The following is a 237,859-nucleotide window of genomic DNA, read 5'->3' as shown; positions in this document are numbered from 1 at the left end:
GGTCATTTCCTCTGTTCTCCGAGCAGGATCATCTGAGGTGTCCTGCACAGTAGTTCTCATCTACGAAAGGACTTCCTTACAGGCTTACCTTGGTCTAAATCAGCTTCTAACAAAATTTCCAGTTTTAGAAAAAAGCAATTTGGGAGTTCCCACTGTGGCTCAGTGGTAACGAGGTAACGAACCCAACTAGTATCTACAAGGACTGAGGTTCGATCCCTGGCCTTGCTCAGTGGGTTAAGGATCCAGCGTTCCTGTGAGCTGTGGTGTAGGTCGCAGGTGCGTCTCGGATTTGACCCCTAGCCTGGGAACCTGCATTTGCCGCAAGTTTGGCCCTAAAAAGCAAAAAAGAAAAAAAAGAAATGAGCAATTTGGGTAGTAATTCATTTCATAGGCTCCAGCACGTCTAATGCACAAATTCATGTCATAGACACTCAAAGATACGGCTCGAGGCCAGTTGACCACGGGATTGGCCACCGACTTAATCCCTTTCTAACCCATGTTTTCAACTCCACTTATTGGGAAAATAGGATTTGCTCTACTGAAAAGGAAACTTGACTGGAAGTGGCTCTCCCCACGAGCTCCACCTGGGAGCTTAGCTTCGGAGGGGACAGAGTGGCTGGAAAGAAGAAATGATGTGCCCTGGGCTCGGGGGGCCTGGAACAGGTGTCATTTGAAGTTTTAGATGGGTGTGGGCAGAAGGACCCACCCACGGGCATGCTTCACGGAAGGGCGTGCTCCCCTCAGACTGATGCTTCAAAAGGACTCACCTGAAGCTTACAGGTAACGCCTTTTCAACAACGAGATGGCTGTAACTCCGTTTCACAACAGGCAATCCTTTGGTCTTCAGACCTACTCATAAAATGTCACCTTCAGTTTATTTGGCACAGGTCACATGTTTTCCTTTTTCTTTCTTCTTATTTACCTTAATTAGAAATAGGTAAATTCATCTCACTTCAGAGGGGAAAAAAAGCAGAAAAATAGAGGGGTCTGCCTTGCGAGGTGGAGAGGGGCTGCCTGTGTGCCCTGACCTTCCATTAGGGTGACTACTAGAAGCTCATGAACTTTCTTTTGCCCATGACGTGTCTTTATTTAGTACCTGAGAAGCTGTTTCCGCTGTGCAGTGAATCAACCATGGAAGGGGTCCAGCTCTCCCCATCTCGCAGAGCTGTTTGGCCTTGTAGTTTATGTAAGGCTTAATGCTCATCTACTGCACTAGCTCGGGTACTTCTTTTTCAACCTATTAAACTGCCAAACATTTAGGAGTTCCCGTCGTGGCTCGGCAGAAGTGACTCTGACTAGTATCCATGAGGACGCAGGTTCGATCCCTGGTCCCGCTCAGTGGGTTAAGGATCTGGCGTTGCCGTGAGCTGTGGTGTAGGTCGCAGATGCGGCTCAGATCCTGTGTGGCTGTGGCGCAGGCTGGGGGCTACAGCTCCGAGTTGACCTCTAGCCTGGGAACATCCATATGCTGCAGATGTGGACCTAAAAAGACCCCAAAAAAAGAAAAAGTAAATTGTCAAATTTTTAAATGGTCCCTAATCACACTCACCAAGGCCATCTGTAATCCAGTGATTAATCCTATGATTAAAATAGTTGATAGCAGTGCTTGAACATTAGGTTTCTCCAAAAGTGTAAGTACTACTAAACATCTAAAAACAAGAGGAAGATCACCCTAAAACATCCAAAAGAAAGAAGAGATATTATGGGAAGATATCTTTTGGGAAGATATCTTTCAAAGCAATATTTTTTTTCTCTTTTTTGTCTTTTCTAGGGCTGCCCCTGAGGCATGTGGAGGTTCCCAGGGTAGGGGTCTAATTGGAGCTGTAGCCACCGGCCTACACCACAGCCACAGCAACGCAGGATCTGAGCCGTGTCTGCGACCTACACCACAGCTCACGGCAACGCCAGATCCTTAACCCACTGAGCAAGGCCAGGGATCGAACCCGAAACCTCATGGTTCTTAGTTGGATTCGTTAATCACTGAGCCACACGGGAATTCCTCAAGGCAATGTTTTTTTATGAAGACGGAAACTATGAGAGTGTTCAAACATGAGGCACAACCAAAGGCAAAAGAAGCAAAGCAAAGGGACTGATGATGGTTAGTTTACGCTAGGTGCATCTGACCATGGTGTCCATTGAGCTCCCCTGGCCCTGGGGTGTGGATGTGCTATTGTGTGCAATTGGCCGACACATTATTTCAGCAAAATTATGGCTATTCTACGTGTCCTTATTTCTCCCAGCTCACCAAAGAACTTTCTAGGATGCAAAAAATTACCTTACCATGAATCTTATACTCCCAAAATGGTGTAACCGCGTTAGCTGTATGGAGACTGTATGCTGGGAAAATTTTAAACTTCCGTCTGCCTTGCACACTGTCTCCACTCCTTGGGATTCTTGCCCATCACAGGCGCCATCTCTTGCATCTTAATGTCACGGTGTCCGCACAGCACACGCCCTCCACGGGCCCAGCTCCAGGACCCAGTCTCAGAACTGCTTGCCAGCTGATGAGAAACTCTGGATCATTTTGCAATAACTTCTGAAATTTACATGCTTTTTTGAACTCTCATACACACCTTTCCCAATCATTTCTTTGAAGAGGCTCATGGATCAAGTTGCCGGGGCAGGAAAATGAAATCTTGCTTTTACCTTCTGTGTTTGGGTTGGGTTGGTTGTTTATAGCTGACTCAGTGCTTCAAAAGGTCTGTTTACCAGGATTTGATTAATTTTACACATGTGAATCTACTTCATGACTTGTTGCTGAAACTCAGGGGAGGCTCTTCAGTATAATTTTTATGGTATAAAAAGTTAGCCTTAAAGGAAAACACATTTTGGGTTTAACCACCATTATCCACTTTTTCTGTTACATTAAAAAAGTGTTGGGTGTTCCTGTCATGGCGCAGTGGAAATGAATCTGACTAGGAACCGTGAAGTTGTGGATTCAATCCTTGGCCTCGCTCAGCGGGTTAAGGGTCCGGCGTTGCCATGAACTGTGGTGTAGATGGCAGGCATGGCTCGGATCCTGCATTGCTGTGGCTCTGGAGTAGGCCAGCAGCCGTAGCTCCGATTGGACTCCTAGCCTGGGAACTTCCATGTGCTGCAGGGGTGGCCCTAAAAATAAAAAAAATTAAAAAAAAAAGTATTTCAGTGAAGTTGTACAGAGTTAGAAGGGATAAAATAGCATCCTTTTGTGAGGTTTTAATGACATCTTTTTAAAAATTTCTAAATTTATTTTTTGCCTTTTAGGGCCACACTGTCAGCATATGGAGGTTCCCAGGCTGGGGTCAAATCGGAGCTACAGCTGCTGGCCTACACCACAGCTCACAGCAACGCTGGATCCTTAACCCACTAATCGAGGCTGGGGATCGAACCTGCAACCTCATGGTTCCTAGTCGGATTCATTTCCACTGGGCCACAACGGGAACTCCTAATGACATCGTCTAACCAAAAAACAGCCTGTTAACAGTTCAGCCATAGAAGAAATCTAAGCAGTTAGGGAGTCTCCTTTGTTCCAGGCCAGGCTGCGCTGTAATCTTGAATGCTCAGATTCAAGATCTGAACCCAACATCAGCTTTGAGGAGCGCTGGGATGGCTTCAGCCTCTGCCTTCTCACGGCTGTGCAGGGACCAGGTTGACCTCAGGGTCATCCTCCCAGGAGGGTGTGGACACTCTGAGGTTGACCTCTCCCCACAGGCCTTGCTGATGTTCTGAGTGGCCTTTAGTCCTAACCTGAGCCACCTCTAAGGATCAGGGTTTAGGCTAAAAGATCTGATAGCTCAGAAATAAGCAAAATGGATAAAGGATACCAAAATGAACTATGTGAAGAAATCTCACTGAAAGTGTTTGAGTCCCTTGGTTTGCATGTGAAGGAGTAATTCTACTTCAGGAACAGGTTGTCTTCCTGGTTTATTACTAACCCACTTATGGCCTTGATATACTCGTGATTTTAATAAGGGGAAACAAGTAAAATAGGTGTAAAGATTCTCGTTGTACATTAACTCTGTAAAATCAGCTATTGAGCTGTTTTTTTCCTTTTGGCCACACCCATGACATGCAGAAGTTCCCCGGGACAGGGATCAAACCTGAGCCTCAGCAGCAACCTGAGCCATGGCAGTGATGCTGGATCCTTAACCTGCTGAGCCACAAGGGAACTCCTGTTTTTCTCTTAAATTAACAATGTCTTCTAAATAATTAAAATCATCCACCTCCTCACACTAATAACAAATCAAGGAAGGGATTTTCCAAGCTCCCTCTTCTTCATCCATTCATATCAGTTATATATGTTGTTTGTACAAAATACGGGTCTGTGGAATGTTTTCAAGTATATTTACTCTTTATTGCATTCCTTCATTTGTATTAAACAATATAATTATATTTTTCAATATAGTTTTGGACAAAACACAGAGACATAAACCTCATTTAACAGGAGACATAAGTTAATACAATGTGTGCTGCTTTCATGGGAAGAGAAAAGAGGCAAGCTCTAAAACAGGTAAGGGAATCCAGGCTACTGGCCACCAGGAATCACAGAATTTCACAATACAATCCACTTAAAAAAAAAAAAAAAAGCCACAAAATAAGCTTGGGATGAAAATCCAAAGAAGAAAGTAGATGTGACATACAAGTCTACCAAAAATATACAGATAGCAAGATCTGGAGATAGTTCACCTTCTACATGGGGACAGATGGCAGAGCGATACCCAAGCACACGGGCAACGAGCCTTACGGTAGCGTTAGGTACCTTCAGGTGGCTTCTGATTGCTTGTCCCTGAATTTTAAGCAGCAATGGGGAGAGAGTGGCATGTTCCACAATTCTCATCACCACACACAACGGCGACCTGATTAAACTTCTTCAAAGGCAGCTGTAAGACAAACCGCCGTTCTCTTTCCCTCGGGAAGAGGTGCGTGGAGGGAGAGGAATGCGCTTAGTGTGCTGGAATGGATGGGGAAGGACTGAGGGCAGAGGGCTAGAAAGCGGTGTTTTATTTAGATGCTAGAGAGCACAGATAACTTAAAGGAAGGCTACACAGTAAGTGGTTGGGCTAAGGAAAACAAAAGCGATGCTGAATAAGCCTTTGACATACACTAAGGGATTGCCCCATTTAGAGTTGGACACTAATTAGTGCTGCGAGGGCGGCAACTTACTTGGGTGACTCCTTTCTGTTTAGGGGTGTCTGCTTTTTCCATACGGAGCTTTCACACGTTTCTGACATCTACCAAGTGGTAATGATGAGCACATCTCCTACCACAGAGCCAACCACTTACACTAAGGGAACGTCACAGCCAACACAGAAATAATGCGACTTTCTATTAAGAAAGATTTTCTGCTTGTAACATGGGAAACATCTCTGAAAATGAGTGAGAACAGCATCTTAGAGATCCAGCCAAAGCCCTGTTTTTTCAGGCAAAGATAACCAGCTTCCTGGGAGAACATTTAACCAAATATCCAGTTGCCTTAGCGCAAGCACGGGGGAGGGGGAGTGGTAAGATAATCCCCTTGGACCCATACCTCTGTTCACCGCTCCTGGTTTACAGGCAGAAAGTCTTCCTTCCAACAGGCCAACTGTTGTTTTGCAACATTGTCACGTTTGCTGAGCTTCTGGGTGGTGGCGGCGGGGGCAGGGAGCTGAGAGCGTGTAGTGTTCACCAGTACAGTATGCTCCTACGTTTAAAGACTGAGGAAGGAAGAGCCAGCTTGCAGGGAAAGGTAAGCGCGGCATCCTAAGGCCAAGTTATACCTTCCACAAAATAGCGGAACATCTCAATAAGCACAAGGAAGGGAGTTTTATTGCACGAATCATGCAGAGTGAGCATGTGGTGAAGGTGGGGAACATTTCACTTTGTCCAGTATCTTGAGGAAGTTGAGCGAAGATCCCAGGCCATCTTCACCTTGGTCACTTCTCTTGGTCACTTTGCGTTGGAAAATAGTTCATTTTCAAAGTCCAGGGGGCTACTGAAAAAAATACCCAGAACACACACAAAAAAACAGATGAGGGTCTGCAAAAAGCTGTTGGTCACAAAAAAACACTAAAAAGCTTCTTAATGGCTTTTCTACATTTTTCTCTATGCATTTGCTATTAGATGTGCATTTCACAAAAGAAAAATGGTCACAGCTCCATGCATTTAAAAGCAGGTTCCAATAAATATGTACCATTGAGCTTTTTCCTGCACTGTGACAAGGCAGTTTTGCGAAGCAGGACAGGGAGAGCAAACCAACAGTACAACCCATTTCCTTGCTTGGTCTCTCAGACCTACAACACAGCGAAGAATTCTAATAAATGCAAACAAAGTTGTCCAAGAGAGGTTGCGAATTCAAATTCATGTGTACTTTATAGCACCTCTTAGAACAGGTGCTTGGACCTGAAAGGTCCGTAAGTCTGGCAGCTGGTTTTAAATGTTTATGTACTTACGCTCCTTCTTCTCTTAAGAGGGCCAAGAATTTTCTCACACGGTATTCAGGGTCCATCTAAATACATCAGAAGAAATAAAAAGGTTGGGTTAATGGTGCCCTCCAACTATGCGCTTACTTCCTGCCAAGAAAATGACTGGTTTCCTCCCCCGCTAGTGCTCTGCTGAGTCACAGAAATGCGTGGCCTGCTCCCTGACCAGTGTTCTGATAAACAGCCAAGCAGACAAGGTCACTCGAGGCGAGTGAGTGGGGTTTCCTCGCGGAGAGCATTGTGGTTCCCAACGACTCAGCTGGTCAGTGCTCCCAAGCGTGAGACCAGAGGGGGCCATTCCTGGGGGCGCAAATGACGCCCAAGTCACAGGACTCAGCGAAGGCATAAAAAGTGAGACCAAAACTGAAGAAACCAATTGATGTTGATTCAACTAAAAATAGCTTATTAATGCTATATGTGACACTTCTGGTTTTTTTGGCATTGGTCTCCCTTGCATAGTTTGTTCTTTGCAATTAATGAAAAAAAATGTGCTGAAACCAGAAAAAATGAACAGTGGGGCTGATTCCTCCGCCACGCTCTCTGGATAATCCGGTCTCCTGTGACTGAGAACGGCATCATGAGTCCCTGAAAAGATTGGGAAGTTAGTTCTGATTCAGGCTGTGGGTTCAGTTGTTATTATTAATTATTCAATTTCATTCCATTTTCATATTTCTACTAATTTGTGTAATTCTATTTTATTCTCATTGGCCACCAGAGAGATGAAATTATGTAAAAAAAATGATCATTAAAAACATCTTTAATTCCTTAAGTTTATTTTTTATTGTAAGAAACACACCTAACTTTTAAAAAATGTTCCAGGGCAGGAGTCTGTTTCCCAAGAGGGAACTCCCTGCCCTCCAGGAATACCTTTCAAATGCTCAGCGCAGCTGCGGGTAAACGTGCAATTCGATTCCCCCCTCCAACCACTTTTTAAAAAAGATTTCTTCTCTTTTATCCCAGAAAAACTTCGAACAGAAGTTTCAAATGTATCAAAGTTAAGAGGTCAGACTACAAAGGACTAAGAAAAAGTGTGAATAGTTAACAAGTGAAACATTTTTCCTTTTGGGGAATAGAATTACATATGAATCAATTGTCAAGTTCTTAAAAAAAAAAAAAGACCTGGCTGGAGCTCCGCTGTAGTCCGTACTTGCAGGTCTCTGCCCATTAACTCTATTTAATATGTGTGAGCAACGACTTACTGACTTGCCTGTAGCTATGGAATTAAAAGTCAAGAGAAAGGGAGGAAAAAAGTAATCTAGATAAATGACTTTATTCCCTCAGGTGACATCCAGTCAGAGCAGATCCTCGGCGCTGTGCAAGTTTTAACAGAATTGTGTATAGTGAACAGAGCGGTAACATGACTTATATTCTGCTCAACTACATGCCGCTTCACTTAGGCTCAGTCTCTCTAAGGCAGATCTAAAGAGAATTCACTCGGCTGCACGAAATCCGTTTGACATGAAGAGCTTCAAACTCGGAGGCCTATGAAGTGTCAGCCGCTGAGATGCGGCCTGAGTGCCCCGCTCTCACTTTCCACCCTCATCCACGGGAGGCATTCACGCCGCCCCTGACCTGCAGGCATCAGAGGAGGAGGAAGGGGTATGGATTGAGGAGAAAACCCCACATGGTGTCTTCCATGCAATTATTGAAAAAGAAACTGTGCTGAAACTTAAAAAATGAAGAGTAGACGCTGACTTATTTGACAGATTTATCTTTTCCAAGGAAAGAGCTAATACATCTGTATATGCACCATTTCCAAGCATAAGCCTAAGCAAAGTGAGGCGTCTGTAACTTTAATTTACTACATAATGAAACATAAGTAAATCGGCTTAAAACAGTCCAGGTGAAAGTTCAATAAATTAAACTTTAGGTATCTGAAAGCCACAATGTCATTTTAAAATAAATTTACCAGCAAGATTAAAAAGGATGCATTTCATGATTCCAAATTGTTATTGGTCCAAGAGCCTATTTCAGAAGTAAGTGAAACTCCAGTTTCACCTCTGCCACCCGCAAGTCACACTGATTGAACGGCAGGACTGAGCAGAAATACATAACCCTCAGAAGGCAGCCAGTCTGTCCGCCTAGGACCTGGGAGAGATGCATTCAACACAAGTTTACTGTGTGCCCTCCTCTGTGTCCAGCTCTGTTCGAGGGGCTGTAGATTCAATAGTGAGTGAGAGCCAAGGTCCCCGAACTCACAGAGCTTGGAAGGGATGCCGTTATTATCTAGCAAGTCTGTCAGGTAAGGACAAAAGACAAGGTGGGCACAGGGAGGGGTAAAGTTGCAAAAAGAAGAAAGCTAAGTTGCCAGAGGATGTGAGAAAGTCCCAAAGCAGCTTCATCTGTTTTTGCCCAGGCAGTAGCCTGGGGCTTAGTTTTCTATGTGATCCTGGACAATTCAACCCCGCAGCAGTCTGCCTGAAATTACGAGGAACCCAGCCAGGGGAAAACATACAGAGCCCAAGTCTAATCCATACAACTCACTTCCCCTGGCCCTTGAGGCCGTCTCCAGGGCCCTTCTGGTGTCTGTGCAGTAGCTTCCTGACCTCTGATGGACAACGCCATCCCCTCTCCTTCGACAACTGGCAGTGACCTTGGATAACTCACTGACAACCTGTGGGACACTCAATAACCTCCCTTCTAAAATGAGAGGCAGCAGAACAATTGTTCTTTCAAGTCTTTCCTAGTTTTAGGATCTAGTGCTACCTACACTGAAACTTAGAGTAACTTTATCTTTTATTTTTTTATTTTTTATTTTTTAATTTTTTTGCCATTTCTTGGGCCGCTCCCGCGGCATATGGAGGTTCCCAGGCTAGGGGTCTAATCGGAGCTGTAGCCACCAGCCTACGCCAGAGCCACAGCAATGCAGGATCCAAGCCGCGTCTGCAACCTACACCACAGCTCATGGCAACACCGGATCGTTAACCCACTGAGCAAGGCCAGGGATCGAACCTGCAACCTCATGGTTACTAGTCGGATTCGTTAACCACTGCACCATGACGGGAACTCCTATCTTTTATTTTTGAATTTTAAGAAGTGGGAAAGCAAGGCACCAACAGGTTACTGTTTGATCTCAGAAGTGGGCTCCTAACACTGACTTGAGTTTGGAAATAACATAAAGGAATTATAACTTAATTAAAACCTTCGTGAGAGGAAATGATAAAACCTCTCTGCATATATCCTGAAGCTTCTATGTCTGAGCCACATGGCGAAGGCAGCATCTTACCTGCAGGGACATCTCGATCAACATTAGTAACTTCTTGATTCCGATCCAGACCTTCTTCCCTTTGACTTGCTGTGCAATTGTTGTACGTTCCTTATCCTTGAAGTTGCCCAACAGCTACGTGAACAATAAAAAACAAAGAATGAAAGCACCTCTATGAGTGCCTCAATGGCAGTAGTTAATTCTCATACTTACCCTTGAAAGAGGAGTGCTAAGAACTACCTGACTGGTTCAAGCTGATAGAATTCTCTCAGAACTTTATTTATTTATTTTTGTCTTTTGTCTTTTGTTGTTGTTGTTGTTGCTATTTCTTCTTTATTTATTTATTTATTTTTGTCTTTTGTCTTTTGTTGTTGTTGTTGTTGTTCTTGTTCTTGTTGTTGTTGTATGCTCCCGAGGCATATGGAGGTTCCCAGGCTAGGGGTCGAATCGGAGCTGTAGCCACCAGCCTACGCCAGAGCCACAGCAACGCGGGATCCGAGCCGCGTCTGCAACCTACACCACAGCTCATGGCAACGCCGGATCGTTAACCCACTGAGCAAGGGCAGGGACCGAACCCGCAACCTCATGGTTCCTAGTCGGATTCGTTAACCACTGCGCCACGATGGGAACTCCTCTCTCAGAACTTTAAAATCCAACCTGACTTTTCTGAGTCCATTAGGTACATTTCTGAAAATGAAAACTGGTATCCTAAGCCCTGTTTTCTTATGGACCGTCATTATAATTTAGAGACATATTTGCTGGGGGAAAAAGAGCTCCAATCCTTAATAAATATCAGTTAAAATTTTTAACATTCCTTTCTAGGAATAATCTGTATGTGTCAAAGCAGAATAAATTTAATTTCTCTTACTCAACTCCAGCACAAAAACTGCACAAATAGGTAACCCAGAGATATATATCATATGGATTCTCTTCCTTTCTCTCTCTCTCTTTGCTTTTCAGGGCCATACTCATGGCATATGAAAGTTCCCAGGCTACAGGTGGAATTGCAGCTGCAGCTGCTGGCCTACACCACAGCAACACATGATCCAAGCAGCATCTGTGACCTACACCATAGCTCATGGCAACACTGGATCCTTAAGCCACTGAGTGAGACCACGGATCGAACCCATGTCCTCTGGATACTAGTCAGATTCGTTTCCACTGTGCCACGAAGGGAACACTCGATAATTTGCCTCATTGGGTGTTTGCCCCAACGGTATAGGTCTTGAGGATCTTAAGTAGTTCCTGAATCTACCACAGCTGAATAGTCACTGGATGTTTGCTAACAGATCTGATCAAGTCATTTGTGCACACTGATATTAATGGAAAGTTTAATAAAGGACTTCTTAAAAAAAAATTTAAAGACTCATTCTCAAAAAATGTGAGAAATCATTTCCATGTCATGAACTTGTTAATAAAGGTCTTTTTAAGAAGTTTCTAAGGTTTTAATTGTTATTCCAATGTATTAAACACAAGTAAATGGGCTGAAAGCTAGTCTGAATAACTGAATTTTCCATATATTGATTACTTGACTCCCCTTCCTCTATTTCACATTTCTGGTTCATGTCATCTATACATTACTCAGGCTGGGCATGAGACTATTCATTCCTGGCAGTTTGTACGCTGCTGAAACTGAGGAATGAGAAATTACTTCCCTCTCACATTTACTTCTTCTAATTCCTGAAAATGATTCTGGAGGTACACCCTCGGTTCCATGTTCTAGGTTAACACAGAAACTGAACACCAGGTGCTCAGTTTGAACACCTTAGCACTGATTCCAGCCTCAACTCCTTTCTTTAAACAGTGTGCAATCCACTGACTCATCCTCACCTCCAAAGCCTCTAGCAGCTGCTCTCCCGTGGCGATGTTGGGCACGTGGATGGTGGTGCTGAAAGCGTTAAGCATCTCCATCTCCTGAAGGACATCTTTGCGGCTAGTGGTCCCGATGATAAGAAGCTTGCGGCCCTGATCATGGGGAGGAAATGTGTTAAAACACACAGGAGAAGACTGGTTAGGAAACTAGAGTAAACCTGAACAAGAGTCATTTATTTAATTGCAGAAATGTGAATGATTACGCAAGAGAAGGAAAAAATTCAGAATTTTGCTCTGGGAAATCTAAAAGTATCAACAACGTGACTCAGAAAGAGCATCGCTTTCTTCAGAACTTGGTCCAGAAAGAGGCAACTGCTCTTACTCCTCATTCATATCAATAAAATAATGGATGAGTAAACCAGGAAGACACACAAACCAGATAGAAAGATACCTTAGCATATGTTTGTAATTCATGTTTCACAGCGAATACGGTATATGTATGGTTGGAAAAAAAAATGAATGAATGGAAAATCCACGCCACCCACTTAGCAAGGCTTTATGCTTTTTAGAAGGATTAGGGTAATAATAATATATTTATGCAACAGTTAACTGTGAGAGGCATGGTGCTAAGTGCTTTACAAAATTGTCTCATTTAATATTTTAAAATTGCATTTTAATTTTTAACCCCCAAATAGTCAAGAAATGTTTAAAAACTACACCTGGCTTAGGCCACCATTCCTGCTTCCCTCTCTGAGAGGGAACCATTTTCACCTCTTAGTTTTTCTTCTTGTATTTACTTCCTGATCTTTAAATAACAAGGTTATAGTATTCTATGTAGATTTTTCTTTTCAGTTTAAATGTTATTTCCTGAATTCCTGTTATGGAAGATGGAGATTTGATATTAATTTTGCACTTATCCCCCATCTCCAATATGTCCCTTTTCATGTCCATCCAATATAGTTATTTCACAGTCTTTGGTTAAATTAATTAATTTTCTGCTTTCTAGGGCTACACCTGCGGCCTATGGAGGTTCCCAGGCTAGGGGTCTAATCAGAGCTACAGCCATGGCAACGTGGGTTCCGAACCGTGTCTGTGACCTACACCACAGCTCACAGCAATGTCCAATCCTTAACCCACTGAACGAGGCCAGGGATCGAACCCCCAACCTCATGGTTCCTAGTGGGATTTGTTTCCGCTGAGCCACGATGGGAACTCCCTGGTTAAATTTATATGTAGTATTTATGATGATAATATAAATATGACTTATGGCCAAGCCATGTAGTGTACTATTAAATTCCCTTTCTTGGGCAACACTTTGTTTTTATTAGAGTTAAGAATTGCCATTTCCCCCTTTGCTTAGTTTACTAGGTGCCTATCACAATTTTATCCCCAAATAAATGCAGCCATAATATCCTTTTAATACGTTCTAACATGTTAGGGGATTTTAAAGTTTTGGGTGTTTTTTCTTGAAGACAGCCTCCTCTTGGAGGCCTCTGTTCTCCAGGCCTGGTGCACAGCTGTTACTCTAGAACTTTCCTCTCCTCTCTTACATACCCTTTATCTTAGCCTTCCTTTTTTTTTTTTTTTTTCCCCCACTTATCCCCTCTTTTCTGGGGTACATATACTTCAAAAGCTTCCTGAGGAAGGGTGTATGGCAGGTAAAATTAAGACCTTACATGTCTGGACATGCCTTTATCCCACCTTTAATACTGTATATTCCCTTTATGCTGGATAGTTTGGCTTGGGATAGAGAATAGGTAAGAAATAATTGTCCTCTCAGAATGTTCAAGGGCATATTCTATTGTCTTTTAATTTTCAGTGCTGCTGACTAGAAGACTGATACTATTCTGATTTTCTGACTCATTGTTTCTAACTTTGAAAAAAGATTTAATTTAAAAGAATCTTTTCTTTATCCCCATGTTCTATAATTTCAGTTATGAACCTTGAGCTAAGTCTTTGTTTACTACTTTTCTGGTACTAGATGGATCCTTTCTAAACTGGAAACTCCAGGAAGTTCCCACTGTGGCTCAGCGGGTTAAGAGCCCAACACAGTGTCCATGAGAATGTGGGTTCCAGCCCTGGCCTCACTCAGTGGGTTAAGGATCTGGGGTTGTTGCAAGCTACAGTGTAGGTTGCAGATGCAGCTCAGATCTGGGATTGCTGTGGCTGGCAGCTGCAGCTCTGATTTGACCCCTAGCCTGGGAAATTTCATATGCTGCAGGTATGGCACTAAAGAGAAAGGAAAAAAAAAAAAAAAGAGCAAAAACAAAAAACCCCTGGAAACTCCAGTTGTTTAGTTCTAGGAAATATCTTGGATTACTTTTTGAAATTTCATTTAGTCCCCATAGCCCTGAACACCCCTTAGTTGGATACAGTTCTACTAAGATTTTGCTTCTGTGTTTTCTAATATAAAATTTGGGTCAGTTTCAACTTTATCTTCCAAATTGTTTATTAACCCCTTTCCATAATTTATTTCTAAGAGCTCTTTTTTGTTAATTACATCCTATATCTATTTCATGAACACTACCTTATGGTAAATCTCTGTGAATACTATATGTTCTATTTTATTTTTTTAGGGTTGCACCTGCAGCATGTGGAGGTTCTCAGGCAGGGGTCTAATTGGAGCTACAGCTGCCGGCCTACACCAGAGCCACAGCCACGTGGGATCTGAGCCACATCTTCGACCTACATCCCAGCTCATGGCAATGCCGATCCTTAACCTCTGAGTGAGGCCAGGGATCCACATTCAAGTCAGGTTTGTTAACTACTGAGCCACAATGGGAACTCCAATACTATGTATTAAAAAAAAAAAAAATGTTTTCTTCTTTTCTTTGCTTTGTCTTTGTTTCCTCTGAGTCCCTTTGCCTTTGTTCACTGGTGGTTTTCCTCCACCAATGCCTGGTGATTATTGGATGACTATTCATGTTTAGGAGTTGAACTAATGACTGGAAGCTGAGTCTGAGGGCGTCAAGACAGGATGACCAGATAAGACTTGGCTGATTACTAGGGGTCCCTTAAAGGTCAGGGTGTGTACATTCTTCCCAGAGAAGAGTCTTCCAGTCTCCTTCCTGAGGCTGTACAGTCTCATTTCCAGCATACTACATGGGAGTTGATGGGGGAAGAGGTCTGGGTACCTCCTCACTCAATATGGAAACTTCCACTTATTCCTATTTGCAGTGTGGCACCTCTTCAGATCAATCTCTCATTTAGTGTCCATTATAATCCTGAGAATTACGTATCAGTATTATTTCTATTTTACTGATGAAGCTATTAAGTGTCACAGATTTAACTAATTTGTTCAAGGTCTAATAACTAATAAATGATGGGGGCAGGGATGGAAATCAGACCCAGAATCCAAAATTATGTACTGCCTTTTGGAGTTCCTGTCATGGCTCAGTGGTTGACAAAGTGGACTAGTATCTATGAAGATGCGAGTTCGATCCCTGGCCTTGCTCAGTGGGTTAAGGATCTGGCATTGCCGTGAGCTGTGGTGTAGGTCGCAGACATGGCTCGAATCCCGCATTGCTGTGGCTGTGGCGTAGGCCAGCAGCTGTAGCTCTGACTCAACCCCTAGCCTGGGAACTTTCATATGCCACGGATGCGGCCCTAAAAACGACAGAAGACAAAAAAAAATTATTATTGTATACTGCCTTTTTCATGAAGAAAAACAAAATTTTAAAATGTTTACTTGAAAATGTAAGAGGAATGAATTTTAAACTATGTCACTAGACTTATGATACATACTCATTCCACACCTAAGCCTTTAATATAATCCTTCAATCTATTCACAGATCTTAGAAACTCAGGACATTAAAATACATGAGGAAACAAAAAATTATTATGTGAAATTAAATGCAGGAAAAGATTTCAAGAAATTGAAGATCAGATCCAACACAATTTCTATTTGGGTTTGGTAAATGTCAAACCACTACTGTGAGGAAGGCATGCTGGCCTTTCTCAGTCTTCCTCGTTGTTTTTGTCCATCTATTCTGCCAAGAATGGATGATGCGCCAACATAAATGGATGATGCTACCAAAGAAACAAAGCGGAGGCCTCCTGGTATAGTTAGTAACTGGCAGAGCAAATGCCTGTGTGAAGGCTATGAGACAGAGGTTTACCTATGAAGTATGTAGACTAAAGGTAATTATTATTCAAGAAATTGACTAGCAAAAAAATCAAAGACATTTGTCCGCAGACCTTTACCAAGCTCCTCGGTGAATATGGAGCAGACCTTGTATGCAGAGGGAGAGGGCAGAAGAGATGAGTGCAGTCCGGTGTGGAAGGTGGAGGCACTGCACGCAGGGTGTCACGGCAGAGGGCAGAAACAGCTTCTCCGGAGGAGCAAGACCCGACTGAGTCTTGAGGAGTGAGGAGGTTGATTAGGAGATGAAGGGGCGGGACATTCCAAGCCAGAAGGAGCCGAAATAGATAAACCCCAAACAACGAGGAAGACTGGGGTGGTGGGGTGATTACAAACACGTAAAGACACATAATAAACAGTCACAGAAAAGTGGTGCTTTGACACTCAAGCTATTTTCCAACACGAAATTCTAGCTGTGAACCTAGGAACACATCCCTGAAGCCTCGGAGATGCCAAAAGCCACGCAGACGGAGATGTCTTCATTACAATGAAAGGTAATGGCTACTCCGCTTTTTCCCTCGGGTGGGTTTTCAATGTTCCACGGTCCCTAATTCACACTCCCTCGTCGCGCCCCTCGCTTCCGGAGGGCACTGGCTCTTACTCATCCCAGAAAGCTGGAACGGCCGCTTTCCTAGTGATCCTTTCTTACGTTACCACTGGCTCGGCTCCTCAGAGTGTTGAAAGACTGGGAAATGTAGAGCCACTTCTAATGGAGACGCTAATTTATGTTTTGCTTTTCTTCTTGTTTAACGAGACTGCAGACGCTGTGGAGAGGTCATGACCCAGGCAGGTTCAGGCCTTGACGTGTAAGCCTCTTCTTTAAGAAAAGACCAAAAAACATTACCAAATAATTAAATGGCGCTGGGTCATTCTGTATATTAATTAGTGGTAATACTTGGGAGGAAGCGTTCATGGAAAACCAACTCTCAGTATATTAATATATCACATTGGAGAACATTTTGGAGAAAAAGCTGCCAGCAGCATGAAATGGGAAGGCCAGCTTTCAAAATAAAAGTAGAGGCGTTCCTGCCGTGGCTCAGAGGTAATAAAGCTGACTAGAATCCATGAGGATGCAGGTTCGATCCCTGACCTTCGATCCCTCAGTGGGTTAAGGATCCGGTGTTGCTGTGAGCTGTGGTGTAAGTCACAGGCGCGGCTGGGACCCAGCATTGCTGTGGCTGTGGTGTAGACCAGCAGCTGCAGCTCCCATTCGACCCCTAGCTTGGGAACTTCAGTATACCTCGGGTGCAGCCCTAAAATAAATAAGTAAAAAAATAAAAGTAGAGCTCCATCCAAGAGGGGAATGGAACGGCTACTATCCTGAGTATGTTGTGCCAAAACATGCCCCTTGATGGAAAGGAAAAAAAAAAAAAAAAAAAAGGCAGAGTGGTAACTTTACTTGGAAAAAAATTGTTCCCAGCAGACTCTTTACTAAGATTTTCTAGTCCTGATGCAATAAAGAAAAGGCCTAAATAAAATGACTATCTGCCAATCGGATTATGATAAACATTGTTCCAAGGTTAAGTAAGTATTAGTTAACTAATTCTCAGTACCATAAGAAACAACTCAGGTGAAAACATTACCATGAAAAAGGCAGGGCTCAGTCAGGTGTTGATCCTTCAAAAAAACACTTCTTTACATGATGAAGAATGAACCAAGTACTAAGCAGTATCTAAGCCTTTTGCCACACAAAGGACTAACCAGATAATCCACACCCTTTCATAGGTCCTGTCCATTCATTGGTCCTAATAAACTGATTTGTAACAAAAGTTCATGTGGAAGAAAGCTTCCCCCCCTTAAATAAAAACGCCACCAGTATAATAATGCAGTGAAATGGAAGGACTGATTTTAACCTGCTAACGAAAGTAAAGTCAGTTATGCAGTAGAGAAAGGCCAATTCTTTCCATATCACTGAATATCCATATTCAATGCTAAGCAAGTGGCAATACATCCCTGGGAAGAAGAATGGACTGTGAACAATTGGAAACCCTGATATGGATTAAGAAGTAAGTTTAAAAGTGTAACTCACAACTGCTGTGTGCTGGGGGCCTTAAACTTTATTTTCTGATTGTTAGAATTGGAGGCTTTTGTAAACGAAATTGAAAGTTTTCAGAATTTAGAATTTATAAGCCCCATTAAGCAAAAGATCAAGTAATTAGCTGATCAGACCACTAACATGTATGGACTCTGCTCAGGTATTTATGGAATTAATGAGACTTGATTTGTGCCTCCAAAGTGAGTACAATTTAGCTGGGGAGAGCAAATAAATATTTAGGGACCGCTACCAAGAAACACGCCGGCAAATACAAACAATGGCTGAGGGGACACTGCCTGCGGAGGCAGCTTCATCAGCATGGGGCCATCTAGGAAGACTCCTGTGGTACAGGAGAGACGCTGACAAAGAGGAGGCCCTGGAAGAGAAGGGACGGGTCCCCTACCTCCTAATTCCTCTGTGGGTGGTAGAAGCAGCAGAGCTAAAGCACTCAGGGCTGAAAATTAAATCTTTTCAGAGAGATGGGGAGTATGCAGCCCATAAAAGCAAGACTCAGAATGCTAAACTAAGGAAGGAGATTTAGTATAAAAAGCAACAGGAAACTAAAGACGGTGCTGGAGGAGGAAGGACATGATGAAGAGAAAGATGATCCTGGCAGCCTCATGCTGGGCGGTCCAGCGCCCAAGAGAAAGTTGCTGCTGGAAAGACGCGGTCTCAGGGTGAGCGCGCCCAGCGAGGATCTGCACTTCTTTGCTGCCCACGCTGTCCTTTTAAGTGCAAGCCCCAGGTGGGCAGAAAGCAAGAGAGGAGAGGCAAGTCCCCTAATGGACAGGTGGCTTTTGGTGCCACAGAGAAAGCACAGGCTCCATCATTCATAGCTGGGTGGTTTGGGCTCCATTACTGAACTTTCCAGCACCAGTCTCCTCCTCAACCATAACAATGGGATTCAAAATCCTACCCACCTGTCAGAATAGAGCAGGAGATGAAGAATGCTGGGGAGGAGAGAGCCTTTGCCGTCGCTGTTGGAGGAGGCAGGAATGAAGGAAGTGAGAGCCTTGAGAGGAACCTGAAAAACCGTGCGGCCTGGGATGTCAGGAATGCATGGCATCAGGTCGGGCACCTGAGAACTCCTCTCTTCCCAGCAATGCAGGGCCCTGGCAGCCAATGGGTACAGATGGCGCTTTCTCCCAGAGGCCCAGACTCCCTCTGCCACAGTGCTAGAAGACGAGAGCGCCAATCTGCAGCTTCACCAGGCCTTCGGCGAGGCCTGAAACTAACGATCACACACCCCTCGGAAGGAGCCAGGCGAGAGTGGGGGGCCTCGGCAAGAGGCGGGGGCCTTGGAGCAAGAAAGCAGCTCAGGGCTGAGGGTGCAAAGCTTTCCTGGTCAGAGGTGCTTCAGACCATCCTTGATCTTAGCTTCATCTTTGAAAGGGGAGTAGTAACGGCTCATAGACCTTGTACAACTTTGCCACTGCATTTATTTGCAAGTCTGAATCCTATTTCTAGTCTATCAACTCCCTGGGGGCAGAGCCCATGTTTTCTTCATCTCTGTCCCTGCAGTTCTTAGCACAGCACGCCTGGCGCACAGCAGATCCCTCCCTCTGCCTGGAATGTTCTTCCCTTGTAGATCTGCATGGTTCTCTGCCTCGGTCAGGGCTTTGCTTGAGTGTCGCCTTTCCCACCAGAGCTACTCCCACCCATGTTTAAAACTGCAACACCCCCTCCTCATCTCCCTTATCCTGCTCTTCCCCCCAGAGTATGGACTACCTTTCAACATATTATGTCTTTTTTTTTTTTTTTTTGCCATTTCTAGGGCCGCTTCTGCGACATATGGAGGTTCCCAGGCTAGGGGTCTAATTGGAGCTGTAGCCGCCGGCCTACACCAGAGCCACAGCAACGCTGGATCCGAGCCACGTCTGCAACATATACCACAGCTCACAACAACACTGGATCCTTAACCCACTGAGCAAGGCCAGGGATCGAACCCGCAACCTCATGGTTCCTAGTCGGATTCATTAACCACTGAGCCACGACGGGAACGTCCCTTTCAACACATTACATACTTGCCTCATAGTCTTTTTTCTTTTTTTTCTTTAGGGCCACACCTGTGGCATATGGAAGTTCCAAGGTTAGGGGGCAAATGGGAGCTGCAGCTGTCAGCCCACATCACAACAACCCCAGATCCGAGCTGCCTCTGGAACCTACATTGCAGCATGTGACAACCGCCAGATCCTTAACCCACTGAGTGAGGCCAGGGATCGAACCTGCATCCTCATGGATGCTAGTTGGATTCTTAACCTGCTGAGCCACAACGGGAACTCCTCATTTACAGTCTTTATTTATTTATTCTATTTACTGCTGGTCTTCCCTTAAGAGTACAGGCCTTGGGTCTGGTTTTATTGATGTATCCAGGGCTAGCATAATGCCTTGAACACAGTAAGAAGTTAATACATTTGTGTTGAAGGAATGAATGCATAGTGATCTCGGCTATGTGGGTTTCAAGGGCAGCAGATCACCCCTTCCATGTTACATTTTCTCTTCTGGCCCTGGAAACATGCACATGAGACCAAACGTTCATCTACAGTTTCAGAGAATCTGTACCTCTGAGCCCCAAGTGCTGAATGTTAAGATAACAAGTCGATAAGGCTTAAAGTCAATCTAGAATGAATAGTATGTATGATTCGTTTACTATATAAGAGACAAAGGCTGTCCTCTTTCTTTTAGCTAGTCAATCACTAAGCTATTCATAACTATTCATAATAGAGACTTCTCTAACAGAGAAGATTCATTAGAAGCCATTAATTTAAGCTAGAGAGATAAGTATTATAAGCATCTCCTACGATGCTTGGTTTCCCCAAACCAAGGGAAAAATTTGACTCCTGTTAAAAACAACCAGGAGTCTGGACAGTGAAAGGAGAAAGATGGGATCTCTGCAAATGCTGCATGCATTTCTGATTTCTTATGCTCAAATGTCTGTGACTTCTTCTTTTTTTTTTTTTGTAGTTAAATGTTTAAGTTGAATACCAAAGGAAGGATGTTTCAAATAAATCATGCTACAACGAGGCAGACAACTACACTTTAACTCTCCATTAGATTTTACCCTGAAGCAAATTCTTAGTCTCCCGTCTTTGTAACCATCCTCCTGGTGCTGCAAGTAGGGCAGAGGACAGTAAGGAGGGGAATTCATGATGCAGAAACTTCGCCCCCAATAATTTTGTTTTTTTTGTCTTTTTGCTATTTCTTGGGCCGCTCCCGCGGCATATGGAGGTTCCCAGGCTAGGGGTCCAATTGAAGCTGTAGCCACCAGCCTACGCCAGAGCCACAGCAACGCGGGGATCCGAGCCGCGTCTGCAACCTACACCACAGCTCATGGCAACGCCAGATCGTTAACCCACTGAGCAAGGGCAGGGACCAAACCCGCAACCTCATGGTTCCTAGTCGGATTCGTTAACCACTGCGCCACGACGGGAACTCCCGCCCCCAATAATTTTAAGAAATTACTATAGGCAAGAGCAGACCACTCTGGGATATTAAAGAACACGTGAGTACCAGTTTATGAAAAAGACACAGAATCATCAGATTTTTCTCCTCAGAGTAGCTCTGAAAGCTTACCTAGTTCTCTCCTTCTCCACCCCCCTCCTGCTATTTTGTAGGTGAGAAACCAGGGTGAGCTCTTGCATCCAGGCAGGGAGCTGAAACTAGAGTTCAGGCCTCACTGACATTTCTACTATGCTTTGCTGTCCATTCTAAGTCATGTAATTTTTTTTAATTAAGTAATTTATTTTTATTTATTTATTTTTTGTCTTTTTGCCATTTCTTGGGCCGCTCCCTCGGCATATGGAGGTTCCCAGGCTAGGGGTCTAATCGGAGCCATAGCCACCAGCCTACGCCAGAGCCACAGCAGTGCGGGATCCGAGCCGCATCTGCGACCTACACCACAGCTCATGGCAACGCCAGATCTTTAACCCACTGAGCAAGAGCAGGGATCGAACCCGCAACCTCATGGTTCCTAGTCGGATTCGTTAACCACTGCGCCACCACGGGAACTCCATAAGTCATGTAATTTTTAACTTAGATCAGCCATGGCTGATCTCTTAATTATGAACTGGGTAGATATATCACATAGAAATTATGACCTTTGAGTTCTTAGGAGAAAAAGGTTAAATAAATTAAGAAAATGAAGATGTACTGATTGTGCCACAGTATTCTTAGCGCCCAAAGATTTTGCAGGTGCTCTCTCATTAGAAACTTAACCAAGATCAGCAAATCCAAACTCCTTGGCCTGGGACTCCCAGGAGATTTTCCCTACTTCCCTCAGCTTATAGCTTGATTATTTTAATGACCCCGTGGCTCTAATCAGGTCAATTTCTTCTTTCTCATTTGATTTCTACCTGTACGACTTTTATCCAGAGCATTCCTCTTTATTAAAATGTTTTCCAGAGTTTCCTACCAATTTGCAATTGTCTCATATGTTCAAGACATTTCAAAACGTGCCTTCTCACCCCATTCTGCCCTCATTTGACCCCACATGACCCAGTTTATTCCTTGAGGTGCCAACCTCTCAGAACATGGATTCAATGTGCCCAGTTAAAACACTTCACTTATCTGGAGGCCAATTTGCTGGACAATTTCAACTATCCAGAGCATAGCCAAGAACCAAGAAACACGCGAAAATTCTCTGACTTCTAAAATTCTCTAACTTCTAGAAGAAACCAAATAAATGCGGCTCAAATGACTTTCCTCACAGGGAGGGCCAACTTATCCATTAGGCACAGTGGGCGCAGAGGCCAGGGCCACAAAAACATTCTAATTTCTTCTAAAGTCTTTGGGAGTTCTGTGGCTCAGCAGGCTAAGGATCTGGCATTGCCACTGCAGCAGCTTGGGTCACTGCTGTGGTGGGGGTTTGATCCGTGGCCTGGGAACTTCCACATGCCATAGGCATGGCCAAAAACAATCAGAAAAAGAAAAGAAGTTTCAGGCTGAAGAAAATATTTTATTTTTTTATTTTTATTTTTTATTTTTTTGGTCTTTTTGCCTTTTCTAGGGCCGCTCCCGTGGCATATGGAGGTTCCCAGGCTAGGGGTCGAATTGGAGCCACAGCTGCCAGCCTACACCAGAGCCATAGCAACACCAGATCTGAGTTGCATCTGCCACCTACATCACAGTTCATGGCAACGCCAGACCCTTAACCCACTGAGCAAGGCCAGGGATTGAACCTGCAACCTCATGGTTCCTAGTCAGATGCGTTAACCACTGCGCCACGACGGGAACTCCCTGAAGAAAATATTTTAAGTACCAAGGTTAGAAAATAAAATTTTTAACTTTTTATGGCGAAAAAGACCCACCAATGTCATAATGTGGTCCTGCTCAGAGGAAAATGCCTCATCAGGGCCTAGTTATTCTTACTTTATAGATAACTCAGGAGGTCTGATGGTTGCCTGTTTTATTCCTTAGTTCACAGCTGACAAGAGGCAGCAAATTAGAAGAGGGGGACTGTCAGAGGCAGACAGGCTGGCACAACTCACCTGGATTCTGCAAGTAGAAGCTGATAGCAAAAACCATTAAAAACGAGAAAAAGCACCAAAAAACCCTCAAAAAACAGGGCCCACTGGGCCTACTTAATGACCGCCAGGGCTGAGTCCTCTACATTCCAATAGTTCCTGCATAATCGCCGTGTGATTATGGTTGTAATGATGATCCTGACTCATTACCACAGTGCTTTTCATACTTTGTTTCAGACACCAAAGATGTATGTAGCGTTTTTCCCTCTTTAAAAAGGCTAAAGTATAACAATTGATATTTAAAGACGTTAAGCTTCACTCATTTGGAAAAAATGCAGCCTTCGATTTCTTAGGAATTCCTATTCCTCCCTCCAGTGAAAGTGCACATGCCGTATGAAGCCTAAGATGAGCGACTGTACACAGAACGTATCCTTAAATTCCCAGGTATCGGTTCCTATGTACATAATAAGCATGTTCTAATTGTGGTGCAGGCATATCTTTCACCATCTCTCCCCGCTGCTGCAGAGCTGGAACTCATCAGAGGACAATGGTCCTGACGACGCTCCCTTTTGCTCATCTTTCCAGACCAAGAACTACTACTTGTGAAATATCTGCAGATTTTTCTCAGGTAAAATGGACCATACTTTCCTCTATATTCCACTGGAACTCACATAACTTATAAAACCTAACTACATATATCATTGTCTCTACACACCTTTCTCCCTCTCTAGAAAGAGACACCAACTAGCCTGCATATAAATGAGAAAAAAAAAAAAAAAAAAAGCCCTCCTAGGTGGATGAATCAGAAAAAAGTAGTCTTCTGGGTCTATGTAGCCACCCTTGTCCCCATTCCCTAAAGCTCCAGCACTTCATATGAGTGAAAAGGGACCCCTTTCCCTCTTTCTCAGGGCTAGGGTTGCCAGATAAAGCCCTGAGTGTAAGTATGTCCCAAATAGTGCATGGGATATACTTACACTAAAAGAGTATTTGAAATCTTTCTGAAATGCAAATTTACCTAGGCATCCTATATGCTTATCTACTAAATCTGGCAACCCTACTGAGCTGGGCAGTTTCACACACTAGGGTTCTCACCTCATAGGATAAGCAGAGTGTGGGCCGGATGTTAACCCCCACTTGCTACTTGACCTTGGGCATAGCTTGTGCCAAAACTGTACAACTGGATAGGCAGTCCTGGATTATGAGCTTTTTGAGGACAAGTACCATGTATTATTCATCTTTGTTATTGCCATCACGTAGAACAAAGTTTATTAACTGTACATCCTAATAAAAGCATATATTCCTTTTTTTTTTTTTGTCTTTTTGCTATTTCTTGGGCCGCTCCCACGGCATATGGAGATTCCCAAGCTAGGGGTTGAATAGGAGCCGTAGCCACTGGCCTATGCCAGAGCCACAGCAACGTGGGATCCGAACCGCGTCTGCAACCTACACCACAGCTCACTGAGCAAGGGCGGGATTGAACCCAAAACCTCATGGTTCCTAGTGGGATTCGTTAACCACTGCGCCACGACGGGAACTCCCTAAAAGCGTATATTCCTTAAAGAAATACCTCAAACTTATATTATTATTTCCAAGGAGATACCTTTGGATAGAAAAGTAACTTCCCATCTCCCTCCATGAAGCTTAATACAACTGTCACCACCTATCTTGGTCAATCTTGGCCACACTGGCATCATTCTACCATCCTAAGTCCAGCCTGGAAGCACAGCACTGAGCTGAAGGCCAGGTGCATGTCTGAGGACAACTCAGAGGGTCAGGAGGCATTTACAAGCTTTTCCTCTCAGGACCGCAGGGTGTTTTACACACCAGACCTTAAATTAAATCAGTCTTAGACAAAATAAGCTTAGATACAAAGGTAGATTCATTTACCTGTTGGGCAAGCAGGAAATTAATTGCAAAGAACTGGAATTTTGACAGTTATACTGCTGAGTTAAAAATGAAAACAGTACATACGGTAAGTTTTAAGTTTTTCCTGATTATAAATAAATGCTTGCTACAAGAAATAATGAAGAAAAACCCAGCTATAATCATACTGTCTAAGATAGTTGACATTAAGATGGAGAAATAAAAGAACTTCCTTTTACTTTTGTTTTTAATTTCACTCTTTAAAAAAAATCATTTTTTGGTACATTTTAAAATAAACATCAACTTATGGACTAATAGGAAGTTCCCACTGTGGCTCAGTGGGTCAAGAACCCGACTAGTATCCATAAGGATGCAGGTTCCGATCCCTGGCCTTGATTTAGTGGGTTCAAGAGCCGGCATGGCCACCAGCTGCCACATGTGTGGCTTGGATCTGGCACTGCTGTGGCTGTGGTGTAAGCAGGTGCAGCTCCGATTCAACCCCTGGCCTGGGAACATCCATATGCCGAGGGTGCGGCCCTAAAACAAAAACAAAACCAAAAAATGCTTATAGAATAATAAATGCATTAAAATACTGGGAAGATGAGCTCAAATTTTTTCTTTTTTTTCCCAAAACATCTGGAGGCCACAGGTATAAGGGGAACCACAGAAAACAATCTTGGGAGTTCCCATTGTGGCTCGGCAGAAACAAATCTGACTGCTATCCATGAGGATGCAGGTTTGATCCCTGGCCTCACTCAGTGGGTTAAGGATCCGGCGTTGCAGTGAGCTGTGGTACGGGTCACAGATGCAGCTCGGATCTGGCATTGCTGTGGCTGTGGCATAGGCTGGCAGCTATAGCTCTGATTCGACCCCAAGCCTGGGAACTTCCATATGCTGTGGGTGAAGACAAAAAAGACCAAAAAAAATTTTTTTTGGGGGGGAGCATAAATCCTCCAGTTCTTTTTTCTTTCTAACTGAAATCACACTTGGAAGGATTAAGTGGAAGGTGATTTGATAGTGATGCAGGCAGTTTCTGACACAGGCTGAGTTTATACAGAGAACAGGTCACTAGCTGGATGGCCCCAGAGCTTTTCATCTCACTGCTCTCACTGGTGCTTCTCCCTGTCCTTCCGTCCCATTATTCCTCCTTATTCTGGGAACTGGCACCCTTCTTCCACTTGCTCCAGGGCTGGCCCAGGCAGGGTCTGTAGGAGCAAGACTGCGGGCAGCTGGAGGGGAGGGAAGGGAAGCTGCTTTGCCCTTTCTTGCTGACATTTCTAGGGCTGGTTTCTTCTTCAGCAGCTGCCTGAGTCTAGCTCTTTTGATAAAGGTTGGTTACTCTGTTGATTTTATACATTTTTGTGTGTGTGAAGAAAGACAGAGTCAAGAGTTTTCTTTAAAGTGAATAAGAAACTAACAATTGAGTTGTGATTTGCAATTTACAAAGAATTATAATCAACATTTATCTTATTTCTCACAACGTAAATATTAGTTAAATATTACTGCTGTTCCTGTTTCACAAATGAGAAAATTGAGGCTCAGAAGTTAAATGACTAGATTCGAATCTAAGTCTCCTAACTCCTGGGCTCTTATTTACACTGCCAATGCCAGTTCTATGTGTAGTTAAGACCCATCATCTTCGAGATGTCCACTCAACAGATATTATCATCTGCATGTTCTAAATAGGTCTGGAAAGAGAAAGAGAGAAAGGGCAGGAAGGAGAGAGGGAAAGGAAGGAAGGAAGGAAGAAAGGGAGGGAGAGAGGGAGGGAGGAAGGAAAGAAGGGAAGGAGGGAAAGGAAGGAAGGAAGATGGGGCGGGAGGGAAGGTTGGTCTAGGCAGATTATCTGGAACTTTCCTTGCGAAAGGCCCTCTTTCCATTCTCCAAAGCGGGAGGTTAAGCAGGACTGTCAAGACGAAAACATGGTTACAGACCAAGTTGTGACTTAAAAAGATGATGGCCTTCTTCCTTCTACATTCCAGTAACTATCAGGACAATTGAGGGACTGTTCTGGACCCTTTGTTGGCTCAAGTTCCCCTTGTTAGGTCTTCTTACCCAATGGTTGTTATGCCACAAAGCATAAGCCCCTAGGAATCTCCAACCATCTGTGTCTTTGTTTTGGGGACAGGAAGGTAGGACAGAAGCTGTGAAATGCTACTCTGTTCCACCTTAATTTAGAAAAAAAAGAGGCACTTTGGTCACAAGCAATGGGTGGCTACAGGAAGAAGGAAGCAGGTGGTCCAATGCCTGGAGGCTAAGGACAAGTGTAACGGGTAGTGTCCTCGGGGTCTCACAATGGCCAGAAGCCCCAGCCCTCTCTCTACTCCTCACGTTGCTGAACTCTGAAATTCCTGTCTCTACTTCATTCCCCCTTTTACAACGGGAGCTCCAACCCCATACCAGAGTATTTGTCTTTGGATTTAGGAAGCGTCTATATTTCAGGGAATGGGAGATGAAGAATCAGGATGTCCCTATTTCTTTCCCCACGACTGCAAATGAGGGAAGTTGTACCTGGACCTTCCAACTTGGACCTCTGAACGCACTTTCTGTGGAAATTTGCCATATACAGTACTTACATTCTCTAGTTTTCCTATCTTACAGGCTAAAAAGGTTCTGTGGACTATCTAAAGGCACCTCTTTTCTTAAAAACAACAACTGTGATTTCCCATTTCTAGTTCTGTACAACAGACTTAATAAAATACTAACCCTCTAAGAACTTTGAAACAGTAATAAAAAGGAAGAAATAGAATCTTAGATGTCAATCTCTAGGCTCCAAGCAATGGGAACAATCAAATCACACAGGACAAATGTTCACCATTTTTTTAGGATAGGACTCTATAAACTGATTTTTAAAAAAAATTTATTTTATTTTTTTGTCTTTTTAGGGCCGCACCTGTGGCATATGGAGGTTCCCAAGCTAGGGGTCTAATCGGAGCAGTCTACGCCAGAGCCATAGCAATGCCAGATTCAAGCCACGTCCGCAATCTACACCACAGCTCACGGCAATGCTAGATCCTTAACCCACTGAGCGAGGCCAGGGATTGAACCCACAACCTCATGGTTCCTAGTGAGATTCGTTTCCGCTGCGCCACAATGGGAACTCCCGGATTTTTTTTTTTTTTTAATAAAATGATTCTTTACAAATGACATTCTCTGTGGACAACAGCATACTCCTACTTTTCAGTAACTATGCTTTTCACTGTAAGGCATTAATACCTTCTATCTGTGCAGTCCACAGGCTTACAGAGAGCTTAGGTTAGCTGGCTGTCAACGGGGTAGTAAGGCAGGAGGAATTATCTCCATTTTACAGATGAAGAAATAGGCACAAAGGTATTAAGGGACTAGTTTAAGGCTATAAAGCCAGAAGATGTCTCAGCTAACAAGGCTCTAACTCAGGTTTTCTGCCTCCAAGTCCAATACACTGAGTAAACGGTATAGACAGGATACTCATAACTGGATTCCCAGCCTCATGGACACTACTGCGATGGTGTAATCAAGATTTCTCCAATGCTGACGTCATGTCATGGTAATATTTTTAAGGCAGTGAGAGAATATTTTGTCTCAGCGCCATTAGCATTTCTCTATGCTTAAAGTTTAGATATTTAATTCTGAGTTATCTGAAAATGACATGTGTATATGTATATATAATCCATGTTATAATTTTTGTATTAATTAATATGCATTATTGATGTGCTCTACCAAAAAAAAAGTCACCACAAAAACATGGTTTTATTTAGCAGATACTTTAGCAATATTTTATAAAAGGACCTATCAAATTTCTTTCACCGTTTTTTTTTTCCACGTATTTGAAACTATCCTACACACACACACATTCAACTTACGTAGAACTTTCTGAGATAATCTATGAAGAAAAGTATACTTCTAGAGGATTTTGTAAAATATAGTGGCCATCTAATATCACTGACTTAATAAATGGGAAAACTGGGCTATAAACTGCCAATCATCACACAAATTTCAATAAAGAAGTCTAATGCAAAAATCACAACATCAGTGATTACAATGAATGTGTCTGGCAAAATGACTACACCTCTTTCCTAAAGTGGTTATATATCTTATTGAGTCATATTGTAGTCATTAGCCAGAGTTAATTTTGAACAGATAGACAGAGAGATATTCATGTTTAGGCCTGCATGATTTGGAGTCTCTTCTATTATCTGCTCATTTCGCCAAAACAACCTAAAGCCGGAAGAGTTGCTTAATATCCCCAAGAGTTCTCAATAACATATCTCAAGTAAGACTGCGCTGAGATGTCATACAAGGATTATAGAAAAAGCAATCTTGGAGTTGCCGTTGTGGCGCAGTGGAAACAAATCCAACCAGTATCCAGGAGGATGTGGGTTTGATCCCTAGCCTCGCTCAGTGGGTTAAGGATCTGGCGTTGCTGTGAGCTGCGGTGCAGGTAGCAGATGTGGCTCAGATCTCACACTGCTGTGGCTGTGGTGTAGGTGGGCAGCTGTAGCTACGATTTGACCCCAGCCTGGGAACTTCCATATGCCTCGGGTTCGGCCCTAAAAAAAAGAAAAAGCAATCTTGAAACCCATGGAGAAATAAAAATGTCTAAGTTCCAATAAAGAGTTTACTAAAAGTCTTATTGGTTCACATGTTACACATCTTTTTCACTCTAAGTCCTACTTCTTTTTTATCAGGTAATGTTCCTAAGAGCCAGAGCAGCGAGGACATTGTTTTTTTTAACCAACTTTATTTTTAGCTAAAACTCTAACAACTGTTAGATCAGAGTTCTATCTTAGTAATATTGCTATGAATCTGGAGCGATATTCTTTTGTAATAGTTTATAGTTTCCCAAGAGTTTTCCAAGTGGTATGCTATGAATAAATGATAAGTTTTCCAAGATACTAGTTCTCGTCAGCCCTTGGGAAGGCTGGGTGGCACTGGTGTGGCTGCACCTCTGGCCAGCTGTGAATGGCCTCATTCATTTACCCAAGTACATCATCAGATGTTATTTTCTAAATGCCATGACAGGAAAAAGGCTGGGAAGCACTGAAGTGAAAAAGGAGTAGTTCTCCCTAAGTTACAAGATTTTTCTGGTACATATGGATGACATGGTCTTCCAAGCCGGTTCCCCAGAGTGTCAGGTAAACCTAGCATGAAAGCAGTCAGGTGAATGGCTTAACTACTCTCACACTTGAGGAAACTGGGAGTTTCTTTTCAGGCACTTTGTCTCCCCTCCCAAAAAAACCCAAAAACCAAAAAACAAAAAACAGACGGTGCCAGAAGAGACTTATGAGGAAAATAAGAAAGCAACTGGTGCTGCAGGTTGCAGGAAGATTTACCTGGCCTCCCTGCTTCCCTACTGCCTCCTCCTTGACATGAAGACTAAGGCTTTCATCCTCCTGATCCTGAAAAGCACATTCCCCTCGACTTCCATAAATCTGCACAACTTGAAAAGAGCCCCAGTGTCATCAAGTAAAAGAGATGGCTTCAGGAATCTCACTGGAAGGAGGGGTGCCTTCAAGCCTCTCACTGCTAAGCCGGACATTTCCTAACACTGGACAAATTGTACGTCCAGCTCAGGGAGGGTGAACTGCAGTGGTCTTTTACCCTCCAAGCCAATTGTTAGCTTTTCACAGGAATCAGCAGGGAAGCACATGTGAAACCTCTGTGGTGACGGCAAGCACCCCCATGCCTTGTGTGACTCTGCATGTAGATGAAGCAGGCTGGGAGCTTGCTAAGCTACTGCTGCTGAGTTCTCAGAGCAGCCCTTTTCTCCGGCGTGGCTCCCTGCTGGGACAGCCCTTTTCAATTTTTCTATCCCCCCTCGATCTCTTCTCCCGCAGAACACAGGGAAACTTGATTGAAATAAAGACCTAGGGAACATGTTTTATTTTCTCCTGTTCAATCCATTTTAGAAAAGCTTTTAATTGGTTTTAAAAAGATGCTAAACAAAATGTGATGATGTTTTTCAGTCTTCATGAACTACGGATACCACTTTTTATACTTTCAAAGGGCTAATAAATCAATCATGAAATTAACTCTCAGCTAAATTTAAAGCAAATCCACTGAATACAGGGTTCATTAAAAATCTATGCATTTACTTAGAAAAATTTAAAATTCAAAGAAAATTATCCTAGTGACTGAAATCTGACTTGCATTTTTAGTCCTACACTGAAAATCCAAGACCAAAGCAATCACAAAGGGAAAAAAGGAAGGCCTGTGAACCAGTTTTAATAAGCCAATTTACAATGAGGGAGGGAAACGGAGGAGGGGGAGAAGGAGAAAAGAGAAGATCTTGATACCTAACAACATGGTGTCCCTGAAGGGCTTCTTCTACTGAAGCATGTACACACATGCACACGCAGTTTTTCTAGGTGAAGGCTGAATTACAACAAATGCGAAACTAAGGATTCTGTGACTGATATGATTACTGCATTGCACGCATGTACAGTTCCTCTGTTTAAAGAAAAATACCTACACCATTGCTGTCTTCCTGACAGCGATAACCTTACAGCGTTCCACCAGTTTATGCGTCTCTACCACATTCATATACCTTTAATATTTAATTGAAAACATCTGAAAAAATCTACACGCTAATGGTTTGGTAAAGTGAATGCTTCTACTTTAGAATGACAAAACAGCCATGATATTGGATCAGCCTGAAAAATTTCCCCTTATTTTCCTGAGAGAACTTTTAAAAGCAAGGTGGTAAAGAGAAAGCACATTTTTATTGTGGTAACTATATGCCAATTAGAAATACTTTAAACATTAATTTCTTCTGCCACTCACTCACTTATATAGCAGGTTATGTAGCAGTCCCGGTCAGAGTACCAAATTCTGATTAATAACAGGCTGGTAGTCTCTGAAAAGAGAATCCCTGCCATCTCCAATCAGTAAGGCGGCCAGATGTTTTACTTCTTACATATTCCTCCATCCTTCCTTTCCAATACTTAGAGAAATTTGCTCCACATCCCTTTTTAATGATCCAACTCCCATTTCTAAGATTTTTTTCCCCAAGCTGGGCCACGTACCTTGTGTGCTCACTCCTTACATCTAGCTCGATTATAGACTCCTCCTTTCATCATTTAAGTAGCTTCCAAAACTATCGATCTAGCTGTCTTTCTGTTTATTTTTGGCAACACTTTATTAAGACATAATTCACATAACACACAGTTCACTGATTTAAAATGTACAGCTGAATGGTTTTTAGTAGACTGCAACCACCACCACGATCAATTTTAGAACATATCCATCATCCCCAAAGAAACTGGCAGTAGGCACTTCTCATTCTCCCTTTCGACCCCTCCAGTCCTAGGCAACCACTGATCTGCTTTCTGTCTCTATAAATTTGCCAGTTCTGGATATTTCATATAAATGGAATCGTATGTAATATATGATAGGTAGTCTTTCGTGACTGGCTCCTTTTACACAGCATGTGTTCAAGGTTCATTCATGTTATGGCATGTATTAGCACTTCATTTCTTTTCTCTTTTTTTGGCTGTGCTTGCACATGTGTATATTAATTTATTTATTGAGGTTATTTACTTTTATTTCAACAGCTTGAGATATATCTATCTACATATTTATTGAAGGAATCAGAAAAGGAAAATTATAGTCATTTCCCTAATTTCAGCTTTAATATAAGCTAAAACTCCAATGCCTAGGAATGATAGTTCATGGAAAAATAATTATAAAATATCCTTTCACAGTGCTTATGTGTAGTAAATTTTCAAGGTTTAGGTTATGTTCCTTTTCACTAGTCTAGGAAAAGAAAAAAAAAACTCCTAGAAAATCCTGACCTCCTAAAAATTCTTTACCTTCAAACACACATATAATTTTAGCTGTTGAATTAAAAATTAGATTCACCAGCTTAACATTAAATATTTTCCATATAGCTGAGTTTACATCTCTAATTTCAAATATGAGATTCCCATACAGACATTAAGATGTTTTTTAAGTTAGTGCTTCACTCCTTTGTATCTGCCTTTGATTGGCATTTCTTCAAGGGAATAGAACACAGAACCAATCAAGAGAATTTGTGTCTTGTGTCATAGCCAAACATGCTCTGGCAGCCTCTACATAATTAGTATTTTTAACCAACCCTCATAGGTTAGTTTAGATGTGTTATCAAAATCACCAGTCACCAACAACCACATCAGTAAAGATGTAACCACACGAACCAAGATACTAGATATAAAAACTCACTCTTCAAAAGTGCCAAATGACACAAGAAAAATAACTTAAGCTCATGTGTAAAAATTAAAAACAAAACAAAATTCCCTATAGGACATAAATTTCCCCAAATACAATTCTTAGGAAAACCTAAGAACAATAAATGAAACAAATGGAGACATGTTTAATCCTTTCCACATTAATATCATATATTAATTTAATATCTCTTATGAGAGATGGAAGTGGGGTAGGGGTGTGTAATATGGTGGTGAAGTTATAAAACAACAAAAGAGAATACTAATTGAAACTGGGATTTTGAGATCCTCAGAAAAGGAACGAAAAACTTCTCTGATTACTTTTAAGAAAATCATTTACCTTAAGACAGAAGGCCTGATCAGATGACCTTTCAAAATCCCTTCAACATGAGAGTTTTACATGCTTATTCAGAGAGTGTACCAATGTATAATTTACTGGAAAAACTCTGTGAAAATGTTCCTTATATTATTTTTACCTGAGGAGGTGCTTTTTTCAGTAACACAAGAAGAGCCTGCAATACCAGATTAGAAAATCGAGGGCCAATAGGGACATAATCTGGAAGAGAAGCATTGTTATTGTTTAGAAATTCAACATATATGTGCACATATTCCAAACATTCAGATTTTTCTGCATCAACAGTCCTAAATAACAGTCATGCAATTAATGCTCAAGAAAAAATATCACCAGGAGTTCCCTGGTGGCCTAGTGGTTAAGGATTCAGTGTTGTCACTGCTGTGGCTCAGGTTCGATCCCTGGCCTGGGAACTTCCGAATGCCATGGGCATGGCCCAAAAAAATAAAAATAAACTTTTTTTTTTTTTTTTTAAAGAAACATCCTTGAACTGAATCTCAGCCGCAGCTGAGACCTATGCCACAGAGGAGGCAATGCTGGATCCTTTTAACCCACGGTGCTGGGCTGGGGAGTGAACCTACATTTCTACAGCAACCCAAGCTGCTGCAGTCGGATTCTTAACCCCCTGGGCCACAGTGGGAATTTCAAACACACATTTTAAAAAAGAAAAAGATCTTCAATAACTTAAATGCTTAAAATGATACATAAAGTGCTTCAACTATCCATTTTGAGTTCATGGAGACATCTTGGTCTGATATTCAGAGACAGTTTTTTTGTTTTTTTTTTTTTTAAGGGGGGAATACATCTCCAGGTGTACTTACTAAATATTTCCAAGAAATTACTACAAACCGTGGCAATACAGTAAGTGCACAGGTAACAAAATATGATACTAGACAATGGGCAGAGGCAAGTAATGATAATGTAAGGAAGGTGCTTCAATATAACTGAAATGATGGTAAAGCCACTAAGACTGGTCCTCAGAAGGTAAAGAACAGTGAACTTCTCAAAGAACTTTCTACTTGTTAAACTTCAACCAATCCTTCAAGATTCAACACAGTTGACACCTGCTTAGCCTTCTCTGCATGTTCCATATGCATCCTTGCTCTGTGCGTAGAGCTGCTGTCAAGGCAATTGCCTTCTGAAGTCAAAAACGATCCTTCCCTTTTCTGAATATCTAGAACACATGGCACATTCTACTTTGTATTAATTTTTGTCAATGTATGTGATAATGACGGCATCTTACTACTTATTTTTCTGAGCCGCTAGTAATTCTAGCACAGTGGTAAGGGGTCAGCAAATGCTTAATGAATAAATGAACAAACAAGTAAAGATAATAACTATTCACACAAGTGAAAATATACGCAGAGGGCACACATTCCTGACATAGCAGTGTTGCTATGACCACACATCTCAATTGTGTTTAGATAAAGGAATTTACACAGAGCTATGAGTATGTGCCTAAAAGCTTTTAAAGAAATAATCCCATAAACTGAGCTAAAATGTATCAAAAATAGCACACCAAAAACTCAGGTCACTAGATAAAACTATCAATTTAAGAAGAACTTACAGATATACCTGCTTTGCTTTATAACAAACAGTGTCTTAGGAAGGAGGAAATAAATAAATAAAGGAGGATGTAAAGCCAACGTCTGAAAATCATGGGAAAAATATAGCAAGAATAGTTAACGTGGAATCATTACTAGAGCATTCTGGACCCCTTAGAAGGGGTTAGTTGATCAAGTGTTGGCAGTATTTTCTGACGTTTATTAAGTTAGCAGATGAGGTCTATTTCAATCCAGTTGATTACAATACCTTGAGCCATTGTTACAAAGAATTTATTCCAGATTTATTTTGGGGGGGGGGCGATGAAATAAAATGTAAGTGTAACGACACTGTTCTGGCATCTACTTGTAGAATCTATCTTACAAGCTGAGTATACGAACTGTCTTCATCCTTGCTGTCTGCAGGAGTACACTTAAACTTAGGAGATGTTTAACAGACGTTTTTAAAAATTACTTTAGAGCACTTTTAACTTTCAGAATGTTTGCAACAACATTTACCTCATTTTTGTCTTTACAATTACTTTGTGGGATAAGTAAGGAAGAAAATACAGTCTCTGTTTTATATGAGCAGAAACTGAGGTACAGAAAGTTTAACTTTTGCTCCAGGTGCTACAGGCAGTCTGTAGATTTTACCCACTCCTAAATCCTTCTTTCTTTCATTCTATCAAAGTTTACAAGTAGAAGCTCTGTAGAGGTAGTTCAGAGATATTTTATCTATATAGCAAATATATCCATTAAAGAAAATCATTAACCATTTATTATGGGCAGGGAACTCTGTGGAAGATACAAAATAACGTAAGACAGGGCCCTTGTAGGAAAGATGTTTATAACCTAGTTATGGTCATAAGATGGATATAAATGTATTTATACATTTATACATGTATTTATAAATACCATCGTTGACTTCAGATATAAGGTTTTTCTACTGCCTTACTGTTTATAAACACCTGTATTTTTCTCTTATGACACATTAGCTGTAATGTGACAAGGACGGAACCAATGGCAAAAGTTATGACTCACCAAGCAGCCTCTCAATGTCATCCACAACTACACAACTGAGCTGGGATTTGTATGCATCATCAAAGATCTAGAAGAAAGCAAAATCATTTATTATCTTACTGCCCACCATAATTACAGTTTCCAAGAAGAAAAATTTAGTTAATGCTGACCAACCAACGCTCAAATAAAAGATAGTAAAACACAAATTATTTCAGAGTACACAAAATTAGAATTTGATATTAGGATTTCAGAATGTAGAGAGTGCTTTCACAATTTAAAAATGAGTCAAATGAGGCTCAAAGCGGTTAAATGACGTGCCCAAGACGTCACAGTTGGATCATGGCTGAGCAAGGAGCAGGGGAATGCTGTTTGCAGCTCCAAGAGCTGGAAGTGTCACTTTGGCGCATGCTGAGGAATAGCAGGAATTAATCAACTGACAAATCCATCAAGTTTATCATAATGGTCTCTCCCGTCTATGTCAGGAGCATGTCTTCAGTGCTGTGACTCAAGAGCTAGAGAGAGCCACAAGTGTCGTGTGGAATGAAACTGAATATCTGAAATGGAATATCGTCTGATTATAAGAATTGTGGCCTTGTCAAACAGGAATAACACTGAAAACACAGAATTCTGTCAACTCAGATCAAACCATAACAGCCAAAGTGTTTACAAAAGAATTAAAGTAAGGTATAAAGGATTAGATAGATGTATCTTTAGAACTAGACAAAAGATAAGAGCACCTTAAGATAGCAAAGAAATGCAAATTCCTTTGTGTTGAAAGGCTAGGTTTTAAATTATATAATTCCAAAATACTGAATTTTGATTTTGTTGACCTCCCAATTAGATACACAATTAGATATTTTCTATGTTCAAAAAGTCATTCTCAAAGGTGAACAATAAAAAAAAGGCGAAACAAAACAGCAACTCATGCTGACAATCTAGATGGTAAGTTCTTCCCCCAAACACTGTCTATTAAGGTAGGAACCGTCTTCCTTAGTATTCGGTTTTCAGGGTCTGCTGCCTTACTGGTGCTTAATAAATATTTGCTGTATGCATGAACGAATGCCTCTAATTGCTTTCCTTTGCACCTCCCAATTGTGTCAAAAATCTCACCTACCCTTTCATCTTTGGCTGTCTCCTCGCTGGATTGTGAGGTAGATAAAAACTTTATTCATGTTCTCCCCGGTACCCAGCATAGATGAGTATTTAGTAATAATATTTGCTCAATGGATTCAATGGTTGAAACAACACAAGTTCTAATTCCATTTGGCCATAAGTCACTTGTCTCTCTTCTTCAGTATAGCATTTTACATATTGATTATATATTATGGATGCACTGTATTCTTCCCTATATTATACTAGATTGTAAGCCCTTTGAAGGCAAGTACTACTGAATTCATTTCTGCATGCTCATATCACTTAATATGATGCTTTATCAGAAAGTAATCAGCAAATACATACTGAAGGAATAAATTTAAATTTACACATTAAATTCAAGTAGAAATATCACGTAAGCAGCAGATGATGCAGTCAGGACACGGAGATCATCCTCAGGGGATGATTGCTGAAAATGAGACGGATGAGATTTTCAAGGAAAAATGGTATAAACGGAAGAATAAAGGGCTGAGGACTGAATCTTGGAGTGTTGTCCTATTCATTCATTCAGCAAGTATTTTCAATTCCTGTTATGTGTCAAGCACTAATGAAGGCAATGGAGCCAGTAATGAATTAATAAGCCACAGCAACTATAATAAAGCCTGACACTTTTGTGTTTGAGGAAACACAACATGATGTGGTGTTGACAGCGAGGCAGCTGTGGTAGTCACTGGAGATCCCATACACATCCTGGTTCTCTCTCCGGCACACAGTAGGACTATAGCTCCTTACCCTCTCTTAAGTTAGCAATGATTATGGAGTTTTCTTTGGTTAGTGAAATATGAGTGGGAATATATCACTTTCTGAAAGGAGTGCTGGATTCACCATACGTCCTCTACCCTGCCTTGGCTGTCATGGAATCACATGTGAGATGTAGCCTCTATTCCCTATTAGCTTGAGTCTCAGGGGAAACTGCAGCAGAGTCTGCCCTCTGAATCATGACGGACATGTAATGCGAGCAAGAAATAAACTTTGCTGTACTGAGCCCCTGAGACTTTTGGAGCTGTTCATTATTGCAGCATAACTTAGCCTATCATGCCCGATATAAGAGCGTATGAAGTCAACGATGGTCGCCTAAATTTAGGAAGTGACATTCAAGCTGAGACCTGACGGATGAACAATTCAGTAGAAAACAGCTGGGAGCAACTCAGTAGAAAACTGCTTTTTCTAAGCAGACTGGTTATTAGGAGGCACAAAGATGAGAAAATTCAGGAGCGCTGCAGGAACTAACATACAGTCAGTAAGAATAAAATGAAGAGGTGTCAGTGCCGGTGCTATGTGTGCAGGGGGTGGTAGGTGAGAGATGAAGCGGAAGAGAAATGGAAGAGACAATGGAAAAGTTGAGAAGCAGTTCCACTGTGGGTTCCTTGCTATTTTTTGAGGACTGGACCAATACAGTAGCCAGTGTATTATCTTACAAACGGAGGTGATTTCAAGGAGTCACTGAAAACAATGCTTTGCTCCTTAAAACATTTGTTAAGAATTCTACCAAAGGCTCTGGTGTGAGCATAGGATTCTGTCAGGCTGTAATGTTGTGGATTAGAGCCACATGGGCCCAGGACATCATGGACTGGCTACTTAGAGTAGTTCTACATTTTTCCCGAATCAGTCTTTCTTCCTTTCTCAAAGCTTGTAGAGCTTACTGGGCTATAACTTCACTTGGGACATTGCTGAGGTCTAAACTGATGATAAATTTGTTTGTAATCTCACCAACTTATCTCGGATACTGTGATTCACAAGGCATTACAAATCACTTCACAGCTGGCCGCATGGCCTACCTATAACATTTTAGAAGAAAAATACCTACAGCAGCCATTTAAAGCAGTTTTTTTTTTTTTTTAATAGACAGCTCTTAATGTACTCATTACTACCACAGGGAGAGGAGCACTCACAGCTAACTCTCTTAACAACATACTAACCATGACAAAGGCTATGCTATTCCAGTTGTAACTTGACCAGTTTCAGTTGACTCTGCTATAATTTAAATACACACACACCTTTCACTCCTTACACACACATTCTTTTCCATATGTAGTCACTAGTGTAATATAAGGTCATCACTCTTCCCCCGAATCCATGCTTTCTGCCTAGTCTCCTCAGCCTCTTTCATTCTAAATAAGGAGATATTCAGATTCGACTGGCAAGTGTATGCGATTAGCTGTCAGACTAAAATCTAAGTGAGATATTTACATACTGAGCTAGGAAGTTCTACCATAACTTTAGGTAGATAAACCCAAAAAGGAGGAGAGGTACTAGAAGGAAAGAGGCAGAAAAAGTAAAACTATACAAACTGCCCCAGCTAGAATACAACAACTCAAGTGTCAAACTTGCCATTAGCAACAGCACACAGCAAATATGCAGTGCCTGCTCCAGACCAAATGCCAAAGCAACATTTAGCTAGGTGGGCTGAAGCTGGGGCTCATGGTGGTATCTCACAGACTCTTTAAAAAATTAACTTAGGAGTTTCTTTTGTGCTGCAGCGAAAACAAATCCGACTAGGAACCATGAGATTGCAGGTTCGATCCCTGGCCTTGTTCAGTGGGTTAAGGATCCAGCATTGGCGTGAGCTGTGGTGTAGGTCACAGATGTGGCTCAGATCTGGTGTTGCTGTGGCTGTGGCACAGGGCAGTAGCTGTAGTTCCGATTTGACCCCTGGCCTGGAAACCCCCATATACTGTGGGTGTAGCCCTAAAAAGTAAAAAAAAAAAAAAAAAAAAATTAACTTAAATTCTGATCCTTTCATTTAGTGAGACTGAAGTATAATTGATGCTCAAGTCTTTTCTTGCTGGAGAGGTTATCAGTAGGGGATCACAGAAGTTACCACACGAACTAGGATCCCTGAAAGGGGGGAGCTGTTAATAATCACGCTGGGACAACAGGTAAAAACCATGGCTGCACAGGGCAAAGTGAAATGTATGGTCATCCAGGTTCTATCAGGGTATTTCCTGTAGAGCAGGTAAAATTATCAGAATACACACACATATTCTTAGAGTCAGGTGAGAAGTCTGAAAGAGAAGGCTAAAGGAAAAGACTGGGAAAAATGGAAGAAAGAGTGTGGAAAAGAGCGACAGCAAATAAAAAAAAAAAAAAGAGTGACATCAAATAAATAAATAAATAAATCAAAGAGTGACATCAGGGGAAAAAATGAGAAGCCCATCCTAGAAGATAGACTTGCCTGGTCCATTTCTACCTGTGGACATTATGAGAACTGGTGCCTCCCCTCTTATGTGCAAAGGCAGGTAGTGGGTCATCAGAGACCCATCAGGCTCAAGGGGAGCCTGGGCTTGAGGCAGGGGGCATGCCAGATGCACGGTGAAAAGAGGTGTGGCGTTCCAGCCTCGGGAAGCTTAGGGGCAGGCTGACTGTGGTCCTCAAGGACTCCGCAAGCTCTCAAGGCACAGAGCCCGCTTCTGGGCTGGAGACCACCTGTGTGGAGAGGTGGGGTGGCAGCTGCAGACTCTGGAGCCTACATGAATACACGTGGGTACAGGCCAGCATTAGCTCCACGTTAATCCCAGCCTTTCAGAATCACAAACCACAGCAACGTGTGTTCTAAGTAGATCCTGTCCTCCATTTTCTAGCACCTCTTTAGTGCTATGAGATAAGTGAAGCAGAATTCTCTGGTTCTTTTGGGGCTGAAAGAGTTCATCTCTGTTCTGAAGGGGCTGGCATGAGGTACCTAGTTAGTAGGAATCTGATGACAAGAGGAATGTGATGACTTAGAAAATCCCTAATGTAGTTAATCTGTCAGCAATTAGTTGAAAGCATACTCTAATCATATTTGGTAGCATATAAAAACGTAAATGAACAAATTCAAGTTGGTGCTATCAGTAATAATCTCGAGTTTCTAAAAATAGCTTGGGAGTAGACCAAGCCAACATTAGCCGTCTTCTAGTGAAACTGCCTCGGGAAGTGGACCTCAACTTTTGGCAAAACCCTAAAGCTTCCTGGAATGACCTTAATATCCCTTATTTGTTCTCCCTACTTTTCAGGAAAAATTCTTACATTTTCATGTAACATGAGCCACAGAATGGGGTATTTTTAATAATATAAAAAATCTCAAAAGTCTAAAAGTTCTACTAAAGATCTGCACCATTCTCCTTTGTGTGCCAAACAGATACAAATGTCAAAAGATAAAGTGTATTAAATAAAAACAAGTGCTCACCCCCCCACCCCCGGCCCCAGCAGTACAGGGGCTTGTGGTCACTTCCGGGGTGTCCACTTTTCTCAGTTAATAAATGCACCATCTTCAACAAATCAACTACATGATATATTAGGATGTTAACCAAAAACATCCAAATTCTGTTGCTTAGTAACTGCTGTCAAAAGATCCAATTTCCAGCTCTGCTCTTTGTATGGACTAAACCATGAAAAGAGGAGGATTAGGCACCATGATTCTGTTCTGTGCAGACTACAATTTGCAGTGGGATTTACAGGAGGATATTCAAAGAAGATTATTTCTTTCTTGCAAAGCTAGTGGAAAGGAAAATTTCTTCCATTAATTTTCAGTCCTTTAAAAACTATATTATATTATTAATGGGTGTATTTTTATAAATCATTGATATTTTTACTTAATTTTGTTCAAACAAGGTCGTTGCATCAGATTGTTCTATTTCATCTCTGTACTGACTGTATACTCAGAAAGCACCAAGACAAGGTAATTAGTTAAAATCGAATTCTACTGCTTTGTTCTTTTGTTCATTTAATTCCATTAATAGAAATAGTGAAATAGTTTTTTTTTTAAACCTATCGATGCAAAAATAGATAAAGGAATTAAAATTTTCAAATAGGATAAAGTCAGGGTTACAAAAAATAAAATGGGGGAGAAGAGGAAGCTCTGTGGATATTCAAATATCTTAATGGAACACATGGTATGCCTCCCAGAATGTAAGAATAATACCTCATACAGACTTTGGTGGTGTTGAGGAGTTTATCTATGGAGAAAGGATTTATTGAACAAATTAAGAGAAGTACAAAGTAAATTTTAAATTAATTGAATAAACTACTTTCATATATATTAGCATTATCTCTATGTGAATAAGAGGCAACAGCTTAATTATAATTAAATCTCAGATACTTATTAAAGCAAGCCTATGTCTCTCTCTACTGACAAAAACTCTTCTCTCTTGGTTTAAGTAATAAAATGGTATATAAAGATATTTTATGAAATTAACTATTCAGACCACCTTTCTTTTACCAAAATTTAATGTTATAATATTTCTGAGTTCCACAAACTACTGCCATTTCAAAGTATTTTGAAAAATCTTTAAACCTGAGCATTTAGTTATTAAAATGTAGCTGAAGGAGTTCCCATCGTGGTGCAGTGGTTAACGAATCCGACTAGGAACCACGAGGTTGCGGGTTCGGTCCCTGCCCTTGCTCAGTGGGTTAACGATCTGGCGTTGCAGTGAGCTGTGGTGTAGGTCGCAGACTCGGCTCAGATCCAGCGTTGCTGTGGCTCTGGCGTAGGCTGGCAGCTACAGCTCCGATTCGACCCCTAGCCCGGGAACCTCCATATGCCGCGGGAGCGGCCCAAGAAATGGCAAAAAGACAAAAAAAAAAAAGTAGCTGAAGAAGGAGTTTCTGTTGTGGCTCAGTGGTTAACAAACCTGACTGGTATCCATGAGGACTCAGGTTTGATCCCTGGCCTGGCTCAGTGGATTAAGGATCTGGCGTTGCTGTGAGCTGTGGTGTAGGTGGCAGACATGGCTCGGATCCAGTGCGGCTGTGGCTGTGGTGTAGGCCGGCGGCTACAGCTCCGATTGGACCCCTAGCCTGGGAACCTCCATATGCTGCAAGTGCGGCCTTAAAAAAAAAAAAAAAAATGCAGCTGAAGAAATAATTAAATGCCCATCTTTTACCTACCAAGTTTGCAAAAAATATTTTTTTTTTGTCTTTTTGCCATTTCTTGGGCCGCTCCCGCGGCATACGGAGGTTCCCGGGCTAGGGGTTGAATCGGAGCTGTAGCTGCCAGCCTACACCAGAGCCACAGCAATGCAGGATCCGAGCCACGTCTGCGACCTACACCACAGCTCAGGGCAACGCCGGAACCTTGACCCACCGAGCAAGGGCAGGGATCGAACCTGCAACCTCATGGTTCCTAGTCGGATTCATTAACCACTGTGCCACGACGGGAACTCCTACAAAAAATATCTTAACAACATCAAGTGTGGGTGAGAGTCCAAGGAAGCAGTCCTATATAATGGGACTGCAAGTGTAAACTGGCACAACTTTTCATATTTATAATTTTTTTTTCTTTTTCAGCTGCACACATGGTATATGGAAGTTCTTGGGCCAGGGATCAAACAAGATGGATCATTAGCCCACTGTGCCACAGTGGGGACGCCTCTAAAAGATTTTTAAACCATTAATATTTGTACCTTAGCAATCTCAGTTCTGGGAATTTATCCTAAGGGAATAATTAGAAATGTATGTACAATAATAATGATCGGTAAAAATAACCACTATACATTATTGAGCACATATTATATCCCAAGATTTATTGTACATAAATCACCATCTCATTTAATTGGTATTAATACATATATATATTTTGTCTTTTTGCCATTTCTTGGGCTGCTCTCGTGGCATATGGAGGTTCCCAAGCTAGGGGTCTAATCAGAGCTGTAGCCACTGCACACCACAGCCACAGCAACGCGGGATCTGCAACCTACACCACAGCTCACGGCAACACCAGATCCTTAACCCACTGAGCCAGGCCAGGGATCGAACCTACAACCTCATGGTTCCTAGTCGGATTCGTTAACCACTGCGCCACGACGGGAACTCCGGTATTAACATTCTTTTCATTTTATAGATGAGAAAACAGAGGCTTACAAGTTAAGGGATTCAAATTCAGATCTTTTTGAAAGTCAAGTCCAAATTCTCAGTAATTCGTGATGCTACTTTAAGAAAAACATAATAAGAAAATGGCGGCAGTAATTGGCAGTTCTGCTGAATATTGTTTATAATTGTGAAAAAAAAAACTGGAAACAACCTAAATGTTCAATAAAAAGAGAATGTTGAAATGGATATTATACAGCTATTACTTTAACATAATATTGAGATACATTTTAATGACAATGAAAAATTTTCATAATATATTAAGTGAAAAAAGCAGGTTTAAAGGAGTATGTCCATTGTGATCCTCAATACATAACGTGTGTATGTGTGTCTGAGTCGAGAAGAACACTGAAGGACAAATACGGACTTTCTTCTGTGTTCTTTTCTGCATTTTCTAAGTAATTTTTGAAATTAGGAAAAGCTACATTTTGAGGGTGGGAGGGAAGAACTCAAAGAAATGTCTTTTCCAAAATAATAAAAAAATTATAAATTACTTGTTCATTGGGGAAAAAAAAAAATCCTCCCACCCTCACACTAAACAACAAACAAACAAACAAAACCAAGAAGTGGGAAGTTCCTGTTGTGGCTCAGTGGTAGCAAGGAGTATCCATGTGGATTCGGGTCCAGTCTCTGGCCTTGTTCATGAGGATTCGGGTCCAGTCTCTGGCCTTGTTCAGGAGGTTAAGGATCCTGTGTTGCCACGAGCTGTGGTGTAGGTCATAGATGCAGCTCGGATCCTGTGTTACTGCGGCTATGGTGTAGGCCAGCAACTGTATCTCCAATTTGACCTCTAGCCTGGGAACTTCCATATGCTGCAGGTGCCGCCCTAAAAACAAACAAACAAACGAAGGGAAGAGAATAATGGTGGGAGGTAGACTAGAACCACTAAAGAATGACATTTATATTTCATTTTCAAAAGCAAACTGAGAGTTAGCACCTTTAGATGGGTTTGAGCCCTCAGGCTTTTGTCAAGCTATCATTAGGCAACAATGTGAAAACTATTTGCAGGGAAAGATTTTGCAGTATTTCTAATATATTTCTAAGACAACCTGTGCTTCATTCTTTGTTCTGTTCTATAGTCACAGGGAATAATATTTTTCCCCGAGGAAAACTTAAAAAGTCTTATTACGAATTTATTATGCTGCTGAAGCAGAAATAATTTTTGTAACTTTAAGGGTGCATGGATGATCCAGACAGTGATTCATGAATCCAACTAATTTTAAGTAAGCTTGTTGTAGACACTTATTTTTATATTCCTTAGCCTTCCACTCATCTAAAACCCTACCTTGAAAGCCTTCAACAATTTAAAGATTAAATCATAAGTTATTAAACCATTAATTTAACCATTTAAGCCTCTAAAATCAGCACATATTACCTTCCCCCCTCAAGTCAATTTGCAAGAGATTGAAATAATAAAAATGATAATATCTCACACTTATAAAGCAGCTTTGATGTGCAGGAGCCTAAAACACTTTCAAAAAACTTTATAGAAAAACTAAGACCATCCACCCACAACTCAGAGTACATCTGAGGTAGAAGCTGGCAGCTGGTGAAAAGCAATGGAGTAATTTACCACCTGCACAGAAGACTACTTACTACTTTTGAACAAGCATAAGCAATAGATGGAGTTAGAAAAACACAAATAGAATCAGCTGTTCAGTTAAATGGTAAGTCCAATGGCCACAGATTCCAAGGGCTATTATTTAAATTTTCACCAGAGGAAATGATTGAACGACTCCCTTCAGAGGAAAAAATAGAAAAAACAAAGAAAAGCAACCTCTAATCTACATTGGGGAGGTTACTGGTCCTCGTGATTCTGTCCAAAGTTTCCAGGGAAGGAGAGATTACTACTGGTTTCACCTGAGACACAGAATAAACCGACTGTGATATTTAAGTTCTTTTTGTGTCTGACAACATTTCTCTCTCTTTCACACTCAATTTCAAAGATCCTTATATAGAATATTTACCTTGATGTTTGTGCAAGGCTGTAATCCTGCTCCAAGCCCTGCCTCCTCCATCCATTTCAAGCACCCTACATAATTTTCTGCTACCTGCATAAACATAAGACTAACTTCTCAAACTTAACATTTTTTTTTTTTGGTGTGTGCCTTTTAATTTTATTTTTTTTTTAATTTATTTTATTGAAGTACAGTTGATGTACCATGATCTCTCTCTCTCTCTCTCTTTTTTTTTTTTTTTGCTTTTTAGGGCCACACCCTCAGCAATGTGGAGGTTCCCAGGCTAGGGGTCGAATTGGAAATACAGCTGCCAGCCTACACCGCAGCCACAGCAACGCCAGATTCGATCCTTGTCTGCAACCTACACCACAGCTCTCGGCAACATCGGATCCTTAACCCACTGAGTGTGGCTAGGGATTGAACCTGCGACCTCATGGTTCCTAGTCAGATTCGTTTTCACTGAGCCATAATGGGAACTCCTGGTGTGTGCTTTTTAAAAAAGTGTCTTTTTCTCCTTGATCTCTTCCCCAAAGAGAAACTGAGGTAACTTCATCCTACATCTTCATAAAGTGAGGGTCTAGAGTAAGGTAAAAGAATACCTGATCTGTCTTTACTAGAGAGCAATTCAATTCTCAAGAGTCTTTCCTCTTATCCTGATTTTCTAGGATCTTTTTAACTTACAGTTGGTTTTTATGCATAAAAGATCAAGCATAAAAAAGTATGCTTTAAGTAAAGTATTCCTTTAAGTAATAGGAATACTTCAAACTAGATATATAAAAATAATCTTTCTTCACTGTCTGGGAGTATACAAAATCAGAATATCTATGAAAACACTCAAGTGAAACAGCCATTCAGAGTGTTCATCATTGATTTTTTACTGTTGTTTTTAATAAGCAACCACCTACTATACTAGATGCCTTACATACTGGCTTGAATGTAAGAGTGATGATCAGATGCTCTGAGTCCTTTCAGTGCTAGAATTCTATTCTATGTTGTTCTAACTTTCACCGAGAGTTCAAAGTAGTCTTATTAAGAAAGTGACATGGAGTTCCGGCTGTGACACAATGGGATTGGCAGCATCTCTGGAGCACAGGGACACAGGTTCAATCCCTGGCCTGGCATAGTGGGTTAAGGATCCAGCCTCGATGCAATGGTGGCACAGGTCACAACAGCGGCTTGGATCTGATCCTGGCCCAAGAATTCCATAGTTGGTTGGCAGGGTGGCCAAAAAGAAAAAAAAAAAGTGACAAATGGTACTTCAGAAAGAGGCAGAAAGACGAGGGCTGCACTAAATTGCCAAGCAGACTCTGATTAATATTTAATATGCCACCGTCTTTTTGTTGGGGGTTTAAGAATATCTTTCCAATGATATACCTCTGTTCTTTCCCCAACTATACAGTCAACTTAATTGACCCCCCCCAACAGTCTGACTTTGTACACTGATGAAAGAACTTAAAAAACCCCAAATGAATTTGCTCCACTCTATTCACACATTGTTTGTTTTGTTTTGTTTTGCTTTTTAAGGCTGTGCCCACGGCATATGGAAGTTCTCAAGCTAGGGGTCAAGTCAGAGCTGCATCTTTGACCTATACCAGAGCTCACGACAACGCCAGATCCCTGACCCACTGAGCAAAGCCAGGGATCGAACCCACATCCTCGTAGACACTACTCTGATCTGTTTCCACTACGCGACAAATGGAACTCCCTACTCAAACACTTTTAACTGTGATTTTCCTTCAACCAAGACAATACAAATGGAAGAAATGAAAATTAATATATTAAATAACATATTATAAATTAATAATATATTAAATAATATATATTATATATTAATATGTACATAATATATTACATAATCACACTAAACACAGCACCGTTTGGAAGATAAAGGTACTCTAATAAAAATATATTACAAAGTTAAATACTATATCTAAAACAGGTGCTGTCTTCCCCCAAATTCTGCTGATAATTCTATTTGTGAAGAGCATAATCGCAAAGGCTCTTATAATACACACACGGACATATACACGTGTGTAAAGATACGTACCGACACCCACAAACACGCGCATGCGTACATCTAAGAGATAGGAAATTAAAATGAAAGTAAAAATCTCGATACCTTCTTCATGGCCTGACACTTGGCTGTCTCAGAAAAGCCAATCATCTTATCAGGAGAACAGATCTTAATGAAGGGGAAGTTGGATTCCTCTGCAATCCTTGCAGCTAAAGCAGTCTTCCCACTGTGAGGAGGGCCTGCATAACGATACGAGCAAGTCAGGGGAAAAAAGCCAACCTAAGCAGAAGGGAATAAGACAAGTTCAAACTTTTATCCACAAGGTACTGAAGTCCCAACTAGTTGCTCATTAACATTTCCTGACACAATTTCATGGCAGACATGTTTTCTCTTATTTATTAGCAACTAAATTTAATGAACTGATTAGCATTTCTCAAAAGTATGATGAAATACATTCCTTCTTATTTCTCACATAACCTTAATTTTTCAAACTTCTGGCTAAATATATACAATGCAAGGGCTCTGCAGATACTGACTCACAGACTTTGAAAAACTTATGGTTTCCAAATGAGACAGGTTGGGGGTTGGGGTATGCACTGAGGGTTTGGGATGGAAATGCTGTAAAATTAAATTTGATTGTGATGAGTGTTGTACACCTATAAATGTAATAAGATTCATTAATTAAAAAAAGAAAAAAGTGCAAGGGTTCTGCTTCTTTAAAAAAAGAAAAGGCATTCAAATGTATATCAGTACTTATTAGTTCTATCAAATCATTTGTCTGACAAAAAAAATACAATCTTCTTAGGAGATGATATTGGGGGCAGTGGAAACTGCCTCATAGAAACAAATGTGATTTAGAAAGCTGGAATACTAGGAGTTCCCATTGTGGCTCAGCGGATTAAGAATCCGACCAATATCCATGAGCATGTAGGTTCAATCCCTGGCCTCGCTCAGTGGGTTAAGGATCTGGCATTGCTGTGAGCTGTGGTGTACGTCGAAGACATGGCTTGGATCCTGAGTTGCTGTGGCTATGGGGTAGTCTGGCAGCTGCAGTTCTGATTCCACTCCTAGACTGGAAACTTCCATAAGCCGCAGGTGTGGCCCTAAAAAGACAAGAAAGCTGGAATACTAAAGACCCAGACCTTCTCATGAAGGAAATCAAATCTACAAACGTACCTGTATTTAGACATCTCCTCCTTCCCTTCTGTGTAATAAAGATGTGCCTGTCTTCCACCTGTAAGCCAACCAATTACTTCCGAGCTTCTCAGGAACCTAACATTATTATTATTATTATTATTAGGTCTTTTTTACAGCCACACCTGTGGCATATGGAAGCTTCCAGGCAGGCCTACACCACAGCAATGCCAAATCTGAGCCATGCCTGTGACCTACACCAAACTCACGGCAACGCCAGATCCTTAACCCACAGAGTGCAGCCAGGGATCGAACCTGAGTCCTCATGGATAGTAGTTGGGTTCGTTACCACTGAGCCAGAATGAGAACTCCAGGAACCTAACATTACTGATTGTATCCTCTTCTCCATATGATCCACCTCTTCCCTGAAGCTACTTCAATAGCATTTAAACATGCTCTAATCTACTGAGAGTTTAATAAACAAAACAAACAAAAAAACTCTTGCTGGACTTCACACCCCTCAACACTACTCTGTCTTCTCTCCAAAATGGAACTTCTTTAAATAATCATCTATGCTGGCTTCCTTTACTCCTCACCTTCCACCCATCCTCAAGCAAACCCTATGGCTTCCATTCCCATTACATGCAATAGGCTCCCATTGGGGTCACCAAATCCAACAGTTTATGTGCTAGCCTCTTGGGAGTATTTGATCATTGACAACTCTCCTTTCTTTAAAAAGTACTTTTCTTGGCTTTGTGACAGCACCTTCTGTTTCTCTCAACTCTCACCTCTCTGGTTACTCTTGCTCAATCTCCTTTGTCAACTCCTCCTGCTCTACTTAGTCCTTAAATGTTGACATACCTCAGAGGTCAGTTCTAGGCCCCCATTTCTTTTCAACCTACCCTTTCTGTAAGTGACCTCATCCATACCCAAGGATTCAACAACAGCCTACACACCGACAACTCATGACTGCATAGGGCCAGCTAGACCTCTCTTCTGAGCACCAGACCCACATATCCAAAGGGCTATTCAACACTTCCAGTTTGATTATCCTATAGGAACCTTAAACTTAACATGTCTAAAAGTGAATTCATGATCTTTCTTCCTGAAATGTACTTCTGCACTAGTGCTCCCAATCTTAGTCAATAATACCATTTACCAGCTGTGAATACTAGAAAACTGGGGATCCTGTTTGTTTGATACCCCCCCCCCCCCACCATTCAATCTAGTTACTTACTAAGTTTCAGCTTCCTTATCTACAAAATAAGTATAACAGCAGCATCTACCTTCACAGGACTGAAGTGAAGTTTAAATAAGATAGTATATATAAAGTGCCAGTCGAGTGACTGGCAAACAGTTAAGAGTTCAAAAAATGTTGTCTTAATTATGCTTAATAATTAATGTAAAAAATTATTATAATAATTATAAAGTGTCTTTAATTCTACCTCCTAAATATCCCTCAAAATGGTCTACTTAGTGCATCTCTACTATGTTACTTCAAACGATAACCAGCTCTCGTTAAGACTAATGCAACTGTTTCTCACCATTGGCTTCTCCTGTATATATTTGCCACTCCAATTCTTTTTTGGTTCAGAATTCTGAAACATTTAATCAAAAGAGAATCTGGCCTTTTTTTTTTTTTTTTGGCCACACTGTTGGCATGCAGAAGTTCCCAGATCAGTGACTGAACATGCACCATAGGTGCAAGGTACAATCTGTGCCACAGCTGCAGCAACACCAAATCCTTAACCCGCTGAGCCACAAGGGAACTTCTGAATCTGGCATTTTAAAAGTCAGGTTTACAAACTTGACACATTCTCAGTATCAGCAATTTATCTACACATTGCTTAAGAAAATAGAGTCTATGAAGATATCAATAAGACATTTAAAAGTTCATTAAAAGCTACAGCAATTTGCAAGTAAGTATCCAGTTTTACTTAACAAATCCACTGAGAGCAAATTTAACTAAGTATATGAAAACAATAGTTACATACAATTCTCTGGAAATATACATTATACCTACAGCTGTTTTTACGGCTAGAGTCTTACTCCCTCGCCCCTTCTTAATTCTCAAAATGGTGAACCACTGTATGGTCCTGGATCTCCAAGCTATAACACTGAAATATGTGTCTCTAGCATAGCAGATGGTGACCAGGAAGGCAGATCACAAAACAATCGTGATGTTTTGAAGATATAAATCTGATCATGTCACTTCACTGCTTAAACCCTACAAATGGGCTCCTCATTGCCCCTCAAATAAGAGTTTAAACCATTAACATGGTCTACAAGGCTTTGCATGACTGGCTCCCACCTACTTCTTCAGTCTCACGTTTTAGCCTATCTCCCTTTCTGGTTCAGTCTCCTTCCTTCCCAAGGCTCGTTCACATGTTGGTTCCTCTGCCTGGAACATCATCCCTGGCTACTCTGCCCAACCAGCTTTTCCTCATCCTTCAGGTCTTGGCTTAATGTGTTCCTCTCAGGGAGCCCCCCACCCACAGACCTTTGGAAAGGGTTGGATTCCTTTGTCATATGGATTCATTACTTTTTTTTGTCTTTTCTTTTTTTTTAGGGTCTCACTCGCAGCACATGGAAGTTCCCAGGCTAGGGGTTGAACTGGAGTTGTAGCCACCAGCCTACCTAGCCATAGGAATGCCAGACCCGAGCCAAGTCTGCGAGCTACACCACAGCTCACGGCAATACCAGATCCTTAACCCACTGAGCAAGGCCAGGGAATGAACCTGGGTCCTCATGGATACTAGTCAGATTTGTTTCCACTGAGCCACAACAGGAACTACAGGGATTCATTAAATTTTGCTGTTGTTCTACTAATTATAACAGAATAAACAGCTAGTGAACAGAATGTCCTTCTTTTGTCTACTTGGTAAAATCCTAACTGATCCTTCAAAGTTGAAATTGAACATCACCTCCAGATTTCCTGACCACCCCTGGGCACAATGACTTGCATTCACATACCCTTACACATACACACGGTAGTTAGGTATTTGTTTACATGTCTTTTTCCATGAACAGACCGAACTCTGTGAATGTCTTTGTATCTCTAGCAATCAGTTCAATGCCTAAAACATAGTAAGCATTCAGTGAATATTTATTTAATTGAACTGAGTACTACCTCGTATCATAGTCTTTTATGTAACATAGAAATTTAGATACAATCCTACAAGAAAACTAGTTGCTATCATTCATCAGTAACATTCTACTCCAAGAAAATTTAAATTTGTACGCAATATTAGAACATTGGCTGGATTACTATTTTCAGTGCATGAACAGGTTTAGAACTGAAAATTGTTCATTCTTCTGGAATGTGCTAAATGCTTTTATAAAAGTGCTCTCTTTTTTAACTTTTGATGCCATCTCATCATTTTTTCTCACCTTCTAAAAGGACGCTGACCAATGGTGTGCGGTCACTGTTTTTAGTCTGTTGAACCAGTAGCTCCCCATCTTCTAGAACTCGAGTAACTGGATCACCCCATTTGATGATACCATTCATTATGTAACTTGCATAATCCTCTTGGTTTGTGCCAAATGCCTATGAAGGGAAAAAAAATGGTTTAAAGCATTTTGAGACAGACAACAAGGTCTTACTGAATAGCACAGGGAACTATATTAGATCCCTTGAGATAAACCATAAAGGGAAGAAATATTTTTTTAAAAAAGAATGTATATATGTGTATAACTAAGTCACTTTGCTGTACAGCAGAAATTAGCACAACACTGTAAATCAACTATACTTTAATGATAGAAAGAACAAAAAAGCATTTTGAGCATTAGTATTAAATCAAATATTTAAAGATATAAAAGATGAGTAATAATTCCTACACATGAGTGCTGTAGCAATATCCCATATTAAGCAAAACCAAAACTGTTTTGTAATTTCTCACTTAACTTTTTACCCAATGGGGAGAAAAACTGCTTTATGTGACTTAATGGAACAAAATAATGGATTCTAGGCTCAGATTCTAAGAGAGCCCATGCTCTCGTAATCCCTGAGAAAAGCTATGTTCCAATGTGCTTGTTTCTGTAAGGGGACATGGGTTGTGGCCTTCTGTTAAGAACAAAAGGGAAAAAGAAAATATGGATTTAGAAATCAGAAGCTGTTGGCTCAGCACACAAAGATACTACCCTGACACTGACTGTAGGTGTCAGGGATTAAAATGGGACTACGCAATGGTAATAAGGAGATCTTGTTCACGTTAGCTTCGTGGAAGGGACTATAAACTGAATTGCACCAAAGTGTGTGTGTGTAAATGCAGGATTTAGAATGAGGGAGAAATGAGCTGAGGTAATGAACGGTTAGGAAAAGGAAAGAAAAGTAATTGCCATGTATAATAACTTCATTTGTACCATATATTAGGGCTTAAATCACATCCCTCTTCATTTTCAATGTCTAATCTCAAATTGTAACTCCCATCAAACCAGCCACCAAAAGTAGTCAGAAACTTTAGTACTTAATTGAACTGCATTTTAGAAGGTTAAACAGGAGAAAAATGAGTAGGAAAACGTGACCCGACATAATGTAAAGGTCTGTATCTTGAGAATTTCAAACTTTAAAAAATCGCCACATCCCTCAAGTTAATTGTCCATTCCCCAATGTGTGGAATGATTTGAACAGTTCTTTAGAACCTGGACCTCACAGAAAGTCATCCTTAGTAACACCATCTCTAAACAATACACAGTGGTCTCATCAGTCTATATTACTTTGCCACCAAATCATTTTTCAGACCACTCTTTAGTCCCTGCATACACTAGTGCTTTGATTCATTCTTGAGGACAGAGTAAAATCCTTATTCCCTGGTCTAGATATGATAAATTCAGTGGCCCTATAAAAAGTTATAAAGGAAAAGCCTAACAGATAATGGTTGAAAGGCTATTGTAGGAAATATGTAGACCGGCTGGTTTTGGTCTTTAATTATCCCAGTTATATAAACTTCAGGCTTCACAACAGCAGCTAAGATACCTGAACCAGAAAACAGTGACCCTCCCAAGCTACATAATATGTACGAGTCATCCTTACTTGTCCTGTCATCTCATTTTTTTTGTTTTATCTCCCAGACCCTTAGAATAAATAAAAATAAGTTACTGCTTACTTAACTAAGTTACCTTAGTTGCTCCTTCCTTGTAGCCAAGTTATTGGTCACTAAATTTTTTTTAAAGAGATTGGTTAGGCTAGGCTCTAGTATTTTTGGTAACTATTACAAATAACAGCAAAAGATTAAACCATTTCCACCGCCAAGTCACTTTGGAAAAAGTATAACTATTGTATGTTTAAAAGTCACAATAGTCATAAAAAAGCAAACAGGGCTAAAACAAGTTGATTTTTGTGTTTAAAGGAAATGCAACAAATAATTATTGTCATGGGTATAGAAGGAACTTATACAGATCATATAAAAATAAACAATACAACAGAAAAATAGGCCAAAGATATGAACAGCATTTCATAGAAGATACTCATATGGCCAATAAACATATGGATAAATGCTTAATTTCACAGGTAATCAGTGACATGGCAAATCAAGACCAAAAGGAGATCCCATTTTATATCCAATGGAATGGCAAAAATTAAGTCTGACCATGCCAAGTGTTGGAGAGGATGTAGAGAAAAAGGTCTCTTTAAGATTATTGGGGGCAGTGTTTATTGCTTCAACCATTGGAAAATGGTTTGAAATTCTTTAGTTTGAAGTTTAAAATTGGACATTCATAAACCCAACAACCCAGCAATTTTATTCCTAAGTAAAATTTCATTCTAGGAAAAACTCATTCAAGAATGCTATAGCAGCACTTGTCTGTAACAACAGAAAACTGGGAACATTCTAACTGTCAGGAAAATAGATAAATTGTGGTGGTCACACAGTAGTATGCTATCCAGCAATGAAAATAAATATGCTATAGCTACAGGAAATCATATAGATGACTCTTGATAATAAAATATGTAATAAAATAGCAAGTCTCAGAAAATTAATATATATATCATATTTTATTTTATTTTTATTTTTTTTTTGGCTGCAGTAAGCAGTGCGCTTAGTGTGGGACTTCAGTTCCCAGACCAGGGATTGAACCCAGGCTGCAGCAGTGAAAGTGCCAAGTCCTAACCACTAGACCACCAGGGAACTCTAATATATACCATATTTTATTTTTACACACTGTAAACTGATGACAGTATGTCATGAATTAAAGATTAAGAATAATCCAATTCTGTGCACTCAAGGTCCATTAAGAAAGAAAAGCAAACACACATACCTTTTTAAGAGGCCTTTCTACAATTTATTTTTGTACTAATATAGGACTCCAAACAATGGTTACTCAAATATGAGTGGTTGTTTTATAGGAAAATGGGTTAATGATCTTATACTTTATTCTAAAACGCCAACTATGACTGTTGGGGTTCTGAGTACGTTTTAAGAAAACCGATACTTTTTAGAAAAAAGGGCACAGGGGATGGTGAAAAGTTTTAGAAACTATAGCAGTTAGAGGAACTAGAGGTACTGAGAAAGAAAAGAGGATGTCTTGGAGGAGGTTGGGGAAAGGCAGAGAAAAAGGAGACTGAGTTAACTGTAAATATTGTAATAACTAACATAAGAAGGCTGGATGAATTAGGTTTCTGTAGCTTCAAAAGGTCTAAGAGCCAATGAGAAAACTAATTCTAGTTCAAAATAATTTAAGAATAATTAGAAAGTCTCAAAATTGAATGGTCTGCCTTCTATAAGATGATGAGCTCCCTATCATGAGAAGTATTTCAGTAAGTACTGGTTAATTACCCAGTTATTGGAGTCACTGCACAGTTTCCTGTATTGAGTACACTTCTTGTACTAACATTTCTGATTTTTTAAAACTACATATGGTCTAACCTTTCAAAATGCTGGGTGACATATGGGGGTTCCCAGGCTAGGGGCCAAATCGGAGCAGTGGCTGCTGGCCTACACCACAGCCACAGCAACACAGGATCCGAGCCGTGTCTGCCACCTACACCACAGTTCACGGCAACGCTAGATCCTTAACCCACTGAGCGAGGCCAGGGATTGAACCTTCGTCCTCATTGATGCTAGTTAAGAGTCTTTTCCACTGAGCCACGACAGGAACTCCAAAATGGCACTTCTTTTCCTCCCAAATTATTATAATTTTTTTGGCTTATACATGACTCAATATTCATACTCACTGGTTTGATATCGTTTTCCAAAGAAGCAAGGAAGTCTCCTCTTGTCACCTGTAGGCTCTCTGCTTTCTCCATGTCCACTTCTACTTTAGTACTGGCCTAATTAGAAATGGAAACAAAATGCAAGGACTTTCAAGATTTAAGAATATTTTCAGCCTAAGAATGTAACACCTGAGGATTTAAAAAGCATATTTCCACAGATTAAAAAAAGCCTCATAGTCACACACATACTCTTTGCCTGAACGATTCCACTTTCAGGTGTTTATTCCATGAATACATTCACGAATGTGTACAAAGTAGAACTAGGGTATCTACTACAGTAATGTGTAATAGCAGAAGACTGCAATGTCCATGAAAAGAGAACCAGTTAGGTAAATTACAACACATCTTTACCAAAAAACACTGGATAGCCATTTTTTTTTTCAAAATGAGGCACTTGGCAGAGAAAATATATGGAGAAGGTCTCTAAGAACAGTGGTTCTCATCCTTGACTACATATCAGAATAACCTCTAGAGTCTTTACGGATACATACAGGTGCTCAGCCCCACCCTTCAGGATTTTGATTAAACAGGTCCAACAGAGGGTCCAGGCATTTATAGTTTTGTTAAGTGAACAGGTGCTTCTAATGCTCAACCAGATTCGTAAACCATTATTCTAGGGGACCAAAGACCTACAACTTTGATTTTTACTCATATTGTGTGCTTGAGAATCTATGTGCCCGCTCCAAATATTCTGCTTACTGCACCTGGAGCTAACACTTAGAAGAGACATCTGGAGAAGCATCAAGGCCTTTATCAGCACCTGGAGCTGCCTGGACCTGATGAGTGATTGAGATACCAACGCACTTTTTAATGCGATTGGGCTCTCTCCCAATAGCATCAGGCAAGTGAGTCTAATTTTTAAAATGGTACTACAGGTTTTTAAAAAACATATCTTCCAAAAAATCTGACTATAAAACAAAAGTGTGTTAAGCAATATCAACCTTCCAAAGATTATTATAAAATATGAGTCATGTTCCTTTAGGAACTGACTGCTGAGACAAATAAAATGACAGACATTTTGGAAAAAGTCAGTCTTGCCTTATGAGATAAAAAGAACTCGGTCAGAAAACTGGATAAAGATGGCAAACAGACACATTTATCTCCCTTCCTGCTCCCCATGAAATGATAGAAAGTGAGAGAAAAAGGCTAAAAAGCATGGAACATATACCTGGAAGTTTTAAAGTCATCTGGAGAAAAAAACAAGAAAAGAAGAAAAACATTTTTCTACAGTTGAAGAAAGGTGTATCTCTGCAATTTAAAGGTTTCAGTGAGTGGTCAGGGTCAATGCAAAGAAACCCATATCTGCCTAGACACACTGCTGTAAACTATCAGAGTACAGAAGGTGAAGAGAAATTTTTAGAATCTTTTTGACAGGCAAAAACAGGTCACCTGCAAAGGAACCAGAATAAACACCAGAAACTAGAAGACAATGTAACCTGTAACCATGTCTTCAAAAATACTTCTGGCTATCTACCACAGAAAAGGATTCTCGTATGTACACAGGGAGGCACAGGCAAGCATTTTCCTAAGAGTGTTATGAAATACTACTATGACTTTCTCTTAGAGTGAAGCTGAATTCAAATGATAGAAACATAGCAAATGAAGGGGAAATCTTGTCTACCTTTCAACATTTATCAAAAATTATGATAGATTTCAGGACTGAAGCTGGTATGAAACTTTTTTTTTTTAACTACTAAAAAAGGACTCACTCAATGAATTAAAGTGAACTAAGATGGCTAGGGGATAATTTTTTTAGAGTAAGTTTTTTCGGACACTCCAGAAATTTTCAAAGTTACCTAATTGTAAATAATCAATATTAAAATTATAAAAATGTCCTGTGTATTCATTAAAATAAGTTTTCTGACTTCTCTTAGTTAACTTTTACAATTTTATCAAGATCATAAAATCTTATTTTAAAAATACCTAATGCTGAATTTTTACTTCTTCAGAAAACTTTTACTTACTTGCCTAAATTAGTGCAATTTGTTCCCACATTTTATTTATAGCAGCTAATCAATATAGAAGAGGCAACATCTTTCAGCTTATACCTGCAGAAACTAATAAACTTGTATTTCAACACCAGCAAATATCCAGTGGTCACCCTTAAATTTCATAACCTTTTAAATCTGACCTTTCAAAGTTCTTATCATTCCTCTCAAATTAAGGGTAGAATGACCTTAATCAATCAAAATTCTACTGAAAATAAGAAACAATCTTATTGAAATTCTACAAACACAAATCAACTTTGATTCGACTGTAACGTGTGCGTGTGTGTGTCCTCAATTTATTTCCTTATAACAAATTAGAGCAGAAGAAATTTGGGTCATGAATCTTCTTTACCTGAAGCATAAATCGCTTTCAAGATAAAAACACCCAAATGTCATATGAATTTTGATTGACCACAAACATGGTTGTTCAAGCACAAATGACTTGGACATCAGGTGTTTATGAGTGGATTTTTCCCCTTGTTTCAGAAAACCTGAAAAAACAGTTAAAGGGGGAAGACTTGTTTAACTTATCCCACCTGACTTTAATTTCTTTTGAAAAGCAAAACATCACTATAATGGCTTTTTATAGTACAGAGAGAGAGCATCATAACAAACACATGAATGTGTGTACAGGTTCTATACCGATTTAAAATCATACGTTTCAAATCAAATACTTATTCAGCAATCACTACTAATAAAGTTATGAACATGTACAGCAACGAGACTACCAAAACTGTGTGCCTTTTGTTCATCTGAGGAAGAGTCTTGCAGGGAAAACAGTATTTAAAGACCTAGCCAATGCAGGTTTTTTTAAAATACAGAAAAGAAAGTCAATGTTAGTATTCTTTCTCTCTTTTTTTTTTTTTTGGCAGTGAGGTTATTAGTATCTTAGACATCTTTCTCTTCCCGCAAAGTCCCCTTGCATTAGACATTCCATAGATACTCTAAAAAAATTAAAAGCTGTTTGGGACAAAAGGTGTTGATCACAAGGCCGCATGCATCACCTGAAGTTTAAAGATAACCACATGGAAAAAGTGAGGGAAATAATGTCCACTATTTGTACCACTTCTTACTTGCAAATCTAAAGGATAATATACTCTGTACAGTGGTAATGAACATTTTAGCTTTTTTTTTTTTTTTGGCCACACCCACGGCATGTGCAAATTTCTGGGCCAAGGATCAAACCGAAGCCACTGCAGTGACAATAGCGGATCCTTAACCCTCTGGGCCACAAAGGAAATCCAACATTTTAGCTTTAAATTAGGAAAATTATAACTGGAAATAATCAATAGAGATCAGAAAACTCAGAAAAGGATGTATATGATATCTTAAATCAGCCAATAATAATAAAATCACAATAACAATAAACATTTATATAGTTTGGAAGGCACTTCCATAAATAGTATTTGATTTCATTTTCCCCAAAACCCAATGAAACAGGTAGTTATTTCCCCCTGACAGATCAGATAAAAAGAAAACAGAAGGAACTGTAATGCATATCCACACCTTCTAACTACAAAAATCTGTGATTGTTCCACTGTTCCATACTGCCTCATGTGTATATAAATCTAGCACATGCTTAAAGAAAGCATGTTTCCTAGTGAGACAGTGGCTTAGAGATATTTTGGGGGTAAGATTATTGTGATAAAAATAACAAATGACTAAATAAGAGAAAAATCCAGTGCCCAATGCACATGAAAAATCTGGTAACTAATAAACTAGTTGTTGTGGATTATAGTATCAAGAAGCACTGATGTGGTCTGAGGTAAAAGATAGGTATGGTGGAGAATAATTTTCACATCATTTATATAATATTTCTTGAAGTCACCATCACTTTTTTTCTTTTCATGGTCGCACCTGTGGCAGGTGGGAGTTCCCAAGCTAGGGGCCGAATTGGAGCTGCAGCTGCCAGGCCTACGCCACAGCCACAGCAAAGACGGATCCCAGCCACACCTGCAACCCATGCAGCAGCTTGCGGCAACGCCAGATCCTTAATCCACTGAGTGAGGCCAGGGATCGAACTGTATCCTCATGGACATTATGTCAGGTTCTTCACCCACTGAGCCACAAGGGGAGCTCTCACCATCACTTCTCACTAAGACACTTTATGGCATGGAGAAAGAATGGCTGAACGACAAGAGTGGATCCACCCTATAAAGGATCCAATGCCATATTTCCCACACTATCCAGATCTTTGGCATTCTTCTTCCCCCCTGCAGTAGTACTAGTATCCTCCTTCCACTGGGTCTCCAGTATTTTAAAGAGGTTTACCCCCTTGTCTAAAGTGGCCTCTTCCAGTATGACATTCTTAAGCAAGATCAAAGTCAATTTTATATGGTGAAATTCTGACTTAGAGATGGTTTGATTCAGAATACACATATAAGTTTACTAATTTGAAATATTTTAGGCTTTGTGGGCCACGCAGTCTCTGTTACAAATACTCAACTCTGCCATTGTAGCATGAAAGCAGCCACAGACAATACATAAATGAATGGGTGTGAGTGTGTTCCAAAAAACTTTATTTACAAAAACAGGCCACAGTTTCCCGATCCTTGGCTTAGAGCCATTGACAGGCTGTATCCAAATAAAACATACTCAACCCGACTGTTCAGGCTGTTATTATTTCCTGCATGAATTGTCATACACGTTCCCCTCTCTTGCCTTGTGTCACCAACTTCACTCCCCTAAATACTGCACTTGACACAGCTGCCAGCATGAGCTTATGTTTTAACACTACGTCACTGCCATTCCTGAACCTCTTCAATGGCTCAGCACTACTCACAGAAAAGAGGGCCATACTTCTTAGTGTTGCAAAAAAGGCTCTTTGTGCTCCACCCCCTGCTTTAGTCTCCTGACTTATCCCCACATCTCTACCTCCCCTTCCCTACATTTTATGCTGAAGCAATACTGAATTGCCCTAACATACCACGCTACTGCGTGTCTCTGCTCCTTTGCATATGTTGTTCTTTCTGCCTAAAATGCCTGACCCCACGAGGAGACTCATCCACCCAGAAATTCCTCCATGAAGGCTCCTCTCGCCACACAAGTTGATTATACTTGACACCTTTGCACTTCCTTACCTTGCTTGTACTGCACATGGAGGATCAGATTGGGAGTTGCTCAAGGGTAGGCTCTGTGCCCTGGCATACTGTCTAGCATAGAGTATGTGCTAAATAAATCTACTGAACCAAAGTCAACAGCAGGATCATAAATGATATATTACTATTTCAAGAAGAAAAAGAATACATCATTCTTGAAAGGGAGAAACAGAAGAAATTTAAATAAAGTGTTGGTACATGAGCCAGGCATTGACAAGATAAGTAAACATGGAGGGTTAAAGTTTGTGGGTGAAGAAAAAAAACAGCAACAGCAGAGAAGCAGAAAAATATGTTACTATCTGATGACAGTTTGGCTAACGTGTATGGAGAATACCTGGAAAGGTCAGTTTAGGGTCAGACCTATAGAGCCTGGTGAGTCACAGCAAGTGTCTGAAGAATAGAATGGGAGGAAACAGGAAGATTAATAAAACAGAAGACAGGTAGTAGCAATTAGAACTGAAAACTACGGACGAGACAGAATTGAAAAAATTTGGCAAAGAGCTTGATATAAGACACAGTAGAGTGGTAAAAATCAAAGATAATTTTGGAGTTTTAAGCCTGGGAGATTGAGGTGAACAAAGAAGTAGGGACAGGAAAGAAAGTAGTTTTTTTATTTTTATTTTTATTTTTTTAAGTGAATTTGGTTTTGGAATATGAATTTTTGAGACCAGGGAGAGATATGTGGTATATAAATCAAAAAGTGGGAGAAAGATACATTTAAGAGATGAGCCATAAATCTGTGAGTCATCTATCTATAGGTGGTAACTAAAACCTGAAGAGAAGGCATGGTGAAGGATCAAATGAACTTTATCAAACATCTACCAAAATAAAAGTACCTTGGTTGTTTTTTTTTTTTACTTTATTTATTTATTTATTTTTGTCTTTTTGCTATTTCTTGGGCCGCTCCCACGGCATATGGAGATTCCCAGGCTAGGGGTCCAATCGGAGCTGTAGCCACCGGCCTACACCAGAGCCACAGCAACTCGGGATCCGAGCCTCGTCTGCAACCTACACCACAGCTCACGGCAATGCCGGATTGTTAACCCACGGAGCAAGGGCAGGGACTGAACCCGCAACCTCATGGTTCCTATTGCGCCACGACAGGAATTCCATTTTTTAAAAAAGAAAAAAATTTATATTCCATAAGCATAATGACTGGCTCAGATATGGTCATGTGACCCAATCAGAATTAATAAAAGCCAATTCTCAGCTTTCAGCTGGAGTAACTGCAGATGTATTCTCTCTTTCCTGCTGTTGCTGAGACATTATGGTGTTGACCTGGAGCAGCCAGTGGCCACCTTAGCACAATTGAGTGGCATATGCCTAGATGCAGCCCATGCAGGTGAATGAATGAAAGATGAAGAAAGCCACATGGTGACATCCTCTGAGTTCCTGGATCCAGCCACATCTAAAGCAAAAGTACCAACCCCACTTCAAATCTGTGACTGAATAAAATACTTGGTTTACTTAAAAAAAAAAAAAAAAAAAGTGCCCTGGTATGTATTTCTACCAAAGTATCAACACATTATTGTACTAATTTGCAAACATGTCCATTTCTCTGACTCTGCACTCCTTGTGGGAAGAGGTCATGCTTTATTATCTTCATGTCTCCAGCTTAATACCTTGAAAACAGCAGGTATTCAGTATATGTTCTTAATGAAGCAGCCCCTATAATGCTAGCATGCAGAAAATCCAGCTTCCTATGACATGTTGCACGTCAACACAGCACAAGTGTTTAAAAAACTCTTCCGGAGTTCCTGTCGTGGCTCAGTGGTTAACGAATCTGACTAGGAACCGTGAGGGTGTTTGATCCCTGGTATTGCTCAGTGGGTTAAGGATCCAGCATTGCTGTGAGCTGTGGTGTAGGTTGCAGACGCGGCTCAGATCCCATGTTGTTGTGGCTCTGATGTAGGCTGGCAGCTACAGCTCCAATTGGACCCCTAGTCTGGGAACCTCCATATGCCCTGGGTGTGGCCCTAGAAAAGATAAAAAGACAAAAAACAAAACAAAAACAAACAAACAAAAAAACCTTTTCAAAATCTTCGTCTTCACATGTCTGTATCAAACAGCATCAACCCAAGGTAAGCGGGTCGGTGGTCACCAGGGAGCAGATGCTACCGTTATCTCTTCTCCAGCTACTCTGAAGATTTAGCAGTTGACAATGAATCCCTGTACCTTTAACCACGACTATTACCCTAGCCTTTGAAAGTCGGAAAGGAAAGAGAAGGAATCCTGGCATGGCATTTATAGGGCTGGAGACGTCTAATCTGTTAGTTGATTTCACTGACCTTTATGTGTCTGTTCATGGCAGTGGACTGTGCTGCTCGCACCAGACCCTCCAGTTCAGCGCCGCTGAAGTTCTTGGTCTCCACAGCCAGTTCTTTAATGTCTACGTCAGCAGAGAGTAACTGATGCCCTCTCATTCCTTGCCGTGTGGATGTGAAGGATCTGCAGCCGACCTTTCTCATCTGGTAAGCCTGATAAAATTGAACATAAAATACAGAGCAGTATAATCCTAGTATTTTTCTGGTACGTCCTCAAGCATGTAAATATCTGCTTCTCGTGATATACTTACCTATTTCCATTTTAACTTCCAGTCTTCCAGGTCGAAGAAGAGCCTCATCTATCAGATCTGGTCGGTTGGTCATTCCTGAGCACAGGCGTTAAAACAACAGACAAATGATGAGTTCAAAAATAAGCGTTCCCGTCAGGAGTTCCCGTCGTGGCTCAGTGGTTAATGAATCCGACTAGGAACCATGAGGGTGTTCGATCCCTGGCCTCGCTCAGTGGGTTAAGGATCCGGCGTTGCCGTGAGCTGTGGTGTCAGTCACAGACGCGGCTTGAAGGCCAAAAAAAAAAAAAGCCCATCTTAAAAAAGACTTGAGCACATAAAGCCGTGAAAAAAAAAAAAGAAGTTATAATAGGGATGCATGATCTGAAGCTCAATCCTAGGCCTACACAGCCCTCAAGCACCTCTGAGGACCTCTGGAGGCCTACAGGACTCAGTTTGAAAACCACTGCATTACACTGTGCTACCTTTTTCATCTGTGAGCTCTAAGATTATTAAAGCCATGAGTCACTAAAACCCATCTTTCATTTGTCCTATTTGTTTTTCTTTTTGGGGCCATACCCAAGACATATGGAAGTTCTGAGGTTAGGTATTGAATTGGAGCTGCAGCTGCCAGCCTACGCCACAGCCAGAGCAACGCCAGATCCAAGCTGCATCTGTGACCCACATCACAGCTCATGGCAACACTGGATCCTTAACCCACTGAGCGGGGCCAGGGATCCAACCCCTGTTCTCATGGATACTAGTCAGGTTCATTACCACTGAGCCACAGTGGGAACTCATTTGTCCTATTAAGACTAGACATTAAAATAGTGAAACTCTTCAATATCACTTGATTCTAGTTTGGAAACACTGGCAAATAAAATAATTACAAGCTACACAAACCTTAACTCAGAACCTATGCATCTAATGTTTTTGAAATCACAGTACTTTTTAAATTAAGCAAACATACCAATGACTAAGATGTTGTTCAGCTGCTCTACCCCATCAATTTTGGACAGCAACTGGTTGACGACGGTATCATGAACTCCCGTGCTGCCAGCCATGCTCCCTCTCTGCTTGCAGATGGCATCAATTTCATCAAAGATGATGATGTGCAAACCACTATTAGCACCAAGCTAATAAGGGAAGAAATTACATTAAAGGTCATAATTTGAATATATTATTAAACTAACCAAAAAAGCTAAACAAATCTCTCACTCCATTTGACTAATAAATATATCAAGAATAATCATGGTTGTTGCTCTCCCAAAGATGTTGGAAGCCAGTCTCAGAATCCTACAAACTGAAGAGGCATTCTAGAGCTTCATATTTAATACACACAAAACAAAAATACACATCATATGCTGATAAAAGAGAACAGTTCATCATAACTGACTACTCATTCACACACATTTCCTATAACACTCTTTGATACAATTCTTAAGCATTTAAGTCAATGAATGGCAACTCCTTCCCATTTTCCTTGAGTTTGGGTGAGCGTATGGCCCCAAAAATGGTAGGATTAATGTTTGGCCTATTATACAGCTAAAGAGTAACCCCACCCAGAGGTGGACTGGGTATTGGGCAAACAGGAGAAGGTACTGAACTTGATTCATATTCAGTTATACTATATGAAAACAGATCACTTCTTCTGAAGAGTAAAATAAGAACAGACACAACTTATAAAAAGAACATAGGGAGTTCCCGTAGTGGCGCAATGGTTAACGAATCCGACAAGGAACCATGAGGTTGCGGGTTCGATCCCTGCCCTTGCTCAGTGGGTTAACGATCTGGCGTTGCCATGAGCTGTGGTGTAGGTTGCAGACGCGGCTCGGATCCCGCACTGCTATGGCTCTGGCATAAGCTGGCAGCTACGACTCTGATTAGACCCCTAGTCTGGGAACCTCCATATGCTGCGGGAGCAGCCCAAGAAATGGCAAAAAAAAAAAAAAACAAAAAAAAAAACAAAAAAACAAAAAAAAAACATAGTCAGTGGAGTTCCTGTTATGGCTCAGTGGGTTACAAATATGACCAGTATTCATGAGGATACAGGTTCAATCCCTGGCCTCGCTCAGTGTGTTGGGGAATAGGCATTGCTGTGAGCTGTAGGGTAGGTCAGACGAGGCTTGGATCCCAAGTTGCTGTGGCTATGGCATGGGCCAGCAGCTGCAGCTCCAATTTGATTCCTAGCCTGGGAACTTCCATATGCCACAGGTTTGGCCCTAAGAAGCAAAACAAAAAACAAAAACACCAAAAAATCCCCCAACCACATTCGTAGTTACCCTGCAGCTCAGCAGGTTAAGGATCTGGCATTGTCAATGCTGCAGCTCGAGTCACTGCTATGGGATGGGTTCAATTTCTGGCCCAGGAACTTCTACATGCCATGGGTGAGGCCAAAAAGAAAAAAGTATAACACAGTCAAGCAGGCCTGTCTGTTTGTATTTCTTTCCTTCTTTCTTCCTCTCTCTCTTTTCTTTCTCTCTCTTCTTTCTTCCTCTCTTTTCTTTCTTCCTCTCTTTTCTTTCTTCCTCTCTCTTTCTTTCTCTCTTTTCTTTCTTCCTCTCTCTTTTCTTTCTTCCTCTTTCTTTCTCTTTCTCTCTCTCTCTCTTTCTCTTTCTTTTCCTCCCTCCCTCCCTCCCTTCTCTCTCTCTGTTCAGCGGAAATGAATCCAACTAGCATCCATGAGGACGCAGGTTCAATCTCTGGCCTCGCTCAGTGGGTTAAGGATCTGGCATTGCCAAGAGCTGTGGTGTAGGCTGCAGATGCAGCTCGGATCCAGCATTGCTGTGGCTGTGGTGTAGGCCAGCAGCTATAGCTCTGATTCAACCCCTAGCCTACGAACCTCCATATGCCATGGGTATGGCTCCCCCCACCCCCCCAAAAAAAAGAAAGAAAAGAAAACATATTTTTACTATTTAAATAGCTAACATGATCGACTTTTATTTTTATGATGTTTTCCATTACTTTTACCCTTAAAATCCTCCCCCATTATAGACACTGGCAGTCACCCAGATTTTCTCCTCTTGTCAGTTTTTACTTTACACAAAATTCTTTATTCTATCTTGAGTTTTATTTCTGTATATGGTATAAGTGAAGCAAGAATCCAAGCAGTTCTTCAAAAAGATAACTGATTCAACACTGTTGACTAAACAATCCTTTCTTCATTGAGATGCCATTTCTTCAGGCTTTACACTGTCACATACGCTAGATGACTACACTACGGACCACAGTCGTGGTCTGGGCAAGTTCTTCCCGCTACACGGTCTCCTTTTATATAACTGTCTTGGCTACTTTCAACCATGTTTACTTCTGGGTGATTATTAGAATCATTCTACTAAAGTAAAAACAACCTTCCCAATTAAAAACAAACAAAAAAATAAAAGTAAAAAACAAACAAAAAAGCCAAGTTTGATTGGGATGACATTCAATCTCTAAATTAGTTTAGGAAGTACTAACATCTTTATAGCATATTCAGTTCTTAGGAAGACTATGTCTCTCCAGTTATTCAAGTCTCTTGTGTCCCCAATAGTTTTGTCATTTTGTCATATGAATTCCTTTATAAAGATTGCTGGGAGTTCCCGTCGTGGCGCAGTAGTTAACGAATCCGACTAGGAACCATGAGGTTGCGGGTTCAGTCCCTGCCCTTGCTCAGTGGGTTAACGATCCGGCGTTGCCGTGAGCTGTGGTGTAGGTTGCAGACGCGGCTCGGATCCCGCGTTGCTGTGGCTCTGGCGTAGGCTAGTGGCTACAGCTCCGATTAGACCCCTAGCCTGGGAACCTCCATATGCCGCGGGAGCGGCCCTAGAAAAGACCAAAAAAAAAAGATTGCTGGGAGTTCTCATCGTGGCTCAGTGGCTAACGAACCCGACTAGTATCCATGAGGACTCGGGTTCAATCCCTGGCCTCACTCAGTGGGTTAAGGATCTGGCATTGCTGTGAGCTGTGGTGTAGGTCGCAGATTCGGCTTGGATCCCGCGTTGCTGTGGCTGTGGTGTAGGTCAGCAGCTACAGCTTGAGTCGACCCCTAGTCTGGGAACCTCCATATGCTGTAGGTGTGGCCCTAAAAAGACAAAAAAAAAAAAGATTCCTAATTATTTGTTTTTTCATTGCAGCTGTAAATTAGACTTTTCCATTATAGTTCAGAAACCATACAGATGAAGAAATGATATTAATTTCTGTATATTTATTTTATAACTGGCTACTTTACTCTCATTTCAAACATCAATGTTTTTTTAGTTGATTCCTTTGAATTTTCTATATAGACAGTCATATCGTCTACAATACAACTTTGTGTCCTCTTAAATAACAGGTATAATTGTTTTGGGGTATGAGATATTATTCCCAAATAAAGACATATAGAAGGAGAAAGAGAGGGCCTAAAAGATAAGAATTCAGAAGCATGAAAAGCCACTTCAGCAAAAGGCCAAGAGGCAATTCAGGCCCTATAAAAAAAAAAATGAGAAAATTTACCTAAGATGAGAAACAAAATTTATAGTACTGTCATGACAGGGACCGAAATCCAGAAGTAGGCCTTTCTACCGAAACAGAGAAAAACCACACACATAAAAGTTGCAAAAGGAGAATGTTCTTTATATAAGATGATTTTAACCCTGACTTTAGGATGGAAAAAGAAATGTGTAGCTGGAAGGTCAGTGAGAAACAATAGTATATAAATGAGGTAAACAGAATCTGTAAGAAAGTTTTGGTGATGGAGGTGCTGATGAATAAAAAACAAAGTCCTAGGTTTGATTACAGCCTGCAAGTGGAAAGGGGAAGTTACAACAAAGATAAGAAATGTATTTGTAGTCATGGTAAGAAAGCTGCAGAAGGGAAAAGACAGAATGGAAATTTTTTTTATAAGTTTCTGCCATGAGATTAAAGTGTTAATAGGGCATCTAATCTAATTAGAAATGTCCTCCAGAGAACAAGATATAAACAACTGGACAAAAAAAGGACAGAAACATAGATCTGAAAATCATTTACAAACAGTAAAGAAACTAAACATTTACAAACTGTAGCAAACAAAATTCTGTAGGAAGATGACTCACATCATTAAGCGGGAAGAATACAAAAGCAAGACAGATTCTGTGCTACAATAACAGAAGATGACGCCAATAAAGGCCACCCAAAGAAAAGGGGATCAAGAAAACAGGACAAAGACAAAAGATGAAGTAGGAAGAAAAATGGTTCTAAAAAGTACATGAAGGAAACTGGATTTGATCTAAAGTCATCTAAATATATAAGGTTTTTTAAATTAAAAAAAATACAGATAAAACACTGTATGATCAACTAATTCCACTCCTTGATTTATAGCAGTTCTGCTCATAATTGCCCCGAACTAGAACAAATGTCAAATGCCCTCTAGTGGGTGAGGAGATAAAACTGTGGTACATCCATGTCATAGGATACTATTCAACAGTAAAAAGGGACATTTGATACATATGACAACTTGGATGAATCTCAAAGGCAATATGCTGAGCCAGTCTCAAAAGGTCCCATACTATGATCCAATTAATATGACATTCGAAAGACAAAACTCTAGGGATGGAAAACAGATGAGTAGTTACTAGGAGTTATCAGCAAAGGGACAGGATGAGGGAACTTGGGGAGGGGATGTGAACATTCTGCATCTAGATTTTGGTGGTGGTTACATGAAACTACACGTATGTTAAAATTCATAAAACTGTACACCACAAAAGTCAGTTCTCCTTCATAATAATAAATAAAAGACAGATACTGTATCTTACAACACTTCTATTACTTACTACTTGGAATAATGTTCATTCTTTAACGCATTCCCATGCAAGATGACAGTCATGTGTATCAAGGTTTCCAATATTTAACTAGATTTCACTGCAATTTTTCCTGAACATAACTTACAAATTGCTCTTTCTCAAAGGTTTTAAAACTAAATTAAAATCTGAAAAAGTCTCAATATTATCATATTTATTGAACAGATGTCTGATGACAATAGCTTGCTGCTTATAAAAATTCAACACCAAAAACTATGCACCTTACCATCTGTGGAAAAGATAGAGGTGAGGAATTGGAAGTACAACCTTAGCTTTGCCAAACCTTTTTTTTTTGGCTTTTGAGGGCTGCACCTGCGGCATATGGAGGTTCCCAGGCTAGGAGTCTAATTGGAGCTACAGAGCTGCTGGCCTACACCACAGCCACAGCAATGTGGGATCCGAGCCGCGTCTGCAACCTACACCACAGCTCATGGCAACGCCGGATCCTCAACCCACTGAGCAAGACCAGGGATCGAACCCGAAACCTCATGGCTCCTAGTCAGATTCGTTTCCACTGCGCCACGATGGGAACTCCCTGAGTCAGATTCTTAACCCAATGCACCATAGCGGGAACTCCCTTGCCAAACATTTCTACATAGTAGAGTATTAATTCTTGCCATCTTCAGTGAAAAACAAGGACATTCCTGTTTGTGACTGAAAACCTATTGAGATGCTATATTATTTTTATTCAAGGTTGTCTGTCAATATAGCATAAAACAAAAAGTTATTATAATGTATGAATTTCGCTGTCAATGTGCCTTATGTTGCCACTGGAACCATGACTTCCTCCTCAGTCCAACCTCCAAAATCATCTAGGTGGATGGGAAGCCACGGACAATAAGAACTCTGTGCTTGATTTAATGATCACAGAAGCAATCTTCCCTAAACATAATTCAGTACAATTCTGACCTTTTCAGAACCCTGCTAATCTTGGGACCTGTCATCAGGTCCCTTCCCCCAATCTAGTGAGTACAATAACACCAATTTCTACAGGTGTGTTACTTAAATAAAGGCAAGTTCTTACTGCAATAAATTAAGAATCAGGTGAGTAAGATGTCAAGATTAATGTTCATGGATTAATAACGCTGAATCATCAATAAACCCTTTACCAAAGAGTTTAAAGTTCCACAATCAATCCTCTTCAACTCACTGACTTCTAGCTCTGCTCTTACCATCTGCAAAGTTTTTCCCTATAGAAACAGAGCTGATGCTGTGGAGCCCCTGGCAACAGCCTCAGAAAATGGCTGTTCTATATTTAACTAGTTTGACCTATATGCAAGTGTTCATCTTTGTCAGCCTGGACTGTCCAGAACCACAGAAGCAATGCTTTTCTGTATTATGTAACACACATATACTCTCCATGGGGTCATTAGCTGACTATACCGAGCCATTTCTAGATGTAAGGACTGAAAAAAGTATATCAGAAAAAGCTGGCTATGATTAATATCTACCTAGAAATTCTTTGCCAACTCAGTTTTATTATTAATAGTGTCATACTTAAACTGTCTGCAAGTTTAAAAACAGTACCAAAGATACCGATGCAGCCATGTGGAAACAATCACCACAGATTTTATAAAATGCTTCTCATCTGCACCTAATGTTTAATCCTCAGTATACCATCAGGGTCTATTAGAAATACAATTCCAGTTTTTAATTTTGTTAAGCAGTTTCAGCTATTTATAAAGACTGGTATCTCATGATTTTTTCTTAGAAGTCTTTCACAGGAACAAAAAGGAAAACATATTTTTTAAAAATAAAATAAAATTCATTCTATCTTGCAACCACTATGTGGGTCCACTGGATCTTTTTATAAATCTAAATATTATACCATTTCGACAGTCTAGAAATTATGTCAACATTACTCAGTTATTCCTAACTAGGCTAAAAAAGATTAGCAAAATAAAAAAAATGGAAGAATGGTGGAATTGCTCTGGAGAATGATGCAATAGTGAAATAAATATTACATGACATCACCTGTCAGTTTTCTTATTGTTTTACCCAAAGTATTGCATCTTCTCTCAAGAAGGTATAAAAGAAGTCTAGAGATACCATACATCATCTTTGTTGTCCAATTTTAGTTTTAACTGAACACAGGTGAGAATTTAGATTTTCTTTGCTCCTTGGCCATAATGGCAAAGAAAAGACTATCAACAGAGAATATTTCACAATTATTAGGTGAATCCAAAAATGAATGCAAAGAGATAGTGGCATTTGAAACCAATGAAGATGGTGAACTGGATCTCTATAAGAAAAATCTCAGACTATGTGCCTTCAGATGTCGGTACCATATTTGAATTTTCTCAAACTCAAAAATGATTGAGTAATATGTTTCTAAGGACAAAGAAAAAATATAGAGTTTTCATCTAGTTACTTATTCAACGGAAAGTCTTCATTGTGCAATATTTTTTGAGGAGTTCCCGTTGTGGCACAGTGGAAATGAATCTAACTAGGAACCATGAGGTGGCGGGTTCGATCCCTGGCCTTGCTCAGTGGGTTAAGGATCCGGCACTGCCACGGGCTGTGGTGTAGGTCGCAGACATGGCTTGGATCTAATGTTTCTGCAGCTGTGGCGTAAAGCCAGCAGCTGTAGCTCTGATTCAGCCTCTAGCCTAGGAATCTCCATATGTGGCTAGTGTGGCCTTAAAAAGCAAAAAAAAAAAAAAAAAATTGACCAGCTAGGCTATCTCATTTTTCTAAAGAAGAAGACAATATTTTTTATCTTTTATTTTATCTATGCATCAGAATTTCCCTGATATAGTATCTAGTCAACAGATGTTGAAGGCAGATGTTAAAGGCAACAGGTGATATAGACATTAAAAAAAAATCAGATTGGACATTCTAAAAGATGTGAACAAATCTAAAACTGAAAATATTTTGTAATTATGGAGTGTCTGATGGCCATCTTAACAAAATTATAAGCCAAAGATTTTTTTAAAGAAAAATTTTCAAAATATTGTCTTGATGACGCAAATAGAAGCAGCAGAAGTAATAATAGGCTGGAAAGTATTATGGATGTATTTGAAATTTAGAATTGGTACATACAAGTTCATGCATGACAACTGATGAACAGTTATACATTCAGAGGCTCCTGCCCATTTTGGGTATATATCTATTGACTGATAGATCAATTGATAGATAGCTTCGAACCCAGGAAAATACGGAATAAAAATTTGGTTTGCCATATTTAAGCTCTTATTAAATACTTTTGTAAATGATTTGTAAATCAACTTAAAAGTAATATTTACCAAGGAGTTCTTTCGACCCAGATAGTAAACGGTTAGTAATTACCTTTTCTTGGTATGCTGAGTGGTAAAAAGATATTTGAAGCAAAAAACAATGTAGAACTAGGGATGAACTGTAAAACTGAATTGGTTCTGGGACTGTCTGAAGAGTTGTGATTAGTTATTAGACTAGCACTAAGCTACCAGGGCCCAGTGGAGCTGAGGTGGCTAAAGGTCTGAGTATGAACAAGAACTTAATGGGATGTAGGGAAGCAGGGGAGAAAACCCCTTTGTGTTGAACTAAAATGATAAAGCTCGTGACAAGTAGATTTGCAGTAGAAGGATTGTTATAAAGGCAATGTTTAACATTTATTTTTACCATCAACAAAAATAAGAAAAAGTAAGAAATGACAAGGTAGATTAAATAAAATTTACTAGATTAAAAAAATAGATATTGTACTTCTGGGTGTTATTCGTATTGATCCACATAAACCTACTATTTATTTTATTTTATTTATTTTTATGGCCTATGGTAGTTCCTGGGCCAGGGATTGAATTGAGCGGCAGTTTGAATCCGAGCTGCAGCTGTGATCTAAACCACAGCTGTGGCTATGCCAGGTCCTTTAAGCCCACTGCAGGTTTCAAACTTGTGTCTCCCTCAGTGACTTGAGCCACCGCACTGAGTTTTTTTTTTTTTTTTTTTTCTTTTTTAGGGCTGCATCCTTGGCATGTAGAAGTTCCCAGGCTAGGGGTTGAAATAGAACTGTAGCTGCCGGCCTACACCACAGCCATAGCAATGCCAGATCTGAGCAGTGTCTGTGACCTACACCACAGCTCACAGCAACGCCGGATCCTTAATCCACTGAGCAAGGCCAGGGATTGAACCTGCATCCTCATGGATACTAGTCGGGCTCGTTACCACTGAGCTACAATGGGAACTCCTGCAGTGGGATTCTCAACCCACAGAACCACAGCAGGAACTCCTGTTATTCATTTTAATGTCTAAGATGATATTCCATTTCCTACTGAGAAGAATCAGAACTTTTCCCCCCAAAGTGGAACAATCAATATTCTAGTACATGTCATTTTGTGCACAAGTACAAGAGTGTTTCTCTAGGGTAGCTGTCTTGAAGTAAAACTCATGGGCTTTGTGCACGTTAATTTTTGTAAGATGTTATCAAATTAATCTGCAAGACATTGCCCACTTGGTATATTTTTCTAATTTATACCATGACTAGTAATACATATTAGGCCCCATTTCTCCACAACCTCACCAACTTTTAGTGTTTACTAGCCTTTGTATATTTTATCAGGCTGTTTATAAGATGATTTCTCTTTCACTATGCATCTCCCTGAGCACTGTTTCAATTGCTTATCTTTACCTGGGTTCTTCCTCTGAGAACTGCCTGTTCGCACCCTTACCCAGTTTTTTAAAAAATTGCAGTGTTTGTCTGTTTCTTATTATTCAGCAGTTACTACGTAGAATTTACTATAGAAGGTGCCGATTCCTTGTGGATTATATGCACTGCAAATATCTGCTCTAGTTTGAGGCATTTGTGTTTAGTGTAACTTGTCTGAGAGAATTTTCTTTATATTAATGTAGCTGAATTAACATTTTTTTTCCTTTCATGGGTTTGATTTTTATATATTAATAAAGAAATTCTTCCCTGGCTTCAAATCTTAAAGGCTTTTACCTTTTTCTAAAATTTTTTTTTCTAAAAGTTTTAGTTTTGTTTTTTGCAAATCCATTTTGTAATTCTGTACAAAGTGAGATAGGCCCTGCATTTAATCTTTTTCTGAACAGAGAGCCAATGATCTCAGCCCCATTCATGGAACAGCATATTATTTCCCCTCTGATTTGTGATGTCAGTTTTCGGATAACGAGTTCTTCCTGTGCTCTACTCTTTCCTTGTTCTGTTTTTACATGAATATATAAAATTGTCTCAATTAGTACAGCTTTCCAGCAAGTCTTGATCGCTGATGAAGTAAGTTTTCATTATTCTCCAAAATTTTCACGACTCTTCGAGCATAAAAAAAAAAAAGGTTGTCAAATTCCATAAAATTCCGGTTAGACTTGATTGGAAAAGCAATGAATTATAGATTAGTACGGGCAGAACTGTCATTTTCATCATGTTGGTATTCCTGTGCGAACATGTTCTATCTTATTATTTATTAGCTTTAAAAAAAAGATTTTCAAAAATGTTTATAATTTTCTCCTTTAACTTTCCTGTTATATTTAATTCTAGGTACCTTATCATTCTAACTGCTATTGTAAGTGAAATTTTTTTTTAAAAAGTTACATTTCAGTGTCTTCACATTTTGAGTCTTGTTATTCCTTTTTTGCCTTCTAAAGTACTTGAGGTTTTTCATTCCTTCCACAGCTCCTCCCCATGCCTTAGAAAAGCTCGAGAACTATATACACTTTTTACATAAACATTTGACTTAAAGTTTTATGTTAACATTACTATCTTCTTCCCAAATAATACAAGGGTCTTACACGGATTCAACCCACTTCCCATGTTTTGTTCCACATTTTAGTTCTACCTTAAAAAAATACTATTGTTATTTTGTACAGTGAATGCTTATTAAATTCACCTCTTTAAAATTGTTTGTTTATTGCAAAATACGGCATACATAGAGGGAAAGTTCCCCATACGTGAATGTACACCTCCAGGAACTGTTACAAAATGAACTTCCATGCAACCATAACGAGAAGCAGAACAGTACCAGCATCCTGGCAGTGCCTCCTCCTACCCTTCCCAACACCCGTCCCCGCTGTGGCCCCAAAGCAACCACAATCTGATTTTTATGGTAATTATATCTTACTTTCCTTTATAGCTTTACCAACTGAGAAGCATGTATCATTAAACACTAACTACATTTTAGTTGAGCTTTATATAAATGGAGTCATATGGTATGTAAGATCCTTTCTTATCTGGTTTCTTTTTGCCCAACATTTATTTGTGAATTTCACAACTGTATATGGCCATAGTCTGTTTATTTTTATTACAATGCAGTACTTTATCATATATTTACATGACCATGTAAATTCTAGGTTGACAGTTATTCTCTTTTGGCTCCTTAAAAATGGCATTCAACCGATTTCTGGTTTTCATCATATCTGTTGAAAAGACAGCTGCCAGCTAACTGTTGCTTCTTAGAAGATAATCTTTTTTTCTCCAGGTGTTGTGAAGATTTCTCTCTCTTTTTTTGTTTGTTTTGTTGTGTTTTCAACTGTTTATCAAGGATTATCTCTAAGTATAGGATTCTTTGGTATTTCTCTTGCTTGAGGTTCACATCACTTCTGGAATCCATAGATGAATGTTCTTCATTAGTTTTACAAAGTTTTTTTTTTTTGTCTTTTTTGCTATTTCTTTGGGCTGCTCCCGCACCATATGGAGGTTCCCAGGCTAGGGGTCCAATCAGAGCTGTAGCCACCGGCCTATGCCAGAGCCACAGCAACGCAGGATCCGAGCCGCATCTGCAACCTACACCACAGCTCACGGCAACGCCGGATCGTTAACCCACTGAGCAAGGGCAGGGACCGAACCCGCAACCTCATGGTTCCTAGTCGGATTCGTTAACCACTGCGCCACAACGGGAACTCCCCAAGTCATTTTTATCTTGTACTCTGATGTTCATTGCAGCACTATTTACAACAGCCAAAACATGGAAACAACCTAAATGTCCATCAACAGAGGAGTAGATCAAGAAGATGTGGTACATACACACAGTGGAATATTACTCAGCCATTAAAAAGAATGAAATACCGGCATTTTTAGCAACATGGATGGACCTAGAAATTATCATGCTAAGTGAAGTCAGCCATACAATGAGACACCAACATCCGATGCTTTCACTGACATGTGGAATCTGAAAAAAGGACAGACCGAACTTCTTTGCAGAACAGATGCTAACTCACAGACATTGAAAAACTTATGGTCTCTGGAGGACACAGTTTGGGGGGGGTGGGGGGATGCGCTTGGGCTGTGGGATGGAAATCCTGTGAAATCAGATTGTTATGATCATTATACAACTACAGATGTGATAAATTCATTTGAGTAATAAAAAAAAGTCTATGTCTGAGAACTTCAATATCTGGATGCCCAATTTCTTTTTTCTTTTTTTTTAGGGCCACACCCATAGCACATGGAGGTTCCCAGGCTAGGGGTCAAATAGGAGCTGTAGCCGCTGGCTTACACCACAGCCACAGCAAGACCGGATTCAAGCCGTGTCTGTGACCTACACCACAGATCAAGGCAAGGCCTGATCTTTAACCCACTGAGGGAGGCCAGGGATTGAACCTGCTAATCAGATTTGTTTTCTCTGAGCCACGATGGGAACTCCTGGAGGCCCAATTTCTATCATCTTTTGTTTCTCTTTTTGTGTTGTTTATGTCTTTATGTATCTGATTGCTTTTGATTATATGCCAGGCATTGCATTTGCAAACTACAGAAACAGTCAATGGCCTTACATGATACTACCTTCCTCCAGGAAGGAGCTACAATTCTGCCTAGGACCGCTAGCAATTTAGGAACCCTCAACCTAATTTTTAAAAATGATTCAAAACTGCTCTGCAGCCTCTGTTACGAGCATGTCTGGTTCTGGTTAACCCTTGCTTCTATGGTACAGCCCTTCAGGGTCCCAACTCAAAATGAGGCATGTTCATCAGGTGTCCTCTCTTTGGGTGCCATGGGCTTTAATTTCTGTCCTCCTTACTCCAACTAGCCTGTCAAAAGGGCTGCAGAGCTGTTTAGCAGCTCCCTCCAAAAATGGCTAATATCGCCAGAGGAACAGTGACCCCATATACTGGGACCTTTTTTCTCTGGGCCTCCATTCCATTCTCTCCCTAGATCTTATAAACTCTTTGGCACCTCCAAGCAAAAAAAAAAAATACTTACTGAGATTTTCTGGTAATCTTCAGTGGCAGGCATGATTCAAATTACCTATCTGCCACTGCCAGATGTAGAATTTTCAGATTTTATTTACATATTTACAAATTTCATTATTCACCATTGTTTCTTACATCCACTATTTCCTTTTGGGTTCAATTTCCTTCAGTCTCAAGTACATCCTGCTTCACATTCTTCCAACAAGCTTCTGTGACTAGTTAATTCTATTAGACTTTGCCTGAAAAAATACCTTCATTTCATCTTACTTCTGAATGAGAATTAAGTTGGGTATAAAATTTTAAGTTGACAGTTATTTTCTTTCTTTCTTTTTTTTTTGTCTTTTTGCATTTTCTAGGGCTGTACCCGCAGTATATGGAGGTTCCCAGACTAGGGGTCTAATCAGAGCTATAGCTGCCGGCCTCACCACAGCCACAGCAACACAGGATCTGAGCCAAGTCTGCGACCTACACCACAGCTCATGGCAACGCCGGATCCTTAACCCACTGAGCAAGGCCAGGGATCGAACCTGCAAGCTCGATCCTTGTCAGGTTTCCTTGTCAGGTTTGTTAACCACTGAGCCACGACAGGAACTCCTCATAGTTATTTTCGCTTAGCTCTATGAAGATATTCTTTCACTGTTTTCTGCTCTCTTTTGCTGTTGTTGAACTTTACTATCAACATAATGGAAATCCTTTTGGATGTCATCACCATTTCTTTTTCGTTGATGTTAAGATGTTTTTCTTTGGCATTCCAGTTTCACTACAATGGGTCTGGAAATAATTTTTTTTTGACTGCACCCCCCAAAATGGAGAAGTTCCTGGGCCTGGGATCGAACCCCTGCCACAGCTATAACCAGAGCCATATCAGTGACAATGCCAGATCCCTGACCTGCTGAGCCACAAGGCAACTCCAAATTTCTATTTATCTCATTTGGGTTCATGGTGCTACATGCATCTGAGTATTCATGGGTTTTTAAAAATCAATTCTAGAACACTCTCAGCCATCCTATCTTTGATTACTGCCTCTACACTATTTCTATTTGGACTTCTCATTTTAACTCTGTTATCTCAATTTCTCTCTCACGTTTCCTATCTCTATCTCTCTGTGCCACATTCTGGGTGATTTCTTTAGATCTACGCTTCTGTTTATCACTTCTCTCCAACTGGAACTACTGCTTATGTTTAACCTAGTTGCTGAATTTTAAATTTTGATGATGACATTTTCCATTTATTGAAGTTATTTTAGCTTCCCCTGTGAGAATCCTTTGTGGCCTGGGTTTGTTAAAATATCCCTTGGGGTTTGCTTATCTCTAACAACCCTATGTGTTATCATTAGCCTAGAATTCCTTTTAAAATTAATTTCTCAGTTGGGGTGCCCCAGACTACATTGATGCAGTGTGTGTATGTGCATATTTTTTTTCCAAATGCTAAGCATGAGTCAATAATCCATGGTTTAGAATTCCCACGGGAGATTCCTCAGTTCCCAGTCCAAAACCCAGACATATAGTTAAACGGTTCTGTTATTTCTCTGTGCTGGTAGGGAGATATTTTCTAGTCATTCTTTTCATTGATGATACAGCCATTTTGAAGTTTCCAGTTCCTAGACCACACCTTCAGTAAGTTCATGGACTCATTTTATGCCCCCTAGTGGAAGCTAAAACCCAAATGCATACACTACCAGAACCAAGAGCTAAAGCTTTCTATTTTTATCACTCTAATTTTTAGGTTTTTATTTTTTATTTCTGAAGACTTCCTTTTCTTTCCTGAGAGCTCACTTGTGCATTTAAAACTATTTTAGTCATATTTTACTCAGCATTTGGGGATGTTTGTAGAAGGAAGGAAGGTTTTTTTCAGGTTACTGAGTCTACTCTATTGCCAGAACCAGAAATCCCAGGTCACTGTTTGTAAACTTTCCTTTAATGAAACAAATATGGTAATACTAGGGTATTAGTCAAGGTTTTCCAGAGAAAGAGAATCAAAAGACTTATAGCTCTATTCTCCTGGTGCCTGAAAAAATATAGAGATCTATCCATGTATCTATCTGGAAATTAATTGTAAGGGACTGGCTAACACAATTATGGGGGCTGACAAGTCCCAAGATCTGAAGTTGACAAGGTAGAAACAAGGAGAGCCAATGGTGAGGTTCCAGTCCAAAGGCCTGTAAGTTTGAAAGCCAGGAAGAGTGAGTGTTTCAGTTTGAGTCTCAACACAGGAAAAAACTGATGTCCCAGTTTAAGGCAGTCAAGGCAGTTGGAAATTCCCTCTTATGCAAGGGAGGGTAAGCCTTTGTGTTCTATTCAGGCTTTCAACTGATTGGATGGTATATTAGGAAAGACAATCATTTTACTCAGCCTATAAATTCAAAAGGTAAACACAACCTACCCAGAATAATATTTAACCAAACATCTGGGCACCCTTAGGCCCAGTCATATTAACACATATAATTAACCATCACAATTAGTAAACTCTGGTTTGGTTTTTAATTAACCTTACTTTTTTCTAAGACCCAAGTCAAGCTTTCCTTTAAGACCTAACAACTTATACCTGTCACTCTATAGCTGAGCTGACTTGGTGGTAAGTCAGCTAGCTTTCTTCACATAAACCTTACATACATATAATTCTGTAAATCACTTTATGGACTTAATTTCTTTCTTTTAGGATAAATGAATTCAAGTCTCTAGAATTATTATGGGAAAAAAAGTGTCACTTAAAATACATTCATGATCTGTTCTGCAAAACCTTTGGCTTATATAGTCATCATCTGTGTTTATATTATGAACATGTGGGTACTGACATCTGCTCACAGCAAGTAAATCTCCCATAATCATAGTTTGGTGGCGGAACTCAGTTCAAAATAAATTTTACCTGAAACTTTTTTCAAAATATAGATCACAGTAACAAGCTTTCCACCAAACTCTGGGTTTCATTCATCCTGTAAGTGATAACAATAACAAACTTTGACAAAATTATATTAGCATTACCCTCCTCTGCTCCTCTTCAGCATCAGCAAACAGTTTACGAATATTAGCCTCTGATTCTCCCACATATTTGTTGAGGATTTCTGGCCCATTGACCACTTTGGGTTCTCTTGCATTCAACATCTTGCCAATCTGTCGAGCCAACAGCGTCTTACCACAACCTGGAGGCCCATATAACAGGATGCCTTTAACATGTTTGCAACCTAAAAAGGAAAAGAAAACAGACAAACATCAGGTACTAAAATCCAAGAAAGATATCAAAGTTTTCTTTCTTCTTTCTTCTTCATAAGCATGTTAGGAAAAATAGAGCAACGGCATTAACATATATTAATATTCAGGTGCCATAAACAGAACTGAACTCTTTTTTAAATAGAAAATCCAGAAGAAAATTCCTACACGAGTACCGATAGCTGAAGGGGAAAGCTGCCAATTAAAGGTCTTTGGAAAAGTATATTTGAACTATCATTTAGTACAAATACTTTTAACTCTGAAAATGTCTCTTTGACCTAAATACCTAATTAGGAACTATTACTTATTTTTTCATTATCCTTTAAAGTAAGGGGGGAAAAAAAAAGAGATCTGTTTTTAGGCAAATTTAACCCAATGCAAATCTATTATGATACAACAGGCTATGGAAACTATGTCTTAGTCACAGAAATTACAGGTCTACCTGTCAATACAAGCACTTGAAGAAAGAGCAGACATGTCTGAGTTGGGTGGGTATAGTACAATCCATCGGATGCAGATGGATATTACTGACTTTGTAGATAAAGCTGAATGTCCTATTTCACGCCAAGCAGGGCACATGCTTTCTTAGAGCCACATGGATGAAAATGAAGCTTCAAAAGAATAGCATTCAGTTCTTCTTCTAGGAAAGCATTGCTAGGTGCCTTAAAAGTATCATTAACAATAGCAAAATAGGAGTTCCTGTTGTGGCACAGTGGAAACAAATCCGACTAGTATCCATGAGGATGAGGGTTCCCAGGCCTCACTCAGTGGGTTGGGTATCCCACACTGCTGTGGCTGTGGCATAGGCTGGCCGCTGTAGCTCTGATTCGACCCCTAGCCTGAGAACCTTCATATGCTGTGGGTGTGGCCAAAAAAAAAAAAAAAAAAAAAAAACCCAGCAAAATAGCAAAACTGATGATTTAGACTCCTCAGGATTTCTTTAGCCCATTCTACAGAAGCATGTACTCTATTTCTTCAGATTAGGATGAACGCTGGTTTCTGTTTACTCACTCTAGGAATTCTTATCTAACAGTTTCACATTTAAGATGCATCACTGAAAAAGCATTCTGCGAAATAATGATTTCCTAGATTTCGAGTTTTACACTCAAAACTACAGGTGCGGAGTTCCCGTCGTGGCTCAGTGGTTAACGAATCCGACTAGGAACCATGAGGCTTCGGGTTGGATCCCTGCCCTCGCTCAGTGGGTTAACGATCCGGCGTTGCCGTGAGCTGTGGTGTAGGTTGCAGACGCGGCTCAGATCCCGTGTTGCTGTGGCTCTGGTGTAGGCTGGCAGCTATAGCTCCGATTCGACCCCTAGCCTGGGAACCTCCATATGCCGCAAGAGCGGCCCTAGAAAAGGCAAAAAGACAAAAAAACAAAAAAACAACAACTACAGGTGAAAAAGAAAATTTCTGGAAATGGAAAATAGTATGTTTTCATGGAAAATGTCCTCATTTGGAATGAAAGCCTTAAAAATTACACCTTTACGAAAAAATTATGACAATACATTCAATGACTCACATAAAGGAAATCTTAAAAGATGCAATCGACACTACTGGGAATTTTAGATTCTGAGGAGGGAGACCCTTGGGTTGCCAGTACCACCATCACTTCTGTCTTTATTTCCAAAAAACAAAAACAAACCAAAAAAGCCTCCCTTTTAAATCCTTGAAAGTAATGAGATCCGTGCTTATGATTAGGTTTGTAGTGACAAGGGGAACTTAACGTAGCTGCTGGCCTACGCCAAAGCTCCAGCAACACCAGATCCTTAACCCACTGAGCAAGACCAGGGATCGAACCTGCATCCTCATGGATGCTAGTCAGATTCATTGACTGTTGAGCCATGACAGGAACCCCAAGGCTTAGAGTCTTAACCTTTCTCATTACAGAGTAAATTCTTGTCCTACGAGCTGTGGCTCATAACATGTCTCTGTCCCTTTCCCACCCTTGGAACATGAGGGGTAATGAGCATAATCCTCGAGCTTCTCCTAGAGGCCACCACCACCGAGCACTGTCAGCATTCAAGCCACTGGGTCCTACCTGAGGAGGACTTTGGACCCTGGCTCCTAATCTTCCTCTCCAGCTACTATTATGATTCAAAACTGTTCATATAAATCATAGCAGAAGCAGGTGGTGGGGAAACAGGCACAAGGAGAAGAGAGCCAGAAAGGAGAAAATGAAGACTTAATGAGTACCTACGAAGTACCAGGCCTTAGACCCCCCCAGTCTCCTAACCTTTTCCAAGTTTATCAACCTTCCAATCACACTTCCTTCCATATCAAGCCATACTTTCTTTCAAAGACTCACAACTCCTTGGCCTTCTTATAGTTCTGTTAAACCTACCCCATGAGCCCTGAACACAATATAGCTTTATTGCACCTACACATTGGCCACAGAGCATGACTGGAGAAAATTACACCACTGTGCCGACTGACAGCCTAACAGGCTCAGGCTATCCAATTTCAATTCTACCCTCACTGCTTTCTCAATACTGCATGCCACCTACTTGTTTCTCTTCTCCGTAGTAACTATCCAGGATCATCACTGTTCTCAAGTGCTATCCCACACCACAGTTCTTAGAGATGATCTAGATTCCTACTTCACCTATTTTTTTTTTTTAAAAAAGGAACTACCGGGCGTGAACTCCCTTCAGCTCCCAGCTTCTTTATCTACAAATTTATCTGCAGACCTCTCCATTCTCAACCTCAGCATTAATTCTCAAAGGAGGGTTTTCCTTCCTCTTTTCCAAGGTTTAAATTGTAACTATTTGTTTATATACCTTCCTCTCCATTAGACTGTGAACAACCTCAAAGGCAGGGACTGTCTCCTCAATCCTGAATTACAAACACCCAGCCTAATGCCCAGCACGTAATATACACTCAATAAATGGCTGAGGAGTTCCCGTCGTGGCGCAGTGGTTAACGAATCCGACTAGGAACCATGAGGTTGCGGGTTCGGTCCCTGCCCTTGCTCAGTGGGTTAAGGATCCGGCGTTGCCGTGAGCTGTGGTGTAGGTTGCAGACGCGGCTCGGATACTGCGTTGCTGTGGCTCTGGCGTAGGCCGGTGGCTACAGCTCCGATTCAACCCCTAGCCTGGGAACCTCCATATGCCGCGGGAGCGGCCCAAGAAATAGCAACAACAACAACAACAACAACAACAAAAAAGACAAAAATAAGTAAGTAAGTAAGTAAATAAATAAATAAATGGCTGAATAAGGAAATTGTTGATTCTTTTCCTACAAAACTCATAGAAAATGAGAAGACGGTTTATAAAAAATTATTTGAGGCTCTTAATTTATGAAGTATTTACTTTCATGGCCGAATTATTTAAATACCCCCCCAAATACTGGCTCAGACTTTACAAATTTGGCAAGACAAACTACATAATATATAAGTACTAGAATCTTAACTCTGTAACTGTTTTTATAGGTGAGAAATGCTTGATTTAATGTCTTTTGACCACTTTATAAGACTCAGATCTTATAACTTACAAAACATTACCATTAAATTTGAGAGAAAGAGATAAAGAGCATATCCATGGAATTTACACACAATACAGATCTCTGAAATTACAGAATCTACTCCATACAACATCAACAGGATTGCCCTAGAAGCTCTAGTCTGCATTAAAACCATAATTACTTCAGGATCTCAAGAAAGCACATCAAAAATACACATTGATGTGAAGATTTTCAAAACCCACCTCTATAAAGGAAGCAGTTACTTGAATAAGCAGTGGAAATGGGACTTTGTTATTACTATTATTATCATAGTCTCTTCTGACTTACTAAATAAGCGTTGGCCTCTAATTTTAAATGAGTCATAAAAACTCTTCATAAGTAATTCCATTCAACAAAAGTGTACTAATCTCCTGTTTGGACTAGGCATGCAACTAGGTGTTCGGGACACAAACATGAAAAAGACAGTCCCTACCTGCAGGGCATTTCTGAGTTAGCAGGAAAGACAGAAATAAAAATAGGTTATCTACAATATGATATGATATTATCAGAGATATGTACGAAATGATTGTGGAACCTAGCCGAGAGAGACTGATTCTGCCAGGGTGATGGCAGAAAATTAGCCATGGACAGGGGAGGGAATAACATTCAGTCTGGGCCTCGAAGGACAGGTAGAGGCTCCTGGATGAGAAAGAGAGGGGAAACAGGGCCCTAAAGAGAGAGACTGGCGTGATCAAAGGCATAGATATGTGGGTGTAGAAGCTGTCCCCTCAAAACAGCCAGTAGTCACTGACTGTGGCTGGGAGCCTTGGAGGTGAGTACTTGAGGAAGAGGCACTTGACATCATGCCCAGGAGTTTTTAATTTGTTTTGTAAAAATCCCGAGGTTTTTAATCAAGAGGATAAAGAGGGATGTGTTTAAAAACTAACGCTGGCGGCAGAGCAGAGGAAGGACTGGAGAACCAAGATCGCAGGGTGGAAGTGGAGTTGGAGGAATGTTCTTAACCTTTTTCTGGGCACATCGTCTCACTGGCTGGCTCTGGATTGTTGCCAATTAAGCTTTCATATCCCTCCGATTTCTTTGGAAGCACAGAACAACTGGGTCCAGAGGCCACAGAAGGCCCTCCTACTGATGTCCCATCTTTCCCCCAAGCTTTGCCAGGACATTAAGGCCTAGCTCTGATGCTGGGGAGCCTCTGATCTCTGGCTGCTGGACTGTCTGATTGCCGAACTGTACTGATTGCCATTATGTTTTTTTTTTTCTTTATGTCTTACATGCCCCCTCACTATTTAGAGATCAGGTCCCTGGGTTAGGGAACTAAACAGCAAAGGGCAGGCACAGAAGGAGGAGAAATAAGTGGAACTGACTTGTTTAAATTGTCATATTCTCTCATTCTATCTCTTATTTTCTTTCCCGTGGAATAGTCTGATGGACCTCCCTGGAAAAATGTCCGTGTACAAAAAATTTGCATGCAATTTTGAGAACATTCTTAGAGGTCCAATCATGGAATTCAAACTAAAATTCCCTGAATGTAGAGTTCTCTTGCGGCACAGGGGGTTAAGGATCTAACATTGTCACTGCAGTGTCTTGGGTCACTGCTGTGGCATGAGTTCGATCCCCAGCCCGGGGAACTTCTACATGCTGCAGGTGTTCTGCATGCTGCCAAAAACAAAAACAAACAACCCCCCCCCCCGCCCCCGCCAATCCCTGAATGTATTACTAAAATAATCCAGACAAGAGACCAAGAATGGAAAGATACAGTAGATCGTAAGAAACAGTAGGAAAAGAAAGGAAGACATGTGAGATAATAGAAACCAAAAGAAAAATAAGAGAAAGAGGAGTCAATGATCTAGATCTAAGGCATTTAGTCTGAAAACATGGGGAAAATGACTGTAATCTCAGAAAATAACCAAGAAGTTAGCAAGAGGAAAGTAGAGAGAATCATAACTTCGCTTTTGGCTTTATGGTATCAGGCAGTAATGCCCATTAAAAAATACTTGTTAAGGAGTTCCAGTTGTGGCTCAGCGGGTTAAGGACCTGACATTGTCTCTATGAGGATGAGGGTTTGATCCCTGGCCTCGCTCAGTGGGTTAGGGATCTGACATTGCTGCAAGCTGCAGCATAATAACTCATGGATGTGACTCAGATCTGGCATTGCTGTGGCTGTGGTATAGGCCACAGCTGCAGCTCCAATTTGACCCCTTGGCCTGGGAACTTCCATATGCTGCAGATGTGACTATAAAAAGAAGAAAACAATAATAATAAATAGTTGTTGAAAGCTCAGAAAAAATAGTATAAGAACTATTGGTTCAATATTTTTGAATGCCTGCTCTGGGCAAATGAAAAGCCTCAAAAAACTTTAAGCAGAGGAATGTCACAATAGGGATAAAGGCTCCAGAGACAGAGGATGAGGCTGGGAAAGAGAACATTGGATTTAAAAACCAGGAAGTTTATGCTGATCTGGGTCAGATCATTTGGAGTTGAGGTAGGAGAAGGAAGTGAAGCAGTATAAGTAGGAACAGACTGAGATCATACTTTCAGGAACTATGGCAACAAAGAGAAGGGATTTAAGGAGATAGCTACAAGGAAATCTCTTCTTCTGAGACTAGTTAAAGGAGAGAAGAGGAAGTGAGCTGAGGTTACATCTGTAGAGTTCTGTTTACTGTGTGAAGTAGGGGCTCAGGTCATCTACTGTGGGGTGTGGAGATGATATTGGGAAACATGATAAAGGTTTGGAAAGATGTGGGGAATTGGGAAAATATGTGGGGGAAATGGGCCTGAGCAGACAGATGCCATCAGGTAAGCAAACTCAGCAGATGAAATCCAGGTCACCGAGGGACTACTGTAATTATATAGCAATTTACAGTGTTAGGTAAGCTGCAGGTTCTTACTCAATTCTATAAATGTAAGCTCATCAAAGCTGCCATTAAGCATCTTGATTTTCGTTTGTTTTAACCAACTCTTTTTTTCAAAATTCAATCTTAAAGTCTAGACACATGAAGTAAATAATAGTATCAATTTAATTTGAAGTCAACATATTTATAGCTTGATTCCATCACCTAATTTTCTATCCAAAAGGATCCAAAACTATCACATTTTCCCTCCACTTTCCACAAAGTTTGAGGCTTTAGTCTCCATTTCTAAGGCATTTGCATCTTTTCTCCTTCCTCCATAACTTATAAGTAATAGCTAGCGTGGGCTAATCAAATATAGTGCCAAGGCATTTCTTCTTGTCATTTCCTGTATTCAGTTACTTAACTGCTTATCTTTATTAAGTGCTCCTGTTAATCATCTTCTTAAAAATATCTAATTTTTATCTGAATGAGGTACAACTATAACTACTCTGAGTTACAGTAACATAAAGGAAAATAAGTAGTAGTGAAAAGCATAATTCAAAATGGCCAAAAATGGCTTTAATATATTTGGTTTTCAAATTTAAGTTGCTAATTTTATTTGACTATAGGAGTAAATGAAGGTCTGGGATGTCATATTCTTTCATTCGTTCAACAAATGCTACAGTTGGAGGTGGGAACATGAGGCAGTTCTCTCCTGATTATTTCTATTTCCTGAGTGAAATAAAGATTCCAGATCATCAGTGGGGAGTGTCAGAATGGAGAAAGGGACGAGGTGGTGTTGGAGGTCCAAGGAGAATGGAGGTAAACTGGTCATCTCAGAGAGCAGGGGAGGAAACAGACTGACTGAAGGAAAAAATCGCTTCTCAGCCCTCTTGCTAAAATCAAGTGTAGCCTAAGGACATAGAAAAAGAATGCCAGGAGGAGTTCCCGTCGTGGCGCAGTAGTTAACGAATCCGACTAGGAACCATGAGGTTGCGGGTTCGGTCCCTGACCTTGCTCAGTGGGTTAACGATCCGGCATTGCCGTGAGCTGTGGTGTAGGTTGCAGACGCGGCTCGGATCCCGAGTTGCTGTGGCTCTGGCGTAGGCCAGTGGCTACAGCTCCGATTCGACCCCTGGCCTGGGAACCTCCATATGCCTCGGGAGCAGCCCATGAAATAGCAACAACAACAACAACAACAAAAAAGACAAAAGACAAAAAAAAAAAAAAAGAATGCCAGGAAATACCGAATCCAAGAACTACTGAGGGCTTGCTTGAGATGTGGCTCTTAAATTTAAAGAGACATCAAACACCATGCTTTTGTATTTTTCTTAAGCTACAGTGAAGGGTCTGGGTCCTGATACAGAGTAAGCAGATAGCTGAGAAACACGACACACAGAGAAGAGAAGGAGCAAGGCTGTTAAGGGAGGAGGTGAGGAGGGTAAAGGTGGTAGACCATGGACTCTAACCTCGGTAAAGACGACAAAACGGCTGGGAAGTGAGAGAGTAAATTAATTTGATCTCGTGGGATCATACTTGCTGGAGTTGGGGCAGGGAGGGTGGTGTTGGGAGAAAGCAAGGAAAAAAGAGAGAGAGCTACAGAGCAAGATGCTTAAAACTGAGATCCCCAAAGTGGTTGTTACTGGTAATGGCAAAGTCTCGAGTATGACCAAAGAGTGAGTGGCTAGGATGGAGTGAAAGAAAAGTTAAATGGAAATGGGAACTCCAAAGAACTGGGAAGGTAGATTGTTGAGCAAATCACCAACCAGGATACTAAAGTCACCAGTGAAACAGAGATAAATGAAACAATGAAGATTAGAGTTACATGGGTAAGTACACCGGACAACTTCTTTATCTGGATCCCCTGTTCAATGCTCTCTAGCAGGGTTACTCTTATTCGCTTCCATTTTGTTCTCTGTGTTAGGAACAATGAAAAGTATTCATATCTATTACTGAATCATTATGTAACAGCTATTAATAAAGGTATAAATAACATTAAAAGCTAAAGAAATAAACACAGAAAGTGGTAATGCAATAGTTTACTAAGGATTTAAGTGAACATGACATTGGAACCTCACTATAAGACTACAGTCTGTAAATAATTTTAGCAGAAGGCTTGTTTGTCTCTCATTCTAGAGCCCTTGTCATCAGGTATTTTAAATGATTTCCTAAAATATGAACCACAAAGCTGCATTTCAATTATATTTCACAATAGATATCTGTCAAAAGGATGAAAGTATGACTTGTGGTCAGGTGCCAGATAGGTGAGGACTGACTGGATTAAGTGTATTAGGAAATAAATCAAGTGAAAAACCTCTAGAGGAGTTCCCATTATGGCTCAGTGGTTAATGAACCCAACTAGGACTCATGAGGTCACGGGTTCGAACCCTAGCCTTGCTCAGCGAGTTAAGGATCCGGCGTTGCTGTGAGCTGTGGTGTGGGTCACAGACACAACTTGGATCTCGCATTGCTGTGGCTGTGGCTGTGGCTGTGGCCAGCAGCTGTAGCTCCAATTCAACCCCTGGCCTGGGAACCTCCATGTGCTATGGGTGTGGCCCTAAAAAGACAAAAGACAAAAAACAAAAAAATCTTCTAGAAAACACTAAAAATTACGAAGAGTCCGGGAGTTCCTGTTGTGGCTCAGCAGGTTAGAAACCTAACTAGTGTCCATGAGGATGTAGGTTCAATCCCTGGCCTTGTTCAGTGGGTTGAGGATGCAGCGTTCCCATGAACTGCGATGTAGGTTGCAGACAGGACTTGGATCTGGTGTTGCTGTGGCTGTGGCATAGGCCAGCAGCTGCAGCTCTGATTTGACCCCTGCTGTGGCTGTGGCATAGGCCAGAGCTGCAGCTCTGATTTGCCATGCATATGGTTCTAAAAAGCAAAAAAAAAAAAAAAAAAAGGCTACTAAAAGTCCCATTTTTCTGACTGGTGATTCTCAGACTTAGATTTCTAAAACTAGCTAAAGAATTTTTTTTTTAAACTGGAGATTAGTGCTATCATTAGGTTGCCTTTTTTTTTTTTTTTTTTTTTTTGCCACACTTGTGGCATATGGAAGTTCCCAGGGCAGGTACTGAATCTGAGGTGCAGCTGTGACGTACACCATAGCCACGGCAATGCTGGATCCTTAACCTACTGTGCCAGGCTCAGGATTGAACCTGAGCCACCACAGAGACAGTTTCAGATCCTAAAACCACTGCATCACAGTGGGAACTCCTGGATTGCTTATTTTGCAGAGTAAAGATTTTTTAAACAACAACAACAAAATCAAATCATATACAGATGGCCAACAAACACATGAAGAAATGCTCAACATCACTGGTTATAAGAGAAATGCAAATCAAAACTACCATGAGATATCACCTCACACCAGTCAGAATGGCCCTCATTAATAAATCCACAAATAACAAGTGCTGGAGGGGCTGTGGAGAAAAGGGAACCCTCCTGCACTGTTGGTGGGAATGGAAACTGGTACAGCCACTATGGAGAACAGTTTGGAGATACCTTAGAAATCTATACATAGAACTTCCACATGACCCCGCAATCCCACTCTTGGGCATCTATCCGGACAAAACTCTACTTAAAAGAGACACGTGCACCTGCATGTTCATTGCAGCACTATTCACATAGCCAGGACATGGAAACAACCCAAATGTCCATCGACAGAGGATTGGATTCAGAAGACGTGGTATATATACGCAATGGAATACTACTCAGCCATAAAAAGAATGACATAATGCCATTTACAGCAACATGGATGGAACTAGAGAATCTCATACTAAGTGAAATGAGCCAGAAAGACAAAGACAAATACCATATGATATCACTCATAACTGGAATCTAATATCCAGCACAAATGAACATCTCCTCAGAAAAGAAAATCATGGACTTGGAGAAGAGACTTGTGGCTGCCTGATGGGAGGGGGAGGGAGTGGGAGGGATCAGGAGCTTGGGCTTATCAGACACAACTTAGAATAGATTTACAAGGAGATCCTGCTGAATAGCATTGAGAACTTTGTCTAGATACTCATGTTGCAACAGAAGAAAGGGTGGGGGAAAAATGTAATTGTAATGTATACATGTAAGGATAACCTGACCCCCTTGCTGTACAGTGGGAAAATTAAAAAAAAAAAAGAAATCCAGTGAAGAAAAAAAAAAAATCAAATCAAACCTGACATCTTCTATCACCACTATTTCATATAAGAATATATATGAAGAGTTCCCATCATGGCTCAGTGGTTAATGAATCCGACTAGGAACCATGAAGTTGCAGATTCAATCCCTGGCCTTGCTCAGTGGGTTAAGGATCTGTTGTTACTATGAGCTGTGGTGTAGGTCACAGATGTGGCTCAGATCCTGTGTTGCTGTGGCTGTGGCGTGGGCCAGCGGCTACAGCTCCGATTCGACCCCTAGCCTAGTCTGGGAACCTCCATATGCTGCGAGAGTGGTCTTAGAAAAGGCAAAAAGATGAAAGAAAGGAAAGAAAGGAAAGAAAAGGAAGAAAGGAAAGAAAGGAAGAAAGGAAGAAAGGAAAGAAAGGAAAGAAAGGAAGAAAGGAAGAAAAAGGAAGAAAGGAAGAAAGGAAGAAGAAAAAGAAAGAAAGAAAGAAGAAAAGAAAGAAAGAAGAACGGAAGGAAGAAAGAAAGAAGAAGAAGAAAGAAAAGAAGAAAGAAAAGAAGAAAGAAAAGAAAGAAAAGAAAGAAAGAAAAGAAGGAAAGAAAGAAAGAAAAGAAAAGAAAGAAAAGAAAGAAAGAAAAAGAAAGAAAGAAAGAAAGAAAGAAAGAAAGAAAGAAAAATATATATGAAAACGTAGGACAGACATAATCTCAGACTAAAGAACAGTTTTCTGTATAAATACTCAAAAGTGAGGGCTCTGGAGTTAGCTTGCCTAGATTCAAGTCCTGGCTCTTTCACTAACTAGCTGAAATAATAATAGCAAGTACCTCAGAAGATTATTATAATTTTTTTCTTTTTAGGGCTGCACCTGCAGCATATGGTTTCCAGGCTAGGTGTCGAATCAGAGCTGCAGCTCAGGATCCAAGCTGCATCTGACCGAAACTGCAGCTCATGGCAATGCTGGATCCTTAACCCACTGAGTCAGGCCAGGGATCAAACCTGCAACCCCATGGATACTAGTCGGGTTTGTTACCACTGAGCCACAATGGGCACTCCCTCAATGTCTATTTTGTACGTAAGTTCATTTGTGTCATATTTTAGATTCCACAGATAAGCGATATCATATGGTATTTGTCTTTCTCTTTCTGACTTACTTTGTTTAGAATGATAATCTCTAGGTCCTTCCATGTAGCTGCAAATAGCTTTATTTCATTCTTCTTTAGCCATTCATCTGTCAATGGACATTTAGGTTGTTTCCCTGCAGTGGCTATTAGGAAGATTATTAGCAAGATTAAGTCCCATAAGGAACTCAGAATACTTCCTGGAACAAAGAGCTCATAAATATTGGCTTAATTAATATTAGCTTATTTTTATCATCTTGCTATAGAGGAGTGATGAAATAGAACTAGACTCTCAACTGTTATGTGAGAATCAGATCATTGTTAGGTGACTGTAAAGCTTGAAAATAAATCACTATCAGAGTTCCCGTTGTGGTGCAGCAGAAACGAATCCGACTAGGAATCATGAGGTTGTGAGTTTGATCCCTGGCCTTGCTCAGTGGGTTAAGGATCCAGTGTTGCCATGAGCTGTGGTGTAGGTCGCAGGTGCGGCTCAGATCTGGCATTGCTGTGGCTCTGGCATAGGCCAGAAGCCACAGCTCCGACTGGACCCCTAGCTTGGGAATCTACATATACCATGGGTACGGCCCTCAAAAGACAAAAAAAAAAAAGGAGAAAGAGAAGAAATGACCGTCTTGCTTGTGAAATTCTTCCTGACTATTGTGACCCTTTGGTCCCTTAAACACTAAACACCACTGTCATGTGAACATCGCAAGTTATAGTACCTGTTCCTTGACGAACCTAAACTCCAAATCAATGCCGTAGTAAACAAGTTGTAACACAGTAGTTTCACAAAGACTTTACCAGTGTTCAGTAGGTCAGGATTCTCCATAGTTTAAATCTGTCTTCCAGGTAGATTACATCATGGTCAATCCTGAATGCTTTTCTTATGCCCGAGGCAGAATCAATCCATACCTACTTCTCAAGCCTTACAACCTCATTTAGGGCCAGTATGTAGTTCATCCATAAAAACCAAGCGACCGTGACCATCGGTTCCACATGTCCACATCCTTCTATCATCTTTCTCTAAGGATGTTTCTTTTCCAAAGTTGCCTCTATCTTCTCAACTGCACCCATTCTCAGAGTCTTTAACTACCAGATATTAGGAAGCTGCCTCCTCCTCTTTCTTAGGGGACACACACCTCACTCTGCCAGCACTCCCCTGGGATGACGTGCTTCTACTGAGAGGAACTGGGGCTGTTTCGGCTGCTTCACCTGAAAGGGCATCTGCAATGTACATGACCAATGCCCATTCTTCGCCTCTTAACTGAAGGCAGATTAATATGATCTATGCTTCTCACCTTAACTACCACTCTCTCAGTTGAATTCTCCACCAAGAGACAAATTCTGGAATACTGTTTGAACCCTAGGTGTTAATATTCAGTGATTATAATATCCATTTTGGTAGGGAGGCTTTAAGGTGGGTGCATAGCTTGAAATTATTTCTGATCTAAATGTCCAAATAGAATAAGACCTTATCCACTAGAATAAGATTTATGTAGGCCCTCTGAAGAAAATGATACATGAAAATACACATAAGAATGTAATATACTAATTATAATCTCTTTTCTTAAAATAGCTCAATGAAAAATATGCAGCCTTATTTCTGGAATAAAATGAATAAATAGTAATGTTACCATTTACAATCTTTCAAATATTATCCATAAATGTAACAAATTTATATTTGCTAATTGCTTCAATTTTAAACAACAGTGAATTTTCTTTGTTTTCCTGAGATAGTATCAGAGGCACGGTGCATGGAGGAAAAACTGTCCGTCAACTTTTAGGTAACCAAAAGAAGAAAAAAGCTTTGCCAAACACTAATTTTGCACAAGAGTAAGCAGAATAATAATAAATTAGGAGCGATCCCTGTCAAAACAGCATTAGGATAAGGAGTGTTTAATTTATTTTGTGGGAGACACAGTCTATAGAGAGAGAGAGAGAAGAGTCAAGTGGGCTGTGAGGTTTAAAGGGGAATCCCAAGCAGTTTCCAATTCAGATGCAGACAGATTCTAGGTGTTTGCCAGAGAGGGAGGCTATCGACAGACTAGGGGCAAGTCAGGACATAGTCACAAGTCTTGCAAGCCTCCCTCTGCAGTTATGCAAATCAGATTTGAATGCTTATTTTTTAATAGCTCGTGGACTTGCAGAAAACATTGATCACAAATCAGTATTTATATTTGATCTTTTGTTTCCAAGTTTGCATAATTCCAACTTCTCCTAGAATTCTGAGCATTTTCTTAGTTCTATTCAACTTATCCTTTGGTAACAGAATATGATTATTATGCTACGAAGTAGTTTTGAATTTTCCAGCCATGCAGTGAGGACTTGGACCATAACTTCCATCAGCTCATAATGTAGGAGGATATTTTATTCTTGTTTGTTTCAAAGACTGTCAATCAGCCTCTAAAACAAGTTATCTACCTTTGCTTCCCTGTGCACTTATCAAATCTTTAAGAAAAAGGAAATACTAGGAATTCTCTGGTGGCACAGTGGGTTAAGGATCTGGTGTTGTCACTGCAGGGGCTTGGGTCGCTGCTGTGGCACGGGTTTGATGCCTGGCCCCAGAACTTCCACATGCTGTGGGTGTAGCCAAACAAACAAACAAACAAAAAACAAAAGAAAAGGAAAGGAAATACTTAAGACTGAAAAATACAACTTCTGACCCCTATTTGAGCAGTCAGGTCTTTGATCATCCATTCTCTGGGTTTCATTTTGTCTGGTAGAGACATGCTGTTGCCCCATCAACTTTAGAATGCCAAGAGCACTTTGAGTTCCATTAAGATAGAGTGAAAACAGCCTGTGCCCTGAGCACCAAGCAGCTGTGCTGGATGTCTACCACCTGATCGGTCAACATCCAGGTTAGTCACCTGAGAGTCGTATAGATCCTCGCCTTAGATAGCCTAGAACTAAAGATGGGGTATGTTCAGCATCTCTCCAAACTAATCTTTGCTCACTTCCCCACCCTCTTATACTCCCTAAGAGGGTGTGGCCTGGTATTTCATGAATTCTTGAGGACAAAGATCATGCTTCTGCTATAGCAGGTCCTGCCTTGCTGCTATCTGGCAGCATGTATCTTTTTATTAGTTTCAGAATTTTATGTCTTTTCCTTTCTTCTTTTGCCCTCTGTCCCTTAAACTCATTTTACTTGCTATTCTATAAGGCCTCTACTTCAGACTAGCAAATACCTTGTTTTCTCTAGCAGATAGATAACTTCTAACTATTCTCCTACACCTGGAACTTCTAGCTGTATCATTCATGTTCTTCTCTTCCTCAGAAGCCACCTCTTAAATGACTGCCGTCCTAACTCTGTTGGTATCTAAGTCTGTTGATACCACCTAGTTCTGGCCACAGCTTTGGGTTCTGGTCTTCAATACTTACAGTAGCAGCTGTCATACACCAACCTCCAATGGAGCTCGTTAAAATGCAGATTTCCAAGCACTACTCCCAGAAATTTGAATTCATTAAGTCTGGAGTGGAGCTAGGGAAGCTATTTAACAAGCAACTCCCGCTCTCATCGTGATTCTAATGCAGGCTAGAGGACGCTTTGAGAAACATCATTAATAGTTAAAGCTCATACTACATTAAGCTGCCTTCTAAGAGTTCTTAGGTTTTTAGTATATATGTTCCATAGCCTCAATTAAATCATAAGCTAATAAGGATACTCTACTCTCTGACAAGTTGTAGCTGTAGAAGAGCAAAGAGCTACTCTAGCAGGACAAAATTCATCAAGAATAAGGGAAGATTTCTGTACTTGAGTACAGCTGGTGGAGATATGCTTTTGTGAGAGAAGATGTGGGGGTTTTACCTAACAATAAATTGAATACGAGTCAAGACAGAATGTGGATGTCAAAAATGTTAATGCAATTTCAACCTGCATTAAAAGAAGACTGATGTTCTGAACAAAGGACGAACCCTTCTGGTCTATTATATAACATGGACCATACTTGCAGTACTCCAAGGACTCCACTGATTTCTGAGTTTCACAACTTAAGGCAAATATAAACAAATGTAAAGTTCAGACAAATGAGAATTGGATGGTAGAGGCCTAGAAATCTAGTTATAAAAGGACTGACTGGAAGAACCAATCAAGCTGAGAGTTTTATTCATGAGAGAACATGAATCTGGGGAGAGTTCAGGTCTGGACAGAATAGCTTTCTTCACATACTTAAATAGCTTTCCTAGGAAGGTAGGATCATCCTTATTCTGAATAGTCTGAGGGGGAGAACTAGAGTTTGCAGCAGAAGCTACAAGGATACACATCTCACCTTAACTCAAAGGAAGACTCAAACCAACAGCTGTCCAAAAAAGGGAATGCAGTGTTCAGAGAGAATGAGTTTCCCATCCCTGAAGGAATTCGAGCTTAGCCTAAGGAACTTGGCAAAAGTTATTCAGCAAAACTGGAGAGAAAATTCAAACTAAAGACAAGTATGTAAATTAAATTACTCTTAAGATCCCTTGCAATGCTGAGATTCTATAATTCCTTTGATATTCTCTGATAGAACCAACTAGTTTTGCAGACAGTGAGCTCTGATGAAATAAACATTCCAGGATGGGAACAAAGAAAAAGACCAGAGGCTAGAAAGATAACAAAGAGGCTATTGCTGTGGAAAGACATCCCATGTTCTTGGATTGGAAGATTTAAATTGTTAAAATGGCCATACTACCCAAAGCAATCTACAGATTCAATGTGATCCCTATCAAATCACCCGTGTCATTTTTCACAGAACTAGAACAAATAATCCTAAAATTTTCACGGAACCATTAAAGACCTAGAATTGCCAAAGCAATCCTGAGGAAAAAGAACAAAGCAGGAAGCATAACCCTCCCTGACTTTAGACAATACTACAAATCTATAGCAATCAAAATAGTGTGGCATTGGCACAAACCAGACATACGAATCAAGGGAACAGAAAAAGCCCAGAAATAAACCCACACACTTATGTGACAATCTTTGATAAAGGAAGCAACAATATACAATGGAGAAAAGCCAGTCTCTTTAGCAAGTGGTATTGGGAAAATTGGACAGCCACATGTAAATCAATGAAGTTAGAACACTCCCTCAAACCATACACAAAAATAAACTCAACAGGGCTTAATGGCTTAAATATAGGACATGACACCATGACACCATAAAACTCCTAGAAGAGAACATAGGCAAAACATTCTCTGATATAAATTATGTCAATGTTTTCTTAGATCTCCCAAGGCAACAGAAATAAAAGCAAAAATAGACAAACGGTACCTAATCAAACGTATAAAGTTTTTAACAGCAAAGGAAACCACAAAACCAAAGGTCAACCTACAGAATGGGAGAAAACATCTGCAAATGAGGAGACTGACAAGGGCTTAATTTCCAAAATATACAAACAGCTCATACCACAACAACAACAAAACCCAAACAACCCACTCAAAAAATGGACAGAAGCCCTAATTAGACATTTCTCAAAAGAAGACTTACAGATGGCCAGTAAGTCCATGAAAAGATGCACAACAGTGCTAATTATCAGAGAAACACAAATCAAAACTACAATGAGGTACCATCTCACACCAGTCAGAATAACCATCATTAAAATGTCTACAAATAATAAATGCCGAAGAGGGTATGGAGAAAAGGGAACCCTCTTATACTGTTGGTGGGGATGTAAACTGGTGCAGTCACTATGGAAAACAGTATGGAGGATACTTAAAAATCTAAAAATAGAGTTGCCATACGATCCAACAATCCCACTCCTGGGTATATATCCAGAGAAAATTCTAATTTGAAAAGGTACAGGAACCCTAATATTCATAGCAGCACTATTTATAATAGGCAAGACATGGAAGCAACCTAAATGTTCATCAACAAATGAATGGATAAAGAAAATGTGGGGTGTGTGTGGGGGTGTGTGTGTGTAATGGAATATTACTCAGCCATTAAAAAGAATGAAATAATGCCATTTACAGCAATATGGATGGACCTAGAGATTTTCATACTAAGTAAGACAGAGAAAGACAACTATCACATGGTATCATTTATATGTAGAATTTAAAATATGAATCAGATGAACTTATTTACAAAACAGTAAGACAGAAAACAAACTGATGGTTACTAAAGGGGAAAGGGTTGGGGAGGGATAAATTGGAGTTTGAAACTAGCAAATTCAAAGTACTGTATATAAAACAGATAAACAAGTTCTACTATGTAGCACAAGGAACTATATATTCAATGTCTTATAATAACCTATAATGGAAAAGAACATAGAAAAGAATAGTTATATATGTGTAAATGGATCACTTTTTTGTACACCAGAAAATAACAACATTGTAAATCAACTATACTTCAATTAAAAATTTTTTTTAAATTTAAGAAGAGGCTATTGCTATCGTTCAGGTATAATTTACTGAAGCTATGAAAAAGATAAGAGGAATAATCCAAAAAAGCAAAGCAGAAACAAAATTAGGAGTAATCAATAATGAATTTGAAAAAAATGCATGCGTACATAAATATATCCAACTGAACCTTTGATAAAGAATCAAAGGCAATACAATGGAGCAAAAATAGTCGTTCAAAAAAATGGTGCTGGAACAACTGGACATCGACATGCAAAAAAATTTTGATTTAGACACAGACGTTGCACCCTTCACAAAAATTAACACAAAATGGATCATAAACCTAAATGTAAAACAGAATTATAAAACTCCTAGAAGATAACACAAGCAAAAACCTAGATGACCTTAGGTATGGTGGTAGCTTTTTAGATATAATTCCAAAGGCATGACCCCTGAAAGGAAGAGTTGATAAATTGGACTTCATTAAAATTAAAAACAACTTCTCTGTTAAAGGCAATGTCAAGAGAATGAGAACACAGCCAGAGACTGGGAGAAAATATCTGCAAAAGACACATTTGACAAAGCATTATTATCCAAAAAGTAAAAGAACTCTTTAAACTCAACAATGAGAAAACAATCCAATTAAAAAAATGGGCCAAAGACCTCAACAGACAGTTTACCAAGTAAGATATACAGACGGCAAATAAGCTGTGAAAAGATGCTCTGCATAACATGTCCTCAGAGAAATGTAAATTAAAACAAAAGTGATATCACTACACACCTACTAGAATGGCCAAAACCCAGAAGACTGACAATACCAAACGCTGGTAAGGATAAGGAACATAGCATTCTCATTCATTCATTTTGTGGGAAAGCAAAACAGTACAGGCACTTGGGAAGACAATTTGGCAGCTTCATACAAACCTAAACCTACTCATTCCATTCAATCTAGCAATTGCACTCCTTGGTATTTACCCAAAGGTGTTGAAAACTTATGTCTACACTAAAACCTATGTACAAATGTCTACAGGAGCTTTATTCATAATTGCAAAACTTGGAAGCAACCATGATATCCTTCAGCAGGTGAATGAATAAATAAACTGTGGTACATCCAGACAGTGGGATATTATTCAGGACTAAAAAGAAATAAGCTATCAATTGATAAAAAGACATGGAGAAACTCTAAGTGCATATTTACATTCTGGAAAATACAAAACTATAGAGATGGTAAAAAGATCAGTGGTTGCCAGGGATAGGAGGGGATGGCACAGAGGACTTTTAGGGCACAGAAAATACTCTGTATGATACCACAATGATGGATACATGTCATCATACATTTGTCCAGACCCAGAGGATGTACAACACCAAGAGTAAACTGTAATGTAAAATAAACTATATGTGATCATGTGTGAAAGTGGGTTCATCAGTTATAATAAAGGCACCACTCTGGTGGAGATGTTGCTAATAGGGAGGCTGTGCGTGTGCAGGAACAGGGGTTATAAGGGAAAATCTCTGTACTGCCTACTCAATTTTCCTATGAGCCTAAAACTTCTCTAAAAGAAAAATCAATTAAAAATGCATGTAAAGCACACATGACATGACCAACAAGGGATTAATATCCAACATATATAAACAGCTCATACAACTCAACATCAAAGAAACAGACAACCAGACTGAAAAATGGGCAGAAGAACTGAACATTTTTCCAAAGAAGAAATGCAGATGACCAAGAGGCACATGAAAAGATGCTCAACATCACTAACCATCAGGGAAAGACAAATTAGAATCACAGAGATATCACCTCATATCTATCAGAATGGCTATCATCAAAAGGAACACAAATGTGTTGGCGAGGATGTGAAGAAAAGGGAACTCTTGTACACTGTTGGTAGGAGTGTACAACTCAATTCCTGAGTATAGAACTGAAAAAAACCCCCGCAAAAACACTAATTTGAAAAGATACATGCACCCCAATATTCATAGCAGCATTATTTACAATTGCCAAGACATATAAGCAACCTAAGTGTCCATTTAACAGATGAATGGCTAAAGACACGAACACACATACACATATACATTGGAAAACTAGTTAGCCAGAAAAAGAACTAAATTTTGCCATTTGCAGCAACATGGTTGGACTTGGAGGGCATTATGCTATAAGTTATGAAATAAGCCAGACAGAGAAAGACAAATACGGTATGATGTCACTTATATGCAGAATCTAAAAATTACAATATAATGCAAATGAAGCAGCCTCACAGATACAAAGAACAAATTAGTGATTACCAGTGGGGGAGCACTATAAGGATGGGGGAGTGGGGGTATGAACTCCTGGGTATAAGATAGGCTCAAGAATGTATTGTACGACATGGGGAATACAGCCAACACTTTGTAATAATTCTAAGTGGAAAGTAGCCTTTACAAATTGTATTTAAAAGTAGAAAAATTAATAAAAAGTAAAAGAAAAAAAAAGCATGCAAAGCAAAGGAAAAAGGGAAGAAAACAGGACACCAAAGACCTAGAAAATAAAGGTGGTTGGGAAGAGATAACTATTTGTGGGATGGAAAAAAATGTTTAATAAATGTACCAAAGTTTTGAACGTTTCGAGAATTCATTTCAGTAAGAATTCTAATGGGAGATGGTGAAAGCGCCTGGAGATACAGGCATACATTGTACACAGTAAAGGTGACCTAAAAATCACCTCCAAGTGATTGGATAAAAGGAATCAGCCTCCAGAAAACAGTGAAGCTTATGGGTAGTGCGGCTTTACATCTAAGCTGTGAAATTTAAAATAAAAAATCCAATAATAAATCAATTTATTTAAAATGCTGAACCAATAAGCCTAAATGAGCACCAGACTGGGAGTAAGACAGCCTGGATCCTAGCCGCTGCTGGGATTCTAGTTTAAATCCTTTATCCTTCTGGGACCTCAACATCCTCAGCTATAAATTAAGAATGACAAACTTTTAAATAAGCTTTTCCTTAACTAGGCATATCTTTATGTAAATATGTTTGTTAAGTAAGTTTCCGTAAATTTGAAAAGTGTCAGACTAGATAATTCCTATGGTCTCCTCCTCTGACGCAGTCTAATTCTGATTCAAATACACAGCTACCTTAATGTAGTGGAATCTAATGTATCCACAAATATACCATCTACTTTTGATTATCTCAGAGAGAGGAGTATTAAATAACACAAAATGAGTGACAATCCTTTTGAGAAAATTTAATACCTTGACATCAGCAATTGAGAGAAGAAACCAAAGGGTCTAATAGCAAGATAAGCAAAAACCAGGAAAGGACTGAATAATTAAAGCAATAAATATAACTAGTATCTTTATCTCTGTCTATACTTCTAAATGATCTTTTCCTCCAATGCTCAGATGAGTTGCTAAAAATAGAATGAGGCCGCAAGTTCAACCCATTTGATTTTTTAAAAATTCATTTTTAGGCAAAATGATGAAAAGGAATCTTTTTTGGGGGGGGGGTTCTTTTTAGGGCCTCACCCGGCGCATGTAAGATCCCAGGCTAAGGGGCTGGGAGCTGCAGCCACCACCTATGCCTACACCATAGCCAACGCAGGATCTGAGCCACACCTGCAACCTAGACCACAGCTCACCGCAACACCCGATCCTTAACACACTGAACAAGGTCAGGGATCCGAACCCACATCCTCATGGATACTAGTCGGGTTCATTACTGCTGAGCCATGACGGGAACTCCCAGAATCAGTCTTCTGACTGTGGCAATAAACTATCATCTGCCTGTCTTTATGTTACACACAGTATCCCACGTGGAGCCATTACTACATGTAAGATGAACGTGAATTTGAACAGCTGAGTTCTATGTCATTTACTACGACGTATGGTCAGCCTTCCACAGCCAGATAAAGAAAGATCAGAGTACAGAGAATTGGTAACTCAGTAAAGTGGGCCTTCCTACCTCCCTTGTTCTAAGCTCATCACAGCTACAGTTGTTGCCCAAATGAAGAGTTACAGAGGAAGCCAAAGTGATCAGGGAGCAGAGAGAAAAGCAAGACGAACCAATAAGGAGACGTTCTGTAAAAGTCCAGCAACACAGGAAGAGTGTCAGGCAAAAAAATCGTAGTTGTGGGTCACCATGGAAGTGTCCCTGGAATGCACTAATAATCTGCAATTTGGATAATTCTCCTACTTATATGTGAGATTTGACTAAATATATCTAATGTGTGGATTAGCAGCATATTAATTATAGGTTTATCCTATAGTAACCACTCATTATCAAAAGTCTCTTAAGTCTTGCTAAGTTTTCTCCCTCATGACAGGATCCTAGGTAGATTTTAAAAAATCGAAGCACTTTAAAAAATTATATCATTGTGGATAAATTTGAGTAAATACATGTATAAATAATATAGGAATTCGAAGCTACAGATGTGTGTACCTTTATATATCAGTTTTCAGTCACTGTGGAATAAGAACAGGACTCAAATTATTACTTGCCCAGAAAAAAGATACTGTATTAAAGCTAGAGGTATTAGTAAGGAACTCAAAGTCACAAATAAATCTTTTTAGTGTTGGATCCATTATCTACAATAACTTTCAATGTCAAATTTTACATTATTAGTAAAATGGTACACAGAGGGATTTACGCTAATTCTTTGAAAAACTTGAAAGAACACCATGTTAATTATTTTAAAAGCAAAATTCAAATTTCTTGCAGGTTTTTTTTTTTTTAATTATGAACATATTATCAAAAGAAGATTGTTCCTGAAATTCCCACTGTGGCTCGACGGGTTGAGAAACGCAACTAGTATCCATGAGGATGTGGGTTCAATCCCTGGCCTTGTTCAGTGGGTTAAGGATCCGGCATTGCTGTGAGCTGCAGCATAAGTCACAGAAACAGCTTGGAACCCACGTTGCTGTGGCTGTGGTGTAGGCTGGCAGTTGCAGCTCCAATTCACTACCTAAACCAGGAACTTCCATATGCCATAGGTGTGGCCATAAAGAGAAAAAAGAAAAAAATAGTAGATTGCTCCAAGTAACAAATTACCTAAGAAAAGCCTTGTTTGAATCATGGCAGAAGTACTCTACTAAACAGCAATGTTTAACATTCTGGGCAGTTTTTTGCTAATTCTTCCACTTCCCATCCTACAAAATCCTATTTTCTACTGCGTCTATCAAGATGGTTGTTTTTCCTGGTTAGTATATCACATATATAAGAAACTGACAAGATTTGTAGAAGGAAGTGATAGAGCATTTATCAGCTCTTCTCTGATGGAATGCAATAAGTATAAATCAACCAAAGCATGAGTTCACAAACAATGAAAACATATTTCTAGGTGTCCCCTTGACTACCTTATCAACAAACACTGTTCAAAATGGGCGATTACAAAAGAGGATAATCTAAGGCGTAAACTATTTTCAATAGCAACAGAAGTTTAAGATAAGGAGATACATATCTAAACATTTGATTAAGAGTAATGGATTAAAGATTTCTGTCCTTTGTAAAAATAACGTTTGGCAATATATTCATACCGACTACCATCTACATAGTGCTTCACAGGGAGCAAGGTATTATGTTAGAAAATTTACACACATGAATGCCATACCGACAATAAACTTACAAAGTAAGTAATTTTGCAGATGAAGGTGCCACGCCTCAGAGAGTTTAGGACCCAGGGCCCTTAAGTATTAAGAGGCCCAGGGCCATGTGAGTGATACGTGATAATGGCAGACTCAAAGCCAGCCTTGTTTTGGTGTGCCTTTTACTGCCAAGGAAGAGATGCTAATGTACCAGTACAGGGCTTATCTGGATACATCTTCGCTAATACTATTTATCTAAGAAAGCAAAACAAAACAAAACAGTATCCATGCGTTCTGTCCTTGGGAGAAAAAAAAAAAAAAAAAGCCCACGATATACTATTGAGAAAAAAAAGTCACAGAACACAGACTAGGATGATTCTATTCACACAGAAAAATAAATCTATACAATGACTACACTCAGTCAAAAATATATGTGTGTATAGATGCTAAGGAAAAGATTCACACCAATCTCTTCTGCACAGTGACTAGCTCTAGGAAAGAAAGCAAAATTAGAGGGAGTAACATGAAAGGAGATTTCACTTTTACTCTTCCTGTGTTGTTTTATGAGGATCCATCACTCTTATAATTTGTAAAACAGAAAATGCACATATTTGTGTGTGTACACACAATTTGACCTGATGTCCTTAAATCTGAACACTTGTGACAGCACTTTCAATTCTACATAAGAACGGCATTTCTCAATGAAGTGGATGATAGGTGATAAGTGCCTAAGCAAAACCCTCCCTCCCTTCTTATTTCTATAGTCTAGTTCCGCTTGGGGCCAATACAAGAGGTCTTCCCTAGATTGAGAAGGAATCTAAGAGGATCAACACAGATTTAGTGATTTTTAAACGACAATGGCTGGGGTCCTTCCTCCTTCAATGCATCTGCTGCTTCCCCACATTGCCCACGTTGCTAATTTGGTTCCCAGTATACCTTACAATGTAACTTACTTGACACAATACCGCTCTCGGATGTGCAAATAATTCCCAAATACACTGTAAGCATGTTGAGGGAAGGATGTGGTGTTCTACAACTGAAAGTGATCAAATTCTTGACATTTATTTGTTTCCTGAAAACTTACACTCTGAGCCAGGCACCATCAGAGAAGCAGAACATACACTAGTAACCAAATAAATAAGGTCTCTTCCTTACTGAATTTATATTATGCTCATGGAGAGTAGGGATATGGGGTGGGAAGAGGGATGGAATATTTGTAATAAGCAATTTTGCTAAATGTAATTATGCATAAAAGAACATGGAATTACTGGAACACCTAGGAAGAGCACTGAAGTCAAAGTTTTTTTTCCTGAAAAAAAAAAAAAAATGAGATCAAAGCTGAGGCTTAAAGGATGAACAGGAGTTGGATAAAAAGATGGTGAAAAAGTACCCTGGGACATAGAGGTAAGAGACAGTAGCATGGCAAATTAGAGGAACTGAAAATAGCACAGGTTGGCTGGAACCCAGAGCATGAGGGAGGGGGCACAGGCTGAGAGAAGAGGCGGGAAAGTCTGGCAGGGGCCAGAGACCACATAGGGCTTGTAAGCTGTGGAAGGAGTTAAGGAGAGCTACTAAAGAGTTTTAACCAGTGGAGTGACAGGATCAGACTTGCCTTTTTATAAAAATCGCTCCAGTTACAGTGTGGAGAATGGATTAGAGAAGGGCAAGGCTAAAGGCTTAGGGAGCAATTCAGGCAAGAGATAATGGTGTCCTGAAGGAAAGCAGTGGCGGGGGAGATGGGAGAACTGGCCAGATTTGAGATACTGCGGAGACTGAAGCCCTGACGGGAAGGAAGAGGGGAGGGGAGGAGACGAGTTGAAGGTGCGCAGATTCTCAGCTACAGCAGCATCACCTGAGACGGGAAACAGAAGTAGGTTTAGGGAGGATGGAGGGGGCAGCTGAATGAGTTTATTCAGAATTTGCTGTATGATTATGAGATAGCCAAGAGGCTATGGTGCTAAAAATCCAGAGCTCTAATTTAAGACCATGATGGAATATGCATATTTGAGAGTTAATGGCATCAAGATACTAAGTGAACCTATGGAAACGAATGTGATCAATTTGAGGGAAAACAATCCCAGAATGAGGAGAGGAAAACAGTAGGTCTAAGACAGACTCCTGAGGAACCTCATGGTAAAGGACACAAAAGAGACTGAGAAGGGACAGCCAGAGAGCTAAAAGGAAGACCCAAAATCCTTGGATTTACAGAAAACAACTCAAGAGGTTATTCTGAGAGAGTGGTCCACAGTGTGCTTCGCAAATGCGTGTAGACTGACTGAAGCTCACCTTCAGGAAATAAAAACATCAGCAGTTCATTCTCTATCCTCACTTCAGCTTTCAGTTTCTTTTTGTGGCGATGAAAACAAATGCAATGCTTATTCTCCACTCCCTCCAAAAGAAGTCCTCTTGATTTACTTATTTCTAACATTTTCTCCCTGAGACCTGAGTCTCACCAATTCTGTCACCTCAATAACTAACCCCCAACCTCTGCCAGTTCCGTCTTCGTAACTGCCTTCACATCTTTTCATCCCTTTCCGTTTCCATTGCCACCTTCCTAATCCAGGGCCCAAGTACAACACAACTGGACAGTATGGTCTACTGGTCTCCCACTATCTCCTCTTTCACGTCTTCTCTAGGGCAATACTTTTCACACAGAATAACCATATTAATTATCTAAAATATTAACTTTGTTTTATTTCACTGCCCAAAAAAACACAACCCATTATATAATTGTTCAAAAATTTCATTCATTTAGCCAGTGTTAATGGAGAGCTGTGCTTCTCAAACTATCTATGCTATAGTCCAGGGTTTTTTTTTTTTTCCTCTTCTTCTTCTAAGTTTTCAATCAATTACAGGCCAACATTTTCGTAAAATACAATTTAAAAAGTCATGGTAATATTAAATTACTAAAAAAAAAGTTTCTAAATTCTCACTCTCAACTTTAATATTTAATCTTGTCATGGTTTGGTAACAACAGTTCATGGTCCAGCAATAATCTGTAGACCACAGTCTAAACAGCCCCAGTATTGACAATACATGGATGAAAAGACATTACAGTGGTGCGTTCAATGCAGGGCGATTTTGCTATTCAGGGGAGACATTTTTGATTATCACACAGTAGGAAGGAGGGAACTACTGGCATTGAGTGGACAGAGGCCAGAGATGCTACTAAACATCCTACAATGAACAGGAAAGGCCCCCTCACCCCCAAAAAGGAATTATCCAACCTAAAATGTCAAAAGCACCATAGCTGAGAAACCCTGCCTTACGAGTATACTGCAGATGAGTAACTGGATGACATCAAGAACAGAACTTTGAGGAGTTTCGGCTGCGGCACAACAGGATCGGGAGCATCTCTGCAGTGCCAGGACATGGGTCAACCCCTGGCCTGGTGCCACGGGTTAAAGGATCTGGCATTGCCACAGGTGCAAAGTAGGTTGGAACTGTGACTCAAATCTGATCCCTGACCCAGGAACTTCATATGTTGCAGGAGGCCAAAAAAGAAAACAAACAAACAAACCCAGAGTTTTGGATTAGAGGAGTTAATATTGTTAAGAAGGCCATACTACCCAAAGCAATCTACAGATTTAATGCGATCCCTGTCAAATTACCCATGCCATTTTTCACAGAACTAGATTAATTAATTCTAAAGTTTATACAGAACCATTTAAGCCCCAGAGTTGCCAAAGCAATCTTGAGGAAGAAGAACAAAGCGGGAAGCATAACCCTCCCCAATCTCAGACAGTGGTACTGGCACAAAACCAGACATAGAGATCAATGGAAGAGAATAGAAGGCTCCGAAATAAACCCATACACCTATGGGACAATTAATCTTTTTCTTTTGTTTCTTTTTATGGCCAAACCTGCAACATACGGAAATTCCCAGTCTATGGGCTGAAGCCTAGCTGCAGCTGCAGGCCTATCCTACAGCCACAGCAACACAGGATCTGAGCCACATCTGTAACCTATGCCACATTTGTGGCAAAGCTCGGTCCTTAACCAACTGGGTGAAGCCAGGGATCGAACTCACATCCTCACAAAGACTATGTCGGGTCCTTAACCCACTGAGCCACAATGGGAACTCTGGGACAATTAATCTTTGACAGAGGAGGCAAGAATATACAAAGTCTCTTGAGGAAGTGGTATTGGGAAAGCTGGACAGCCATATGTAAATCAATGAAGTTAGAACACTCCCTCATACCATACACAAACATAAACTCAAAATGGCTTCAAGACTTAAGTACAGGATATGCTACCCATAAAACTCCCAGAAGGGAACATAGGCGAAACATTCTCTGACATAAAATGCGCCGATGGTGTTCCTCAGGTCAGTCTCCCAAGGCAGTAGAAATAAAAGCAAAAATAAACAAATGGGACCTAATCAAACTTATAAGCTTTTGCACAGCAAAGGAAACCATAAACAAAACCAGAAGACAACCACAGAATGAAAGAAAATATTTGCAAATGATGTGACTGACAAGGGCTTAATTTCCAAAATATACAAACAGCTCATACAGTTCAACAAAAAAATAAACTACCCGATTGAAAACCTGGCAGATCTAACTAGACGGTTTTCCAAAGAAGACATATAGATGGCCAATACGCATTTGAAAAGATGCTCAACATGGCTAATTATCAGAGAAGTGCAAATCAAAACTACAATCTCACACCAGTCAGAATGACCATCATTAAAAAGTCTACAAATAATAAATGCTGGAGAGGGTGTGGAGAAAGGGGAACCCACTTACACTGTTGATGAGGATGTAAACTAGCATAGTCACTATGGAAAACAGTACAGAGGTGCCTTAAAAAACTGAAAATAGAGTCGCCATATGATTCAGCAATCCCACTCCTGTGCATACACCCGGACAAAACTGAAAAGATACGTGCACCCCTATGTTCACAGCAGCACTATTTACAATAGCCAAGAAGACATGGAAACAACCTAAATGTCCAATGACAGATAAATGGATAAAGAAGATATGGTATGTGTGTGTGTATGTATGTATGTATGTTTGTTTGTATGTATACACACACACAGTGGAATATTACTCAGCATTAAAAAGAATGAAATAATGCCATTTGCAGCAACATGGATGGACCTAGAGATTATCATACTAAGTGAAGTAAGTCAGAAAGACAAATACCATATGATATCACTTATATATGGAATCTAAAATATGACACAAATCAACATTATCTGTAAAACACACCGATATAGAGAACAGACCTGTGGTTGCCAAGGGGGAGGGAAGGATTGGGAGTTTGGGATTAGCAGAGGCAAACTACTATATATAGGATGGATATGGTCCTACTGTATAGCACAGGGAATTATATTTGATACCCTGTGATAAATCATAATGGAAATGACTATGAAAAAGAATATATGTATAAGTGAGTCACTTTGCTGTATGGCAAAAATTAACACAACATTGTAAACCAACTACATTTCAATAAAATTTTAAAAACAAACGAACAGAGCTATATTCTAAGTATATACAAGGTGCAGGGGAAACATAAGAGAAGCACCTGAGTCTGTCTGGAAAGTAAGGGACAGTACTTACCAAAGAAAGTCCTCATCTCCTGATTCATAGCTTTCCACAACCTAACTCCAACCGAACTTTTTTTTTGGCTGCCCCACAGCACATGGAGTTTCCAGGCCAGGGATCAGACCCGAGCCAGAGTCGAGACCGAAGCCACAGCTGTGGCAATGTTGGGTCCTTAACCAGCTGTGCTGGGCCAGGGATCGAATCTGAGTCCCAGTGCTCCCAAGACACTGCTGATCGATCCCACTGCGCCATAGCAGGAACTTCCCAACCTAACTTTTAAATCTAATTGCCTGCTCCTTCCCATTCTGCTAGACTGGTCAAAGCTGTGAATTCTACACCTTATTTAGTCTGTTGCTCTTCCCAGGATATGGACAACCATCCCCTCCTCGCCTCCTGTCCAAAATCACTCAGCATTTAAGTCCTCCCTCAAGCTCTGACTCCTCCAGCAAGTCTTCTGTGATCCTCTCTTAAAATTCCTGAAGGACTTACCATCTATACCGCTCATTTAGCACTTTATCACATAACAGCTTTTGATATTATTTGTTAGGTGATGTTGTTTAACTTCTAAAGGATTCTTTGAGTTTTAAATTTATGTGCCATCTCTAAGTTGACAGTTCACTTGAGACAATTTCGACGGGCGGTTCGGGGTTTTTGGAAGCAAATGTTATATTTGGAATGGATGAGCAATGGGGCCCCACCGTACAGCACAGGGAACTGTGTGTGACTGGGTCCCTCTGTTGTACAACAGAAACTGAAGAAACATTGTAAATCAACTACACTTTAATTAAAAAAAAATGCTATACGCATAGCAACTACTACCTCCCTGTATTATGCTACAAAAGGTGACAAAAAACACATGAAGAAAGCAGAGTAATTAGGTATTAGACATCATAGTCCTACCAGCTCTTCATGTCTTTTGAGCTCATGGCAATTTGAATCCATCAGGTTACTAGAAAAGTACTTTATTGATGAATCTTAAATGTCTTAGTTCATTCACTCTCACACACTCCACACTCACATTTCTTAATCGAGGCCAAGATAAGTCCACAGAACTCGGCCGCATTCGAGTTCCAAAAAAATTTACCACAAATGAGAAAATTAAGGAAACGCAATTGAGACAGTAAAAAGAAGGAAGGGAAGAAGAAGAAAGAGGGAAGGAGGAGGAGGAGGGGGAAGGAGCAGGAGGGAAGAAGAAAGATGAGAAAGACAGGAGAAGGAGATAAAGAGGAGGAGGATGAGGAGGAAGCAAGAGGAGGAGGTAGTTTAACTCTGTCTTATTTATTTATTATTATTATGTTTTTTTTTTTGCTTTTTAGGGCCTCACCTATCGCATATGGAGGTTCCCAGGCTAGGGATCTAATTGCAGCTGTAGCCACTGGCCTACGCCACAGTCACAGCAACACGGGATCCAAGACAAAATCCGAGACCTACACCACAGCTCACGGCAATGCCAGATCCTTAACCTACTGAGCGAGGCCAGGTTTTTTCACTAGTTAGGTTCGTTAACCACTAAGCCATGATGGGAACTCCTAGTTTAACTCTTTAACAGAGGAAGAGAGGCCAGAAAAGTTTAAATAGTTGTCTGGTATCTAAATGCAAGTCAGATTTCTGTACTATACTCAATATGTAGAATTCTACCAAATCACTAAAGTCCTGAGTAATTTCTGAATACCAAGGCTGTCACTTACAAGTGCATATAGGAAATGGTAGAAGGTAAGCCAGATCTGTAACTCTTCAGTGTTTTAATAATTCCTCTCTTAGTCTTCACCCCCCAAAACCTATTATATCTTTGTTATCACAACCTTTATATATGTGGAAAGCTTTGTAAATTTGAGAATTAATTCAGGAAGAAAGGCAAAAATGGAACCTATGTACGCATAAGATATTCTCTGACAAAATTCAAGGTTTATTGACTACTTGAGTCTCAGCTTCATCTCATCAATATTCAGAGAGGCAGTTCAGAATGCAGACTCTGCAACCAGATTTCCTGATTCTGAACCTCAGCTCTGCCACTTACTAGTTGTACAAACTTAGACGTTTCCTTCTCCTTTAAAGGCTCCTGAACCAAGTTCTAGTCCTAGTTCTTTATGTGACTTTCTTAGTGACCTTGGGCCATAGTTTCTACACCTGTCAAGAGAAAGAGCCAGGGAACTGTGCTAGATCAGTGGTTCCCAACCAAGGACGACTTTGCTCTCGGGGACATTTGACAGTGTCTGGAGGTATTTCTGGTTGTTACCACTAGGGGTGAAATGAGAAGTTCTACTTGGCATCTAGTGGGTAGAGGCCTGCGATGCTGCTGAACATCCTACAATGCAGCCAGTGCCCCACGCCCAATAATTATCCCAGTCCAAATGTCAATGGTGACAGAGTTGAAAAATCCTTGGCTCTAAGTCCCTCAAAGACCACCTCCGAGGTCCCCAAGAAGTGTGAGAAAGCCCACTTTAGTGGTTTTATATGATGGGCTTTCATGAAAGAAGAATAGAATAATATAAAAAGTTAATGCCACGGACTTTGAGGCCAGATTGCCTGGGTTCAAATCTGACTCCGCCACTTACTAGCTTGGACCAATTACTCAACCTTTCCAAGACTCCGTACAATGGGGACAATACAGTACCTCATAAGGCTGTTGTGGAGGATTAAATAATACGTGTAAAGCATTTAGAACAGTGCTTGGTTGGAGTTCTCTGGTGGCTCAGCAGTTTAAGGATCTGGCGTGTCACTGCTGTGGCTCTGGTTACAGCTGAGGCACAGGTTCAGTCCCTGGCCTGGGAATTTCCACATGCCACTAGAGTGGGAAAGAAAGAAAAGAAGAAAGGGAGGGAGTGAGGGAAGACGGAAGGACGGACAGACAGTGCCTGCCTGGCCCCATATAAGTATTAGCTAACGTCATCATCACCAACCTAAATATGGCAGTAAAATGAAAAACAAAAAAACAAAAACACCAACCATTTCCCTTTAGGAGTTGCATGAGTTAGATTCCTCAGTGAAAAGGTTCTGAAGACTGAACAAATTCAAGCGCAGTTACCCATGTGTCAGAAACTCTGTTCTCCCTCAAGTCCCCCTTCTCCCACTCTTCCCTCCAATGCTTCCACGGCTGCTTGAAGGCTGGGATGCAAATGCTCTTCTAAGGGTTTGGAGGGAATACAAACTACTTTTATCCATTGCTATAATGCAAAAGGTAATGGAAGGAAGTAGTTTGTATCATAATGGGGAAACTGTTTTTATCTTTCAGGAGAAAAGGACAGGCACATGTGCCTATGCTCTGTAAGGAGCTGCCACCAAAGCCCTCGGATTCAGGCCTTACCCCTGAGCTCTTTTCCACAGAAACTTCCCGAAGGGGGTGAGGCATACCTGTTCCCCTGCTCCCTGGCTATGCCGACAGGAGAGCCACCGCAGCCTGTGATAGTATCTTTTTGTTTGTTTTTTAATTACACGAGTAGAAATACAGTATCACAGTTAAACATGCAGAGACAGAGGTACACAGAGTAAAAGAAGAAAAATCTCCCTCTCTCTCTATTCCATTGTAGCTTCCCTTTCACAGAAGAAAACAATTTTTTTTTCCAATTTAATGCATGTCCATAGAGACTTTTGTAATGCATTTACTTTCGGGTTTTTTCAAAATTAAAACATATCTGTGCATTTAAAGATGTATCATTTTAAGATCTGCTTCACTGTATCCACAATGAGGATGGAAGGATGCAGCACTGTTTATTTAGTCATTTCCTTCCTGGTAAACGCTTAGGTTCAGACTTAGACTTCAACTTTAGAGCGACCCAACCATTGATTCATAAGTAACTCAATTGTAGTTGTCAGCAAATCTAATCCATTGGTGACTCTACAGTCAGCTCTGCCTCCCTGACATAAATAATTATAAAAAGTCTGTTTATAAATTAAAAATGCCAACTGAATTTACATATATTTGACTCTGAAATATAAGCATAATTACACTCTTTCTATTCAATGTAAGTAAGTTTAACTTGAAAAATTTAAATCAATGGAAAAATTAATTCAAGGTTAGATCTTGCAGTTTATAAAAAGGCACCTATAGTTTTTCTTGTAGGGTGTCTGCTCTATCTCTGAATTCTGCTCTAGAGATTTTAGAAATCATAGTCGGAAGACATTTTCTTCTTCTAATTTAAAAGAAAATTCTCCAAACTGAAGTTAGAATTAGTAAATTATTAAATTATTATTTCTTGATATTTGAGTACCATCTACAAGCACTTTGTGGAAAAGCAGAAGGGGGAAGTTTTGCATCTCTAACTAGTGAGCAATTGCTTTCTTTTCCTTTCGTAATAAATTACAGGCAGACTTGAACAGATGTCAGGTTGGCATTCAAAACCTAAAATATAGCTGAAAAGCAAGTTATGACTAATACAAGGAAAAAAGATGAATGTCAGAAAGCTTCTTTTTTTTTTTTTTTTTTTTTTCAAATTTCAGATAAGCTCTTTAGCCTTAGGGTTCCTTTTACAGAGCCCTGGAGTTTGGCGAGATGTCTTAACCCCCATTTAAATTGCAATCTCTCCTCATGAGTGGGGGTGTGAAAATGCATTTTAACAGTGTCAGTGTTTATGTTAATCTTAGCAAGAACTCCCTCTCTCCCAAATAGGGCATGTACAAAACCTTAGCGCCCTTTCTTCCACTGTGTTTTACTTGCACTGTTCCTAGCATGTGAAAGGTGTCTGCACGTGATCGAAAGGCTCCTTATCTTCTCTACCTCACAGAGTAACTGCAGTTTCACTTGTGATATTTCCTCTAGAATTCCAAAAGAAACCTTAAAAATACAGAATGAAAATGGGCTTAGAGAGGGAGGCACAGAAAAGGTGGCCAAAAAGAGCACAGCATCAGTTTCAAAGAAAGGGGGTGCAAGACCATAAACAGTGGCTTTGCTCCCCACGGGGTGCCCTGCCTGCCTACGAGGAATAGGTCCACCCAAAGACAGAATGAGGCTCAAGGCCCTAAGTCTCTACAGCTTCCCCTTCTAGTTCTAAAGCAGGCAGTTCCTGCCAGAGCCCCCTTTTCCTCAGGATACATGTGAACCTAGTCCTAATATTACATCAGGAGACGGTAATTCTTTAACAATTACTCCACTGTTCTTGGAAAAGGATTTATTGTTGCTTTTGAGCTGATATTTACAGTTTAGAGAGAATTGCCAAGGATGCAGAAAAATGAAGTTTCTTTGTAGAAACTATCTTTTCCAACAAAAGAGCTATAGTGAGAATTGAGGAAATCAATTCATTATTTATCCAGAGCACTCTCCACAAAACGGCACGCAAGGGAGTGAGCGCGGTAAATGTCTGAACAGAAGTATATGTGTTTCGGTTGACACCTGAACGCCCTCAAAGACCGCCGAGTTTATTCACTGATACCTACAAATGCTGCTTTTGGATGCCCACATTTCCATCCTGGGACACAAAAGTGCTTCTATTGTCTCGCAAGGCAAAAACTTCAGGTCTCTCCTAACTAAACGGCTGTCATTGTGGGTGTTTAGAGGGCTTCTAACTAAAGAGCTGTCGGGTATCCACGAGGCATGGGTTTCCTTGCTAATGCTTTCAAGGAAGAGCTGCCTGCTGTGGGTGTGGGTAAGTCCAACCGTTAGAGATGAGGACAAAGTGAAGAGTTACTTCATAACGTGTTCAGAAGAACAAGAACAACAAAAATCGAAACCGATTTTCCCCAAAGTAATCTCTTTGCCTCCTTCCACATATGATCTTTCTTCCACTGCTATATGTAACTTTTTCCCCCCTTCAAGGCCTTCCTTGACTTTAATTCTGTAAAAATATTATGACAAAAACAGGATGGTGTATCTACTATGTACTTGAAAGTGTTTCAAGAGAGAAATTAACAAATTGAAAACTCTAGACACTTATGTCACATATATTACCTCATCTGATCCCTATTTTTTCTGCATACTTGTGCCCCTCTGGTTAGTCCTCTAGTCTCTCTATCTCATTGGTAACATTCTGTATGCATCTCAGCTATATTTCCAATTCTGAAAAGTAACATGAAATTTTACAAGCAAAAGGAAAGAACTATATTCCCTAGAAGCATAATTATCAGTCTCATAAACACAATGACAGAAGAGAATTCTAAATTTATCACTTTGTGAACTTGAAACTTTGATATATAGGCAAAAAGATCCATTTAGTTAAGATTCCTGTTTACAAAGTAGACATAACTCTAGACTCCATGGTAAAAGACAATGATTTGGTCTCAAGCCAAAAGTAAAAATGTTCTCTGCTTAAAACAAAATAGTCCCATAACCTACATCAATTATTCTTTTCTAATCACTATTTTTTTCCATTTCGTGTGATTTAACCAATCATATTCAAGCATTCAATAAGATTCCACAACCATTCAGTTTAACTATTTAGTTAACAAAGAGCAAGGGAAGAAAAAAAAAAAATCAGCCAATTTCGTTCCCACATGGCAGGGTAAAACACAGGGTATCTATAAAAAGGATCTATCTGGAGTTCCCAGGTGACCTAGTGGGTTGAAGATCCTGCATTGTTACTGCTGTGGCTCAGGTTTGATCCCTGGCTTGGGAACTTTTATATGCTGTGGGTGCAGCCAAAAATATTTTTTTTAAAAAAGGACCCATGTAAGGTTATTTTATATTCTACTCAATGCAGCAGTTTGTACTTTAAATACCTTTATCAAAGCCTAATAAGAATTTTATAACCATACTATAGAGGGCAATGAAGTATTCTACTCTGTACTTCCCCCAATATTCAAAGTAAAAAAGAAGCCTCTATTGGAAAATAAGGAAAGACACATGCATATAGGAGAATTATTTCTCTGCCATTTTACCATAAAAAAGTAGCATAAGGACACTGAGAGTCTTCGTCCAAAATAAAGAAAAAAATGTCTTTCAATTCAACCCTAATTGAAGCCAAAATACCTTGAGACTCGTTGTCTTTTAAATCAAACTGGTAACACATGCTTCTTGATGGCAAAAAGCCACAAAGAAAAAGAAAACACTACTTTTTAAAAAGTAAATAACTCATTTATGCCTAACTAAATTAGTGTAAAAATATTAGAAAAATAAATCCATAGAAAAGGTTCTGGATAGTAGTACTCACAAAATTGAAATTCAAAGTCCCTAGTTAAAAAACACACACACACACACACACTAACAACAACAGAAAGCACACTACATATAATTCAACTAATTTCAACATGGACTGCAGAGACAGATTAAATTCACTCAACAATTCCAAATCTGTTTTAATTTTAAACTCTTCAACAGCTGGCAAAGTCACAAATCGACCCACACGAGTTTGCTCCTTTATGCATTATCTTTTCAACCTCAGACAGAGGCCCTAATGAGTAGGGTTTGATAATGCACAACCAGGAAACTATTTCCTGAATAACCGAATCCTCAGAAAGTCCCAAACCATGAGAAAATATTTATAATATAATTAAAAGATAAAACTTACAGAAGCAGTTATTTTTCCATTTGTTGGCTAAGTATGTACGTTTAAAGAAACAAAATCATTAGATTTCTGTTTGGGGCCAGGCTTTAAAACCAGCAAAAATATTCCACAAGAATAACTGAGAACATTCGGATCACCCTTCAATCGCTGCTTAAACCAAAATACACTTAAACGATATTTCCATGTCTTGATTAAAATCTTTATGGATTTATTGTGCCTCAAAATACACAGTACCAAGATCGTGAATTACATTTTTTTTTTTACGATTTTCCAAATTAAAATTCTGTTTTTTATGGACTTGGCCTTTGTAGCTCTCAGATAAAAAAGTAGGTTACTGCCTTACTGCCGTTTCAAGGTGTCTAAAACTCAGGTGATGAGGGTCTCTGTCATTTTCTCTTAATCCAATTCCAAACTCGACCTTTAGCCAGTGAACAGGTGTGTGCTGTGCCTGTAATTTTTCAGGGTGAACGACCAGGCTGAAAAACGACCAACAATAGGAGGCTGATAGAACCTAGCACTTAGTGCCTAGAAAGTAGTTCTTATCCCCACCATGATGAATATACTTTTATCTCCCAGTAGCAATTTAAAGATAAAGAATGATGGAGGTGAGGGGAGTATTGTATTCCTTTAGGTTTTTTTTTTTCTTTTTGGATACTGTTTTTAATACCAATAGCCTGCCAGAAGCTGTTATGTTATAAATTCCTTTCTCAGATATTCTGCGGCTCACATTCCAATCCAACCTATGATATGGATATGAGAACAGTCATGGCAGCACTGCCACTAGCGCAAGTAAAACCATTTCACACACAGATAAATTAAATAAACCTTCAAGAAAAAAAGTGATAAGTGACTAGTGCATTTCTTTGTATGCAATAGGGAAATTGCTATGTATATCCTACATTTGTCCTTCTGGACAAATTTAAAACATGCCAAGTATCCATTTACTAGAAGATGTACTAACTGGGTTATATAACAGTGCAATAAAAAGAAGCAACAGCTAATATTAGAACAATGCCCACAGTCTACCAGATAATGACTACTCAGCAGGGTAAATTTGATCCACAGTGAATCTTTAGAGTCAGGTGAAATTTCTAAATATGTCCTACCAAAAAACTCATAAATGTACAAGTAAAATGAAATATCTAAGTATGTCCTTTAAAAAAAACATACTTGAATGAATAAATGGAGCAACCACAAATATTTCTATGACTTCCCCATAAAATTAAAATGTAATTCAAGAATTCTAATATTTCAAAGACTTTTTAAAAAAACTTTTTTTGAAGAAGTCAAAAATAAAATACTTGTTAGGACTGAAAAATAATTTCAAAACATTACTGAAAAGAGACTTCGTCATATTCATTAAAAAAAAATACAAGATTTTTATCAAATTTTCCTTTTTAAACTCACCCATCTGCTCCACAATCTCGGGGGGAAATACTCGGGAAGCAAATGCTCGTCGAAAAATATCTGAAAATTCCTTGTCCAGACCTCCTATTCCCATTTTTTCAAAGTTCCAGTCAGGATTGATGATAGACTGGCGATTTTCCTTGGTTTTAGCTTTGCCTATGTCAAACAAAGATAATCAAATGTGAGACAAGAACTTCATCACTAAGTATAAAAAGACAGAGCTCCCTGGGCAGCCTCGGTGAATAAAGAGAAGCTACCCTTATACAAAGATGAACAACATGCTCTTAGCTGATTTTCTAATAAGGACGAGTTTTGCTATATTCACTACTTCATCTGGTCCCCATTTAGGGTAAAACACTAATAAAATGATTAGTGAGGTTCATGCTGTAATCAGTTCATGGAGTTTGGCCTTATTAACTGCTAATCCTAACTAAGTTAACTAACTGGGTCAATTGGAAGAAACATCATATGCATATCTGATGAAGAAAACACCAGGTGCCAGAAATATGACTAAAATCGAGGAGTCCCTCGAGGCTCCTAAAGCAAAATTTAAAAATATATGTATTTATCTAGATTAAGTTTATAACTAGAAATACCACTCCTCAACCTGAAAAGATGCACTAAGTTTGAGGTCTTATTTGCTTCTTTGTCATTTGCACACAAAAGGCTAAAATCATCCTAAAGATTTTAATGATTTCAAAATTCATGTGTTTAAATTCTTTTGCAGATACAAATTATCTACCTTAAATGTCATAGTGCCCCCTAAAGTAACTCAAGAGAACCATGTTAACCATCTCAAACACAAAAGAATAAAAGTGCCTTAGTACATTCTACTATAAACAAAACAAGAAAGTAATACTATAGTTTTTTTAATTAGAGAAGAAAAGGTCACATAGAAAAAGTTTATCCTAGATGGTAATTTTGTCAGAGTTTTGTAGACATAACATTTCCTCTGTGAAGCTCTCAAATATTTTTTCTTACACTCTACTGCCCTCTTGTGGCTAAACATACTGCATGATAAATCAATATACAATTTGATTTTCCAAAGAGGGGGAAAACTTATCAATCACAACTCTGCATGAATGACTTAGAAACACCTATATTGTATGAAAGTCATGCAGTTCTCTTGGATAATATACTTCAACAAAATGTGTACAAAACATAATATACAGGAGTTCCCGTTGTGGCTCAGCGGAAATGAATCTCACTAGAATCCTAGAGGATGCGGGTTCAATCCCTGGCCTCATTCAGTGGGTTGGTGATCTGGTGTTGCCATAAGCTGTGGTGTAGGTCACAGACATGGCTTGGATCTGGTGTTGCTGTGGCTGTGGTATAGGTGGGCATCTGTAGCTCCTATTCCACCCCTAGCCTGAGGACTTCCATATGCTGCAGGTGAGGCCCTTAAAAAAAAAATACACAAAGAAATCACTTCAGAAATGTGTTGAATCAATAATGGGAGATTATGAGATATCCTACATCCATAAAACATATATAGTCATTAAAAATTATACTGCAGAAGTGTATTTATTAAGATGATTGAAATATGTAAAGCAAAAAAATTATAAAACAGTATGAAAATATCAAATTTAAAAATTTTAAGGTGAGTTGTTTTTGAATGAGTGCCTATCCATATTTTATGAAATATTTTTAGAATTAAGAAAAAATGATGAGGAGGAATGATAATTTATGGGTCAAGAAAAAAAGCCACGCATTTGAAGTTAAATAATTTTGGATATGATAGTATGTAAACCAATGAAAATCCTCTACTTTGTACTGGAGTAGACATAAACATAGTTAAGTCAACCAAAAATAAGAATTACTAAAGTTTCCACTGTGGGACAGTGGGTTAAGAATCTAACTGCAGTGTCTCAGGTCACTGCAGAGGCATGGGTTTGATCCCCAGACCAGCGCATTGGGTTAAAGGATCCAGCATAGATCACAGCTGCAGCTCGGATTCAGTCCTTGGTCTGGGAACTGCCATATGCTGCATGTGTGGCCACGAAAAAGAATAATAATAATAATTTTAAAAAGAATTACTATATAGTTATTTTGGCATCATTATTCTGGTGATTTACTGATTTTAAAGACCAATCTGCGTTACTTTAATATAATTAAAGTAGGGCTAACATGTAAGAGTCAGACCGAACTATAAAGTTATTGGAAAGACTCTTTACCTGCACATTCATCATTTAACTCATCACTAATACAAGTGATGCTAGTACCACATTTAACACACAACCAGCTGAGGGACATGCTACAAAATAACTGACCAGCTCTCATGGTTGTGAAAGACAATGAAAGTCTAAGTATTGTTTCCACGTCTTGGCTATCGTGACTAGTGCTAAGGAAATGTCAGACATGGGAGAAGGCTACAGAGACTAAACCACTAAAGGCAATGGGGGGTCCTGAATTAGATCCTGGAACAGAAAAAGGACATATGAAAAGACTGGTGAAATCAAAATAAAGTATGTAGTTTAGATAACAGCAATGGAACCATGTTAGTTTAGTTTTGGTAACTGTACTACGGTTATTTAAGATGCAACATCAGAGGAAGCTGGTCCAGGGTATACAGAAACTTTCTGAACAATTTTTTTTTTATAAACCTTCTGTAAGCCCGAATTTATTTCAATATTAAATATTTAAAAATTAACTTTATCTGTGTCTTCCCCCTTATTTTTAGTGGTGTTACTAGGAAATTAAAAATGACATGTGGTTCACATCATATTTCTATTGGATAATGCTGATCTAGTGAAGGTTTTAAATTTCTTTCTACATCAGCGCATCTGACAATATGAAATGCTCTGTGATTTTGTGATAAGCTTTCTTTTTCTTTCTTTCTTTTCTTTTTTTTTTTTTTAACCATTTCTTGGGCCGCTCCCGTGGCATATGGAGGTTCCCAGGCTAGGGGTCTAATCGGAGCTATTGCTGCCAGCCCACGCCAGAGCCACAGCAACACGGGATCCCGGCCACGCATCTGCGACCTACACCACAGCTCACGGCAATGCCAGATCCTTAACCCAATGAGCAAGGCCAGGGATCGAACCCGCAACTTCATGGTTCCTAGTCGGAGTCGTTAACCACTGCGCCACGACGGGAACTCCCCTGTGATAAGCTTTCTAAAGAGAATGTCCCCATTCCCCCTCCCCACTTAAAAATCACGACAGTCCAGTCGCATATTATAACAGAGACAGTCCCACTTTATTCAGAATCTTCTAAAAACGCTTACCAATAAGATTGAGTGATGAATTTTCTGCTTTTTCAAATGCAACTTGACTATTTCCAACAACCAATCCTACTTCAATCTGTATAGAAAGACAATAATTAGTAATCAAGAGCAGATTTCTGCACTTCTCAAAGCAAAGCAAAAAACAAAGAGGAAAGAGGTCTCTCTGAGCAAAGAAAATCGTCCAAATTATCATCTAAGTTACATTTACTTTTGTCAATTGCCTTCTACTATTCCTATTTTATTTCAATGCATATTTCTTTTGATACCACCTGTCATCATTTATTTACAATAAATATCACGTTCATTCAACCAGGATTACAAGTACATATACAAATTTCAAGTTACTATTAGATCTGCAAATAAGTATATTTTACACTATATTTCAATAACAATGCTGGCTTTCAAAGCCATTTTTCTCCCTACTATCTGAAAAGAAAAAATATATAATATGAAAGAAATCCCCAAGGAAGAGAATCACCAGGAAATTTATATTAATTTGCACAATGCACATCATAAAGATTACTAGAACCAAGGCATACCTTCTGCCTTTTACCCGTCCCAGGCTCTCCCTTCAGAATGCTTGGATCCATGGCTTCAATGTCCTTTACCAGTAAGCCAAAAAGCTTTTCATTGAAGCTGAACACGAGCTATATAGAAAACAAGTATGGGGAGAAGAATCACTTCATGACATAATGGCTTGATTCTCACATCATCGCCAGTGTTTACCGAATGCAGGCAAGCAGCTTTCCCTGGTATATTCCCTCCTAAATCCTCCCCACAGGCAAACTACCCAGACAGTCAAAGAGAGGAAAAGGAATGAACATTTACTGAGTATTCGCTATGAACCAAACAAACACTACAGGAGGTTCTGTGTTTAATACTCACAAACGCTCTTGGAAACAAATTATTCCTGTTTTACTAGTAGGGAAACTAAGATCCTATAGTCACAGTCAATAGCAGAGCCAGGATACATGCCTGGGTGTGTGACTCGAAAGTCGTGCTTTTCCACAACCAATACAAAACGCCTGCCATACAAGTGCAGAGAGAGCTTCTGAGGGCCCAACACTCCCCCAAATGCTGAGTACCTTCTACAAGCCAGGTCTTCTTCTAGCAACTGGGGTATAACAGTAAACAGAATAGGCGAAGCTGACTGTCAACCCTGCCACTACCAATTACTGCAAATGAGAATAAATTCTAAGAAAAGTGACTTGGAGTAAGATATGTATTTCTTCTCTGTATGACAGAGGATTTTCTTTCATAGGTTTGGAGCCATCTGCATGCCACTGGGCTTAAAATTAGTACAAATTCCCAAGCATTTTCTATTAAACTGCAAGGCCAAAAGTATAAACAATGAAGTTTAGCCAGGCAATTAGAGCACAACTATCGTCAAAAAGTGCCAGAATCCAGAATGACTACAGTAAAGCCCAACAGGTCAACAAATCATCAGCTGACTGTCTTCCTGGGGAGCCTCCTCAAAGTGTCTAATCCAAAGCAGCAGCGCACTTTACTGACCTCAAAGTACGGAACACACATGGCATTTCTTTCTCTTCAACTAGAAAGTAAGCTCTACGAGGGTAGGAATTGTGTCTGTTTTGTGAACTGCAGATCCCCAGGGCCTAAAATAGTATTTACTGAACATGTGCTAGGTGTTCAATAAATATTTAATTCATCAACTGACTAATGGGTTCTTGTCTCAGCTACACCCCTGGCTGTGAAGCCTGGGCATGTGATGGACCTTCTCTGGACCTAAAATCCTTCGTTCGCAAAATGAGGAGGTTAGAAAAGATAATCTCTGAGGTTCATTCCAATTCTAGTACTCTTGAAAACATTAACCAATACACAGCATCTTTTTCTGTCCTGTGTATCAGTAATTCACGCAGCTTCCACTTGGGAAAGTTTGATATTATGATGCATGGGTTATCCAGATCCTTCGAGTCTTCTTCTTCCGGACAGTGACGCTCCATGCACTCCCACAGGTCTTTCACCACTTCTCTCATTCCCCATCTTACAGACCTTCCCACATGAGAGACACATGAACAGTCTATGGAACTCATTAGAAATCAGAAGGCTATGAGCTGGGACTCTCAAACTCTTTGGTCTTAGGGTCCCTTGACTATGTCTAAACATTTTTGAGGACGCCCAAAATTTTGTGTATACAGATTGTATCTGGTTTTTTTTTTTTGTCTTTTGTCTTTTTTGTTGTTGTTGTTGCTATTTCTTGGGCCGCTCCCGCGGCATATGGAGGTTCCCAGGCTAGGGGTCGAATCGGAGCTGTAGCCACCGGCCTACGCCAGAGCCACAGCAACGCGGGATCCGACCCGCGTCTGCAACCTACACCACAGCTCACAGCAACGCCGGATTGTTAACCCACTGAGCAAGGGCAGGGACCGAACCCACAACCTCATGGTTCCTAGTCAGATTCGTTAACCACTGCGCCACGACGGGAACTCCAGATTGTATCTGTTGATATTCACCGTAGTAGAAATTAGAACAAGAAATTTAATTAATTAAAAAAGTAATAAATACATTATTGTTAACACAAATAACATACCTTTATTTTTTTTATTTTCTATGTCTTTTTTTTTTGTCTTTTCTAGGGCCGCTCCCTCGGCACATGGACGTTCCCAGGCTAAGGGTCTCACTGGAGCTGTAGCTGCTGGCCTACGCCACAGCCACAGCAACGTGGGATCCGAGCCGAGTCTGCAACCTATACCACAGCTCACGGCAATGCCGGATCCTTAACCCACTGAGCAAGGCCGGGAATCGAACCCAAAATCTCATGGTTCCTAGTCGGATTCATTAACCACTGAGCCACAATGGGAACTCCCCATACCTTTATTTTATTTAAAAAATTCTCAAGGAGTTCCATCAGGACCACCATTTGAGAACAGCTGCTATAGAGCTATGGTAGGAGGAAGGAGTTAGGAATGATTAAGAAAATCACAGGAAAAGAGACCAAATGTAATGAGAAAAATGATTTATGTGTACAATGAGCAATTTATCAACTTATACATTAAGTAAAATTTTTACTTTATTTTCATTTTAGATTTTTTTTTTTTTCCTGCACCCATGGCATGTGCAAGTTTCCAAGCCAGGAAATGAACCCAAGCCACAGTAGGACAACACTGCTAGGCTATCAGAGAACTCCTAAGTAAAATTTTAAAAGAACAGAATTTCTTCCTAGGGGGTTAAACAATACGTTATTAACTAAAGTCCAAAAAAAGGAGTGATGTAAACAAGGTCATTTTCAAGAAGAGAAAATTTGAGCATCAAAAATTCCATGATAGGAGTTCCCGTCATGTCTCAGTGGTTAATGAATCCGACTAGGAACCATGAGGTTGCAGGTTCGATCCCCGGCCTTGCTCAGTGGGTTAAGGATTCGGCATTGCCGTGAGCTGTGGTGTAGGTTGCAGATGCAGCTCAGATCCCGCATTGCTGTGGCTCTGGTATAGGCTGGTAGCTACAGCTCCAATTCAACCCCTAGCCTGAGAACCTCCATATGTTGAGGAAGCGGCCCAAGAAATGGCAAAAAGACAAAAAACAAACAAACAAAAAAAAACCTCCATGATAAAAGCTGAACATGCACGTGTATACCCATACACATACCCACACACAAAACTTCCTTAAGAGTTTCTCATAGAAATCCATAACCAAAAGTTAAGAATTATCTTCCTGGAGTTCTCTAGTGGCCTAGCAAGTTAAAGATCTGGCATTGTCACGACTATGGCTCTGGTCACTGGTGTGGCAGGTACAATCTATGGCCTAGGAACTTCTGCATGCCATGGATGCAAGCCATAAAAAAGAGGGAAAAGAGAATTACTTTTCTACAGAAATGTATCAGTAAAAGAGAAAGACATTCAGAGACAAAACAAATGTCCCACTAGAAGAAAACAAGTAAGAAATTAGGGACATACATGTCTACAGTGTTTTCAAATTTACAGAGGGAAAAGCTGCTGTAATTATATGTGACACTGTAACCTAAAGCTACCTTAGAGGAGTTCCTGTCGTGGTGCAGCGGAAACAAATCCGACTAGGAACCAAATGGTTTCAGGTTCGATCCCAGGCCTCGCTCAGTGGGTTAAAGATCCAGTGTTGCCGTGAGCTGTGGTGTAGACTGCAGACTCGGCTCGGATCTGGCATTGCTGTGGCTCTGGCGTAGGCTGGCAGCAACAGCTCCAATGAGACCCCTAGCCTGGGAACCTCTATATGATGCAGGTGCAGCCCTATAAAGACAAAAGACAAAAAAAAAAATTTTAAAATAAAGAAATAAAAGCTACTGTAGAATTTTTCTGAGCAGACTGCTGGAGGTTCTGCATATATGTTTCCCTCACTTTTTAATCATTCATCTTAGAAATAGCTGTTTATATGCAAAGCTTGTTTCAGAATTTTAAATGTAGAACTGATTTTGGACAACTGCAGAGATTAGAATGCCTGTAAATGAAGGAAATGAAAGAAAAAACTACCTGTTGTGCCACTGAGAACGCCTGGTTGTTGAACTGCTGAATAAATTCTGCAGCCATCTTGTCAGTATCATAAGGGTTGGAGTCAATACTCTTTTTCTGCAGGAAATCAATCTCCATGGTCATTGTGCCAATACATTGTTTGGCTTTGTCAAATGTATAAGAGGACACTGGGGGGAAAAGAAGCATTTCTTAAAGCAGAGAAACACCAAATAAAGTTAACTAAAACTTTCGCATAAATGAATTATTACAGAACTTGATCATGGCCTTCGGTGGAAGGACACATAGGAACAAATTTTTTAAAATAATAACAAAGAAATAGCAAAAAGACAATAATAATAACAACCACTGGAGATTTCTTTTCCCTGAATTAATTAGAACACTATTGAACAGCACTCTCCTGTACTTTTACCCCTCACCTAACTTTTCTGGGAAAGTTACAGCCCTCCTCACACAGCCTCTACATCTTCTCCCCTTTTATTAAACAGAAGACAAATGACAGTAGGGGGAAGGAAGTCCCAGTGGAGTTAGCATAACATGCTGCTTCCAAACAAGATTTTCGCTTGACACAAGAAAGAGCTAAGATGAGAGATGTGTGGACTCTTTTGTCCTAACAAACTAGAACGCAGGCAGGACCAACCAACCAACAAACAAAGAAAAAACACTTGAGAAAAAAAGTGTTTACTAGGAGGGGATTTCCCCCAGGGGAACTCAGAGTTTGACATTTCTTTTTTAATACTACCAGAATATTTACTGAGGATCTATGATGTCCAGGGAACTATAGTAAGCTCTACATGCATAATAGGACAAAGACCAGGTTTTTAGCTCATCCTGGTATTAACAGTGTCTGTAGGATGCCTTATATATTCATGAACTGTTTAAATGAAACAACAGCAGCCAAACACCTACAGTCTTCAGGCTAATAACAAAGTGAGCAAGACATAGGGACTCTGGAGTCTGTGTTTCAAGAGATTCTGTTAGTAACTAGAAGAATCTAAGTAAATCAGCTAGCTCTCTGTACCTGGATTTGTCACATCTGTAAAATAAGACTCGGAGCTAGATAAATCTTCATGGTCTTTGCATACTCAATTTCTGTTCTAAACTTACTTCTTACAGTCTAACCACTTGAGTTATATACAAGGATTTTCTAAAAATCCTTTGAATGAAATTGCTTGAGTAATCATATTTTTATATTTTGGTTTGCCATTATAAAGGGGACACACATATTTTAAAGATAAACACTATCAAAAGCAAAATAACAAAGAAAGGGAGTTCCTGTCGTGGCGCAGTGGTTAACGAATCCGACTAGGAACCATGAGGTTGCGGGTTCGGTCCCTGCATTTGCTCAGTGGGTTAACGATCCAGCGTTGCCGTGAGCTGTGGTGGAGGTTGCAGACGCGGCTCAGATCCCGTGTTGCTGTGGCTCTGGCGTAGGCCAGCGGCTACAGCTCCGATTCGACCCCTAGCCTGGGAACCACCATATGCCGCTGGAGCGGCCCAAGAAATGGCAAAAAAAAGACAAAAAGAAAAAAGAAAAAAAGAAAGCAGGGTGAGGGCTGGAAAATTCACTGAAGACTGAAAAATAAGTTCAAATCTTGTCTGAAAGTTTCAGAATACACTCCTGCCTCCACTTCTGGGTGTTCTGTCTAACATTCCCTAGAAAGTAGAGGTTACATTCTGAGTAACTTCTATAAGCAAGAGAGCTTAGTTGTTTCTCCATATAATGAAGATATTTATAGGATGAAATATTGATGTGAAAATGAATACATTGATTCAGCAATTTCATTAACAGGTGTCTGTCCCAGAAAGACTCTTGGAACATTTGCCTGAAAAAGAGATTTATAGGGAGATTCACCACAGCATTATTTCTAATAGTCAGACATTTTAAAAAATGCTGATCAGTAGGGAAATAATGAATAAAATGTGGTATATTTATAATGTGGAATAATGTGCAGCAATTAAAATTAAAACCTGATGCATATTTAATAAAGATGAATGAGCCATTAGAACATAATATTGAGTGAAAAAAGTACACTTCCAAAAGATCTGCAGAGTATGACAACATTTCGTGTATTAAAGCCTCAAACAATTCCGTAACGTCATAATGCATATACAGGTCGGCATATGTATATGTGTGTATATTATATATATGCGTGTGTGTGTGCGTGTCTATGTGTGAACTATCTTTATATCAAGAAATATGAATAAGGGGAGTTCCCGTTGTGGCTCAGTGGTTAACGAATCCAACTAGGAACCACGAGGTTGCAGGTGCGATCTCTGGCCTCGATCAGTGGGTTAAGGATCTGGTGTTGCTGTGAGCTGTGGTGTAGGCTGCAGATGTGGCTTGGATCTGGTGTTGCTGTGGCTCTGACACAGGCCAGCAGCTATAGCTCCGATTAGACCCCTAGCCTGGGAACCTCCATACGCTGAGGGAGCGGCCCTAGAAAAGACAAAAAAAATTTTTTTAATTAAAAAAAAGGAAATCTGAATAAATGTATTAAAATATCATCATTACTGACTATAGTTTTCAAATGCATTTTAAGGTCAATGTGCCACAGCAGAAAAGACCAGGCTGTTACAACTGCAAATGCTCAGGCAGCACCATGGACAGTTTCCCAGGCAGCACCATGGTCAGCTCCATCATCAGCCCCAAAGGGACACAGGCCCTGAGGGCTTCAACCAGGAGTAAAAGGCCAGAAGGTGGAGAAGAGTTGTTTTTGTTTGTTTTATGACTAATATCAATTTAATATCAAACACTTAAAACTATTTTATAAACAAAAAAATTATAGCCAATGCTTTGCATAAACAGATATGACAAAAAGACACGTAATGGTCAAAAACATGTTAATTGAACCATCTGCAATATTTAGTATGACATTCAAGATGGAGAGAAGACCAAATGATTCCTCTAGATTCCCTCAGACTAAAATCACTGACTTCACTAAAGAATTCTCCCCTTACAGACAGAACTCTTGTTCCACAATCCTTGAATTAGCACTCCCCTTCAGACCAAAAACTTCCTATCCTCTCTTTGCCTATATCTCTACTTACAAAGAACCAGCTTTCTACCTTATGGCTACATCATGGCATCAATCAGGCCCCCAAGCCCTTCCTTGACTCAAGCTTACTCTACCTTACCACCACCTGAATACTGAGTTTTATAATTTTGCCATGGGTCTGTCTGATTTGCCTTTTAAAGAAGTGACTTTACCTTCAAGATAAGCTTTTCTGGTGGTGGGAGATTGCTTTAAACATAACTTAAGCCACAAAACACGCTTCTCATTTCATCAAGATTTATAATCTTGAATTTTCACTTTTTTACAACAGAATTTATCTACATTAAAAGTTAAATTTGGCTGTGATAATCTATGTGGGAAAAGGATCTGAAAGAGAATGGATGTGCATACATGTGTAACTAAATCACTTTGTTGTAGAGAACAAATTACCACAACATTGTAAATCAACTATACTTCAATAAAACTCTTTAAAAAGTTGGGGGGGGGTTAAATTTAGGAGTTCCCGCCATGGTGCAGTGGGTTAAGAATCCTACCGCAGTGGCTTGGGTTGCTGCAGAGATAGAGGTTCAGTCCCTGGCCTGGCAAAGTGGGTTAAAGGATCTGGCGTTGCCACAACCGGGGCTTGGATTTAATCCCTGGCCCAGGAGCTTCTATGTGCTGTGGGTGCAGCCATAAAATAAAAAAAAAAATAAAAAAAAACCTCTTTAGGAGTTCCTGTCGTGGCTCAATGGTTAACGAATCCGACTAGGAAACATGAGGTTGTGGGTTCGATCCCTAGCCTTGCTCAATGGGTTAAGGATCTGGCATTGCTGTAGCTGTGGCGTAGGCCAGCAGCTGTAGCTCTGACTGGACCCCTAGCCTGGGAACCTCCGTATGCTGTGGGTGCGGCCCTAAAAAAGACAAAAGACGGAAAAAAAAAAAAAGAAAAGAAAATTAGAAACTAAGCTACATACACATCAATTTTCTCATTAGATTTAACAAGTGTTCATTTTTATTTCTGCCAGTGTCTACAAATAGGGAACCCTGGCTTCATCCACTAACCTACTTCCCTTTGGTGCCAAACCCCTCCACTGTCTCTGCTTCTCACTATGCTTCAGGTGAAGAAGTGATAGTTAAGGGACTCACTTATGTCAGTGTTTCCAAAAATATGGCTGGTAAGAACTACTTAAGGGTGATAGTTAAAAACACAGATTCATGAGTCAGACTCCCTAAGAGAGGGGCCTGGGAATGTTTTTCTTAAAACAAACAAACTCCTCAGGTGTTTCTTTGAGGCAAGTTTGGAAAGCACTAATTATGCAACCTTATCTACCAGCTACCCATATCTAATCTCCTTTGTTTTCACCCCCGTCAAAAAACTTTTCTCTCTCATCCTACTTCCACAAAGAAAAGGCCAAATAAAGGTAATCCCAATATTTAAGTTCCCTTTAACTTGGGGAAAAAGCATAAGTTGCCATTTCCTAAGTAAAGAACAGGAGGGGGGTTCCTGTTGTGGCACAGCAGAAACGAATCCGACTAGTATCCATGAGGTGTGGGTTCGATCCCTGGCCTCAATCAGTGGGTCAGGAATTTGGTGTTGCATGAGCTGTGGTGTAGGTTGCAGACACAGCTCGGATCCCACGTTGCTGTGGCTGTGGTTGCTGTGGTTGCTGTGGGTAGGCAGACAGCTACAGCTCCAATTTGACCCCTAGCCTGGGAACTTCATATGCCTTAGGTGCAACCCTAAAAAGCAAAAAAAAAAAAGTACATCTTTGTTCTTAAGAAATACACTCTAAAGCATTAGTGGTAAAGAGGAATGATTTCTGCAACTTAATCTCAAATGATTCAGAAAAGTGTGTGTGTGTGTGTGTGTGTGTGTGTGTGGGTAGAGTGAGAAAGAGAGAAAATGATTTTTAAAAATGAAATTTGATGAGCTCTGGATAAAAGCAGTACATAGGAATTCTCTGTATTATTTCTATAATTTTTCCATAAATGTAATTTTTAAGTTTTAAAAGCAAGCAGAAAAGATGCTGACTCAATTACACTTGCACTTTCTTTTTTCCTCCTATAGCATCCATGAAGTTGAATGAAAAGATTCATACTCCATTTTCCCTATTTTGTCACACTGACTAAACACAATGCTATTTTTACTTATTAGCTCCTTGGTTTATAATCCACAAATGGCTTAGTCTTATTTTTTCCCCTTAAATCATAAATCACTTTCCATGCCCTTCCCTTGGTTGTTTTAAATACAGTTCATTTTATTTTTTCATTTTATTATTTTTTTTGTCTTTTCTAGGGCTGCACCTGCAGCATATGGAGGTTCCCAGGCTAGGCGTCAAATGGGAACTACAGCTGCTGGCCTACACCACAGCCACAACAACACTGGATCAGAGCTGCATCTGCAACCTGCACCACAGCTTAAGGCAATGCCAGATCCCCAACCCTCCAAGCGAGGTCAGGGATCCAGGTCGCATCCTCATGGATACCATTCAGATTCGTTTCTGCTGCGCCACAATGGGAATTCCACCCTTTCTTCTCCTTACCCTAAATCTGATTTATCTCTCCAACCAAGCACAGAAGGAAACATATTTTATGCAGTAAAAGAGAATCACCAAGTAATACCAACAATTCCTCTTCAACATAACTTAGATAGAAAAATTTTTCAGTAGCTGTAATTTCACAAAGTACTCTTCAGCTTAGTTTTAGGCCAAAACAAATAATCTCCAATCTATTTTCCTTCATTCCTGAATTCTGCCCACTCCTCACTATGCTCCATGATGACACTGGAGTTCTTTTCTAAAGATAGGATTCTGATGGGCTTATTCAGAAATTCTTGGGAGCTCTAAGTGTCTTTGTGTAAAATCCAAAAATGTCAGGATGTACTTCCAGGCTTTCTACTAACCGCATACTACTTTCACCACTTAATACAATCCAATCAGCCCAATCCTTTCAATCAGATAAACATGCTGCCTGAGCACTGCCTACAATGTGCTTGCTCCCATCTCAATGCCTTTTATTTATTCACTTCTCATTTTAAAAGCCTTTCTTGTCTCTATGTATCATGTTTTTCCCCTACTTCATCACGCTCAGAACTCCAGTGCCTTGAAAGAATTCTCTAATTTTCCAGTCTCCAATCAATCCATCCCCTCCTGTTCTATCTCAGCACTTTTACGGAGTTCCTAATGGTAATATCTGTGCACAAACTTACCTTGTACATTTTTTGTGACCTACGAACATATGGATATTCCTTTCCCCACATGACTGTAATTTCTAGGCAGAATAACCAGTAGATAAACAGGTAGGTACAACTATTTACTCTCCATTCTCATAGATCTAACCGGTAATAGGGATGAAAGTTCAATGGCCTCACAACCAGTCACAAAAAATTGTACACATCCTCCCAACTATGAGAAAATCATAAAGAAAATCTACCACGGGTAGCTAAAAAAATATATATATACCTACCTTCTATTTCTTGCCCAATAGAAAGTCCAGCCCATTTTCGCTGTAAAATAGAACAACAACAACAAAAAAGCCACTTAACACCAAATCGACTAAATTAGAGAAAGGAGAAGAGGATTTCTCTGAATTTTAGAAACATACCCCAAGTCCAACACATGGTGGGCATGTTGTTAAGTATTAAATTGTGTCCCACAAAAAGATAGGAGGTCTTAGCCCCTGGCACCTGTGAATGTGACATTTGGAAAGGGGGTCCTCAGAGATGATATCAAGTTGAGTCACATCATTAGTGTAGACCCTGAGCCAGTATGACTGGCTTCCTTCTAAGAAAAGAGGCAGCCACACAGGGGGAGTCATGTGACAATGAAGGCAGAGACTGAAGTGATACATCTACCAGTCAATGAACATGAAGGACTCTGTGCAACACCAGAAGCTAAGCACGGAATAGATTTTCCTTAGTGCCTTCAGAGAGCGCATGGACCAGCTGACACCTCGATTTCAGACTTCCAGCCTCCAGAACTGTGAGAGAATAAATGTCTGTTGTATTAAGCCACCCAGTTTGTGGTACTTTGTTACAGCAACCCTAGGAAACATATGCTATAGTTTATATCTGAACATCTATTCCAAAAGCATATAAAGCTTGCCTTTTTACAGTTAAGCTGGCGCCTCTGAGCAAGAAGCTCCTGCACATGATATAATGCTCCGGAAGGCCTCTGTAGTATCAGTGCTATACATGTATTGTGGTTAGTTATACTGTTGGTACAGTATCACAAAAAGAGGTTCGCTTCATGAAAACTCATTTAAAACTCATCAGATAATCCATACGGAAACCCAAGCAGGGGATTCAAATCATTAGATGATCATGACTACTCTCTGGGTGCAGAGCCAAGAGTGTCAGGCACCTGCAACGAGACCTTACTTCTCCTCAGGTCCCAATCAGTTACAATGGCAAGAATGTACGGAGGCAGGATGAATTGTGTTTAGGCAGGAATTCAGGACTGGCTAGGTTTAGATTCAAAATTCGTAATTATACTGATAATACTCCAAAGAACAGCGAGAAAAATAACTTTGGGCTGAAAATCAATAGTTTATCTATTCATCCGAACTGTGTGGATTTTGTGGTGGGAACTTAAGAAGATGCTGTGCTTTGAGTACGTACAATAAGTGCTCTCCCTTCCAGCTTTCTCACCACAGGTCACCACTTCTCCCTCCTTTCTGCCCTTCACCTCTCTCTTCTGTAAAACGCCATCCCCCTTCCAGCCAACAGAACATTTAGTAGCATACTGGTTAAGCCCAGGCTTTGAGTCAAAAAGCAGCCACATTTAGGTTCTGCACTTCAATCCTAAAGATGATAATATCAGTATCTATCACTTGGGGTTGTTGTGAGAATTAAACAAACAAACACATACAAAAGTACTCAGAATAGCACCTGGTCATGTTGCAACAGAAGAAAGGCTGGGGGGAAAATGTAATTGTAATGTATACATGTAAGGATAACCTGACCTCCTTGCTGTACAGTGGGAAAAAAAAAAAAAAAAGGAATAGCACCTGGGCTATAGAAAAATGTCAGGGAAATTTTTGTTTGTTTGTTTTTAGGACCACATCTGCAACACATGGAGGTTTCTAGCCTCGGGTTGAATCAGAGCTGTAGCCACTGGCCTACACTACAGCCACAGCAACGCAGGATCCGAGCTGCACCTGCGACCTATACCACAGCTCATGGAAATGCCAGATCCTTAACCCACTCAGCAAGGCCAGGGACTGAACCTACATCCTCATGGATACTGGTCAGATTCATTTTCACTGAGCCACAAAGGGAATCCCCGAAATTTTTTTTTTAAGCAGAGAGACAAGGAGAAATAGTCAGAGACCCCATTTCTGACCACTAGAATCCCAAATATAGCTCTATAAAAGCTGGCAAACTCTAGAGCAGCCCAAATCTTTCATCTCTAGAAACAAATGTGAAAAATAGTCCTGATATTGGAGAGGCACCAAATAGAGAAGAGTGGCAGTAAGTGGAGATTTCCCATAATTTTTGAGGGATTTAAGAGATTTTTAATAGCTCCCTAACAAGTGTTTGAGCTCCTTCCCTAAAGCTCCAGGGGTGGGAGGGCAGAAATCAATGCTTTAAGCATACCTCAAGGAGGTGGGGGTTGCACTTGCTTAGTTTAGGACTGGGGGCCAGCAGCATGAGTTAGACGACAAGGAAGGAAAGAATACACACTAGTACTTGCAATGCTCCTACATTACATATTATGTGCCTGCGACAGTGCTAGGCAATTTCCCCTCCACAGAATCCAACAGTTATAAATATAATCATTGTCCTTCCACTTTTTACCGAAGCCCAACAAGTCTGGTATAATTTCACATAACAACTACCCATATCGTGTTCTTTAGTCTAACATCATTGCATTTTATGACATGCTGCCTACTGCACTAAGGAGGCAGATAATATTACTGTATTTTAGTACTGCTACTATTAGATGTCAATTTCACAAGTAAATGTTATTTTTATATATTTTGTTACCCTGCTAATGTTAAAATAACCTGACACTTTATCTAACAGCTAACTGACATCACTGCAGAATATTTTAAAACGGGGCGGGGGGGGGGCGGGTGGAAATCAGGGCGATAAAAAGCAGACATAGTAAAAATTGGCAATTAAGATATATCTTTACATTCCTTAAACAACACCTGGATGGTTTCCTCAATATGATTCCATACACTTGTAGGGTGAGGACAGCTTTCTTTAACTGAATTGATTCCGCTACGACTTTTGAGAACAGAAGAGAAGGAATGCGTGTGTGCGTTACCTGAGGTAAGCTGAACGCAATGCTCCCTGGAACCACAGACGGGTGGGTCCTCAGTGTGAATGTGTACCTGTGGTTGGGGGAGGTCCTCACGACCACATGCCTAAAAGACGGAAATCCAGTCAATACTCCACGCCGAAGGAAAGAAAGAACACCAGCTCTAAAGGTGTTCATTTCCAGCAACTGATGCTTGATGAGCACCAGGTGGAAACATGACATTATACAAGTCTGGAAGAAACAGGATCACAAGTTTCATTCCCCCAAATTGCCCAGCAATTCAAAATGTCTTCCAGTCATAAGGACCACCTTGGGCCAAATGGACATCAAGCAGAATCAGGACCAAGTTCAAGAGAGTACATACCATCCAAAATATCAACCCCGGTACAGTTCCAAAACTGAAGTCAGCGGACCCCTAGCCTAGGAACCTCCATATGCCACGGGTGCGGCCCTAAAAAAAAAGGAAAAAAACTGAAGGCAGTAATCTAGAGTCCTTGATATTAAGCAAAAATTTGCTGAATTTCTTCTCCTGAAAATTATTTTACTTCCTGACTAGACTAAAGGAAGGTGAACCAAAGACAGAGGAGCCAGGATATAGCAGTCCAAAACAAGTTAGTTTTTAGGACGACTCATTAAATCTCTTTGCAGATTCCCACAACAGGTTGAAATAATAATATCCTATAAAATTAAAAAGGTGGTAAAAATAAAAAACTTTCACAAAATATATAAGCTTTCATATAGATATCAGTATCTACTATTTCAAAGCATTTTCTACCAACTCACCCTGCTCAGAAGGTTATCTGTAAATAGATGAAATATAGTTATTTCATGATAATCTCCTCTACCAAGAAACTATCAAGGACTATGTGTGAGATAGAGGCTTCAAACTCTGTTACAATAGCACTTTTTTAAAAATTATCTTTTAGAACATAGTAATTTTAAAAATATGGAGTTCCCGTCCGTGGCTCAGTGGTTAACGAACACGACTAGTATCAGTGAGGACGCAGGTCTGATCCCTGGCCTTGCTTGGTGGGTTAAGGATCCAGCATTGCTATGAGCTGTGGTGTAGGTCGCAGATGTGGCTGGGACCCCACGTTGCTGTGAGCTGTGGTGTAGGCTGGCAGCTACAGCTCTGATTTGACCCCTAGCCTGGGAACCTCCTTATGCTTCCGGTGCAGGCCTAAAAAGACAAAAAAAAATAAATAAATAAAAATTGAAAAAAAATTACCCACGAATATATTTAAAATTAAAAAAAAAAAAAGCGGACTCTAGAAGTTTCTAAAATACCACTTAGCATGTTAAAAGAAAACAAGTCAGATACTCACTGGCCAGATTGGAAATCCTTTTCATTCACAACAGCACAGTTAGATAAAGATAATTCATCTGTAGGACATCTTGCAGCTTGCATACTCTATAGGAAGCAATCATTAGGAAAATAATATTAAGTCATCATTTATTTTCTTAAGAACACACTTTATACCTTCCTGTCCTCTATTCCCCATCACCTGTAGTAAATACTTTCTGTTTTGGACTCCCAGCACCCCTTCCTCTATGGTAAAAGCAAACCCTGCCTTTCAGAAGCTGTTCCTTCCCCAATCCATGTGCTTTTGCAGGACTGCCAATCACAGAACAGAGTCCTATTCCATCCAGAGCATTTTATATAGACAGGCACTAGAAGAAAGGCACTCTCTCTTGCGCCACCACCACACAAAGGAAGACTTTCTGCTCTAAAAGAGTAAAACTACCACAGAGAAAGCAAAGGCGACAGAGACACAGACAGACACCTTGAAACTCAGACCTGAAAATGGAGTTAAAGCCCTTGAGATCAGTTCTGAAAGCTGGCTGAGTCAGTAAATTCTTTTTTGCTCAAGCTTATTTGAGTTGGCTTTCCATTTCTTCCCCCCAAAAAGGATTCTGACTGAATAAAAATGCAATGGTGTAAGCTCAATAAATCTGATGCACTGTATCATGAAAAAGTATCTTTTTATAAAAGATCTTGGGAGTTCCTACCGTGGTCCAGCGGAAACGAATCCGACTAGGAACCATGAGGTTTCGGGTTCGATCCCTGGCTTTGCACAGTGGGTTAAGGATCCGGTGTTGCCGTGAGCTGTGGTGTAGGCTGAAGACTTGGCTTGGATCTGGTGTTGATGTGGCTGTGGTGAAGGCTGGCAGCAACAGCTCTGATTAGACCCCTAGCCTGGGAACATCCATATGCCACGGTGTTGCCCTAAAAAGACAAAGGACAAAAAAAAAAAAAAAAAAAAAGAGAGAGAGAGATCTTGGAGTTCCTATCATGGCTCAGTGGTAACAAACCTTAGGATCCATGAGAACGTGGGTTCCATCCCTGGCCTCACTCAGTGGGTTAATGATCCGGTGTTGCTGTGAGCTGTGGTGTAGGTTGAAGACACAGCTCAGATCTAGCATTGCTATGACTGTGGCATAGGCTGGCAGCTGCAGCTCTGATTCAACCCTTAGCCTGGGAATTTCCATATGTCAAGGTGCAGCCCTAAAAAGCCAAAAGTGAAAAAAAAAAAAAAAAGATATTAAAAGGCTATGGACCATAGCTCCTACAGATTAATAAGGAAAGCTATCTTCCAAATACCTCCCAACAAAAATAATTACAAGGTATATTTAAAATAAAACAGCAATTAACAGTCTTTTTGATCAACAGCTACCAGCAAAACATTCCTTCATGTAGATCAACTACAATTAAAAACAAAAACAAACAAAAAAACCTAGTGGTTCAATGAATGAATGAAAGGATGGATAAAGCTGTTCAAGAGGATTGTGTGACATGGAGATAGTATCTGTTGCCATAGTAACCTAATAGGAATTAAACTGCCCTCATTGGAAAAAACCCAATATTCCTTCATATAATGTATTTAAGCAGAAATCATTTCACCAACCTCTAGAGTTTCCCAGTTAGTGAAATATGTCTCATAGTCTGTTCATGACTAAAGTGCTCATTCTTGGAGTTCCCATTGTGGCACAGTGGTAATAAACCCGCTATTATCCATGAGGACACGGGTTCAATCCCTGGCCTTGCTCAGTGGGTTAAGGATATGGCTTTGCTGTGAGCTGTGGTGTAGGTAGGTCACAGACACGGCTCGGATCTGACGTTGCTGTGGCTGTGGCGTAGGCTTCCAGCTACAGCTTCGATTCATCCCCTAGCCTGGGAATTTCCATATTCTGAGGGTGTGGCCCTAAAAAAACAACTAATAAATTAATTAACTAAATAAAATAAAGCGAGTGCTCATTCTTTAAACCTCAACCCAAAGCTGGTTCTTCTTAAATTTGTCTCCCAAATACAAATCTATAAAGGAAAATAAATTACTCCTTGCCTTGCTTTTGTTTTAACTAAAAGGTTAGTTTCAACATAGCTACCTTAGTTGTTCAGAGCAGTGGTCTCTAAAGTTGGATATGTGCATCTAAAGGGTTTGCAGTATAATCCTTTGGAGTATAAGGATATTAGTACTTCTATTTATATTTATCTTACACCCATTTTTATTAAAGATGAATCCCATGCTGAGTGTATATTCTGCCTCAAGGTATAACCTAATAACACTAATAAGGTCTTTACAATCTGCCAGACTTTTAAAAATTAAGTATTCACAGTAAGAGAAAAATTTCTATAATTTTTACACCTATGTTTAAAGTCACATCCTACTGAATCTAGCAATTCACAACACTAAATTAAAATTAAAGAGTTGAAACTGCTGAAGTTTCCTGAGAGAAAAGACAAGTAGCCATGGCCCGCAGTTAAAATGGCTGAAATGAGATTATGGAAAATAAAATGACAAATTGGCATTCTTTCATTGCTAAATACAAGCAAAATCTCTTAGAAAACCCTGAAGAGCTGAAGGTATCGGGGAGGGCACATTCTCACAGAGGGTGGGAGGTTTGCTATATAGTTGGATCAAAATATATATATTTCTTTCACCTTAGAGGATTTGCTGGGTAATTTGCAAAACACACCAAGAACTTCAATTTTGTGAGTCACTAATGGAAAGATGTACTGAAAAGGATACAGTATAAATTGTAAGTGAAACAACATGCTTTATAGTCAAACTGTAACCAGTGATGCCTTGGATGTTCTGACTGGAATAAAAAGACTAACTCCAGAATAAAGTTACAAAGACAGCATCTTACGTCAAAGTCGTTTACTGCTTCATTCACAGGCAAGCTACCGCTGTGTACAAGTCCGAGCCAGAGGCGTCGTGCACAATGTGCTTCAGGATGTCACTGAGGTCAGCTTTATCAAAACAAGGCCCTACCACATAGAATCTTTCCGACACTCCATAAAAGCCTAGGAAGCAGCATCAAAAAAATGTTTAACCACATGGGGATTCACTGCTTACCAAAAGGTAAAGAGCTACCAAGAAGATAGTTAAAAATCTAAAAATTCACTTGGCTCCTATAAGATAAAAATGAACAAAAAGTAAAAAAAAAAAAAAAAATCCTTTGTGCTAATGAAGAGAGTATTTCAAAAATGGTTAATAAGAAACATTTCTGCTATGGAAAAAAAATGTGTGTTTATTACCTAAAAACAAAACAAAACAAACCCTCTTATATCAGCATGCTTTAAAAAGTTACAAACAGAATTTTCTAATCTTTAAAAAAAAAATCATCCAAATGATATTCCAGTGATTTTTTAACCCATTTATTAGTACTATAAAAGTACAATACATTCTGACTAGTCTTCAAGAAAAACCGAGAGACGGAAATTCACCAACCCGTTTCACACATTTCAATAAAAGATTTCCATAAATGGGAGATAAATCTGGGGGCAGGGGGAGGATACCATGATTTCAAAAGTACAGCTAAATTCCCATTTTTATTTATGCTTTGATGGCCATTAAAATCAAATACTGAAAAACCCCTGAATTTAGAAAGAGACTTCTGAAGATTTTTACCACAAAATATTAATCTAAGATTTCAAAGAACAGTAAAGCATCGCTTTGCTTTCTGTATTATTAATAAATTAGGAGAATTTCCTACAGTTCACCTTACACTCATCCTTTTCCTTTTTTGTGAATGTTTTACTACGTATATAAACTATTAAGTGTACCACTTATAAATAAACAGGTATATATATTGAGGATACAAGATGAAAACATTTTTTACTTGAGGAATTTATGATAGAATGTCTGGAAATCACTATTTAATTTATTTTTACTTTTAGGGCAGCTCCTGTGGCATATGGAAGTTCCAGGCTAGGGTGTGAATCAGAGCTGCAGCAGCAGTCTTCACCACGGCCATGGCGGCACTGGATGCAAGCCACATATGTGACCCACACTGCAGCTTGTGGCAACACCAGATCCTCAACATGCTGAGTGAGTCCAGGGATCAAACCCACATCCTCATGGACACTATGTCAGGTTCTTAAACTGCTGAGCCACAACTGGAACTCCATGGAAATCACTAATCTAGAACATGACACAAATAAGGTCAAGGTCATAAGTTTGCCTTCTGAATAAGAGGTATTTTTGCCCACAGTCACAGTCTGGCCAACCGCCTGACCAAAATGTACGGAACTGTGTTTCGCAACTTACCCTGGGATCTCTTTCACCTACAAGTTTCTTTTTTTTAGAGTCTCTTTTCTGTAACTCTGAGCCCCTTGCCTAGCCAACTTCTACTCAATTCTACAATTTCTCAGCTCAGACATTACATTTTCTAGAAGGCCTTCTTAGACACCTTCACCTCCAGATAATGGAGGTGAAATGGAAGAACTCAACTGTATTGATACTGTCTGTTTACACTGTGCAAAAGGCAGGAGCTTCTCAAGGACTGAGACTGTATCTTGCTTGCATCCATGGTTCCCAGAGTTAAGACAGGGCCTGGCACAGTAAGTGCTCATCAAACATGTGTTGAATAAATGAACTTATGGATCAATACAATCTATCTCAACTGCAGAATAAACAATTCCAAGAACATGTACACAAAGGACATTTCAAGGTTATTTTAACAATCTCTCTCAGAATTTCCGTCGTGGCACAGCAGAAATGAATCCAACTAGGAACCATGAGGTTGCGGGTTTGATCCCTGGCATCGCTCAGTGGGTTAAGGATTCAGTGTTGCTGTGAGCTGTGGTGTAAGTCACAGACACGGCTGGGACCCAGTATTGCTGTGGCTGTGGTGTAGACCAGCAGCTGCAGCTCCCATTCGATCCCTAGCCTGAGAACCTCCATGTGCCTCGGGTGCTGCGCTAAAAAAAAAAGACAAAAAGACAAAAAAAAAATCTCTCAACTGCAGAATAAACAATTCTAAGAACATGTACACAAGAGACACTTCAAGGTTACTTAGGAAATGATATAATTTATCTAGTAGTTTAAAATTATACAGAATTGATGTAGCCAAAGTTATTTAAAAATTTACAAAATGCTAAGTTAACCTTTTCATTTATAAACCTGTTTATTGTCAAAGAGTTGGTGTCCTTTAAAAAAGAGTGAAAAAATCTGTAGAAGTCATCTGGCTGGGCAACTAAAACAGATGCTGTGAGCAAAAGGCCTCCCTACTGGAATCTAGAAGCATCTGTTTTCATGGCAAGCCAAGCAGGGTATCTCATTTTCTCATCAGAATATAAGTCCCTATAAATAGTAGCTGTTTACTTACTACAATAATGCCAAGGGAAAATTCTGCAATTTTTCTAACATCGACCTTGCCTCTAGGAAACAATGATAAAAAGCCCAGCCACAGCTTTTATGAAATGAAACATAGCTATTATGAAATGAAAATACAAAATTGATAGGTAAATTTTATTATGTTTAGTTATCTGAGTTACTAGAACATTTGACTGTCTGAAGACTATAAAATGTTTTCATTAACAACTTGAAATGTAAAAAATTATTAACTCATTGCCTCTCAAAAGAATGAAAATCTCAAACCTTTAAATGGAAACTTCAGCGAAAGTAATTATATCATTACTTATGTGAGAGCCTTTTAAAGTAGAGTAAGAGAATTGGAGATAAGGCAGGGCAGGTAACCAGGATTTCTCTGGGTCAACAATGCACAGTTTTCAAATTTAAGTAACATATTTTCATCCAAAGGTCCACTTTAAAACTTGGGGGCTTTTGTTTTTTTTGTTGTTTTGTTTTGTTTTTCAGGGCTGCACCTGCAGCATATGGAAGTTTCCACTCTAGGGGTTGCATTGGAGCAACAGCTGTCAGCCTACACCATAGTCACAGCAATGCAGGATCTGAGCTGTGTCTGCAACCTACACCACAGCTCATGGCAACACTGAATTCTTGGCCCACTGAGGGAGGCCAGGGATCACACCCACATCCTCATGGATACTATTTGGGTTCATTTCCACTGTGCCACAAAGGGAACTCCAGGGTTTTTAAGCATACATTTTCTTGTTTACCAAAGAATTCAGCAGGCCAAAACAAGTAACAAGAACAAAAGAACCCAAAACACTTAAGACCTGACTGAAAGACCTCACTACGGAAAACTGTGACACTCATGAATCCAACGGTCTTCTGCGTGCTGCTTTAGGCCTAGGTTACAACTCCCTTGAGACACGAATTCCCCCACAGGAAAGGGAAGTAGCACAGAAAATATGAACTTGCCCAAGACCCAGCTCAGCTGACAAGGCTCACTCAAGTATGTCTTTCCTCAAAAATAATATTTTAAAACTGCACTGTTCAATAAAGTAACCACTAGACACATATGACTATTAAAATTAAAGCTAATTAAAATTTAAAAATTCAGTTCTTAGAGGAGTTCCCATCGTGGCGCAGTGGAAACAAATCCGACTAGGAACCATGAGGTTGAGGGTTTGATCCCTGGCCTCGCTCAGTGGGTTAAGGATCTGGCATTGCCAAGAGCTGTGGTGTAGGTCACAGGCATGGCTTGGATCAGGCATTGCTGTGGCTCTGGCGTAGGCCGGCAGCAACAGCTCCGTTTCAACCCCTAGCCTGGGAACTTCCAAATGCCGCGGTGCGGCCCTATAAAGACAAAAGACCAAAAAAAATTAAAAATAAAAATTCAGTTCTTCAGCTGCACTAGTCACATTCTGAGTGTCACATGTGGCTTACAGTTATCACTGCAGAACGTTTCACTTCAGGTGCTAGCCCCTAACAGTGGGAGAAAGAACATCAGTAATAGGGAATTACTGTCTCCAGGCATATGGAATTACTCTGTGCTATAAACTCCCAAAATAATTTCTGTTAAAATTCTGAAGTCCTGTGGGATTAGAAGTAATCGGTGGAAATAAGTTAAACCTTCAAGTCCTAGACTAATCTCTCAAAGAGTCTAATCTGTAGGGATACCCTTCACATGGTCATTTCAGACCAATAACTATTCACATAGATGAACCTCCTGACATCCCTTAGGGCCTTAAAATTCCTTTACAAATTTATATTTAAAAAGACAAAAAATGAGTTCCCCTTTTGGTTGTTTGGGAGGAAAAAAATACAAAGAAAAACATAAAAGGCTGACAATGCTAAATACTGGCAGAGATGTAATGCAGTTTCTTATAAGGTTAATGTGACCAAGCAAGTCTACCACCACGTTTCTAGTCAAAAGAAATGAAAACATATACACATAAAGACTTGTACACAAATGCTCATAGAAGCTTTATTCATAATAGTCAAAAACTGAAATTATACAAAGATACATCAACAGTTGAGTGGATAAATTGTGGCATAGCATACAATGGAATACTACCCAGCAATTAAAAAGAAACTACCTACTTACACATGCAACATGAGTAAACCTCAAAAATATAATGCTAAGCCAGATGTGACAAGGAATTCATCATATATGAGCCTCATCTTGAAATTAGATGAAATCCTAGAAGAGTCAAAATTAATCTAGAGTAACAATTCCAAAAAAAAAAAAAAATCAATGAGTGCCTATGGTAGGAGCTAAACGGACAGCAAAAAAGCTTGAAGTAATTTCATGAGATAATAGAAATGTTCTATATCTTAATTATATTTTATTGTATATAGGTTATACCTCAAGAAAGTTAAGAAATGTTCTGATTTTTTAATGGCTGGGCAATCTCCAATAAGTCCCATTGCAATCATAGGATAAATGTTCAAACTAGAAAATACAGTTTAGGTAGATGGTCAAAATGGGGCCTTAACATCCATGCAACAAAGGCCTAGACTTTCCTAAGTCCATACTCAGGTATGCCCACTAGAAGAGAGAGATAACTAAGCCTGCTGAACAGACTCGGTTCACTCCCCAAACAGTCCTCATCTAGCTGCAGCAATAAGAAAATGGCCAGATCTACCTCTAAAGGCCAACTGTAGGTTGCTGACCATATTGGCCTGCTAGGCCTGGGCACAGTATGGAAAAGAACCTACAGCTCCTGTCACAAATGTTCTATACTAACCGCCAGATTGGCAAGTCTTCTTCCCAAGAAGAGTAAAATTGTTCTTCCCTGTAATAATTTTTCCATTAGGAGGCAAGGAAATTTACCTAAAATTCTACTCTCCATACAGCCAAGAATGGAAACATGAGGACACAGGAAGAAATGCATACCCAGCCACACCTACGTAGGAGGACTAAATAAGATCATTCTTATTGATACAGAGTAAATACTCAATAGATCTCAGCTGTTCTTATGACTATCATAGAGATATTCAATAAAGAATTATTTGTAATAGCCCCCCAAAAGAATCACAAACCAAAGCTAAATAAATGCCATAAATATAGGAATATGTTTAAAACTACCACTCATGCAGTCTTTAAAAGGTCAAGGTATCTCTGTATGTACTGACAAAGGAAAACATCCAAAATACAGTGCTAGGTTTTAAAAAAGATATAAAATAGTATGTAGAGTAAGTTTTTTTTTTGGGGGGGGGGGTGCTGCACTCTCTGCATATGGAAGTTCCCAGGCTAGGGGTCGACGTGGAGCTGCAGCTGCTGGCCTACGCCACAGCCACAGCAACACCAGATCCAAGCCATATCTGCAACCTCCACCACAGCTCATGGCAACACTGGATACTTAACCCACTGAGTGAGGCCAGGGATCAGAACTCCATTCAGTAAGAAATTACAAAATATGACAGTCTGAAGCACAGAACCTTTTGATAAATATACAAAGAGTTAAAATTTATTTATACTTGGCAGATTAACCAATGACTCAGCATCAAAATGAACAGTAAATCATAAGCCAGTTAACTGAGTCCTTTCTCGGTATAATTTCCTCTCCAATACTGCATTAATTTGGGATAGTTCATCAATGCAAAGTAATTTAAATAAATTACTTTAAAGTTTGGAGAAGTACCTGGAACAATATTTAACACATAATAGGCACTCAATAAATATTCGTTGAATTTAAAATTTTTTGGAGAATTATATCTAGAAAGTTGAAGAAAATTAATGTCTCTATCAACAGATAAGTACGTATGTAGTTGACCCTTGAACAACATCGGGGTTAGGGGCACCGACTCTACCCCAGTGGAAACCTCAGTTTGGGAGTTCCCTTCATGGCACAGGGGAAATGAATCCAACTAGTATCCATGAGAATGTGTGTTCAATCCCAGGCCTTGCTCAGTGGGTTAAGGATCCAGTGTCTCCCTGAGATGTGCTGTTGTCTGCAGATGTGGCGGGAATCCTGTGTTGCCATAGCTGTGGCGTAGGCCAGCAGCTGTAGCTCTGATTTGACCCTTGGTCTGGGAACTTCCATATGCCACAAGTGCAGCCCTAAAAAGCAAAAAAAAGAAACCACAGTTTAACACTTTTTTCATATTTATTGGCTTGTCTCTATGGAGCCACCAGTGCAATCCCCAGCCTGGCACTGTAGGTTAGAGGCAGCTTTGCTGCAGCTGTGGAGTAGATCACAGATCTGGCTCAGATTTATTCCCTGGCTCAGGAACTTCCATATGCCAGGGGGGCAGCCAAAAAAGAAAGGAAAAGAAGTCCACAACTTGCATGTAAGGGAACCCAAGCAGTGCAGTTCAAATCCCATGTTGTTTAAGGATCAACTATAATCAAAAACCTTGCTATAACTAACAGACAACAGATTCCCTTTACAACAGAAACAGAATTTTTTTTTTTTGTCTTTTTGCCTTTTCTAGGGCCTCTCCCCCAGCATATGGAGGTTCCCAGGCTAGGGGTCTAATCGGAGCTGTAGCCGCCGGCCTATGCCAGAGCCACAGCAACAAGGGATCCGAGCTGCGTCTGCAACCTACACCACAGCTCACGGCAACGCCGGATCCTTAATCCACTGAGCAAGGTCAGGGATCAAACCCACAGCCTCATGGTTGGATTCGTTAACCACTGAGTCACGACGGGAACTCCCAGGAACAGAAAATTCTTAAGTATAGAAAAAACTTTAGCAAAAATGTGGAAGACCCATATGAAAAAAATCAACAGAAGCACATAAAAGAATATCCAACTAAATGTAGAGATGTATGACTCAATATTATAAGGGTATCAGCAACTCCAAATTAACCTATAAATTTAATGTAATTATAAGCAAAATCCCAAGAGGACTAAACTGTAACTGGCAAAGTAAATGCAATACGCAAAATGAAAGGGGAAATTTTTTTTTTTTCATTTTGGAAAGAATTAAAAATTCTTTCAAGAAAAATTTCAGAAAGAATGAAGGAAACTGGCCCAAGAGATAACAAAATATGCTGTATACAATAATTAAAACAATGTAGTGTTAGCAGAGAAATAGTTCAGTGGAGTAAAAAGAAAAACACCCAGAAAAAGAACCATGTGAGAACTTCACACCTGAGATTTAGAATCAGTGGGGAAAAGCTGAACTATTCCAATAAATGGCATTAAGACAACTGACTATCCACTTGGAGGCTGGGGTGTAGGTATTAATAATAAGAGCTAAAGGGTTTTGAGAGCCTATTATATGCCAGGCCCGTTTTAAGAGCTTTACACACCTGCAAGCATCCCAGCCCACAATTCTCTTTCCTACTGCCAAAATCTAAATAACATTATTTGCCTCACCCTAGCTAACATTTTTGTTTTCTCATAACACAAGAAAATTACTTCCCTCTAAATGATTTTTTAAACATGACACATTCTGAATTCTGTACACTCAGAAAAGAAAAAAAAAATCTCATTTTAAGGTGAATAAACTAAAGGTTGTGTTTTAATCCTATAGCTAACTCTAATTTCATTGAAGCACAGTGTGGCTCCATTTGATCCCATTCACGGATCACAGCATTTTATTCTTAACCTTACAGAAGCATCTTAAGGCGCATACCTCAAATGCATAGGAAGGTTCGATCACCCGTAGGTTTGATCCCAACCTGCCTATCCAGCTTTTGCTCTTTCACCTCTTGGGTCCCTGCCAGTAAGCCTCTCTCCTTCCGGAGACAGGTCCACACCTCTCACAGTGATTTAAAAAGCAAAAGTTTCTTAACTCTCTTACCTCAAATTGTCAACCTTTTCTCTCTTCACTTTATAACCAAACTTCTCAAGTCTCCCTTCCTCGCCTCTCATTTTCTCATCCTATGGCCATCTTCTTTAAAATCCTCTCCAGCAACCACTTTACTGTAACAGCTGTCTTCCACGTCACCAATGACTTTCTAATTGCCAAAATCAATGGTATTTCCCTCTCCTCAGTACTCACTTTTATTTGTTTCTTGGGCTGTCTTCACCTCTGTTAACACCATCATTATCCTTTCAATTCATTCAAGCTCACAATTTCAAAGTCACTCTTCCCTTCACCATCTAACACACACACACACACACACACACTGGAGCCAAGACCTATTACTTCTACTTCTGCACTGTCACTTGCAAGTGATTTCTCCCTTCATCCTCGCAAAGGCTGATCTAACTCAGCCCACATCACCTCTCTCCTAAAGAAAACTGCAATAACCTAACTGGTTTCCCTGACTCTACTTTCCCTTCTCCAATTCAGTCTTCCCTCTGCCACCAGACATGACCTACAACTAAAAATGTGATCGCTAAATAATAAAGCCCAAACTCCTTGCCTTTATACTCATGACCATTTATGACCACTATTTCAGTAACACCTGCCACGCCGGCCCCATGTACATCATACTCCTAACTCCATGTCTTTGTTTACACTATCCCTTTTGCTTGAATTCCCTATTCCAAACCCCTTCCACCTATGGAAATCTTACCTATCTTGCAAAGCCAAGTTTATGAAACTCCCTGGTTCCTAGTAAGACTGAATATCTCCATATCTGTGCTTCTTCAACAGTTTTTTTTTTCCCCCAAGCCCAGAGCATGCAGAAGTTCCCCAGCCAGGGATGGAATCCAAGTCACAGCAGTGACAATGCCAAGTCCTTAACCACTAGGCCACCAGGGAACTCCTGTGCTTCTTCAGTAGTCTTACCACTACTTATCACCAGCTGCCTTAAACTATTTAGTTGAGGACCATGATTCTAAGCTCTGGCATGCCTGTGCCACCCAGTGTATGCAACATGTTAGCTGAAGTGTTTATTAGTATTTTTTGAGATATTCTTCCACTCTGGTCTGAATATTTATCTTCTCAAAATTCATGTTGAAAGATATACAGGTGGCCAACAAACACATGAAAAAATGCTCAACATTACTAATTATTAGGGAAATGCAAATCAAAACTACTATGACATACCACCTCACACCAGTCAGAATGGCCCTCATTAAGAAGTCCACAAATAACAAATTCTGGAGAAGGTGTGGAGAAAAGGGAACCCTCCTACACTGTTGGTAGAAATGTAAATTGGTACAACCACTATAGAAAACAGTATGGAGGTTCCTCAAAAAACTAAATATAGAACTACCATACCACACAGCAATCCCACTCTTGGGCATATATCTGGACAAAACTTTCTTAAAAAAGACACATGCACCTGTATGTTCTTTGGAGCACTATTCACAATAGCCAAGACATGGAAACAACCTAAATGTTCATTGACAGATGAGTGGATTAAGAAGATGTGTTATATATACACAATGGAATACTTAAAAAAGAACAAATAATGCCATTTGCAGCAACATGCATGGAACTAGAGGCTCTCATACTAAGTGAAGTCAGGTCAGAAAGAGAAAGACAAATACCATATCACATATCTGGAATCAAATATTGGCACAAATGAACCTTTCCACAGAAAAGAAACTCATGGACTTAGAGAACAGACTTGTGGTTGCCAAGGGGGAGGGGGAGGGAGTAGGAGGGACTGGGAATCTGGGGTTAATAGACAAAAACTATTGCCTTTGGAATGGATAAGCAATGAGATATTGCTGTATAGCACTGGGAACTATATCTAGTCACTTGTGATGGTGCACGATGGAGGATAATGTGAAAAAAAGAAAATGTATATATGTATGTGTGACTGGGTCACTTTGCTGTACAGCAGAAAATTGACAGAACACTGTAAACCAGCTATAATGGAAAAAATAACAATCACTTTAAAAAATTCCCATGTTGGAGTTCCTGTCGTGGCACAGTGGTTAACGAATCCGACTAGGAACCATGAGGTTGGGGTTCGGTCCCTGCCCTTGCTCAGTGGGTTAACAATCCGGCATTGCCGTGAGCTGTGGTGTAGGTTGCAGACAGACGCAGCTCGGATCCCGCGTTGCTGTGGCTCTGGCATAGGCCAGTGGCTACAGCTCTGATTCGACCCCTAGCCTGGGAACCTCCATATGCCACAGGAGCGGCCCAAAGAAATAGCAAAAAGACACACACACACACACACAAAATTCCTATGTTGAAAACCCAATGCCCAAGGTGAAGGTACTAAAAGGTGAGACCTTTGGGAGGTGATGAAGTCATGAGGGCAGAACCCTCATCAACAAAGTCAATGCCTTCGTAGAAAGAGGGCCCAGAGAGCTAGCTTACCCCTTCTAGCATGTGAGAGGTCTGTGACCTGGAAGAGGGCCCTCACTTGACGTGCTGGCACCCCGATCTTGGACTTTTAGCCTCCAAAACTGTGAGAAGTAAATTGTGGTTTATAAGCTATCCAGTCGGGTATTTTGTTATAGCAGCCCAAACAGAATAACACAACTTCATATAGCACAAAATTCATCATTTTAAAGTGTACATTTCAGTGGTTTTAGTACACTATTTGTGCAATCATCACTATTATCTAGTTCCAGAACACTTCCAGCCCTTCAAAAAGAAACTGCACCAGGAGTTCCCATTGCGGCTCAGCGGTAACAGACCCAACTGAGAGCAACATCGGTTCGATCTTTGGCCTCCCTCAGTGGGTAAAGGATCCAGAGCTGCTGTGAGCTGTGGTGTGGGTCGCGGACACAGCTCAGATCATGCACTGCTGTGGTGTAAGCTGGCAGCTACAGCTCTGATTCAACCCCTAGCCTGGGGACTTCCATATGCTGCAGGTGTGGCACTAAAAAGCAAAAAAATAAAGAAATCTTGTACCTACTTACTATCCGTCAGTCCCAGTTCTCCTCTCCCTCATCTCATGGGAATCACTAATCTACTTTTTTTTTTTTGTCTTTTTTGCTATTTCTTTGGGCCGCTCCCGCGGCATATGGAGGTTCCCAGGCTAGGGGTCGAATCGGAGCTGTAGCCACCGGCCTACGCCAGAGCCACAGCTACTCGGGATCCGAGCCGCGTCTGCAACCTACACCACAGCTCATGGCAACGCAGGATCGTTAACCCACTGAGCAAGGGCAGGGACCGAACCCGCAACCTCATGGTTCCTAGTCAGATTCGTTAACCACTGCGCCACGACGAGAACTCCACTAATCTACTTTCTATCTCTATGGATTTGCCTATTCTGAACATTTGATATAAATAGCATCATACAATCTGTCATCTTTGTGACTGGCTCTTTCACTTAGCATAATGTTTTCAAGATCATCTATGTTGTAGCATGTGACAGTGGCTGGATCACATTACATTGTATGGAAAACCCACATTTGCTTTATCTATTCACTAGCTGAAGACCACTGGGCTATTTCCACTTTTGGCTATTACGAAAAATGCAGCTATGAACGGTCAAGTACAAGTTTATGTATGAACATATATTTTCAAGCTACTTGGTTATATAACCAGGAGAATGGCAGATTCATTCTGTTTAACTTTTTAGGAACTGCCAAACTGTATCCCACAACGACTGCACCATTTTACATTCCTACCATCAGTGTACGAGCGTCCCAAATTCTCTACATCATAGTCAAAGCTTTTTCTTAAACTACAGCCTTCCTAGTGGATGTGAAATAGTATCTCATTGTGGTTTTGATTTGCATTTCTCTAATGACTATGAAGGTGAATATCTTTTCATGTGCTTATTGGTCATGTGCACATCATTTCTGGAAAATATCTATTCAAATTCTCTGCCCATTTAAAAAAAATAGGTTTTTTTTTCTTCCATTGCTGAGTTGCAAGGGTTTTTTATATATCCTGGGTACTAGACCATTATCAGACATATGATTTGTAAGTATTTTCTCCCATTCTGTGGGTTGTCTCTTCACTTTCTTGACGGTGTCCCTTGATGCACGAACATTTTTAATCTGATGAAGTCCAATTTATCTATATTTTTCTTCAGTTACTTGTGCTTTTTGTATCGTATCTTTTTTTTTTTTTAAATCACTATTTAATCCAAGATCATGCACGTACAGAAATTCCCGGGCTAGGGATCGAATCTATGCCACAGCAGTAACCAGAGCCACAATAGTGACTATGCTGGATCCTTAACCTGCTGGGCCACCACATACCTCCTCTTTCATCCATTCTGAGTTCATTTTTTTTTTTAATATATGGTGTGAGGAGGAGATCCAAATTCATTCTATCCAGTTGTCCCCACGTCATTTGTGAGAAAGACTACTCTTTCCCCCACTGAATGGTCTTGGCACCCTGTTGAAAATCAATTAACCATAAATGTATGGACTTTTTCCTGGACTCTTAATTCTAGTCCATTGGTTTATATGACTCCTTCTGCCACTGCTACATCATCTTGATTACTGTAGTTTTATAGTAAGTTTTGAAATCAGCAAGTGTGTTCCTCCAACTATATTCTTCTTTTTCAAATTGTTGTGGTTAAAAAAATGGCTTTGCAATTCCACATGAATTTTAGCACCAGCTTGTCCATTTCCAGGGGGAAAAAAAGCAGTTCAAATTTTGATAGGGGTTGAGTTACACTGAATTTATAGATCAATTTGGGGAGTATTGCTGTATTAACAGAATTCTTAAATTATTTATTGGCCACACCTGTGGCATATGGATGTTCCTGGGCCAGGGATCAAATCTGAGCTGCAGCTGCAACCTACACCATAGCTGCAGCAATGCTGGATCCTTAACCACTATACCAGGCCAGGGATCAAACCCAAGCCTCAGCAGTGACCCAAGCTGCTGCAGAGACCAAGCCTCAGCAGTGACCCAAGCTGCTGCAGAGAAATGCCAGATCCTTAACCCACTGCACCACTGCAGTAACTCTCTATGTTAATAGAATTGTCTTCCAATTCATGAACAGATTTTCATGTAAGTTTCCTTCCAAGGTGTCCTTCCAATTATTTGATCTTTAATTTCTTTAACATGTTTTGCAGTTTTCAGTGTACAAATCTTATAAGTCTTTAGTTAAACTTAGTCATAGGTATTTTGTTCTTTTGATGCTAAACAGAATTTTTTCCTAATTTTATTTTCAGACTGTTCATTGCTAGTGTATAGAAATGCAAGTGATTTTTTTTACCTTGATCTTGTATCTTACAACTTTATGGGATTCATTTATTAGCTCTAAGCTTTTCCTTGTAAATATTTTAGAACTTTCTATATATAAGATCATGCTACTGTACAGTAGAAACTGACAGAACATTGAAAATCAACTACACCTTAATAAAAAAATTTTTTAAGATCACGCCATCTGTATATAGAAATAATTTTATTTCTTTCTTTCCAGTTTGAATGGCTTTTTTTCTGTTTTCTTGCTTAACTGTCCTACCTAGAACCTCTAAAACAGTGTTGAATAGGTAAGAGCAGACATCCTTACCTTTTACTGATCTTAGAGCAGAAAGCTTTCAGTGTTCACCAGTAAGTCAGCTGAGGGCTTTTGTGTTAGTTGAAATTTAATTGTTGAACTGAATTTTCAGAGTGCCAACTCATAAGGCTGCTCTGAGAACCTAACAAAAAAAGATCTGTGAAGGTGTTTTCAAAACTGTAAAATACCATTTAATTTAAGGTATTCTTATTTAGTAACTTAGCGCTCTTACTCTGAAAAGTTTACTCCAAACATTCTTAAAGAAATCAGCACAATGTTTGTGAAGCTTTTTTTTTTTTTTTTTTTTTTTAAAGTCCCAATATCCTGATGGAAGTTTGGCACCTATGCTCTTGTGAAGGGTGAAGAGAGAAGACTCTTTGGAGAGGGAACCAGAACAAAGATCCCAGGCCTAGAGCCTCTCCCCAGTACCAATCCCTAAGTCTCACACCGATGGACTCTTCCCCTACCAAGACACAGGGCATTCAGGAAAGTAGAGATGCAAGAAGCACCATGGTACACAACAAAGAACACAAGTTTTAGTGGAAAAAGTTAGCTATGATACCAATTCAGATGCAATGAAAAAAAGTGAGACACCTGAAAATATGAGGTCTAATAGATATCACACCTTCAAAACTGATGTTAATCTGAGTCACTATAATTAAACATGCTAGGAGTTCCCGTCGTGGCGCAGTAGTTAACGAATCCGACTAGGAACCACGAGGTTGCGGGTTCGATCCCTGGCCTTGCTCAGTGGGTTAAGGATCCGGCATTGCCGTGAGCTGTGGTGTAGGTCTCAGACGCGGCTCGGATCCTGAGTTGCAGTGGCTCTGGTGCAGACCGGTGGCTACAGCTCTGATTAGACCCCTAGCCTGGGAACCTCCATATGCCACGGGAGCGGCCCTAGAAAAGGTAAAAAGACAAAAAAAAAATTAAACATGCTAATAATTCTGTTCTTTTCTTCTTTTTTTCTTTTTTTTGGGGGGGGGGCTGCACTCACAGCATACATATGGAAGTTCCCAGGCTAGGTGTTAAATCAGAGCTACAGCTGCTGGCCTACACCACAGCAATACCAGATCCAAGCCCCATCTGTGACCTACAGCACAGCTTATGGCAACACCAGATCCCCAACCCACTGAGCGAGACCAGGAATCAAACCCACATCCTCATGGGTACTAGTCAGATTCATTTCCACTGCACCACAGCGAGAACTCCCTAAACACACTAATAATTAATGATGCAAGTGCTTCCTATACTGAGAGATTTCTCATTTAATAAATTCAACCTAGAAGATAAGCATAAGCATATATAATGGTATTATTTACATTTTTATTTAGAAATAATTATAAATAATTGAGTCAAAATAGGCTGTTAGCAAGCAAAAAGAAGTCACCAGTCACTTGTTCAATGGAACAAATACCTAAAGAATATCTATCATGTCCCACACACTATGCTCCATGCAGATGCTCAATTAACAATGAAGAAGTGGCTACTTTTTAAATTTTTTGGATAATGAATATTTATTTTAAAATTAAGATATAAAACACCATGAAATACCATGTGCCTATAACCTAGTTTAAGAAAAAGAACACTTCCACTTCTTTAAATCAACTTTCTAAAAAAATTTTTTTGAAGTATAGTTGATTTACAATGTTAATTTCTACTGTACAGCAAAGAGATTCAGTTATCCATATACACATATCCACTCCCTTATAGGCTATCACAGAATATTGAGTAGTTTCCTGTGCTATACAGGAGGTCCCCACTGACCATCCATTCCATACACAATAGTGTATATATGCCATCCTCAATCCCAGTCCATCTCTCCTTCCCATCCTCTTTGGAAAGCGTTAAGTTTGTTTTCAAAGTCTCTGTTTCTGCTTTGTAAGTTCATTTGCATCACTTTTTTAGATTGTACATATAAGTGATATATGACATTTGTCTTTCTCTGACTTCACTTAGACCTTCTCTAGGTCCATCCACGTTGCTGCAAATAGCATTATTTCATTCTTTTTTATGGCTGAGTAATATTCCATTGTATATATGTACCACATCTTTTTTATCTGTTGATTGACATTTAGGGTGCTTCCACGTCTTGGCTTTTGTAAACTGCGATGAACACTGGGTGCATGTATCTTTTCAAATTATGGTTTTCTCCAGATGTTTGCTGGATCATATGGTAGTTCTATTTTTAGTTTTTTGAGGAACCTCCACACTGTTTTCCATGGTGATTGAACCAATTTACATTCCTACCAACAGTGCAGGAAGATTCCCTTTTCTCCACACCCTCTCCAGCACTTAATGTTATAGACTTTTTGATCATGGCCATTCTGACCAGTGTGAGGTGATACCTCACTGTAGTTCTGATTTGCATTTCTCGAGTAATTAGCAATGTTGAGCATCTTTTCATGTGCTTTTTGGCCATCTGTATGTCTTCTTTGGAGAAGTATCCCTTTAGATCTTGTACTCATTTTTTAACTGTTTTTTTTTTTTAATGTTTAAATCAACTTTTTATTGAAGAAAAGGACATACACTCTACGTTTTCAGCTCAAGGAATCTTTATAGAGTGAACACACCTAGGGCACTCACACCCAGTTCAAGGAAGAGAACATCACCAGGAGTTCCTATCGTGGTTCAGCAGAAATGAATCTGGCTAGTATCTGTGCAGACAAAGGTTCGATCCCTGGCCTCGCTCAGTGGGTTAAGGATCCAGCATTGCCGTGAGCTGTGGTGTAGGTCACAGACCCAGCTCGGATCCGTCATTCCTATGGCTATGGTGTAGGCCAGCGGCTACAGCTCCGAGTCGACCCCCAAGCCTGGAACCTCCATGTGCCTCAGAGCGGCCCTAAAAAGACCAAAAAAAAAAAAAAAAAAAGAAAAAGGGAGAGAAAGAGAGAACATAACCAGCATCCCATACTATCCCCTCCTAGTCACTAGCCCTTCATCTTCAACCACAGATAACCACTATTTTGTTTTTCCCACTAAAGATCAAAATCAGATTAGTTTAGCCTATTGAAAACTTTATATACATGGAATCATACAGCATGTGTCATGTTGTGTCTGACTTCTACCCTTCAATATTATAATTGTGAGACTCATCCACACTGTTGCATATAGCAATGGTTCATTAATTTTCCTTGCTTTTTATAGTATATAATTACATAAATACACCATCTTATTTAGCTATGAGTTGTTTCTAGTTTTTAATTATGAATACTGTTGCTAAGAACATATTTGTACATGTTTTCTGAATAATATATGTGGGCATTTCTATTGTATATCTATACCTCCAAACGTACACACACTCCCTCCAGTAGAATTGCTGGGTGATAGGCATATTTGCACATGTTCACCTTTAGCGCATTTTACCTAAAGGTATACAAAGTGGTGTTTTGATATAAGTATACCTTGTGTAACGATTACTACAAGCAAGCTAGTTAACATAACCATCACCTCACAGAGTTACCATTCTGTGTGTGTGTGTGTGTAACACTTAAGATTTACTGTCTTAGCAAATTTTAAGAATACATTTATTTATTTATTTATTTATTTTTAGGGCTGCACTCACAGCATATGGAAGGTTCCGGGCTAGGGGTCGAATTCGAGCTATAGCAGCCAGCCTATGCCTTAGCAACGCCAAATCCGAGCCTTGTCTTCAAGCCACACCGCAGCTCACGGCAATGCTGGATCCTTAACCTACTAAGCAAGGCTAGGGATCGAATGGTATCCTCATGGTTACTAGTCTGGTTAACTACCACTAAGCCACAAAGGGAACTCTAAGAACACAAAACTTTTATTTTTTAATTTTTTTGGTCCTTTGTCCTTTTTTTTTTTTTAGGGTTGTACCTGCAGCATATGGAGGTTCCCAGGCTAGGGGTCAAATCCGCACTGCGTCTGCAACCTACGCTACAGCTCCTAGCAACGCTGGATCCTTAAGCCACTGAGTGGGGCCAGGGATCGAACCCACAACCTCATGGTTCCTAATTGGATTTGTTTCCGCTGAGCCACTATGGGAACTCCTAAGAATACAATACTTTAACGATAATGACTATGCTATCTAGCATTTCCAATAGTTTCTATGGAAAAGTCAGTCAGAATACCTAATCTGCTATATTCGCAGGAAATAGCTATGCTTTTTTAAACGTTTGAAAACGATATAGGAGAAGGTACTAAAGGAAAGACAATAATCTTGAAGTCTAGAAATAACAAGGCTGATTATACATATGGAAAGAAATCTAGGGGGAAGAGAGTCAACAATTTGTAAGAAACTAAATTGGAGAGCTCAAAATCTTAAATCAGCTTTAGCATACATCAGCATCACCCAGAGAACTGTTAAAAGACTGCAGGGGCCCCACCGTCAGAGTTCTAACTTCATAAACCTGGGTGGAGCCGGAGAATTTGCACCTCTAACAAGTTCTCAGGTGATGCTGATTGGCTGGTCTGTAGACTCCATTTTGAGAACCACTGTACTAAGAAACGTCCTAGAAACAGAAATGATGACAGGTTCATTTCATTCTACAACAGATGAGAAAAAATACAGAAAAGAGGCTTCAATAATGTTTTTGGTCCATTTCATCCTTTAACTTGGCAAATATAATTAAGGTTATTTCAATGCTTGATAAGCAGTGATTTTTTTCTTCTTCAGCATAAGGAAGTTCCGGGCCAGGAATCAAATCTAAGCTGCAGCTGCAGCCTACACCACAGCTGCAGCAAGGAAGTATCTTTAACCCACTGCACCAGGCTGGGGGTCAAACTCGAGTCTCAGCAGTGACCCAAGCCACCAAGAGACAGCACCAGATGTTTAACCTGCTGTGCCACAGTGGGAACTCCCCCAAATCCATTTAATATATTGTCCTCAGAGGACATATCAGATATTAAACTAGTAAGAACAGATAACTATACTTGATCTTAGCCAAAAGACTGAGAAGCAATGATGAGCAGTAAATTGACTGGAAGTCTACATAAAATAGTTATCAGACTCACTATGTGTAGGTCGAGATAAAGGACTCTATTGGAGGCCAGCAGCTGTCTAACTAAAGTAATACCTCGGCCTCTATTATTAGTGGCCGAGATAAAAGAATAAACAATAGGACTCAATAGCTGGGCAGAGAACAAAACATTAAAATTCCAACCACAGACATTGTCCATGATGATAATTTATTGAAGTCTTTGGAAATAAACAATCACTCATCTATTTAACAATCATTTACTGAATAATTCCTCCATATCAGGCTCTATTCTAAACAGTGGGATCTAAGTCTGATATTATCTCATAAAATTTTGTCAGTATTATTCTCTAGGAGAAGAGTAACTAGGATAACTAAATTGTTTTAATTTCCTCACATAGATTTTTTGGGGAGACCTGGAATTAGTAATAATGTCTGTTTTCATTTGGTTGTCAAACCTAAAAGCATGTTTGTTCATATGCACATCACACTAAAATCACTTTAAATTTTTAAAAAATCCAACCAGTGAAATTCTAAAGTTCTCTTCATTATTTAGTGATTTTAAAAATCAGTCAACGTTGGATTTCAAAAACGACTTATTTCTCACTTTAATAATTTTCTCATTTTCCCCATTACCAAAGATCTATATAGCTAGCGCAAAATATCAGAACTTTAGCACTTCATTCCAAATTTAGCAAAGGACCACAACACCATGCATTACTCATAAACAGCTGGTGCTAACTCATTTGATTTCAAATTTATAGAGCACGAAGTTGTGATAAATTATTAGCACTTTTTGGCTTAATGTCAGGAAAGAAGAAAGAGAGGAAGAGAGGGAGGGAAAGAAATCAGCTCCCTAAAGAAATTCAGCTAAATTTTATTGAGATGATCTTTGTATCTCCTCTTATAAAATATAAGGGAAAATGTAGGTCAAAATCAATGGCAATAAAGATAAATTTAAAGATAAAAATTGTTTTAAAGGAGGAGGGATTAAGTTGCTCCTAAAACTCATATGGAAAAGGCCCAAGAAATGCCAAACGAAGAAAAATAAGGAGGGAGCTAACTCTACCAGATAGCAAGGATAATTTTAAAGCTATGGTAATTAAAACAGTGGTGTTGATGCACGAAAACAGAATAACGACACTAAAAAAGAGTCCAGATTTACTGTGAATATAAAACAGAGATAGCATTATGAGTCAGTGGGGAAAAGGATAGACTCGATAAATGATACTGGAACAATGGAACAACCGGTTATACATATGGAAAAGATAAAATTAGCTTCCTAATTCACACCAAACACAAAAATAAATTCCAGATGAATCAAACACCAACATGTGAAAAGCAAAATATTATACCTTATAAAAGAAAATCCAACACCAAAGTGGAGAAGGATCTCTTTTAAACATCCAAGCACACTAATTGCAGAGGTTTGAAAAAGTGGTAGTTAGGAGTTCCCGTCGTGGCACAGTGGTTAACGAATCCGACTAGGAACCATGAGGTTGCGGGTTCGGTCCCTGCCCTTGCTCAGTGGGTTAACGATCCGGCGTTGCCGTGAGCTGTGGTGTAGGTCACAGACGCGGCTCGGATCCCGCGTTGCTGTGGCTCTGGCGTAGGCTGGTGGCTACAGCTCCAATTTGACCCCTAGCCTGGGAACCTCCATATGCCACTGTAGCGGCCCAAGAAATGGCAAAAAGACAAAACAAACAAACAAACAAAAAAAAAACAAATAAAATGGTGTTTAAAAAAAAAAGAAAAAGTGGTAGTTACAACTACAATAAAATTTAAATCTGAAACTCTATAAACATGAAAAGATCATCACTGAACAGCCCAAGAGAAAAAAACTGGCAAAGGATACACAAAAGTAATTCACAGAAGAGGAAATTCCAGTGACCGATATGAAAAATGCTCAACTTCAAGAACAGGGGAAAAAATTCAAATTTAAACAATAAGATAGTTTTATACCTATTCTATTGTAAAAATTTAAATGCCCGCAATAGCAAGTGGAGAGGCCACGACTGACAGGTACTCATATACTGCTGTAAGAGTGCAAACTGCTATAATTAGGTGAAGATAAAGGTAACCAACCACCCAGCAATTCTTTTTTGTTTGCTTTTTAGGGGCGCACCCAAGACATATGGAAGTTTCCAGGCTAGAGGTTGAATCAGAGCTATAGCTGCTGGTCTACACCACAGCCACAGCAACCGGATCCCCAACCCACTGGGTAAGGCCAGGGATCAAACCTGCATCCTCCTGGATACTAGTAGGATGCGTTTCCACTGCACCGCAAAGGGAATTCCCACCCAGCAATTCCATGCAGCAATTCTACAAAGGCTATATGCCCAGATCTCTAGACATACAACCTAAAAAAAAAAAAACCTCTTATACACATATATAAGGAGACATATACAAGAATGTGGGCAACAGGAAAAATAAAATTGAAAACCACCTAAATTGTCCTCTGATAAGGAAATAGATAACTATGGTATATTTACAAAATAGAATATCACTTGATAAACAGAATGAACTGGTTTTATATAATATCAACATGACTAAATCTAAGTCATCATTTTAAATGAAAAAAAAGGCAGGATGCAGAAGGAAATCACAGTATGACACCATTATATACATTTTAAAAACATACAAAATGATATGTTAGTGATGGGTACAAACATGGAGATGGAAACCGAATGGATTTATACCAAAAGGATAGCAGTTATTTTTGGGAAAGGTTGGCAGCATCAAGAAGGGACCCGAAGGGAATTAAATTGGCTCTGTAATGTTTTATCTCTAAAAAGAGATAAAGCAAGTATCATAATATGTAATACTTTTTAAATATGGATGGTGAGCACATAGACATATGCATATGTTATATTATTTAGTGCACTTTTCAGCATACTTGAAACCTCTTAAGGTGTGTATGAATTATATTTGTTTAAAATTTATAGAGCTAAAAATAGTTACAGTCATATAAGGAATATTTTGTTTTCATCATAAAAAATAAGTTGGAAGGGATGAATTTAAATCACTAGGAAACTGCAGGCAGTGTAAGGTAGGTCTCAAAGCCCACTGAAGGGCATGAACACTGAGATTTAAAAGACTTCAATACAAGGTCTTTACCTAAAACACCAAACCCAGAGAATGGACCTTTAAGAATAATGTTACAAAAGAACTAGAACAAACAATCCAAAAATTTATCTGGAACCACAAAAGACCCAGAATTGCCAAAGCAATCCTAAGAAACAGAAACCAAGCAGGAGGCATGACTCTCCCAGACTTCAAGCAGTATTACAGAGCCACAGTCATCAAAACAGTGTGGTACTGGTATCAAAACAGACAGACCGACCAATGGAACAGAATAGAGAACCCAGAAATAAACCCCGACACCTATGGTCAATTAATCTCTGACAAAGGAGGCAAGAGTATAATATGGGAAAAAGGAAGTCTATTCAGCAAGCATTGCTGGGAAACCTGGACAGCTGCATGCAAAGCAATGAAATTAGAACACACGCTCACACCAGGCACAAAAATAAACTCAAAATGGCTGAAAGACTAAAATATAAGACAAGACACCATCAAACTCCTGGAAGAGAACATAGGCAAAACACTCTCTGACATCAACCTCATGGATGTTTTCTCAGGTCAGTCTCCCAAGGCAACAGAAATAAGAACAAAAATAAACCAACGGGACCTAATCAAACTGACAAGCTTTTGCACAGCAAAGGAAACCATAAAAAAAAAAAAAACCAAAAAGACAACTTACAGAATGGGAGAAAATAGTTTCAAGCGATGCAACTGACAAGGACTTAATCTCTAGAATATACAAGCAACTTATACAACTCAACAGCAAAAACGCCAATCACCCAATGGAAAAATGGGCAAAAGACCTGAATAGACTGTTCTGCAAAGAAGACATACAGACGGCCAACAAGCACATGAAAAAATGCTCAACATCTCTGATTATAAGAGAAATGCAAATCAAAACTACCATGAGATACCACCTCACACCAGTCAGAATGGCCATCATTAATATGTCCACAAAGAACAAGTGCTGGAGGGGCTGTGGAGAAAAGGGAACCCTCCTGCACTGCTGGTGGGAATGTAAGCTAGTATAGCCACTATGGAGAACAGTTTGGAGATACCTAGAAATCTATACATAAACAGAAGAAAGGCTGGGGGAAAAAACGTAATTGTAATGTATACATGTAAGGATAACCTGACCCCCTTGCTGTACAGTGGGAAATAATAATAATAATAATAATAATAAATAATTAGAAAGAAAAAAAAAAAAGAAATCTATACATAGACCTTCCACATGACCCTGCAATCCCACTCTTGGGCATATATCCGGACAAAAGTTTCCTTGAAAAAGACACATGCACCTGCATGTTCATTGCAGCACTATTCACAATAGCCAAGACATGGAAACAACCCAAATGTCCATCGACAGATGACTGGATGAGGAAGATGTGGCATATATACACAATGGAATACTACTACTACTCCGCCATAAAAAAGAACCACATAATGTCATTTACAGCAACATGGATGAACTAGAGACTTTCATACTGAGTGAAGTAAGTCAGAAAGACAAAGACAAATACCATATGATATCACTTATAACTGGAATCTAATATACAGCACAAATGAACATTTCCACAGAAAAGAAAATCATGGACTTGGAGAGTAGACTTGTGGCTGCCGGGGGAGGTGGGGAGTGGCGGGATCGGGAGCGTGGGGCTATTGGATGCAAACCATTGCTCTTGGAATGGATTTACAATGAGATCCTGCTGTGTAGCATTGAGAACTATGTCTAGATACTTGTATCTCAACAGAACAAAGGGAGGGAAAAAAATGTACACATGTAAGTGTAACTTGGTCCCCATGCTGTACAGCAGAAAAAATAAAAAAAATTTTTTTTAATTTAAAAAAATTAAAAAAAAAAGAATAACATTACAGCAACTGACTACCATATTGCCAAGGGTTCACTATTCTGCCATTTCAAGAATTTTCAACAGTGAGATAATATAATTTCACCTTACACCTCTGCAGCTTGATTTAAATACTTGAAAAAAAGAATACATCCATCTTAATCATAAAACCTTTTGGGTTTCAGAAAGAATAACCTATTTGAATAGTGCTGTAGAGTTCAATTTTATTTTCTAAAATGTATTGCACTTGAAGATACTTTATAAAATCTCTACTAGGAGTTCCCATTGTGGCTCGGTGGTTAACACACCTGACTAGTATCCATGAAGATGTAGGTTCAAATCCACAGCCTTGCTCAGTGGGTTAAGGTTATGGCATTGCCATAAGCTGTGGTGTGGGTCAAAGATTCAGCTCAGATCCCACGTGGCTGAGGCTGTGGCCGTGGCATAGGCTACAGCTCCGATTCGACCCCTAACCTGGGAACCTCCATATGCTGAGAGTGCGGCCCTAAAAAGACAAAAAACAAAATAAAATAAAATCTCTACTAGAGTGATACACAACAAGACAACTACTGCATACAAGATTGCAGAAAGTTGATATGCTTCAGGCAGCAAACTATTTTAGGAAATGGGCCTACAAAACATTTTATATTATTTGTTCTGATTTATGGTACTGCCCATGAGCTGTTTCCAATTTAAGACTTGTGTTCTAAAACTTTATCTGAAGGTTGGTTATGTGGTAAAAATGTCATTCACCCATAAAATGTTCTAAATGGTTGGGTTTCTGGACTAGGCTACAACAACTTCTTCAGTATAGTGACACTTAATATACGAGCCTGTCCTAGTCAAAACACCGTATTAGGTAAATTTTATCTCTAACATGTTTCAACTCCTAAGAAAGTTCCCTCCCTTAGAGTCCTATTTAACATCATCTTACTCCTATTTCTTAAAACAAATTACCTCAACTAGGTCGAAGACCTTAGGAAGAAAATGATCCATTGGTTTAATTTGCATTAATGTATGTGTATTTTCAGAAGGGGATGGCTAAATATCCAGTAAGTGAGATTTCTGGCAATTCTAAGAGAACCAAAAAGGTCAGGTAATGTGGAAAACCTTTCTTCTTCTCTTTCCTTTTTTTTTCGGGAGTGGGGTGATGGTGGCAGTATAAGGGGCCTGGGAAGCAACACCAAACAGAGCAGCTTTACTGAAGAGCTACTCCCTACCTAGAGTCAGCTCTCCTAAACTAGTAAGGCTACATTTCAGATTTTTTCCTCTGCTTCTGATTTCATGATTCCAGAGCAGCTGCAGCCTGAGAGTTCTGAAAGACCGGGTGGAAGCCTGGGGCAGTGGCAGCCATCTGTATGTGGAAGTCATTTGCAAATTTAAGGCTATAGTCAATGTAAGCATAGGAATTATTACTTTAGAATGTGATTTATTACTAGCAAAAACTTAAAACAGCTGAGAAAACCTATTACCTAAATGAATCTTTTGAAAGACCAAAAGGAACCAGATATGTTTACTGACCATCTTATAAAATGTATACAACTTGTTATTATACATCTATAGATATATAATAGTGTGGGGGTTTTTTGTGGGTTTTTGTTGTTGTTGTTGTTTTAATGTCCACATCAGCAACATATGGAAGTTTCTGGGCCAGGGACTGAATCTGAGCTGCAGCTGTGACCTATGCTGCAGCTGTAGCAATGCCACATCCTTTAACCCACTGTGCTGGGCCAGAGGTGGAATTTCTACCTCTGCCAACCTGGGCCATTGCAGTAAGATTCCCTTTTTTTTTTTTAATTAAGAGTAGAGTCAATTTACAATGTTGTGCCAGCTTCTACCGTACAGCAAAGTGACCCAAGCATACACACACACACACACACACACACACACATATATATATATACACATTCCCTTTCTTATATTTCTTAACCCACTGTGCCAGAGTGGGAACTCCCATATTTTTCTCATATAATACACTGAAACAATAATGACATTTACTTTCTTTTAGGTTCTTTACTTTTAAGATTAGGAGCTTCAAAGTATTTTAGGGATTAATCAAGATCTGATGACCTAGATGCTATATATTAAATAATATCACACATTTTACTCCTTAGTTTTCCAAATGGACTAAATACAATGCTTTCTTTTTTGGCCAAGAAAAGCAAAAGACGAGATATGCAGGTTACTAATGCTACCATCAGCAACAGTGATACATCAAATCTTCAATGACAAAGTGAAGATAAATATATTTACAAGATATCAGAATGCCAAAATTAACTAAACTCACCAAAAGCAGTTAAAACCACACAACAGCTTTTCTCCGACAAAAAGGAAATACAGAACCCATTGTAAGAATAATATTACAACAAGGCTGAATCTACTTGTTAAACATGGATAGGTAGTTGTTAGATAATTATAGCTATAGGAAGAAATGATAAGACAATCAGACATGGGCCAAAGGTATTCAGATTTTCTGAAAGGTAGAAGGTAGTTTTTGAAAATTAAACTTTGACAGCAAGCTCTAAAAAGTTCTAGCTAAGGCAAATCTACTCTTCTTTATACCCTTGCAACTAAGGTGGTGAACTGACCTCAAGTTCTCTAGCAGGATGCTCAAGGGCTATTTCTTTCTTTTTTTTTTTTTTGTCTTTTTGTCTTTTGGGGGCCATACCCGTGGCATATGGAGGTTCACAAGCTAGGGGTTCAATCGGAGCTGTAGCTGCAGGCCTACACTATAGCCACAGCAATGTGGGATCCAAGCCGCCTCTGCGACCTACACCGCAGCTCGAGGCAATGCCAGATCCTTAGATCACTGAGCAAGGCCAAGGATTGAACCCACAGCCTCATGGATGTTAGTCAGGCTTGCTAACTGCTGAGTCATGATGGGAACTCCCCTAAGAAGTCTTTTTTTTTTTTTTTTTTTTTAGAGCCGCACCTGCAACATGTGGAGGTTCCCAGGTTAGGGGTCAAACGGAGCTGCAGCTGCTGGCCTACACAATTCAGGATCCTTAACCCACTGAGTGAGGCCAGGGATCGAATCAGCAACCTCATGGTTCCTAGATGAATTCGTTTCCGCTGCGTGATGATGGGAACTCTCAAGGTCTGTTTCTGACCCCATCCTATTCTACCTTTTATTAATGACTAGAATGGAATCAGAAACCATGATTATTAAACCTACAGATAAAACAAAACTGGAAGAGAGAGCTACTATGTTGCATAATATGAAAAACTCAAGAAAACCTTCAACAAGTAGCAGAAATGCCCTGACTTAAGAAAAGTCACTTTTATTGAACACTTACGTTCAATAAAACAATTGCATAATACCTAGAATGTGCGGGAGGAGAGGGAGGGGCTGACTTTACAAGAGCATGAGAGTTGTAATGACTGTACACTCAGTACAGGTCAAGAATGTGATTTACTGCAGAAAAAAGCAAATGCAGTTTAAGCCTATATTAATGATGGCAGTGTCCAGCTTAAGAGAATAATAGTTTAAGTATATTCTTCGTTGCATTGTGTTAAGACTCTTGAGCACATTTTGGAAGAAACAGACAAAATAGAACCTTTACAAATGAAGGTAGCCTAAATGATGAAGGGTCTGGAATATAGGATATTTGAGGAATTAGGGATGTTTACTTTGCAAAAGAGAAAATCTGAGTGACTATATAACCTGCTACCTGTCTTTTTTTTTTTCTCTCTCTTTCCTTTTCTTTTTTTTCAAATTGATTGGCAGCACCCATGGCATGTGAAAGTTCCAGGGCCAGGGACTGTACCAGAACTCAGAGCCGTAGCAGTGACAATGCCACATAGTCATGTCGTAGCCTACAAAGGAAGTGCATGTAATTTGTTTGCTAACAGCTAGGGAGCTATCATGTGGAAGAGAAATTGTGTTTATTCTATGCAGCTTAAACAGCAGAAATAAAATCTATGTATAAAGGTTACATGGAACCCCAAATAAAAAAGATTTTTCTAATATCACAGTAAAATGGGCTAGCTTCATAGAAATGCACCCTCTATCCCTAGAGAATTAAAACAGAGATTAGATTCTTTTTCGTTTTAGGGCTACACCTGTGGCATATGGAAGTTTCCAGGCTAGGGGTCGTAGATTCATTTTCAACAAAACTGTATTGAGCAACTAGATTCCAGGCAGGAGCAAAGCACAGATGATGATAGTGAAAAACTACATGGGCTCTGCTTTCATGGAAGGTAGAGTCTAGTCGCAGAGAGAAACAATCACTAATAAATTTTAAATGACAGATAAATCTCTAAGGAAAGGAATATAGTTCTTCAAGAGCATATTAACACAAGATCCTGACTTAGTGCCGATCCGAACAGGCTTCCCCTGAGTAGCTGAGTGATCTAGGCGTAGGAGGTAAACGATTATGAGCAGAACATCACATCACAAAGAAAGGACACACATGCAAAGACCTTGCGGTAAGAGGTTCAAGGAATAGAAAGGCTTATATAATCTGAGCATAAAGAGTAAGCGGGTGAGTAGAGATGCAGGAGCAGAACCACAAAGCATTTTAAAGGCCCAGTTAAGGACCTGATCTCCCAAAAGTAAAGAGATGCTACTGTGCAGGGTGTAAGGAGCAAGGGGCATGGAAGAGAACAATGTACTGAATGGCAGAAGGGGACCTCTTGGTCCCGCAGGAGTCCAGGCCAGAAATGATAGCAGTTTGGGAAAGGCGAAAATGAAGTTATAGAGAGGTGGACAGACTGAAGGGATTTTCAGGATGTTACAGTGACAGAACCCACGTAACTAGTCCAGGGATGATTTGGATATAGTTTAAAGCAGCAATGCTCGAGGCAGATTCTATGGCCCTACTAATAGCTCCCCCCCTTTTTTTTGAGGGAGGGGAGGAACAGAACTCAGTGATGGATTTCACTTGGAGGCAGAGGATATGGTGAGGGATGTATTAAGAATGACCCATTCCCAAGGTTTCCAGCCTATTTAAGCAGATGTATTGTAGAGCCACTGATTGAAATAGGGAAAGTACTAATTAGGTGGGCTAAGACCAGTGGTTTGAATTTGAACAAGTTCAGTTTGAGGTGCCTTGATTTTGAACAGTCAGTTTGACCTATTGATTTGAAACTTAAAGAATAGGTCTGGACTGGGAGTAAAATCTTGAGAATCGTTGCCATATAGACAGCCCTTGAAACTGGGCTTAGACCAGATTGCCTGGGGAAGAAACAGTGAGGAGAGAGCCTAGAGGAATATCTGCATTGGATAACAGGGGAGAGGAGGGTGAGTCTGCAAAAGAGAGGTCTGACTAAAAACAGGAGCGAGGCTGAAGCCATGAGAAGAGCGTTTACCACGAAGGAGGCAACCGTCAACGATGTCAAATGCTCTTGAGACAGCCAGGAAGACAAGGAATGAAAAATGTCATTAAGTTTAGGGACATGTTTCAGTGAGAGGAGAGGGTCAGAAATCAGAGTGCACTGGGCTGAGGGGGGTGGTAAGCAACTGGGAGACAGATACATGGAGACAACTCTATCAAGATTTCTGGCTGTAAAGTGGGAAGAGAAAAGGTGACAGCTGTGTGGATGGAGGAAGGATGTGTTTTAAGATGGGAAAAGCTTGAGTTTGTTAAGAGGGAGCAGGTGGGGATCCTTGGAAGGTGGGAAAAGGCAGAATCTGAAGCACAGGTGGAGGAAGTAGCCATTGTTAACCTGGGGAAAAGAAGAGAAAGAGGCCTCATTAAACGACCTTTAAAGTCTCTTCTCACTCTAGAAGCTCATGACTGGCGATTTCCTTCAGGGAGGACATTTGCATGTATGCATAATCTATGCAAACTTATTCAAATATACCAGTAGAAATAAATCAGTCAAGCACATGCTTATCCTCTAATGACGCAGTTTATGTCCCCTGGTTTGCCACCAGTGTAATCTCTGGACAGAATCCATCCCTTAGAGAGGTTTTTGCTCCACGCACACTGCAGTACAGCACAGAACCACCCTATCTCCCCTCGTCAAACCCATACTACACCGCGATCTCAGAGGCTAAAGGAGGAAGTAAAATTTAAAAGCCTGAAACTACAACCTATCCTGCTGTATTCGAAACGACTGTCATTCATAAAAGCAAAACGCGACACCTCAAATCCATCCCCACTCCAAGCTCAAGGCACTGCTGCCTGTTCCGGCAGTGACACGTCCCCCAGACGGCCGGGTTTAACACTAAAAGTCATTTGCACCCCCTCCTCCTTCCCAAGTCCTTTCATTGTGAAAAACCAGAAATGGGCTCCTAATGGTCCTTGCCACAGCCCTCGCCCCAATGCAGCAGACGGATCCCCCGCAGTTATTCCAGAGGTGGGACCTATTTAGCCCTCTAAATGGGGTGCAGAGACCCCCCCCCCCGCCCAGCCTTTAATACGGGCTGGGACTGCCATGACCCTGCGGCTACCTTGAGAAGCTGGGGGACAAACCCCAAGGGATGGAAAGGAAGAATTAAGGGAGACCCAGGAGACCCGGGTAGCGAGGGTCTCCTAAAGGGGCTGGAGTTATTGAGCAGGGCTAATCCCCTGCCACCGCTTCCCCATCCCACCCTCTCTGGCTCGCCGCCCCCTCCAACGCCGCCTCTGCTCAGACTCACACCCTCCCCCTGGAGCCGTCTGGACCTCGAGGTGCCCGCGAACCCGCACCCTCGCCTCGAGCCGCGGCTCCGGGCCGGCACTCACCCGGCCCGCCATCTTCGCAGACGCGTCCAGCTCTGCCGCCGCAGCTGGGCACTCGGCAGAGACCGCCCCCGCCGCGCGCGCGCCCGCCGTCTGCCCTCGCGCAGGCGCGCAGCCGTCTTGAAGCTGCGCGCGCGCGCCTGGCCGCGTCCCCGACGCCCCCGCCTCGCAGGGCGCGCGCAGGCTTGACAGCCGCCGGGGCGCGGGGGGCGGAGGCGCCATTTTGAACGCGAGCGGCGGCGTTGGCGGGGCTGTGACTGTCTTTCTAGAGAGTAGGGGTCCGCTGGCGGCTTTCTCCAGCGGGCCTTATGACAGCTGGCCGTTTTCACCGAACTTTGTAGCATTGACTTCGATGCTTTTAAACACCGAGCCCTTGCTTACCTCTTTGCAGCTGCAGTTTGCCCTTTATTGGCCTTTTAGCTGTATGCTTCCAGGCCCATTTAAATATGAAAATGTCCATAAGAGCACCCAGCGTGGGTACCAGTCCTTCTCCAGGGGAGATCAGGAATGAGTGGTTGGTTCTGAATTCAAGTTCTGCGTGAATTCAGGATTTTCTATGTACGGGAACCTGTTTCCTAGCTCCTTTAAATAATCAACCTCAGCGTTCCCATTTAAGTTAGGCGTAGCCTGGAAAATTCTGGTTAAGATTAATATTTCTTAACGTGTATTCGTAAATTGTGACAGTTCTTTATCTCTGCATATTGTATTATTTTATTATTAAATGTATTTATAAAGGTAACTGGTACCTCCAATGACCTTTAGGAGTTCCCTTGTGGCCCAGCAGGTTAAGGATCATGGTTGTTACTGTTGTGGCTCTGGTGGCTGCCTGGCTCAGGTTCTATTCCTGGCCTGGGAACTTCTGTATGCCATGGGTATAACCAAAACAGAAGCCCTAAATTCAGCTTTTTTTCTTTTTTTTTTTTTAATCTTGTTATTTCCCTTCTACCATACCATTTCCTCACTGGGATCTCACGATTGATAGTAATAACCACACACTACAAGAAGAAAGTTTCTCCCAAATAGTCTCCCTAATGCTTGTTTGCCCCTACTATCTTTTATTTCTCTTCATATTTACACAAGGCTATAAGAAATGATAGGATGCAGCAGAAACTGACTCGACACTGTAAATCAACTATACTTTAATAAAAATAAAATTTGAAAAATAGAAATGGGAGTTCCCATTGTGGCTCAGCAGTAATGAATCCAACTAGTATCCATGAGGATACTAGTTCGAACCCTGGCCCTCCTCAGTGGGTTAAGGATCTGGCATTGCCGTGAACTGTGGTATAGGTCGCAGATGTGGCTCAGATCTAGCATTGCTGTGATGTTGGCTGGCAGCTGCAGCTCCAATTCCATCCCTAGTCTGGGAACTTCCACATGCTGCGGGTGCGGCCCTAAAAAGCAAAGATTAATTAATTAATTAATTAATTACAAATTTAAAAAATAAAAAATAGAGATGATAGGGGTTACCTTTCATTTTTAGGAGTTAATTAGGAAAAAAAGTAGTTTTTTCCAACTTGAGGAAAGAAGTGGAAGAGCTGGGCATGCTTTAGTGATTTACAATGAAGCACTAATAAAGACAAGTGACCTGAAGATGGGCCGGGGACAGAAGAAAAAAATCAAGTGAGTTTCATAAACTCTCACACTGCACCGGAGAACCAGAATGTGCTGGTGGATAAATCAGATGTTAATTAAATCATCAATGGATCAGAGGGTTTATCAGGAAAGACAGGGAACTAGTTGAAATTTGATCTATTAACTTGGAAAAGCTGTAAGAACAATTAGATTGGGAAGTCAGAAGGTTTAGATTCTCACCCTGTTCCTCTCTCTGCTACTCACTCAACATGTTGCTCCCTCTACCTCTGTGAGCCCCAATTTCCTTATTTGGAAAGTGAGAGGTATAATTCAATGAGCTTAACAGGTTGTCTTACATTTTTTTGATACTTTGAATCTATAAACCAAAGAGATTTTGCCCAAATAATGACAAGATCCAGAAGATGACATTGGCTCTCAGTGCGATGATCTGATATTATTTTCAAGGCCAGGGAAGAAGCAAGTGTATTTATCTAGACGACTGCTTTGTTTTCTTGTTTTGCTGGATACGCTAGACTCCAAGTAAAAATGTCTTCACTCTCTCCAACCAGGAGGAATGTTTATCCTCTAGGAAAGATCATTTGCCGGATGCTGGAGAGGTTCCACTGTGTCAGCTTAGGTGCGTACCTACCCAGGATAAGGGGCCCTTTGTATCCTCTCACAAGTAGAGGAAATTCATTAGAATCATGTGCACAGCCCTCTGCAGGGTCTACCAAAGAAATCAAAGGCAGACATCAGCTCCTGCCCTGCAGCATCCTGCAGTTGGAGGGGAAGGATTCTGAGTCATTGCTCCAAGTTGTCACATGCCTGTACCTCCCATCTGTGCCTTGCTCTAATATTCAAGGTCATCTTAGAAACAGAGTGGAAATGATTTGGCATCATCTTCTGAGCCATCCTTGCAGTTATAGTTGATCGACAACAAATATTTTTACTGCCCCAAATCCATTCCCCCTTTTTTCTGGTCACAGCTCCCCGAGTTCATGCAGCCTTGAACACATTGTCAGACAAGTTACCCTGCCCTCCCCTGGCCCAGGAGGGATCACAGAACCCAGGCACAGTCAGTCGGATGCTCCCTTTCCCAAGCAGCTTCAATCTTGGCCATCCTGAGGATGAAAGGAAATCGCAAGAGCTGATTTACCACAGCAGTGACATCCTGAAAAGACCATCCACTAGATGGATCTAGACCCCTGGAGTTTACCTGATTTCTGTCTTGGGCAACCTCTGGTTGTCTCTCTTTGTCTTGATGTCTGTGACTCAGTCATTCTTCCCTAAAAAAGAAAAGAAAAGAAAAGAAAACAAACCCTCCCTCAGCTCGTCATTGATCCCTGAACTCCTTTTAGTATGCTCTCCTTTCACAGTGAGAAAATAGGTAAGATAGCTTACAACGATTTAAATTTAACCCCAAATCAAGGATCCAGCCTTGCCGTGAGCTGTGGTGTAGGTTGCAGATGATCCTGCGTTGCTGTGGCTGTGGTGTAGGCTGGTAGCTACAGCTCCGATTTGACCCCTAGCCTGGGAAACTTCATTCGCCCCAGGTGCGGTCCTAAAAAGACAAAAGACAAAATAAATTTAACCCAAAATGTAGATGACTAAGATCATTTTCCAGGGTCTACAGGGCTTTTTCAGGGGCAAGGAGGTGGATGACGTGGGACTAGGGATAGGCTCAAAGAGGAAAGGGCTACCAGGTACCTTAGAGGTGAGGAGAGAAGATGATGACATGATGAAATGGAGGTAGCAGTACCCAGGATAAACATCAGTGAGGCATGTGGGGAGAGGGGTAAGAGTTTGACCAAGGTCAGCTCTTGCTGAACACAGCTGTGTGACCCACTGGGATGGTTAATTTTATGCGTTAATTTGGTGGGGCAATGGTGCCCACCGACTTGGTCAAACATCATTCTGGATGTTTCCACGAGGGTATTTTGGGATGAGATTTACATTTAACTCTACGGACTTTGAGAAACACAAATTGCTTTCTGTAATGTGGGTGGGCCTTGTCTAATCAGGCCTCATTCTCCCCCGAGTGAGAGAGAGTTCTCCAGCTGACTCCCTTTGGATTTGAACTGCAACCCTTTCCTAAATCTCCAGCTTGCCAGTGTCCTCCATCAGATTTTTGGACTTGCCAAGCCTCCGCAATCACATGAGTCAATTTCTTAAAATAAATTTCTCTCTATATATACACATCCTGTTGGTTCTGTTTCTCTGGCAATTCCTGACTAATATGTCATGTTTCCTGTCAGTGACAAGAAAGTGATCCCAGGTTTTATGTAGTGAAATTTGGTATCACCTGTTGCTCCTTGAAAGGTAACTAGCATCTATAGGTCGTGGCCTGAATCAAAGACTTGAAGACACCAAGGATATAATTCTATGTTCAAATAAGTGTTTAATCACTTATTAAGTGATTAAATATCACTTAATAAGTGCTCCATCGGAATAGGGCTGAATACCTTTGGGACATTTTGGTTTTAACAGTGACGCTAACAACTTGACTGGGCAGGGAGTGGAGATGGGAAATAACTCGTCTGTGTTTTGAGGAGTGAGAGCAATATTAAGCTACATTAAAAAGTGAATTGGTTCACTATGATCCAGTTCATTTAACAAAGCAATGTGACTTTTTGGTGATTTCCACATTAGACAAAGGAAAATCACCTTTAGTCTTTGGAAATTCTAGGGTTAAATAAATGTCATTGGGGACAGAAAGACGTTTTTAGTTACTTCAAGGTGTGGGTTTAACAGATCTTCCAACAGGAATGCATGCAGGTGTTTCAGAGCAGAGCACTGCATTGAATTCACCACTGCATTGTGAATGTCAGAAGGCAGCCTCCGGGGTGTGTGTGTGTGTGTGTGTGTGTGTGTGTGTGTGTGTCCCCTGCACCAGGCCCTTGCAGAAGACGTCGTTGTGAAGCAGACCAAGGTGGTCTTCATAAATCTTTTGATTCCCTTCCCTCTGCACCTCCTCCTCTCGTTCCCAAGTTCTTTCAGCATTCATCACCTAATATATTACTCTTTCCAGGAATATATACAATTTAAGAGACTACTGCCCGGAAAGCAATAAAGAAACAAATCTCTAAGGGCAAAATTTCAGGCAGACATCTCTATGTGGATATCAATCCTTATTCTTGCCCTTCCAATCATAACCCACTGTTCAGCCAATCATGCCCTCAGCCCAGGCTTTCAGGGAGCCTTGCTGAAAACTTCCTATTATGGCCCAATCATAGCCAGTTTAGGAAATGAAGTTGCCATCTGCTTGTCTTTTTGTCATAGAACCCTATTTCTCAACATGATGGATAGGACTCGAGAAGAGAGCAAAATGGAGAAAGAATATGTCTTTTAAAAGAAAGGAAGACCAGCTGATGCAATGCAGCATTTTAGCTGCAGTCAGGTTTTTTTTGGTTGAGTTGTTATTATTTTTGATGAATATATCTTCTCTTTGGAGGATCAAGGACAAACACCTTTAGTCACAAAAATCAATTCATTCTGGAGAGTCTGAGTGGGCAGGAGATAGGATCCTCTGTGGAAAGGAACGAATGTTGCTATGGAAACCAGATGATCCTTTAGTGTGAGCCCCAGTGCACTTGCCAGGATGCCTAACCCTGCAAGATAACATCGTGGGTCCAGAGAGCTGCCTGCATCTCTTGGAAAAGGAATCATTCAGATATTTGGTCTGATGCGCTTTTATGCATCTCAAGAAATGGAAGTCAGAGTCTCCCGGGAGGGGCTGAGTTGCCTAGAACCTTGGGACATTTAGAGGCCCACAAACCACATTGGGGATGACTATATTTTCTGCTGAGAAAAAGCGAAGGTGTGTTTTCTGGGGGTGAGTTTACTGGAGAGGTTTGTTTCTAGGGCAAGGAATATGTACAGCAGGCCAGACCAAGGGAGGGAGCCAAATCTCTTGAGCAGGAGCATGACCAGAATAGAGAGATGAGTTCAGCAACACAGGGGAAAGATGGTGATTCTGGTATACTTTGTTTCATTTAAATTCTCTAAACTTAAATGTTTCCATGTGAGAATTAGATGAGATCATTATCATGGAGCACCTAATATATTTAGCACCTGACCCAGCAGCTACAAGACAGATACTACCATTACCAAGAGTGCTATAACTGATACTAATAACACTATTATCCAATTTTATTTGAATTTCATTTTCATATTAACCAATTTTAAGTTGAACTCAGAGGTGGGGGAGGGGCAATCTCCAAATAAGATATTTGTCAGGGTGAAATTATCTCTCTGCTTCTCCCAAGAGCGCTTTGTACTTTCTGTGCTGCAAACATAACATTATAGCGATGAGAAGTGTTTTTCATTAAGGGAAAAAAATCCCACTCAACCAATATTACCATAAACAATTTATATTTATGGAATTGCCATGGTTTGTACTTGTTAAATTTCCCCTGAGGAGTGATCATGATTTCTATTAAGCTTCCTTCGTAATTACGAAAATTTTATATTTAAAAAAAAAAAAGTTGACAGAGTTTCCTGGTGGCTCAGTGGGTTAAGGATCCAGTGTTGTCACTCTGTGGCTTGGGTCACTGCAGTGGTATGGGTTTAATCCCTGGCCCAGGAACTTCCACATGCTGCAGGTGGAGACAAAAAAGAAAAAAAGCTGTTTTGCATTATAAAGTTAGCACATTTTCTCTCTATCAGTTAAAAACAAAAACCAAACAAAAAAAAAAACCACCTCAATTCCTGAATACAATCACTAGTGAATTAGATCTATTTTCCCTCTAGGCTCCCCCCATATATTCCTTATACATATTCTTATTATTTTTTTATTTTTTTTGTCCTTTTTGTCTTTTCTAGGGCTGCTCCTGTGGCACATGGAGGTTCCCGGGCTAGGGGTCTACTTGAAGCTGTTGCCTCCCGGCCTATGCCAGAGCCACAGCTACGCCAGATCCAAGCCGAATCTTCGACCTACACCACAGTTCACAGCAATGCCAGATCCTCAATCCACTGATCGAGGCCAGGGATCGAGCCTGCAACCTGATGGTTCCTAGTTTCATTAACCACTGAGCCACAACAGGAACTCCCATATTCTTATTTAAAAAAAACAAAACAAAACAAAAAAAAAACTACAGGTTTTCCTTGATTAACAGTGAGGTTATGTCCAAATAAACCCTTCATAAATTGAAAATATTATAAGTTGAAAATGCATTTAAGGAGTTCCCGCCATGGCACACAGAAAAGAATCTGACTAGGAATCATGAGTTTGCAGGTTCGATCCCGGGCCTCTCTCAGTGTGTTAAGGATCTGGCGTTGCCATGAGCTGTGGTGTAGGTTGCAGATGAGGCTTGGATCCTGCATTGCTAAGGCTGTGGTGTAGGCCAGCAGCTGTAGCTCTGATTTGACCCGTAGCCTGGGAACCTCCATATGCCGTGGGTGTGGCCCTAAAAAGCAAAAAAACAAAACAAAACAAAACAAAACAAAACAAAAAAACAAAAAAAACCCCAAAGAAACAAAAAAACACTTTTAATGCACCTAACCTACAGAACACTATAGCTTAACCTAGCCTACTTCAAACATGCTCAGAACACTTACGTTAGTCCACATTTGGGCAAAATCATTTCACACAAAGCCTATTTTATTTACTTATTTATTTATTTTTGGTCTTTTTAGGGCCACACCTGGGGCATATGGAGGTTTCCAGGCTAGGGGCCAAACAGGACCTGCAGCTGCTAGCCTACACCACAGCCACAGCCACATGAGATCCGAATCGAGTCTGTGAACTGCACCACAGTTCACGGCAACACCAGATCCTTAACCCATTGAGCAAGCCCAGGGATTGAACCTGCATCCTCATGGATGCTAATCAGATTTGTTTCCACTGAGCCACGACGGGAACTCCACACAAAGCCTATTTTGTAATAAGGTGTTAAATATCTCCTGTAGTTTATTGGATACTGTACCAGAAGTGAAAAAACAGAATGGCTGTCTGGGTACAGAGTGATCATATGTCTGGGTACAGAGTGGTCATGGCTGATTACCCTCAACCATGCTGCTGACCCACAGATCATGAGAGCTATTAAACATGATACGTCACTGGCCCAGAAAAAGATTAAAATTCAAAATCCAAAGTATGGTTCCTACTGAATGCATGCTACTTTCCCACCATCATAAAATGGAGAAATTGTAAGTCAGACCATTGTAAGTTGGGGACCATCTGCTTATATGTATAAAATAAATATATATGTATATATATGTATCTATATGGTGGTAATCCTTTAGCAAGTGAGTGCCTTATGGACTGGAGGATTGTTTTATTCTCAGGCATAAGGCAGCTCTTATTAAAATATAGCATATTCTTGGGTTGTGAGGGTTGGAGGCAAAAAAACCCTTTATTATTATGAACCTAAACATTCTCTCTGTAGGTACAAATGATGACAGGTTTTAAAAAAAACCTTATCTTTGCTATTTCACTTTTTCTTGAGATTATGATGACTCTATTCAAATAAACTTCATAGTTGCTGGCAAAACCAGTTTATATCTTTTCTTACAAGTCATCAGGACACAATTAGGAATCTGTAGTACATGAAATAAAATACTAGTAAATATTTGGAGAAAATAACCAAATAAAGATCTGAAAATTAAACCAACATGAGAAATTTTTGTTATCAAATTAGTAAATAAAACAAAAACACTAAAAATCCTTTTTTAAAGAACAGCTTATCAAATGATGAAGTAAGGATGGCTTTCATTTGGTCGATAGGAATGTAAATTTGTGTGATCTACTTAGAAAACAGTTTGGCAAGTAATGCATATCAAGAGCCTTAAAAATCTTAATGTTTTGATCCAGGGATTGCACTTTTGAAAGTTTTTTTTTTCTTTTTTTGCTTTTCAGTGCTACAGGTGTGGCATTATGGAAGTTCCCAGGCTAGGGATTGCAGCAGAGCTGCAGCTGCCAGCCTATGTCACAGCCACAGCCACACCAGATCCGAGCCACACCTGAGACCTACACCACAGCTCATGGCAACGCTGGATCCCTAACCCCTGAGTGAAGCCAGGGATCAAACCTGAATCCTCATGGATACTAGTCTGGTTTGTAATCTGCTGAGTTACAACTGGAACTCCTCTCTCTCTCTCTCTTTTTTTTTTTTTTTATTAGCAAGGAATGAAGTAAAGAGGGGGGAAAGATGTTCACTGCATCATAATTCATAAGAGAAAAACTTAAAAACAACCTAAATACTGAAATGTGAGGAAATAAAAATTCATGTTCTAAGGCAAATCAAGGAAAATTTAAACATAAATTTTTTTTCTCTGCCCTTTGGCCTTTCTCCTCTACTGTGCATTGTGTATGCATTATGCATCCACTCAAACTCCCTACCAGCGGAAATGTCTGCTCAGCTATAAATAGCAACATTCTCCTAGCACCTACAAGACAACTCTTTGGTTTTTTTTTTTTTTTGTCTTTTAGAGCCACACCTGCGGCACATGGAGGTTTCCAGGCTAGGGGTCCTGTTGGAACTGTAGCTGCTGGCCTATGCCAGAGCCACAGCAACTTAGGATCCAAGCTTCATCTGTGACCTACACCACAACTCATAGCAACGCTGGATCCTTAACCCACTGAGCGAGGCCAGGGGTCGAACCTGCCTCATCATGGATCCTAGTCGGGTTCCCTAACCACTGAGCCACAACGGGAACTCCTACAAGATAACTCTTTAGAGGATAGCCTTTCTCCTTAATCTTGTAAGGGACCATGATGACCCATGACCCACTCCTCACTTAGCACATGTAGAACTGGATTGTGTAAACTGTCAATAATATGTCATTGGATGTATAGCCCTCTGTCTCAAAAATTTTATGTACCTGTGCTTTGACTTTTAAGGGGCAGAGTTCTTGGAGCTCTCTGAGAGGCTGTTCCCAAGGTTATAATTCTCAATTTGACTCGAATAAAATTTTCCATTTTTTCTTACATCAACTGATTAATTTTTCATTGACAATTACATGAAAATGATTAAATAAATCAAGATATATCCATATAATGGGGTATCACACAGCTACCAAAACTGTTAAAGACAAAACAAACAAACAAACACAGAATTCCCTGGTGGCCTGGTAGTTAAAGATCCAGCATTGTCACTGTTGTGACTTGGGTTCCATTCCTGGCCCGGGAACTTCCAAATGCCATTGGCATGGCCCTCCAAAATGTTTAAGACAAATGTTAAACACTCTGGAATATACTCATTAAGATATTAAGAGGAGGGAGTTCCTGTTGTGGCTCAGTGGAAATGAATCCAACTAGTATCCATGAGGATACAGGTTTGATCCCTGGAGTTCCTGTTGTAGCTCAGTGGTTAAAGGATCCAGCTTGCTGTGAGCTGTGATGTAGGTCTCAGATTAAGAGGAAAAGAAGACTGTATGTATTCATAATCTGAACTATGTAAAATTTCATGGAAAAATGACTGGAAAGGAATAAACCAAAACGGTAACAGTGACTGCCTCTGGATAATAGGATGATGGGTGTTGTTTTTTTTTTTTTCTCTTTTTCGTCTCTCTCTCTGGTGGGGAGTGTCTTTTTTTTTTTTATTATACTTTAAAAAATGACTATAACTTTGTTATAGTTAGGAGAAATTATAATTTTAAAAGAATCGTGTAGAAAAACCTCTCATACTTTCTTGTATTTACTGTCATATATATATACACATACATATATATATACACACATACATACACATATACAGTCATCACGATCAAGAAAGTATTTGGTTAAAAAGATTAAGGCGTCAGACCTAAGCTTAAAACTCTGACCTACTATTTCATTTTCCTCTTTGTAAAATGGGAATAATAGTAGATTCCAGTTCACGGAGCGTTATATCATGCAGGTCAAGTTCTCGACATATTTCCTGGCACATATTAACAGATGTTAGTTTTTCCTAAAATGCACAGTTATATGCCATTTACGGGCGTTTGTAAACTTTTCAGTGAACCAAGTTGGCATTAGGTGTTGAGTTAATGAGAACACTTCTCAAGACCGTGGTCCTGAGCATCTGAACAAAGGTGCAGGTTGCTAGCATTTTTCCCAACTGTTGAAAATCTGTTCAAAAACAGGGCGGCTGTCTAGCTTCACACTAAATAGGAAACCTTCCTTATGTCTAACTCTGGTGTCGGCGTCTTGGTGTTTCCCACACAGACCAACGCCCCAAACTAGTTTCTACTTTTAGCTCAACCCAGGCAAATTTCCTTAAATAACGCCCAGACCTTGGCCACGCCCACATGCCCGCACCCAGTTGGTCCGAATACTCCCTGGGTTCGTTCAATCCGTGGAAATTTTCCTAGTTGATTGGCAGAGCAAATCGGAGTTTTTTTTTTTTTTACTTTTTTGATTGGTCACGAGCAGCACTGGGCCGGGGCACATGGGCGTGTCTCGCCGGGACGCGGTACGTTGTCATTGGAGAATGAAGCCGGTATTTCCAAAGCTTCGTGCCGTCGCCTAGGTCCCCAGGGGCGGGTGTCCGCCCTCCTAGGCTTTTATTCTCCTTGGCATTGGTCAGACTTGTCGTCACTCACGGACTTCGAGCTCACTGGTAGAAATAAACTCCAAGAGTCAGGGAGTGATTGGTTGGTTACTGCTCCCGCCCCGAGCCTATCGCCATTTTGCGGAGGGGATCCGAATTCTTAAAGGCAGCGGTATTGGTTCCAGTGCTTAGTTCGGCGGCAGGTGAGTCACAGGCGAGGGAGAGATGGCTGAAGGCCTGGCTGGATTTCCGCACCTTTAGAGGTCGGGAAACTAGAGAGCAGCAGGTGGCCTTCACAAAGCGTTTGGGTTCCCTGTCCCTTTTCTGCCCTATGAGAAGAATGGCCAGGCTGCGGGGATCGAGAGACTTGGCTCTCATCCTCTGCTGGGCTCTCTGCTCTCCCGAGGGCCCGCACTTCGAGAGGAAGAGGCCTGGAGGCCAGGCAGAAGGGACACTCGGAGGCCTTCCCCGGGGACCTGGCGCGTCTGCTCACCCGCTGCGCACGCCCACTTGGCCACTTGCTCCGGTTCTTGTCCTGGACATCTTCCCGCAATTCTCCCTGATGGACAGTTGGTGCTCATGGGAGGGGAGGGTGAGCGTGCCAAAGAGGCGCCAGGGTCGGCAGCGTCTTCCAGAGGGTCTGCAGCAGCTCAGCAGATGAGTAGGAAAAAAGAGAGGCCGGAGGGAGAACATGGGATGTGTATACTGTGTGCGGTTGGGAGGAGGAATCGAGTATTTGCTTCATAGGACATGCAAGTGGGAAGTAACCTTCCTTCTCCCAGCATGTTCCTCACTGTTTTTCTCATTTATGAGATTTGTCCTTTTTCGGAAACAAAGACAAAGACCCTTTAGTTTGTCGCCCAACAAGCTTTTTGAGTACTGCAGTGCGTTGTATTTCTATATACTTACTCTGTGCGGCTCTTGTATGAATGATTAAAACATTGAGCATCATTCTTTGGTTAGAGTAGTTTGCCTATACCTAATTTATGTGCAGGATAAATTTTCCGACCCTTTTCTCAGGTCGTAGAATAAAACGATGTGTGCTTGGACATCATCCATGAAGTTAAGCTACTGTAGGACAAGGTTCAGTTTTAGAGGTGGGGCCTCGAATTTGGTGACCTCCCCTCTGAGGTCCCTAGGGTTCTGATGAATGGGAGATGGACTGTTCTTGTTCCATCTTATCCCTGCTCTGCCCAGGAGTAAAGTTTTCCTTTGGTTTGCAGTTGAAAGGGAAACAAGGGTTGTATTCAGTACTGCTTCTAAGTCTTTAATTGGAATGTGACTCACACTTCAAATAGGCTGATTCGTTAAAATTAAAGATGTAGAGTAAATTTCAGCAAAGCCAATCTGTCTTTGCTATTGGCTTCTTTTATATAATCTTTCATGCACTCTACTGAAAAATAAAATACTGAGCATTTATGCAGTTAGATGTCAGTACACCTTTTGGGGAGTAATGACTGGGAAGGGGCACGAGGAAATCTGGGCACAACCAAATCATTTTTTGATTTGGTTTATGACATTTCATTGAAGTAAATGTTATCATGTATGTTTATATCTATATGTAAATTGTATTATTTTCCCCTCTTTTTGGCTGCCCTGAGGCATATGGAGTTCCCAGGCCAGGGATCAGATCCAAGCCATACTTGTGACCTGTGCCGAAGCTGCAGTAGTGCTAGATCCTTTAACCCGCTGTGCCAAGCCGGGGATCGAACCTGTGTTCTGGTGCTGCAGAGATAACCACTGATCCCGTTGGGCCACAGTGGGGACTCCTATATCTATATGTCAAAAAAAGTTAAAAAAATTGATTAAGGCGTTCTCTGGTAGTGTAGTAGGTTAAAGATCCATTCTGGCCATTGCTGTGGTTCAGGGCACTGCCCTGGTGCAGGTTTGATCTCTGGCCCAGGAATTTCCAAATGCTGCTGCTGTCAAAGCCAAAGGGGGAAAAAAAATTAAGAGTAAGGTGAGTAACGGTCAACACTGGATGCTATGGTATATTTGCAACTCTTTGCCTACTTAATTTCTCTGTTAGCAGTGTAGTTTCCCATTGCTGTATTTCCTCACCTCTGAAAATTTTTCTGGGTATTGATGTGGTCTGCTAGCCAAAGGCAACTACTGAATTTCTAAGAGATGTTACTATTTACCCTGACTTAAAGACTTTGCTTCACATTGTGTAAAATAAACTGGTTCTCTGCTCTTAAGTTCTCATTTCAGAAGTATTAGTGGTATCTGTTGTGTCACAGCTTCCGTACTTCAGATAACTAAAGCCTGCCACCATTGAGACTGTGCTTCCACCTATCTCACTTGGATGCTGCAGTGGAAAAACGGAAATTTTTGGCAGGGCATCAAAAGGCTTAGTTGAGTTGCCCTTTGAAGACAAGATACTCTGCTCTTTATTGGCCAAACGATACTTAAAATTGTTTCATTTTTACGAGGCGCCACCTCTATTAGAAACTTATATTTCATGTATATACCTTGTATTTGTATGTCTGTATTTCTGCAAATAACAACTACTTGATTTGCCTCTCTTTTCCTTCAGGTAACAGAATTCAATTACAATGGGGAACGTTTTTGAAAAACTCTTTAAAAGTCTCTTTGGGAAAAAAGAGATGCGGATTCTGATGGTGGGTTTGGATGCCGCTGGGAAGACCACCATCTTATATAAGTTGAAGCTGGGAGAGATTGTGACAACCATCCCTACAATCGGTATGTTGACGGCCTGGGACGGGACCGTTTACACTGTAACACGTTACCTTTTATACACGTCTTATTTTATGGCATGTTTCTTCTTGAAAATCTTGTCTAAGAGTGTAAACTTTTAAGCCAGGTAATACATAATTTTCCAGTTGCTCCCTGGCACGTCTGGCACATTGCTAGGATTACAGGGGAGTCATATGAACACATTTAGTTGGAAGAAACATAACCTATCCGCTTAGCGAAAAAGACGACAACAGTCATGAAAGCAGTCCGGGCAGTTATGCCCTTCATTCCTCTCAGTTAGCAGGTGTCCCAGCCTAAGTGTGAGATGGGAGCTAGGACTGGTTGCTTCCTCTTCGGTCTTCCTTCCAGCTGGCCTTTCTAAGTGGAAGCATCTTTTCACACCGAGTATGCTCCCAGTGTATAAAGATGTAGTGTGATTTTTTTTTTTTTCCTTCTTCACTCTGGCTCGTGCCAGCTACTTGAGCTGGTGGTCAGCTGAAGGATCTGATTTGTTCCAATGCTGGAGGACAATCTGGCGGTGTAGTTATTCCTGCAAACCCACAGTGTATTTTGTCAACTATTTAAGGCTTTTGCAAGGGCAGTTTTGACAGAACTTAGTCTTTGCCTTATGGATCGCCTCCAGCCAAACTCTTGGACGAGAAGAGGCTCCCCAGGATAGCATATGAATGTGAGTAGTGCTCCAAATGTTGGATTAGGCATGGGAATGGACCGATCAACTTCCAACTTGGGCAGCAGCTGCAGAGATTGCAACATTTAAAGGAGGAAACCAGATGGAGAAAATGTTCATACCCGCAATTTTAAAAATGTTACGGTCCATAATGAAAACAGCGTAATTGCTTGGTTTTCTCCAATTATAAAAATAATTCGTGCTTCCATAATGTAATACATCAAAAGACATGTAAGCAGGTATTAAAAAACACTGTGATTTTGGTGACTATCTTTGTGTTGTTTTCCAGCTTACTCTGCCTTAGACAATGTGTTTGGATCTCTTTCTATGTCATTTCCTCTCTGCGGACTGACTGCTTTCCTGCCTTCTTCCTCCCTCCCTCCCCCCTTTACGTAGCTAGTGCCAGCTCATTCTTTTGGTCTCAGTTTAAGCATCATTTCACAGGGGCACCTTTCCTGACCCCTTGGATGGGTTTTCCCCTGTTATGTTTCCATAGCAACCTGAACCTCTTAGTAACTCTCAGCACATCTGTCATTGCTTTCTCATCGTTTCTCTTCCCAAAATGTAAATGAGAGCGGCGCCACGTCTGCCTTGTTCACCACTCTCCCCAAGCACCTAGCAAAATGCCTGGCACATAGTGGATGTCCAGTAAATATTTGGTGAATGAACTGAATACTGATCTTGTGGTAGATTGTTAAACTCATGGCCCCCAGTGAATCATGCCCCTCAGTAGCCACACCCCTGTGCAGTCCTCTTCCACAGTGATGCTGAGCCTGGCCACGTGGCTTGCTTTGGCCAAGAGAACCCACATCCTCTAGATACTAGTTGGGTTCTTAACCCACTGGGCCACAACGGGAACTCCCCAGAAAGGGTTTTTTTGGAAAGATGTAAACAACCTAAGCATGCTGTGGAGAACAGGCTGGAAGTTTTGGAGAGGGGCTGAAAATAGTCAGAGTAGAAGCTCCCAGTGTGGATGGAACTGGCACTGGATAGATGCCCCCTTCCATTGTTCCAAGCGAGAGGGAGAAAATTATGGGTGAAGGGGTAGGTGGGTTTCTCCATTGGGTCGTGGGAGGTGGAAGCATTCCCACTGGTGGCTTCTGTTTGCCCTGAGGTATGCCATAAGATCTGCAGGGAGAGAGTTCCCATTGTGGCTCAGTGGGTTAAGAACCCAACATAGTATACATGAGGATGCGGGTTTGATCCCCGGCCTCGATCTGTGGGTTTTAAGGATCTGGTTGCCGCAAGCTATGGTGTAGGCTGCAGATGTAGCTTGTATCCCACATTGCTGTGACTGTGGTGTAGGCCTGCAGCTGCAGCTCTGATCCAACCCCTAGCCTGGGAACTTCCATATGCTGCAGGTGCAGCCCTAAATAGAAGCAAAAAAAAAAAAATCTGTAGGAAGAGAGGGGAGGTGGGAAATTGGGGAAGAGTAGCTTTGAGACACCTGTCGTGATGAATAGGGGAGCAAGCTGACTAACACAGTCTGTTTTGTAAGCTATAGATCTTTGACTGGCAAGTTGCTTTGTAAATTAAAAACACTGTCCAAATGTTAGCTGAAATTACTTTGAATTGTTGAACCAGCAAAAGTCTTCATTAAACGTTTTCTGCCTCTTCCCAATTTAGGTTTCAATGTGGAGACGGTGGAATATAAAAACATCAGCTTCACAGTCTGGGATGTCGGTGGCCAAGACAAAATCAGACCTTTATGGCGACATTATTTCCAGAACACACAAGGTAAAGGTTACCCGGTTTCTAGCCTTGGGACCATTTCTGTTAGGCGCATCTAAAGCTGGACGCTTGAAGCAAATCCTTGTGGTGCTAGGCTTTATTTGGACTGTCAGTCACTCCTTCTCCTCTGATGACCCACTTATACTTACTGGGGAGGTCTCTTTGAGAAGCAGTCCCTGCCTTCCTTGAAAAAGTACTTGGCCTTTAATGCCTTACATAGGACTTGCCTCTTAATCCAGAACAGTTTGAAAGTGGTTGTCTTAATGACTTTTATCTTTTTAGTTCAGCGAAAGTTATATGTGCCTTGGTTAAAGTACCGATTTTGGAAGAGTCTGAATTCATAATTTGAAACTCTTTTAAACCTGTTGAGAATATCTAAAAATCATGCCTATGGCAAGAAAAGAGATAGAACAGGAATGGCTGGAACTCCAAATCCCAGCGTCCTGTGTGGCTGCAGTCCCTCCCTGCTGCCCTGTTATTCTACTAATGCGTGAATAGACATGAATGTCCCACATCACTACCTTATTTCCTTACCATTGGTTTCTGAAAAGTCAGGGGTTTCATGTGTCCCACTCCCCTATTAGCCTGAGTTTTTTTCATTGATTACATTATATTTTATTTATTTATTTATTTTTTGTCTTTTTGCTATTTCTTTGGGCCGCTCCCGCGGCATATGGAGGTTCCCAGGCTAGGGGTCGAATCGGAGCTGTAGCTGCCGGCCTACACCAGAGCCACAGCAACTCGGGATCCAAGCCGCGTCTGCAACCTACACCACAGCTCATGGCAACGCCAGATCGTTAACCCACTGAGCCAGGGCAGGGACCGAACCCGCAACCTCATGGTTCCTAGTCGGATTCGTTAACCACTGTGCCACGACGGGAACTCCCATTGATTATATTTTAGATAAATGGTATCTTAAAGGATATTGCCTATCAAGATACCCATAAGCTGTTCACATAATTTTCACACCCTGATTGTCATATAAAATCATACCCATGTGGCATCTACATAGTCATTTTAGAATTTCGTGGTGTTTTCATTGCATGTGTTTCATAGTAAAGACCTGTATTTGTCAGTCTCTTTCAGACCAAATACTCAAGCTGACTGTCCCTTTATATTATCTATGTATTATTTATCATTATTTTAGCTATTGCCTTAACCCTTAACTCTACTTGTAGTTATTCCTTCACTCTCTAGATTTAACATGCCTTTCCTCAAAATCACGCATTTTTTTCACTTTTGTTAGTGGAAAATTTAAAACAGAAGAGTATACATAACGAATCCCCATGTAACCATCACGCAGCTTCAAGTTATTGACATTCTGCCCAGAGTGTGTTATAGCAAATGCCAGACTTGATGCCTTTTATGCATACATCCTTAGTGTTCATTTCAAACTGATAATGCCTTTTTGGGGGGCTGTGTTCATGGCATGTGGAAGTTCCTGGGCCAGGGACTGAACCTGTACCACAGCAGTGACCCAGGCCCCTGCAGTGACAACGCTGGATCTTTAACCCATGATGCCACAAGGGAACTCCAATAATGCCTTTTTAAAAACATAATCTCTATGCATTATCACACCTCCAAAATTAATAGTCTTTCTTTAATGGCTGGTACCCTGATCCTTATTCAAATTTCCCCAATTGTATCAGATATGTCCTTTCCACATTTGGTTTGTTTGCATCAGGAATCAAAGTTTACACACCATGTTTCATTGTTATGTCTCTTTAGTCTCTTAATCTACAACAGTTTATCTCTCCATTTTCTTTTTCTGTCATCACAACTGCATTTATCAGCTGCAGTCCTTCTAAGCAAAGCATTCCTTCATCAGATATTTGGTTTCTCTTAAGTATAGTTTGTGTAAGAAATCAATGTTTCCCTTCATTGATTTTTCCTTTCCCTTCATTGATTTTTCAGAGAAACAACGTGATACCCAACTTTCCATGACTGACACTTAGATTTTTATATCTTTGTGTTTTAGTCCATTGCAGACAGTACAACTTTTGACACTCAGAGCGTCCATTTAATCTGGATTGACAACTTGCCATATTGTTCAAACTATTGCAATTCCTGATGAATAATAAAAGTAGAAAGTGTGGATTTGAACCACAGCCTTGCTATGAAACCTTAGGAAGGTTATCTTTCCTGTCTCAATTTCCTCATCTATAAAATAGAGGTGATACCTCTTGTGCTGGATCATTTGGCTTAAATGAGGTTGATTTTATAAAATGCTTAGTTCTGTGGTTGGAGAGTAGTAGGCACTCAGATAAGAGCCTGTATTAGTTTAAGTTCTTCAGAAAAATAGAACCAATTGGATGAATGGATATACATACATAGATATTATATGTATATAATAAATCATATATATAGTATTATATATATATATAATAAAGATTTATTATAAGGAATGGGCTTACATGGTTATGGGGGCTGAGAAGTCCCAGAATCTGTGTTTGGCAGGCTGGGGAACCAGGAGAGCTGATGGTGCAAGTTCCAGTCCAAAGGCGGAAGACAGATATCCCAGCTGGAAGTTAGAGCGTGAATTCTCTTAATTTTTTTGGTTCTATTCAGACCTTCACTGGTTTGGGTTCGGGCACTTGGGGAGGGGTGTCTACTTAGTGTCTTGATTCAGATGTTAATCTCATCCAGAAACACCCTCATGGACACACCCAGAAGGACTGTTTGACCAAATGTCTGGGCACCCTGTGACCCAAGCAAGCTGACACATAAAATTAACTGTCACAGAGCCCAAATTAGTAGAGGTTTTATGTCCTCATTCCCTAGAAAGGTTCCCTTTACCCATCCTGTTAAGAGCTGTCACACTCAAGTCACCAAATTGAAATGCCTTTTTGTTTTCAATATTCTGTTTATAACAAGCCTAATTTTACTGAACTTTGGTAACTATTGCTTTGATGGTGGGGAACTGGCTATATATTCTAGGACCTTGGGGTGGGTCATTTATTTATTTATTTTTTGTCTTTTTAGGGCCACACCAGCAGCATATAGAAGTGCCCAGGCTAGCGGTCCAATTGGAGCTACAGCTGCCAGCCTATGCCACAGCCACACCAGATCCGAGCCGCATCTGCAACCTATACCACAGCTCACGGCAATGCTGAGCGAGGCCAAGGATTGAACCCGCATCTTCATGGATACTGGTCGGGTTCTCAACCCAGTGAACCACAACGGGAGCTCCTGGGGTGGATTTAGACTCTTCATATCAGGAAATGGGGACTGTTTGAAGACTGGATTTGCCGTCTGGTGGGTCCAAATGTTTCAGCCCTTAGTAATCTTGACATTGCTCTTATTTTTCCTGCCAACTTCCCAACAGTCAGTCTGTCTAGTATGTTGAGTTGGACAGAATTAATGAAAGCTTAGCTCTCACATAAAATGGTCCATTAGTTTTAATGTGGAAAGATTTTTCTCCCTTGATTACAGGTTCAGTTATTTTAATTTGCTAAATGGCAATATATTTATATGGTTAAAACTTTTAAGAGAAATAAAAGTATATAGTGAAAAGTCACCATCTCATTCCTGCCTCCTAACCACCCAGTTCCCCACCCATAGACAACCATCTTTATTCCTTGTGTATCTGTCCAAAGATATTTTGTGCATATACAAACAGCTGTAGATATATATCCCTCCCCACTTTAAAAAACAAATTACGGTACACTATTCATGTGTAAATTTGCCTTTTCTAGGTTTTCTTAGTTCGAAAGCATAGTCGGTCTGATGCTAGGTTCTTTTGTTTCTCACATAAGGATTTAAATAAAAAGAGTATAAAATGGGACCTAATATTTATAAAGCCTTATTTTTATTAGGAATGACAGAGGGGTCAGCTTCCATCCTGTTATTTTTGAATTGGAGACTAAGGATCTCCTCAAATTTGAGGATTTCATTTGCTTAGATAGGATCAGAGTCCAGAACTTACTGGCAGCCTCTCAAATCTTTGGGGGGAATTTTGAATGTTCTGCATTTTTTGGTCTCATGTGATGTAACAGACACGACTTTTGACTCTCATGTAAGCCCCAAACATCCAGAAGCCGTGGGAGCTCCCGCCTGTCGGAGGGAGCTGCTCCGGCAGCTGTTGGGTGGGCCTGGAGAGCAGCAAAGGAGAGGGCCAGCACCGGTGTTCCCTCCTAGGCCTGCTTATGAGATCTCGTTGTCAGAAGGAAGCCAGAGGTCATTGGAACCCACTACCCTTTTCCTGCCAGCAGAGTCCCTTTTGCAGTGTCCCAAGTGGCGGCTTAGCTGCACACAGATGTCTCCAGTGACAGGTGTGCCTCCTGAGACAGCCCACTGCACCTTCAGTTCTGTTGACCCTTTATCACCTTGACCTCCTCTATAAAACAAGTTGGACCTCTCTTTATGTCATAGCTTTTAGATATTTGAAAACAGCTCAGTCCCCCCAATGAGTATTTTCCCAAAGTAAAGTTTTCCCAGTCATGCACGTTATTTTTCCTGTGACATGGTATCTGATTCCTCTGCCATCCTAGTCATTCTTTGGATCCCTCCAGTTTGCCTGTGTCTTAGAGCGTGGGGTCCACCACTGACCACCTAACTCTCACTAATGTACAGTAGAGTCGGCTTTTTATTGCCCATATTTTAGAAACTGAACTGCTAGCACTCCAGTTGATACAGCCTCAGATCAAATTAGTTCTTTTGGCAGCTCCCTCCTGGTTTGTCTCATAGAGGGCCTGTTGTCAGCTAACCACCAAGCTGTCATCACCGTTACTATCACGAGGACCACTGCTAAGAGTCCTCCCCATCCTGGTCTGGATAGTGACTCCTGGGCACCTCGTCCAGCCCCACCTCTTCCTCCAGCCAGTGTGGCAGTGACCAGGCCTGTGCAGGTTTCAGCCACCTTTGCCCAGAGACAACTGGGGTAGTACCTTTCTTCGACCTACTCTTGCTTCCTGGGATTTCTGTGCTGCTGTGTAGTGTGGGATGCTGCAAAGACTCCTGACACCAACCACCTGGTGTTGGGCCAGACGTCACAGCTTAAGAGCTCAAGACTCTCAGATACTACCTCAAATTTGGGGCTCTGCAGACCACATTCCCTTTTTTTTCAGCTGGCTCCAAGTGTGGCACTTCCCACTATCCCCTCAGGGTCAATAATTCATTAAAACAACTCACAGGACTCAGGAAAATGCTATACCCAGGATCACAGTTTTGTTATAGCAAAAGAACACAAAGGAACCAGCCAAGGGAAGAGATGCACAGATCTGAGGTCCCACACCCAAAGCCTGTGTCGTCTTCTCATGCAGCCAGCATCGGTGTGTCGTGCACAGAGCATTGGCAACCAGGAGGGAACTTACCTGAACTTGGGTGTCCATAGATTTTTATTGGGTCTTCATCATGTAGGCATGATGTAGAAGTGAAGTGATTAAAAGTGAGCCTAGGAGGAGTTCCTATTTTGGTCAGTGGAAACAAATCTGACTAGTATCCATGAGGATGCAGGTTTGATCCCTGGCCTTGCTCAGTGGGTTAAGGATCTGGTTTTGCCATGAGCTGTGGTGTAGGTTAGAGATGTGGCTCGGATCCCGCGTTGCCGTGGCTGTGGTGTAGGCCAGCAGCTACACCTCAGATTTGACCCCTACCCTGGGAATTTTCATATGCTGTGGGTGGGCCCTAAAAAGATGGGGGGAAGAAAAAAAGAGCCTAAGAGTTCGTGCTGTGGTGCAACAGAATTGGCGATGTCCCTGTGGTGCCAGGACGCAGGTTCGATCCCTAGCCGGGCACAGTGGATTAAAGGATCTGGCATGGCTCAGATCTGATCCCTGGCCAGGTAACTCCACATGCCGCAGGGCAGCCAAAAAACAACAGCAACAACAACCAAAAAAAACCCCTAACCTTTTCTGTGTTCTTGTTTGCTCTCTATGTTCTTGTTATTGATAATCTGGTAAAGGGCTATGATGCCTCTGAAAAAGGCTAGTTGCCTGTACAGCAGGCTTCCCACTTCTAGCGATCATACATCCTTCTGTATTGATTGCTTTGGGTGAAACCACACTCGTAAGCAGGGAGAAGCTGTGAGGACATGTAAACAGCTGCCCTTCCCAGGTTCTGATTACTAATACACTTGCGATTTCTTTCCAGGTCTGATTTTTGTGGTCGACAGTAACGATAGAGAGCGGGTCAATGAAGCCCGAGAAGAACTAACCAGAATGTTAGCTGAAGATGAGCTCAGAGATGCAGTTTTATTGGTGTTTGTAAATAAACAGGTATGTCTCTGGCTTTCTGCATATTTAATTAGATGCCTGCCTCCCTCTCTTCACTTGCTACCATGACCCTCCCCTTCACCTCCTGTTTTTCTATTCGTTCACTTGCTCAACAAATAGCCACTGACTTTCACTAAGATCCAGACATCATTTTAGGTATTGGTGATATAGCAGTGAACCAGACAGACAAAAATCCCTGTGTTCATGGAGTTTACATTTTAGTAGGGAGTCAGTCAATAAATAACATGTAATATGTCCGGGAGGAGTTTTCTTGGAGGAAGGGCCAGAATGCCTCTCTGATAAGACGACATCTGAGCAGAGACCGAAGTCCAGCAGGCAGAGAGCCAGGCTGTTCTAGGAACAGCAAGGCAGCCAGTGCAGCAGGGATGGAGTGGGGAGTAGGGGGAGCAAAGGAGAAGATGAGATTGGATCAGATGGGGCCTATCGTTGGAGAAACTGTGTAAATATAACATAAAGCAGTAAAAAAGGAGCGGGAGGAGGAGGTAGAACCATGCAGCCTTAGGACTCAAAGCTGAACCAAGCGTGGACGAGAAGGCAGAATCCTGTGGACTGCTCCAGCCTGGATATCCACCGTCACGTTGTGATGTGTTTCCTTCCACTTTCTCCTCCGTGACGATGTTTGTTATATAAGGGAGATCATATTGTTCGGGTGGTGCTGCATCCTGTTCGTCACTTCGGATTTATTCAAAGCATTTTCTCTTGTCATCTAGCTCTTTGTCAGCACGATTTTCAGGGGAGAGTCGATCTTCACTCACTCAGCTATGACCCTACCACTAGGATCAATGTCAGTTTGAACGTAACAGACTTTCCTAAAAGAAAATAACACTTGTGCTTTTCAATTATAAAAACAGAACATGCTCATGGTATAAACACGCAGACAGTTCAGAATAGCAAGTGAAACATTCTAGCCCCACTCTTCAGGGTAAGACATTGTTAAATTTCTCATACTTCTTTCTAGAGATGTAACTCCCTGTGCCTATATAAGCGGCGATTATATGATTATATTCATATTTCAGTTCTGGAGATCATATTCTGCATTGCTTTGCAACCTGCTTCTTCCCCTAGCATAGCTTTGATGTCCTTCCATATCCTTGCAGCCAGATCTGCCTTGCTCTTTAATGCTGATTTATTCCAATTCAGTCTGACCTCACTACATGCCAGGCACAGTTCTAGGCACTTGGAATACATCAGAGAACAAGATAGAGATCCCTGCCCCAGTAAAGCTTGCATTCTTGTTAGGGGAGGCAGAGAATACGCACACTGAAGTCAGTTTTATGATACAGTAACGTGCGGTGAGTGCTGTATTAAAAAAGTGAAGCAGGACAATGAGGAGGGGTCACAGGGGCTTAGGTCACCAAGGCCTCACAGAACATCCTAAGGGACCCCAGGAGATGGAGCTGTCGCAGGGTTTTGATCTTTCATTGACTGCGAGGTGAGGATACACTCCCTGGGAACAAGAACGGAAGTGGGGGGACCAACCAGAGGTCATTTCACTAACCCAAGGAAGAAATGATAGACGATGGTAGGTGCAGGGCACAGCTATGGAGATGGTGAGAAGTGGCAGGTTCTGAATATATCTGAGGATAGAGCTGGGGGCATTTCCTAGCATGGAGTTGTGAGAGGAGAGAGAGAAAAATTTGGGATGATTTCAAGGTTTAGGGCCTGAGCCACTGGGAGGCTAGAGATAAGCTTGTGGGTTAAGAGCAGGTTTGGGGGAAAAGCTTCATACTCTGTTACGTGGATGGAACATTTATAAACTGACATTTGAATATTCTCTTTCAAGGATCTTCCCAATGCTATGAATGCAGCAGAGATAACAGACAAGCTCGGCTTACACTCCCTCCGCCAGAGGAACTGGTACATTCAGGCTACTTGTGCCACCAGTGGAGATGGGCTTTACGAAGGCCTGGACTGGCTCTCCAACCAGCTCAAAAACCAGAAGTGACGGGAAGCGCTCCGTTCCCTGTGCATCATGGCCAAAGCAGCTGGCCTCTCTGTGTGCGTGTGTGCGTGTGAGGAGCCGAGTGTGGGCGTGTGGCCGGGCGTGGGAGCAGCTTTCTCACATGGTGCCTTATACATGTGCTAGGGAAACCAGTCTTACATGTTATGAACAACGAGTGTTACATTTTAAATGCTACCTTCCATTTTAATGGCCGTGATGGCCAGTTTGGCAGTGGATGCAGGGGCCCAGGAGGCTCCGTGCACAACAACCAGAGTGGCCTCGAGATGGGAAGAAGGCGGAGGGTGGGCGGGGACCGAGTTCCTTTGTGCCATCCTGGGTCTGGCGTCTCTGCCCACCTGGGGTCCGCTCAGACTTTGGCATCCTTTTCCCATCACTGCCAGAGCTAGCAGCTCACCTTTCAGTGCTTTGAAGCAAGTGGTCCTCAAGAGAAAAAGGCTCTTGCTTCCTGCAGGTAAGAAGTTCAAATTTGAACTTTTCCCTGAAGCGATATTCTAACCTGGATTTCCTGGTTTAATTGAAAGGAATCGGTGGTCTTTTTCCATGAGGGTATCAGGACCTAGAAACTCTAGAAAAGCATCCAGTCCTTTCCTTCTTTGCCTCTTAGTTGCCAAATGGAGACCCTGGGGTCGTGACCCCAGCACGCAGCAAAGGCTCTTCCCCGGGCTCCACAGCCGCACGCGCAGGGTCCAGTTAAGGCAGGAGGTGCCGGTGGAGCCTGTGTGCCTGCATCACCGCCCCGGGCTTCAGGCTCCTGAGACCGCTGCTCCCACGTGTCTGCTTTGTGCTGAATGTTCTCCGCTCACAGCTGGACGTTCCCTCCTGGGGTGGAACCGTCACTGTGTACAGTGTCTCAGTCCAGCCTTCGGTTTGGATGAGCTGCTATTCCCAGAACCACACGCCTGTGAGTTCTGTGCGTCTGTCAGAGAATCAGGTGGTCAACACGGGGGGGTGAAGCTCCCGGCAGCCCCTGGTGTGGTCCCCGAGGTGGTTGGTGCTAAAGTTCGCTATGAAGAATGTCTCGTCCAGACCACTCTCCGTAGCCCTGACTCCCTCATCTGGCTGGGAGTAATGTCTTCGGTGGAAAGATGTCTTAAGTTGTCCTCAGAACAGTCGGAGAAATGGCCCGGAAATGAGCTCAGTCACTCGGTATCTAGAGCACTTTTGCCCAGACAGCTGTTGGCCAAATTTGCACCGAAGCTCTTCCACTACTACCTTTTAAAATTCCTTTGCCAAGGAGGAACATGTTAGGTGAATTTTAACAAAAGTAAACCGTGTTTATTGACAGCAATGTAGTAGCTATAACTAGGAAGAACTTTCATGCCATGATAAATGTGGGATGTAATGTTTTTCTTTCAAATAGTGACTTTAAAGAATGCTCATTGTACTCCTGGCTACAGAGTCCAGATTTGATTTTTACTCATGGGGTTAAGTCCTGAGAAACATTTAGACTGTACACCTCAGACTGGCAGGACCTGTGTCTTACACTTTTGTATTTATGCTCAATACCGTGTGCCTGGTACAGCACTAGGCCTGGGTGAACATGTGTTGATTGGCTGGACAATAAAGACCTTGCTTTGGACAGAGGGGAGGACAGCCATCCATGTGCTTCTGGATGTCTTGAGCCACTTTAAAATCCCTTTCCCTCTCCATCTCAGCCGACGTGCTGTTGAGAACCCCCACAGCACTTGTGCAAAAGGCAAGAACTGCAAAGGTGCTGTGCTGGCCCTTCTGCCATCAGCAGTACTCCCCACTCTTATCTTACGGGACACCTTCAGCTACTGCCTTTCTAGGACTCTGGAGCTGGTGATTTGGGAAAGGCTGGGGGGTACTTCAGTGTAGTAGCCTTGAGCAAAGACTAGGGTCCCTGAAAGCGTGTTCACATCCCAGCTGTGCCCCTCACCAGCTGCTTGGCCTCAGGCCTGTTACACTTTGCTTCCATATCTCTGAGCTTCAGTTTGTTGAGCTGTTAAGTGGGGACAGCTATTCAGAGGGTTGTGAGGTTCAATGTCTCAGACCTCTGGATGCCTTACCCGATGTTTTTCTGGGGATCTCTTATAAATGTCCAAGCGTGAACAGCATGCTGGCCACAAACTAATTAGCACTGAAGTGGGATGAGATGGGGGCTATGTTTAATCTTTCCTGCTCTATTTACCTCCTGATCCTACTGAATCATCTGTCCTTTCCTAACCATGGGAGATGCTAATAATACTAGCTGGGATGCCTTTTTTTTTTTTTTTCTTTTTGCCATTTCTTGGGCCGCTCCCGCGGCATATGGAGGTTCCCAGGCTAGGGGTCTAATCAGAACTGTAGCTGCCAGCCTACGCCAGAGTCACAGCAATGGGGGATCCAAGCCGCGTCTGCAACCTACACCATAGCTCACAGCAACGCCGGATCCTTAACCCACTGAGCAAGGGCAGGGACCGAACCCGCAACCTCATGGTTCCTAGTCGGATTCGTTAACCACTGCGCCACGACGGGAACTCCGAGGGATGCTTATTTTAAAAAGCACATTACTCTGTCCCATGCTCACTTTGTTTTCTTTTTCTTTTTTTTTAATGTGATTTTTAACCTATACTCAGAGTTGTGCAACCACCACTAGTCATTTTAGATGTGCTCATCACCCCCCAAAAGAAACCCTGGATCCATTTCCTATTCCTAACTCCCCTGTGGCCTCTGGCCACCACTAATCTACCTCCTGTTTCTATGGATTTGCCTCTTCTGGGCAGAGGAGGGACCTGGGGAGCTGGTAGGTGCTTTGGGAAATGCTGAGATGCTATTAGCCTGCCCCAGTCCTAAAGCACCAACCTGATGACAGATGAGGCAGAGCCCCAGGAAAAAGACTGCCCTATAGTTAGGTGACTGGAATGTATTACCTTGAGAGGGGAAGGGATGCTTCCAATAATATGCAGGGGCACGGGGCATAATGGGGGATGAATGGTCGCCCAGTCACCCTATCAGAATGGTGAGAGCTCTGAATCTGGAATCAAAGGCCAAGGCTGAAATTAGGGCTCTGTCCATTCACTAGCTGGATTCAGCTGGACTCAAACTGACCCTTGATTTCCTTGGGTACAGTTCTCTGTGAATACCGAGAATATAAGCGTAATGGGGGGTGGTCCACAAGTCAGTCCTATACATTGTAGATCATGTAATTTGATCTCTTTAAAATAACGCCTTAACAGGGCTGAGGACATTTGCATGTGAGTTGCTCAAGACAAGTGACTTTCTACTGTGGAGGTAGGTTTCAAGTGAGGTGAAGCATGACGCCTTAAGGTGACCTGAGTCCTTTGTCCACAGATATCTGGTGGAGGTTGTCAAACAGTACACAGAAAATCGGACAGTATGCTCTGGAGACCCATTTTTTTTCACTCGACATTTTTGATATTCTTTTCACCTTTTTTGGCAGCAGCCTTATTGAGATATACTTCACATACCTATACAGTTCGCCCATCACAGCTCACTGGTTTTAGTATCCTCACAGACGGTGAGACAGATCACTACAATAAATTTTAGAACCTTTGCATCACCCTGAAGAGAAAGCCTGCAGCCTGTAGCAGTCACTCCCATTTCACACCTCCCAGCCCTAGGACACCACTAACCACTGGTCTGTCCTTCACCACCTGGTGGTCTTTGAGGAGTACCACACGAAGCACTTTCCTCCTATTTTGATTTTTATTCTTTTACTCTAGTACATGGCATGGAAAGGCTTCTAGGAGGATCCTGTGGCCAACATGCAAGCACTAGATGGACCACTGCACTAGGTGACCTCCAAAGTGCACCCAATCCTTAGGCCAGCTACCAATTTGGCCAGTAAATAGCTTGCTGCTGCTCACTGCCACTAGGTGGTGCTGCTGCTCCATCCCACTGACACGCAGCCCTGGCTGGGATGGACCACAGGGGTTTCCAAGAGCAGGAGCCACCTATCTACTTTCCTGGACACCAAGAGTGCCGCAGAAAACCACAGCCAGGGGTATGCCTGGAAGAGAAAGGCAAGACAGGCACCCAGAGCACCAGGACTCGTTGAGTGCCGATAATAATAAAGGCGGTAGCAACAATCGCAATCACGAAGCAGTAATCTCTAGTATTTACTGAGCATACTGGGTACTGTTCTAGGCACTTTACATACATCATCTCTAATTGTCCCACCAGCACGGCATATATATTATATCTGCATTGCAAAGAGGGACATCGGCATTCAAGAATACGAAATGACTTGCTGGAGGCCCCATGGCCGTAATTCAAATGCAGGTCTGGGCCACCAGGGACATGAGTCCTTCCAACACATACTACTGCTGTGGGCTCTGGCCTCCAGAGTTTGGCAGAGGGGGAGGGAAGGCAGCAAAGTGCCCAGAGGAGACATTGGGGAGGGCCCCAAACCAGGGATACAGAGCATCATGTGCAGAACTGTGTCAACTGACACACCTGGGCAATGAGCAATGGATGGAGGGGAAGAGCCAGGGCACAGAGATGCATTATGAGGGCAGGGGAGACCTGGACCTACCCTGGATGCTGATAACATTCTTGGAAAGCAAAAGCAATAATCAGTGTCCTAAAACAGAACTATGGATGGTTGCATAACTATAAATTTCCTAAGAACCATCAAATTGTCTACAATGGGGGAATTGTACGATCTATGAATATTGCCTCAATAAAGCTACATGAAGTATATAATCATGAAACCAATAGCAATGAAGGTGCTGAGTTAGTAGATCTTAGCAGTGCTGTAGGCACTTTGAGAAGAGAGGGAGAGTAGCCTCTCGGAGTAGAAAACCTGACCCATGGCTGTCCAGCATCTGCTTGAATGCTTTCAATGTTGGGGAGCTCAGTACTTCAAAAAGCATAACTCTAATCTTTAGAAATTCAAAATCTCTCTCTTGTCCTTAGCCTGATGTGTAGAATAAACCTTGCTGCTTTGCCATATACCATCTCTTTCGGTGCTCAAGGGCAGTCATTGCATTCCCCCAAGTCATTTTTTTTTTTTTTTTTAATGCCTGCACCCACAGGAGTGCAGCCTGTGGAAGTTCCCAGGGCCAGGACTGAATCTGAGACACAGCTGTGGCAATGCCAGATCCTTGAACCCTGTGTCAGGCCAGGAATTGAACCAGCATCTCCACAGTGACCTGAGCCACCACAGTCAGATTCCTAACCAACCATGCCACAGCAGGAACTACACCCAAGTCATTTTTTTTTGTCTTTTGTCTTTTTGTTGTTGTTGTTGTTGTTGTTGTTGCTATTTCTTGGGCCGCTCCCGCGGCATATGGAGGTTCCCAGGCTAGGGGTTGAATCGGAGCTGTAGCCACCGGCCTACGCCAGAGCCACAGCAACGCGGGATCCGAGCCGCGTCTGCGACCTACACCACAGCTCACGGCAACGCCGGATCGTTAACCCACTGAGCAAGGGCAGGGACCGAACCCGCAACCTCATGGTTCCTAGTCGGATTCGTTAACCACTGCGCCACAACGGGAAGTCCCCAAGTCATTTTTATCTTGTATAAAAATCCCTAAGTTTTTTCATGTGAAAAGATTTTCAGCCTCTCCTGTTCTCCTGGTAGCTGTCTGCCATACTTGCTTTGCTCTGTCTGCACCCTTCTGGAAATGTGGGGGCCAATGTTGGCCCCAATATTCTCTAGATGCCAGCCCAGTACTATGATTAACAGACTGGATCCTAAAGTCAAGGCTTTCTGGATTCAAATCCTTGTTCCACTACAGGCCAGCTGTGTGACCATGGTTAAAAGTATCAACCTTTTGAGCCTCAATGTCTCTGACTGAGTTATTGTCAGGACTGTATTGACTCTCACCTTCTGAGGAGTTCTGCCTTCAGACTCCTTTAGGTGGGTTCGGCCTGGCTTGGTGACGGCTAGAGCAAAGGAGAGCAATGCAAAATAGCAAGCTGGGACAACTGCTAATCAGCCCAGTGGATACACACAAACTAACAGGGGAAGGAACTCTGCCATCTCTGCCTGCAGGGCTTTCCTCCCCCTTGAGCTTTGTTCCAGGTGGGGGGGGGGGTGATGGGCGGGGCTACCAGCATCAGGTGACTGTCAGACTCAGAGGCCCAAGAAGTAAGTTACTCACAAGTAACTCCCTTCTTTTTTCTTTCCTCAACATTTTATTTGAAAGTTTTCAAAAGTTGAAAGCAGTATTTAGAAAATCTTCACCTACATTCAACAATGGTTCATTCATTTCAAAATGACATGCACACATTATGACCCTTCACACCTATGAATTTTAGCACAGATCTCCTGAATATGAAGACATTTTAAACATAAACACAAGATTACTGTTACACCTAAGAAATCTGTACTCACTGTCTAATATCTCATTTCCACTTCATATTTAAATTTCCTCATTGTCTACCAATGTCTTTTATAGTTTTTTTTTTCCCCCAAACTGGAATCCAATCAACTTTTACCTATTACATTTTTGGGTGGCTGCACCTATCGCATGCAGAAGTTCCTGGGCCAGGGATTGAACCCAAGCCACAGCAGTGACAATGCCAGATCCTTAACCCACTGAGCCACAAGGGAACTCCTGTTGATGTTTCTTTAATCTCTGTTTTTTAGGGGGGGTTAGTTTTCAAAAAAATTTTTTATTTAAGTATAGTTGATTTACAATATCGTGTTAGTTTCATGTGGACAATATATTCTTTAATCTGTTTTAATCTACAGCACTCTGTCCACCTTTTTCTTTCTTTTTTTTTTTTTTTTGGTCTTTTTAGGGCCACACCTGCAGCAGATGGAGGTTCCCAGGCCAGGGGTTGAATCAGAACCACAGCTGTCGGCCTACACCACAGCCACAGCCACGCCAGATCTGAGGCACGTCTGTGAACTACATCACAGCTCACAGCAATGCCGGATCCTTAACCCACTGAGCAAGGGCAGGGATCGAACCTGCATCCTCATGGACCCAAGTCAGATTCATTTCCGCTGAGCCAAGATGGGAACTCCTGGCCACCTATTTTTTTTTTTTTTTAATGTGATTATTTTCCAAGAGAGTGTCCTCTGAATCTCATTCTGCATCCACTGCACAAACGCCTCCCCCAAATAATTCCCAAGGCAAGGCTAACTGGGGGACTCCGCTTCTCAGTTATTGTTATTTCAGGCCTTTCCCATTATGATCCATTCACTTGAGGAAGAGACCCTCAGGCTGCAAACACCTAGGGCGGGTCAACATAATTCAGCCTTAGTCAGGCCTGGGATTCCATTTGGTTGAATTCTAACTAGATTCACCGCTCACCTCCCCCTGAGGGTCCCAGGAATGTAAACACCCTGCAGATTCTTCCACTAGCACGGTCTCTTAGGATGTTGCCTTCAAATCACGGATTCCACACGTTATATTTCCACTCAGTCTTACCTACCAACAGACCTTTCCCTCTTCCAGCACAAGAGACAGCCTTTGTCATCAAAACTACATAAGAAGTACAAAGAAATCATGCATGTAAACACAGCACAGTGCCGGCATACAGTGAGTGGTAGGGAATCTCTGATGGAAAGGACCCACCTTGGTCGAGGACAACCGCTTGCAAGAGCTTGTCTCACAACAGGAGGTCCTGATAAGGAACATGGTGCTGCTGGTGCTGGTGCTGCGAAAATGGAATTCTGGAGGGGCCAAGAGGAAGAAGGAGACACCAACCCTTTGCGTGTCCTGCCAACCTCTGAGAGACCCTCACACGGGAGTCCATCTTGATTGAGAGATGCGCGCGCAGCCAGGAAGGGCCCTGGGTGGGACCAAATACGGGCAAGAGCAGACTGATTGGCCAGAAACAACCCGGAACTAGCCCCACCTCCATGAGGGAAGACTGGCAGCCGGAGAGCGGCCCTCCCGGGTTTCCGTATCCTACTGCTTTCGGCGTAGGATACTGTTTGTCAGTACCTTTGTCTCAGACAGTTCATTTCCGAGTGTTAGACAAGAGCCCACGCTTGGGCCCTGGAAAGTGTCTCCCTTGCGGTAACAAACATTCAATAAATACAAGCTGTGGTTGCTGGGGCAGAGCACACTGGGACCCTTTTCTCTCCATTCTCCTGTGCAGAAGTTTGCCGCTGTGTTTTGGCAGCCACTTCATGCTGAAGAAGCACCTTAGCTTCTGACCATTTCAGACCTCTTTGTCAGATCTCTTCTATGGGCTGCGGCGAAGCCACATCCGTCTTCCACATTTGTGCAGCTGCTTTTAGAAACCTAGTGCATGACGTTTGTCTCTTCATTTCATCTAGACCCTGGCCCCTCATCCCAACATGTTGGCTTCATTTCGAATCTTGGATTTTGCCATTGAATCTATCAGTTCTCCCTCCAAGTTTTGCTTTCTTCAAATTAGATAGCCTGACTCACAAATCACCATCTCAGTGGATAATAAGACATTGAATGAGACTAGGGCATGCCATCAGAAACCTCCCTCCAACTTGACTCATTCGTGTAACGAATATTTACTGGTTACCTGTAACGTGCTCTGGAGTGGGCACTGCTTGATTCTTCAGATTTGGATATTCAGCCATATACAATTTGGCTAGTCAGACTTTAAATCTAGCCCTTGATCTTCATCTTACCTCTCAGAAATCCTGGAAGATTCTGTCAGGTGCTTTGCTAAAATTAAGTATAAAATATGTATAGCAATGCCTTCATGTGCCAATCTATCAGTAATGGAAAGGAGGTCAATTTGATCAGTTACCTTAACAATCCAAGCTGGCCATGAATAATACCTGCCATCTTTGATGGCTTAAAACCTAGTTGACTGCAGATAAACATCAGACATACCAATCTGTAATTTCTGGAATCCATTTTCTCTTCTAAATCTGGGCAAAGTTTCCCCATCTCTAGTTTATTCTACTCCTCTTAGCTTCCTGATTTCTCAGTATTTACCAATAGGGGTTCTACACTTGTATTGGAAACATTTCAGATATATTTAGTTGGAATCAAGAGCTCATGCAAAGCGGTGGAGTCAGATTGAGGGTTGCAGTGTCTATCTTGGGTCCCAGTTACCCTATCATCATGTTTGTTAATCTTTCCAGATGGAATATTATTCTCTTTAACAAAGGAAATGGAAGAAAATTAGGAGAAATAACACTTTAGCTTTGTTCAGGCTTTTATGAACATCGTGTCATCTGCTTTGTTATTCTTACTCTGAAAAAAAAATCTAGCTTTTAAGGACTGCTTTTGTTACATTTATATTTTTTTAAAAGCTCTCACTGTTCTGGGATTCAATGCTACTACTACTAATCTGAATACCACTTAATATTTATTGAAGACTTACTGAGTTCTAGGCACTGTGCTAAATGTCATACACTTGTTCATCTCATTAGTGACTTTCTGAAACTATCCATTCTTGCAATTTGTCCTTTAGTTTTTCTCATTCACATGCTCTTAAAATCTGAGTTTAGTTATGAGCTTCTGGTGTGCAGCCCTGAGCATTTCTTTTTATCCTTTTCTTTCTTTTCTTCTTCTTCTTTCTTTTTTTTTTTTTTTTTTTTTTTTTTTTTTTTGCTTTTTAGGGCCGCACCTGTGGTATATGGAAGTTCCCAGGCTAGGGGTTGAATTGGAGCTACAGCTGCCGGCCAACGCCACAGCCACAGCAACCTGTGGTCCAAGCCAAGTCTGCGACCTAAACCACAAGTCACGGCAACGCTGGATCCATGACCCACTGAACGAGGCCGGGGATTGAACCCGGATCCGCATGGACACTAATCACAATGCACCACAACAGGAACTCCCTGAGGGTTTCTTTAAAAGCTGCAAAGCTGTGCCTCTACTTTCTTCTGGGTGGGTGGGTACTGCCTCTAAGGCCAGTACAATCCAGGTACCAAGTTCTGCCTTCCAAGACCTGCAGGAGGTGTGGTTCCCTGGGGCCGGATGGCTGAGGCAAGGTCTTGACTCTGGCTTTGTGAGGGAAGAGAGAAGCTACAAATTAACCAAGGGAAGGATGCAGAAGGTGAAGAAGTAGGCCGAGCATCAGGGACCTAGGTCCCAGCAGTGCAGAGGAAGAAGCCCAAAGGTTAAAGTCCGAGAAGCTTGGGCATGTTCAGGGAGCGGAGAAAAGGAAGTCATTGTGGGCAGGGGTTGTAACACTGCCATTCACCTGTGAGGGTTCATTTTAATGGACTGGGCTAAGGGAAGCCCAGCTGGCTAGTAAAATGGTTTCTCTGGGTATGTCTGTTGAGGATATTTCCAGAAGAGATTAGCATCTGACTCTGTAGATTGAGTAGAAAAGGTTCATGCTTGTAAATATGGGCAGGCATCGCCCAATCCACTGAGGGCTAGAACGGAACAAAAAGGTGGAGGAAGAGCTAATTTGTTCTCTTCTTGAACCGAGACATCTGTCTTTCCTGCCCTTGGACATTGGAATCAGAGCTCCTGGAGCTTGGCCTTGGACGCTATGACTTACGCTGGGCTGACCATCCTTTGGCCTCAGATTGAATTATGCCACCAGCATTCCTGGTCTTCCAGCTCCCAGACAGCCTGTCATGACACAGCTCAGCCTCCACGATCATGTGAGCCAATTCTCATGATAAATCTCTCCTCACCTATCGCTATATACCCTATAGGTTCTGTTTCTCTAGAGAACCCAATACACAGTCATTTCTTTTTTCTTTTTTTTTTTTTTTCCAACAATAAGGGTCAGAAATGAGTCCAGAGAAGCAACTCTCTCCTCTCTCACCCTGCTGAGGATTGAGGCTGACAACTTACAGGATACTCTACTTGTAACCAAATGAGTCTTTTGATTTCCTGAGAGCCAAATTTCTTCACCCGTCCTGGTTCTTGACTTGTCCCATGCTGTGATTTGCATTAAAAAAAAAAAAAAAAAAAAAAGGAAAGATTTAACCATCTCACTGTGCTGTTAACTCTTTGAGATAAGGGATCATGTTTTTGTAAAATTCCCTCCCAGGATCCAGCACTGGGTAAGGGTTTAGCAAATATTTGGTGATTTAATGAATGAAATCAAAGTGATCTCTTGGGAGTGCCCATTGTGCCTCAGGGGTAACGAACCCAACTAGTATCCATGAGGACAAGGGTTCGTTCCCTGGCCTCACTCAGTGGGTTAAAGGATCCAGTGTTGCCCTGAGCTGTGGTGCAGGCTGGCGGCTACAACTCCAAGGTGACCCCTAGGTTGGGAATATCCACATGCCTCAGGTGCGGCCCTAAAAAAAAGACAAAGCAGGGAGTTCCCGTCTTGGCGCAGCAGAAACAAATCCAACTAGGAATCATGAGGTTGTGTTTGATCCCTGCCCTCCATCAGTGGGTTAAGGATCTGGTGTTGCTGTGAGCTGTGGTGGAGGTTGCAGACGTGGCTCGGCTCTGGTGTTGCTATGGCTGTGGCATAGGCTGGCAGCTGTAGCTCCGATTGGACCCCTAGCCAGGGAACATCCGTGTACTGTGAGTGCAGCTCTAAAAAGAAAAAAAAAAAAAAGCAAAGGAACAAAAAATGAAAAAAGCAAAATGCTCTCTTTCTGTTCTTCTAGCTGGGTAGAGTCCCAAGGAAATATCGTTTATAGGTCTTTCTCCTTTAACCACCCCCACCTTGGAAATTCTCTACAATGCATCCATTTTCAGGTGTGTGGATTTTCAGGCAAGGGTTTTGCAAACACAGACCACTCAATATACATTGCTTGTTTATCTAACTAAAGACCTCAGAAGTGACTAGCCCCCCAAAGGAGCAAGTTTCTCTCTTTTAGGACTTCCCAGCCCAAAGCAAATGCAGTGAGGCTGAACATGCAGAAGGCAGCTAATGAGCACTTGCTGACTAATTTATATAAATATTCAAAAATATAAATTAGAAAGAAAGAGAGCTGCACTGCAGATAATCAAATAACAAAGTTATCTAGAACCATAGAACCTACCTCTATGAGCTTTGGGTATGGGAAGAGGCAGCGTTGGCTGCTGAAGAAGCTCTTCCTTGTAATTAGGCTTCCATCAGGATTATATTGCAATTAGTCTGGGATATTATAGCACTCACCTTCTCTTCTTGGAACACACTCCTGGGGATTTTTGGTTGGGTGGTAAAAGCAGGTTGTCCCAGGAAAAAATACATTCGCCACGAGCCACTTCTGAGTGAACGCTCCGCGTGTGGCTAATGGAATCTCAACCATCATCATAAACTTGATTGGGTGGCTTCGTTTTGTGTCGATGACACTTAAACACAAGCTTGAGGATGTGGATGGCCCATTAACAGAACATGGCTCAGGAAATTATAAGTTTCATATTTCACAAAAATCAGTGATTTTAGACAACTCAAGTGTCTTCCCCTCATTAGGGCAGACAACCTCAGCCTCCAAATTCTGGCTGACAAGGACTTGCTGCGGAGACAGGCACCAAAGAGAGTAAAAAAATAATAATATTCTCAATTATCTTGCCAGTTATTGAGACATTTAAAAAAGTCTACCTTACCCGCCTCAACAATCCCATTTCAACAGCTCAGCTTCATGTGTTTTAATCTACTGACAGACCCAGGAGGATGGGCTGTCTGGAGATGTTGGCTCTCTCTGGCTGGGCTGGGTACAGTTTGTCAGGTTCAAGGGCCTCTCTGCTTGTGACAAAACAAAGCCACCAATTCTTGCTCTCCAACCCCTCCAACCAGCAGACTGTCACTTCATCTCCCATCCACCATGCTTCTTCTCTTTCTTCTGCAAATAGGAGAGACAGCTGTAGTACACAGAGTTTTTTGCCAAAGAGCCCATCTCTACTGCCAACTAGTTAGATTCGAGCTTTCCGAGGCTCAGTTTCTCCATCCATAAAATGGGTACAATAATATCCTCCCAAATCACTCAGAAGTTTACTGGAAACGGGTGGCACCTATGTGACTGCCCTAAACTTTACAGAACTGTCTGCGTGCTGGTTTGTCGCTCAAAATCATTACCAGACGCCCATCCACTGTCAGCAGCTCTCAGGACCAGCCCCAGTAGCTTCCTTGTCGATGCAGGGCTCTCCTGTAGATGGCGCTCTGGCCCAGAGCATTCTGCTAGCGATAAACCCTGGCAAGTGGGACTACACCTGGGAGTGTGGCAATCAGTGGGTCCACCCCGAGTTTCCACTTCCTCTATGTCCTGGGTGTGTGCCCCCACAAAACATCTCCCACCATCACTTTTGGTTTCTCATAGGGGCAGTTTCCTGCTAAACCCACGATCTTCTATCTCTCCTTTCCTGCCCTTTTCAGTGAATGAAACAATGTGTATTGCCGGTGTTCTCTGTCCAGGCCTCTCCTGCCTGGCCTTGCCCTTGGACCCCTGTGAACCCCTGCAGTGAATCCCATCCTTTTGGGGCATTTTAGCGCCTAGATGGCTCCTCTGGGCTCCATGCGCTATGACGAGGTTGCCAGCTCTGCTCTTGGAAACGTCCTTGTCCTGACTTCATTTCTCATCTGAGATGAAGTTATGCAGTTTGAGACAGTATCCAAGTCAGTGCTAAAAGGGGGGAGCCCCAAGACCCCCTGCGTCATTAAGAAGACAAAGGCTAAAGGATAGGGCTTGGCTCCACCATGGCAGGTTGGAATCCCAGCCCACCACTTAGCATTGTGTGGTCACAGGATGCCCTAAGCCCCTCGTCCCTCCTGCACACAGAAGAGAATGATACCTGCGCTCCAGGATGCAGTAACAGAGACTAAAGGAGGTGAGTCATGCAGTGAGCTTGGCAGAGTGCCAGGCACACAGTGGTATTCAAATGAGGGTGATTACTATTCAATGAGGAGCAGAGGTGATGGGTCAGGGACATCAGACCAGAGAGAAGACAAGGTCAGCTAATAAGGGAGGACCATGGGAAGGAAGTGACAGGGGGTTCTGGAGAGGAGGGTTTCTCGGTGGCCTGTGAAAGCCACTGTGGGAACCTACCTTCACTCAGCTGACTCCCAGGGTCAGCCCTGCTGGCAGGGCTCTGGCACTGGGCAAAGTGAGCTGACCATCTGGCCAGCTGTTTTTACAACAAAAATAGCTGGTATCAGAAGCTTTGCAAACCAAGCTCCTTTGATCCACAACTAGCATCGGAAGCCAAAGCCCCTTGGAGACCACCGCACTCTGATCAGCAAACTGCAGGAGCCAGTGTGTGTGGGATCTGGTCTGCAGGAAGCCTGTGTCGGGGTCTGAGAACCAGAGCCTGCGCTGAGCAAATCCAGAGGCATTGGGCACAGTCTCACCCTCCTGATCAGTGATCCCTGTGAGTGACAGAGCTGTCACCCCAGAGGTGTCGCCTCCTCTGTTCCCACAAAGGTGCCTCCCTACCTCTGCTGCAGTATTTCTCATGCTGCACAGTTAGAAGCACGTGTTCTGAGCCCAGACTCCCTGGGTTCATGGCCAGTCACTAGCTGCACTAGCTGCATGACCTTGGGCAGGTTACTTAACCCCATTTTGCCTCAAGTGCAAAATGGAGTTCTTGTGAGGGACTATTGGGCTAATGCATGTCAGGTGCTTGCAACAGGGCCTGGAGTTTAACACCTGTCCCCGTAGCTGTGATCTGGGATGGCTGTGTGCCTGGGGCCTCTCTATGACTGATTGTCTCATCTCTTTCTTTCCCATTTAAAAATTAGTCAATATCCCTGTCTCCCTCTCTCTTGCTTTCCTCCTCTCTTAGCACACTTTTTTTTTTTTTTTTTTGCCACACTCAAGGCAGGAAGTTCCTGGGCCAGGGATCGAATCCAAACCACAGTTATGACCTAAGCCACAGCTGTGGCAATACCAGGTCCTTAACCCACTGTGCCACAGCGGGAACTCCATGGCACACTTTTCATTCAGCCGACATGTATGACGTGCCTGCCATATGCCAGGCCCTGGGGAAGGGAGGGTGTTGGGGACACAGATGTAGAATCCACGGTCAGCCATGGACAGGACTCTCCAAACCCGACTGCTTAATCAGAGCTGTGACCTGCCCATCCTGATGCTGTTCTTAACCACCAATGCAATGAAGCCAGGGCTCCCAGGCCCTGAAGACTGGTCCAGCCCAGCTCCCACAGAGACAGGGCTGCCATGGCCCTCAGCCTCCAGGGGGTGCTGGTGATCCTGGGGGAAGGGGGATCTTCCTTCCCGAGATGAAGTGGAAGAGGAAGTCAGGCTGGGAGTGAATGGGGCAGATGGCTGACATCCAGGGACAGCGTGCCCCCTGCCCTGTGAGTGACACAGTTGTCACTCACAGGACACAACAGAATCATGCAGGACCAGACACTGCTGTCTCTCCCAGGCAGGGTGACACATGTCATGGGGGCCTGGGGAGCTCTGAGGGAAGAGATGAGGTACCCTCCCCTCATCAGGTCCCGTCCCCCAGGGTCACAGAGAAATGTTCTTACACACACCCGTGCCTTTGCCCAGGCCGTTCCCTCTGCCGAGCCTGCCTTCTTCTACCTCAAGCCTTCTCTATCTGACACCATCTCCTGTATCCTCCCGGGTCACCTCCTCCAGGAAGCCTTCTTTAATGCTCCAGGGTGGAAGGAATCCTCGCCTCCTTCACGCTGCTCTGACTTCCACAGTGGCCACAGCGAATCGTGGTTATTGGTTTAGGCGTTTGCTTCCCCTGCCACACAGACTAAAGACCAGGTCTCAGCTTTCTCTGTATCCCAGCACCAAGCACGCAGTTGTCACTCCACAGACGTGAGCTAAGGAATGGCTTGTCATTGCTGCCACCATCCACCTCTGCACAGTCTCGACATAAGGCAGGATGCAGTCCCTGCTTGATGCCTGGTCGAGAGCCACAGAATCGCTTTAGTGAGGGGTTGGGGTTTGGAAGGCCAGCTGGATCGAAGGACCTGGAATGAGGGGGAGCTTTCCTATTGAGGACCAAATCTAAGTTCTTTTTTCCTAATGAACTGTTTGGAATTGTCTCCAAATTACACAACGAGTTTGAGCTAAGCCTCTTATTCCCATCTGAGGTGACCCACAAAACGTGAAATGCACCCACCGGAGGCGGAAATGAGACACAATTTTCCAGGCAGAAACCCAGGGAGATGCTCACAGACAGGGAAAAAAAAGCAAGTATCAGTTTAACTTTGGTATTGTAATCAGAAAATGTTCCACATGTTTGCTCTCAAGATGGAGAAACGAGAACAGAAAATGACAAGGAATGAAGGAAGGAATCTCCTGTGCTACGTGATGCCAGTGAAGGAAGAAAGACGAGGAGGAAGAGAGAACAGGACGGGGAAGGAAGGAGGCCGGTGTGCAGAAATAACGACGTGAAAGAAAGGAGCGGGGCCCCGAGAGAGAGGACGCAGAAACACACATATGCACGACAGACACACCCAGGGAAATCAACTGTACTCCAACACAACTTAAAAAAAAAAGATACAGGAGTTCCCGTCGTGGCGCAGTGGTTAACGAATCCGACTAGGAACCATGAGGTTGCGGGTTCGATCCCTGCCCTTGCTCAGTGGGTTAAGGATCTGGCGTTGCTGTGAGCTGTGGTGTAGGTTGCAGACGCGGCTCGGATCCCGCGTTGCTGTGGCTCTGGCGTAGGCTGGTGGCTACAGCTCTGATTCGACCCCTAGCCTGGGAACCTCCATATGCCGCGGGAGCGGCCCAAAGAAATAGCAATAAGACAAAAAAAAAAAAAAAAGATACACACACACACACATTATCTCAGCAAAGACTTGCTTTCTAAAATTTGTTTTTATTTGTTTGTTATTGTTTTTACCATTGAAGGGAGAAGTTAAAAAAATTTTTTTTGGCAAAGCTGGACCAGGGATTGAACCCACACCACAGCAATGACCACGCCGGATCCCAAACGCACTGAGCCACCAGGGGACCCCAAAGGGAGCAATTTTGGACACATTTCTCGTTTTCTAACCTCTAGAATGAAAAGTTGTCAGTGAGAAGTCTGATGCCATCCTTAGTGCTGATCTCTTTTTTTACAATCCGATATTTTTCCGCCTCTGGAAACTCTTAATATCTTCTTTTTTTGGTCTTTTTGTCCTTTTTAGGGCTGCACTCTCAGCATATGGAGGTTCCCAGGCTAGGGGTCAAATCAGAGCTGTAGCTGCCGGCCTACACCACAGCCACAGCCACGCCAGATCCGAGCCACGTCTGTGACCTACACCACAGCTCACGGCAACAATGGATCCTTAACCCACTGAGCGAGGCCTGGGATCGAACCCGCAACCTCATGGTTCCTAGTCGGATTTGTTTCCACTGTACCAGGACGGAAACTCCTTAATGTCTTCTTTTATCTTCACTTGTATTACCATGAAAGCAATGTGGGCCTCCATTCATTCGTGTGTTAGATGCTTAATGGGCTTTTAAAATCTGGAAATTCAGGTCCTTCAGTCCTGGGAAATTTTTTTGGCATTATTTTTTTGGTAATGGATTCCCTTCCATTTTCCCTATTCTCTATTTCTTTTGATGGACCTCCTACGTGGATTTTCTACTTTCCCTCTTTTTTTCTCACTCTTATTTTCCATGCTTCTTAAAATTTTGAAGTTTTTTGTTGTTGCTGTCATTGTTACTGTTTTTGGCCATACCTGCAGCATGAGGAAGTTCCTGGGTCAGGGACTGAACTTGCACCACAGCAGTAACCAGAACTACAGCAGTGATCACGCTGAATCCTTAACCTGCTGAGCCACCAGGGAACTCCCCAGCCTTTTACTTTTTTCCACTTTATGAAAGAATTCCTTGCCTTTATCTTCCAAACTCTTCTACTATTTTATTTCTGTTATTGTATTTTTAATATCCAAGGGTTTGTTCCTTTGTTTCTGATTATTCCTTTTTTTTTTTTTGCTTTGTAGGGCTATACCCATAGCATATGGAAGTTCCCAGGCTAGGGGTCAAATTGGAGCTGCAGCCACAGCCACAGCCGCATCAGCTCTGAGACATGTCTGCAACCTACACCACATCTCATAGCAACACTAGATCCTTAACCCAATGAGTGAGGCCAGGGATCAAACCCTCATCCTCATGGGTTCGTTACCGCCGAGCCACAACAGGAACTCCTGATTATTCCTTCTTTTATGACAGTATTTTGGGGGTTCAATTTACATATCATAAACTTCATCCATTTAAGTGTATGATTCATTGATTTTGGTGAATTTACAGAGATGTGCAACCATCACCACAATTCAGTGTGGATTATTCCTTCTTGTATAATCTTTTGCTCTGGTCTCATGGGTGAAACATCTTCTCTCTGAAGATATTCACAACCACTTCTTTGATGTTTTCTTTCCTCCAGGTTCCTCTCTTTGTTTGTTGATCAGCTGGTTTCATGTCCAGCTTTCATGCTGGAGACGTGCCTTAAGTTCTTGGTTATCTCCTCTGCAGTCCACTAATATTTAAGACTAAAGTATTAAGAAGCCATCTGGACACTCCGGGTGCACGGGTGTCATTTGCTAATTGATGAGCTGCGCCATAGGAGTCATGTGAGGGACCATTTCTATGGAGTTCCCCAAATGTCAATAGCAGTAGGTCTTTTCCAGGGGCCATTCACCTTCTCCAGAGAAGAACCCAACAACCTCTTCTCCGAGGTGGCGGTGGAGAGGGTGGGGTGGAGTGGTACAGATCTAGTTGCCAATCGCCTTGGAGCTGTGTGGTGATGGGGACTGGAGGTGCAACCATTAATGACAAGCTTTCATTTTAATGGTCCTGTTTTCCCTCTCTCTTCTCCAGTTCCTGTTGATCTGTGCTTAGAGTCTCAATTTCTCCACTGAATAAACCTCCCGCTGGGGTAGGGAAAAGTGGTCACCTGGCTGCACCAAATGGGCCTGGGGGCTTGGGGCATCTTTCTACTGATTCCCCAGTTTCCAGTTAGGCTGAACCTGCCCGGTTTCCAGTTCTACGACTCCTGCCTGTCTTTCACGGTCCCCGGTCGGTGCCTGCAGTCTCTGTGTCTTGCCAAGTTTCCGAAGCTTGAATTGGCTCCGTTCTCATTAGCATCCCCCTGTGCAGGCACATGCTATTAGATTTCTCAGCTCTGATAATTCCTCCACCCGCTTTCCATCTTCCAAAAATCTGTGGACATCTTTTGTCTTCTGCTAGTTTTTTTCTCTCTCATTCTTGTCATTCTTGTTGGCTTGTGCCTTTTTTATACTTTAATTCATATTTTAGTGGAGTGTCAGGAAGAAACAATGATAAATCCATGTACTCAATTTGCCGGGTTTAACCTGAGATCTGGGACTAGACTTTCCACGCTATATTGTGTTTCTGCCACTGTAGACATAAGGAGAAACACGGGGAGGTCTCCTGTATGCTATCCTAAATATGCTATGGACTCTCTTCTTATCAGAGTGATCTCTCTAATCTGGGTCACTGGTTCTTAAAAAAGATGTGGGAAACTGAGGGAAATCGTGAGAAAGGAGCCTAAGATGATCAAGGGGATGGACTTTGGCTCCAGGGGACAGTTTGAAGGTGCCGGTGATGTTTAACTGGGAGAGGAGGCTCAGGGATGCTTGAGTTATTCATTCGAATTCATTTTCCTTAAAGTGGTTTCTGCCCCGATACCTCTCCTACTCTTCTATTTCGTGTTGGTGTGAAGTTGTAAGTTGCTATAGGAGAGGCATCCTAAATTTGGTGGAGGGGAGAGTGGGGGAGAGACCAAGATTGTATTAATCCGGGTAGGTCAGGCTACACTGCAGTAACAATTAAAGGCGACATTTCAGGGTCTTAACACAGAAAGCTTCAGTCTTCTCTCATTTTGCCATCTTATCCTCCTTGGTTGCTCCCTCCAAGAGGTGGCTCAGGGACCCAGGCAACATGCATGTCGTAGCCATACCATCTGAAACACACGGTTTTCCAAGGTGCTGGGGAGAGGAGAAAGGGCTGGAAATAACATGTTTATAAGGGCCAAGACTGGAAGGGGTTTATATCCTGTCTACCCATATCCATTGGCCAGAATCTGTCCCATGGTCCCAAATTTCCTGTAAGGGAGGATTGGAAAGGTGGCTTTCCTGTGTGCTCTGGAGGACAATTCCGTGTGGTAAGGATGTTGCATTGCCTCTGCATCTGGCTACTAGGTTTTCGGAGGGAGATGCCAACATTCTTAGGGGGAGGGGAGACGTGGTTCACAAAGCCTGGAAAGAGGAAATGACCTTCCATTTAAGAAGGAGGCAGCATCCAGACATAAGGAGAACTTTTTTCTTTTTTTTAGGGCACACCTGTGGCATATGGAAGTTCCCAGGCTGGGGCTGAATCAGGGCTGCAGCTGCCGGCCTACACCACAGCCACAGCAATGCTACATCTGAACTGCGTCTGAGCCCTAAACCACAGATCATGGCAACACCAGATCCTTAACTCACCAAGTGAGGCCAGGGATCGAACCTGCATCCTCACAGAGAAAAGGTTGAGTCCTTAACCTACTGAGCTGCAACGAGAACTCTGTTTCCCCAACTCTTCTTCTTTTTTTTTTTGCCTTTTTTCTAGGGCTGCTCCTGCGGCATATGGAGGTTCCCAGCCTAGGGGTCCAATCAGAGCTGTAGCCACCGGCCTACACCACAGTTCACAGCAACGTGGCATCTGAGCAGCCTCTGTAAGCTACACCATAGCTCACGGCAACGCTGGATCCTTAACCCACTGAGCGAGGCCAGGGATCAAACCCGCAACCTCATGGTTTCTAGTCGGATTCGTTAACCACTGAGCCACCACAGAACCTCCTGTTTCCCCAGCTCTTAAACTTGGCAAAAAAGTTGTTGAAAGCCTATCATGTACAAAGCACTGCCCTTCAATACCGGCCTCGATCACAGGGCTGAGCTGGGCACCAGCTCAGGGTCCTGACCTGAGATGCTCCTGGGTCGGTGCAGGGCCATCTGGGCAAAGGAGGAGAAGGATGGGCACAGAATGCCAGGGGGCGAGCAGGACTATGTGTGACCTGAGGACACAGGTGGTCATTTGTGGACATCAGGCCCCTGTGCTCAGAGGAGAAATCTGTGCTGTTCTCTGTCTTGCTGTTCTCCCGCAGAAACTGCACAGGGAGCTCGGAAGCCTGCTGTGGACTGGAAGGCTTGGCTGTTTCCCGGGGCCCCTCTGTCAGACACATCACTCCTCTCACGGGGCCGCAGTCGAGGGCCACCACAAGTCAGCAGTCTGCACTCAGACACTTGGTCTGGAGCCCAGTTGTCAGCCCTGTCCCAACCCTTGTCCCCGGCACTGTCGGGGCCTTTTTGAGCTGATCGAACTGCAGTGTCTGGAAAACTCCAAGATCAGCACTAAGTCCTGCATACAACCTCCAAGTGTTTTCTTTTCTCTTAAGAGTTTTTAACAAGCACAAAGTCACAAACCACCAGGGATTTCTGAGGCCCCCTCTCTAGTCAGAAGACCGGGCCATGGATTCATTGGGTGACCTTGATGGACACTTTTGTCTTCCTGGGCCTCTTTCTCCTCATTGAGAAAATGACCCCAGTGAAGGGTGATTTTTGTCACTGAGGTCAAGGTCAGTATGGGTCTGGGGTGGGGAGGGGCCAATGGCATCTCACCATCTAGCCTGAGGTTCAGCTGAACACGTGCCAGCCAGGGGTCTCAGTCAGGTAGGCAGAGTGGAGATAATTGGGCAGGTAGGGTTCTTGGAAGCCCCGAATTTGCTCTATGGTTTATGATGTTCTCGTGTGGTTTGTATCGAGCCAGGGCCTGGTAAGGCTGGATGGAAGGAATCAAAACAATCAACTTAAAGTGATCTGCCTGAACTTTTTTTTACATGGAGATGCACTGTACTAAACACGGACCTGAAACTGCATTTTTTTTTTTTTTTTTTTTTTTGCTATTTCTCGGGCCGCTCCAGCGGCATATGGAGGTTCCCAGGCTAGGGGTCGAATCGGAGCTGTAGCCACCTGCCTACGCCAGAGCCACAGCAACGTGGAATCTGAGCCGCATCTGCGACCTACACCACAGCTCACGGCAACGCCGGATCCTCAACCCACTGAGCAAGGCCAGGGATCGAACCTGTAAGCTCATGGTTCCTAGTCAGATTCGTTAACCACTGAGCCACGATGGGAACTCCTGAAACCGCATTTTAAAAGGCTTTTTTAATGAAGCAAATGCGAAACCACTCATGTTAGATATACCTGTGGCAGAGGACTGTTAGGGGGAGAACGGGGGCTTTCTCAGCCGGAGAAGGTGGGCAGAGGAAGAGGTGGAACTAGCAGGGTGGCCAGAGAAGGTCTAGGACGGCTGGCTTGGGTTTCCCTCCAGGTTTCACAGTGACCCCAATTTCTACCCAGAAACCCCAGAGCCCTACTCTCTGCAATGTACACAAGTTGCTTCCCAGACTTCCTGGGTGGACCTCTAATTTGGGGTCCAAATGCCTTTGAGGCTTCACTGATGGACTCTGGGAGACACCAAACCCATTGATATATGCAGCATTTCATGGGTGTGAAACTTTTCATGTAGCTGGGCTTCAATTTTTTTCGGCAAAGAGGGGCCTGACTTTTCACCTGATTTTCCAATGGGTTCAGGACCCAGCACAGAAACCTTCACTCCAGAGCATGCTGCGGGCAGGAGAAGGTGGGCAGCTGGGTCACCTGGAGGGCGGGAAATATAGGCCAGTCCCAAATTTAAAGTGAGCTGGGTCCCCAACAGAAGATGGGAACTCGAGCCTCAGAATGCATCTTCCTTAATGAGGTCTGCCCCTGTGGTAGCCATGCTCTCTGCAAGGAGCAAGAGCCTCCTATGGGTGGACCCTTTTGGAGCCCCAAATTGGCACTATGCAGGGTGCGGGGGACCTGGGAAAGATTAGATGCAGTTCTTGTCTGCCTGTGTGAGACCCCCAAGTCTAGGGGACTCAATGCCCAGAGAAATGAAAATACGGTGTGGCATGCGCTATAAAGGAAGGTAAAGAGGGAGTTCCTGTCATGGCTCAGTGGAAACGAATCTTATTAGCATCCCTGAGGACGTGGGTTCAATCCCTGACCTCACTCAGTGGGTTGTGGATCCTGCATTGCCGAGAGCTGCTGTGTAGGTCACAGATGTGGCTTGGATCCCACATTGCTGTGGTGGTGGTATAGACCAGCCCCTACAGCTCCGACTCGACCCCTAGCCTGGGAACTTCCACATGCCACGGGTGTGGCCCTAAAAAGCAAAAATAAATAAATACATAAATAAATAAAGGAAGGAAGGTAAAGAAAGATCAGGCTGCACTGAGAGAGGAAATGTTCACTTGGTCTGGAGACTGGAAGGTCACCCCGGGTGGGGGGGGCACGGGCCTCGGAGCCCCAAAAACTGGGGAGTGAGTCCAGGCTGTGTGTCCTCTGAGAACCTGTTTCCTTTTCAGTACCATATAAGAACTATTCACAAAGTTGTTGGGAGAGTCAAATGCAACCATGCTCACACAGCACATCCATGGACTGGGTCTTAGGGTGGGCTTTGGCTTCTAGAAAGATGCAGGAGAAGCGAGGGCAGCGTGGGTAGATGCATGGCTCAGGAGGGTTCTTTGCACCGACTCAGCAATGCTTCCTGCTATGATCTGGGGAGACCTCTCCCTTTGGATGGTCCCGTCCCGTGCAGATTCAGTGACTCAGCAATTCTTGATTCGGCGTTACCATAATTCAAACATTTGTGCTATTGGTGATTAAGGAAGAGGACTGTTTACGATATAGGTTGCTGACCATCACAATACTTGTTGGTATGAAAAGATGTTCAACATCACTCATTATTAGAGAGATGCAAATCAAAACCACTCTGAGGTACCACCTTACACCAGCCAGAATGGCCACCATCCCAAAGTCTACAAACACTAAGTGCTGGAGAGGGTGTGGAGAAAAAGGAACCCTAGTTCACTGTTGGTGGGATTGTAAACTGGTGCAACCACTGTGGAAAAAAGTATGGAGATTCCTCAGAAAACTAAACATAGAACTACCATTTGATCCAACAATCCCACTCCTGGGCATCTACCCAGAGAAAACCACAACTCGCAAAGACACATGTACTCCAATGTTCATTGCAGCACTCTTTTCAATTGCCAAGACATGGAAACAACCTCAATGTCCATCAACAGAGGAGTGGATCAAGAAGATGTGGTACACAATGGAATATTACTCAGCCATTAAAATGAACGAAATACCAGCATTTTTTGCAACATGGATGGACCTAGAAACTATCATGCTAAGTGAAGTGAGCCGTACAATGAGACAGCAACATCCAATGTTTTCACTGACATGTGGAATCTGAAAAAAGGACAGACTGAACTTCTTTGTGGAACAGATGCTGACTCACAGACATTAAAAAACTTATGGTCTCCGGAGGAGACAGTTTGGGGGGTGGGGGGAATGTGCCTGGGCTGTGGGATGGAAATCCTGTGAAATCAGATGGCTATGATCATTACACAACTACAGATGTGATAAGTTCATTTGAGTAATAAAAAATTAAAAAACAAACAAACAATACTTGTTGGTAACAATGACTGAGAGCTTCCTATGCGCCAGACCCCATATGGTGTGTGTGGGTTCACTCGCCAGATCATTTGATCTTTAGAAGGAAAGTGATTTAGTCAGCTCCCTCACTGCGGGGCTTCCTGCCACCTTCAGTTCCATTTCATTCTTATCCATTATCACTCAAGCTTCCCCATCCTACTCCCCATAAACCATGACCCTTTCCTGAAAATCCCAGGTCAGAGCCAAGAGGGAACTTGGAAACCCTTCAGCTCATTTTATTTATTTATTTATTTAATAAAATTTATTATCATTTTGCTTTTTAGGGCCACACCCACAGCATAATGGAAGTTCCCTGGCTAGGAGTGGAATCGGAGCTACAGCTGCCAGCCTACCTCACAGCCACAGCAATGCCAGATCTGAGCCATGTCTGTGACCTACACCACAGCTCATGGCAACGCCGGATCCTTAACCCACTGAGCGAGGCCAGGGATCGAACGTTTGTCTTCATGGATGCTACTCGGGTTCGTTACTGTTGAGCCACATGGGAATTTCTAGCTCCTCGTTTTATAGATAAAGAAACTAAAGCCCCTGAAAGGAAGAAATACAATTTTCTAGACCAGAGAAAAAGGCCCCAGAGCCTAGCAGGTGCTGGATGGACCTGGCAGAGGGCCTGAGTTAGCCTGTATTTACCACCCACACGATCCCAGGTGAGGGTCTTCCGGGTAAGGTCAGACCGTGATAAGCTCGGGGTCCACATGCTCCCCAGGATTCACATCCAGTCCACTCTCCTTCCCGGCGGTCCTTGTCCTCAGTGACCCAGGCCACTTGGTGTGTCCTCAGGTGGAGCACCTGAGCGGGGAGGCCCCGGCCTCTCCAGGGTCCGCCTCAGACCTTGAGAGACACAGTCAGGGTGCCATGGCCTGAGGGGACAGAAAACTGCTCACCGCAGCCCTGTGTGAGGACCGGACTCCCACCTATCGTGCGGCCAGCCTCACTTCCTTCTGGGATATACCTGGGCGTGGACTGCCTAGATGAAATGGTAACTCTAGGTTTACCTGTTTGAGAAACTGCCAAACTGTTTCCCACAGAGGCTGCCCCATTTTACACTCCCGCTAGCAAAGCGCAAGGGTTCCAATTCCCCCACATCCTGGCCAGCTTTTGGTAATTTTCGAAACAAGATTCTTTTTCCTAAAAGCGGCCCCTCAGGATCACCCCCAGCGTGTTCTGCTCTCTTTAGGACCTGATCTCAAATGCCCCCCTTCCCACCCCCGGAGTCTCTTCAGCCCAAGAGCCACTGCGGTAACTCAGGACCAAGGTCCTGAAGCAGCAGTTCTCAAACTTTGAACATCCGGATCCCCTGGAGGGCTGTTAAATCACAGGCTGCTGGGCCCTACCCCCAGGGTTTCGGATTCAGTGGGTCTGGGATGCGGCCCTGGAAAGTGTGTTTCTAGCAAATTCCCAGCAGGCGCTGATGCCACTGCCTGGGGACCACTCTTGGGACCACTCTTGGGACTAGGCTTTAAGATACCACTCCTGGAGTTCCCGTCGTGGCGCAGTGGTTAACGAATCCGACTAGGAACCATGAGGTTGCAGGTTCGGTCCCTGCCCTTGTTCAGTGGGTTAACGATCCGGCGTTGTTGCCGTGAGCTGTGGTGTAGGTTGCAGACGTGGCTCGGATCCCGCGTTGCTGTGGCTCTGGCGTAGGCCGGTGGCTACAGCTCTGATTCAACCCCTAGCCTGGGAACCTCCATATGCCGTGGGAGCGGCCCAAGAAATAGCTAAAAAAAGACCAAAAAATAATAATAATAATAAGATACCACTCCTTACCGTCGCCCTGGGAGGTCCCTGCTTTGTTCATCCCTTTCCTCATTTGCATAACAATGACACATCTACACCTGAATTATACTTCAAACTCTGCCGCCCCATCTTGTGATTCCTCCCCTTCCTCAGTTCTCAGACCCTCAGTCCACCTGTGCTGCCGGAGACGCCTGTTCTTTTTTTTTTTTTTTTTTTTCTTTTGGTCTTTTTAGGGCCACTCTTGTGGCATACGGAGGTTCCCAGGCTAGGGGTCAACTTAGAGCTGTAGCTAAAAGCCTACACCACAGCCACGGCAACACCATATCCCAGCTGCGTCTTATGACCTACATGGTAGCTCACGGCAATACTGGATCCTTAACTCAATAAGTGAGGCCAGGGATCAAACCCACATCCTCATGACACTAGTCAGGTTCTTTTTTTTTTTTTTTTTTGCTTTTCAGGGCCGTCCCTGTGACATATGGAGGTTCCTAGGCTAGGGGTCGAATCAGAGCTACAGCTGTTGGCCTACATCACAGCCACCACCACAGTGCAGGATCCGAGCCACGTCTGCGACCTACACCACAGCCCAGAGCAACACCAGATCCTTAACCCACTGAGTGAGGCCAGGGATCAAACCCGTAACCTTGTGGTTCCTAGTGGGATTCGCTTCCACTGCAGCAGGACGGGAACTCCACTAGTCGGGTTCTTAACCTGCTGGGCAACAACAGGAACTCAAGAGACTCCTGTTCTGACTCTGGAAACAAGAGGGGCTTTTGTGGGGGCTGACAGCATCCTGAGAATTGAGGCCCCAGCATAGCCTTGGATCAGCTTCAATCGACTTTCCACTTTGCAGCTATTCTCAGTGAGGGACTGATGTTTTATTCAGTGTGCTAAATAGCTGATGGGAGTTGAGTGTGGTGAAAGACTGCCCTGGGAATACGCCCCCAGGGCCTGGTGTGAGGGAAAAAGAACGAAAGCCTGGCTTTTCTGGGGTGGAAGGGGCCCCTCATCCAGGCTCCAAAGTCTTCTACTGAAGATCTGTACGAGGCAGCCCATGGCCAGCACGGTCCTCTCGGTTCCCACTCAGGCTTCCCAACCCCGACCCCACTCTAGCCTGAAGACCTCAACTGACACATGGGCTCCTAGATTTGGCAGCTTGGCTGCCCACTGTGCACAACCAGTCACTTCCTTTATGTGGGCCTTAATTTCTCCATTGGTAAAATGAAAGACCTGGGAGATCCCGTTGTGGCACAGGGGAAACGAATCTGACTAGTATCCATGGGGATGCAGGTTCGACCCCTGGCCTTGCCCAGTGGGTTAAGGATCCTGCATTGCCATGAGCTGCAGGGTAGGTCGCAGGCAGGGCTTGGATCTGGCATTGCTGTGGTTGTGGTCTAGGCTGGCAGCTGTAGCTCTGGTTTGACCCCTCGCCTGGGTACTTCCATATGCTGTGGGTGTGGCCCTAAAAAGACCAAAAAAATAAGGGAGAGACCCGACAGTAGCAATGGTTTTCAAACTGTGTCCCATGGAGCCCAGGGTTCTGTGAGGGGCAGGTGGCTCCCAATCCATCACCTCAGCTTAATCAGCGAGGCCTTGCTTGCCTTCATGTCTCTGGGCTCCACATAAACAGACCGACATTCTGCTGCTAAAAAGTAGTTTGAAAATCACTGGCTTAAATAGTCTTGAAGATGCTTCCCATTCTGGTTTTGTCTTCTATATTCTGTATTTCTCCAGTCCCTGTATATTTTTTCAAATCCAGCCTGTGTGTGACTCAGCCTTGAGTTCTTCCTTGGGCTTCTGAAATTCAGGGCTTAGGATCTGTATTTCTTCTAGGACAGAGGTAGGTGGTGGCCACTGTTCCTGTTGACTGATCTGGTTTTTTTCAGGGGGAGCATCTCCAGGCTGGGTGGGGGGAAGGAGGGTTGAGTGGACACCAAGAGCCTGTCAGGGCGTGTGTGTGTGTGTTTGGAAGAGAGAGAGAGAGTATACACGTATTTTATACCAAGAAGAAGCCATCTGCAAAGAGTAGGAACTCATGTCACAGTCCCTGTGACAGGCCTGCATGAGCTCAGCAAATTGCCAGGCCCAGGGACAGTGAAAGTGGAGGTCGAGAGGGAGCCGCTCATGAGGGTGTTTTCTGGATATCAAACTGACCTCCCACGACTGAAATTGGTACAGGGCAACCAGTACACATGATTAATGAGCTGTCATCTGGATAGAAAAGAAGCCTCCTTGGGACATTTCTTTGAGAGCCAGAAAAGTGCCAGGAAGACAGAGAAAGTGGCTGCACTGGAGGAGCTAAGGTCATTTCTCCTGGAGAGGAACAGGCAGGGGGGCGAGGTGGGTAGATGGGGGGTGTCTGTTGGGGCTCAGGTATGCAACTATCCCTGGAACTGTGATGCACATCATCTGGGTTTACCGTGAGAGAGAGGTAGGACTCTAAATCATTTCCAGACCCTGAAGCCCTGACTCGAAGCTTCTCAGGCCGGAATGTATTACTGTGGGAGCACCTCCTGTGACTGGCCATAAATTGTGGTACCAGGGCCACTCTGGAGGCACTGGAAATATTCAAAGGGAAGAAGGAAGAGTTGTAGGGCAGGAATGTTGGTGTGAAGGGCGTCCCCGGGGAAGGGAGAAACAGGTGGCTGTGGTGAGAATAATGCTCCCACTCAGCCCTGCCCTGGCTTTCCTTAGCTGTGGATATTTGGCCCAAGTTACTGTTGGGGGACCACTAACTGACACTGCCCACCTTGGCCAGGCACAGTAATAGCTGGTTGCATGAGTTGTCTCACACAGGAGGCCCCAATAAGGAATACGGTGCTGCCCTGAAGACTAACGGGGAAGATTTGGGAGGGGCCGGTAGGAGGGAGGAATGACCAACCTCCCAGAATCCTTGGCGCTGGAATCCATCTTGGCTGAGAGCTGCGAGCACCTTCAGGAAGGACCTTGAGCCAGACCAAGTATGGGCCAAGCAAGACGACTGGGCAGAGACAACCCAGAAACGAACCCCATTTCCATAAAAACTGAGACTGCAAGCCACACAGCAGAGCAGTTCTTCTGGGTTCCCGTACCTGTTGCTCTCCGCCCAGGTGCTCCTTCCCAATTAAATCTCTTGCTTTGTCTTCACATGTGTCTCCTGGGACAATTCATTTGTTAGTGTTAGACAAGAGCCCATCCTCGGGCCCTGGAAGAAGTCCCCCTTCCTGCAACATCACCATGCAGGACAAAGGGCTTTGCAGCCAGACAGGGCTGGGTTCGAATCTTAGCCCCACCAATTCTTACCTGGATGAACTTGGGCAATGTATTTGAAATCCTGAGTTTCATTATCTGTAAAGTGGAAAATAATAATACCTGTGGATGTCACTTTTGTTGCCCATCTAAAAGCGAATTTCTCCTCTATCCTTAGATTTTTGTTTAGATGGAACGTGCTCCAGGGAGAGGGTCCCTCCTGAAACCTCAGTGGATAAAGTACAATTGGTCTAATCCAAGTAAGGTCATGTCATTTTCTTTTTGCTATCGATTGGTTCAAGGGTGGGCATGTGATGACCCAGTTTTAGCTAATGAGATATAAACAGAAGGCTATTGAGGGACTTCTGGGAAGAATTTTTCTTCTTCACATTCCAAGAAGTTCTAATTCCATCTTCTTGTCATGAATGAGGCTGAGTGTGGATGTGATGCTTGGAGCTGTGGCAGCCATCCTGCAACTACAAAGTAATAAGCCTGAGAAAGAAAAGCTAACACAGCTTTTCTGTGGGGGTAGTGCAGAAAGAAAGAAGAAGACTGGGTCCTTGGTGATTTTGTTGAGCTGCTGCATCAACCCTGGAATCCTTCAGACTTCTTTTCTGATCTATTGAAGAAGCTTCATCCCATAAGACATTAGCAAACACACTGCTACTTACAGCTACAGCATTCCTTCCAGTAATGCGCAGCGATCTTGGGGTTGTGAGAATCAAATGTGATAATAATACATGGGAAAATTCCAAACCCAGGACTTGGCTCAGAGTAGGTGTTCAATGCATGCTAGTTTCCTCCCTTTCCTGTATTTTCATGCCTTAATTTTAGATTTTGTTTTTCTAGTCTACCAGCCTCACAGGATTGTGGTAAGAAACAAATGAGATAATTGCTATTTATTGCCACAATAATGCTGTAGTAACAGATAACCACAAGACCTCCGTGGCATACCACAAGAGACATTTCTCTGGGTCACGAGTTTCTGTCTTCATGATGTAGGCTGGCTCCCTCACAAGGCTGGTGGCTAGCCGGTTCTCGGCTGAGGCAATGGGGACCATGTACCCTGCTTTCTCCACAGGGCAGCCCGGGTATGTTTAGAGGGTGACAGAGGAGCAGGAGAGGAAGTGGAAGCAGGCAGCACTTTCTCAAGCCGCTGCTTCCTTCCTGCTGGCTAACATCCCACTGGCCAAAAAAAGCAGCCTGGCTGGTGGCCAGCACAAGGGGGAAGGGTGGAATGAGAATACCTTGCCCCCAGTGGAGCTTATTTGCATAACAAAGCAAGGGGTGAAGAAATGGGTTAGGGCGGCACTCATGGCATGTAGGGGAACCCTTTGATGGAGGCCAGGGATTGAGCCTGCTTCCTTGTGGATACTAGTTTCCACTGAGCCATGACAGGAAATCCTGGGCTAGCTTTTTATCTTCCTTTTTTCTGCAGTCTACCACAATAATATATACCAAAGGACTCTGTAAATTGCAAAGGGTTCTACAAAAGACTGTTAATGAGGATAACAATTTAGACAATGGCCAAAAAGGAGGAATGTTATATTAAATGTCCAGAATGGGCAAATCAATAGAGTCAGAAAATAGGTCAGCGGTTACCTAGGGCTGGGGCATGATGGGGAGTTTGGGGGGTTGACAGCTAACAGGTGCAGGGTTTCTTTTGGGGGACATAAAAATGTTCTAAAATTGATTGTGGTGTTGGGTACACAACGTTGTAAATATACTAAAGGCTGTTGAAGTATACAGTTTAAATGGGTGAATTGTATGGTATGTGAATTATATCTCAGTAACGGTGTTTTAAAAAAAGAAACAGTGAGCTCCTGCTGTGGCACAATGGGTTAGGAATCTTAATGCAGAGGCTCCAGTCTCTGTGGAGGCATGGGTTCCATGCCCAGCCTGGCACATTGGATTAAGGATCTGGCTCGGATGCAATCCCTGGCCTAGGAACTTCCATGTGCTATTGCCACACACACACACACACACACACACACACAAAAGAAAGAAAGAAGAAAAAAAGAAATAAAGAAAAGGAAGGATGATCCTGGATTAAGGAGAGGAGCAGTGAACCTCCCACTTCCTACAAAGCTGCCAGGGCATCACCATGGGCAACCATAGGAAACCAACTTATTAAATTTTTTTCCACCATCCTTGGAAATAATCTCCGACTTTATAAAGGATTTTGTGCAGAAAATAAGATTCCATTTACAGCAATTCACTGTACAGCCAACTTTAGGGCAGCAAGCCTCCCAAGCCTGGAGAGTGGCTGGGGGTCTCAGGGTGTGCAGGAAGTGAAGGCTGTTCCCTGGCACCACGTGGAGTGTGGGAACACCAGCCCCAGGCCTGTGGAGGGAGGAGTCTTCCTCAACACTCTTAGGGTCCCTGGCCGAAGCTGAAGATGAAACTGACAAAGACAGAACAACAGGAGAAAAGCACACAAATTCATCTAACCTAAGTTTTATGTGATACCATCACCCGTGGCATATGGCAGTCCCCAGGCTAGGGTCAAATCAGAGCTGCAGCTGCCGGCCGACACCACAGCCACAGCCACACCAGATCCAAGCCGCGTCTCATCTGTGATCTACACCACAGCTCACAGCAATGCCAGATCCTTAACCCACTGAATGAGGCCAGGGATTGAACCCGCGTCCTCACGGATACTAGTCAGATTCATTTCCGCTGAGACACAATGGGAACTCCAAGAAAAACTCTTACGAATTTACACCGGAGGGATGGTGGTTACAAAGGAGCGCTTCACCCTCCTGCCAGACTGCAGGCTTCTCATGGTCCCCAGTGGGAGGGGGGAAACTATCAGCTGCTGATCCCATGAGGGAAGGGACAGACTTCCGGCGCGGCCTCCTCTCCAAACCCCATTCTGCCCACTGAGCGGGGGCTCAGAAAGCACATTCAGTGTAGAAAAACCCTGCCGTGCTGTTCCAATCATTGGGGGGGGGGGGCGGTTTGCTGAGGGAAATTGTCTTGCTGAGAGAACTGCTCCCATTTTCATGCTTTTGCAGAAAGGGCTGCTACAAGTGAAGGACACGGGAGGGGGAGGGGGCTGGAGGGAGATGGGCCTGGGGGCCAAAGCACCTTTCTTTGTCCTGGGCCTCACCAGGGGCAGGGGAGACAATTTGGCCCGAGAACCACTGCCCCCATCCAATGGCACCATGTTCCACGACAGGAAACCAGGGCCCAGGGAGAAGAAAGAAGCGGCCCAAGTTCACACCATCAGTCTGGGTTGGAGGCTCAGCAGGGTGGCAAAGTAGCATTAGGATCCCATCCATGACCTGAGCCAGCCCTCTGCCGGGATCTGAGCTGCCTCTCGGGGCTAGAAAGAGGGCATCTGCTGTCTGTCATCTTTCTCCCCAGCTGCTAGGTGCAAGATGTGATGCTGGGGGCACCATGAGGGCTCTCTGCAGGAGGGACATATCGATGGCAATTGTAAATGCAGGCTCTAGTGGGAAACCGAACTCCACTGACTAGCTGTGTGACTTTGAGCAAGTGACTTTACCTCTCTGAGACACAGTTTCTCCATTTATAGGATAGGGCCAAAAATACCTTCCTTGCGAGGCTGTTGTAAGGATTAGTAGAGATGATGCTTGTGAATGTTTAGCATTTTTCCTGGCGTAGAATTAGTGCTAATAAACAGGAGTTATTACAGTATTTTTAGTTCATCTTGGTATTAGATCCACTTCTGAGCCTTCATTATGTGTGGTGTTCTTAGCGGGGTGACAGGCAGGAACCCTAACAGGTAGATGGAGGGTATTCCAGGCACAGGGAATGGTTGAGGAAAGGCCCTGCCTCCCCCAGGGGGAAGTGATTGAGCTGTGATGAGATCTGGCTCTAAGGACCCATTCAGATGTCACCAGCCCAACCTGCCTCCAGCCTCTGCCTCCCAGAACCTCTCCCCCATCTCAGCTCCTGGGCTCTGTTCCACTGTGGGTAGAGTTCTCACTGCATTGCATCCTTTTGCTTTGGGGAAATGGGCTGTGTGTGAGGGCAGGCATACCATTCATGTTGGCAGCCCCCAAGGTGCCTAGTCCCCTGCATGGCACACAGTAGGTGCAGCCAGTGAGGCTGGAAAGAAAGTGACTTCCAATAAACATGGATGTAAGAGAGACAGGGCAGGGAGGGCCATGTGGGAGGCCTAAGGAGCTTCCGTCTGATGTAGGAAGAAACAAGAAGCCACGGTTGGCCAAGCTGGGACTTGTAAACAGGAGGCCCCCAGGGGGCCTCTCTTGCCCCTAAGGCTGTGTGCTTTGGGTGGAGAGGTGCCTCAGCCCTGGCCTGGGTCAAGGTCATTGGGTGCAGCACGTGTGCTGGATGCAGCAGTTCCTCCCCCAGAGCTTGCAATCCATTCCCTTGCTCACTGCCAAGGCTGGGCCCAAGGTGTCTGAGCCCACAGCAGCCACTCTGCCTGACAGTGCCAGGCAGCCTGCCCATGGCCCAGGGAGGGGGTGAGGAGGAGGAAGGGACAGCCCTGTCCCTTCCTCCTCCTCTGTGTCCTTGCATGCTGGTCTCAGCATTGGGAGAGCCAGTGGGCCTGGAAGGGGCCGGCTACAGGCAATTTGGGGTCCACCTGAGCCAGTGACCACAACCACATTCAAAACCTTTATGTCACCCTTTGCGTCTGTAATAAAGTTGGCAAAATGCTTTCCCATGACTTTCTCATTTAGGCTTCTCAAGCCACGCTCTTAGCCTCTCTGCTTACTTTCCTGGGGCTCAGAGATGTTTTTTGCAGGTGGGCCACCTGGGGAAGATGCTGGCCTTTCAGCTGATGCTGACGTGCCTGACCTGCCCCATCCAAATAAAGCCTGTACTCCCCTGGGATCGGGTGTCACGGGGGCAGGACAGGGAGCCTGCTGTGACTTTCCTTCAAGGCTACAGACCCAGTGTGTGTGGGGGGGTTCCACTCATTCTCTGAGCTTCCCGGTCTGTCCTCCCCCAGGGACCCCTCCCCCAGGCTAGTGTCCGCCCCATCTCCAGTCCCGCTCTGGGTGGAGAGGCTTAGGAATCCATCTGGAAACAGAGCGTGGGATTGATGTGCTGTTTTTAGTTCTGTGGGAGAAGTCACAACAAGGGGTTGTAATTTCTCGGCAATTTCTCTCCTCGACGAGGCATCTGTCGCTGTGCTCTGAGGAGACTCTCGGCTGAGGCTGTCTCTGGAGAGAGCCTCATGGGTGTGACCGAGCCTCAAGGCCTCTTCTGCCTCCCAGAGGCACCTGACTTTGCTCTCAATCAGGGGAGCCATTTGGGAAGCCCTGTCGTCTTTCTCTGCCTCCCTTTCCGGCTGATTCACACGTGCAGCCTCCAAACCTCTCCACCCTGAGCGGCATCTGCCCATGACTTGGTCACAATTTTGTTTCATGCTCTGTCTGAGCCAGGTGGTCCCCTTGATGTCACCCCGACCCCTACTCAGTCACTGCTCTGACCCTGAGCCAGGCCCTGTGTTACGTCTCGAGATCCACAGATGCGTAGGAAAACCCCTGCCCTCAGGCAGCTGGCTGCCCTGGGCGGGAGGGGGGGCTCAGAGATGGCAAGGGATGCTTGTGCCCAGGGCAGAACAGACAGGGGCCTCAGAGCTCACAGTGGGAAACACTCATCTCTCGTGGCGAGCAATTGGCAAAGTTGGAACTCAGGCAACTGAGCTTTTCCCCAGACCAGTCAAATATAGAGACTGTGACATTTGGGGAAAAATGATTTTAGATTTTGTAATGAAAAATGTTGCTACATTTACCTGATGACAGGACATGCCTCCTACACAGCAAGACACCTGATAGGAAGAATCGTTATTTAAAAGAGGAAGCTGCCAGGTGCCTACTTAATAATACCGTGCTCCCCACCCCAAGCCGTAGCAGGTACTACCAAGCTGATCTTTGTCCTGGCTCTGGGCATCGAGGTTGCCACTTTTGGTTCTAGTGGTTAAGAGTGTACCAGAGAGCAGGTGCTGCTCTCTACTCTTCAGAGGGCCAGACTCAGAGAAGGTTCTGGAGGTCGTGGCTCCAAACTGCCCTCCACAGTATTACCTTCTTATCCAGCCTGCTTCCTTGGCTTAGCTCCTTGGGCCACTCCCAGCTGAGTGCTCCTCATGCAGTGATGAAGATTCTGATACCCCCACCCCTCCCTGCCCTTCTGACTGATGGTTTGCCTCACCAGGTGTGGAACCCTTTGCTAAGAAAGGACGTTCTTGGGCTCTTGAAGCTGGGGGATGATTAATGATGACACTCAGGAAGGGTTGAGACATTCACATTTCTGTCCAGTGGAGGATCTGTTTCAATCAGGAGGTTATTCTTGTGCTGCCCAAAGAAGCCAATCAGTCCCCTCCCACGCTTACTTACTGCTGACAGGAGAACAGGCACACCGCATCGTGTGGGCACCAAGAAGGGGGCCGCCGCCTCGGCATCCATCAGGAGCTGGTGTCCTGCAGATTCTATCTCAGGAGGCACCAACCTCTCAGGAATGTTGTTGCTAAAGACTCTGTTGCTCGGGTGAGCTTGGAGCAGCTGCTGACAAGATGAGACCATCTGCAAATAGTAACAAAGGACTGGAGACAATGCCAAACCCCAGGTGAAAAACACTTGGGGCCCCGCTGAGGGGTTCCAAGTTCTGCTTCAATCAAGGAAAGAACTAAAATATCCCTTGAGCCAATCCTGACCATAGATTTCTCATTAGTGACTTTGGTTGTTAATTATGCTTGAGATGAGAAGCCGTGTGAATTACTGGTGAGGAGCTCTACCATTTTCTAGCTGTGCACCCTCAGACAAGTTCCTTAAACTTGCTGGAACTTAGTTTCCTCACCTGTAAAATGGAGACAATAACTGTATTTACCCCCAAGAAGCTGTGATGATTAAATAAGCTCTTAGAAGAGGGGTTGGCAGATGCTGTGGAGGTATTGGCCATTAATGAAAATCAAAATGTTTTCTGCATAATTGTATCGATCTCTCATTCTGAGCCTGAAAGGATTTTGTCAGTGGAAATATCCATTCTTTGTCCTTTTCATGAAGTCCAAGTTTAAGAGTATCTCTAGGTGTTATGGATCCCTAGACCAGGTAGGCTCTACCTGACTTGAGAGCCAAGATTCTGGAGCCCAGAAGGGCAGAACCAGATAAACTGTACCCCCTCCTTCCTGGCTCCCATTCCTTTAAAGTCCATTCCTATGTGCTTGGGTTCAAGTCACATGACATAGCCCTTCATGGCCTTTGGGACCAGGCTGAGGGCAGCCCTGACCCTGCTGTGAGAACCACAGTTCTGAGTGTCTGCTTCTCTTAGCAATGGCAGAGAACTTAATTCTTCTACCAGGAGATACAGGAAAAGTGAAAGGAGAAAAGCTCAATATCTGCCTGGGATGTGTTTCTTTTCCACTCCTATCTGTAAGAATGTGTAGAGCATGGCTCAGGTCCTAGGGGCCAGGGCAATGTGGCTTCTTGCCCTGCCTGGCAGCTGAAGCTGAGAATACGACAGACAGGCAGCTGCTAGAGGGCAAGTGGGAGGAGGGGTATATGGGGTCAGGACTTTGAGGAGAGAATCTGAACTCTATCTTGGCCCTGCTGATCCTGGCCTGGCTAGGCAGCTCCATAAGAGCAACCTGTGGGTGGGTAGCCCTGCACCCAGGCAAAGGCCCCCCCCCCAACTACCTTGCACCATTCTCTATTCATTGTAGTGCAGCTGTTGGTGGAAGGATGTAGGGGCTACTGATTGCGTCTGCCCCCAAAGCCTTGCCACCCCTTCTGCACTGATCAGACTTTGCGCTCTGGGCCACAAGAGCAAATATTCTTCTACCTACCTTGTATCTCATTCCCTTGGCCCATTTCCGATTCAGCCTCAGTCCCATTGGATAGTTTTGTCCACCTCAAGTGGCTGCCATCTGGTCTTGGAGCCCTGAAGCTGGCTCAGCCCTGGAATAGGGGCAGCCTGGAAGGGGGGGCCAGTCTTCAGCCACTGGCGAGAAGAATGGGGGAGAAGTGTTTAAGCTTCCTGTCCTTCCAGAGTCAATCCTGTGGTGAACTCCACATAGCTCCAATGCTAACCAGCCTGACAACTCACCCTTCACTAGCTTCCCCACGACCCCATTTCACTTTCCTCATTCCTGCTTTCTGCAGTAACCTCCCAAATGAACTACCTGCCTCCGAGTTTTCTCCAGCTCTGCTTTAGAGGAAAAGCAAGCGCGGTAGCACGTGAGAACCTGTCCTGGCAAAGGTGATTGGTCCAAAAGATGGGCATGTGACTTAAACAGGGCCAATCAGAACCTTTCCCTGGGAGAACAGGGAGGTTTCCATTGAAGGAGCCCAGTCAGTGGGGAAAGCTGATCCGCTGTGCGAGGGAGCGAGACCCTCCCCCCAACCCCCAGCCCCCCAAGAAACGAGAGACAGAGATGAGCGGGCTGGGAGAGCACTGGGATTTTGGGCCCCCAGTGTGAGCTTAGGAGGTTCAGGTACCCGTCATTCCTCCTCTGCGCAGGGAGCTAGGAGCCGTCCCAGTAACAGAGATAGTAAATGTCCCGAAGCTGGGATGAATTGGGGTTGATGTTACCTGTAACTGGGAGAGGCCTGGAGAGTACAATGCTTCTGTGTCCTCTACGGGAGTGAGAGGTCCATGAACTCCTGGGGTCTCTGCCATCGCTTAAGATCCTAGTGCAGTGCCTGAAGGCCTCGGGTGCTCAGGAAACTGGGCTGAATAGATGGATGAGCGAATGAGTGGATACATCAAGTATATATCTTCATTGTCCTTTCTCCCTGCCATCAGTGGGCACACCTGCCACAGCCTCTTCTCCTATGAGATGGAACGAGATAATTAGGATTTAGATTGTGTAGAAATGAAGAGTGAAAAATTGAGTAAATGATACAGGTCCTTTGGATGAAGGACAGGAGAAAATGTGGGGGCAAAGGAAGGAACTAAATACACTCAGTGTCTTCAGCCAGACTCCATACACTATTTCATAAAATTTTGACAACAACCCCTGGAGAGGGGTCATGATCCCCATCTTAAAACTGGGTAAACTAAGGCATGGGTGGTCAAGGGCTTTGCCAGAGCCTTTTGGAGTTAGAGTTAAGCCTTTCTAATAGGTTTCTGGTGGTAGCTTGTGATTTTAATTTATATTTTCCTCAGGTTGAGCATCTTCTCATGTGCTTATTTGCCACTTCTATCTCTTCTTTGGTGAATTTGAAATTTTTTTGGTCCATTTAAAAAATCTATTGTATATTGGGTTGGTTGGTTTTTGTTGGCTTGTTGAGTTTGAGAGTTCTTTCTATATTCTAGTTACCAGTTCTTTGTCAGATATATGTTTTGTGGATATTTTCTATCTGTGGCTTGTCTCTTCATTTTTGTAATAATATCTTTTGATACTATTTAAAAATTTTTAAATTCAAAAGAGTATTAATAAAAAATGTAAAAAGTTTCGTAGAGTTCAGCTTTTTTTTTTTTTTAATGCTTGATCTTTTTTTGTGTCTTGGACCCAGAACTTGAACCTGGATCTGTGAGCATCAAAGTCCTTCCTCTTGGAGTTCCCATCATGGGACAGTGGAAACGAATGTGACTAGGAACCATGAGGTTGTGGGTTCGATCCCTGGCCTCACTCAGTGGGTTAAGGATCTGGTGTTGCCGTGAGCTGTGGTGTAGGTCGCAGAGGCAGCTCAGATCCCAAGTTGCTGTGCCTCTGGTGTAAGCCAGCAGCAATAGCTCCGATTAGTCCTCCTAGCCTGGGAACATCCACATGCCATGGGTGAGGCCCTAAAAAGACAAAAGACAAAAAAATAATAATAAAAGTCCTTTCTCTTATTACATTTAGTGTAGTGTTTCCTCAAAAATCTATCCTCAGACCAGTGCCATGCTGGCATCACCAGAATCACCCAGGGAATGTGTTAAAAATAGTCTTGGGTCCTCATCCCAAGGACTCTGCCTTGTTGGGCCTGGGTAGACCTGGGAATCTGTATATTTAACAACTCCCCAGGTGACGGGGTGATCAGCCAAATGTAGAAGGGATTTTAATCTGGGCCCCTGGCAGCCCTGAGCCTGACCTCGTTGCTTCTTGGTCTCTAGCTGGGTCCTGCAAAATGCTGCTGATGGTGGTGGTTTCTTGGTCTATTTCTTATTGTATCCCCACCTCTTCCTCCCTCCCCAGTTCCTTAGCACAGTATTCAACATCCGGCAGATGATCAAACCATGTTTTTGAACTAACCAACCTTACTCCCCATCACCAGTGACAGAGGCAGTCCCACAGCTGGCACTAAGTGGAACCAAATAGATACTGTGTAATTACTGACCTTGGCATGAAGTGTTCCCTCCTGAGCAGTGGGCGGCCATTTAAGCCAGTTTCCTCAACCTCCTGCCCAGTCAGAGGGCTCCCCACCTGGAGAGACTGTTATTTTAAGGTAGGTCCAAGATCTGCTCATTGAACACTTCTGCAAGTAAACAGCTGTGCCAGCCTCCAAATAAAAGAAAACTCTATTCATGCGCAGCAGGGGGTGGGGAAATGCAGTGTGTTTGGGTTTAAGGGCAAAACAAGCACATAGAGGTTTTAGCAACTTTCTCCGCGTGTCAGATGATGGCCCTCTTTCCCCAAGCAGACGGGGTGGCAGATCAGGAAACTAAGATCTGTTAAACCCCTACTATGAGCCAGGGATTTTGATTTGTAATCCTACCAGTAATCCATAAGGTCAATGTTATTATTTATATTTTAGATGAGGAGACTGAGGCTCAGAGAGGTTACAGAACAGCCAGGAAGTGCTAGAGTCAGAATTTAGAATGTAGCGGAAGCTGAGCTATTGCAAAAAGAGACCTCGACCTACAGTGGCTTTAAGAAGGTTGGTATTCTTTCTTTCTCACATAACAGCTCAAGGTTAGTAGGAGAGCTCCTTTCTAGGCAGTCACTCAGGGACCCAAGATCCTGTCACCGTGGCTTTACAGGTTCCCAACAACTGATATTGGCACACATTTTTCTTTAGAAAGCTAGATAGAGAGCATTTGGGGCAATATAAGGCATATGGAGTCTGTCCTTAATACTCAGCACTGCTGTATCATGAAAGCAGCCCTAGACGATATGTGAATGAATGGGTGTGGCTGTTTTTCAATAAAACTTTATTTATAGCAAACAGTCCACAGGGTGGTTTTGGCCCAAAGGCCTTAGTTTGCTGATCCCTGCCCTAGAATAGTGGTTTTCAAAATGTTGTCCCAGTAGCATCAGCATCATCTGGAAACTTTTTAGAAATGCAGCTTCTTAAGCCAGTTCTCAGACCTACTGAATTAGGAACTCTGGGGTGGAGCCCAGAAATCCGTCTGCATTTTAACTGTGACTTTTATACGTGTTGAAGTTTAAGAACCACTGTTCCAGAGCTCAGACTCCCAGCCCTGGCGGCATGGGAGCATCACCTGGGGAGCTTTCAACATTCTTGATGCCCAGGCACATCCCAGGGCAATCACATTAGACCCTCTGGGGTGGGGCCCAGGCATCAGCATTTTTCAATTTCTTTTCTTTTTTTCTTTTTTAGGGCCACACCCATACTATATGGAAGTTCACAGACTAGGGGTTGACTTGGAACTGCAGCTGCAGGCCTACACCACAGCCACAGCAACACCAGATCCAAGCTGTCTGCATTCTACACGGCAGCTTGCGGCCACACCGGATCCTTAACCCACTGAGCAAGGCCAGGGATTGAATGAACCTGCATCCTCCTAGATACTAGTCAGGTTCGTTACCCGCTGAGAAGTATCAGCATATTTAAAGCTCCCCAGCTGAGGCTAAGTTACAACCAGCGTGGAGAAGCACTGCCCTGAAGCACTGTGACCCTCTGTGTGGTCCCGGGCTTGCCACCTGGCTTACTACCGCACCTGCCTCTCTGGGGGGCACCCTGAGCTCCCTGAGATCTGGGTTTTGATCTCTTCCTTCGTCTTACCTCCGAAGCCCCTGGCACCCTGGCGCCCTTCCTGGTGACTCTGCATGGGGCTTCCTGATACAGGAAGTTGGCTCACATTTGTCAGGCTAAGCCCTCTCTGGCAGGAGTGGGGCAGGAGGAGGGGATGACTTCATGAGGGGAGAGGGGCATGAGGCGCGGAATGGATACCAGTCGGAAGAGGAGGGAGGTGACAGCAGGAGGAGGGCTTGGATGTGGAAGCACCTAGCACAGGCGGTTCAGTTCCCTTCCCCACCCAAGCTCGTGTCTCCACGTATCCCCGAGCCTTCCTTGACACGGCACTTACTGCGGGCCTGGCTGTGCTCTAATTGCTTTACATAAATTAACTTATGTCCTCACAGCAACCCTCCTGGGTAGGAACGATCTCGTTACCCCCATTTTAGAGTTAGTGGCACTGGGCCTTAAGAGGTTAGGTGACCTGCACGAGATTACACAGGTAGGAAGTAGGAGAGCTGGCATTCAACCCAGGAAGTCTGGCTCCAGAGCTGAGCTGATGGCTGCTGTGCTGTTACCTCTCTTCATAACAGCCACGGTGATATTATTATTCCCATTTCATAGGTGAAGAAACCGAGGCCATGAAACTTACTCAAGGTCGCAGAGCCAGGAAGTAGTTGAGATGGGATTTGAAGCCAGGTCTCTCTGCCACCGCAGCCCCTGGGTTTGCCAGTTTGCCCCCCAGGCTGGTTTGGGCCCCCTCCCACCTCTCCTCCATCTGTCCAGCCAGCGTCCTCTGGGTTTGCACGTGCGGGGCTGACTCACGTCAGAGGAGCTCATCCTCCGGAGTGAGAAGGCAGGTTATTTCTGTTCAGAGCCTTCTTGGGTTGGGGCTGGGAGAGCTGCCAAACCCAGCTGACAGATTTTCCCCTGGCAGAGCTGCCGAGTGGGTGGGCAGCTCCGGGGGGTGGGGGGGGCAGGGGGCCCCGTGACACCAACTCCTCAGATGAGTCTCAGCACCCAAGGGAAGGCTGGGCGTGCCTGCTTCATCTACCTTAACTACAATCTCTTTCCTCCGGGGAGTTTCCTCGTTCCAGTTGCTAAAATCTCTCTCACTTCCTCTCTGCTCCAGTCCAGAACTGAAAGGAACCCCAAGAAACCATTTGTTCCAGGCTTGCCTTTAGGCAATTGACATAATCCCAGTATTCCCATTTTACAGATTCAGTCATTGACGCTAGCTGTGGCCCTGGATTGGCTTATAATTTCCCAAATGTCCCTGATGAGAAGAGTCACCTGGGGGCACTTATCAACAATACAGATCACGAGTCCTCTGCTTGGAAAATTCTGATGCAATAGGTTTGAGCTGGGGCCCAGGTGATTCTCATCAACAGGGATGATGGGAAATACTGGCAAAGAGGGACCCCTCTTGGGGGCAGGGATGTGCCCCCATTTTAGGGGCAAAACCCTGACTGGCTGCCTCGGCTATGCTCAAAATTGTCTTTTTTCTTTTTCAAGCCACATATGGAAGTTCCTGGGCTAGGGGTCAAATCGCAGCTATAGCTGCTGGCCTAAGACACAGCTGCAGCCAGGGATTGAACCTGCATCCTCCTGGATGCTAGCTGGATTAACATGCTGAACCACAGTGGGAACTCTCCGTGCTCAAAACTGTAATGATTGTTCCCTGAAACTTGGATGACTATTGTGGGCTTTGCTGTTCATGTAGCAGCATTTCCTTCTCAGTCTGACTCGGGAAACTGGGAAGGGGCTGGAAGGATGGTGTGGGGTGGGGCCTCCACCCCCTGCGGCCAGTTCTGCTGTGTCCTCCACAGAATGTTTCCTGAGGAGCATGGGTGACCTCCCAAGTGTCCTCAGATGTATGAATATCTTCTCCCTTCAGCCAAGCCCTCCAGATGCTGAGGGGCCCCACTTGCTGGAGGTCCCTAGCCTATTGTTTGTGGTCTGTGTAGGAAAAGCCAAAAGGCTTTGGAGGGGATGTTTGTTTCAAGATGTGGGGGTGTTAGGTTCCCTGGTGGTCTAGTGGTTAGGATTCAGTGCTCTCAAGATGTGGTGGTCTTTGGATGTGTATGCAAATTCTTCCACACTGTAGAGGTGGAGCTGACTCCCTTCCCCTCAAGTGTGGGTGGACTTAGTGACTTT

The 237,859-nt window shown here is 42.0% G+C and overlaps 2 protein-coding genes and 1 pseudogene across 6 annotated transcripts; 1 reads left to right on the top strand and 2 right to left on the bottom strand.

Annotated features, from left to right (window-relative positions):
- Positions 1-5,758: 5,758 nt before the first annotated feature.
- On the bottom strand, positions 5,759-170,324 carry NSF (N-ethylmaleimide sensitive factor, vesicle fusing ATPase). The gene is given in 22 exon segments (XM_047756839.1): positions 5,759-5,950; positions 6,408-6,463; positions 9,664-9,777; positions 11,473-11,607; positions 33,612-33,691; positions 36,070-36,136; positions 48,121-48,254; positions 52,540-52,696; positions 56,321-56,416; positions 63,734-63,868; positions 63,870-63,922; positions 64,021-64,095; positions 64,967-65,132; positions 80,882-81,081; positions 118,893-119,048; positions 122,119-122,194; positions 122,658-122,765; positions 126,582-126,748; positions 133,040-133,079; positions 135,847-135,946; positions 137,166-137,251; positions 170,250-170,324. Coding segments are annotated over 22 exon segments (2,259 nt in total). The 5' UTR covers positions 170,262-170,324; the 3' UTR covers positions 5,759-5,904.
- On the bottom strand, positions 158,523-158,636 carry LOC125115365 (uncharacterized; annotated as a pseudogene).
- An 11,081-nt stretch (positions 170,325-181,405) lies between the features above and the next one.
- Positions 181,406-196,182, top strand: LOC125114552 (ADP-ribosylation factor 2). Of its 5 annotated transcripts, none has more exons than XM_047757895.1 (5): positions 181,406-181,494; positions 183,828-183,994; positions 186,303-186,413; positions 192,498-192,622; positions 194,424-196,182. In XM_047757895.1, the coding sequence occupies exons 2-5, from the start codon at positions 183,847-183,849 to the stop codon at positions 194,583-194,585; spliced, it is 546 nt and encodes a 181-aa protein (XP_047613851.1). In that variant the 5' UTR covers positions 181,406-181,494; positions 183,828-183,846; the 3' UTR covers positions 194,586-196,182. The 5 variants fall into 5 exon arrangements, with proteins under 5 accessions (XP_047613851.1, XP_047613855.1, XP_047613852.1 ...); XM_047757896.1 differs by lacking the exon at positions 181,406-181,494 and adding an exon at positions 181,577-181,883; XM_047757898.1 differs by lacking the exon at positions 181,406-181,494 and adding an exon at positions 183,227-183,251.
- The last annotated feature ends 41,677 nt before the right edge of the window (positions 196,183-237,859 follow it).

Source organism: Phacochoerus africanus, chromosome 14 (assembly GCF_016906955.1).
Source record: "Phacochoerus africanus isolate WHEZ1 chromosome 14, ROS_Pafr_v1, whole genome shotgun sequence".
Lineage (NCBI taxonomy): Eukaryota > Metazoa > Chordata > Mammalia > Artiodactyla > Suidae > Phacochoerus > Phacochoerus africanus.
Note: the sequence above shows the minus strand (reverse complement) of the source record. Positions and strands in the feature narration are given on the sequence as shown.

Excerpts from the sequence above, each read along its gene's own strand:
- LOC125114552 (XM_047757895.1), top strand. The coding sequence starts at position 183,847 with ATGGGGAACGTTTTTGAAAAACTCTTTAAAAGTCTCTTTGGGAAAAAA. Across the intron at positions 183,995-186,302 it reads GACAACCATCCCTACAATCG|GTTTCAATGTGGAGACGGTG; the intron begins GTATGTTGACGG and ends TTCCCAATTTAG. Across the intron at positions 186,414-192,497 it reads TTATTTCCAGAACACACAAG|GTCTGATTTTTGTGGTCGAC; the intron begins GTAAAGGTTACC and ends ATTTCTTTCCAG.